Source organism: Kogia breviceps, chromosome 9 (genome assembly GCF_026419965.1).
Source record: "Kogia breviceps isolate mKogBre1 chromosome 9, mKogBre1 haplotype 1, whole genome shotgun sequence".
Classification (NCBI taxonomy): domain Eukaryota; kingdom Metazoa; phylum Chordata; class Mammalia; order Artiodactyla; family Physeteridae; genus Kogia; species Kogia breviceps.
The window spans coordinates 14,975,398-15,263,755 of record NC_081318.1 but is presented as its reverse complement, the minus strand read 5'-3'; the positions used below and the strand labels follow the sequence as shown (position 1 = coordinate 15,263,755).

At 40.2% G+C, this 288,358-nt stretch overlaps 3 protein-coding genes across 4 annotated transcripts; 1 reads left to right on the top strand and 2 right to left on the bottom strand.

Annotated features, from left to right (window-relative positions):
• Positions 1-39,857: 39,857 nt before the first annotated feature.
• TRIM24 (tripartite motif containing 24) lies at positions 39,858-131,477 on the top strand. Of its 2 annotated transcripts, none has more exons than XM_059074876.2 (19): positions 39,858-40,541; positions 78,716-78,834; positions 82,178-82,325; positions 85,664-85,796; positions 92,451-92,567; positions 95,779-95,893; positions 98,412-98,558; positions 105,216-105,333; positions 107,848-108,014; positions 113,180-113,353; positions 116,861-117,034; positions 120,536-120,671; positions 122,169-122,241; positions 123,343-123,511; positions 125,570-125,898; positions 126,986-127,118; positions 128,114-128,188; positions 129,789-129,938; positions 130,689-131,477. In XM_059074876.2, exons 1-19 carry the CDS (start codon positions 40,178-40,180, stop codon positions 130,896-130,898), a joined length of 3,051 nt encoding a protein of 1,016 aa, XP_058930859.1. In that variant the 5' UTR covers positions 39,858-40,177; the 3' UTR covers positions 130,899-131,477. The 2 variants fall into 2 exon arrangements, with proteins under 2 accessions (XP_058930859.1, XP_058930858.1); XM_059074875.2 differs by having other exon boundaries at positions 39,897-40,541; positions 107,848-108,116.
• Positions 131,478-140,110: 8,633 nt separating this feature from the next.
• SVOPL (SVOP like) lies at positions 140,111-206,256 on the bottom strand. Its single transcript, XM_067041825.1, is given in 17 exon segments — positions 140,111-140,176; positions 146,808-146,921; positions 177,015-177,104; positions 179,241-179,322; positions 179,378-179,704; positions 183,808-183,881; positions 191,564-191,620; positions 191,622-191,693; positions 192,750-192,875; positions 196,373-196,413; positions 196,416-196,435; positions 198,578-198,702; positions 200,295-200,366; positions 204,083-204,181; positions 205,901-205,935; positions 205,938-205,997; positions 206,175-206,256. Coding segments are annotated over 17 exon segments (1,542 nt in total).
• An 11,092-nt stretch (positions 206,257-217,348) lies between these two features.
• On the bottom strand, positions 217,349-264,974 carry ATP6V0A4 (ATPase H+ transporting V0 subunit a4). The gene is made up of 20 exons (XM_059074888.2): positions 264,858-264,974; positions 263,534-263,612; positions 263,161-263,255; positions 255,999-256,124; positions 255,380-255,474; positions 254,069-254,195; positions 251,776-251,858; positions 251,476-251,569; positions 248,808-249,020; positions 245,534-245,684; positions 244,495-244,634; positions 242,679-242,836; positions 239,301-239,394; positions 235,368-235,486; positions 233,133-233,349; positions 229,168-229,269; positions 224,701-224,829; positions 220,998-221,115; positions 219,215-219,386; positions 217,349-217,442 (listed from the first exon to the last, which is right to left on the bottom strand). The coding sequence occupies exons 1-20, from the start codon at positions 264,972-264,974 to the stop codon at positions 217,349-217,351; spliced, it is 2,523 nt and encodes an 840-aa protein (XP_058930871.1).
• Between the last annotated feature and the right edge of the window lie 23,384 nt (positions 264,975-288,358).

Here is a 288,358-nt window from a genome sequence, read left to right as displayed (position 1 = left end):
GTGTATTTGTTTTTTCTCTTGTTAATCTGTCTTTTAATCTTGTCTTGTTAATCTTGTCTGAGTTCTTCTCAGCCAAGAACTCAGAACAGCAGAGGGAAAATTATTTGAAATAATTTATCATATAAATTATTTAAATTTATTTCCCTACTGTGTGGTTGGCTTTTTGTTGTTTGTTTCCTTAGAAAATGCTCTGGGGACCATTCTAGAGGATTTGCCCATATGAGGAACATCTTCCTGTTGCTTTTATAAATAAATAACTACTGAGCAGGAGAATCGTTTTTTGGAATTTGTTGTGTGCTCAAATATTATTTGAGAAATCCAGACCAGTCTGGTGGATTTCCCTGTTAGGTGACTTCTTCTGCCTGGCTGCATATAGAATTGTTTGTTTTTGGTTACTTGTTTGTTTCTTTCTTTTGGATAAGTTTGAGGAGATAGAAAAAAAGAATAATACAGAGATAAAGAAAAGAATTTCCCAAAGTTGGTCTAGGCCAAAATTTCTACTCCTTCATAATCTTCTTCTAGGAAGAAATTAGCAGTCCTGATCAAAGGTTTAGATACTTCTAATAAACCTTAATGAAATTAAAGACCTCTGAGAAACTAAGTATGTATTCATCCAATCAGCTCACTCTCAGTGAATATTCTAATGAGCTTTATCTAGGCATTCTTTTTTCTCTAATCTAAGGATGATTAGGTAATTGTTTAGTTTTTCTCTTCTGGAATCTCACTAACAAGGGTTAATCTTCAGTATATTTAGGTCACTTTCTTTGTGACAAATGTAAATAAAATTTCGTAGGTACTCATAAATAATCAGAAAAAAATTAGCAAAAGCAAACCTAGAGAAGCTCAAAAGTGAGAAGCAAAGATAAAACCAATCAAACATTTTTAAAAATTATTATAAAATATTGGCTATATTTCCTGTGTTTTACAATATATCCTTGTAGCTTATTTATTTCATACATAGTAATTTGTACCTCTTAATCCCCCATCCCTATCTTGCCCCTCCTCCTTCCTCTCCCCACTGGTAACCACTATGTCTGTGAATCTGCTTCTGTTTTGCTATATTTACTCATTTGTTTTATTTTTTAGATTCCACATATAAGTTATACAGTATTTGTCTTCCTCTGTCTGACATATCACTAAGCGTAATACCCTCTAGGTTCATCCATGTTGCTGCAAATGGCAGCATTTTTTATGGCTGATTAATATTCCATTGTGTATATACACCACATCTTCTTTATCCATTCATCTGTTGATGGACACTTACATTGTTTCCATATCTTGGCTGTTGTAAATAGTGCTGCTATGAATGCTGGAGTGCATGTATCTTTTCGAATTAGTGTTTTTGCTTCTTTTGGGTATATGCCCAGGAGTGGAATTGCTGGGCCATATGGTAGCGCTATTTTTAGTTTTTGAGGAGCCTCCATACTGTTTTCCATAGTGGCTACTCCAATTTACTAACAGTGTACAAGGGTTCCCTTTTCTCCACATCCTTGCCAACATTTGTTACTTGTGGTCTTTTTGATGATAGTCAGTTTCACAGGTGTGATCGGAAAGATATTTTTTCAGAGGACATGTGCAAATGGCCAATAAGCACATGAAAAGATGCTCAACATCACTGTCTATCAGGGAAGTGCAGAATCAAAACCACACCCCCCCCCACTAGGATGACTATAAGCAAATAGACAGAATACAAGTTTTGGCAAGGATGTGAAGAAATTGGATCCCTCACGCGTTGTGTGGGAACATAAAATGGCCCAATTCCCTCACAAAACAGTCTGGCAGTTCCTTGAAATGTTAAATATAGGGTTACCACATGACCCAGCAATTTCACTCTTAGGTATCTATCAAGATAAATGAAAACGTATGTCCATACAAAAACGTATGCGCAAGTATTCATGGCAGCATTACTCTTAATGGCAAAAAAATGGAAACCAGCCAAATGCATATCAGTTGATGAATGGATAAATAAAATATGGTATATCCATACAATGGAATATTATTTGTCAATAAGAAATGAAATACCGGTATATTCTACAATGTGGATGAATCATACATCATGCTAAGTATAAGAAAAGTCACAAAAGACTATGTAATGTATAATTCCATTTCTATGAAATGTCCAGAATAGGCAAATCTATAGCAACAGAAAAAAAATTAGTAATTGCCTAGGGCTGGTAGGATAGGGGGCAAATGGAGAGTGAGGGACTGCTAAAAGGCACTGGGTTTCTTTTGGGCTGATAAAATACTTCTATATTTAGATTGTGGTGATGGTTGCACAACTCTGTAAATACACGAAAAACCATTGAATTGTATATTTTAAGAGGGTCAGTTGTATAGTATGTGAATTATATTTGAATAAATCTGTTTAAAATGTAATCAAGAAGTTTTGAACAAAGAGTGAGAGTCAATTGTCCCTCTCCTCTCAGCAATCATCCAAAACAGGGATTTGACAAATTAATGAATATTATGCCCTTTTTGACAGGAAAAAGCACAGACTGGACTGAGCTTTAATACCTTTCTCCATTCCATACTCCAATACTTACTAATTAGACTTGGCGTTCAAGAGGGATTTTTTGGCATCCCAGCTACATGTTCTTAAATATATAAAAAATTTTAAAAATAGTTAGAAAGAAATGTGGAAAAAATGTCACAGTGATGATATCTCTGGATGTTGGAGTTGTTTCTGAACTTGCCTGATTTTCCATTTGAACAGCATGTATTACTTTATAATCAGTAAAAACTGTTATAAAGTTATTTCAAAATTTCATAATAAGAGATAGCAAATTTGTCATCGCTTCCTGAGGAAAAGTTTCCTGTGTCTGTGAAGGCCACAGAACAATATTCCTTCCCAACTGTCCTATCACAAGTATTAAACCTGGCCATCAGGGTAGGCTGCATTGATCTGCAGGAGTCACCTCAAAATAAACCACTTTGTCATGAGGACTAACTTGAGCTGAAGACAATTGAGAATCAACAGATTTGGGGGAATTCCCTGGCATTCCAGTGGTTAGGACTCCGTGCTTTCACTGCCAGAGCCTGGGTTCAATCCCTAGTCAAGGAGCTAAGATCCTACAAGCCACATGGTGCAGCCAAAAATAAATAAATAAATAAAAATAAATAAAAATAAAAAGATGGGAATTCCCTGGTGGTCCAGTGGTAAAAACTCCACCCTTCTACTGCAGGGGGCACGGGTTCAATCCCTGGCCAGGGAACCAAGATCTCACATGCCGCATGACATGGCCAAAAAATAAAAATTAAAAATTAAATAAAATAATAATTTTAAAAAGAAGAGATTTGGCAAGTTTTCTGGCTTCCCCTTATTTGCCTAAAAGCAGGGCATAAATTTTCCCTTGAGGAAGGTGGCCCCCCACCATCTCCAGAGAGAAGTACTACTCTTATCATTGAAGACAGGGAGTCAACACCAAGATGAGTTTGCATAAACAGACCTCACTAAAATAGCCCTTGTCTTCCATTAGTTCCCTCATATATTTCCTAGTCATTTTTCCACAATATTTCATCCCTTGAAGCCCAAACCCCCTTTCTTTTGTTACAAGGGTATATAAGTCCTTGAGCCTAACCTCTTTTTTGAGTTTTACTCCTTTCCTGTAACTCCCATGCATGTAAATATTAATAAAAATTGTGTGCCTTTTCTCCTGTTAATCTTTTTCTTCTTTTAATTTGCTTGGCCCCAGAGATGGAGGGCCATACAAGAGAGTTTTCCTGGACTTCCCTGGTGGAGCAGTGGTTAAGAATCCGTCTGTCAATGCAGGGGACATGGGTTCAATCCCTGGTCTATGAAGATCCCACATGCAGCAGAGCAACTAAGCTCGTGTGCCACAACTACTGAGCCTGCACTCTAGAGCCCGTGAGCCACAACTACTGAGCCTGCGCTGTAGAGCCCATGAGTCACAACTACTGAGCCCGCGTGCCACAGCTACTGAGCCTGTGCTCTAGGGCCCGTGAGTCACAACTACTGAGCCCACGTGACACAGCTACTGAAGCCCGTGTGCCTAGAACCCGTGCTCCGCAACAAGAGAAGCCACCACAATGAGAAGCCCGCACACCACAACCAAGAGTAGCCCCCACTTGCTGCAACTAGAGAAAGCCCACACAGCAACGAAGACCCAACGCCGAAAAAAAAAAAGAGTTTTCCTCTTCTATAGTCCCTTGTGTTTTTTTAACTTTTAAAAATATTTAGTTGTATTTGCATAAAAATGCTTAAGCTCTAGAATTTTATCAATATTGCTTTTTATGACTTTTACTTGTCTAGTATTGTATAAAATTCATTTGTTTTTTATGTGTGCACTTTCTCCCTCAACTAGATTCCAAGGTTGAGGGAAAGACTATGTAATAATATAGTATGGGTATTCTAATTCCCCTAAAATAGTTCCTTTACATAATGTAGGTAATCAATAAGCAGTTTTTGGACCTTTCTATTATGAAACTTTTTTTAGTAAGAAAAAAGCATGCATTGTAGGTTGCTTTATATAAATGTCTTCAACAACTGTTTGGTTCTTAGCTACTAATCTAGATATATACAGCTCATTTATTCTATGCCATATCACCATGTTTATAAATTACCCTTTGGTTTTTGTAGCTTATTTTATTTATTTTTTATTGTCACCTTTTTTTCCTTCTTTTTTGACTGCTTTGGGTCTTTGTTGCTGTGCGTTGGCTTTCTCTAGTTGCGGTGAGCTGGGGCTACTTTTAGTTTTGGTACACTGGCTTCTCACTGTGGTGGCTCCTCTTGTTGCAGATCACGGGCTCTAGGCGCCCAGGCTTCAGTAGTTACAGCACGTGGACTCAGTAGTTGTGGCTCGAGGGTTCTAGAGCGCAGGGTCAATAGTTGTGGCACACGGGCTTAGCTGCTCCACGGCATGTGGCATCTTCCCAGACCAGGGCTCGAACCCGTGTCTCCTGCATTGGCAGGTGGATTCCTAACCACTGTGCCACCAGGGAAGTCCCCTGTCGCTTATTTTAAAATTACCTTTTAATTTTTGATCTTTTGTAAAAGTCATCCTGTTTTTTTTTAAAAACAACATATTTAAGTTGGAAATGTGTTTTCATTTATGATAAGTCTTTCTTGCATCTTATCCTTCCATACCTCATTTACCCAAGCTTGGATTTGAGTAAATTCTTCTGATCTATTTCTTTAGCAGAATTTTACAGCTATTAGAATCAAAAGCAAACTTCCTTTTTAAAATTAAACATTGATCTTATGGAATGTATTTAATAGTAATCAAATGTCTTTAAGCAAACATTCCTCATAATTAAAGTATGCTGTTCTAAATCTTAACTGTCCTTAGGCAAACCCACCACATATGAAAAAGATTACCTTTCATCCTGTCTTCACACTGATCATTTAGTGAGATGAAGGGGACACGTGAGGTAATCCTACACTCTCTATCACTAGGCTGAGTAGAAAGGCTAACTCTTACAGATTTCATGTAAACTATCAGACCCAGACACAATGGAATGTTTTGGATCCCCACCCCCTTCTCACTTCCCTCCTGACTTTCCTTTCTCACTCCACCCCACCAGTCTATCTCTATTCATTCCTTCTTTCAAACTATCAGCAGATCTAGAGTCAGTCCTATACCCACCCTGTATCAAATTTTTAATGGATTATCATTGCCTGGATAAAGTCTAATATGAAGACTAAAAGACGTATGATGAAGAAGACGGTACTGACGAGTAGCTGGCTTGTCAAGATGGCACTTGCCTTGCTGAAGTCATCACTTCTGTGCAGGGTCTTCATTTCAATTAATTTTGTCAATTTTCTAAGAGCCCAGGCTCACTAAAGTAACAGAAGGTTGATATGTAAACGACAATACCAACATATTTAAGTACAATGAGAGATTTAACTGGCAAGAGGACTGACTACTCTGACCAAGTCAATATTGAATTCTTGGAGAGAAATGTATAAGAAACCAGATTATAATTGAAATTGTGGTACTTGGACACAAGGCAAGAAGTGGTCTGTTGTAGGAACGTGTTGGCATTAGCCTTGACATTTCAGCAACTGATTACTGCTGCACATTGAATCCTTAACTACAGCAGACCAGAATATTGCCTACTGGATCACTAAATAACCATTCTTCAGACTGACCCATCCCTTCTTTGTATATGCCAATATTATTGATAAGATAAGAGGCAGGTTCTTAATCTTCTTGCTGCTGGACCAGGAAACATTTTATCTCTGAGGCATCTCTGGCACATATCTAGTATCAAACATCTGACCTTATCTCATAGTTGTATCTCAGATTGATTTGGTTTTCTTCAGGCTTACAGTGATATGATAGCAAAAAGATTGTATATAACCAGGACCAGCTACATACGATGTGGGCAAACACAGAGACCCTTGTTTGAAAAGTATTGAGAATTTCAAGACAGTAACAGCAGAGCAACAAACCTGAGGGGTTACTCAGGTCACACACTAATGAAGTTAGCCTATATATAACAATCCTCTAGTGCAAGAGTCAGCAAACTACCGCCCACAATCCAAATTCAGCTGCTCCCTATTTCTGTATAAGTAAAGTTACATTGGAATGTAGCTTATGGCTGCTTTTGCTCTACAATAGCAGAGTTCTGTACACGCTACAGAGATGGTATGGCCCACAAAGACTAAACTATTTACTATCTGGCCTTTAAGAAAAAGTTTGCTGGGAATTCCCTGGTGGTCTAGTGGATAAGACTCTGTGCTTCCCCCGCAGGGGCCGCGGGTTCAATCCCTGGTTGGGGAACTAAGATCCCACATGCTGCGCTGTGTGACCAAAAAGAAAAAGGAAAAAAGTTTGCTGACTCCTGCTCTAGTGTCTGATCTGTCAGTTTTTGCCCCATACTTGTTATTCAAAATGGCCTCTCAACAGTCTCAGCTTGATCCACTCTCCCCCTAAGAAACCATGTGGGGCACATGGTGGGCCTGCAGCTCTAGATAAGAAGAATGTGGAGATTTTTGACCCACTCAGAGTCCGCAGACTGAAGTGCCAAGAATTTCTATGGCACTGTAGGACAGCAGTGCCTGTGAATTCTCCATGGGGAAGCTTGCAAAGCTATCTGAACTCTTCTACACAGACTTCTTGAGTACCTGGGATTTCTAACCATGGCTACCACAAAATCACTGCCACCTCCAAGTCAGAGAACTGGCACTTGCCTCGTGTCTTGTGTGTCCATTTCACAAAGAAATGGACTCAAGCCCTGTTGCTCTTTGACTCACTTGAGAATGCTGAATCCTCTGGTTCCATGTCTCATCCCCCATTTTGATTCCCTTGGATCAGGAACCCATATAATCTTTTTTTTTTTTTTAAACATCTTTATTGGACTATAATTGCTTTACAATGTTGTGTTAGTTTCTGCTGTATAACAAAGTGAATCAGCTATATGTATACATATATCCCCATATCCCCTCCCTCTTGCATCTCCCTCCCACCCTCCCTATCCCACCCCTCTAGGTGGTCACAAAGCACCAAGCTGATCTCCCTGTGTTATGCAGCTGCTTCCCACTAGCTATCTGTTTTACATTTGGTAGTGTATATATGTCCATGCCACTCTCTCACTTCATCCCAGCTGACCCTTCCCCCTCCCTGTGTCCTCAAGTCCATTCTCTATGTCTGCATCTTTATTCCTGTCCTGCCCTTAGGTTCTTCAGAACCTTTTTTTTTTTTTTAGATTCCATATATATGTGTTAGCATACGGTATTTGTTTTTCTCTTTCTGACTTACTTCACTCTGTGTGACAGTCTATATGTCCATCCACCTCACTACAAATAATTTCGTTTCCTTTTAAGGCTGAGTAATATTCCATTGTATATATGTGCCACATCTTCTTTATCCATTCATCTATCGATAGACACATAGGTTGCTTCCATGTCCTGGCTATTGTAAATAGAGCTGCAGTGAACATTGTGGTACATGACTCTTTTTGAATTATGGTTTTCTCTGGGTATATACCCGGTAGCGGGATTGCTGGGTCATGTGTAGTTCTATTATTAGTTTTTTAAGGAACCTCCATACTGTTCTCCATAGTGGCTCTATCCATTTACATTCCCACCAACAGTGTAGGAGGGTTCCCTTTTCTTCACACCCTCTCCAGCATTTATTTTTTTGCAGAATTTTTGGTGATGGCCATTCTGACTGGTGTGAGGTGATATCTCATTGTAGTTTTGATTTGCATTTCTCTCATGATCAGTGATGTCGAGCATCCTTTCATGTGTTTGTTGGCAATCTATATATCTTCTATGGAGAAATGTCTATTTAGATCTTCTGCCCATTTTTGGATTGGGTTGTATGTTTTTTTGATATTGAGCTGCATGAGCTGCCTGTATATTTTGGAGATTAATCCTTTGTCAGTTGCTTCATTTGCAAATATTTTCTCCCATTCTGAGAGTTGTCTTTTCGTCTTATTTATGGTTTCCTTTGCTGTGCAAAAGCTTTTAAGTTTCATTGGGTCCCATTTCTTTATTTTTGCTTTTATTTCCATTTCTCTAGGAGGTGGGTCAAAAAGGATCTTGCTGTGATTTATGTCATAGAGTGTTCCTCCTATGTTTTCCTCTAAGAGTTTGATAGTGTCTGGCCTTACATTTAGGTCTTTAATCCATTTTGAGTTTATTTTTGTGTATGGTGTTAGGGAGTGTTTTAATTTCATTCTTTTACAAGTAGCTGTCCAGTTTTCCCAGCACAACTTATTGAAGAGGCTGTCTTTTCTCCATTGTATATTCTTGCCCCCTTTATCAAAGATAAAGTGACAATATGTGTGTGGGTTTATCTCTGGGCTTTCTATCCTGTTCCATTGATCTATATTTCTGTTTTTGTGCCAGTCCCATACTGTCTTGATTACTGTAGCTTTGTAATATAGTCAGAAGCCAGGGAGCCTGATTCCTCCAGCTCCATCTTTCTTTCTCAAGATTGTTTTGGCTATCTGGGGTCTTTTGTGTTTCCATACAAATTGTGAAATTTTGTTTTTAATTTTTAAAAATTTATTTATTTATTATTTTTGCCTGTGTTGGGTCTTCATTTCTGTGCGAGGGCTTTCTCTAGTTGCGGTGTGTGGGGGCCACTCTTCATCACCATGTGTGGGCCTCTCACTGTCGCAGCCTCTCTTGTTGCGGAGCACAGGCTCCAGACGTGCAGGCTCAGTAGTTGTGTCTCACGGGCCTAATTGCTCCGTGGCATGTGGGATCTTCCCAGGCCAGGGCTCGAACCCGTGTCCCCTGCATTGGCAGGCAGATCCTCAACCACTGTGCCACCAGGGAAGCCCGAAATTGTGAAATTTTTTGTTCTAGTTCTGTGAAAAATGCCATTGGTTGTTTGATAGGGATTGCATTGAATCTGTAGATTGCTTTGGGTAGTAGAGTCATTTTCATAATGTTGATTCTTCCAATCCAAGAACATGGTATATCTGTCCATCTGTTTGTATAATCTTTAATTTCTTTCATCAGTGTCCTATAGTTTTCTGCATACAGGTTTTTTGTCTCCTTAGATAGGTTTATTCCTAGGTATTTTATTCTTTTTGTTGCAGTGGTAAATGGGAGTGCTTCCTTAATTTCTCTTTCAGATTTTTCATCATTAGTGTATAGGAATGCAAGAGATTTCTTTTTCTTTTTTTTTGAATTTTTTTTTATACAGCAGGTTCTTATTAGTTATCCATTTTATACATATTAGTGTATATATGTCAATCCCAATCTCCCAATTCATCACACCACCACTTTCCCACCTTGGTGTCCATACGTTTGTTCTCTACATCTGTGTCTCTATTTCTGCCTTGCAAATCGATTCATCTGTACCATTTTTCTAGGCTCCACATATATGCGTTAATATACGATATTTGTTTTTCTCTTTCTGACTTACTTCACTCTGTATGACAGACTCTAGGTCCATCCACCTCACTACAAATAACTTAATTTTGTTTCTTTTTATGGCTGAGTAATATTCCATTGTATAAAAGTACCACATCTTCTTTATCCATTCATCTGTCGATGGGCATTTAGGTTGCTTCCATGACCTGGCTATTGTAAAGAGTTCTGCAATGAACATTGGGGTGCACCTGTCTTTCTGAATTATGGTTTTCTCTGGGTATATACCCACTAGTGGGATTGCTGGGTCATATGGTAATTCTATTTTTAGTTTTTTAAGGAACCTCCATACTGTTCTCCATATTGGCTGTATCAATTTACATTCCCACCAACAGTGCAAGAGGCTTCCCTTTTCTCCACACCCTTTCCAGCATTTGTTGTTTGTAGATTTTCTGATGATGCCCATTCTAACTGGTGTGAGGTGATAGGAATGCAAGAGATTTCTGTGCATTAATTTTATATCCTGCTACTTTACCAGATTCATTGATTAGCTCTAGGAGTTTTCTAGTAGCATCTTTGGGATTCTCTATGTATAGTATCATGTCATCCGCAAACAGTGACAGTTTTACTTCTCCTTTTCTGATTTGGATTCCTTTTATTTCTTTTTCTTCTCTGATTGCTGTGGCTAAAACTTCCAAAACTATGTTGAATAATAGAGGTGAGAGTGCAGGTGCCCATATAACCTTAATATCTGGGCTTGGGCCCCTATTAAGAACTTTAGGAGATCTGAGATTTTTACTCTATGTGCTAGTTATCTAGTTAGTCTTCCACGGTTTCATGGATGCTTGTAGAAGACAGGAGACCCCTGTGTAAGGAGTGAAGGATAGTTTATTACTCACAGCAAGAGCAGTAGCCTGAGTAAGGCATTTTTGCACCATTTCCCCAAACCCCAATTCTCACAGGGTGACATGAGGGCCAGTTTATACCCATACATACAGTGGGTTCCTTTATAGAAAAGGCATCTTGGGCTTAGGGAACAAGAATTTTTTTTATAAAGCACTATAATTCTATAAGCATATGTGCCCTTCCAGAAGGAAATATTTTTACTGCAGTGAACAGTAAGCAAATTGTCCTTTGCTCTGAAGGGAGACACTATCTCTATCTTCCAAGGCAGTTTGCTAAACAAACATCCTTGAAAACACAGTTCAGAACAAAGGGCAGTAAGTGCCCTGTGTGCAAGTTGTGCAGAAATGCAAGAAACTCTTGGAGACTTGTCCCTCTCAACAACCCCTATATGGAATTGGTCTTTTACAGTGACTCTTCCCTCCCACCCCCAAAGCTAGCTGAGTCCCCCTTTTTCTGGGAGCAAGTTGCATTTTTAGCTGATGACTTCTCCCCAGTTTGATACCTTCCCTTCTCGTTCACAGCTTAATAGCTGGCACTTCAAAGAAATATATACCCTTTCCACCCTATTGCCCCAACAATAACACAGAGCTAAATGCTCTGTCTTGTTTCATGACTTTTCAAGTAAAATTTTATCGATCATGGTTGTCTGTATATAGCTATACAACTTAGGTACCACAATTTGTTTAAAGCACTTAGTCACTCCCACATCCATCCTGTTCTTCTCAGTTTCCACTGTGCCGAAACTTGGGGTGGTTACTGGAATTATGCTTAGAATGTTCTGTGTAAGGAGCCTATAGTGCAAATGAGAGGCCAAACAAGAATGAATAAAAGGGAACAGGAAGAGGAATCAGGAACTGACTCCAAACAAAAGCACCATCCGGAGGAAACAGGATAGGCCTGTCCAGACACTGGAAACTATAATGAGGAAGGAAAAGCAATTACCAGAACAGATGGGCGGAAACAGAGCAACTAACAGAGGTGGAACCATGTTTATTTGAGAAAGTGTGTCTGGAGATTTGGGGGGCTGAGTAGAAGTTGTGCTTATTCCCCATAGCTCCTGGATCGATGATGATATAATGCGTAAATACTTAACAGGCAAGCATGCACTCCTGTAAACAATCAAGATGTTTCTTAAACCTTTGATTCCCTGTCCCTTGTGACTTCCTGTGGGTTTTTTTTTAATAGATGTATGTTTTTATTTCAATGGATACTAACTTGATTTATTCGTTTCCCAAAATACTTAAAATATTTGCATTCCTAGAGAATTGTACAAGTTTATGGCGATGATTAGAAAGGATATTACAACAGGTCTGTCCTAGAAAATATGTGACAGATGGTTGTGGAGCATTAAAAAAGAGAACTGTTAAGCCTACAATGCAATATCTCGTTGTCTGCTGTATTTTTGTAAAAGTTTGCAGAGTGAGACATATGTTATTGTTTCATCTCTTTTTTTTTTTAAATGATCATCTCTTTTGATATAACTAAATTTCTTCAAACATGTACAATTAAAAAATAGTCCACTCTTGAGTAAATTACCTGTACGTGAATAAAAGTGCAATCTCTTAGATGAGTTTTGTGTTTCCCAGCTGTCCATGAGATTATTATGTATATTAAATTATATACTGGCTACTCCTCATTCCATGAGAGCTACAAATGAAAAGATTTAGCCATTTTAAAATTTCTTATTGAAGTAAAGGCCTCACTAATTATTCATCAGCTATAAAAACTTTATAACTCTTCAATATTTTGAGGCATTTGGGTGCATAAACTAACTCTAATTTTAGTAGTTTATTCATCTAGTTGCTTTAACAAAGGTAGAGCACCTCTTTCATACCCTAAATTAAACATCAAGTGCAATATTTTTTAAATGACTAGAATCATTGAAATTTAGAGTGGGAAACCATTTAATTTTCTTAAGGTGAATAAGAAAACTGCAACTCAGTGATTGAGCAATAATCATATTCCCAAAAGATCTGCCCAGCTAGAAGTGCATTAAAACCACTTTTTCAGACACTTAAGGGTCCATGTTCTTTCTATAACATGTAGACTTCTATTTGTGATTCCTATAGGGAGTTGAATCTAAATTTATTCAATTAAGTAGTGCCTGAACAGATTTTTGTATATCACTTATCATCTGACCAGTGGGCATTTCTTTTTTAATCAATTCCTTTTTAAAAATTCAATATTTATATATATTACAAAATGATCATCACAATAAGTCTAGTTAACATGTCACCATAGATAGTTACAATTTTTTTTCCTTGTGATGAGAACTTTTAAGACCTACTCTCAGCATCTTTCAGATAAACAATACACTATTATTAACTATGGTCACCATGTGATATATTACATCCCCATGACTTATTTATTTTATAACTGAAAGTTTGTACCTTTTGATCCCCTTCATTCATTTTGCCAACCCTTTACCCCCCACCTCTGGCAACCACCAGTCTGTTCTCTGTATCTATGACCTTGGGTTTTTTGTTTGTTTGTTTGCTTGTTCTTTTATATTCCACATATAAATGAGATTATATGGTATTTGTCTTTTTCTACCTGACTTATTTCACTTAGGATAATGCCCACAAGTTCCATCCATGTTGTCACAAATAGCAAGATTTCTTTCTTTTTTGTGGCCGAATAATATTCTATTATATATAAATATACATATCACATTTACTCTAGGATTTTACTCTGTATTACTATTCCAGATGAATATTTAAAATCTTCAATCATTCTTATAATAAAAAGTAGACTTTTCTTTGTGAGCAAGTCTGTTTTTCAAGTCAAAATATAGAAAGCTGAAGCTCTAAACTGAATATAAGTTAAACTTAAATTTTATCATGTTAGGAGGCCAACAAACCTGATGGTTTTTCAAAGTCTTTAAAGAGACTGGTGAAAAAGACACCCCAGTGAATTAATTTTATTACTTAAGATTATAATGTCTCAGAGTGTCTGTGGAATGTTTATGAGCCTAAAATACTTAGAGATGTCTACATTTTATCATATTTTCTTCTTTTCATTATTCTATTTTTTTTTTTTTTTTTGGCCATGCCACATGGCTTACGGGATCTTAGTTCCCTGATCAGGGCTTGAACTCAGGCCACGGCAGTGAAAGCCCGGAATCCTAACCACTAGGCCACCAGGGAACTCCCTCTTTTCATTATTCTTGTTAAACTAAATGCCCTGGATACTTTAATCTTTTTTAGAATCACAAATCCTTCTTTGGAATCTTTTGCAGATGAAACTTCTTAATGTAGAGGGAACTCATGGTGGAAAGTCTCTGCTCCTTAGTATTGGCAGCTACCAGGCTTTTTGCCCCCTTCAATATGCAGGCTTTTCCCTAAAAATTCTGCTATACATACCTTCAACCAATACTACTGTATGATCATATTGCCATTATAAGGTACAATTGTGTGTGTCTTCCATCAGCACTATTTTTTTTTTGAGGAACCTCATACTGTTTTCCATAGCGGCTATGACACCGAGGATAGTCATCAGTAGTGAGACCCATTAAACTATAAGTTGCTTAAGAAATAATGAAGCGTAATCTGCCTTCACTGATCAAGCTTGCTTTAATTATTCCTACAAAAACTTGCATGTCCTCCAAGCCTAAACAGTAAGGTGTTTGCCCAAGTTGTTTTTCAGCAACTTGGAGTCAGCTGCGTCTAGTTTGGGCTTGAGCCAGTTAAGACTGGTTGAGACCATTGACCTTCCAACTGGGCATGCATGAGTGTCTGATTGGTGACCTTCTGATGTCAAAGAGCCAAAAGCTCCACCCTCAGAACATGCTAACACAGCCATTTTCATCCCATGAAGAAGCTTGCACCTGTTGCGCCTGTGAAGACGACAATTACCTCACATTTTAATCTTCCATCACCTTCCCCCTAGCTCCCCAGGTCTCAGCTCTATCCCATAAATACCCCGAACCCCCAACCTTGGGGGGAGGTGGATTTGATATTTGGTCTTCCATCTTCTGGCTTGATTACCTTATGAGTAAACCTTTTCTCTGTTGCAAACCTCAGCAGACTCTGCATTTGGCTTGCTGCACATCCAACAACTGAATCTGGTTCAGTAAGAGCTGTACCAATTTATATTCCTACCAAAGGTGTACAAGGGTTCCTTTCCCTCCACATCCTTCACAGCATTTGTTTTCTTTGTCTTTTTGATATTAGCTATCCCAACAGGTGTGAGGTGATATTTCTTTGCAGTTTTAAATTTGCATTTCTCTGATGATAAGTGATGTTGAGCACCTTTCATAAACTTGTTGGCCATTTGTATGTCTTATTTTCCTAGAAACATCTATTCAGTTCCTTTGTCCATTTAAAACTCACGTTGTTTTTTCTTTTGCTATTGAATTGTAGGAGTTCCTTAGATATTTGGGATATTAATACTTTATCACATATATGGTTTGCAAATATTTTTGCCCATTCTGTAGGTTGCCTTTTCATTTCATTGATTGTTTCCCTTGCCGTACAGATCTTTTTGGTTTGATATAGTCCCACTTATCTAATTTTGCCTGTGCTTTTGGTGTTGTATCCAGAAATCATTGCAAAAGCCAATGTCAAGAAGCATTTTGTCTATGTTTTCTTCTAGGAATTCTATGGTTTCAGGTCTTATGTTTAAGTCTTTAATATATTTGAGTCAATTTTTGTGTACGGTGTAAGATAAGGGTCCAAATGTCTTCTATTAGCATTTTATCTGTGGTCCTTAGACCAAACACCCATGTTATAATGGCCCTGAAGTAAACTATGCGATTTTATAATTATATTTCATATTATTTATAAACTATCTTTTCCTCCAAATCCATTTACTATCTATAAGACTTCTTTATACTAGTTAATATTTTGTGTTAATCAGTTCATATTAAATGTTTACACATATTTCCTCCTTTTCTCTTTCCAAATATTTCTTTATTATCATAGTCTTCAAACTGTAAGAATAGACTTTTCTTTTTAAATCGTGCAGTTTTCTTTTTAAAAGTCAAACCTAAATTCATAGTCTGATAAAATTTTGAATTAATTGCCCAGAAAATCATGGTAAAATACACATAACATAAGGATAACCGTTTAGTCCATTTTAAAATATACAAATTCAGTGACAATATATTCACAGTGCTGTGCAGTCAGTCATCCCTGATTAACTTAAAAATAAGAGTGATACCATTTATTGAACTCCTTTCATATGTATTTATTTTATTCATTTTTCAAAAGCCCAGTGAGGTTACCAGTGGTCATCTTCCCAAGGTCATGTAACTGGGAAGTGGCAGACCTGGGTTCCAGCCCACATCTTTCTGATTGACTCAAAATCCTATGTTCCTTTTTTTAAATTTGTGTAAGGTTAAAACTTTTATTCATGTAATGCATGCACATACTTGAAGAATCAAATAGAAAACAAAATGATAAAAATAATGAAGGAAAAATAAAGAATAATTTGTTGATGGCCTTAACATACAGAAGATCTTCTTAAGATACCAAAAGCAGGGGATTCCCTGCATGTCCAGTGGTTAGAACTTGGTGCTTTCACTTCTGGGGGCCTGGGTTTGATCCCTGGTCGGGGAACTAAGATCCCCTCAAGCCCTGTGGCAAAAAAAAAAAAGTATATATATATATATATATATATATATATATATATATATATATATATACACACACATATATATATACACACACACATACCAAAGCAAAGGACAAAAAGACAATATATTGATAAATTTGACTACATTAAATTTAAAATTTTGTTTAATTAAAAAAATACCACAAACAAATGTAAAGAAATGGATAGACTGTTAGAAAATATTTGCATTGTGTATAACAGGCAAAGGTCTCTAAGCCAGAATATATATTCATATATATGTATGAATATATTTGTGTGTATATCTATTTGTGAATGTATATCTATCTATCTATCTATCATCTATCTACCTCCTTTACATCAATAAGAAAAAGATAACTCAACAGAAAAGTAAGCAAATGATATGAACAAGCAATTCATATCATTGGAGACAAAATACAAATAGTCAATAAACATATGAGAAGATGCTAAACCTCACTGGTAATCAGGGAAATGAATGTTGAAACAAAAATAAGACACAACTTTTAAACAAGCGTATTGGTAAAAATTTAAAAGTTTACTGTATCAGGTTTGGTAAGGATATAGGAAAATGGACTTTGTCTTACATTGCTGGTGAAAGTGTAATCGGTAAAACAACTTTGAGGGTAATTTGGAAATTCATATTCTTCATGACCCAGCAGTTCCACCTCTACACACTTATGCTGGAGAAGCCCTAACACATATATGGAAGCAAACTCATAAAAAGGTATTTATTGCATCATTTTTACAATGAAACATTAGAAAAAACTAACACATCCACTGGAAGAAAAACGGCTAAATAAACTGTAGCTATATATAGTATGTGGCATTTTAGAAGATGGTAGCTTTATATATACTAGGTGACGTACATTTCAGTTAATCCAGGATAGCCCTAGTTTGTACTTGTTCCCCTATTCACACTCAACAGTGCCACATTGTGTAGCTCTCTAACTTATTTTGGGGTGGGGAAAAAAGGGCAGGAAACCTAAAGACACACAGACAAGGCACCACAAACTGGGTGGCTTAAAATAACAGTAATTTACTGTCTCATAGTTCTGGAAGCTAGAAGTTCAATATCGAAGTGTCATGGGGGCCATGCTCCTTGTAAAAGCTGTAGGACTCCTTCCTCTTCCTCTGGGAATAGTTTTCTTAGCTTTTGGTGGCCTCAGGTGTTCTTTGCCTTATGGCAGCATGACTCCAATTCTCCATCTTCATATGATTTTTCCCTGTGTATGTGTCTACCTTCATGCCCAAATTTCCCTTTTTATAAGGATACCAGTCATATTGGATTAGGATGCACTATAAGGACCATGATTAGCTGTATGTAAAGACCCTATTCCCAAGTAAGGTCACATTATGAAATCCTGGGGGCTAGGACTTCAACATATCTTTTTTGGTGGAGGGATGCAATTTAACCCATAGAAAATAGTATATCATATATGGAAACACACAAAGAACAATGCCATACATTTTCAAGAGTTTATATGTATATATGTAAACACAGATGAAAATATTTAGAAACATACACACTGAACTGATAAAATGGTGTCTGCTGCTGGTGGTGGATATCCAGAGTAGATTTTAGCCTTTAGCCTTATCTGCAATGTTTACATTTTTACAAGAAAATACATTACTGAAGTAATTTTAAAAAATCAAATAGTTCAGAAAAGTTTTAATGAAAAACAGTGGAACCCTGCCCCATCCTTCTCTATTTCTTTGTCCCATTTCCAGAGGGTTCCACTCTTAACTCTTAGCTCTTTCTCTTAGTAGTTACCTTCATTAATTTAAATAACATGCTTAAGAAAATATAATAATTTCTACCCCATAGGATTATTGAGGGATAGAAATGAATTATTACATATCAAGAACTTAGAACTGTGTTTGGCATATTAGTACCTTTTTTCAACTGAGGTATAATTGACATACAAAATTATATTAGTTTCACAAATACAGCATAATGAATCCATATTTGTATATATTGTGAAATGTTCACCACTATAAGTCTAGTTAACATCCACCACCATTCATAATTACAGAAATTTTTTTCTTATGATGAGAACTTTTAAGATCTACTCTCTAAACAGCTTTCAAATATACCATTCAGTATTATTACCTACAGTAGCCATGCTGTACATTACACCCCCAGGACTTACTTATTTTGCAACTGAAGTTTTTACTTTTTGACTCCCTTCACCCATTTTGCCCACCCCTACCACATTAATGCTTAAAATAGGTTGGCTACTAGTATTTTCATTATACACTGTTTTGTCATAAATCAATTTTAGACATTACTTATTGACTTCAGCTGTGTTAAATGTGGATTTAGAGCTTTTATATCATCTCTCCCCTCTCTCATCCTCTCAATTGCTTAATCTTTTCAACTACTGATTAACTCAGTTTGAAGTTCTAAGTTGTTCTAATTCTCCCATTGCTTCTTCTTCAAACTCACCAGTATGTAATAGACTCTTGTCAGAATTATTGCAGTAGGGAATTCCCTGGCCGTCCAGTGGTTAGGACTGTGCACTCTCACTGCCGAGGCGTGGGTTCAATCCCTGTTTGGGGAACTAAGATCCCGCAAGACACACAGCAAAAAGAAAAAAAAAAAAAAAAGAATTATTGCAGTGAAATTTGGAAGAGAATCTGGTTGCCTTGATTGTGAAGTGGTTTTTTCATTTCTTGCTGAAGCTCACCGTTTCTTGGCCCTTTCTTTTGTAAATTGAACTAAGCTATTTCTGTGCTTCTATTCTGCTTCCCTCCAACTTATAGAGATCTAGTGTCAGAGTGCTGACCTAACGGATACTGTGAACAATCAGTATTTGTTGATAGATTGAAAGCTCTGTTATTGTTATCTTTATCGTAATGCATGTTTTAGTCTCCCCAAGTTAAAAAGAGCTCCCTGAGAAAGCCTACTCACAGCCCACATGCATCATTTCATTCTCCTATGTGCTACTTAATGAATTTGGCTTTGCCAAATCAAATGGTGTGTTAGCTTCCCTTTGGGATATGATTTTACTCATGACTGTAAAACTGTAAACACAGAACAAAAGGGTGTTGCTCGCTACCCAGTTATACAAAGATTAACTCACTGCAGTCGCTGACCAACAGTACACTCAGTGCTCCAGACAGAGGCAATGAAGATGATAACAGGATGCTCTGTGCTTTGGACAAGCACTCCCCTTAGATAGTTAGATGTGTATCTCAGGAAGAATTTTTGTGAACCCAGAGTCTTGGATCTTCCCACACATAGAAAAGCACTGAAATCATTAACTTGAGATACCTGTTCTTTATGACTAGTAGCATCCTTTACCAAGATGTGTACCTGACTGCACATATTCCCCAGCCAAAACACATATAAACAAGCTTCTCTCCCTACCTCTTTGAAACAGCTTCCTCAGAGCTACTGAGTGGCTGTTTCCTGGGTTATAGTCCTCAGTAAGGTCCCTGAATAAAACTTAAACTCACAATCCTTATGTTATGCAGTTTCCTTTAAGTCAACATGAATCTAGGTACAACTACCTATCCTGACCCACAAGGCTACCCTGCTTCCACGTTAACTTTCTGGAGCAAGAATGGACAAAAGCCTTTTTCCCTTCAGATAGAATTGAAACAGACTGAAATATTTTAGATAACTCACAAAATGAAAATGAGCACAGAGTACAAGGAACATCAGTGGTCTGGCTGACAAAGAAGAGACATCATATTTTGCAAGCCAGGGTTTTACATTCCTTTCACATCCAGTCAGAGATTTACTGTATTTCCCCCTAATTGAATAGCATTAAGTGTCTTAAAATAGCCTCTCATACATAAAGTGATCTGCTTATAGTAAAGCTCTAGTAGTGTGATATTATAATGCAATAATCATATATCAGAATGATCCACAAAGAAAGGACGAAGATATAGCACTCAGCTGAGTATTACATGACCTGGATTCTACTAATCTTTCTTCCAATTATTCAGGTAGAAATCTCTGACCTTGGGAAAGTCAACTTTCTGAATCTCAAATTTCCTTATCTAAAGAATGGGCATGCTAATATTTACACTACCTATCTCTCTGGGTTGTTCAAATAATTGTCAAGGCAACAATTTTTTGCAAGCATAGTCAAAGTTTCTTTCAATCTGGCTCAAGGGAACTTGAAGAATGTCATTTCATAGATTTCTTGCATAGGTAATTTTTCTAACAAGAATATATAGCTAGATAACATTTTTAGGAAAAATAAATATAAGGATTATAATAAATACATATGCAAGTTACTCCTCACAAAACTGGGTGGGGAAATCTAGTATTTATATAGGCTCTTTATTTTAAAACATTTTATTGTAGTTCAAATATACAGTTGATCCTTGAACAGCGCAGGGTTAGGGGCACTGACCCTCCACACAGTTGAAAATTTGTGTACAGCTTTACAGGTGGCCCTCCCTATCTGTGGTTCTACATCCTCAGATTCAACCAACTGCAAATCTCACAGTACAGAACATATTTATTGCAAAAAAGTCATGTATAAGTGGACCCATGCAGTTCAAACTTGTGTTGTTCGAGAGTCAACTGTATACAAAATTAAGGAGAATAGTACAAATCACCTTATTTCAGTGGGTATCAACACACAGTCAATCTTATTCATGTACACTCCTATCTACTCCCCTCCCAAACTGGATAATTTTAACGTGAATTCCAGATTTCACCTATAGATGTATAGGAGATCAGAACACGTCACCCCAAAATATGCCACTCTGGCATAAGGATTATTTTGAGCTGAAGACTCGAGCTCTCAGCCATCCTTCTATGTTCCTGAAAACAACATAAATTCCCCTTTTTGGAGGTGCCTTCCCCCACTTCCCATATGAGGAAGAGAATAACAACCTTATCACCCAAGACAAGATGGCGCTGAAAAAGAGTCTACATAAGCAAATCTTACTAACTAGCCTTTATCTACCACTAGTTTCCTCATATATTTGCCTTCCTACAATTTGCCACCTCTTGAAGCTCGAAGTCCCTTTCCTTTGGCTCGTCACTTCTCTTTAAATGTAACCTCTTTTGGAGAACGGTATAAATGCTTATAAGCCTAGCTGTTTCTTTAGGGGTTTTCTCTTTTTATGAAGTCCCTTCATGCCACATAATACTTTTAGCATCAAATAAATGTGTATGACTTCTCTCCTGTTAATCTAGTGTCAGTTAATTTTGCAAAGCCTGCTGGAGAACCTATGAGAATAGAGGAACATTTTCTTCCACAACAGAAACCTGTTTGATGTTCTAAGATAGTCTCTCCCTTTCTCTTTCTTTTTCTCTTTCTCTGTCTCTCTCTCTTCTGCTGCTGCTTCTTCTCTCCCTCTCTCTGTCTCTTCATTTTCTTGTCGATGTTGAAGAACCCAAGTTGTTTGTATTTGCATAGAATTTCCCATGTTCTGGATTTGGCCAGTTCCATCCCCATGTTTTTTCCCCTGACATGTTCTTCAATTCTCTGAATTTCCTGTAAACTGGTAGTTAGAGGTAGGGGCTTGATCAGATTCAAGTCTGATTTTTTTCCTCAAAATAGTTTATTGGTCATACTATACATTCTCTATTGCATTACATCAAGAGGCATATAATAATTAATGTTCTCTCTTTTTGTGATGTTAAGACTGATCTGTGGTTTCTGTTGATATTGGCCTAATCAATTCATTATAAAGTTTCCCACCAAATTTCCACCTAATGATTTTAGCAGCTATTGACAATCATTTCCTAGATCCATTACTTCATTAAGGGATGTGTGGTAATATCATAATTTTATCAATTCTTCTATATTTATAATCTAGAATTCTTCTATAAGGAAGATTTTTCCCACATAATTTCCCTGAGGGGGGGATAACTTTTTATTAGCTGTATAAAATATAAACTTATTATAATTAGGCAAATTTCCAATATTTTAAAGAAGATACAATTAAGAGAGTAGATGAATAAGAGAGAAGCATTAGAGAAGTGATTAACAAAATCTGGAGCTTAGTTACTAGATCTATTAGTTTGCCCAACACAATACTAAAGCTTTGACTTTTCCCCCTTTAGTCTTTTCTATTTATTTATTTCTTTCTATTCATTTTAATAGACTTTCATTTTTAGAGCAGTTTTACATTCACAGCAAAACTGAGCAGAAGGTACAAGAGTTCCCATGTACCCCAAACTCCCCACACAGGTGTAGCCTTTCCCGTTATTAACATCCTCTGATGAACCTGCACTGACACATCTTTATCTTCCAAAGTCCAGAGTTTATATGAGGGCTTGCTCTTGGTTGCTTTGACGTTTTATTTATTAAAATCTGTTGCCTGGATTTTTAAAAGCTTGCTTTCGTCTAAAATCTTGGAAAAGCAGAAAAACACATATAAGAAAATAAAAATCACCTGCACCCTCACTCAGGAAAAGACTACAGAAATATTTTGATATACAGATTTCCAGGTCTTTCTGTTCTTCCTCCCTTCTCCCTTCTTTCCTTATTTCTACCTCTCCTTCTCCCGTTCTTTCTTTCTTTCCCCTTCCTTCCTTCCTTCCATCTTTCTTTCTTCTTCCTTCCTTCCTTCCTTCTTTCTGTCTTTTGTAACGGTTTTTCACCTATTTTCATTTTCCTATGTTGTTTTCTGACAGGAGTATTTTTAGTGACTATATAGCATTTCATCACATAGATACAATGCAGTTTAGTTAAGCATACTCAGTACCGGTTTATGGGTTGTTTCTGCTTTTTTGGCTGTTATAAGTATTGCTGTGACTTTTAAAAACTGTACCTATGCAATCATTTAAGTTTGTGTATGCTTTTCTCTGTAGAATAAAGTCCTAAGCGTAGAATTTTGGGGTCAAATGTATAAATGTACATATTTCAAATTGAACTGATTTATACTTCCACCAGTGCACTAATACGTAATAAGATTATGTTTTTATAAAAAGAAATAGGAAAAAGCAACTACCAGTCATTCAGCTGATGGCTTCTAGAGGAGCTAAATCGATATTGCTTTCCATTTCTAAGGAATGGATGGTCGCCAGTGTAAGGGATAAACTGGATTCATTCATTGTACAATTTAGAAAAAAAGGTATACTTGAAGCTCTAAGAAGTTCTGAAATCAAGTATTCCAATAGAAAGCGAGAGTCCATATTGCATTTTTTATTACCAAATCTCATCTGGAGTGATTCAATTCAAATATTTATGAGCAATGAATAATGAATCGAGTGTAATAAATAGTTATTTCTCTTAATGATTGATACTTAGGTGAAAGAAGGTAAATATTCTCAGGGGATGAAGTTTGACTGGACCTCATGATTTCAACATGAATTTTTGTTTCCTATGCAACAAATTATGGTTTTACAAGAACTTTTCCTGTTTTTACTTTGAAGTAGGAATGGTGTTGGGGAGGGAGTCTGAAATACTGGAAAAGTTTTTAGAAAGATTTCCAAAGATATAAGATTACTCAAGGTGGAGAAACATTCAACACAGAGCTCTTCAGCACCTACCAGGTTCAAGGTCCTGTGCCGGCAATTGGGTGTAGCAAGACAATTAAGCTGAGCTTCTGACCCTCATACTCCAATGAGGAGACAATTAATCATGATACAAAATAAAAGACATTGGAGTTCTGGAAAGGAGAAAAAACTCTTCTTGGGAGGCAGGTATGAGGCAGGCAGGGCTGCTCAAGGAAGACCTCAGAACTTTCTAGGGCAACCAGTCATTCAAGTCTTAACATGTAAAACGTTACTATGATTATAACATTAAAAATAGGACAGAGACGTTGTTCCCATGAGATTACTTTTCAGGGTGGAGAGTGGTTAGGAATACACATAACCATAAAGCTATGAGCTGATGTTATCTTTTTAAAAATCAAAATAATATAGAAAACTTTTCAGGATTGGTAATAATTTTTCGTCATAATTCTAAAGGCTTTTCCCCATTGTCTTTGAGCTTCCTGCGCGGCTGTTGAGAAGTCTGATTTGTTTTTTTCTTTAGAAGTTTATAGGATGTCTCATCTCCCGCATGTTGTAAGTAGTCTCCCTCTCTCTCTTCTCTCGTTTGATCCCAAGCATGGGCACTCACACTTCCTTCTGTTCCCAGAGATGAGCGCCAAGACTTGGCGGGCGCATTTAACAAGACTTTACTAGATACTTCAAAGCTTTCAGAGAATTGCAGCACATCACTGCTATTGTTGTGTACAAGGCTAAAGTTTTTGTCGTTATCATTCTTAACCCAGAGTAACTCTTTAGTCTACAGCTTTTCACCACAATAGTCATAATGTCATTTTTTTCTGACAACTCATTCTTCCAGTGTACTGTTTTTTTCACTCAAAAACCTCCTAAAGAAATATTCTATAAGCAGCAATACCTTGACATGACGATTTCAGACAAAGACCCCACTCACCAATATTCTTGACACAACAGTTTCTAGTTAAAGAACATCATGTGGAACAAATCTGAATTGTGTGCTATGTTTGATTTTTGTATTGCGTATGATTTCATGTGCATGAAGGGAGAGAGACTCTTCGGTCTGTTTTGAAGGGCTTTTCTGTTTAGCCTTAATTTTGTCCTAAAGGGTTTTTTGTGTGTGTCATAACTTTATTTTTAAGAGCATCTCAAGTGCAAAGTAGTATAAGCCTCCAGATGGTTCAAATACTGGTGGGAAGAAAATGGTACAGAAAGAAGAAAAAAGAATACTAACCATTGAACAAAGAGGTGTGTGGTAAACAGAATGAAAAGGTAGTAAAAATAAAATGCTTAAAATGTTTTTAAGTGGAGCTCACCATATTGTGTTTAAGAATTTTTGTAAATGGTGAGAAAATGAAGAAAAATTCTGAATCAGTCTTACATGCTAGAACGTTGATCAAGGAGCTGCTTCTAGCATCAGTCTCAAGAAAGAAGAGATAATTGTTAAGTGCATCTGACTCTGGTCTTGAATATCTGAACGTCCATTTGTATCCTCTTCACTACCTTCCCAGAAGGACTCCCCTGCTTCTTCCTCCACCATCTACCACCAGGTCTTTAATTCATCCCTTGGCAAGTACAATAAACTTTCATTACATTTCACTTTATATATAAATCATGTGTATATATTTTCAAATTGTAGTTTATTGCTTATATACAATTATTTGTGTTACTTAATTATTACATTTTTCTGCCAAAAGTATATGGGTTCCTGGGTTGAGATTTAAGGCATCATACTTTTTCCCATTAAAATTAATGAAATAAAGTTTTTGAAAATGAATTTTTAATTAACACCAGTGTTTGGAGGAATGAATTAAAGATGTTAAACAAAAGGATAATTGTAGATGGTGTTCCTCAAACTCCATAGGTCCAAGTCCCAGTTGGGGTCTTGAACTGGGAGTCCCGGAACCTGGGGTGCAGGGCCAGCCTACCGCTCCTTAAGGGAGTACCCTTGAGCTAGAATAACCAAATATTGACTGTCCAAACTAGATACTTTCAACAGTGAAAGGGGAGCTATTAAAAATAATCTCAGAACACAGGGCCCAGGGGCCAAGCTGGAGAGGCCAGCAGTGGCCTCTCCCAGCACTCTTGGGGACCAAATATATTTAATGGTTAAGGGACTTGTCCCGAGCCTGACACCAGAGCAGTGGAAAGGGCCAGGTGATCTCGAACCTACTCCAGGACTGGGGCCCGAGGGTAGTTGACCTGCACCGTTGACTCGGTATAATTCAAGACTCTGCCATCTGCACAGATATTTTTAGAAGAAAAAAAAAAACTTGTCTTTCCTCCCTCTAACTGTAATAAATGGTAAAATTCCAAGTCTTTATCACTGCCTTTCCTTTGGAATCACGTCTAGAAGAGAGTAGCTTGTCCTACACTGGTCTATACTGGTGGCTGAATTTCCCTGTATTCCTAACTGTTTTGTATATGCTGCATTTAGACTTACTTATGGCAAAGAAGGCATTTTTTTGTTTGTTTTAAGGAAACAAACTCTCAAGAAATCATGAAGCTATATAAATGCTACATATGCCTAAAAAGCTCTGAATTCAGGTCCCAGTTGCTGTCACAAGGGAGTGAACAGAACTCCCACCCCTGCCCTTTTTTTATATAATGGAAGTGCCTTAGCATGGTTGCAGCCGTCACCACTACAGTGAGCTGGTTTACAGATGTTTTCCACTGAGCGTCACAATAAAGAGAACCTTGTGCTATGAAAAAAAAAATAATAATAATAATAATAATAATAATCTCAGGAAAATTGGTGTCCAGTGAGACTGCCCCAGGCAGATGAGGGATATCTAGGATGTCACTGTACTGTGAGTCTGTCTCATTTACCTGGAGTCAGTGATGTGCTAGTACAGTTCTTACTGGCTTGGGGGTTGGGGAAATCGGGAGTGTATCCATTTATGTGTTTACTGAGTTCCATGGTGTAAATAGTCTGACCATGGCCGATTTTAAGCTACTAACAATTTAACCACCAGCTCACAAGATTCCTAAAAATGTTAGTAATTGGTTCTTGCTAGCCAGTACAAGCCAGCTCTGACACGCTGGTGCCTACAGTCCAGACATCAAGTGCTTTGAAGCTCAGAGTAGATTTCAGTTTCCCTTCATCCATATCCTATATTCTTGTTTTCTCTCCCAGGATAGACTTCTTCCTAACAGACTATAGATTCCATGACCTTCAGAGGAATCCCCATCCTCAGACATAGATGTGGTCTTGCTTTTTTATTTCTCCAAACATAGTTTATTTATTTATTTAATCTATTCAAGAAATATTTAGTGTGTTTTCTATGTGCTAGGTATTGTAGTACATAAGAATACAGTAAAAGTTCGTGCAAAACCATAATTTGTTGCATAGGAAACAAAAATTCATGTTGAAATCATGAGGTCCAGTCAAACTTCATCCCCTGAGAATATTTGCCTTCTTTCACCTAAGTATCAATCATTAAGAGAAATAACTATTTATTACACTCGATTCATTATTCATTGCTCATAAATATTTGAATTGAATCACTCCAGATGAGATTTGGTAATAAAAAATGCAATACGGACTCTCGCTTTCTATTGGAATACTTGATTTCAGAACTTCTTAGAGCTTCAAGTATACCTTTTTTTCTAAATTGTACAATGAATGAATCCAGTTTATCCCTTACACTGGTGACCATCCATTCCTTAGAAATGGAAAGCAATATCGATTTAGCTCCTCTAGAAGCCATCAGCTGAATGACTGGTAGTTGCTGTTTCCTATTTCTTTTTATAAAAACATAATCTTATTACGTATTAGTGCACTGGTGGAAGTATAAATCAGTTCAATTTGAAATATGTACCTTTATACATTTGACCCCAAAATTCTACACTTAGGACTTTATGCTACAGAGAAAAGCATACACCAACTTAAATGATTGCATAGGTACAGTTTTTTAAAAGTCACAGCAATACTTATAACAGCCAAAAAAGCAGAAACAACCCATAAACTGGTACTGAGTATGCTTAACTAAACTGCATTGTATCTATGTGATGAAATGCTATATAGTCACTAAAAATACTCCTGTCAGAAAACAACATAGGAAAATGAAAATAGGTGAAAAACTGTTACAAAAGACAGAAAGAAGGAAGGAAGGAAGGAAGGAAGGAAGGAAGGGGAAAGAAAGAAAGAACGGGAGAAGGAGAGGTAGAAATAAGGAAAGAAGGGAGAAGGGAGGAAGAACAGAAAGACCTGGAAATCTGTATATCAAAATATTTCTGTGGTCTTTTCCTGAGTGAGGGTGCAGGTGATTTTTATTTTCTTATATGTGTTTTTCTGCTTTTCCAAGATTTTAGACGAAAGCAAGCTTTTAAAAATCCAGGCAACAGATTTTAATAAATAAAACGTCAAAGCAACCAAGAGCAAGCCCTCATATAAACTCTGGGCTTTGGAAGATAAAGATGTGTCAGTGCAGGTTCATCAGAGGATGTTAATAACGGGAAAGGCTACACCTGTGTGGAGAGTTTGGGGTACATGGGAACTCTTGTACCTTCTGCTCAGTTTTGCTGCGAATGTAAAACTGCTCTAAAAATGAAAGTCTATTAAAATGAATAGAAAGAAATAAATAAATAGAAAAGACTAAAGGGGGAAAAGTCAAAGCTTTAGTATTGTGTTGGGCAAATAATAGATCTAGTAACTAAGCTCCAGATTTTGTTAATCACTTCTCTAATGCTTCTCTCTTCTTATTCATCTACTCCCTAAATTGCATCTTCTTTAAAATATTAGTAGTGTTATGAAAGTCCAGAATATTCAGTCTTGAATAAAACCATGTCCTATCAACAGTCAATGTCAAATAGTACCAAGATCAGTGTAGTTCCTTGGACAGTTTTCCCTCGCACATGAAGGGATGACCAGGCCTGCATATTGTTTCAGCAGTCTCCAGGGTTTCTGTGATTTCCTGTGGGCAAATAACAGCATAAATTATATAACTATAGATATGGCCCACGAATACACAGAAGTGATTGCATGGGACAACTGGAATCTAGGAAACAAACATTTCTCTAAATGAGAGTCTAAAGGAAACATAATACACAATTCTGCCCAGCATCAAGACAAATGTTATAAAATTATTAGGAGCATATTAACTCCTAGGCCACAGCTCCATTCCAAAAAGGTCTTTACTTTGCATTTGCACAAATAAAGCAAAATTAGAATGGTTTTCCTGGAACTCAGGGATGATTGACCTTAATGTAATTCAAGTCTCTCCCTCTAGGAGGCAGGTGATTGTTTACATATTTTAAGTGACAATTGTTTTCAGTTTTCAGTGTCTACTCCTGCTGTTCCTTGTATTAATATAACTCACCTTCCTACATATCAAAACCAATTACTTTTCTCTTTCCTTAATGCCATCCCAAGGCTCTGGGCTATGTACTTGGCACTAGACTACAAAGAGATGTCAACACAAATGCTGCCCCTGGGAAGCCCACACTTCTTTGGGGGAGAGAGATACAATTATATATATAATTAACTATAATAAAAATAAGACTGAGAAAAATAGAGGGACAAACCAAAGACAGAATTAATGGTCATGACACAGACTAAGGACATAAGAATTATAAATTAATTTTCTGCTAGCCATTAGCATCTACATGCCATCTGCTATGACTGCTTTCGAAAATGCACATATACACTTTGAATTTTGCACCAGGCCTATGTATTTCCTGTTCAAAACTAGATAATTTCATTTTTAAAATCACAATTAGATTTTTTATAGAACTTGATAAGCTGATTATAAAATGTATGTGGATAATGATGTGATACCTTTTATTTTTATTTATTTTTTTTGTGTGTGTGGTATGCGGACTTCTCACTGTTGTGGCCTCTCCCGCTGCGGAGCACAGGCTCCTGACGCGCAGGCTCAGCGGGCACGGCTCACGGGCCCAGCCGCTCTGCGGCACGTGGGATCCTCCCGGACCGGGGTACGAACCCGTGTCCCCGGCATCGGCAGGCGGACTCTCAACCACTGCGCCACCAGGGAAACCCGTGATACCTTTTAAAAACTGCTTCCTGATTGTTTAAAGTTTCTGTGATAGGTCTTGACTAGAATATACATGACTGTGCAAAACAAAAAATGTATTTGTATTCTTATTCAAATTGCTTCTGAGAAGCAAAATTCCTTAAATACATTATGGAAGATAATAAAGGTACTTCCTTTCCTTGTGAAAAAAATGTATATGGAATAGTAAACATAGAATAGTCTAAACAAGGGGCGGGGTGTGGGAGTGAGAGCAAAACAGGTGAAGGGAATTAAGAGATATAACCCCCCCCCCAAAAAAAAGAGATATAACCCTCCAGTTATAAAATAAATGAGTCACAGGGATATAATATACAGCATAAGGAATATGATCAATAATATTGTAATAACTTAGTATGGGGACAGACGGTTGCTAGGCTTATTGTGGTAATAACCTCACAATGTATGCAAATATCAAATCACTATGTAGTACACCTGAAACTAACATAATATTGTACATCAACTATATTTCCAAATTTAAAAAAATTTTAAATAAATAAAAACTATGAGAAAAAAGAAACTATGACTATATCTGCTCAATAAGTTATAGTCATATAAAAGAAAAAAAGCATAAACAATTTAAGAAGAGAAATAAAAGGGATAGTGGGCTTACCCTCTTAGATAGCAATATATATTATAAAGATACAGAAACTAAAATAGTATCCAGGGGCTTCCCTGGTGGCACAGTGGTTAAGAATCCGTCTGCCAATGCAGGGGACACGGGTTCAAGCCTGGGTCCGGGAAGATCCCACATGCCGCGGAGCAACTAAGCCCGTGGACCACAACTACTGAGCCGGGGCTCTAGAGCCTGCAAGCCACAACTACTGAGCCCGTGTGCCACAACTACTGAAGCCCGCACGCCTGGAGCCCATGCTCCACAACAAGAGAAGCCACCACAATGAGAAGCCCCTGCTCGCTGCAACTAGAGAAAGCCCACCCGCAGCAACGAAGACCCAAGGCAGCCAAAAATAAATAAATTAATTAATTTTTAAAAATAGTATTCAGGAACAATCAACAAAATGTTATCTGAAGCACACCCATGCATATGTGGAAATGTGATATAAGCAACAGGTGGCATATCAAATGAGGAGGAAATGTGTGAATCATTTAATGAACATGGTTAGTACCACTGGTAATCCACATGGAAACAAGAATGAATTTGGTTTTCCCTCCTCTCCTCCCCCCAACTAATAAATGGTTCATGTCACAGAGTTGTTACTATATTATGTGGTTGTTAAAAAGAATGAAGTACGTTCATATGTAAAAATATGAAAAGATCTTCAGGCTGTAAAGTAAAAAGAGCAAGTTACAGAAAAAACATCTCTACAGCACAGTCCTATATATGTGTGCTTGGGTGCAGGGGAGGACAAACCTGAAGCCCCAAATACACACCTGTATATGAATACACATTTGTAGAAAAAGGCTGTAGAAGTATATACAACAAACTGCTACCTCTGTTACCATGAGGAGTCACGTTAGTGCTGGGTTGGTTGTACATGGGAGCCATTACCTTTTATTCCAGACTTCCATAATTGCTTAATTTAAAAATAAATAATACTATGAAACAGTCACTTGGAAAAGCTTGTAAAAATTATAAATTACTAAAGAAGTATGTCATTATTTAGTAAATTAATCTGTTCAGCAAGCTTTTATGAAAAGTCTTTTAGCTGCTAGTATCGGGCTGTCACAGTGGTTCTCAAAATGTGGTCTGAGAACTCTGAAAGCTCTCTGATGCCCTTTCAAGGGAGCCATGAGGTCAAAACAATTTTTAAAATACACGAATATGTTACTTGCCTTTTTTGCTTTCATTCTCTCATGAGTTTACAGTGAATTTTCCAGAGGAGGAGGAGGGTTATGAGGTTAATGAGACAGAAGAGGTTAGGAGTAATAGCAAGATTTTTTTCACAATGTAGCTTTATTTTATTTTTATTTTTTAACTATATGAATATGTACCTCTTAAAATTATACCTTAGAAGGTAATATAGGTGAATACTTGTATAATCTTGAGATGGAAGGCATTTCTGAGCATGTCACAAAATCAAAAGCCATAAAGAAAAAAATGATAAATTTGACCATAAAAAGTCAACAATTCTGTCCAGAAGGAAAAAAAAAATCAAATGAAAAAAAAAATCAAAAAAAAATACAAATGACGCATGGGAAAAAAATTTGCAACTTATGGTGTGTGATAAACAATGATTCTTTCAAAACAATAGAAAAAAAGATGAGCACGCCATAGAAAAAATAGGCCAAGGCCATGATCAGGCAATCACAAATGAAAAAGATACAAATGCTCCCTAAATATATGAAGATATGTTCTGTCTCAGCACTAATCAAAGAAATGAAGATAAAATTAATAATAACTTACCTGTTTCAGACATTCAGATTGCAAAGATTAACTAGAATAATGGCAAAGATGCAGGGAAATTGGTATTCACATATAACATCAGTAGGAATGTAATAGAAATTATTTCTGAAGGGCAGTGTGGTGATACGTTTAAAGATATTAATTGTGCAACCCTTGATCTAAGAATTCCACTTCAAAAATTTAATCTAAGGCCACAGAGATAAATGAAATGCAGCAAAAAATCCTAAATCAGATTACTAATTTATGCCACATCCAACCTTCCTTTATCCTTTTATCCTTTTACGAATAGAATCTCCACTCCCCTAAGTTTTAGGATACATGACTACTCCACTGAAGAGGACATTTCCCAGCTGACCTTGAAGTTTCGTGTGGCCCTGTAATAACATAATGGAAGTTAATGGTCGGTTTCTGTGTTACCTGATGAAAATTACCAGTTCCTCTTTTTTCCCAAGTGAAAACATGATGCTTGTGGGTCAGATCTAGCCATGTAGACAAGGACAACATTTTAAGCGATGGCAGAATAACAAGCTAGAAGGAATCTGCTGTCTTGAATGAGCACAGAGCAGTGGTACATGTTATACGAAAGAGAAATAAACTTGCTATTGTTTGAGCCACAGAAATTTTCACACCAGCTTAGCCCATAACTTAACTAATATGAGTTTAAATGTCTGTCAGTATAGTTTTTTTCATAAATTTTGTTATAATGGAATCATAGGCAGTCATTAAAAGTGGCTTTATAAATCTATAGGTGTCTACATGTATTGTTGGATTGCTTAGTCTGCTTGAGTTGCTATAACAAAATACCATAGACTGGATGGCTTATACAACAAACATTTATTTCTCACAGTTCAGGAGGCTGGAAAGTCCAAGATCAAGGTTCTGGCCAATTACATTTCCAGTGAGAGCTCTTTTCCTGGCTTGCAGATGGCCACCTTGCTAGGTCTTCACATGGCCTTTCCTTTGTGTACATGCTCCAGGAAAGAAAGAAGGAGAAAGCAGGGTGACATGCACTGCACTCTGGTCTCTCTTCTTATAAGCCCGCCAATTATATCAGATTAGGGCTCTACCCTTATACTCTTATTTAACCTTCATTTACTCCTAAAGACCCTATCTCCAAATACAGTCACATCCGGGTATAAGGCTTCAAATGTGTGAATTTGAAGGGAGACACAAATCAGTCCATAGCATTGCGTTTAAAAAAATTACTAAAATCATATATATCGTGATTTCGATTATGTAAAATTACATATGTGTTGGTGTGTACGTATAGGGTATGTTTACCTAGATAGAGTCTGAAAAGATGCCCGCCAGCAGCAATGAACTCTGTAGGTGGCAATGACAGGCATCTTTGGGCTGCATTAAGAACAAATTGTTTAACAGAAAAGCAGGCATAACTAAAAGTAGTGGTTAATTATATCACCACCATAAAAGCAAACAAAAGCTATGTAACAAATTAAGATTTGTTTCAAATAAATAGAGTTAAATGTTTTTTTAAAAATAACCCAAAAGAATGACACTTTTCAGAAGCAGAAATCTGTACAATGAATTATACTGTCAAGTGAAATATTTCTTGAAAAGTAGAAATTTCCTGCGCTACTGCTGTGCTTTATGTTGAGTTGTGCCAGGATAAATTTTTTAGAAATTTTTTCTTAAGAATAAACCATGTCATCATCTTCAGAGTCCTTTCCATCTCCTGCTTTGGTCCAATCACTCATCTTTCACTATTTGCCCCTTCTTCACAGAGGGTCACAGATCTCCTCATTCTCCTTAGAGCTCCTAGTTACTACACTTTTCCTTTTCTTCTCTTCTTATGTTATCTGCAACAGTTGTTGCTTTCTCCCTTTATTCTTTTTGTTTTCCTTCATTTGTTCCTTTATTACCTAACTTGTTCTTACCCTCTTTTCTTTTTCTTGGTCCTCTTATTGACCTACTCTTGATCTATTGAGTTTTTCATTGCTTTTTTCTTCTTTTCACCCTCTGCAATCCCTAACCTCATAATAAAACCCAATACAGAAAAACAGACACATAGATCAATAGAACAGAAATAAACCCATGCACTTATGGTCAATTAATCTACGACAAAGGAGACAGAAATATGCCCTGGAGAAAAGACAGTCTCTTCAATAAGTGGTGCTGAGAAAACTGGACAGCTACATGTAAAAAAATGAAATTAGAACATTTTCTAACTCCATATACAAAAATAAACTCAAAATGGATTAAAGACCTAAATGTAAGACCAGATACTATAAAACTCCTAGAGGAAAACATAGGCAGAACATTCTTTGACATTAATTGCAGCAATATTTTTTGGATCCATCTCCTAGAGTAATGGAAATAAAAGCAAAAATAAACAGATGGGACCTAACTAAACTTAAAAGCTTTTGCACAGCAAAGGAAGCCATAAACAAAATGAAAAGACAACCTATATAGTGGGAGAAAATATTTGCAAACGGTGCAACTGACAAGGGATTAATTTCCAAAATAGCAAACAGCTCAAACAGCTCATACAGCTCAACATCCAAAAAAAAAAAAAAACCCAATCAAAAAATGGGCAGAAGACGTAAATAGACATTTCTCCAAAGAAGACATAGAGATGGCCAACAGGCACATGAAAAGATACTCAACATTGCTAATTATCAGAGAAATGCAGATCAAAACCACAATGAGAAATCACCTCACACTGGTCAGAATGGCCATCATCAAAGAGTCTACAAATAATAAATGCTGGAGAGGGTGTGGAGAAAAGGGAACCCTCCTACACTGTTGGTGGGAATGTAGATTGGTGCAGCCACTATGGAGAACAGTATGGAGGCTCCTTAAAAAACTAAATATTTATTTATTTATTTATTATCATATGATCCAGCAACCCCACCCCTGGGCATATAGGATGTCATTTATATGTGGAATCTAAAAAAAATGATACAGATGAACTTATTTATAAAACAGAAACAGACTCACAGACATAGAAAACAAACTTATGGTTACCGAAGGGGAAAGGGGGGGTGGGGGGCAGGGATAAATTAGGTGTTTGGGATTAACAGAAACTTAACTACTATATATAAAATAGATAACCAACAACAGCCTACTGTAGAGCACAGGGAACTATATTCAATATCTTGTAATAACATAATGGAAAAGAATCTAAAAAAGAATATACATATATATATACACATGTCTGTGTATATATATATATATATATATATATATATATATATATATACTGAGATGAACACAACATTTAAGTCAACTATACTTCAATTTTTTAAAAAAATTGCCTTCACAGAGCAGGCAGACTATTAAAATGTGGAGCTTCTCTCTGTCCCCAGATAGTCCCAGAACAGTTTGCTCAGGTATTGTTTCCAGTTCTTCTTTTTTTAAAAAAAATATTTATTTATTTGGCTGCGCCGGGTCTTAGTTGCAGCACACAGGATCTTCACTGCAGCTTGCAAACTCTTAGTTGCAGCATGTGGGATCTAGTTCCCTGACCAGGGATCGAACCCGGGCCCCCTGCATTGGGAGCACAGAGTCTTAGCTGGACCACCAGGGAAGTCCCTTTTTCCAGTTCTTAAGCTGATTCACTCCAACTATTCAGAAAGGTAGTAAGTTGACTAGAGCCTCATGAGTGAATATTCAGTTTACAGCCCTCTGTGTTACTCATGTCCTTCAAACAAGGGGATGAATATACCCCTTCTCCTATTACTCTCTAGCCCGTACCCAACTTCTTTTCTTCTGCAGGTAACACTCTGAAAACATGATTTACCTGGAAGAAAAAAACCATTGGGGAGGGGAGGTGTTCAGGGAAATGGAAAATCACCTGCAAATATCTGTCCTGGACCTTACTTACTCTTTTGCAGATGGCTCACAAGAGCAAAAAAATTGAGGAAAGGAACCATAGTCAAGGCAAATAGTTGGAAAGGAGCAGAGGATGAGAGGACTAAAGCAGGAGGAAGCAAGCTCTAGATTTTTGGCCTCCATGAAATATGTGAGATATTAAAGGAATACAGAAGAGAAGAAATGTTTCTTAGCCTCAAGGAATTATAATCTAGTAGGAGAAATAACATGCCTTTTGTGTTGGGTGTCCCCAAGACCACCCTCAGTTTCAGTGATTTGCTGGAAGGACTCACAAGATTCAGAGTTTCTATACTCCCAGTTACAGTTTATTACAGCAAAAGGATACAGCTTAGAATCAGCAAAGGGGAAAGGTGCATAGACAAAGTCCAGGAGAAACCAGGAGCAAGATTCCAATTGTCCTCTCCCAGTGGCATCCCACAAATAGCCTTAATTCTCCAATCAACTACATAATAACACATGCAAAATGTTGCTAACCAGGGAAATTCACTCAAGCCCTGATATCCAGGATTTTAATTGGGGGTAAGTCGTGAAGCCACGCAGCACCTGTGTGACTGATCTTAATTACTTAGTCTCCAGCCCCTCAGAGGTCAAACTGACACAGCATGGCCCAGGGCCTCAGGTATGCAAAAACAGGTGTTAGCCTTGTTAGTATAAACTATCAGATCAAACTGATAGAATGTAGCCCAAAACTTCAAGCTTACAAACATACTCTTATTAGGTAAGATAACAGTTCAGAGATCATCTCCCAGAAGTTATTCAAGGGCCAGTTCTTTCTCTGGAATATGTAGGATGATTGTTTAACCCACCCTCATTGAGTTAACCCTTTACCGCATCACCAAGTAGTATGCAGACTCTAAACTTTTTTAATTTAAAAAAATATTTATTTATTTATTTAATTAATTAATTTTGGCCTCACCATGTGGCTTGTGGAATCTTAGTTCTCCAACCAGGGATGGAACCCAGCCCTCGGCAGTGAGAGTGAAGAGTTCTAACCACTGGACCGCCAGGGAATTCCCTATAAACATTTTTTTTTTTTTAATAACGGAATTAAAAATTTTTCTGATAGCAGAAAACTTAATCTGGTCATATTCTCAGCCACTTTAGGTTTTGTTTCTATTTTGGTTTTGGTCATCATTTCAGATTTTAAGTCAGTCAATACAGTATTCATTCTCTCTTCTATCTAGGGCCAATTTGAAGATCCGAGGCTGTAATAGGGCCATGGCATATGTGGGAGAGACACTGGGTCCTTGGGCATCCTTGGTTTACGGTGGCATACATAGAATGTGCCTTGCCTCCATTGGTTCTCGACTGCTGGTTCTCTCCGGAATCCGCTGAGGTAATGCAGGACAGTCTTTGGTCCCTGCACACTGCATCCTCCTTGTCCTAAAAATGAAGCCTCAAGTCATCCAAGCCTTTGGACTACTACTGAAGGGACAGCAATCTTTACTTTGTTCCTTTAAATCTATAGGAGATTGAGTAAAGGGGTAATCTCAGAATCTTCTTGTCCAGACCTGTGTCACAACCTCTGAGAGTTCTACTCAAAAATAATTTTGTTAAACTTCCTTGGAAGTTCAAGAATTTCCATCCATTGCTACCTTTGTTGTTGTTGTTGTTGTTGTTGCAGAGCACAGGCTCCAGACGCGCAGGCTCTGCGGCATGTGGGATCTTCCCGGACCAGGGCACGAACCCATGTCCCCTGCATCGGCAGGCGGACTTGCAACCACTGCACCACCGGGGAAGCCCTATTGCTATCTTTTAAGGGGTGGGTGTGAGAAATCCTCACCAGCATCTAATGCTCTTGCTCTCCTCGCAGACTCCCTTCTCTTCCAGCACAGGCAACCTGTATCTCCTCTCTCAGAAGTGGTGATAGAAGTGGTGCTGGTGAAGTTTGGAAAATGACAAGCCATCCAATTAGGCTGAAGCTTAGAATGGGTATGGGAAAGCAGTGAGGATCAGGCAGGAAGATCGAATGAGGCTATCAGGCAGGGATGAAATTGTGGAGAGCCTTGGACGCAGTGGGGAGCCATAAAAATTATAGAAAAAGAGACGGCAATAGAGAGAGCTGTAATTAAGGAAGAATAAGAGTGTGGATCTCTGTGAAATATTTTTGCAATACATTTGGGAGGACAATGTATAGATAAGATAACTGTGATTAAAAAAACCTAAAACAATAAATTCATTTTCTGGACTTAAAAAAACCCAGAAGCCGTATATATTTGAACAAAGTAAAACATGATTGTTTTAATTACATGAGACTAGGAAGTCTAAGAATATGGAAAATAGTTTTCTCTAAAACTGATTATTTATGGTGATTTGAGAAACTGAACTAGTGGGTTATATTAAATTGCATGGAATTCTCTCCAAACAAGCCTCCCCAATTTACCTTTTATTCTTTTCTTCTCCACCGCCATCATCTGAAGGAATACAAGGCACTTGTCTTTCAGTCTGCTTGAATCCTGTATACCACCTCTACAATGAATTATTAGCATATTAAAAGCATTACTTTATAATGCAGAATTTGCTTTCCTACTGTATGAAGATGTTCAAGGTACAGCTACAAAAACATAGGGTACAGAGGGAAGGGCATTTCAAAACAAAGGGAAAAGCATGTGCAAAGCAGGGAAGAGTTAAAATTGCTGGAGCATAAAATAGTGGGAGCTTCAGCTTGAGAGGTGTATGGGGGATGAAATTTGGAGGGATAACAGGTCGGATAAGAAATTTGTTGCTCTAAAGCTGTTCCTGGACCATCCACATCACAATCAGGAGATGCTGCTAAAATTGAATATGGGGAGGAGTCCAAGGATCAGCTTCTAAGTAAATTTGCCAGGTGATTATTATGCAAACTAAGGTTTAAGAAACTACTACTATACAAAATAAACAGCTCTTGAATGTCATTAAGAAGGAAAACTTCACTCTGGAGGCCTATGGAAATTGGATTTTAGGATCTGTTTGGGAAAGAGGCTGCTAGGAGAGGAATAATTTGGGAAAGGTCTTGAGAGAGAGCTAGGATGCCTAGAGTTTGCCCTTTGGCCATTTTTGGAGTGAAAATATGTGTAACTTCTGATATAAGTGTGGGGCAGGGTTGGGGGGGATGAAAAAGAATATTTTAGAATTATTTGGCTATCAGTATTGACATTTATTTCTATTTCTTGTAATGATGCCATGTTTATGCAATAAAACACTTTCAAACAATCTTTATAAACTCCTTGGAAAATGAACCATTTTTTATCACTTAAAAAGCAAATCACTGACTTTAAAAATTAATTTCACCTTTTTCATTGGGGAAACCCTTTAAAAATTCCCGACTTGCAAGAGAACCTCCCCTCTTACTCTTCATGCTCGCAATGCATCATAGAGATGAGTAAATTCAGGTGGCAAAATCCATGCCTCCTCCACAATATCTTTTCTACACAACATTTTCCCGTTTTTAAAAAATCTTTCCTTTGCTTTTCACTCTCTCCACTTCGTCACCCTTCCACCCTCCCACCATATTTATTCCTCCTACAGGACCCCTGTCTGCAGTAGTAAAATGAGTTTTTCGTAGCAGTTACTTAATTAACAGTGTTGGGCAGACACAGTGAAGCCCCGCCCCATAGGAGGAGCTAACACAGGCGGACCGAATTAGGTGGTCGATCGTTAACAAATGAACCCTTAATCTTTTTAGAGGAGCTAAACACACACAAAGGCCCAATCAGAGGCAGCGGTTCAAGGAGCTCGGTGGGCGGGGCTGTGCAAGCAACCTCCCACCTCCCAGCCTCCCGCAGCGCCCTCTGAGCCTCGCGGGCTTCCGCACGCCCCGCCCCCCGACCAGGCGCGGCGGCTATTGGGCGGCGCACTCCTTGCAGTCGCCTCGGTTGCTGGGAGAGGGAGGGAGGGGGCGGGGCCTGAGGTGGCTCCGGGGACCCGGGAGAAAGGCCGGGAGGCGAGGGCTGGCTGGGCGGGTTTGACGAGAGCCGCGGCGGTTGGCGAAGCGGACGGGGCGCAGCCTCTTCGGTGCGAAGAGCAGTCCCCACTGACAGATCCCCTTCTTCCGGCCGCGCCACCCGGGAGGCGGATCCCCGGGGCCTGAAGAGGCTTCCTCGGCCCGGGCCTCCCTCCCTCTCCTACGAGTCACCCGGGCGGCCTGGGAGGAGAAGGAGGAGAAGGAAGTCGTCGGGGGCGGCGGCGGGCAGAGAACCCGCTCCTCTTTTCCCGGCGGCGGCGGCGGGGGCAGGACAATGGAGGTGGCTGTAGAGAAGGCGGCGACGGCGGCCGCGGCGGCTTCGGCGGCGGCCGCCGGGGGGCCCTCGGCTCCGCCGAGCGGGGAGAACGAGGCCGAGAGTCGGCAGGGCCCCGACTCGGAGCGCGGAGGCGAGGCGGCCCGGCTCAACCTGTTGGACACTTGCGCCGTGTGCCACCAGAACATCCAGAGCCGGGCGCCCAAGCTGCTGCCCTGCCTGCACTCCTTCTGCCAGCGCTGCCTGCCCGCGCCCCAGCGCTACCTCATGCTGCCCGCCCCCATGCTGGGCTCGGCCGAGACCCCGCCGCCTATCCCCGCCCCCGGCTCGCCGGTCAGCGGCTCTTCGCCGTTCGCTACCCAAGGTGAGAGGCGGGTGCGGGCGCGGTAGGGGGTGGGGAGCCCGGGCAGGCCGGCGCCCTGGAGCGGCGCAGCGACCCGCTGTCATGTCGCCGCCGCCCGGGGTGCGCGGCGGGGGAGGGGCGAGGAGGGTCCGTGCTGCCGGCGGTGACATGGAGGGCCCGCGCGTTGTGCGGCGTACCGCGCGCCCCGCGAGCAACTTCCACCGGCGCTGTAGACTGGGCAGCGCTGCTGCTGTTGCTCCTACTCCCCAGCGCTCTCCCCCCGGGTGCGTGGCCCATGCGACCCGCGCTTTTGAAAACCTCTGTCGGAGTCGGCTGTAGTCTGTATCTCGGGTCCTTTGACGACTGCATCTAGTTAACCGCTGCCCTCTGCCTCCCCAAAGCTTTGTCCAGGTCCATATGATCCTAATCATCTCGTATGTACCCATGTTATTTGAGCTGGAGAGGGGGAGGGAGGGATAAAGATGAAGTGATGGTGACTTTCTTTGATGATTGATTGCAGATCGGATGCCGTCTATTTTTTGTCTTGCATGTTTTGGGTTATTTACCTTAATGAGCCCCCAGTTCTCTCCGATGGGGACAAAGGAACTAAGAGACGGTGTTTTGTTGTCCTTCTCTTTCGGAGATTTTATTTTGAGACTGTAAATGGTAAAGAGAAACAGAACAAAGTGATTTGGGGTGCTGCATTTTCTTGTGTTTTGTGGACAGCAGCTGGAAATGTTGAAGTTACTGTTCTCTTTGTGGTGTTTGTTACTGTATAATGAGACTTTTGACAGGTAGTTCCCATTGCTAACGTTAACAGGTTTGAAACACTTAAAAGTAAGCACAGTAAATTGTTTCTAGTAGAATAATTGAGGTTTTAAATGTTTATATTGCAAATATTTGAGCACCTCCGTTTAAAAAATACTAAGTAAGTGGAAATAATTCGTTTTGAATATATACTGCCTTTTTTAAAGGGACTAGTTGATTTAATTAGAGATAAAATGCAGATTAAACAGTTGAGCTAGGTCAAAGAACATATGAAATTGATGCTTTTAAATAGGTTGTAGTGTTAGATTCTTGATTTAATTATATGTTAGGAACAGTGTCTAGTTGAGAGAGACATTTTCCCGTGGGTTTCTCTGTTTCTGCAGGTCTTACCAGGGGAGGTACTGACTGCCCTTTGTTTCTGTTTTTAAAGGATGTTTGTATAAGGAAGAGCCTTGAAAGGTAGAGATAGTGTCTTCCACCAGAGCAAAGAATAGCCATGCATGTGGTGCAGTATAATAAAGATAGATGTCTCCTTCTGGAGTGCAAGGCAGGCATGCTTATTGCCCATCATAAAAGATGAGGGTTCCCTAGGCTTAGGTTTCCTCTTCTGCAACACAACCCATTGCCTGTGCAAGCATCAGCTGCTCCTCTTCACCTTGCCAGGTGGGAACTGGGCCTCTGGAAACCAGTGCAAAAATGTTGACTCTTTGGCTTATATTATTACTGGAAGTAACAAACTGCCCTTTGTATCTGACCCACAAGTCTCCTGCCTTTAACCAGCCTCCATGGTAAGCTACTTTGTTAGCTTACAAGTAGGGTAAAATCTCAGATCCTTCAAGCTGATTTGCTCTGACATGGCCCACCTGTTGGAAAGTTAGTACAGGTGAAACTTAAATTTTAGTTCTTAGTTTTTAGACACGTTTAAGGGTTTCTTTTATTTATATTTTAAATGATTAAATGGGCTAGTAGCCAATTAGGAATTAAATTTTGCATAATTCTAGAATTAAGATGTATTGTGTGCCAGGCCATGACATTTAGATCTGAATGAATGATAACGTGGGTTATAAAAGCTCTGAACCTCAACTCTGAGGCAAGTTTGCAATTATATAGAGTTCTCAAAATGTTCCAGTCTCCAAATTTCTTTTTTTTTGCGGTACGCGGGCCTCTCACTGTTGTGGCCTCTCCCGTTGCGGAGCACAGGCTCCGGACGCGCAGGCTCAGCGGCCATGGCTCACGGGCCCAGCCGCTCCGCGGAATGTGAGATCTTCGCGGACCGCGGCACAAACTCGTGTCCCCTGCATCGGCAGGCGGATTCTCAACCACTGCGCCACCAGGGAAGCCCTCCAAATATTTTTTACCTTTGTGTTTGTATTGTAAGCAAGAGTTCAGGAAAGCATTTAAATTGGAAGATAATGTTTTTGTTTTTATACTAAGAAAGAAGAAGCCTTTGTTAAATGATACTTTCACATACCTCTAAAAAATAGTTAGGGCTATCTTCAATAAATTAAAAATACTATCCTGAGTCTTAATAACTTGAATATTTTCTCCCTTCCTCTCTCCTTGCAAACTTATTTTAATACTAGCTGTAACAAAAGTTTAGGCAATATATTTCGGAGCTACACTTGACCCTTGAACAACACAGTTTGAACTGCAAGGGTGCACTTATACACAGATTTTTTTCAATAGTAAATACTAGAGTAGTACAAGATTTGCGGTGGGTTGAATCCAAGGATGCGGAACTGGTGATAGGGAGGGCCGACTGTAAGTTATATTCGAAATTTCAGCTGCGGAAGGTCAGCACTCCTAACCCCAAACCCCAAACTTGTTCAAGGATCAACTGTAAATAAATAGGGTTCATTTGATTATCTCTGTTCTTCATTCTTCTAATGAACTTGTGGGTACAGGTATCACAGGTCAAACTACAATATCTTCAGGAGCTAAGCAAGTAATTGACATGGAGAACTCTGAGCCTGGGGTAAAATGATAGGGAGCGGTGGGGAGTGAAAGGAAAGGGGGGCAAACTGTGCTTTGCTCCAGCAGATTGTCCTGTTACAGCGCAGGGCCAGGGTTGGAGGGTCTTTTCTTATTTATTTGTTAATGAGGAGTCTGAAGTCTGGATTTTATGTAAAGTTTCTGTAGTATTAGATATTGGCAAGTAATTAAACACACACACACAGACACAGACACACACACACAATAGACCCCTTCTGTAGGCCAAACAAAACAAGTTTTGTTGAAGCCACATGTGTTGCAATTATACTCTTTTAGATTTAGATAGGGGTTTTCAAATTTTAGCTCTACTAGAATCACCTGGTATGCTTGTTGAGAATCTAGATTTCTAGGCCTCTCGCCCCAGAGAGCCCAATATGTCATAGTTTTAGAGTTCTAGAGTATAATCATAAACCCTAGTTTTGGGGAGGGTTTTTTTTTTTTTTTTTTAGCTCAAGCTGTATTATATTCCAAAGTACAGTTGATCAAAGAGGTTTCTTTAGAAAATTAAATATTCAAGGTGTAGTGTTCTCCACAGTATCGGACCTAGTTTCTCCCTCTCTCTTTTTTTTTTTTTTTTTTTTTTTTTTTTTTTTTGCGGTACACGGGCCTCTCACTGTGTGGCCTTTCACGTTGCGGAGCACAGGGCTCCGGACGCGCAGGCTCAGTGACCAAGGCTCACGGGCCCAGCCGCTCCGCGGCATGTGGGATCTTCCCGGACCAGGGCACGAACCCGTGTCCCCCGCATCGGCAGGCGGACTCTCAACCACTGCGCCACCAGGGAAGCCCTTCCCTTTCTATTAAATACTTTTTGTTGCTACCTTTGTTATATCCTAAATGAACTTTATAGAAAGCAAGTCTTTTCTACCATATATTTTTTTTACAAAAATCAACATAATGGTTTGACTGTTTAAAGAAACAAAGCTAATTTATAGCAACAAACATATAATTTGTAAATGCTTAGACACAATTAAACTAGCCACCAAGCCTCCATTGAGAACATTGCTTTAAACTTTTGTAAGGCTACCAGTTGGAAGGAATGAGGGTGAGTGACCACAAGCTAAAGTTGGTTTACTACCTCAGTCCTGACTTTCATTTTCTTACTATGCAGTAATGTCCAGGAAAGAGGGAAGAGCTTAGAAAACATTTTCTTTAGGTACATATTGGTACATGAAGTCAGGAGACAAACTGATCTTGGAGAAATGTTACAACATTGTGCAATATTTTGCAGTGTGGATGTACTGTTCAGCCAAAGAGTAGCAAGCTCTAAGAGCTATTTTTAAAGAATACTGAGAGCACACTTTTGAAAGTGGTCAAGGGAAAGTAAAATATGAGTCCATCAGTTCTCTTTATTAACTGGCAGTCTGTAAGATATAACTGCCAATTCTGGGAGCTGATTTCTTTTGGTTCTTGGAGAAAAGTATTAATCACGTTTCGAGTACAGTATATAATGACAAAGGATTTAAGATCTGTATACAATATTCACATGTTGGTGGAAGTTACTATTGATTTCAGTTTGGGCTTGTTATGAATAAAACCATTATACATATTTGTGGACAAGTCATTATGTGAATATGTTTTCATTTCCTTGGGTAAATGCTTAGAATTGGAATTCCTTGTTTGCGTCATAAATGTATATTTACCCTGTTGTACCGTTTTGCATTCCCTCCAGCAGTGCGTGAGAGTTCCAGTTAACATCCTCACTAATTTGGGTGGTGTTAGTCTTTAATTTTAGCCATTCTAATATGTTTGAACAGGTATCTCATGATTTTAATTTTCATTTCCCCGATGAATATTAATGGGCATCTTTTCCTGTGCTTATTGGCTATACTTACTTATTTTTGGTAAAATTTCAGTTTAAGGCTTTTGTAGATTTTTAAAACTAGGTGATTTGGCCTGTTACTGAAAAGTAAAAATGCTTTATATATGTCCAGTTTCCTGGCACTCGTCTACATACATACATTGCAGGTGTTTTCTTCCACTCCTTTTGCTTGCTTGTTCATCTTCTTTTTTTCCTTTTTGTTTTCTTGCTGCACCATGCGGCATGTGGGATCTTAGTTCCATGACCAGGGATCATACCTGTGCCCCCTGCATTGGAAGCGTGGAGTCTTAACCACTGGGCCTCCAGGGAAGTCCCTCATTTTCTTTTTCTTTTTTAACTTTCTATTTTATTTTGGAGTATAGCCAGTTAACAGTGTGATAGTTTCAGGTGCACAGCAGAGGGACTCAACCATACATATGCACGTATCCATTCTCCCCCAAACTCCCCTCCCATCCAAGCTCCCACATAACATTGATAAGAGTTCCCTGTGCTGTACAGTAGGTCCTTGTTGGTTACTCATTTTAAATATAGCAGTGTGTACATGTCCATCCCAAACTCCCTGACTATACCTTCTTATTGATAGTGTCTTTTGAAAAGCTGAAGTTTTAAATTTTATCCAGTTTATAATTCCTTTTATGGTTAGTGATTTTAGTGTTCTAACAATCCTGTGCCTACTCCAAGTTTACTTAGATTTTTCTCCTGTCTTTTCTTTCACTACTTTTATAGTTTTAGCTTTTATATTTAGATCTGTAATATATTTTGGGTAATTTTTGTGCTAGGTAAGGGTTGAGGTTCATGTTTTTAACCGCATGTTAAAGCACCATTTATTGAAAAGAGTACTTTCCCCATTATATTACTTTTGGCATTTTTGTAAAAAGTCAGTTGAACATATATGTATGGTTCTGTTTCTCTAGTCTATTGATCTATTCGTTCAGTACTAATAATGTTTTTTTTAATTTTTAATTTAGCTTTTTAAGCAGATTTTGAAATTGGACAATTTTGTTCTTTTTCAAAATTGTTTTGGCTCTTTAAAGTCATTGCATTTCTTTACAAGTTTTTAGGATCGAATTATCAATTTCTACACAAAAGTCTGCTATGATTTTGATTGGAATTGCATTGAATCTAGATATCAATTTGGGGAGATTGATCTTAACGATATTGACTGTTCCTATCCATGAACATGTTTTATTTCCCATTTATTTAGATCTTTAGTTTCAGTACTCTTATAGTGGTCTTGGTCAATTTTTGTGAAGTTTATTCTAAAATATTTTATGATAATGTTCTTTAACAATATTGAAATTGGTGTTTAAAAATTTTTCATTTCCAATTACTTGTTGCTAATATATTGAAATACAATTGCCTTTTGTATATTGATTGTATGCTACTCTCTTGCTAAATTCAGTTATTAAATATAGTAGTTTTTTGTAGATTCCTTAGGAATTTCTACATAGACTATCATGTTACTTGCAGGTAGTTTGGTTTTTGTGGTTTTTCTCTCTCTTTTTTTTTTTTTCTGTTGCTGTGGTGAATTACATTGATTTTCAGATGTTAAACCAGTCTTGAATTCTTGGTGTATACCCCACTTGGTCATGATGTATTATCCTTTCTGTGTACTTCTGGATTTGAATTGCTAACACTTAAAGGTTTTTTTTGGGGGGGGGGGTTTCTTCATGGGGAACATTGGTGATATGGTTTTCTTATGTTTTAACTGATTTTGGTATCAAGGTAGTACCTCAAAATGTGGTGTGAGGTGTTCCCTCCATCTCTATTTTCTAAAAGAGTCTTTGTAAAATTGCTATTAATGCTTCCGTAAATACTTGACAGAATTCACCAGTGAATCCACGTGGTCTTGGAGTTTTCTTTACGGGGAATGTTTTGATTAGGAATTCAGTGTCTTTAATAGAGATAGGGTTATCAGATTTTTTGTTTCTTCTCAAATCCATTTTGGTAAATTGTTTGAAGAAAATTATATGATTCAGCTAGTTTGTACATTTACTGGCATGAGTTTGTTTACAATATTCCCTTATCCTTTTAGTGTTTTCAGGAGCTGAATGATGTCCCCTCTTTTGTTTCTATATGTAATTCATATTTATTCTTTTTCTTGGTTACTGTTACTAAGGGCTTATCAACTAACTTTTGGCTTTGTTAATTTTATTTATTGTCTCTGCTTTAAAGGTATAATTTTTTCTCTAAGCATATGTTAGCCACCTCAAACTAATTTTGTGTTGTGTTTTTATTAACATTCCATTTAAAACTTTTAAAATTTCTCTTGTGATTTCTTCTATAACCAATGGGTTGCTTAGAAGTGTGTTAATTTATAGGTATATGGGGGATTTTTTAGATAGCTTATTTCATTGTAGTAAAAAAATGCTCTGTAGGGTTTAAATCTTTTGAAGTTTATTGAGACATTATATATTCTAGCATATCATCTATTTTGGTGAATGTGCACTTAAAGAATTTAAATTCTACAGTTGTTGGGAGTAGTGTTCTGTAAATGTCAATTAGGTCAAGTTGGTTGATAGTGTTGTAAAAAAAATTATATTTTTATTGTTTTTGTTGTTGCTAGGTTTGGTTTTTTTTATTGTTGTTTTAAAGCTGTACATATTTTAAATTTATTTATTTTAGGCTGCGTTGGGTCTTTGTTGCTGCACACAGGGTTTCTCTAGTTGCAGCGAGTAGGGGCCACTTTTCATCGTGGTGCATGGGCTTCTCTTGTTGTGGAGCACGGGCTCTAGGCACACGGGCTTCAGTAGCTGCAGCACACAGGCTCAGTAGTTTGTGGTTCACGGGCTCTAGAGCGCAGGCTCACTAGTTGTGGCACATTGGCTTAGTTGCTTCGTGGCTTGTGGGATCTTCCCGGACCAGGACTCGAACCCGTGTCCCCTGCACTGGCAGGCGGATTCTTAACCACTGCACCACCAGGGAAGTCTCTTTGTTGTTGTTTTTGTCTGCTTGTTCTATCAGTTATAGAAAGAATGTTTAAATCTTCAATCATGATTGCTGATTTCTCTCTTTATTCCCTTAATCCAGTTAGTTTCTGCCATAAGTATTTTGAAGCTTTGTCTTACTGATTAATTGCCTGCCCTTTTTTAACACTATGAAATGTTCTTCTCTGTCATTCATACTACTATTTCATGACCTAATCATTGTCTTATATTAATATAGCTACCAGTTTTCTTTGTGTTTAAATTGTTTATTTTTCCATCCTTTTACTTTTAACCTTTATATTTAAAGTGTATCTCTTGTAGATAGTGTATGGTTGTGTCTTGCTTTTTTATCCAAGTTGTAAAATTTTGCTTTTAATTGTTTAATTCATTTACATTTTAAGTAATTTATTAGTATGGTCCAATTTAAGATTACCATCTTTTTATTTATTTTCTCTTTGTTCCTGCTGGGCCTCTAGTATCTTTGCTCCTCTTTCAATCCCTTAGCAGCTGCTCTCTGGTAGACTTCTGGTAAGTCTCACTCTGCACATGCGTGGTAGCCTTCAGCCAAGAATTTGGGGAAACCCTACATAGACTACTGGTACCCTTCCTCTTTGCAGTTCCCTTCTCTCCAGTGCTTATCTGTTTCACAGCCCAAATGTTCCTCTGGCTCCTAAGATGTGTTCTGCTGAGACTCTAGTTCCCTGTACCATGGTCAGGATATAGTTCACAGGCAGAGAATCAAGATATTATAGGGGCTCACTTCCTGAGTTTATTCTTCCCAGTTACATATAGTTATTCATGTCAGGCAAGCTTGTCCTGATACTAATTACTCTGTCCTGGTGAAAAGTTGATGTCCAAAGACCATTTTTTAATCACATTGCACTTTTTTCATATACTCAAATGTGAGTAATCAGCAAACTTTGGTTCTTGGATCCTTAGACTTGTCCTTTTAATTTTTCTTAGAGACCGCACCAATTTAAACTATCACCGAGATGCACACATCTCTCGTGTCTTCCTGTTACCTTGACCCCTTTCTCAAATTTTACGTGCATTTTCAAGTATGCACTAGACCAGTAGTCTCTAAAATGGGATGTGTGCTGCATTATGAAATAAAATTCTAGTGAGGTGAGGGAAAACATTAGAACTTATTTGCATAAATTAAGCTGGAAAGTACTTGATGTGTAGATTGTTTTGGTCACATGAATAAACATGTTAACTGGCTACATTGCACATATTGTACACAAAGTATCCTGAGGGAGGAGTCAGGGCTGCTGCAAGTCCAAAAGGTACCTTTGTGTAAGTTAGAAATAAGTGTGGTGTATGTAGCCCCAGGGAATACATGGCTTAGCAAATGGAATGTGAATAATCCTCATTTGCCCTCTAAAATTAGGCAGTCCCTTGTGCTGTATCTGAATGGGTCTCCCCTCACCTACCCACCAAGTTTTATTGTGCTTAGAGCCCTGGAAGATTTGGACCTCGAACTAGGAATAAATCTTCTCATAAAAGAAAAAAACAAAAACAAAACTATACACAGCTGCCCTGGAGGTGATGGGATTTCTCTACTGCAGACCCTGTTGTGTTTTTTCTCCCACAAATTGTAACATAATTTGGATAAGTAAGTTCATGGATTTTCACATTTGTTTTTAACTAAAATGACTGTCAAAAGATTGAAGATCATGGTAGGCCATTACCAGGACCCTAGTGAAGTTAGGGTCTAATCTCCATTCCTAGAGAAGTTCCATATGGATGCCACTCAAAAAAGCCCCTCGGTTTCAGCAGTCTGGAAAGTCCCTAAATTATAAGATGTAGGACACATGTGCAATAGCCATAAAAAATGATCTCCCCCCACATCTATGGTCAATTAATATTCCACAAAAGAGTCAAGAATATACAGTGGAGAAGAAGTCTCTTAAATAAGTGGTGCTGGGAAAACTGGACAGCTACAAGTAAAAAAATGAAATTAGAACATTCTCTAATGCCATATACAAAAATAAACTCAAAATGGATTAAAGACCTAAACGACTGGATACTATAAAACTCCTAGAGGAAAACATGGGCAGAACATTCTTTGACATAAATCGTAGCAATATTTTTTGGATCTGTCTGCTAGAGTAATGGAAATAAAAGCAAAAATAAACAAATGGGATCTAATTAAACTTAAAAGCTTTTGCACAGCAAACGAAACCATAAACAAAATGAAAAGACAGCCTACAGAATGGGAGAAAATATTTGCAAATGATGTGACCGACAAGGGATTCATTTCCAAAATACACAAACAGCTCATACAGCTCAATATCAAAAAAACAACCCGATAAAAAAATGGGGAGAAGACCTAAATAGACGTTTCTCCAAAGAAGACATACAGATGGCCAACAGGCACACGAAAAGATGCTCAACATCGCTAATTATCAGAGAAATGCAGATCAAAACCACAATGAGGGGGCTTCCCTGGTGGCGCAGTGGTTGAGAATCCGCCTGCCGATGCAGGGGACGGGGGTTTGTGCCCTGGTTCGGGAAGATCCCACATGCCGCGCAGTGGCTGGGCCCGTGAGCCATGGCCGCTGAGCCTGCGCATCCGGAGCCTGTGCTCCGCAACGGGAGAAGCCACAACAATGAGAGGCCAGCGTACCACCAAAAAAAAATAAAAGAACCACAATGAGGAATCACCTCACACTGGTCAGAATGGCCATCATCAAAGAGTCTACAAGTAATAAATTCTGGAAAGGATGTGGTGAAAAGGGAACCCTCCTACACTGTTGGTGGAAATGTAAATTGGTACAGCCACTACAGAGAACAGTATGGAGGTTACTTAGAAAACTAAAAATAGAGTCACCATATGATCCAGCAATCCCACTCCTGGGCATGTATCTGGAAAAGACGAAAACTCTAATTTGAAAAGATACATGCACCTCAGTGTTCATAGCAGCACTATTTACAATAGCCAAGACATGGAAGCAGCCTAAGTGTCCATTGACAGATGACTGGATGAAGAAGATGTGGTACATATATACAATGGAATATTACTCAACCACAAAAAGAATGAAATAATGCCATTTGCAGCAACATGGATGGACCTAGAGATTATCATACTAAGTAAAGTAAGTCAGACAGAGAAAGACAAGTACCATATGTCACTGATATGTGGAATCTAAAAAATGATACTAATGAACTTGTTTACAAAACAGAAATAGACTCACAGACATAGAAAACAAACCAAACCAAAGGGGGAAAAGGTGGGGGGATAAATTAGGAGTTTGGGATTAACACATACACATTACTATATGTAAACTAGATAAACAACAGTGTCCTGTATAGCACAAGGAACTATAGTCAGTATCGTGTAATAACCTATAATGGAAGAGGATCTGAAAAAGAATATATATATATTTTATATATATATATATATATATATATATATATATATATATATATATATATATAAAAAACACTGAATCACTTTGGTGTATACCTGAAACTAACACAACATTGTAGATCAACTATACTTCACTCAATTTAAAAAAATTATAAATTATTTTTTAAAAAGTGATCCCAATTCTAATTAAAAGTGTAGAGATAGTTCCATTTAAGTCTATAGTCAAGGTTGGGTACTGTTGGCTTGGTTCTTACCCAGTTTAGGAAAATACAGAAAACTGAGCCCAGAGAAATCAGGGCTGCTCATATTTAATGACTTTTTCAGTGTTTTGTAGGGGGATAGATATTTGCATTCTTGACACCTGAATATGCAGTCAATGGTGGATTAGCAGGCAAGGAGATCCATGTTCTATAGAAAGCTTGTAACCGTTGCTGCCTCATTTTGTGTTTAAATTTATCATGTGTATGGAGTTGATGGAGTTGTGATTTTTTCCACCAGGCTTAAATTACTTGAATCTTTGAAGTCTCATATTCAGCTGTGATAAAGATAATGCTAATTTTGCAAGCATAGCAGCATAGAATGGCAGAACTGATCTTTTATAGGTGCTTCATCAGTCTTATTAAGAAGTTGACAGCAATGATTAACTAAGTCTAACAAGAATTGGGCCTAAAAGTTTCAAAATTAATAAGAAGACTCTTTGAAATTGATTGACATCCTTTATGTTAATGAACTGTGCCATAAGTGTATATCACATCTTGGACCATTAGCCAGTAACAGTATGAAGCTTTCATGATTAGCAATACATTTATTTTATTCTTTAAAAATATCTTATATTTATGTGATTTACTATGTACAAGATACACTAGTACTTTAGCATATGTACATAATAAATATGTATGTAGGGTGCATGTTCAAATATTTGTGTTTAAAACAACACGTGAACATATGAATATCACCTGAATTGCCTCGGTGTTTTTTGCATGTTTATCTAGTCTTTAAAAACATTTTTCAAATTCTCTTCTTTTTGTTTTGTTTTTTTGCGGTACGTGGGCCTCTCACTGCTGTGGCCTCTCCTGTTGCGGAGCAAAGGCTCCGGACGTGCAGACTCAGTGGCCATGGCTCACGGGCCCAGCCACTCCGTGGCATGTGGGATCCTCCCGGACTGGGGCACGAACCCGCGTCCCCTGCATCGGCAGGCAGACTCTCAACCACTGCGCCACCAGGGAAGTCCCAAATTCTCTTCTTTGAAGTTGCAAAACAACCCTATTCCTCAAAGAGCTACCAGAAGATCTTTGATTATGGATAAATAGTCTCCTTGGGATCTCTTGACTATATATATTTTAAGCATAACCAGGAAGAGAGCCTATAGCACATGAGATTCTTAGTGTCTGTCTGTCTCTGTACTGGTATATGTTGATTTATGTTTCCTCCTGTCCTCATCAATCTTCTAGACTTGCTGTTCAAGTTCTCCCACTTCCCTGACCCTTCCTTTTTGGTCTCCTTGTTGTCTTCCCTCTGTTTCCTTCCCTTCTACTCTTGGAAAGTAGAGTGTGGAGATCCCCTAGGACAAACCTTTAGGATTTTTTTTTGTTTGTTTTGGCTGCGTTGGGTGTTTGTTGCTGCACGTGGGCTTTCTCTAGTTGCGGCGAGCGGGGGCTACTCTTCGTTGCCATGCACGGGCTTCTCATTGCAGTGGCTTCTCTTGTTGCGGAGCACGGGCTCTAGGCACACAGGCTCAGTAGTTGTGGCTCGCAGGCCACAACTATTTTGGTAGAGAGATAGAAGGGAAAACCATATTGGGGTGGGTGGGAGGTAAAGAGATATAGATGGAAAAGTTTACCAACTCTGTTAAAAAAAAAAAAAAGTTTACTTCTGAAGGGAGGGAGGAAAAGGATAAGGCGGTACCTGGGGAGAAAAAAATAGGAGTTGAGGAATATTTCTTGTTTATTTTTTTGTGAATAGGAAAGGCTTAAGCATGTTTATTTATTATTTATACAATTTTTAAACATCACTCTCCATTTACAGTTATTACAAAATATTGGCTATATTCCCTGTATAGTACAGTACATCCTTGTAATACTATCTTACACCCAGCAGTTTGTACCTCCCGCTTCCCTATCCCTATATTGTCCCCCACCCCATGTGGTAACCACTACTTTGTTCTCTATATCTGTGAGTCTGCTTCTTTTTTGTTTTTTCACTAGTTTGTTGTATTTTTTTAGATTCCACATATAAGTGATATCATACAGTATTTGTCTTTCTCTGTCTGAATTATTTCACTTAGCGTAATGCCCTCCAAGTCCATCCATGGTGCTGCCAATGGCAAAATTTTGTCCTTTTTATGGCTGACTAGTATTCCATTGTGTACGTGTGTGTGTGTGTGTGTGTGTGTGTGTGTGTGTACGTACACATCTTGTTTATCCACTCATCTGTTGAAGGGCACTTAGGTTGTTTCTGTATCTTGGTGATTATAAATAATGCTGCTGTAAACATTGGGGTGCATATATCTTTTGGAAATAGTGTTTTTGTTTTTTTCAGATATATACCCAGGAGTGGAATTGCTGGGACATATAGTAGATCTGTCTTGGGATCCAGTCAAGTGAGCTATTGAATATACAAAAGAAGAGATTTGTGAGTGTGTGAGCTTCTGAGAAGGCAGGGTAGGATTGATCCAAGGCATGGTGGAGAGATTAGTGATTGGATGGGAGAAGAAACACTTTATTGTGAACAGGAGAGAAGGCAAGAAAAGGCATAAATATAGAAGGTTTCTCTGTGTGTCCTTAAAGTGGGTGGCATTTCCCAGTAAAACGTAGTATGATTACAGATCACGTTTGCTGCTAGAGATCAGAATTCATAGTGATACCTGTATGCCTTCTCTGAAGCAGCAGAGTGTTTCAGGGTAGTGCTACTTAACGTGTGGTCCACGAACTGTTAACATGGGTCCGAAATGAAGCAAAGAGTTTGCCACAGGAAAGTCCGGGGGAGCTAGGACAGCCTGGTACCTGAGGTTCTTGGAAATATTCAGTGAAAAGAACAGCGCCCCACGCTGAGAAGAAACTGCTGCAAATAAACAGAAGTTGACTAGGATAGGAATTTAGGGGTTAAGAAGAGAGAAGGTTCAGATACATGTGGGAAGGGGGACCAGACGAGGCAGATTTCAGAAAATATTAGAGAAGTGGTTACACTAAGCTACCATAGGTTTGAATACTTTGAGGTAAAAATGTAAGAGGAAACCTTAGAACTCTGAATCTAGGAAGCAACCTCTACATAGGAAACTTCTCTTATAAATACAGGAAAATCCCTTAATATGAATTATGGAATCTATTGTGGTTTTAAACCATTCAAAGATATTATATGAGAAAACAGGACAATAGCCCTCAATAATAGATCTGAAGAAGTTGAGATAGCATTGTACCTTGGTCTTAAAGTAGAGATATAATGAAACCTATTTCTACAAATAAAACAGTATGTTATGTAAAAATAACATAAACCATAATTACAAAAGTTTAGAAATGAGTTGGCTGTGCTATAGGATGTCATGAAAAGAAAAACTGACAGTTAAGGAATAAAATTGGAAGTATTTCAGAAATGAAAATAAACCAGAAAGTTATTGAATGAATAGACACTCTAGAAATTACCATAAAAGAAGTAAAGGATGGGGTCTTCCTTGGTGGCGCAGTGGTTAAGAATCCACCTGCCAATGCAGGTGACATGGGTTCGAGCCCTGGTCCGGGAAGATCCCACATGCCGCGGAGCAACTAAGCCCGTGCACCACAACCACTGAAGCTGTGCTCTAGAGCTCGTGTGCCATGACTACTGAGCCTGTGTGCCACAACTACTGAAGCCTGTGTGCCTAGAGCCCATGCTCCGCAATAAGAGAAACCACCACAATGAGAAGCCCGGCACAGCAACGAAAGGTAGCCCCCACTCGCCTCAACCAGAGAAAGCCCGCACACAGCAACAAACACCCAACACAGCCAAAAGTAAAAATTAAATAAATTTTTTTTAAAAAAGTAAAGGATGGAAAAAGATAGATGAAAACAAATCAAACAAGTAGAGAAGGAGATCAAAGAAATTCATAAAGTGACAAGACCTTATATTCACATACCCATAAATAAATGGATGTTTACAATATGAAGAGTACTACAGCAGAACAGAAAAAAATTACAATCCGAGAAAATGTTGAAAGGATGATAAATATCTATATTAAAAGGGCTTACCATGTGCCTAGGAAAACTGAAACAGAACAGGCACCACTGAAACGTGTTCTAGGGCTTTAAAGAAAAAGAAAACACTTTGGACAGCTATACAAAAAGACTACGTCACTTATAATGGAAAGAATGTCAGATTATCATTAGACTCCAACATCAGCATTAGAGTCCAGAAGACCGTGCAGTAAAGATTTTAAGATTTTCACAGAAAAAAAATGTGAGTTGAGACTGTATCCAACCAATTTTCAAGCATAAAGACCACATGTAAGAACTTAGCAAGTATCATTCTTATGTACCCTTACTAAGGATACCAGATTTTGCTATATTTTCTTTAAATTTCTCATGTTAGTATACTTATTTGTTTTTCTCTGACCCATATGAATGCATTGTAGATATCATGACCCTTCAGCCCCGAACATGTCAACATGTCTCTGAAGAATAGAGATTCTCTTCTTAAAAGTGTTTTTAAGCTTTATTGAGATAAGATTAAACATACAGTAAGCCACACATATTTAAAATATACAAGTTGATGAGTTTTGACATATGCAGAGATAATCTTGTATGTAAGCACAGTATAGTTACCAAATTTAGGAAATTTGACAAAGATACAACACTATTATCTAATACGTAATACATATTCAGATTTTTCCAATAACCCCAATATTGCCTTTCACCAAAAAAAACCCCCCAGTTTGGGGTTTTTTTGTTTGTTTTTGTTTTTGGATGGAGGGGTTGTTGTGAGGATCCAAGATACAGATTGCCAGCACATTCCAAAGAATACATTTGTGGACAAGTTCCAAAGACTGGATCTCCAACAGATCCCTCTGGTGCAGCACCAAAGTGCAAGCTTTCACTGTGCCTTCTCCACCAAAGTGTAATATCAGCTCTGGAGGGAAAATACTTCCTTGGGCATTCTGTCTTCAGCCTTAGAGGTAGTGGCTGTTATGCCATATTGTATCATATCATGTCTGATATTATACCTGTATTCTTTAGAGTTCTCTCTACGTCTTACTGACCATTTCTTGTTAACTCAATTCCTTCATGTGGTTAACAATTATTTATATTAAACTTCTTTTTTCAAACTCAGTGTATGGTTTCTCTCTCCTTATTGTAACCAGACTGAAGCAGCATTTTGGGCATAAATGATGTGTCCTTTTCAGTGCTTTACATTGGGAAACCATGATCTCATTCTGTCCCATTATTATTGGTGTCGGCTTTGATCACTTGTTTAAGGGGGTGAATGCCAGATTTCTCCACCCTAAAGATGTCTTTTCTCCCCTTTGTAATTAATACATAACATCCTGTGAGATACTTTGGGATCTGTGTGAATATTCTCTTCCCAAAAACTTTTGTGGTGGGCATCCACTGCTGATTCATGCTTTCATCAGTTATTACTGTGATGTAGCATAATGGTGATTTTTATATCATTCCATGCTTATCGGTTGATAATTTACTGTTTCAGTGACATTTTCCTTTTCCATTTATTTATCTATCATTATGGACTTATGAAATTTTTTATTTAATATGTTATAATCCATTTCTTTAATTTTTTATTTTGATAATCAAATTGTTCCCATTTGGGTAGTATAATTCCTTCAAGTTGACATCTTGTCCTTTGACACACCCCTGTTGATTTTTGAACACTTCTTACTTTCTGGCAAAACAAAGAGTTTCTAGATTCATCTCATGTTGTTTGTATACCAGCCTTAGTTGTTTCTTCAAGTATCCCCAATTTCTTATTTTGATAAAGTCCAATTTATCTTATTTTAATTTTCCTTTTGTTCTGTATCTAAGAAATCTTTACCTAACACAAATGTTTTCTCCTTGAAGTTTCATAATTTTAAGTTTTACTTTTAGGTCAGTGATCTATTTTCAGTTAATTTTTATATGTGGTATAAAGCATGGATCCAAGTTCATTTTACATGTGGATATTTTAATTTTTCCACCACTGCTGCTGAGAAAGCTATTCTTTTTGTACTGCACTGCCTTTGTTAAGTGTCAATTGTCCATGTATGTCTGGATTTCTCGCCTCTCTGTTCCATTGATCTACTTGTCTTTATGCCAATACCATGCTGTTGAGTCTGTATATTAATGTCTTATGCCAAGAAAACAACAGGGAAGATGTTGTGCAGGGAATTCTTATGTCTAACTGTAGAACTGAATTTAATAAGCGGGAGAAAGGGTGACAAAGTAGTATGTACTTGTTATATGCTCTGACAATGTAGATATATTACAGTTATTCAAGAACTTAAGGAATATAGTTCACATAAATCTTTCCTGAGAAAGCTATTAGAGAATAAATTTCAGACAACCAAGAAATGATTTAATAGAATTGATTCAGACAACCAAGAATTGATTGCCTTATAGAAATTCACCAGGGCATCAAAGAATATTATTACTTAAAATAGATGCTGGGGGTTGCAGTGCAGAGATGGTATGAGAGGAAGAAAAGAGCTAATTTCTATATTGTTTATACTAGGGACTCAATAGACAGTATTTAAGACAGAACTAAGGTTATAGAAAGGTATTCACATGAAAAGGGACCATTAGGACAAAAACCAAAACCTTTCTAGATACCAAAATAAATATGGAAGGGGAAAAAATAGAACAAAGGAAATAAACACAGTGAGATCATTTATATATTCTCTCTGACAGAATTGAAACCATATCAGGCATATCATGAAATGAGCTTAACTGGCTTCTTAAGAGAAAAAAGTATTTTCAGGTTAATTAACATAGCGAAAGCCACCTCTGTGCTGTATGCAAAAGATATAACCACAAAACTGAAAGACTCAGAAAAGTTAAGAATAAGAGGTTAGGCAAAGATATGCCAGACAAATCAAATAAAAAGAAAACAGAGGTCACTATTTTGATGTTGCACAAGGTAGAACTCAGGCTAGAAATGATTAAAGAGGTAACATTGTAAGGTTATAAGCTGCAAGTCTTAATGAAGATATATTATTGGATACATGGATGTTAATGACAACTTTGATTTTTTTAAAACAATTTCAGGAGAGTCAATAAAAATTAGTAAAAGAAGACTTAAAATCTCAGTTGAAGATAGGTCAAGTGGACAGAAATTTTATAAGGCTATTTAAGACCTAAATAACACAACCAAAAGGAGGATCTCGTGGCTGTATATTGCATATGGGAGAATACACCATCTTTGAAAAAGCGTGTGGAGCATTGATGAAAAAATGATTTTTTGTTGACCTATAAAGAAAACTCTCCAAAATTTTCCCCCCAAATAGATATAGCATTTTTGGACTAAAAATCAGTATAAAAAATTGAAAAAAAGGCCCTTCCACCTGGAAGCTAACAAACATACTGCCAAACAACTCTTGGCTTAAAGTGAAAATTCAAGTAGAATTGTTAGGTTACTTGACGTGACACATCAGAATCAATACGTTATAGCAGGGGTCAGTAAACTTTTTTTTTTTTCTCTTTTTACAGAAGGATGGGTAGTAAATACTTTAAAGTTTGCAGATCATATGATCTCTTGCAGCTTTCAAACTCTTCCATTGTAGTGTGAAAGCGGTCGTAGACAATATATAAACAACTTTATCTGGCTGTTCCAACAAAACTTTATAAAAACAGGTGACAGACTGGATATGCCACGTGAGCATCTGTGTTATAGCCAAAGCTTGTATCATAAGAAAATTCTTAGCATCAAATGTTTACATCAATGAAAATGAAAATAAGTGAATACTCAAAAAGGTAGAAAGACAGCAAAAGAAAAGAATGCAGAAGGAAAGATTTAATAATGATAAAGAGGTTTTAGATAACAGAAAAGGAGTAGATGTAATACATTAAACATGACAATATGCTTATAATAGTAGAAGTACAAATTAAAACTACTGAAACACCACGTTTTCACTTAATAGAATGGCCAAAAAAACCACCCAAAATTTGGCATTATACTTTTTGGGTGAAACTGTGGAGAAAGTAAGACACTCAGCGGTATTGTTGGTGGGAATGAAAAATGGTAAAACTCCTAAGGAATGGAATTTGTCAATGTCCAGCAAAATGGGAAACGCATTTCCTCACTGACCCAGCAATATTCACTTTGAGGAATACATCACAACGGTAGAATTGCAGAAGTATAAAATTATGTATGTGTAGGGTTGTAGCAGCCATGCTTGCAAAAATGAAAAATTGGAGCGACTAGCAGTAGATAACTGGTGGAATACACTCTGATGTATTACGTGCAGACATAAAAGAGGAGGGGGGAAGATCTCCAGAGGCCGCTATGGAGTGAATTCCAGGATGTATGGTTGAGTAAAAAAATGGCAAGATGCAGAAGACTGTAATGCTGACTTTGAAGAAGTGGAGTGAAGTTGTGTCAGTGTGCGTTTCTTACCCCGGTCCACTAAAATGGCCTAAAAGCAATATCTCAGTAACAATAAGAAATAAGAGAGAGGGAGAAAGAGAAAATATTGCACTGGCCAGAAAGTTTGTTTGGGTTTTTCCATAATGAACTTTTTGGCCAACCCAATACATGCTTATATTTTTTAAAAAAATAATAAAAATCTGAAAAATGACTACCAGTGGAGGCAAGAGGGAATGGGGAAGGGATAGGCATGAAACCAGACCCATTTATGTAACTTGCATTGCAGTATTGATTTTTGGAACAGTGTAAGAGTGTTATATAATAAAAACTAAAGTATTAGCCCCCTCCGCCCCGAAAAACCACCCCGAAACAAATGAACACATGAATATAATCAACCGGTACTTTTACTAACATAGTAAAGGATTTTTTTTCAACTGATTTTAAATTACAACATTAACTGTGCATCTCTAGTATGCTATTTCCCTAAACAGAAAAATAAATTTTATATTTCATTCTGTGGCTTATTTTTAGTTATTATCCTGGTATAGTTACTTGGAAACTTTCTATTTCATTGGCATAAAGCAAATAGATAATGATGTTAATGTCATCAGGCAAAGGAATTTGCAGGATAGTGGTGAAGGAAAGTCCAGGATAGCAGCTTGCAGCAGGCTTGAGGAAGACTGGAGCTGGAGTAAGGACTTCTCAGAGAAGGACACGTCTGAGTGAACGAAAGTAAAGTTCATAGACCACTTGATACACTTGAACATATTGAAAGGAATTTGTTGGAAAGCTTGGGGCTGATTTTGTGATGAATACCTAAAAACTAAGCTAACTATAAAATGTAGGAACTGTTAGATACTATGAACAAAATTGTTTGCGAAAGGAAATATAAATGTAATATGTTCTCTGGCTCAGTTGTGAATATTAGCAAAGGCTCATAATAGTTTGATTTAGTGGAAAACTAATAGAAATAAATGTTAGGATGATAAAGAGGGAGTTTTGGATGGGGGCTTATCCATCATCTTCCATTGTACAGTTGGACAGGGGACTGCTGTTTTTTATATTAACTCTTATACAGTAATTTAAAAAGTACTTGGTGTCATGTATTAGTAGAATTAAAGAAAAAAACTGGAAAGCATGATGATAAGTCAGGGCAAATTACATTATTTTAAAAGTAGAAAAAATTCTCTTAAAATCATACCTGTGGCAGTATTTAGTTAGTAAAAGTCAACTTGTTTAAATAATATTTAATTTGATTGTGGAAATGTTCATTATTTATATGTTCTTTTCCTATATATTCAATATGTGTTTAAAAGTACTAAGCTAAAAGTTAAAGCTTCTTCCTTGACTTTTTAAAGCTACCCTGCCAGACAAATTCTGTCAACTTTCCTTTTTACATCTGTCAAAAATCTTGTTCCCTTCTGTTTATCCTCTTAGTTCAGGCATTCTCTGTTTCTTAGGGTCATTTCAGCTACTTCCTAACTGTTCTTGCTGCTTTCTCAGTTTTGTTGAATTGCTTCCACCCCCGCCCAAATTAGAACTTTTAAACTTTTTAAAGTTGTGAAGAAAACACATGTGCAGTTAACAGTGTAAGTGAACACTCATGTAACTACCACCCAGATCAAGAAGTGAACATTGCCAGTACCCCAGAAGTTCCTTGTGTGTCCCTTTTTCATCACCCCTTCCCGTCACATAAATGGAGTTGATTTGCCCGTTTATGTTAATCACTTCCTTCATTTACTTTATGGTAAATATAATTTAACCTGTTGGGGACTTTGTGTAAAAAGAACAATATTGTTATATTTCATTTCATTTCTTGCTGTTTTCATTAAGCATTGAAGGGGCCATACATGTTACTGCATATAGCTATAGCTCATTCATTTAAAAAAAATTTATTTATTTATTTATTTATTTTTGGCTGTGTTGCGTCTTCGTTTCTGTGCGAGGGCTTTCTCTAGTCGTGGCAGGTGGGGGCCACTCTTCATTGCGGTGTGCGGGCCTCTCACTATCGCGGCCTCTCTTGTTGCAGAGCACAGGCTCCAGATGCGCAGGCTCAGTAGTTGTGGCTCACGGGCCCAGTTGCTCTGCGGCATGTGGGATCTTCCCAAACCAGGGCTCAAACCTGTGTCCCCTGCGTTGGCAGGCAGATTCTCAACCACTGCACCACCAGGGAAGCCCATAGCTCATTCATTTTTAATGCTGTGTAATAATACATTATACAAATATACCACAACTTTTCTATTGTTGCTGGGCATTTGAAATGTTGCCCATTTTGGACTTTTTAAAGCAATGCAACTATTAACATTCTTGTTAACGTATCCTGCTGTTCATACATAGGAGTCCTGAGTTTTGTTTTGTTTTACTGAAAAGCAGAATTCTGGGTCATGAGGTATGCAAATAGTCAATTTAACTTTTACCAACTTTCATATACCCGCCAGCAGCTAACCTGTGTTCCTGCTGGCTGAGATGTAGATGCTCACCAACGTTTGGTGTTATCCTTCTTTTTATTTTTTGGCAATCTGATGGATGTTTCTTGTTAACTTCTCTGGATCTGATACGCATATTGACCATTTGGATTTCAGCTATTGTGAAGTGCTTGTTCAAGTCTCTGTCCCATCTTTATATTGAGTTGTTTATTTTAATAGGAGTTCTTTAACATTCTAGATACCTTCTCCCATTCTGTTTGTCTTTTTTATAGGGTCTTTTAACCAAGACCTTGATTGATTGATTGATTGATTGATTGATTGACTGACTGATTGACTGGGCCCTCGGCAGTGAAAGCATGGAGTCCTAACCACTGGACTGCCAGGGAATTCCCAACCAAACTTAATGACTCCTCCTTTGTGGTTGTTGTTTTAAGAATCTTTCCATACCCCAAAGTAACGAAATTATTTTCCTGTTTTCTTTTAAAAGTTCTGTAGTTTTGCCCTTCTCATTTAGGTTTCTGGTTCATCTGCAGTTGATTTGTACATATGACAAGTGGTTGGAGTCTAGTTTCATTTTTTTACTAACTGCCCCAGCACCATTGCTGAAAATACCATCCTTTCCTTAATGCACTGCCATCCCTATCAGTTATTAGGTATTTATATATGCATGAGTCTGTTTCTCAGTTCTTGTTTCTCAGCCAATTCTGATCTTTTTGTCTACTTGTCACTCCCCCAACTATTGCCACACTTTCTGAATCACTAATAGGTTTTTAAAAACCTGTGTGTTATTTGATTTTTTGGCTCCGTTGGTTCTTCGTTGCTGTGCACGGGCTTTCTCTAGTTGCGGAAAGCGGGGGCTCCTCTTCATGGTGGTGTGCGGGCTTCTCATTGCAGTGGCTTCTCTTGTTGCGGAGCACGGGCCCTAAGCGCGCAGGCTTCAGCAGTTGTGGCTCGCGGGCTCTAGAATGCAGGCTCAGTAGTTGTGGCACACGGGCTTAGTTGCTCCGTGGCATGTGGGATCTTCCCGGACCAGGGCTCGAACCCGTGTCCCTGCATTGGCAGGCAGATTCTTAACCACTGCGCCACCAGGGAAGCACCTTTACAATAGGTTTTGATAGCAGGTAAAACAGATCCTTGTGTAAAACCTCCCCTCCCACCATTTGTTGTTATTCTTCAGAAACATTTTTTGAATATTTTTAGCTGTTTGAATTATCATATGAATTTTACCATCCAGTTTCAAGTTCCAGAAAAAACTTGATAGGATATTGATTGTGGAAAATTGTTTCAGTTTTGGGAGAATTTATATGTTTGTAATGTTGAGTTTTCTAATCCACAGCTGTGCTATATCCCTTTTTTTTTTTTTTTTTGCAGTACTCGGGCCTCTCACCGCTGTGGCCTCTCCCGTCACGGAGCACAGGCTCAGCAGCCATGGCTCACAGGCCCAGCCGCTCTGCGGCACGTGTGATCCTCCTGGACCGGGGCACGAACCCATGTCCCCTGCATCGGCAGGCGGACTCTCAACCACTGCGCCACCAGGGGAGCCCCTATATTTTTTTTAGTGGCTCATTAAACACTTATAATTGTTCCTGTAGGGATTTTGCACACACATATTCTTAGGATTTTTCCTAGGTATTTGGTAGTTTTTGATGCTGTTGTAAATGATGTCCTATTTTAACTTCATTTTTACCTTTTTGTTCCTGGTAAATATAAATACAAATGTGTTTTAAATATGTATTTCTTTTCAGTAACTTTGTTGAATCTTACTAAATCTAGTAATTTCTCTATAAAACTTTGTTTGCCTTTTCTACGTATATAGTCATATCATCTGTGAATAACAACACTTTTTATTTCATCATTTCCAATCCTTAAACCTTTTCTTTTTCTCGTTTAACTGTGCTATCTAAAATCTCCAGTACACTGTTGAATTAAAGTGGTACCAGTGGTACCATTGTCTTATTCCTGATCTCACAGAGAAAACTTTTAAATATAGGATTTGCTATAGAGATTTTATAGATACCTTTTATAAGATTGTAGGTGTTATTTTAACTTATTAAACATATAATATATTGTTTTAATAGCCTATTCTTTATTCCATTGGTGAGGGAAGGACTCCCATCATAAGAATGACCCTAGACAAATGAGATGGACAGTAGTATATTAGTCACATATACTCACAGCCCTAGGGAGGAGGCCACTGCATGCCATGCAAGGCCACACAGGGACAGAGTGAACAACCAGGTACTGTGGGAGGCAGGCTTTGTATGCACTATTATGAAAGTAGGGTGCCCCCTGGTTCCCACAGGAGGATGTGATTGGCTTGTTTGAATAATTCTGTAAGCTGGCAAGGAACTGAAACCCACTATTTAAGGGTAAGCAGAAACTGTCTGGTCCCTTTGATAAAGGAGTAATTGTTTGTTAGGGGATCTTATCTGTGGTAGTAGAATGGGGAGGGATACTTGCAGTTAGGCTATCCGAATTCTGCCAGAATTGAGACAGCACAATATATAGGCCTTACACCACCTCATTTATTCCTAATATCCACAAAAGGTTTTTGGTTTGTTTTCTTCCTTAATTGTGAATAAATTTTTTTAAATCAAACACTTCATCTAGTGAGGATAATTTTTTTCTTTATTATATGGTGAATTCTAAGATTTAATTTTCTAATAATAGAATAACTTGCATTCCCAGGCAGAAGGCTACTTAGTGATGTTATATTATCCTTTTATGCATTGCAGAACTTGGTTAGCTAATATGTTATGATTTTTGCTTCTATGTTTATGAGAGAGGTGGCCTATGATTTTCCTTTTTTATATTACTTGTATGAAATTTTCTTTAGAGTTATGTGAACTTCTCTAGGTGTCAGTCCCTCCACTGAAACAATTAAAAAAAAATACTGGAAAAAATTACCAGAATGAACTATTTCAGACTCTGGACCTTGATCAAACACTTGAAAGAAGTAGGGGAGTGCTTGATGAAGGGAGAGGCTGCTGCTCTTTGATAAGAGGGCTCCAAAAATGGGGGTTGTATGTTTTGGTCAGTCTCACAGATCCTTTAGGGCTAGAGGGCTGGACTCTGGCATTTGCTGAGATGTAGAGATGGTAACTCTCTCCCCTTTTGGATCCAGACATTTAAGGACATCTTTGTCAGGTACTGGCTGGCTACCAGATAGTACGGAACAGAAACTTCACTAGGAATTCATACACACTTTGCAAAATAGTTTGGAAAAGTCACAAATGGACTGCTCCGGCAATCAATGAGCAAAACTCAGCAATCCCTGAGGAGTGGGAAAATTAGGGTTCTAGAGTAACCATAATAAACAAGATCTTTTTGAGTTTATCTTGCTCGGAGTTTGTTGAGTTTCTTAGACATGTATATTCATGTCTTTCATCACATTTAGGAAGTTTTTAGTCATTATTTCTTCAAATATTTTTTTCCCTGCCCTTTTCTTATGGGACTGCCATGACTTGTATGTTGGTATGTTTGACAGTATCTCACAGGTCCCTCAAGTTATGTTCATTTTTCTTCGAAACTACTTTTGCAAAGCCTTCCTTCTTATGTGTATTACTGACCTGTTATCTCAGCCTATGACCTCTTAGAGGTTTCTTTAAATGTGTAGATTTATTTATCTTTGGCTGCATTGCGTCTTCATTGCTGCACGTGTGCTTTCTCTAGTTGTGGCAAGCGGGGGCTACTCTTTGTTGCAGTGCGCTGGCTTCTCATTGCAGTGGCTTCTCTTGTTGCAGAGCACGTGCTCTAGGCGTGCGGGCTGCAGTAGTTGTGGCACGTGGGCTCAGTAGTTGTGGCTCGTGGGCTCTAGAGCACAGGCTCAGTAGTTGTGGCACACAGGCTTAGTTGTTCCATGGCATGTGGGAACTTCTCGGACCAGGGCTCAAACCCGTGTTCCCTGCATTGGCAGGTGGATTCTTAACCACTGCGCCACCAGGGAAGCCCCAAATGTGTAGATTTAAAAGTGTGTATACCTCTTTAAATGTTCTGATATGTGCTGCCAGAGAAGCAGCTGCAGCCCAGGGGAGCTGAATAAAGCCAAGCATCTCAGCTGACTCTCAGGGAACCCCCATGCTAACTAAATCACGTAATCCCCTAATTTTTGAGTACAAGATCCCGTCTACCTGGCACTAGCCAGCCACTTCAGGGATGTGGGCTGCTGTCCCCACTTTGCAGCAGAATTAAGAAATTGGGCATGGTAGCTGGTTCAAGCAAGCAGCCCTCTTACCAAAGTACAGCAGCCCCTTCCTTCGTTAAGCTCTTCCCTGATTTCTGTAAATGTCTGAACCAGTTTCAGAGTTCTGGAATAGTTGATTCTGATAGTTTTTTCCAGCTTAATGGTTGTTTTGGTAGAGAAACCAACCCCCCAAGCTGCCATTTTTTAAATGACATCCTTTGATGCCATTTTTGCTACTTTAGAGTAAATCACAGATTTGGCATTTCATCCTTAAATAGTTTAACTTGCATCTCCAAAAAATAAAGAAAGTAACCTTAGTAATCCCAATATCATTATTAGCATGGACAACTAAAATAGCTATTATTTCCTAGTGTTCTAGGAACAGAAGTCCATCTTCCCATTTACCCCCAAAAAATGTCCTTTAAGCTGTTTTGTTCAAACCAGAATCCAGTCAGAGATTAGCTATACAGCATGATATTTGGATATCATGTTTCTTAAGTCTTTCTTAATCTAGAATAGTTCCCTCTTCTATCTTCATTTCTATAATTTGTACTTGGTGGAGAGAACCAGTCAGATTATAAAATACTTTGCATTCTGGATTTGTGTGGTGTTCCCTCATAGGCTTTTTAAGTCATTCCTCTCAACTAGTAGTTTAGTTGATTATGCATGTTAAACCTTGTTAGGTAAGAATACTCCATAGGAGATGCTATATACTATGTATATAGTAGTTTGCTAGTTTTTGTGTTTGAGAAAAAGTATTTTTGCAAAAAGAACTTTTATGGACAGAAAAATAAAGTTACGTAGAAGGATAAACCACAAACATGGTTTAATAAAAATGGTTACCTATAGGAAATGGGGTAGATGGAATGAAATGGATGAGAGGGATAGGGATGGGAGTGAAATCTGGTATACTTTCTGATATAGTCTTTGACTTTTGAACCATGTAAATATTTTACATATTCAAAAATAATTATATTCCAAAATAAAAAAGTAAACTTTTAAAACTGAAAATATTATTTCTTTATCTAAAGAAACTAAAACAGCTTGGAATAGAAGTTGTGAGAGTGGATACCCTTGCCTTCTTCCAAATCACACCAGAAAGCATTTCATCATTAAATATGTTAGGTGTAGGATTTTCATACATGGTCTTTATCAGGTTGAGGAAGGAAGTTTCATTCTATTTCTAGGTTGCTGAGAGGTTATTTTTAAAAATCTTGCATGAGTGTTGAAATCTTCAAAGATGATCATATGGCTTTTCTCCTTTATTTTGTTAATATAGTGAATTACTTCAATTGATTTGAATGTTCAACCAACCCTTCACTTCTGTAATAAACCCTACTTAAATGATGTATTATCAATTTTATGTATTCTGAATTGGATTTTCTGATATTTCTTTAATGAGATATTGGTCTGTACTTTTCTTTCCTTGATTTTAATATCAGGGTAATTTTGGCCTTATAAAATGAGATGGGAAGTGTTCCTCCTCTATTTTCTAAAAGAATTGTTTAGAGTTAGTATTATCTTTAAATGTTTGATGGGATCCAGTGGTCCCTTTTAGGTCTAGACTTTTCTTTATGGGACAGGTTTTAAGTACGAATTCAATTGCTTTAATTGATATATTCAGGTTTTCTATTTCTTCTTGAGAAGATTCTGATAATTGTTTCTTTTAAAGAATCAACACATTTTGTCAAGTTGACAATATTCCCATACTTTTTTACGCTCCATGGAATCTGTAGAAATGGCCTCTTTTACTTTTGATTTTGATCATTTTTTTTCTTTTTCCTTGATCAGTCTAGCTAGAGGTTTATTAATTTTTCCCCTACCCCCAAGAACTGGCTTTGGTTTCATTGATTTTTTTTTTCTTTATTGCCATTTTCTTTCTTCTTCATTGTATTCTGCTCCTTATAATTTCCTTCCTTCTGTTTTTTTTTTTTTTTTTTGTGGATTAATTTGCTCTTCTGGCTTCTGTAGGAGAATGCTTAGACCATTGGTTTTTAGACCTTTCTTCATTAACACATATGTTGGTTGGAAGTAAGTTGTTCAGTTTCCAAATATTCGGGGGTTTTCCAGTTCTCTCTGTTACTACTGATTTCTAAGTTTATCTCATTGTACTCGTGGAACATATTTTGTGTGTTTTTAGTTCTTTTAACCCATACTTGGTTTATTGCCCAGCGTATGTTATATCTTGGTGAATATTCCATTCACGCTTTAAGAATATGTATTCTGCTAACATTAGGTGTTCTTTAAACATCAGTTGGATCAAGTTATTTGATTCTTTTGTTCAAGTCTTTTATGTCTTTACTGATTTTCTGTCTATTGTTCTATTGATTACTGAGAGGAGAGTTGAAATCTCCAACTATCATGTGGATTTGTCTGTTTCTCTTTAGAGCTGTATCAGTTTTTACATGATATGTTCTGACATGTTAATTAGGTACTTGAGCATTTAGGATTATATGTCTCGGTGAGGAATCAAGCTCTTTATCATTATACACTGTCCTCACTTTATATCTGGTAATAGTTCCAGTTCCGTAGTCTGCTCTGTCTGATACTATTATAAAGTCCTCGTGGTTTCATATGCTTATTATTTGAATGTGTATCTATTTCCATCCTTTCATTTTTTAAAACCTGTGTGTGTATTTAAATTGGGTTTCTTGTAGGTAGCATCTAATTGGGTCTTTTGTTATTTTCACACCCATATGTTTAAGTAGCAAGCCATCAATGGTATTGACAGGACCATGGACAGAGCGCTATTTTGCATTATATAGATCCTCTCCTTTTTCTCCCATGGATCTTGAAATATAGTTGCCTGACTAGTGGTGCTCCATCTCATGGTCCTGTCCTTCAACTCACTTATGTCTGTGATCCACAGTGTGTAATAAGAGGCTTTGACGCCACATACATCTCTTTTATGGAGATGGGCAGTCAAAGAGTTGCCAGCCATTCCTAGTACTTAATGTTCAAAGCCTAAGCCCTGCATTATGCTTAGGTTTAGACACTAAAACTTCACAAAGGAGATAGCAAATCATATTTACATCTCAAAACCCCAAAACTGTAAATATTTAATTTGTAGAATAAAAAGAATAAAACCAGATCCTAGTAAGTTTAAGTCCAGCTACTTTTATAAATGTGTAATTTAGGATCTATCATTAATCTCTTATATCAGTCATGTTTTTATGACCTTATAATTATCTAAACATCTTTCATGATTTCATTTGGCAAGCACAGAAACTTATGTATAACTTCAACAGTCCTTTTCCTTTAAAATATAGATAAATATAATACTGAATTGTTAGTTCTTTCAACTTGATTAATAAATAGTTGATTTCCTTGTTTAGCTTGTTCCCAGCACATACTCTGGCAACAGCAAAGAGAAGCAATTTGTAGCATTTGTACTAGTCTGTTTGCTTTACTATTTCTCTTGAATTAAAGTTGACTCCCTGCTTGCCTTTCAGATTTCAAATTTTCCCTTTTCAAAAATGGGAATTTTATTATGTTTCTGCAGTATCCCCACCCTTTCCAGGATAGTGTGTCAAAGAATCACTTTCTTCATATAGGCATTCAGGTATTTACTGTATAATATGCAGTGCCTTATTTTTTCTTCTACTGACAAGGTACATCTTGAGCTTGGGAATGAGGTATGGGTAAAGATGCAAATTTGAGATTTACCAACATTTGGCCTCATTGTTCCTTGTTAGGCTGAGGTACCTCTATGACTCAGAGTTCATTTGTGTAAGTCAGTAGATGATTTGAGGGAATGAGGTAGGTGAGGTTGTGCTGGTCCTTTCAGAAGGAGTCAGCTGTTATCTGGGGGCACAGAGTATGATGTACAGGTTTACCAGGTACCAGCCCAACATCGTTAGGCCCTTTTTATACATTTATTAATATAATCCTTATAACAGTTCTGCCTCAAATTTGTTCTGTTGAGCATGGAATATTTAGCACTATAACCGGAGCACAATAAGTTCTCAATATGGTAACCATTATCATGATTATTATGTACTGTTACTTTACAGAAGAGGAAATAGAGGCTCAGAAAGATTGTTTAGGGAATATAGAACAGTCAATAAAGAGGAATAATATAGGTCTATAGCTTTAAAGTCCATGCTATATCCTTTTTATTTAAATAGTTTCCATGTAGAATGTACATAAGATGTGTATGCAGAATTCAAATTCCAGAGTTGCCAGTTAGTAGTTGAACGACCACAGGCAAGTCATGGTGCTCAGTTTCGTGATCTGTAAAATGGGGATAATACTTAATGCACTAGAGCTGAGTAGCTGCTTACCAGTCCTCAGGCTTTCTTTTAACCCTAGACTGGGCATGAGGTTTCATTGGCTTGCAACCTATATATCTCCATGTGCTCTTAGGCCTTGGAAATGGTTTGGTTCAGGAAAGATAGATGGGCTTGAAATTAGTATTGGAAGGGAGCTGCTTATTCTTTCCTCCATCCTAGGCATAGCCTAGCCACTATCCAGAATTTTGTGTTAATCATTCCCTTGTTTTTCTTTATAGTTTATCAGCTATATATGCTTTCTTATATATTATTTTTGAACTCTGATAGAGTATAATACATATTCTTCTGGGACTTTCTTCACTTAACGTATTTTTGAGGATTCAGCCATCTGTAATTTACATGCATTGATTTCATTGCTGTATAGTGTTCTATCATTTGAATATACCACAGTATTTTTGTTCCGTTGATGGATATTTGGATTGTTTCTAGTTGTGGACTTTTCTGAAAAATGGTGCTATGAACATTGTTGAGCATGTTTCCTGATGCTGAAGAGTTTCTCCATGGTGAAACTGTGGATCACAAGATGTGTGCATCACTAAGGGAGTTCATTCACTCATTCACCAAATATTTATTGAGTACTGCTATGTGCCAGGTACATGTTTAGGTGCTTTGGAATATCTGTGAACTAACCAGACAATTTACATTTTACTTGGGATAGCCAGACAATAAACAATAAATATAAATAAATGAAACTGAAGGATAACTGCCAGAGAGAAAAGAATTAGAGCAGGATTAGGGGAATCTGTTGTGCAGGAAAGGTGGATGGGGGTGCAGGCATCATCAAAGGTAACATTTGAAAACAGACTTAAAGGAGACTATGCACCATTTAAAATTTTTTCAATCCACTAAATAACAGAAAGAAACAACTATGGCCATTAAGTACACAGTGATGAATGATTGAAGAAAATATCTACACACTTGTCACAGAATTATTTTTCTTTAGTTAATCAGATTTTAATCACTCTAATTTCTAGAAGGATATATTCCAGATGCTGATCTCCACCAGTCTTTATAGAGGAACTTTAAATGTGCTCAGACTGGAACAGAAATTACATTTTCCCACTAACTTTTTATGGGTAACAAAGCATTGTTCAGCTAGCATTTATTTGGGTTTAAATTCATTTAGGCCAAACTCACCACCATACATAAATGGAATTCTTTCTTTTTTAAAAAAAAATGTCTTTATTAGAGTATAATTGCTTTACAATGTTGTGTTAGTTTCTGCTGTACAACAAAGTGAATCAGCTGTATGTATACATATATCCCCATATCCCCTCCCTCTTGAGCCTCCCTCCCACCCTCCCTATCCCACCCCTCTAGGCTTCACAAAGCATCCAGCTGATCTCCCTGTGCTATGCAGCAGCTTCCCACTAGCCATCCATTTTACAACAAATGGGATCCTTAATTCGTGGACTAATATCCTATCTGTCAAAATGATGCAATCTGTGAACCCATGGCTTTCTAAGACATTTTTGTAAAGTGTGGTAGTACACGGCACTCTGGGGTCAGTCAGCCATGGGTTTAAATCACAGCTCCACTACTGTGTGACCTTGGTCAAGTTAATCAGATTCTCTGATCTCCATTTCCTCATTTGTATGAGGATAAAGCAGTACATATAAGGAGAGCACTAAATAAATGTTCTTTTTATTTTTTTTTAACTTTTTATTTTGAAATAATAATAGATTCATGGGAAGTTACAGAGAGATCCTTTGTACCCAGTTTTTTCCATTGATTACTTCTTATATAATTACAGTACAATATCAAAACCAGGAAATTAACATTGTTACAGTAGTGAGTATAGTTTTAATGCAACTTTATCACATGTGTAGATTCATATAACGTCACAATCAAGACGCAGAACTATTCCATCACCAAAGCTCTCCCTCTTGTTACCCCTTTATAGTCAAACCTACCCTCTCTCCCCACACCCCATTGTCCCTAATTTCAGGGAAAGCAGTAGTCTGTTTCCCATCTCTATAATCTTGTCATTTTGAGAATGATATGTAAATGGTTCATTCATAAGACGTTTGGAAATTGGCTTTTTAAAAATCTCACACTAATGCCCTTAAGATCCATCCAGTTTGTTGCATATATCAGTAATTAGTTCCCTTTGATTGGTGACTGTTATCCCATGGTATGGATGTACCACAGTTTATTTAACCATTAACTTATTTACGGAGATTTAGGTTGTTTCAAGTTTGGGGCTAATATGAATAACACTGAATTACGATATTTGTGTTCAGATTTTTGTGTGAACCTAAATTTATTTCTGCCCAGGAATGAGATTGCTGATTCATATGATAAATGTTATGTTTAGTTTTTTTAAGAAACTGCCAAACTGTTTTCCACAGTGGCTCTATTATTTTACATTCCCAGTGGGAATATATAAGAGATCTAATATCTGCACATTTTTTGTCAGCATTTGGCATTGTCACTACTTTTTATTTTAGCTGTTTTAATAGCTTTGTGCTGGTATCCCATCATGATCTTAATTTTCATTTATTTACCTGATGGCTAGTGATGTGGAACATCTTATCATGTGCTTATTTGCCATGTGCATATCCTTATTGATGAAATGTCTCTACATGTCTTTTGCCCATTTTCTAATTGGGTTTTTGTTTTTTTGAGTTTTGAGAATTCTTTATATATTGTAGATGTGAATCCATCAGATCTGTGGTTTGCAAATATTTTCTCCCAGTGTGTAGCTTGTTTTTTCATCTTCTTTATAGGTCTTTTGCAGAGCAAAAGTCTTAAATTTTGGTGAAATCAAATTCATCCGTATTTTTCTTTTATGGATTGTCTTTGATATGTCTAAGACCTTCAGGAAGTCCTACGTCCTTAAGATTTTCTCCTGTTTTCTTCCAAAGATTTTATAGTTTTATGTTTTATATTTAAATCTGATCCACTTTGAGTTAATTTTTATATAAAATGTGAAGGTTAGGTTGAAGTCCAATTTTTGCCTGTGAATACCCTGTTGTTTCAACAATTTGTTGAAAAGTCTTTCCTTCTTCCAATGAATTGTTCTTACACTTTTTGTCCAAAATCAGTTGTGCTTACTTGTGTGGGTGTATTTCTGGGTGCTGTATTCTGTTCCATTCATCTGTGCATGTATACTGCCAATACTACCCTGTCTAACTCACTACGTGTAAGTCTTAAAATTGGATAGTGAGTCTTCTCACGATATTTTTGTTTTTCCAGACTTGCTTTAGCTATCCTAGTTCCTTTCCTTTTCCACATAAATCTTGGAATAATCTTGTCTATATTTACAAAGAGATCTAGCTAGGATTTTGATAGGAATACACTAGCCTATAGATCAATTTGGGGAGAATTGACATCTTTACTGTGTTGAGTCTTCCAATCCATGAACACAGTATATCTCTCATCAGCATTTTGGAGTTAATCAGTATAAAAATGCTTTTGCACCTCTGTCAAAAATCAGTTGGCCCTACTTGTATAGGTCTGTTTCAGGTCTCTATTTCATTCATCTGTGTGTCTATTCTTTGGTCAATAACAGGCATTCCTGATTACTGTTGCTATATAAGCCTTGAAATTGGATATAGTGATTCCTCCACTTTATTCTTCTTTCCATTATCGATTCAGCTATTATAATGCATTTGCCATTTATTTATTTATGGCTGCGTTGGGTCTTCGTTGCTGCGTGTGGGCTTTCTCCAGTTACAGCAAGCAGGTGCTACTCTTCGTTGTGGTGTGCAGGCTTCTCGTAACAGTGACTTCTCTTGTTGCAGAGCACGTGCTCTAGGCACGCGGGCTCAGTAGTTGTGGCATGAGGGCCTAGAGCACGCAGGCTTCAGTAGTTGTGACCTGTGGGCCCAGTAGTTGTGGCACATAGGCTTAGTTGCTCCGTGGCATGTGGGATCTTCCCAGACCAAGGATCGAACCTGTGTCCCCTGCATTGGCCGGCGGATTCTGAACCACTGCACCAACAGGGAAGTCCTTCATTTGCCTTTTAATATAAATATTAAAACAATATTGTCTATATCTACAAAAAAAATATTGTTGGGTTTGTATTAGGAATTCTGTTAAACTGGTAGATCACATTAAGGAGAATTTACCTCTTTACTACATTAGTTATCTCTATCCATGAACGTTGTCTCTCCATATATTTAGACCTTTTTTGATTTCTTAATTTTGTAGTTTTCAGCGTACAAGTAATATACATGTTTGTTAGTATTTCATTTTGTTTAGAGCCGATTTCCATGTAGTTAAAAGGCTGTTCAAATTATCTCATATATGTTTGTGCCTTTTGAGGAATTGGTCCATTTTACTTATATTGTCATTTTGTTTGAGTAGTGTTAATATTTCTCTGTCATTCTTTTTTTCTTTTCTTTTTTTTTTTTTTGCGGTACGCGGGCCTCTCACTGTTGTGGCCTCTCCCGTAGCGGAGCACAGGCTCCAGATGCGCAGGCTCAGCGGCCATGGCTCACGGGCCCAGCCACTCCACAGCATGTGGGATCTTCCTGGACCGGGGCACGAACCCATGCCCCCTGCATCGGCAGGCGGACTCTCAACCACTGTGCCACCAGGGAAGCCCTCTCTGTCATTCTTTTGCTGTCTGTATGGTCTATAGTGATATCTCCATTTTTATTCTTTGTTTGGTAAGTTGTGTCTTCTCCTTTGTCTTTGTCAGTCTTGCTGGAGGTTTGTTAATTTTATTGACCTTTTTGAATAACGAGTTTTTTGTTGAATTGACTTTTCAGTTTTCAATTTCATTCACTTCTGCTCTTATATTTATTATTTCCTGCCTCCTGTGAGGTAAAGATTGAAGTCTAAGTTTCCCTTGCTGCATCCTTTGATATCCTGAGAGGGAGGCCCTCCTTCTTACTGGTCAATGGTGTGGAAGTTGATGCTCCCACCAGGCCTCTGTTGATACCTCCCTGGCTAGTAGGGGTATGGGTGCCTACTTATTGCTTCCCATGTGTTCTTCATTGACACATCTAAGGAGTGGGGATATAGGGGCGAGGGAGGTTACTGGTAAATAGTGATAAAAGTCCAGACTTTCCACTACCCTTCAGCATGGAGGTGGAGGGGTACCTCATTACTGTCCTGGAGGTACAAGCTCAGGCTCCTCACATAGTCTCCGCTGACACGGCTGGGGGCCTCATTACCACCCAGTGAGGACCAAAGCCCTAACTCCCCACCAGGCTTCTCTGACACAGCCAGCAGGAGATGGTTGGGGCACCTGGTTTCTGCTTGGCCAGGGTAGAAGTCTAGGTTTCCCATTAGGTCTTTGCTGGTGGGAGAGGAAGCACATTTTTTTCTGTGGTGTTTTGCTGGAGTACTTTACTTTCTTGCCAGGCTACCCTTTTCCTGTCCTCTGGATAGAGGGAGCAGGCTTTTGTGGACTTTTTTTTTGTTTATACCTGTTGGTATTTCTGAGATGGTAGCTTCATGAGCACCTACTTTGGCATATATGAGGCTAAAAGAAAACCCAGTGAACTCACCATTGTCATTCCTTGGGTCCTGAGGTCTCTAGACAGTCTGCTTCCTGTCTACCTTTCTCAGTTTTATGTAGAATGTCTAGAGTCTTTAGCTGTACTTATCTGGAATAAGGAAAAACATGTTTACTCAAACTTTCCATTTTGTGAAATGCATTGTCACATTTTTACAGATTTTAATTACTAATTTCTTGTCAGTGCTATGTTTCAGGTATATCTTCTCCCAATCGGGGGCTTATCTTCTCACTTTCTTCATGGTAATCTTTTGTCTAACTGTAGTTCCTTTTTTTTTTTTTTTTTTTTAGTGGTACGCAGGCCTCTCACTTTTGTGGCCTTTCCCGTTGCGGACCACAGGCTCCCGACACGCAGGCTCAGCGGCCATGGTTTACGGGCCCAGCCGCTCCACAGCATGTGGGATCTTCCCGGACCGGGGCACGAACTAGTGTCCCCTGCATTGGCAGGCGGACTCTCAACCACTGCGCCACCAGGGAAGCCCTAACTGTAGTTCTTAACTTTAATGAACTTATTCATCTTTCTCTTATGCTCTTGCTCTTTGTTTCTTGATTGAGAAATTTATTCCAGCCCTAAGGTTACACAGATACTCTCCTGTATTTCCTCTTGAAAGTTTTAAAGTTCTTAATCTATCCTATCCAAAAGAATTTTTTTTGAATTTTATTTTATTTTACTTTTTTATACAACAGGTTCTTACTAGTTATCTAGTTTATACATATTAGTGTATGTATGTCCATCCCAATCTCCCAGTTCATCCCACCACCACCACCACCCCCACTTTCCCCCCTTGGAGAATTATTTTTTGAATTAAGGAGAGATCTGATTTTACCCTCCTCCCACTGTAGCAAACTATAGCACCCCTTTTCCACCAAATTCTAGTGCCACATCTGTCTTGTGTTTCTGGTACATATATTCTGTTCCATTTTTGTTTATCCTTTCATAAATATCACACCATCTTAATTACCATAGCTTTATATGTTTACTGTGTTATTTGGTAGACATGTTCCCCCACCTTGTCAAAACTCTATTGCATTCCCTGTTGGTATTATGATTAAAAACTGCATTGAATGTATAGACATGTCTGGGGAGAACTGGCATCTTTACCATCAAGAACGTGGTGTTTTCATTACTTAGATTTTTTTTAATGATTTTAAATATAGCTTAACGTTTTTCTACACAATGGCCTTACACATTAAAAAAAATTACTATTAAGTACTTTTTTTGTTGCAATTGTAAAATAGTTTTTTTAATTAAAATTTGTGTTTATTGCTTGTATATACAAATGAAATTGACCTTTAGATTACTTTGTGTTCATTCTTATGCATTTCATTTTGAAAAAAAATGTATCTCGGAATCTTACTGCAGTCTCCTTGGTAAAAATTACTGCATCAAGTTTATATTAAATTTTCTAATTTAATTGAAATTTTAGATTTTAATTCATTCACAATTATTAATTATTTATTGTTTTACCAAGCACTATGAAAGATTCATGCCCCCCCCACCCAAAAGGAACACTGTTTGCACTTGTTAAAGGAAGCAGATTGGTGTTTTTGAATCGAGATTGAACAAAAACAAACATAAACAAAATGGGTATGTCTGTGTTCCACTTTCAGAAATCCTGATTTCATAGGTCCAGAGAGAACCAGAACTCTCATTCTTTTAAAGTCTCCATATGATTCTGCACATCTCTATTTGAAAAACACTGTGAGAGAAGTTGCTAAACAATAAAAAGAGTAGTCAAAAGGATATTTATTTGGAAGGGTATCTCATTTAAAATTATGAGCATTTATTCATCATTTAATATACTAGTGTAGGACACATACACACCACATGTATACACACACGTTTGGGTGCACACACGCATCTAAAACCCCTATATATACATAAATTGAATTGCTTTGTGTCAAGTAATAGGTATGAATTTGAAGAGAGTGGATATTCACAGAATCCATTCACAGTTTGGATGAGATGTGTTGGGTTAGGACTCAGTACGTTTGTATTAAAACTTAGAACGTGAGCTATGGATATAAAGAACAGAATTGGTGGTTGCCTGAAGTGGGGGTAGGGGGTGGGCGAAATGGGTGAAAAGGGTCAAAAGGTAGAAATTTCCAATTATAAAATGAGTAAGTCATGGGGATGTAATGTACAGTATGGTGACTATAGTTAGGAATACTGTATTGTATACTTGAAGGTAGCTAGAGGAGTGGATCTTTAAAGTTCTCACCACCAGAAAAAAAAAGTAATTGTGCATGGTCACAGATGTTAACTGAATTTTTGTGGTGATCATTTTGTGATATATACAAATATCAAATCATTACGTTGTACACCTTAAACTAATTTTAATGTTATGACAATTATACTTGAATTTAACCAAAAACAACTTAGAACACATTTTGTCTTTCCCAGTGGGAGTCATTCGATGTCCAGTTTGCAGCCAAGAATGTGCCGAGAGACACATCATAGATAATTTTTTTGTGAAGGACACTACTGAGGTTCCCAGCAGTACAGTAGAAAAGTCTAATCAGGTAAGTGTATTAAGTCTTGACTCTTTTGCCTCCTCTTAATGAGGCAGCCTGAAATGCTGGAGAACTTACCATGCATTTGGTTGTTTTGTCTCAAACGTATCTTTTAACTAATTGCAGATGCCCCCTTCACCTTGCTTGGCTTTCTTTTTCCTTCCTTTTAACATATTTGCTGGATTAACTGGGTTGTTAGTCCAGTAGAGTTAGCCTTATTCTGAATTTTGCTGACCTCTCCTTAAGTCATTTAACATGCTTCCTTGTCTCCTATATTTTGTGTAAACAGATGATCAAAATTTAGAGGCTGTTTCATAAGAATACTTTCATCCATATGTCTGTGTGTATTTCAAGCAGGAAGCTTATGATGTCTGGTTGTCTTTTTCCTGATGTTAATGGTGTTAATGAGCACTGCCAATATTCCATATTTCATTAGGACTTTGAAAAATGGTGACATTTTCATTCTGTCATTCCCCTTTATTTCTCAACTGGAATAGAAAGAAAACAGGTTCTTCTTCTATTCTTAGGTTATACAAGAAAGGTGGTTAAATGCTTGATTCTTTCCCTTTAGTTGCTAATTATTAGAGTAGTGACTTCGTTTCTTAGCATTCTTCAGAGGTGACGTAATGAGTGGTGTGTATGTGTGTTTATTGTTATGAACTCATAGATTTTTAACATAAAATGTGTTGTAGTTATTCCTATTGGTGCTCAATTTGTGCCATCTTGGCAGTGAGGATTCCTGAGCCCTTCTGATACAATCGCAGTGTCACTGTTATCTCCTTTGCTTTTTATTTTGACAAGATATTGTTCATTTTCTGTTCTACACCTGGAACCAGCAGGTGGTTGGTTCTCCTAGGAGCCTTGGTTCCTTTTAGTCTGAAATGGTATTTAGAGAGCACAATATGGATACTAGGGGTGCTCATCACCATTGAGTTGGTCATTTTTCTAGGACTTTCAGGAGAATGATTTAACAGATACTTTCTATTTTAAAAAGAGAGAAAGGGAAAATATAACAAGTATATATTGACATTTTGAAGTTGAATCTGGCATTGTAGATGTTCACAGAAAACTCAAGCAAATAGGAAGCCAACTAAGACGATCAAGTCCCTTTTTCCTCTGGCATTGCAGTCTTCCTCCAGCACCACCTATTGCTAGAGTTTAATGTGGAACCAGCTCATTAAGCATAACTGAGCCTTGCAGAGTAAGAGTATAGAAGAATAGAGTTAGTATTGAAAGTGGAAATTATAGCATTATCTCTGTCAAAACAGAAAACAAGAAGACAGTAATTACTATATGTATGTACTGGAGATATTCAATCAAATCACCATGTTTTAAAGTTACTTGAAATAAGTAATTCTTCTCTGTATGGTTAAGCCACCCACTTGATAGGCAGGTTCATTCGTTTCATTTTGCTTTTGTTTAGGGTTTTGTTTAGGGCTTTAGTTTTTTTTTAATTTGAAATTTGTTTAACTACATATAGAACATTCATATACTGGTTCCAAAATAAAATCTATGAAACAGTATATTCAAAGAACTCAAACTTCTATCTCCATCTCACCTACCCCTCTACCTTATTTTTTCTCTGCCTTATAGCTAACCATTTAATTTCTTTTATGTTTTATCCTTACACTTTTAATATTATTTTATAATCTAAGTGATTTTATGTTATTTTTAACATTTAAGCAAATAAGTCATCTCATCCCATCCCATCCTCATCCTTCCTAGGTAAGCAGTAGTATGATGTGCTTTAACACTTTGCTTTTTTACTTTTTATACTAGAGGTCCTTCCTTAACATTATGTATAGAAATCCCATGCTCCTTTTGCCACATAATGTGGAGATTAAGTTTTAGGTGACATCCTTATAGAGGTGATAGTTGAAGCTGAGGGAGTAGGTGAGACCAATCCCTAGACCTAACAAAAATCTACAGAATCAGAGGAGAAAGAGTAGTGGTGGGGTCCAGAGAGGCAATCTGGGATATAAGAGAATCTGGAAGGTTTAAGGAATCCAAATGATTTCTAGGAAGTAAGTCAGTGGCATCAAATGATGTTAGAAAGGTAGAAGACAAGAACTGAGAAAGGGCAGGTTTTGGTTTATGGAAATATTATCCAGGTATTTGGAATTTGGCTAATGTAAACCATTGACTGAGGGGAAAATTTTTTTTCCCAACCACAAATGATATCATGAGGACTGCTTATGTGCTGTGTAACCTTAATACCTTTTCTCAGAGAATAGTGCCACCATCTACACAGTTATATAAGCTGGAAAAAAAGGTGCTATCTCTTCTTCATTTCATATCCAGTGCATCCTCCAAACCAGTCAGTTTTACTTCCCAAATCTCCTTCATTCATCTCCACTTCTACCACTGCAAAGGGCTCCTACCTATCTCTAAGCAGAAGCACTTGCCCTTTTTCTAATCTCTTCTCTACATTGCAGGGACAGTGATTTTAAAAATGCACATCAGGCCATGTCACTTACTTAAAAGCTTTTAGGAGACTTCTTGAGACAAAGACCAAAATTGTCACCTGATCCTTCTTGATCTGGCCCCGGCCTCGCCGCCAGCTCCTTCTGTTGCCAGTCTTCCCCTTGATCTCTCCACTTGAGTCCTACTGGCTTTCTGTCGCTTCTTTGAGCCTGCCAGGTTCTTGCTGGAGGCTTTGGTACATGCTGTTCTCTCTGCCTAGAAAGCTGTTATCAGTAATTGATGACTCAACTTTCTTATCTTGGTGCAAATATGATCTCTTTAGAGAAAGCCTCGCCTGGGTAATCTCTCCTCTCATTTTCCCCAACCATTCAACCCCACTAAAAACAGATCACTTTCCCCCATCATATGTTCTTCTAGCTTCTCATACTTTTTCCTTTATGGCACTTCTCAATTTGTAGTTATGTATTAGTATCATTGTTTCAATAATGTTTGACTTCCTCACAACCACTCAGTAAAATTCATAACCACTCAGTAAAATTTATGTTATTACCCTTATTTTAAAGATGAGCATTCTAAGTAACCTGTCCAAGACTACTCATCCAGTAAGTAGGGGAACTGGATTTGAACCTACACTTCATCTAGGAGACTGGGTGTCATAAGGGCAAGGATTGTGTTTGCTTTTTCTGATGGTTATATCCTCAACAGTTAGCATAGTGCCTAGAATATTTGATACATTGAACTAAGGGCAATGTCCTTATATTTCCATTTCATATGTTTATAATTTAAAACATAGTATCAGTTTAAATTTATGAACACTGTTAAGATAACTGATAGAGTCAAGTATAGTTGGTATATCATTTCTGTATGATTAGTCATGTGACCACCTTTTCTTTATTCTCAAAAATTGATGCGATGTTTCTTTTATTAGGTATGTACAAGCTGTGAGGACAATGCAGAAGCTAATGGGTTTTGTGTAGAGTGTGTTGAATGGCTCTGCAAGACATGCATCAGAGCTCATCAAAGGGTGAAATTCACAAAAGACCACACTGTGAGACAGAAAGAGGAAGTATCTCCAGGTAATAAATTAATTTTTAAATTTCATTTTTTCTCTCTCCCTCCCAAGTCATTCTTTCTTTCCCATGCTAACTTGATTTGATACACTCGTAAGCATTAAATATACTCTTATCTTTTACTACAAGGAAGTCTATATTATGGCTGAATTTGAATACTTGTAAATGTTGGTAAGTATGAATAGATACAGAATTCTGCTTTATATTTATACTCACAACCCTCCTTCTCCTGAATTTGGTATGAACGTACAACATGTGAAAAAGTTGCCTTTAAAACTTATTTTCTGTATACACTATTGATACTATGTATAAAATAGGCAACCAACGAGAACATACTGTATAGCACAGGGAACTCTACTTAATGCACTGTAGTGACCTAAATGGGAAGGAAATCCAAAAAAGAGGGAATATATGTATACATGACTCATTTTGCTGTACAGTAGAAACTAACACAACATTGTAAAGCAACTATATTCCAATAAAAATTTAAAATTTTTTTAAAACTTATATTCTCTCTTATCTCTTATTTTTTAAGATGATAAGGGGTGGGCTTAAAAAAAACAACTCTTTTCTCTCTGATATTCTTATAGTAAACCTGTTTCATGATATTTGTTATGTAGATAACCAAAGAAGCTTTGCTTTTTATGTATTTAATTATGGTTTCTTGGTTTTTATTGTGTTGCTTATAATGTAAAGTTCACTAGTAACATTTTTGTATAGTAAAATATGTGTAACTTAAAATCTGACATTCTGACCATTTTTAAGTGTACAAATCATTGGCACTAATTGTATTCAAAGTATTAGGCAACCATCACCACCATTTCCAAAATGTTTTTAGCGCTTCCAAAAGAAACTGTACACAATAAATAATAATTGCCCATTCCCCTCTCCTCACCATTCCCTGCTAACTTCTAATCTACTATCTGTCTCAATGAATTTGCTTATTCTAGATATTTCATACAAGTGGCATCATATGGTATTTGTCCCTCAATGTCTGGCTTATTTCACTTACCACAGTAGTGTTTTCAGGTTTTATCCATGTTGTAATATTTATCAGCATCTTGTTGATTTTTATGGCTCATTAGTATATTTCTGTTTAAACATTAATCCACTGCTTTTTATTCATTGAGTCAACCAGTGTTTGTATGCCTATTCTATATTCCAGGAACTTTGCTAGATTAAAGAGATGAAAAAGTGAATAAGATAGGTACTTCCTACCCTCCAGGAGTTATTAGTATGATGAAGACTATGAACAAATTAGCAATCATAGTTTAGCCTCATAAGTTCTGTAGGAGCACATGAAAGGAGTACCAAACTCAGATTTGGGGATTTACATTGAAGGCCACATCTGGGACTTGAGAACTGAAGCACATGCACAAATTTCCAGAGGGGGAACGTTGAGTGTAGCTGGAGAGTAAGATGCAAGAAGAGGAGCAGTAAGAGATGAGGCCAGGAGTCTTGAGACACAGGAAAAGGGGGATATAATTTCTGAGAACACTGGTGAAGAAGAGACACAAAAGAGAAAAGGCCAGGTATATACTCAGGTAAATTTAATAGATTAGTTCTAGAAAGACTTCTGTTTTTCTGTAAAGTCAGCCATCTATTGAAAAAGAGAGCAGAGGAAATAGGACTGAAAGGTAAGAAATATGGAGGATATTTGAAATAACTCCAGTTGAAAGAGAGCTCTAGCTTTGGACATAGGATTGCTTGGTAGCATCAAGGTTACATTTGGTATAGTCCTTAAAACTTCCTCTATCAGTCCTCGGCAGTCTGATATAGTTACAGAGAAGGATTGAACTATTTAGGGTTGGGGTTTAGCCGGGCCAACATTCTAGAAGTTCCACAGGATAAGAGATGCGGGTACAGGCATGTGTTGACATGAAGAATTTGGGGATTTTAACTGTATAAAGAAAGTGAAGTTGACAGTGTCAGTTGATAGGGCGAAAGAAATGGTTAGGGACTAGAACTATCAGTGAGGTACAGTGAGAGTAGTTTAACTAAGAATTGGGAAGTTAGAAAGTAGAAGTTATTAGAGTGGGATATTTGAATTTATGATTATAGAAATGGAACAGTAATGGACAATAAATCTAGGGTGGGACCATGGTGTGTATGAAATGGAATAAGTAGCTAAAATGAAGTACAGGTCTCTAGAGATGAAAAAGTCTGAGAGGCTTGTCTTTACGTGGTACTCTCTGTGGGCTTCTGAATCATCCAGGATGATGATGAGACTAAGGGCTAGGAGGATGACTGAGTCAGGATTGAAATTCTTCACAAATAAAGGAAGTCTATAAAGGGATGACATGATGTCATAATTATCTAAATCAGAAGCTCTATAAATAATTATTCCTGAAGAGCAGGTACACACCAGGATGTCCCAAGCCAACTAAGGATGTATGGTCACCCATCATCTACTGTGATGCCCAGATGTTATGAACCTCAAGGAGAAGGGTGCAGGGAGCTATGACAATAGTAATATTGAACCATCTTTGCTTTGCTGGAATTAATGCCATCTGGTCTTGATGTGTTGTGCTTTTAGTATTCTTTTAATACATTGCTAATTTTCTCTATCTGGTTGTTTTCCTTTTTTTGTTCAGAATTTTATATATTTTTCCCTTTTTGATATGACTAAATAGTAGTTTACCTTTTTGTTTTTATCCCTAAATTTATCTCATTACCCTCAATATATTTTTTAGTTCATTAATTTTATTTTTAATTCCTCTCAGCTTACCTTGGTATTGTTTAATCAGTCATTATATTTATTTGTATTCTAATTTTTCTATTTAACATTGTAACATAAGCATTGCCCAGTTTTATCTCCACTCTAGATAACTATTAAAAGTTATGTGGATGACTACAGTGTAATAGTGTAAACTTTATGATTATCTCTGTGTTAATGGGTATCCTCTGTTAGGAATTTTGTGAAAGTGGGGAAATAATTTTTCCACCACCTCTTTTATACATTTTTATTAGATTTTTCTGCATTGCATTAAAAAAAAAACTCCCACATTTGGAATACAAAACATTCCAGTTGGTTCTGTTTACTTACCTGGGCTATTAAGATTTTTTAATTTCATAAAACATCTTTTTAGCAACACACTTTCTTTTTCTCCTGAATTAATTTTAATTTTTACACTGGAAAGTGGAAAACTCATTTATCTTTTCCTCCAGAAAAGGAAAAAACACTTAATATTTTATTATCTGTAAAACCTGCTGGTAATGGTGGTGTCAGTGAAACTGTAGCTCCTTTATATCTCAATGGACTTGAATTCAAATGAACAATCTAATAATTATTTACTATTCAATTATGTTAATTTTCTTCTTTTTGCCTCCCATTGTCTCTACAGAAGCAGTTGGTGTGACCAGTCAGCGACCAGTGTTTTGTCCTTTTCATAAGAAGGAGCAGCTGAAACTTTACTGTGAAACATGTGACAAACTGACATGTCGGGACTGCCAGTTATTAGAACATAAAGAGCACAGGTACCTGCATCTTTCCTACATACATAGATTTATAATACAGCTTTATGAGGACTAGACGACTGCTGGCACCCCAGCCAAATGGCCATCTGCAAATAATGTTTTGTTTGGCCATCAGTATGTTGGCATAGTTCAAGATTTTTCAACTTTGGTGCTGCTGCCTTTGTTGTGGGGGCTATCTGGTACATTGTATGGTGTTTAACTGCACCTTTGACCTCCGTTTACTAGATTCCAGTAACGTTCTCCCACTTGTGACAACCAAAAAATGTCTCTAGATGTTGCCAAATGCCCTAGGCAGCAAAATCACTCTAGCTGAGAACCACTGGCTGACGCACTTTTTTTTTTTTTTTTTTTTTGCGATATGTGGGCTTCTCACTGTTGTGGCCTCTCCCGTTGCGGGGCACAGGCTCCGGACACGCAGGCTCAGCGGCCATGGCTCACGGGCCCAGCCGCTCCACGGCATGTGGGATCTTCCCGGACCGGGACACGAACCCGTGTCCCCTGCATCGGCAGGCAGACTCTCAACCACTGTGCCACCAGGGAAGCCCTGGCTGATGCACTTTTAAAAGCTATATGGAATTAGTTGCCAGCATTGTAAATAAGATTTTACATTTAAAAAAACATTTAGATCTCTGGCTTTGGTTTTGTTTTCTGGGTTTTTTTGTTTTGTTTTTTAAGAAAATTGAATCTGTTTTAGCCCTAGGTCCCATATATTCAATACTTTCATGTCAGTATTTGACTGGAATTGACTTTAGTTCTCTTTAGGATGGGCATGCTCTTCTAATTCATCATAGTTCCTACCAAAGCTTACTTTTAAACCTGTCCTCCATAGGCATTTGAATTAGCAACAACTGAATTAAACAGTAAGATTCTGATAAATTGATACAGATATAATTCGTTGAAAAAGGTCTCCCAATAATGGCAGACTAGGTAATTTGGACCAGCCATACCAGTGAGGGTAACTAGAAAACATGGACAAAATACAGAAATCATTGATAAGATATTTTTAGAGCTTGGTAATAAAGAATTATTGGACCAGGATTGGGATGGAGTGGGGACAGAGAATGGTACAGGCTTTTTTCCCCTTGGAAGCATTTGCCTAGAGGTTGAGGGGTGCTTTTAATATGCTCACAGGGCTGAAAGACAGGGATTGGAGTTTAGGGTCACAAGGGCTAAAGGCTTCTTCTTGCCTTGAGTTGGGATTCTGAAAGTCTACACTATTATGGTAAAGATGAATGAGCTAGTAAATATTACAGTTCCTCACTGGAACTAAAGTGCAGAATCAGATCTTCTCAGTACCCAAAGTTGGATTAAATTGAAATCTTATTGCTTGTGCCCCAAGGTACCTGGTAGAATAAAATGTAAATCCTCCCTGGAGGAAGAAAACATCATCCTAGACCTCAGATTTATTTAATCAATGAGTTTTACAAAATGGTTCAGCACACAATTAGAATTAACCAAATATGCTAGGAGATAAGACAATGTGAACAATGTCTAGAACTTACATTACAGTAGCTGAAATTAACTCAATAGAGGGTTTAAGAGCAGATCTGACATGCCAGGAAATGAGAATTAATGAACTGGGAGAAAATTAAGAAAACATCAAAATGAAGCATGATAAACAGAAAGATGGAAAGTGGAAGAGGGATCAAGAAGGTGTAACACAGAGTGTAATTGAGGTCCAAGAAAGAGAGAGAAGAATGGGAAGGAAGCAACATTTGAGGGCAGAATATAATGGCTTAGAACTGTGTAATACTGAAGAAAGACATCTAGCCCATATTCAAGAAGCCCCATAATTCCCCAGCAGGATAATTAAATAATAAAGTAATATTTTTTTTTTTTTTTTTTTTTTTTTTTTTTACGGTACGCGGGCCTCTCACTGTCGTGGCCTCTCCCGTTGTGGAGCACAGGCTCTGGATGCGCAGGCCCAGAGACCATGGCTCACGGGCCCAGCCGCTCCACGGCATGCGGGATCCTCCCGGACCGGGGCACGAACCCGTATCCCCTGCATCGGCAGGCGGACTCTTAACCACTGCGCCAGCAGGGAAGCCCAAAGTAATATTTTTGAAGTGCAAAAAGAAAATACTATAAAACTAAAATTCTATACCCAGTGAACGTATTCTTCAGAAATGAAGGTTCATAAGAAAGACATTTTCAACCCCAGTAAACACTCACGAAAGCACACATTAGGGAGAAGAAAAACGGTAGGTGATGCATGATGGAAAGAACAGCTAAAATGATAAGTATGAGTAAATCTAAATGTTGACTTAAACAATAATGTCTTGGTGTGTCGTGTGTGTTAAATATCACGCAGACATGTTAGAAGGATATGGAGTTCATGTTTTAAGGTTCATGCATTGCTTAGGAAGAAGGTAGTAAACTACAAGTTATTCTTAGATGATAAGTTAAGATCTGCATTTTTTAATGCATAGAGTAGTCACTAAACAAATAGTAAAAGTCAATACGATTATCAAGATAACAGAGGGAGGAAGTAGAAAAATTAATAATTAACAATTAATTAGTCTAAAAACAGGCCAAAAAAGAGAATAGGAACAAAGAACAAATGGGATTTAATAAGACTTGATAAGTTGGTACATCTCTAAATATATTTGTAATTATAATAAACGTAAATGGATAAAATGTTCCAAATTAAAAGATTCCAGGCTGGATAAGAAAGCAAATAGAGAACCTGCTACTTGCTTTTTGTGAGAGAAACATCTAAAACCTAAGTATATTCAAAGAATGATGAGAAAAGCTATGCCATACAAACACTAATCAAAGGTAAGCTGGGGGCTTCCCTGGTGGCACAGTGGTTGAGAAGTCCGCCTGCCGATGCAGGGGACACAGGTTCGTGCCCCGGTCCGGGAAGATCCCACATGCCGCGGAGCGGCTGGGCCCATGAGCCATGGCCGCTGAGCCTGCGCGTCTGGAGCCTGTGCTCCGCAACGGGAGAAGCCAGAACAGTGACAGGCCCACGTACCGCAAAAAAAAAAAAAAGGTAAGCTGGTATATCAAAGTACATTATTTGAGATAAAGAGAGAAACTTTATAAGAATAAAAGGCTCTTTTAATCTAAAAGATATAATAGTTCTAAATTTATATTCCTCATAGCCTTACAACATATAAAGAAAAAAGACAGAACTTAGAACATAGAGACAAATCCACATAGTGGAAAATTTAACATATTTCTCTCAGTAATTGACAAAACAAGCAGACTAAAACTCAGTAAGGGTATTTCAGTAAGAGTCAAAAAACACAATTAGCAAATGACCTCATGGACATTAAGGACACTGCACCCAGTAATACACATTATTTCCAAACATGAAAAAGGAAAAAAATCAATTAACCATATGCCAGGGCAGTTTTACATTTCAGAAGATCGAAATCATATAAATTCTTGTGTAAACTCAATGCAGTCAATCTAGAAAACAATAATAAATGAAAAAAATCTCCATATATTTGAAAATGAAGAAATGTAATTCATATCAAAACGCAATGATGGGGCTTCCCTGGTGGCGCGGTGGTTGAGAGTCTGCCTGCCTATGCAGGGGACACGGGTTCGTGCCCCAGTCTGGGAAGATCCCACATGCTGCGGAGCAGCTGGGCCCATGAGCCATGGCCGCTGAGCCTGCGTGTCCAGAGCCTGTGCTCTGCAATGGGAGAGGCCGCAGCAGTGAGAGACCCGTGTACCTCAAAAAACAGAAACAAAAACAAAAAACTGCAATGATGTATGATCCTGGACTGTATCCTGGACTAGAGAGAGGAGATGATATAGAGGACATTATTGAGACAAATCACGTAATTGGAGAATGGTCTGTAGATCAGGTGAAAGTATTATCTCAATATCAGTTTTCCTGTATTTAATAATTATACTGTGGTTACATGATAGAATGTCCTTGTTTTTAGGAAATGCATACTAATTATTAAGGAGTTAAAGGTCTTTGCTGAGGCAGTATTTGAAAATCTTTGTAAAGGTATATGTGAGATCTCTGTGCTATTGCAAATCTAACTTTGAAATTATTTCAAAGATAAGCAGTTAAAAATAAATTTAAATAAAGCATCAAAGAAGAAATTCCAATGAATATTAGAAAATATTTTTATCTGAATGATAGTGAAAATACTGTCCTTGACGTATCCTGCTAAAGCCATGATTAGAGGAAAATATATATCGCTAATGCATATATTAGATATTAAGGATAAAAAGTAAATGTCCTAAACATTTATCTCAAGTTAGAAAAAGCAGGAAATTAAACCCAAAGTAAGTAGCAAAAAGGATACAGTAAATACAATACAGAATCAAAGCCCAAAATTGGATGTTTCAAAAGATTAACAAATCTCTTTATAAATGATAAAAAGAAAACAGACTCAAAAAACCAATGCCAGGAGTGAAAAGGGGGGGCATCACCACATTTTCTACAGGCATTTAAAAATATAAAAAGGTCTTTTGTCAATAGATTTGAAAATTTTTACATGAAATGGGATAATTCTTAGAAAATACACTTAACCAAAACTAGCACAATATAAAATAGAGAATCAGAACAGTCCTTTAATTTAGTGTAAATCCCACAAAGAAAACTACAGACCCAAATGATTTCACTGGTGAATCTACAAAATAGGTAAGGTTAAAATAATGCCTTTCCTATACAGTCTTGTCCATAGAACGGTAAAGAATGAATTCTCTCCAACTTGTTTTATGAGAAATCAAAATAGAAAATTACAAACCAGTCTTACCCATGAAATGAACTTGAAATTTCTAAGAAATACATTAGAAAACCAAGTTCAGGAGCATTGTGATTTTTGGATAATATAATCACAACTAAGTTAGCCTTATTATAGGAATACAAAGTTCATTTTACCTTTGAAAATCATTCATGAAATTCGTCCTGTTAAAAGAATAAAGGAAAAATTATATGATCATCTCCATAGAGGCAGAAGAAACAGTCAAGAAGAAATGTATGTCCATTATATACAATCTTAGCAAACTAGGAATAAAAGAAAATTTCTCAAACCTGATAAAGATTATCTATGAAAAGAGCTAGAAAACATCATTATGGAATATTGTAAATTTTTTGCATTGAGTTTAGGATAAACCTAAATAAAGATGACCAGTTTGATCATTTCATTTAATAATTACATTGTATTAGGGTCCCAAAGAGTGTATAACAGAAAAAAAGTTTACTAAGATAAAAAAACTTGCACCTAAGAAAGAATTTTAAATGTCATTATTTACAAATGATATGATTATGTACAAAAGAAATCCAATAGAAATATTATTAACTGTGTGTTCCCCCTTTTTTCTAACTCTGGCAACCCTACTTATAATACTTACTGATTTAATTACACTCACACTTTTAAATAACATTATGTAAAATAATGTATTTTGTGCATTTTATGAAAAACTTTTAATAAAACTCTTTTTATGTATCTTACACATAATCTGTTTCTCTGGAGCTCCTTTGGAGTCATCTTGCATAGTTTGTCAGAAGTTGTTATCTTAACTTTCAAGTCAATTTTTTTAAAATTTAGGTATTTTATGATATTGTTGCTTGAAGCTTCGTCACATGCAAGGCATAACATCAGGAGTTTTGCCCCCATCCCCTCATTTCCCCCCATTTATTAAAAGCATGCAATATTTGTTATTTGTGACTTGTAACACAGCTACCTGTTATTTAAAAGTGATCTTCAGGGCTTCCCTGGTGGCGCAGTGGTTGAGAATCCGCCTGCCAATGCAGGGAACACGGGTTCGTGCCCCGGTCCGGGAAGATCCCACATGCCGTGGAGCGGCTGGGCCCGTGAGCCATGGCCTCTGAGCCTGCGCATCCGGAGCCTGTGCTCCACAACGGGAGAGGCCACAACAGTGAGAGGCCCACATATCACACACACAAAAAATAAATAAATAAAAAAGAAATAAAAATAAAAGTGATCTTCAAAATACTTGTTTACAAAGCATCGAATTTCATAATTATGAAATTGCCAAATCGTTAATAAATCTACATAGATGTTTATCTATGATTACTTTTTGCCAGGTCCACCAAGGGAGCCTGTTAAGCTTGTAAAACTGTGAATGATTGAATGTGTGTTTTTCTCAGATTTTAAAAATTATTTAAAGAGTGTCCATGGACTTACCTGGTGGCACAGTGGTTAAGAATCCGCCTACCAGTGCAGGGGACATGGGTTCGAGCCCTGGTACGGGAAGATCCCACATGCTGCAGAGCAACTAAGCCTGTGCGCCACAACTGTTGAGACTGCATGCCACAACTACTGAAGCCCACATGCCTAGGTGCAACAAGAGAAGCCACCACAATGAGAAGCCCGTGCACCGCAACGAAGAGTAGCCTCCGCTCGCCACAACTAGAGAAAGCCCGCACACAGCAATGAAGACCCAACGCAGCCAAAAATAAATAAATTTATTTAAAAAATAGAAATTAAAAAAACAGAATGACCATGATTAATATCTGTAAAGACTCCCTCCTTTTTAAGAGAGAATTTGGGTGGGGGGGAACCTGCCTTCTATGGATATATTTGGTATTTTTAAAAGATTATTATTTATATCCTTTATACTCATAAATAGTTTCCTATTAGTTATTTGTTTGCTTTGGGGCTTTTCCTCATTTTAGACAGACATTTGTGTGAAATAAATTGCTTATTATTTTTTCAGGTATCAATTTATAGAAGAAGCTTTTCAGAATCAGAAAGTGATCATAGATACACTAATCACCAAACTGATGGAAAAAACAAAATACATAAAATTCACAGGAAATCAGATCCAAAACAGGTAAATTTATATTTATGGTATTACTTAAATCAACTATATATAATGTGTTAAGTATATTAACTTTAAGAACAGACATTTTACTTAACTCATGGTGAAGTACATCCAAGTAAGCTGTCAGATGGGTCTAATAACACATAGTTGATAAGACTTTTCCAGAAACTGTGGATTTCTGGGAAGTTTGGAAAGTATTCTTTTCAGCCATGAAATTTCACAACTATTATGGTAATACACTACATTTAATAACAGCTCATTTATCAGGCAAGTATTAATAATTTTTAATTATTTTGTGTTTTCCAATTATCCAAGAAATGCCAGGATTTAAAAACAAAACTATTTTTATAGTACTGTAAAATATTTTAACACTTAATTAGATACATAATTGCTATTTTAAGGATTGCTAGACTTAGAGATTCCTCCCCTGAGCTGTCAGCTTTTAACTGCAATGAAGCAGAGATCATAGAACACCAGGAGACAGGGCTTGTTAAACTGTTTCACATACCTTTTACTCCTTGTCAGATACAATACTTAAACAGCTTTTACATATTGCTTGTTATACTGTTTGTCCTCCAAGGGAGTAAATCATCAACTGTCCAAAGGCTCATGTCCTAAAATTCAGTGATTGGAGAGCAAACCATTGACCTCGGTGGGGAGGAGGGAGTTTGCCTAGTACCCCCCTTTGCATCCCATTTGAGGCACATGCTGACATATGACAACACCTGTGAAATCCCATGTCCCCTTTCTTTTGTTGTTTTGCACATGAAAGTAACATGTCACTGCTTAAATAGATAACGAAATGCTTATTAGAAAGAGCCTGAATAAGAGAGGCCTTGCAGGGGCTTTGAATGTTGTTCATAGGGAAAAGTATATCAGCCTTTTGTAGTTCATCTTCCTTAAGATCAGTTGTCACAGTCTGTTACTCTTATCATTTTTCAACATGGCTAGGGTGGGGCATTTGGTACTTTTTTCCAAGGAATTCCTTGGCTTACCTGATTTCCTTAAAGGAGATTTTAAGGATAATTTAACTTTTTTTGACTCCCTGGTGTTATTATTACATCTATTATACATTGTGATAATAAAAGTTCTGTTGTGTGTCTTTTAGTTTCTATTATTCTTTTGTTATCAGCTGTCATTTCATTTCACCTTTCTCTTTCACATGAGAACTGTAGTTGACCAAATATTTCCTTTGTCGTATTCTAATAACAATACTGTATTTTTGCCAAATTGATGTAATTGGTGGGTTTAAAATTTTGTATCTGAGTAATTGAAAATATATAATGAATATTTATGGAATGATAAGGGTAGATAATCTCTACCATCTAGTGGCAAACAGTAGTAATTGTAAAATAACTAATTTTATGTAAACGATCCACCGTTGATGAAATTCACCCTTTTGACTTTTTTCTTACTCTTTCACTGTGTATATGGTATGACCTATGGGCCAGAGTTTACTTTTTTTTTTTTTTTAACATATGAATATTCATTTGTTCCAACACTTTTTCCGTTTGTTGAAAAGATTATCCTGTTGCTATTAAACTGCCTTGGTACCTTTGTTGAAAATCAGTTGACCTTATATGTGTGAGATTATTTTGGACTCTCTTTCCATTGTGCTTTTCTTTCTTGCTAATACCCCACTTTCTTCATGACTAGAGCTCTTTATAGTAAGTCTTAAAATCAAATAGTGTGAATTTTCCAAATTTTTTTTTACCTTTTTTTAAAAAATTTTTTTTAGTAGTTTATGCTCTTTTACAAAATAATATATTATGGTGTGGAAGGATTTTAGTTTTTGAATTGTGGTAAAAATTAAAGACTCTTTGGATTAGGTGCTAATTCTTTGTATCTTTATAGCTACCTGATTATAGAAGGATTAAATTTACTGGACTGACTTTGCTATTAATTCATCTTTATGCATGTGCAAACATGGCATTACTTGTCCCTTTTTCATCCTGTTCTACCATCATGAGGATTTAAATTAGTTGGGGTTTTTCTGTGTGTGTGTGTGTGTGTGTGTGTGTGTGTGTGTGTGTGTGTGTGTGTGTGTGTGGTTTTTTGGTTTTTTTTTTTTTTTTCTTTTTTTTTGAGGTTGTTTGCTTCCTAGACCTATCTGGTTTCCTTGATCCTCTAGCCAATATTGATGCCAAATAATTATCTTGAAGAATTTCCAACGCTGGTGTGGGGGGGTGATAAATTAAGAGTTTAGGATTAACATATACACACTACTATATATAAAATAGGTAACCAACAAGGACCTACTATATAGCACAGGGAAATTATACGCAATATTTTGTAATAACGTATAAGGGAAAATAATCTGAAAAAGAATATATATATGTATGTATAACTGAATCACTTTGCTGTCCACCTGAAACTAATACAACATTGTAAATCAACTATACTTTAATTAAAATTTTAAAAAAAAGAATTTCCAACAGAGAATAAAATCCCTGCCCTTTTCCTCTTAAGTTTTAGAAGATAAGCCGACAGAAGAAATGAAGCCTTTTGTTTATTTCAGAATGTTTGATGTTGGATGCCTCATTATTCTTTTTCTGCTTTTATAAGATATTCTGGTATAATGCTATGTTTTTTTTTCCTATCCATCTTGATCTCCATGAAAATAGCATTCCCATTTTCTCTAATCAAAGGAAAAAATGTATATGCTGGTTGATAAAAACATATAGTTATTTGGCTGCTTATTTCAAGACAAATGTGTTATTAAAAGTAGCAAACTACTGTTATTGTCTTTCTGCTTTTATTCAGATATAATGAATGGGTAACAGTTCAGATAACTAAGATAATAGTGACACATTTAAGCTTTTCTACTTCTTCGTTGCAGTGAATACAGTAGAACTCATTCAGTCCTGGTTTTCCTTATCTTGTTTATAAATCATTTTCTTGTCCATCCTTTTAGGCTGAGAATTTTTCCAGGTGTCATAATCTTTCCAAATAATGTTTTCTTAAGATGTGTTCATTCTCTTGCAGTTTTATACATTTTGATTTTAAGATTGAATTGACTATGTCTTTTGGAAGAATTAATATTTCTGCTATCTCATCTTCAAGAAAGTCTATTTAAACTGAAGGACCCTTAGAAAAAGCTGAGCTTTTAAGAGCTGAAAACTTTTTGGTCTAATTTAGGGATTAGAAAATCAGTATTGCATATTGTAAAACAAATCTTCTGCCTTAGAGTTTAGACTTCCCCCTTTTGTTTAATTTTCAGGATAATTGAAGTAAATCAAAATCAGAAGCAGGTGGAACAGGATATTAAAGTTGCCATATTTACATTGATGGTAGAAATAAATAAAAAAGGAAAAGCTCTACTGCATCAGCTTGAGGTAAGTTACTGTTAATGGGACAGTATGTTGTAGTGATTTAACGTAGTATTTTCTCGTGTATCTGTGAATTTGAAATCACAGCCTTTTTCATATAATTGTTTACATTTGATTCAGTAATATTTTTCTCCATTCTCAGGCTTTACCTTGTAACTGACAGTTTACAGCTTTATGATACAGTAGGAATGTCTTAATCCTTATTGTTTACTTCAGAGCACAAAGCATAATGCTTTGCTTGAAGGAGGAGCTTAGTAAATATTAAAGAGATATAAAGAGATGAATCTTTTTAGAGATTCATTGAATTGACAGCTTTGGGTCACCAAAGGAGTGCAGTTGAGCAAAGTTTTTCAGAAAGTTACATTTAGTTAGTTATATTTAGTTCTCAAATATATACATTTAACCGTATGAGAAATTAGGTAAAAGGATGTGCCTCGTGCCCTCAGCAGTCTTAGTTGTGAAAGCAGCACTCAGGGAGAGATGCTCAAGGCACTTCAGATAGTTGTTTGTCACTGCAGGTAAGAAAAATATTACTAACTTAATCAGCGTTCTTACATTCTTGAAGGTCAAGATCCAGAGTCAGTGTTTGACTCAAATAACATGAGGTTACAACTTCTACATGGTATCTTAACATAATATTAATTGCATGATATTTTGGTATTCTTTTAACATATTGGTGCAAAAAGAATTTAACAGTAGAGAAGAAAATTAAGAAGAGAATAAAAGAATCCTGATGTTCGAAGATTTTTTAAAAAGCCTCATAGAAAAAATTTAGTTCAACATCTTTATTTTATAGTTGGCAAAATTATAAGGTCTTTGTCAGAAGGTTCTCTTCTTCCTGGGAAAGCATGGTCATTCCCATGGTTTATCAATCATACAGGAAACAAAGACCAAAATAATTCTCTCTCCTTTTGGAAACAAATACTTAGTGAAAAAGTATTCTGGCCAGGAGGAATCAGACCCCATTTACAGTAACTGTGTTTTCAAGGTTCTGGGGGGCGGGGGTGGTGGTGTGTTTTTTTTTGTTTGGTTGGTTTGTTTTTTTTTTTTTTTTTTTTTTAGATAGAAGCATTTAAACTATTTTAAAAGATTTCAAAGCTCTGCTTAAAATCAAATGTCACATAGATTTGCTTCTCAGAGATGAATAGTGCTTGCTGTGGCTGTTTCTGAACTTCACTGTAAATCAGAATCACTTGAGGAGTTCTTTAAAAATCAAGATAAAGAACAAAAGATGACCACATCCGCAAATCCCTAGGGATGAACCTCGTCATCAGTATTGTTTTAAATTGACTTATCATTTTTGCAGCACCTTTTAAAAATGCTTTTCAGTCTTCATACCCAGTCTCCTGGTTCACAGAATCCTTCTTTAAGGCGAATAAATGTAGTCAGTATTTACTAAGACTCAAGACCCAAATAGTTTGTTACTATAGAAGACCAAGAAACTTGGGGCTTCTGATTCTCAATTTGCAACATCCCTAAAAGTCAACAGAATTTCTGTTCTTTCTAGAATGTCTCCAAAGTAACGCTTAGTTTTTACAGAGGTCAGAAATAGCCTAATAAGTAAATTATCTCTGGACTTAAAATTAGACACGACAAAGCCACTAATAGTCACTGCAGTGACTTAATTCAGTTTAGCATATGTGTATTTTCCAAATTTGAAACCAACTAGGGCCAGGATCTAGGTTCATTTTCTCTACTGAGAATATAATTCCATATTGGAGTGTAGCAATATTACTTTTAAACTTTTTTTTAGAGCTAGTAGAAAGTCCTGTTCTCTCCTCCTTTCCTTGCCAGGTAAAGGAGATTTGGGGTTAGAGACCTTTAAAATAGCACAGGTTCAGTGGGTTTTTCTTCCACTTTTGACTAACCTGTGTTCTTGCTTGTTCCCTTAGAGAAATTCTATAGTCTGCTTTTCTGTAGTTTTTTGAGAGTGCATTGGTACCATTAGTCACTATATCAATTGGTTCCCATGGTAATTTTCAAAGACAAAAATTATATGCTTCCTTTTTCTTTTACTACACACAAAACATAAATGTTGTCTACCACGTGGCATGACTTGGCACAAACTAGTTGCAATCAGGATAAGAATGCCTAAAAGGTGAAGTCATGTGCTTGAGTAAATCATGTGATCTGGTAACTTTACTTGATTGCTGGATGGTACATCTATTTTATTTGTGAGTATTGAGTTTAATGGGCATTTACTGTATTATAGCTAATCCACGGTTTTGTACCTCTTTGGATACTGGAAGATGCATGAACAGAAACCTGCATCCCAAAATATGTACAGCCAGACCAAGGGCCTTGATGAAGGGGCAGGCAGCAGAGGCAGGGGTAGCATCGATGGTGGCTGCAGCACTGGGGGCACAGTTTTTTACTTCAGTGAGAATGAGCCTTTGTACCAAGGGATAAGTTACTATCACCTGGGTTCTTAGAGGTGGTGGTTATTCTAATTGGGTAATCTGAAGATGACCATTAAAATGTATGTTACATGCAGAACTAATTTTGAAACTATTTTTATTCTCAGAGTCTTGCAAAAGATCATCGAATGAAACTTATGCAACAGCAGCAGGAAGTGGCTGGACTTTCTAAACAGCTGGAACATGTCATGCATTTTTCTAAATGGGCAGTTTCCAGTGGCAGCAGTACAGCATTACTTTATAGCAAGCGACTGGTAAGATAAACTAAGTATGGCATTTAACATACTATCAAAATACAGAGAAACAATGGAGTTATTAGAATGCTTAAAATTTAGAAATGTTCATTAGTCTGTTTGTATTTAAATGCTTTTTACCTTTTTCTAATTTTTATCAATCAAAATATTTTGGTTTTAAAAAATCTTATATTGCCATGATTGAGGCGTATCTTCAATTTTAATCTACCATCGTCCCTCCTGTTTTGTTCTTTTCCAAGTTTTCTCTGTCTTAGTGACAGTTGAACTTAATACTAACAATAATGATAAGAGTAAACATTTCCTGATCACCTGTAGTGTGCCAGGCACTAATCCTAAGCATTTCCATGTAATATTTTATTTAAACATTTACATCATTTTTGTGAGATAGGTATGCCTGTCCATCCATTGTATGGATCATGAAACCAAAGCACAGAGTTAAGTAACATGCCTAAGGCCACTCAGCTTGGACACCTGAACCCAGAGGCCCTGTTCCTTTTGTCTGTACTACGTTGTTTACTCTGTCAGTGATATATGGTGCTGGATATTTCAACCCCATTGCTAGAGAAAAGTGACTCTCATTTGTTCAGCTGTTTTCAGAATAGTCTAGAACCTTGCTACTGAAAATATGGTCACTGTATACTAATCACGTGGTTCAGTAGATGTGGAGTGAGGCCAAATTCTGCAGTTCTGCCGAGCTCCCAGGTGATGCTGCTGCTCCGCAGACCACACCTTTAGTAGCAAGCATCCAGAAGACGTCAGCCGTGGAGGTCACACTGTATAAGCATTCTTACGAACTCCTGCTTTACTCTTATTTTATTAAAGATTCCACAGAGAATTACACTTTGAAATCAAACTATGACATCCAAATCTGTTTCTGTTCACCCACTCAGTTTTGTGGAAGGAATTTTCTACGACCACTTTGAAATAAGGAAATGGACTTCAGGATAAACTTCTGTAAACTAGGTTCAAATACTGAGTAACTTATTAGAAAACTAATTTGTAACTATTCCTAATCATGAATTGTATTCAACTCCTAAGATTTTTTTCTTTCATAATTATCAATGATGTGGTCAATCTTGAGTCTTTTTTTTCTTTTTCTTCCTTTTTACTGCTTCATTGGTCTAATGAAAAACAGCTTCTATACAGTACATACCTTCTCTGTTACTTATATTTTCCTGTAAGTCAAACAAAACAGGGATAAAAGGAGAAAATGAGAGAATTGTCTTTTCTTCAACTAGACCCATTATGAATATTTTTATTTGTGTGAGTGTAAGAAAGCATGTTATTCACACAATCAGATATTCAGTCAATCTCCTTATCAGTTTAAGAATTTGTTTCTCTGATTTTATTCTATGATTTTGTTTGTGATTATGCTTAGGATTAGTGCCTGGCACTAATACAAAGAAAACAGTAAAAAATTGAAGATGGGATTACTTAATCTGCACAATGATCTCCTGAAATAGGAGAGAGGAAGATTGTTCTCTATATTATACACAGGAGAAAATAAACACAGTGAAGCATAAGGAACCAGTATTACCAGCTTCCCGATGTACTAAATTGTGTTTTTTAATTTTTAAAAGCCTGTGGAACCCAAGCACATCACTAGCAGCAGATATAGCTAGTAAAATAATTTTCCTATAGTGAATGCAGAGCTAAGGCTTGTGATTACTTTTAAACATTTAGAAGGATTTTTAACCTCATAAAATTTGAAAGTCACTATATTATGCAACTCTGTCCTTTAGAGCTCTATGCTTCATAAATATAGCCATGTTTACTAAGGTTATTTTTTTAATGACGGCTTTTATATGCTTAAAAATTAAAAAGAAACATCTTGCTGGCCTGAAATTTCAAGCTTAGCTTGTAATTCTTAGTTCATTTTTTTTTGCTATAGGAATTATAATCAGTAAAAGACCAAACCCATTGGAATAGCAGGATCCTTTCAGAAGTACAGTTTTAAATTGGACTTTTCACAGTATTTTCACAGTATTTCCTTAGGATTCTTCTGTCATCTGTTAAACATTGAGTTTATCCTTATATTATTTAGAAGGAAGGCAAGAAATACTGACAGAAGAGACCAAGAGAGTAAAACACAGTTATTCTTTTTATTAGCAATAGATATTTCTATAATACTAGTGATTAGGAAGCTATTAAGTTATAGGTAGTAAAAGGGAAATCCACCATCTTTTTTACTCCCTTTCTCCTGTCCTCCCATATAATTAATCTTCAAAGATTTTATGTTTCCTGAATATCTCATCGACAATTCCTTGCTTTTAGCCCTCAGGGTTCAGAATGTCATGGTCTTTTGCCTGGGTACTGTTACCCTTTCTTAGAATGCTTTTTCTTTCTCCTGAGTAATTAATCCTCATCTTTGTAGAGACTACCAGGTTCAGTTTAGATGTGTCTTCTTTTCCTTTTGGCAGCATTCCATGAGCAAGACTGGGTTGGATTACCCTTCTGTGTGTTTACAAAGCGCTTATGCATATATCAATCATACTATTACTGATTTTTATCTACTATTAGTACATTTGCATATTTTTCTGTGAAATTTCATTAGACTTTTTACTTCTTAAAGGGTAAAAATTTTGTGTTACCCAGTGCTTGATATATAGGAACTCAATGAAAGATTGATGGTAAATAAATAAGGTAGCAGATAACATCTCTTGTCAGAAGCTATAAATAAGTGTAGACAAAACCTTATGTTATATTTTACAGGATTGGAAACTCGAATATTAAATTTCTTTTTTAAGTTTATTTTAACTTCAGTAGAAAGGAGACAGTATACAGTATTGTTGTCTCAAAAGCTCTTTTGACATTTTAAAAAAAATTTTTGTCCTTTGCTTTTTGAACAGTAGCTAAGTTTGCAGTGTGAAACCTGAGTCTAAGTTCAGATACATCTGAAGGGATCAACAAGTATATTTAATTAACCCTTATTTATCTTTTACAGTAGCCAGGGTTTATGACTCCTCATAGGAAAGTTTTTGCCATAATTCTTTTGCTTAGCATATTGTGAGCATGTTTCATAATGAGAATTATTAGAAGATGCAAAAAAAAATTAAGAAAGGTAGAAAAACTTAGGCAAAAGAACATTGTGTTGAGTGCTGTTTGCTAAATACTGTGCCATGTATTCTACATAGTCCCAAAATAAATACATGGTTTTTTACACAGAATTTATTATAGCTGTTTGAGATAATTTAGCAATCGAATGAAGCAAACTTATTTATTCCAAAATTATTTATTGAATACCCGTTATGTATCAGGTGGCATTCTAAGTACTAATGGAACAGAAAACAAAGCAAAATCTCTGGCCTTAAGAAGTTGCATTTTTAGGGACTTTCCCAGTAGTGCAGTGGTTAAGACTCCGCACTCCCAATGTAGGGGGGGCCTGGGTTTGATCCCTGGTCAGGAAACTAGATCCCACCTGCCTGCCACAACTAAGAGTTCACATGCCACAGCTAAGGAGCCTGCCTGCCACAACCAAGGAGCCCATGTGCTGCAACTAAGGAACCCGTGAGTCGCAACTAAGGAACCCGTGAGTCACAACTAAGACCCGGCACAACCAAATAAATAAATAAATAAATAAATAAATAAATAAATAAATATTTTTTAAAAGTTGCATTTTAATGAAGAGAGATAGACAATACCAAAATAAGTAAAATGTATAGACCATTGCATGGTATTGAGTGCTCTAGAGAAAAGTAAATTGAGGGAAGAGTCTGGGAGCATTGGGGTAGGAATGTGATTTTAGATATGGAATTCTATCTAAAGAGGGTGATATTTGAGCAAATACCTGAAGAAAGTGAGGAAGCAAGCCATGTAGACACTCAGGGAGAGTATTCAGGCAGAGCACAAGTACAGACAGCAAGTGCAAAGACTGAGGTGGGAGTTATTTGTGATAGGGACAGCAGGTAGGCCTAAGAGGGTGGAACACAGTAAATGAGCAGACACTAGGGTGAGTAAGGTCAGAAGTACTGGAAAGCCAAATAGTATGAGCCTTGTAGTTGATTATGAGGACTTTGGTTTTTAATCTAAGTGAGATGAGAAACCATTGGAGGGACTTGAGGAGAGGAATGACAGAATATGATTTACAGTTTAACACAATTACTCTGGCCACTGAAAAAATATTGTAGGTGGTTGAAGCCAAGGGAGAAATAAGGGAGACTATTTATAACCTTACTGCAATGAGGTGACTTTTCCAGGGTAGTAACAGTAGAGTTGATAATGGGAGAACTGGTAGGATTATCCATATCTTTTAATGATAGAGCCAACAGGATTTGCTGACAGGTGGAATGTAAGGCATGAGGAAAAGAAAGGAACCAAGGACTAAGCAGTAGGAAAAATAGTGTTGCCAGTAATTGAGATGGGGAAGATCATAGGACGAGTAGACTCGAGGAGAAGGATCAAGAGTTCCCTTCTAGACATATTACATTTGAGATACCTATTAGAGAATCGGGTAGAGATACTGAGCAAGCCGTTGGAAGTGCAAGTTCATAGAGGGGTCCAGGCTTGAGATATAAATTTAAGAGTCTGATAAACGATGAGTCTCGATGAGATCACTTAAAGTGTGTGGGTGCAGGAGAAAAGAGCAGTTGCAAGACTGAGCCCTAGGACATTCCTGGTGTGGGAGATGTGAAAGAACCAACAATGGAAACTGAGATGGTACCTTGGGACACAAACCTATTCTCAGCAGCCTTAAAATATAGCAGCTGGTGAAATAAGGGGAAAACCATGAGATCATAGTTTGTTCAAAGCCAAGAGAAGAAAATGCTTCCCTGAGGGCCAAGTGACCACCTATGTGAAAAGCTACTAAGCCTGAATGGTTTCAGGGAAGAATGGGAGGAGAGGAATGGGGGACATTATAGATGAGTCTTTTGAAGAGTTTTGCCAGAAAAGAGAGTAGAAAAATAGGAGTTTTGCCAGAAAAGAGAGCAGTTGATGGCGGGAGAAGAGGAGCCAAGAGTTCTGTTTTTAGCTGGGAAAAGTTAAACATGTTTATATGTTAATGGGACTGATGCAGTAAAATGGAAAGCTTGATGGATACAGAAGAGGGGAGAAAATTGCTGAGCAGTGTCTGTGCCGGCAAGGGGGTGTTGGGCACTATTGCACGAGTGCAGTGATTGGCTTTAGCTAGAAGTGTGGCCAGTTAATCCATTGTGATAGGAGGGAACGCTAATACTGGTAGGTGGTGGAAGTTTGGGGAAGTTCCCTGATTGTTCCTGTTTTTTCAGTGAACAGTAATCAGGACCATCAGCTGAGATGGAGAATGGGGGAGGAGATGCTGGAGATTTGAAAAGAGAAAGGTTTGAAATAGTCATTTAGGAGAGTAGGGACGTGAAGGACCAGAGGCCCGTCAACCTTAGGGCCCTACCTAAAGTAAGCAGGCTGTGTTTGAAGTTTGGTCAGTCCCTTTATCAGTCCAATTATAGTGAGTCAAAAGTTAGATTTAACCAGTGTTGTTTGTTGGTTGTTGTTTGGGGAAAAGGTTGAGGAGAGGGAAGGGAGTATGTGTAATTTGACATGTGAGAGAAAGAGGTGTTGAGGGTATATACAAGGAAATGATTATGAGGATTAACCCTGGGATTTGAGCTGGATAAGGAGGAACTGAGGGCTAGGGTAAGGGTATTGGTAAGATGAGATCGAAGGACGGGGAAAATTCTAAGAGCAAAGGTTTATAGGACCTTTAGGGTTTGTAGGATTGTTGGTATCTGGGCACTAGAAGGGAGTAAGCTGGAAAGAAAGATCATCTAGTTGGATATAAAATCATCAAGAATTAAGACAGGAGTAATGTTGGCGATGGTGATCGTGAGCCAGGAGCTAAACTCTTCAAGACTGAGGGAAAGTGACTGAGTGTTCACTGAGGACTGCAGTGTGGAGGAGATGGGGGGGTGTGGTGTGATGACCCGAGATTCACAGCATAGGAGCAAGGAGAGCCATGCCACTAGTAGGCCTAGTTATGAGCTGTACTTATGTTTCCTGAGCAGAGAGTAATTTGTATTTTCTGTAATTCATTAGCTGCCTAATCTCAACTCTGCATCCTTCTTTGAAAGAGTAAGTAAAATAAATAAAAGAGCAGATTTTTTATTTATTTATTATTATTATTTTTTTAATATATATATTTTTTATTTTTTGCGGTACGTGGGCCTCTCACCGCTGCGGCCTCTCCCGTCGCAGAGCACAGGCTCCGGACGCGCAGGCTCAGCGGCCACGGCTCACGGGCCCAGCCGCTCAGCGGCACGTGGGGTCTTCCCGGACCGGGACACGAACCCGCGTCCCCTGCATCGGCAGGCGGACTCTCAACCACTGCGCCACCAGGGAAGCCCCCAAAGAGCAGAATTTGTGAAAATTTTTTATTTTACGAATACTTGGTTGGTGCTTCTGTGAACTTTAAATAATTCAAAAAACTAACTTTAAGCCAGTTAAAGTTAGTTTTTTGTATTCAACAGTATAGCTAACTGAGTTGTACCTCAAAACTTCTAATATGTTTTGGAAGGAAAACTGCATTGTATGTCCACTTTTTTATAACTTATATATATATATGATTGCTTATTTTGTGTTAGCATACATATACAGAGACCATTTTTTGTGTATTTATTGGGAACTTAATAAATTATTTGCCTAATTAAGATTTTGATGTTTAGTTGTCTCTCTGCTTTCTTCTAGATTACATACCGGTTACGGCACCTCCTTCGAGCAAGATGTGATGCTTCCCCAGTGACCAACAATACCATCCAATTTCACTGTGATCCTAGTTTCTGGGCTCAAAATATTATCAATTTAGGTAGGCCGTTATGTACATTTTCTCAAAGTGCCATTTGTTTCTGGAACTCTTAATGATTATGAGATTATTGAAAATGTATTCCCTTCCACCCCCAAAGTGTGTTTATCATCTTGTTTTAAGTACATGGAATTTTCGCTAGTATTTCATTAGTGTGTGTATATGCGTGACACGTGCATGAATATAAACACACATGTAAATATGTGGATGATATGAAACATCCTTTATTGACTCACAGGGTGTCTAGATTTCTGGATTTAGGAGGGTTTTTTCCTTTCCCATAGAATCTTGCTTGTCCTGTTAATTACATACTTATCAGAATGGTTGATAAAACTCTTGACTTGTGACTGCCATTAATATAGGATTTTTTATATTTAGAATGTTTTCTGTTAAAACAGGGCTTCTTATGCAATTATTGGCTTACTTACTCTTGAGAGCCAGTCATCAGGCACCTAATGGTTCATTCGCTTTATCTAGCTAGGGAAGACTTCTCATTTTTTCTTTTGCCTTTTATGTAATTATTATATAATTTTTAACCTCCTAACTGAAGTGTACCATACGTACAGATAAGTGCCCAAATTTTAAGTACTAGAGCGCACTGAGTTATCACAAAGGGAGACTATCATTATGGCATCACTTGGTAACATCAAATATCCTTGTAGGTAGTGCTGGCTACATTATGTGCTAGTAGAAAAAGTCTTCAGTTTTTGCCTCCTTTCTTAATTTCTCACAGGGAAACTATAGAAACAGAAATTTAAGAATTCCATATACATTCTTCATCAACCACCCGTATTCCCTCTGATGACAGGTTTTGGGCTCATTGACTTTGTTTCAAAATCTTGAAAGATGGTTGCTCTCTCATTCCCTAAGCTAGATTCTGGGTAAGAAAGGAAGAAATGTCTGGAGAGAGAGCCAGTGCTCAGAACACACCAGGAAAGGAAGAAATAGGCTTACACAAACCTCATTCATACACGGGGAGAACAGAAGGAATGGTAATAAGGTGACCCTTTGAAGGAAAGGTCATAAGTTGACTCCTGCAGCTCAGTCTAGAAGCACATATTTACTAATTGATTGATACACAGCAAGCAACTGGAATCATACACACTCTCACCTATGTAACTAAAAAGAAGCATCTTAATACAAAGTGTGTATATAAGTTAACTATATAAGTTAACTATCTCCTACCCACCACTATACATGCAGCTATATAGAGAACCTATCACAGTTATATATCCACACAAATAGTCATATGTAGAATTGTATGTACTTATAAGCATATCATTTAAAACATAGACCACATGATGTAAACATAAATAAAATTAAGAATATGTGTAACTATATACATAAATGGATATAGTTTTAGATAAGTCTAGAGCAAAAACAAAAACATCTGTTTGTGAGGAGTTTGTAAAACAATATCCTTTACTGTAGAACTTCTCAGAGCTGCCCTATACAGCTCTGTAAATTGCCATTTACGATGAGACTTACATTTTAAATCTTCTAAGGAGACAAATTTCCCAAACTTGGTTATTTATGGCTTCTGAGAAACATGTTATAGAAGACTGCAAGGGAAAAATGTTGATTTGGATGAATATTGAGTTAGTGTCTTTGTGACTTTGGGTAAGTTGTTCAATCTCTCTGAACCTTAAATCCCTTATCTGTACAGAGGACTTTAACAATATACATAGACCTACTGTCGCAGTATCTAATACAGAGTAAGTATTTAATGAATGATAACTGTATTTTTTAAGATGCATATGCTTATTAAGTCAGAAACATTTAACTGAGTCTCTGCTGTTGAAGAAATCAAGTTTTGCCTGTTGCTTGGACCAGACCTGTTAGAGGTACCTTTAAACTCTAACAGTATAGTTACAGGGCAGAGTATTCTCCATCAGAGAACCAACAGTATACTCTGTGAAGGTGTAAAGAACTTGAGGGATAACTAAATCAGAAATACTGTGGTATTGTTTTTAGATCCAGTGTCAGGCTTGCTTGTTTTGTTTTGATATGCAACAGCAGTCCTCAGAGTAGGGTCTGAGGCTCCTTCAGGTGATGACAGAGGCCTCCCGTTTCCAAGTACATATCCATGTATGGCTGGATTTTCTTCATATATTTAAACAATATATTAGATAATGCAGAAACAGGTATGAGAGTTCAGCTATTAAGCCAGACATTTAAAGAGATGTTCGAAAATGTAAAATAGCACCACTCTTCACTACATTTTTTTGAAAATAAGTATTTTTTCATAAAAATGTGTTATTATGGGTTGTCACTTTTAAGTGAATTAGTGAGGAAACATGTTTTTAATTCTCATTTTTAGTTTCAAATATGGTAAATTTTGATTGATAGAACCTACATAAACAGAAGCTCTTTGGGGTTTCTATTTTTAAGAGTATAAAGGGTTCCTGAGAGAAAAAAGTTCCGTGGCAATTCTGAAGATCAGTAAAAATAGCCCTACAAAATATGGTATTTCACTACCAGAAAATCTTTAGAACTTAACCTTTTCTCTTTAATTAGGTTCTTTAGTAATCGAGGATAAAGAGAGTCAACCACAAATGCCTAAGCAGAATCCTGTCATGGAACAGAATTCACAGCCACCAGGTGGTTTATCTTCAAACCAGTTATCCAAGTTTCCAACACAGATCAGCCTAGCTCAATTACGACTCCAGCATATGCAGCAACAGGTAATGGCTCAGAGGCAACAGGTGCAACGGAGGCCAGCACCTGTGGGTTTACCAAACCCTAGAATGCAGGGGCCCATCCAGCAACCTTCCATCTCTCATCAGGTAAATTTGGAAGCAGGCCTGTCCTAACTTAGATAATTATAGTACAGTTGTATTCAGCAGCTTCTAAAATAACCAAGGCATCTTTCATCCATGACTTAAATATATAAATTTATAAAAATTTATCACATTTAAGGATCCCTGATTTAACTCTAGATTTTAGCCCTTCTCAAAAAGAAATTAATGGTTTATTTAATTGGGACATCTATTCTCATCTGCTCTCTTTCATCTTCAGATTATAAGAGGATAAATGATTGCATTCCTAAATAACCAGTGCATATGACTGATGGGAAAGTTGTGTACCTGTAATTCATAATTCTTATATTAGTGGTTCAGGATGATTAATACTTTAGGTTATCTGCTCTCTGTAAGGATGCAGTGTTTAGAAAATCACATTGCATCTTGGAAACAAGGACAAAATGGAATAGAAAAGGGCAAGGATGTGATTCGTTAGAAATCTATCTTTTTCAAACTTTATTTCTGAGCAAATGTTCCATGAACCATTCTTATTTTAATCCATACAAATTGTCTGTTATTTTCAGTTATTTATTAATTTATACTCCCTATTTCTCAGAAGAATTTGAACTGATTTACAGTAAATGACACAAATGAAATGGCAGAGGGATTAATAAGTGTTAAGTATACTCAAATAGGGCTTCCCTAGTGACGCAGTGGTTGGGAGTCCGCCTGCTGATGCAGGGGACGCTGGTTCATGCCCCGGTCCCGGAGGATCCCACGTGCCGCGGAGCGGCTGGGCCCGTGAGCCATGGCTGCTGAGCCTGCGCGTCCGGAGCCTGTGTTCCGCAACGGGAGAGGCCACAGCAGTGAGAGACCAGTGTACTGAAAAAAAAAAAAAAAAAAAAAAGAATACTCAAAGCATGCAGAGCTAGGCTGAGAGCAAGACTTAGCTCAATTTTTTGTCAGCCAAACAAAAAAGAAACAGGAATAATATCTATATTATTTGATTAAAAGGAACATGCCATTAGAGGAGAAATTTTTTTTACTAGTATTTTTCTAGCACTAAGAGGAATATATAATGTGGTTCTTTATGAAAAAGCAATTAAATGGCATAACAGCATTTTTTGTTAGCAGTTTTACAAAACAGATGATCTTCATAGGACACTTATTTCAACCCTGAATAAAAGTTGTGGGCATATGTAGATCCTGATTTTGTTAAATTGCTTTTGTGAAGGCCTGAGGTGTGATGTATTTGAAGTTTATGGCCGTCTAGTAATTTGATTAAGAAGGCATGTCAAATCCAGGAGGATATTAGTATGACCAGTTGATTTTTCCTCTTGAGCTTTGTTTTAACCCAGGTTTTAAAAGGAAGTAAATAACAAGCAATTTAAGAGGTCTTTTTTTTATGAGTGTTCAATGGGAAAAGACATGAATGCTTTCGATATCAGGAGTGCAACTGGCAGAGTTGAGATTTCGTTAAGAAAATTGAGGAATAATTTTGTCACTACCTCTGCAGGCTGCAGGGTGACATATTGCAGGTAGACTGCAGAGCACCCAAATTGTTCTGAAGATAAATCTGAAGAGGAAAAGAGAGAAAATAATTACTTGTTGAGTGACTAGTGCTAAGCATTTGCATGATGATTATTTAAGTGTCTGAGAGATGTTAAAGTGATTTTTTATTTAATACTTAATTAACCTGAAATAAGATAAATCCATCATTTGTATTAATTCCCTTTTCACTAAGGAGTGAAGAACTGAGGCATTTTAATAGCTACTACATGACTTGGTCACATTCTGAAACAGTTTTTTAGATAAGCAGTGACAAACCAGAAGTGACCTTGATCGAGTCTTTAGCCTGCTTATCTCAGAAATTTGCTTTTGATCTTATTATTTCTCTCTAGGATTTACTGCTATATGATATATATAATGTACAATCTTTATTATACAGCCTAATTTTCCCACTTACCAATACATTTGACCCTTGAACAATGCAGAGGTTAGAAGCGCTACCCCCCCATATAGTTGAAAATCCATGTATAACTTATAGTTGGCCCTCTCTCTCTCTGCGGTTCCTCCATATCCACTGTTCCGCATCTGAGGATTCAACCAACCACGGATTGTGTGGTACTGAAGTATTCACTATTGAAAAAAATCCATGTCTAGGTGAACCTGCATAGTTCAAACCCATGTTGTGTTGTTCAAAGATCAACCGTAAAGTAATTTTCTCATCTTTTGGTCATTACCTCACACACCGCTCTTTTTGTCTCCTCTCAATGACTCCTGAACTTTCTTCCAGTACTCTCATCTCTCATTTTATCTTTTCTGTGCCAAATACCCACTCCTACATTTTTCACTCATCAATTTTCCCTCATCTGTAAACTTTCACACTGCCTTACCCACCTGCTTTCTTAGTTTTCTAACAGTTTATTTGCATATATATGTGGGAAAATACCTGCAGGGTGTATGTGTGCCTCTTTGTGGCTGTGTTCAAATCATACTCTACATCTGTCCAAAAGGACCCAGGTCAATTTAAAGGCCTGCTTCTAAAAATCACTTATACAATAGTTCCCTATTTCTTCTTCCTCTGAAGATCAGCCGTGTAATCTGAATGATTAAAGAGTTGTGTGATACAGAGCTAGAATACATAGTTATATGACTGAGTGGTACAAACTTGATCAACATTATGCATCTGTTTATTGGGCAGTGTACAATATACTCTATCATACTCTAATGGACAGGTCTAAGTTTGTTAGATCTAAGTATGTTATTTTATACAGAATGGTTCTCACTCCCGGGCTAGATTTACTGCTCTGCAGATAACTCTCATTCATACATAGAGATTAATTTTCCTAAGCAGTGGGTGGATGTTAGAAGGACATCTGCTCTACTTCATGGTTATACTGACCTAGAATAAAATTAAAACCTGGAATAATAAAAGTATTTAGAGTGAAGGTGAGGATAGTGATGATTTTATGTCATTTTGCTTAAGCTCTCAATTATTTCTCTATTCTCTCCCTTTCTTCCTTCTTGCAAATTAATTGATTCCATTTAATTAAAATAGCACTGGTTTTGCTATTTCTTTTATGCTCATAACTAGTTGCTAGTCTTATTCTTTCAAGTTGCTTTTCTTGTCACAGGGTTCTTAGAAATTAACTCAATCAACTATAACAGTTTGGGAGAGGAAAGAAAAATCACCTTACATCTTACCACACTGGGATTCCTTGATGGGAGAGTCGACATCCAGTCCCACACTGATTTTTCACAGAGTGCAGTACCCTGGCATCAAGTGCCGTTTCTTGACTGAGTCAATATATAAATCTCAGGGCAGGGGTAGGCAAAAGACTTCTATAACTACTTTTGTTCTCCCTTAAGGATCATTTTGGGTGCTTTTCCACTTTTTAAAAAATTGTCTCTTTGATTAACTTAGAAATTTTCCACTATGATTCCCCAGTTCTTCTCTGTTTGTGTTTTTATGATATAAAACCCTTCAAGTCACAAAACTTTAATAGAAGAATCAAAGAGAATTGCTATGGCTTCAGGCTTATGCTTCTATAAGACTTTTTCATTTTCTTTTTTTCTCTAATATTTTTCTGTTCTTCACCCAGAAGAAGAGAATTTCAAGAATTTCCCTTGATCTTGAAATAGTATCTAAGTCTACTTTTCATTGGGTCTGTAATTGCTGGTCACTCTTGAAAGTTATTGACAGTGAACCCAGTGCCAACTAATTTGCAAGAGAGGGGAAAGAGAAGTAATTTACCCAGGGAAGGAGATGAATTCCAAAACTGGGAGAAGGAAAAGAACAAAAAGAGGGCAGAGCTACACTTTATGGCTGTCTGCCTTCACAGTGTCAAAGTTTAAGATGTTGCTATTTCAGCCTTTATAAATTCCACATTTATTTTTCCCACCTCGAATGTGGGAGTTAATAGTTCCCTTTCTGAGAAGTTCTTATTCAGATGCAGTTAAGATAGCCTGAAAATAAGTATTTACTTTGCAATAAGTTGCCAACCTTAGAGAGAATTGGGTAGTCAAGGTGAGACTGGCATATACGGTTACCTTTTTCTAGAACACTGGTCTCAATTTCTAGGGCTAGCATTTATTGAGCAAACTAGGCTTGCCTTCCCAGCTCCTACCCTGCCCTATAATCAACCAGTGTTGTCCTTGAAGGGTGTCCTTTCAAAATCTATTTTCTTTTAGAGAGACTCATCCTCTAAGCTGTAATTAGTACCTTAACCCCCAGCTAAACACCAAAACATGTTTGGGTAATGAAATGGCAGACTAGTTTTGGATTAAAGCCTTAGTGCTGCCTTTAATGAGCTGTGTGACTTTTTTCAAGTTACCCCAGCTTTTTAATTTTTAGTGTCCTAATTTGTAAAATGAGGGGAGGGTAATAATGAGATAACACATGTAAAGTGCCAGTCACAATGCCTGGCACATAGTTTAATCTCAATAAGATCCGATTTGTTAATTTTTAAATGTTATTAATATTCATCTGTTCATTATTTATGTTTTACTGCTTGGAGCCAGAGGACTTGAGTTCAAATCTCAGCTCCATTCCTCCTATCTTTGTTAATCTTGGACAAATTATTTAAATTCTCTGTATCTCAGTTCCCTTTTTTGTAAAACAGAGGTAATCCCTACCTTAGTGGATCACTGTGAAGATTAAATGGGTTAACACGTGTAAAGCACTTAAAGTAGTACCTGACATGTAATAACTACTCAGTAAATGTTAGTAATTATTCTGCCATCACATTATTTAGGAAGATTGAAGAGGGCAATTCTTTGCAGAATATAATCATCAGGGACTTAGAATACCAAAGACAAATTTTCTCTACTTCCCAGTGTGGCCTAGATCTAATCCTAGTTTAACCCACTTGCAGCTGGAAAATGCTCTCCCAAGAGTCTTTCCTAATAAAACTTCTTTTCTTTAAATTGCTTATACACATTCTGGAAGGCTGTCCCCTCCCCCCGTACCCTTATTGTAATTTTAATAAATGATTTATCTGTGATAGAATTGCTGTCTTTCTGTAAAAGTTATAAAATAGAGTTCTTTATACTTTGTCTTTCAGGAGATGATTGTCACTGAGTTGGTTAAATTTCTTTTTTTCCAGCAACCTCCTCCACGTTTGATAAATTTTCAAAATCACAGCCCCAAACCCAATGGACCAGTTCTTCCTCCTCATCCTCAACAGCTAAGATATCCACCAAACCAGAATATGCCACGACAAGCAATAAAGCCCAACCCCCTGCAGATGGCTTTCCTGGCTCAACAAGCCATAAAACAGGTATATAGACTTACTTCTCCACAGTTGCTTGTTCTGCTTCTCTCTACTTCCAAATCAGACTGAATTTATGGATAGAGCAATGGTGATAAAGAGCAAGAGTAAGCTTTTTCCTTTTTTAAGTAAATGTGGATTACAAAGTTTATTACACACTGCCCTAAGAGACAAAGCTAAGAGAAAGGATCTTGATGCTTTGTAATTAACAAGAGAAATCAAGCCACTTATACAGAAGTGAAGGATCAGGACAATTGGTGAGTCATAGGTATGAATTTTTCAGTGTTAATGTGTGTAGCTTTTAGGTGAGTGCATTAAATTTCCTAAGACAGAATTATTCTAACAAATACAGATTGCATACTTAAAGAGAAACCAATAAACAAATCTTCAAAGTGTTTCAAGGAGACTTCTTGGACACAAACTTAGTATCACACAGTTTTAATATGTAGTACGTATATATCTGATAAAGTTTAATATTTAAGGTTATATATTAACTCTTAGAAGGTTTAATATTTATCTGTTATAATTTATATTTGTATTATATAAATTTATTATATATATATATATATATTCTTAGTGTTTTCAGGTAAAAATATTTTTTAGGTATTAGACTGTTTTGAAAAGTTCTCCCAGTGCTTTGTCTTCTCCAAGTACTTGTGTCAAGCCTTTCCAGCTTACGACTAGTAGATTGATTTCAGTTTAATTTTTTTGCCAAGACCGAAATAAAGAATATGATGCTATTCCCATAATTCTGTGACATTCATTTTAATCAAATGATTTGAAAGTAATATTCTAAAATACACATGTTAAGTGTGTGTGTATATATGTTTATAATTAGTTTGGTTTTGATAAAATATTAATACTTTCTAAAATAATATTTTAATTATTTTCAATAAAATTTATACCTATCTCTGTTTCATCATTAGAGGTGAGGTGAAAAGGGACCAGACTGCAGTTTGGTCTTAAATTCTGTTTATTTTCCTAATACTTTTGTAGCCTGGTACAAGTGTACTCTTTAAAATCTCCTTTGCCCCCCCTATAGAGTGAGTGGATACCTTGCAGAGTTGTGCTGAGACTTAGTGCTAGTGTATATAAAAGCACCTGGCACATTCTGGGTACTCAAAATGTTTCCTTACCTCTTCCCTATGTATTGTTTTTAATGGGTAGACATACACTCTAAGAAGGTTTTTAAAAATGTTTCCTGGTCAAAAGTCTAAACAAGAATGAATAAATGAACAAGCTAGGATAAAAGATAATGGGGAATTTGTTTTAATTGATAGAGTAGCTTAACAAATTACAGTATACTTGTACCGTGGAAATGCTTTTTGGCTATTAAGAAAAGGCAGTAATCTATATATGATCTCCAAAGTATATAACACAGCAAAAAACTTGGTCGGATTTTTTTGTGAGTTATTCTCAATTTTGTGGTTTTGTTTTTGTTTTTTAAATCTCATATATATAGAAAAAACCTGGAAAGATACACATCAACTGTAACTGCTTATTCTGGGGAGAAGAGGAGGAAGAGAGAGACACACAGACAGGTGGATAGATATGAGGGGTGGGTTGGTGGTAAAGATGACATTCATATTCACAGGGGTTTTTACTTAGTTTTTTCGGTGGAGCATGTAAATTAGATTTTTCAAAGTTAGAATATTTCCATCACTATCACCCTATATTGTGTAGTCCATATATAAATGAAACTGAGTTTGGGAGTTTTTTCCCCTGCATAGTCTTAAGATACCTCTTAGTGGCTTTTTTCCCCCCAATATTTTATTATAAAAAATTTCAAACATAGTAAGTTGAAAGAGTTGTATATGGGACAGATTGCTCTATTTGCCTTCTCACTTATTATCCATATACCCATTTATCCATCCGTCAATCAAACCGTTTTTTGATAGGTTTCAAAGGAAAGTATAGATAGCAGCATGGTTCATCTCTGTATACCCTATAGCATTCCTTTATTAATGTGTTTATTTCAGCTTCTAACATAAATGACAAAGTGTTTCCTCAGATGTTTATTGATGCTTAATTACCTGTTTGTATATGAGAAATGGGTGTTTAGGAAAAAAAAACCTGAAAGCCAGGCTGTGGGGCTAACATTTGATGGCTGAATTTCACTCTTACGTGAGGGCTGCTAGGCGTGTTTATTAGGAGAGTTGCTAATGTCACTGTCTATAGGTAGTGGTCCAATTCCCAAAAGATCTTTGTTTCATGCCTGAAATGCAGGGCCTGGCTGCTCATTGAAGCCAGCTGGGGGAAGAAGATGGTTAGTGGGCCGGAGGCAGAGTGGGCAGGAAGCTCGGCATTCAGCCTGTGTATGGTTTCTTACTCGTCATTTTCAGTGCAATGCTGCTTTTTTTTTTTCTTAATTTATTTATTTATTTGTTTGTTTGTTTTTGGCTGTGTTGGGTCATTGTTGCTGCGCACAGGCTTTCTCTAGCCATGGTGAGTGGGGGCTTCTCTTGTTGCGGAGCACGGGCTTTAGGCACGTGGGCTTCAGTAGTTGTGGTGCACGGGCTCAGTAGTTGTGGCTCATGGGCTCTAGAGCGCAGGCTCAGTAGTTGTGGCACATGGGCTTAGTTGCTCCGTGGCATGTGGGATCTTCCTGGACCAGGGCTCAAGCCCGTGTACCCTGCACTGGCAGGTAGATTCTTAACCACTGTGCCACCGGGGAAGCCCAAGTGCAATACTTCTGCCTTCAGCTGAGCCTGATGCTCGTCAGCCCAAAGACTGTTTTACCTATTCTAGAAAATTAATTTCCAGCCTTCTTTTGCAGAGGTGGAGGTAGTCCTTATTATCTTGGTGTAGCTACAGGTAAAGTAGGAAACGAACGTGAGATTTAATCCTTCTTAAGCAGACTCTCAACAGATCATCCTGTTTTTAGTCCCAGTTTCACCTCTTATGCTTCTAATTCCCAAGCTCTTAGGGGTTCTGCAATATATGCTGATTTGCTTCTCTGTTTTCCCCACTGCCAGCTTAGATTTCAGCTTTATCCAATTGACTACGACTGATCCATTTGCTTTTTGTCCATTTGCCTTCCAGCTTCCAAAATGTGATTTCTGTCTTCTCCCCTGTTTTCTTTGTCTTTATGGGTCAATGCCTTTTTTAAAAAAAAATTCCCTTAACTGTCATTTTACTTTCAGGTGTATCAGATAGGGACAGAAGAAAACGTATGTTTTCAGCCCTCCATCTTTACCTTGAAGTTGCTTTGTACATGTTTATATTTCTTTTCCAAAATGTGTAATCTTTCCAAGATTGGGTGCTGTGGTTTTCTTGTGAATACTAACCGTTGTCTTCTGGTAAAAATCAGTTCTTTTTATTTTTTATGTTTGGACAGGATTAATGAAAATTATATATACTTGTGTCCTCTCCCCTTTCCATTAAAATTACAGTTGAATTCAAATAGCAGACTGTGTCTTTTACTTTGTTTTGTGTCTGGAACAGGGGTTAGATGGACATTTTATGTTACAGGCCGGCTGATAGACAACCTTTCTTCTTTCCTTCTTGCTCCCACAGTGGCAGATCAGCAGTGGGCAGGCCACCCCATCAACTGCCAACAGCACGTCCTCTACTCCTTCCAGTCCCACCATTACTAGTGCAGCAGGATATGATGGAAAGGCTTTTGGGTCACCTATGATTGATTTGAGCTCACCCGTGGGAGGTCCCTATAATCTTCCTTCTCTTCCAGATGTAAGTGTACATAAAATTTATACTAAGAATCTGTTTCGAAAATTTTAAGTGAACTTGGATCTGGTAAAAGGCATGGATTTGTTGGATTATAGGCTGTACGTTTGTGTTTAGAAGTTGTTTTTATCCTTTAGAAATATGGTAACAGCAGGGATAATAAAAAGATTAATATTAACACTTGAACATACTACAGAATGTCTTTCAGGGCACTGGAGTTGAAGTGTTTGTAAATGAATGATTATGGTGATGGATTATGGAATCTAAGTTGGGAAGGAAGGGGTGAAGACATGGGAGGAGGTATTGGAAGGTTGAATTGCTGGAATGTGATATATTACAATAGAATAAGGTTAGAGAGGGAGTCTAACATTTACGACACCAGAAGAGATGGAGACAAGTTTAATAATAGAAATGTACCCTGAGAAAACCATAATTCAAAGAGTCATGTACCACAATGTTCATTGCAGCACTATTTACAATAGCCAGGGCATGGAAGCAACATAAGTGTCCATCAACAGATGAATGGATAAAGAAGATGTGGCACATATATACAATGGAATATTACTCAACCATAGAAAGAAACGAAATTGAGTTATTTGTAGTGAGGTGGATGGACCTAGAGTCTGTCATACAGAGTGAAGTAAGTCAGAAAGAGAAAAACAAATACCGTATGCTAACACGTATATATGGAATCAAAAAAAAATTAGTTCTGAAGACCCTAAGGACAGGACAGGAATAAAGATACAGACGTAGAGAATGGACTTGAGGACACAGGGAGTGGGAAGGGTAAGCTGGGATGAAGTGAGAAAGTGGCATGGACTTATATATACTACCAAATGTAAAATAGATAGCTAGTGGGAAGCAGCCGCATAGCACAGGGAGATCAGCTTGGTACTTTGTGACCACCTAGAGGGGTTGGGATAGGGTGGGTGGGAGGGAGATGCAAGAGGAAGGAGATATGGGGATATATGTATATGTATAGCTTATTCACTTTGTTATAAAGCAGAAACTAACACACCACTGTAAAGCAATTAGACTCCAATAAAGATGTTTTAAAAAGACTCAATGAGCTAATGCAAGTAAAGCCCAGTGCCTGGCACAGGAAAAGCTTACCTCAAATTAAAATCATAGGGCTTCCCTGGTGGCACAGTGGTTGGGGGTCCGCCTGCCGATGCAGGGGACATGGGTTCGTGCTCCAGTCCGGGAAGATCCCACATGCTGCGGAGCGGCTGGGCCCGTGAGCCATGGCCGCTGAGCTTGCGTGTCCGGAGCCTGTGCTCCGCAACGGGAAAGACTACAACAGTGAGAGGCCCGCATACCGGATAGATAGATAGATAGATAGATAGATAGATAGATAGATAGATAGATAAAAGAAATGATAACATTTAGATAGATAGATAGATAAATAAAAGAAATGATAACATTTAGATAGATAGATAGATAAATAAATAAATAAGAGAAATGATAACATTTACTAACCAGTGCAAAATTACCTCTGATTTCATTTTTATTTAAATTAAATACATTTACCCTCTAAGCTCTTTGTCAGTATGACTTTTAAAAAAGTCTTTTTCAAAGGCAGAAAATATAACATTGAATAAACAAGTCTTTATACATAAGTTGATAATTGTTCTACCTTTTCTCATCTTATAAGCTTAAGGTAATCACTCATACAGTCATTTAAAACTTAAGAAATCTTGTAGGATGTGAAGGAATCTAAAATTTTGTATTATTTAGTTTGTTTTTCAGGTTACTGAGATCAACTGATATTTCCTAAAAGTTGCATCATTAACCTTACCAGAGTTATTTCATTTTTAAAATAATTGTTTATACTTTAAATGGGTAGAGTACATGTATTTTTCATGCATAGGCGATCAATAGCAAAACTTTTTTGTGTCATTCCTATCATTATAATTCCTATAATTTTAGCTTTCAGGATTATTCCACAAGGTAAATAACTTTTTTTACATTAAGATCTAACAAATTTAGTCATTCGAGTACTTTTTGCACTCTCTGAAAATTATTGGCCAAGGTAGTGCCCAAAGAATATTAAACATAAATAACCCTGTGTACTTCCTCCTTCCCCTACTGAAAGGGGACCCACAGAAAGTAAATTTTCCTCTGCAGTCCTCAGATACAGATGACCCTTTGTCCACCAGCCTTTCTCAACTGAAATTCCTCATCTGAATCACAGAATAAAGAAACTGATTTGAGTGACTATTTCCTCAGTCCTCCCAAGGATGGTTCATAACTAGTACCATTCTAGATGCAGAGGCGAGAAGTAAATTCATTATATACAGTCTATGCCCTCGTACTATAGGACTTAATTCTCTTGGAGAATCTTGATTGAGAAAGGCTGGAACTATTAAATTGGATTTTAATCACAAAAACGTTCTTGGGGAATAAATGGTATATTTAAGCATTAAAAATACTTGCATCTAAAGGGGGGTGGGTGAGGGTTGGATTGGGAGTTTGGGATTAGCAGATGCAAACTGGTATATATAGAATTGGATAAGCAACAAAGTTCTACTGCATAGCACAGAGAACTATATTCAGTATCCTGTGATAAACCATAATGGAAAAGAATATGAAAAACAATGTATATATGAATAAATGAATCACTTTTCTGTACAGCAGAAATTAACACAACATTGTAATTCAACTATTCTTCAATTAAAAAATTGAAGAGTATTTGCATCTAAAGTATTAAAGTCTTATTCAGTAGAAATTTATCAGTATTTTAGCTTAGCACTCAATTAGGAAAGCAGTCGATTATTTGTATACCTGTTGCATTAAAGCAGGAATCTCTAAGGGATCAATTTTTTCCTACCAAACATTAAGAATGTATTTAAGTGAATGAGGTTAGTGTTCTGAAAATGTGTTATGTGTAGACTTGTTTCATCAATCTAGTGCATACCAGGGCATCGTTTCTCAAAGTGTGGGCCAAGGACATGGGAGTCCGTACAACCTTTTTAGAGGCTCTACAAGGTCCTCTCTATGTAAGACCGGATTTTCTTCTTATTCTTTAGCCAAAACCACACATCTCAGCAGACTGAGTAAAAAGATACAGTTTTCCAGTTGGCTGTTACTAAGCCAGAGAATAAAGAAATTTGCAAAATGTGAAACTGTACTACTCTTCTCACCAAGTTTGCTTTTTTTTAAAAAATTGGTACCTTTTATTATTTTTAAATAAATTAAGAAACATTATTAGAATTACTTTTTATAATTTTGTTTTAATTTTTAAGGGTGTAGCACACAATACTCTGTTCTCCTGGCTCATGACTTCTAAAATAGTGTGACTCAGTATATTTACTAAGGTGAAATATTAAGAAGTGGGGAAGCTTTTTTTCAGGGTTGTTTATGGGGAAAGTATGGATCAGAACTTCTCAAATATGATATTTACATGTTTTATTTTCTGATAATAGTTAAACTATTAAAGTTTTCTTATAAATTTAAAGTAGCTTTTAACTTGCAAAGTCACGATGCCATGAAATAATTTCTTATCAGATTGACTGTTCAAGTACTATTATGCTGGACAATATTGTGAGGAAAGATACTAGTACAGATCATGGCCAGCCAAGACCACCCTCAAACAGAACCGTCCAGTCACCAAATTCATCAGTGCCATCTCCAGGCCTTGCAGGTAAAATGGGCTTTTTAAAAATTTTATTAGTGGTTTTTTTTTTTTCAGTTTTTATTCTATTTATAATAATTTTAAAAATAAATCACCCTATGCCTCCTCCCTTTTTCTGTTGGATGATTAAAATGGGTCTGTGTGTTGGGTACTCTTTAAAATTAATGTACTTTCGAAGTGGGAAGCAAAAGTTAAACCTCTGTACATTTTCAATTTGAATAGAACTTATGGGCACTATAGTGCTCCCAGGAGGAAATTAGTATTGTACTTTCTCTTTTTGATAATTTGCCTGTATTATCATCTCTTTTTGCATGGAATTTTCCTAGTATCACAATTTATTAGTGACAATCACTCTTTTTGGTGGTTTTTTCACTCTTTAATTGTGTTCAAGAATTTTGGACACAACTACTTATTTCCTCCAAGAGAGAAGCACTCTGACTAATGCTACTCGCAGAGACCTTGGCGAATTAGATGCCTTAGACCAAAATAAGGAAAGAGGAGAATTTCTTATGCCATTCACCAGTCAGACAAGCATAATTAAGCAGTTGTCGAATTTTAAAGGAGGTACTTATTTAAAACATAAACAAACTGAAAGGAAATTGTTGACAAAATGTGGTAGAGAAACTTTAATTATATAGCAAGTTCATAAAGATTAATAAGGAAAGTACACAGTATTGCAAAAGGACATGAGTAGATTATTCCCTAAAGAGGAAATACGTTTAGTCAGTAAAACAGGGGAGAGGAAGAAATGTGGGTGGTTCCATCTCACCAGCAGTCATTATGAAATCAAAAAGACATAATTTCTAACTATTGAATAAGCAAAGATTTAAATAGTGAAAATACTCATTGATGAGGATGTGATGGGACAAATGCTCTGATACATAGCTGGTGGGAGTATAACTTGACAAAACATTTCTGGAAACCATTTTGGCACTATTACTAAAGCTAACGTTTATCCAGTACTAATTCTGTGTCAAGCAAGGGACAAAGTATCTTCTGTGCATTGCTTCAGTGTCTTCCGTGAATTAGCCTCTGTGGGGCTTTCTCTCTTGGACTGCTTTTACACCAGCCCTACCAACTTTTTATTGTCCTCTGTAGCTTTTGCTGGCACCAGTGTCCTCACTAAGCTCCTACCCTGGTTACTCTAACATGGGACATTCGAAAGTGTTTGGAGACATTTCTGATTGTCACACCCCTGGATGCTAAGTATGTAGAGGTGCTATGGCATCTAATAACTGTGGAGGCCGAGGGTGCTGCTCAACATCCTTACGATGCACACACAGCTCCCCACATCAGAGAATTATCTGTCCCCAAATGTCAGTACTGCTGAGGTTGAACAGCCCTACCAGTTTAGGGGGACTTGAGACTGTGCTGGGGGTTCAGCAACTACTCTTGTTTTATATAGTTTCATTATGTGTTTCCAGTTTCAATGTAGTACTAAGTGAGAACATTCAATAGGAATTAAATACAGTTACTAATTCATTTTACGAATGTGTATGATCTCAGGACCTGTTACTATGACAAGTGTACACCCACCAATACGTTCACCTAGTGCCTCCAGCGTTGGGAGCCGAGGAAGGTAAACTGACTTAACTTATTCTCTAGTCTATAAAATCTGTAACTAGATTTCTCTCGCCGGTGTTCAGCATGCTTTGGTACTCAATACATTTTAAGCAGTTTCCCTTACTTTTAACTTTTAAGTGAAATGTTTAATAATTATTATATATTATATGTTAATGTAATAAATCAATGAGTTTAGTAGAGTACAATTTTATCTTTAAAGATACAAAAATGTTTATTTGTTGAAAATAAAATACATTTGACTTTAGTATAATAGCAAGGAAAAAACAGAAATGAAGTGTGTGTAACACACTGCACTATATAGGAACATGCACAAATAAAAACTTAGGGAAAACAAATAATAATTTTATACTAAAATTGGTGTTGTGACATTTCTAATAACCAAACATTGATTCTGTTTTACAGTTGTTGAAATTGTATTTTAACTTACTGTGTTACGCACCTACTCATAATGCTTGCAAATTTCTCCTAGATAGTGAACCCAATTCTTACTTTCCTAATTGTGTGGAAGTAGCATACTCTGAAGGGGATAAGTTTGCCTTTAATCCTATGAGAACATAGTAGCTATCTGTAAATGGCTTTTTTGTTGCACTACATTTTTAAAAATAGCAGAACACCAGTAAATTATGAACCTAGTTAATTATCTTCACACTTTGTGACAGTAAATCGTTAATGTGAGCCTAGACTTCTCTTTGTCACTGACTAGAGAAGGAAAGGAAAATCCTAAAAAAAAAGATGCTAATTCTAAGATAGTTCTAAGATCTGGCTGCCCAATTTTAGAGCCTCAGGATATTGAAGTCAGTTTTAACTCAGGTTTTATTTAAATTTATTTAAATACCTTTCCAGGTATGTAATCAAAATGTAACCATTTTGATAGGTTAATATGTGGAACATTTTTTATACATAAATGAAACTTTTGTATACAGCAGATGCATTTCAGTTATGTATCATTTATTGCTGATGTAACATAGTTACCATTGCTGTGAAGATACAGCATTACTCTGAAAAGCTATTATTATACCTTGTTTTAAGATACTTAAGGTAGCTTTCTTAGATTTTTTTTTTTCTTTCTTTCTTTCTTTTTTTCTTATACTTATAGCTCTGGCTCTTCCAGCAAACCAGCAGGAGCTGATTCTACACACAAAGTCCCAGTGGTCATGTTGGAGCCAATCCGAATAAAACAAGAAAACAGTGGACCACCTGAAAATTATGATTTTCCTGTTGTTATAGTGAAACAAGAATCAGATGAAGAATCTAGGGCTCAAAATGTAATTATATTATGATTGCAATACTACTCCTATTTGAGGGATAGGATGAGAGAAACTTTTAAGTAGCTCGTAGGAGATAAAAACTATTATATTTAAATCTTTCAGTAGATCAATACAAAAAGATGGATGGCAAACGGGGAGAAGAGTTTGAAAAGTCAGAGGTTAAATGAAGAGGTTGGGCTTTTGAAAGAGAGAACAGAGTAAAACACATGGAAGGTAATTGCCAAAGCAGTAAGTAATACAAGGAAACTTCCTGTAACTGAAGGGCATGAGCATCTGAATTGAAAGGGCCTACCAAGTACCAGAACAATTAAATGAAAAAAAGACTCAAGTCATATCCTCATCGATTTCAGAATACCAGTATTCTAAACAGGTTCTAAAAGCTTCCAGAGGAAAAAAAACACCTTACATAATGGATCAGACATCATAGTGTCACCAAGTCCTCAACACAGACTCTCAAAGCTGGAAGGCAATAGAGAAAATATCAAAATTGTGAGGAAAGATATTTTGTAGCCAGGATTCTATACCCAGGCAAATTATCAATTATGTGTAAAGATTACATAAACATTTTTAGACATGCATGCAGATTCTCAAAAACCTAATTCCACGTACTCATTCTCAGGAAGATATTTGGGAATATGCTTCATCAAAAATGAATTAAACCAGAAAGAGAAAGACATAAGATCCCATTTTTGAGATCTAACACAGAAGAGAGGCAAAGAAAAGGGCAGCTGGTCCCCAATGCAACAGCTCCTCCAGTACACCCTGTAGGAGGAGGACAGAAGACTCCATTAGGAATGTATGTAGCAGGAGAAAAATGCTTTGGCAGTATTGAGAAACATTTTATGACCCTCTTGGGGATTGTGAGAATGACTTAGATATCTAGAAAAATAAGCAAATGGATTAAAATTTTAAATATGGTAATTATTGACTCACAGGAAAAACAGAAAGTTAGACAAAAAAGGAAGTGTAGTCATAGTACATTCTGTGGTTATGCAATGAATAGTCTATAGTCATAATGATATAAACAAACACCTGAATACAAATTTAAATAAAAACTAGATATAATCAGGATATAATGTGAATATGCACTTGACCAAAAATTGATTTTTCAGGATACTTAACCAGTACAGCAATGATACTGACCAGTTGGAATAGATGCTGGCTATACACAGTTATACTGGCGCCTACCAACTAAAAAGAAATCAGTGTTTAATAAAACTATGTTCAGAGGATGGTATGAATGGTGTGTGTAAGTATAAGGAGGGTGTGGAGAATCAGGAAGGAAAAATCTGATCTTCCATAGAAGGGAAAATATATACATTTAAAACTGAAAATATGTTTAAATTTGAAAATCTGAAAAGTTATAATATAAGCATACTGTTTAGAAGTATAGAGGTAAATAGCAGAGGAAAAAGCTAAATAATTTGAAAATAATTGCCTCCAAGGAATGATATTATATACCTGTGCTTTTAACTAAATCTACATTTATTACTTCAAAATTTTAAAAAATGTTTAAAGGAGATAATAGATTTTGTTATTAATTTGAAATTTTCACCATTCTAGGCTCAAACATAACATTTAGGTTCATTTTAAAGTTATTAATGGCACTTGCAGAGGTGAAATTACTTCTAAGAAATTAAAGCAGTATACCTTTTTATGAATGATAAAAAAATCTATAGGCCTGTTTTGTGTTTAGATATACTTTGAATTAACAGCTCCAGTAAAATGCATTTATAGTTCACGTGGTTGACTTCTACACTACCTACCCATTTCTATAGCCATCAGCAGATTCAAAGATTTTCCCTATGTTATCCACACCCTGTTACTGCTGGTGATCTTCTGTTTTGAAGATATTTTTCAGTAGAGGTCCATGTCTCCTTTACCATTCGGGACAGTTAGCAGTAAACGTATTCTGGTCTCATGCAGATTCACAGACTCCTTTGAAATAACCAGGTGCGCATGAGTGAGCTGACTGCAGTCCAGAATTGCAGTAGTGCTAATAAAGAATGGCGGTTTAAGATACCCATATGCATATGTTAACTCTTTCCACTGCAGACCAACTATCCAAGAAGCATACTCACCTCCCTGCTCTTAAATAGCAGTCAGAGCTCTGCATCTGAAGAGTCTGTGTTAAGATCGGATGCCCCCGATAGCACAGGAGATCAACCTGGACTTAACCAGGAAAATTCCTCAAATGGAAAGTCTGAGTGGCTAGATGCCTCGCAGAAGTCACCCCTTCACGTTGGAGAGACAAGGAAAGAGGATGACCCCAATGAGGACTGGTGTGCGGTTTGTCAGAACGGAGGGGAGCTCCTGTGCTGTGAGAAATGTCCCAAAGTATTCCATCTCTCCTGTCATGTGCCCACGCTGGCAAATTTTCCAAGGTACGATGGTGCTTGCTTCCCTTTCTTACATTCTTTCGTTATACATAATAACAGCAATAAACTTTTGGTGATCATTGTAACATAAAACCTTCGTAAAAACTTAAATAGAAGTCCACTTGGCGTAAGTGCTTACACCAAAATTTTCAGCACAGGGTTTCCCATACCCTATCTCCCATTCCCCGTGCTTCTCTCAAAAACCTAGTCTGTTAATGATGAGAAAAAAAAAATGACTGGCCCTTTAAATTATTATAAGGGAATTACCATAAAGTGTTGTCCTTATGCACAATCCTGCCATAATTTAGTGCATCTTATTTGCCAGGCATTGAGCTGTATTGTTTACAAATATCTTGAGTAAATTCTCAAACAAACCCTATGAGACGATGATGGTCATAGAGAAGAGCCATTGGGTTGATATCTTAGTTCTTCAAAGGCTGTAGTTTTTTTGTTTGTTTGTTTGTTTAAGTGAGCCTTGCCCCCAAGACTTTTTTTTTTTTTTTTTTAATATTTATTTATTTATTTGGCTGTGCCGGGTCTTAGTTGCAGCATGAGGGATCTTTTAGTTGTGGCATGCGGGCTCTTAGTCGCAGCGTGCAGGATCTAGTTCCCTGACCAGGGATCGAACCCAGGCCCCCGCATTGGGAGCCTGGAGTCTTAACCACTGGACCACCAGGAAGTCCCTTCCAAGGCTGTACTTTTAAATATTTATAATTTCAAACTTAAAGTTATAAGAACAGTACCAAGAGTGCTTCTTTTTCTTAAATCATTTGGGGGGAAAGGTCAGTTGTGCCTCACATCAGCCATAGATTAATGTGTGTGTTTATTTTTTTTGTTTATTTTGTGTATATTTCATGCCTCCTTAACTAGGCTAACATTTACCACTTAGGCCTGTGAACTCTATTTCTGCTTGCAAGCTCGCTCAGCATGGTGCCACGCACATAGCAGATGTGTGCTAAATCCTCAGTGATTAACACTGATGCCAAATACATAATTCCGCATAATAGATGGCATGGAGGGAGGTGGGAAAGGGAGGTGGTGAAGAGAGCACTGATGCATTAGGAACTCAGCCAGATACTTTATTCCCCAACAGTGGAGAGTGGATTTGCACTTTCTGCCGAGACTTATCTAAACCAGAGGTTGAATATGATTGTGATGCTCCCATTCACAACTCAGAAAAAAAGAAAACTGAAGGCCTTATCAAACTAACACCAATAGATAAAAGGGTAAGTTTCCAACCTAGGCTGTTAAACAGTTGTTTTGGTTAGATGCATTACTGTAATGCAAATGTGCCTTCATCAAAGAAGTGTATATTCAGTCAAATTTTATACTGACTTTCTTCTTTAGTACTCTTTTTCCACAAAAATATAACAATCTTAAATAATGGCAGATTATTTATGTGGTCTGGACTTTTAAATTTAGTCTACCTTACCTTTAGTCAATTTCGGGTTTGATTCAGATATGTTTTCTTCCTCAGAATTTGTTAAGAATTGGCACCAAAAAGATGGGTTTTTCTGTTTATACTCTTCCTGGAAACAATTACATTCTTTCACCAAATGGTACTAGATTTATACTTCAAAGCTAGCTAATATATTTAACTGTAATTAACATTTAAAGCTACTATGTCAACACTTCTTTATCACTAAAGAAGCTCCTTTGCTAAATTATTAAGTAGAACAATCAGTATGAAAGTTGTCGTGCAAGAGAGAGCTGAAACATGCACTGCCACTGCTACACAGTGTTTATTGGGGTAAACTTGTAAACAGAGGAGTAGCAGAGTACATGATGGAACCATCTGCATTCAGAGAGGGGTCCTTAGGACCCAACACACCATGGAAGGGGCTCCACCTCTGGATCTCAACATATGGATGTTCTTCTGTTAATTTGTGCACTATTAATAATTCAGTACACAAATTGGAGAAGAAGTGGCACTATATTTTTAAAGAACTTCAGATAGGTTTCTAGTGATACAGCTTTTGTTCCTGTAATTATAACGACTGTTCTCATATATGACATGAGATGACACCCCAAAATGTCAAACAGTACACTGTAGTCAATGATGAAATGGACAGCAAAGCTCCAAGTATCAATATTTTTCTTGTATTCATCTGGTTTTAACTTTTATTCTGATACTTTGAGACCTGTAACGTTGTTGCTAAAAATTAGCCGTGACTTCATTATTTCATTATACTCTCATTTTATTTATTTATTTATTGCTTAGAAGTGTGAACGCCTACTTTTATTTCTTTATTGCCATGAAATGAGCCTGGCTTTTCAAGACCCAGTTCCTCTAACTGTAAGTATGGATGTTATTTTGTGCTTTTTTTGTACAGTGGGATGATTTTTCTGAAACTTGATTTATGACGATCTAGTTTCTGTACCATTTTTCAATAGTAAGTTTCTTACATTAATCCAAATCTTAAAGCACATTAATACATACTGCATGCTTTAACATTAAGCACATTTTAAGGTTAACAAACTGGCCCAAAACTTCTTTTCTGATATATTCTTTCTTCTCATCTCATGTATTTTACCTACTATTCTCTGGGATGATTTCTATCAATTGTTTCTCTCTCAGGAGTTTTAGGTATATATCCTAAAGCTTTTGGGGAAAAAACTTGCCATTTGAGATAAAGACCTCTCCAAATCTCTGTACACATTTTGATTTTTAGATCCAAACTTCAAGTAATAAGTAGACTTTAACAGTAGAGGAAGAGGTGTGTCTTTGTGTGTGTTTACCATTGACTTCAGAAAGCTTCATATTTAAAATTTGATGTGACTTCAGTGCATAATTTTAGAGTGCTGGAAATGGCCTGCTACTCAAAATGTGTTCTTCTCTGATGTCTGAAATTCCTTTTAAAAGCTAATAGATTTGTTGAACAGTTCAATAAATTTAGAAAATTTAATGCAACATTAGAAAAGAAAACAAACTTAGCAAATACATTGAGCTGATAAACAGTGAACTTCTGTCCTGAAAACAAGTTTTGAGAAGTTGAGATAGGAAAAAGGAATACAGTTGACTCTTAGAACAAGGCAGAGGTTAGGGGCACCAACTCTCTGCACAGTTGGGAGTCTGCATATAACTTTACAGACAGCCCTCTGTATCTGCAAATTCAACCAACCACAGATCCTATAGTAATATAGTATGAATTTAGTGAAGAAAATTCGTGTATAAGTGTACCTGCACAGTTCAAGGATCCACTGTAGATAGTTTTTAGGGGGAAGGGCCCTTTGCACCCAAAAGAGCCAGGGCAAAAATATGCCAGTAAAAACTTTATTCATTTGAAAAGTTAACCTAGAATTTGGCACTTTTTATGATGTTGGCTTATAGTTACATTTGGCATTAATAACAGCAGCAGCAAAATAGCCCCCTTTTTCTTAATATATATCATCTCATTTAGTCTTTACAAAATCCTATGAGATTGGTAGAATTATTTCTATTTGAAATATGAAGAAACAGGTTCAGTGAAATGACTGAACGCAGTAACTTACCCAGGAGAATGCTAGTGAGTAGCAGAGCTGGGGTTCAAACCCAAATTCAAAGCCCACTTGCTGTAACACATGCAGCAAAAACATGTCAAATCTTACTAGAAATAATACTTTTTCTAGTGATGGCTTTTTGTTTAATAATGAAGGAGAATAGTAAGAGGGAAAATGTGGTAAGTTTTTTTCATTAAAAATAACGTGAAGATTTTTGATAAAAGTGACACTAAACATTTACCAATGTGTGGAAGCATGTAGGCACTTGAAAATTTTGCTGAATAGATTTCCTTATCAATGACAAAATAGAACAGAGAAAAGCAATGAGAAAAATCTGAATTTTATACTACTTCTTATAGGATTTATATAGGACCAGGTAGAATTTATTTATTATAGCATCTCATGTCTTTTGAAAGGTGCCTGATTATTACAAAATAATTAAAAATCCAATGGACTTGTCAACCATCAAGAAAAGACTACAAGAAGATTATTCCATGTATACAAAGCCTGAAGATTTTGTAGCTGATTTTAGATTGATCTTTCAAAACTGTGCTGAATTCAATGAGGTGAGAAGAAAAATAAATAATAGCAATGTGAAAGTAATGTTAAACCAAACACCTTACCAACAGACGAGGAGATCAAGATATCTATCTGTGGTAGCATAAATAACCAAAAGTTCGAGTCTGTCAGGGAATGAAAGAGGTAATTAGGAAGACTTTATCCACATGTATATTCAAAGATTTATTATATGGTGACAACTTGAAAACAATTTAGAAAATATTTTTATCTAACCCAGAAGCACCTTTATTTCTTGAAATATGGCACTTCACCAGACTTTAGTCTTTGTGATGTTGATATTAAAATATTAAGAATGTGGTTTAGATAGTTCTTAATTAAGAATTTTCTCAAAAACTTTATCATCTGTTAGTTTATCTAAGCATCTATCAGACTTATAGCCTTTCGTTGATAGTTTGTCCTTTGTATTGGCTACTCATTCCAGAGTTCCATGTTTCATCTAGTTTGTTCTAAAAATACCTGTTAGATGATTCTCCGATTATGGCATCTCTGTGATATCTCTTTGGTAATCCAGATGAGTCAAAGCCTTTTATTTACTTCTTATCTGATCTTCTCTAGATTTTGTCTAGCCCCAGACTTTTGTTTACTTTATATCAAAGCTATACATAAACATTTTTTCCAGAACAATCCACTGATATTCATAATCTTCAGTTAGAAGGGAACAGAAATGTGAGAAATCCACGACTTTATTGACTATCTAAAAAATTTTTTTAATTCATATTTTTATTTGTATTCAACAGCCTGATTCAGAAGTAGCCAATGCTGGTATAAAACTTGAAAGCTATTTTGAAGAACTTCTGAAGAACCTTTATCCAGAAAAACGGTTTCCTAAAGTAGAATTCAGGAATGAATCAGAAGATAATAAATTTAGTGATGACTCAGATGATGACTTTGTACAGCCCCGGAAGAAACGCCTCAAAAGCATAGAGGAACGTCAGTTGCTTAAATAAGCAACACCACTGGCGTGTGCTGGTTTTTAGATTTTTTTTGTTGTTTTCAAAAAACATTTTGTCAGTAATTTAACATCATTACCAAGAAGAGCTTGTGACCACTTTAAGTTTTCAATGTTTACTAGACTCTAATTTCCTTAATAACCCATTTATTTTAAACTTCTTTTTAACAAAAAGAAAAAGAGGGAGGAAGGAAGGAGAAAGGAAGAAAGAAAGAAGCATCAACAACAAAATAAAAAGACATTCTCCCCACTTACTGGATTTCAAACTGCAATCTGGAGTGATAGCAACTATAGAAAGGACATAGACTTTGTTTGAACTCTAAGTTGAAAATTCAATGTGGTTTGGATGTGTGCGTTAATCCATTTTTAGAAAATACCACTACTCATTAACTATGGACCAACCATGAGTTAGGTGTACTGTACGTAAGAGCAGTACTCCAGTGAATATGAGTGTAATAAGAGTTCTATCCTAGGATGCCCACTGGTGCAGCGAAAAAGTAGATTAGATGCTATTAAGAAGGCACCTAATAGTATATCATGTAAGATGGCAATTGTATTAAAGAAAAAGGAAAACAGATGTTTGATTTTTGTTTTTGTTTTTGTTTTTTTCTTGTCTATAGAGGTGTGTTTGGTATAGCAGGTTTTCAAGCCCATTTTTCGTACATTTCTAAACCTACCCTACCTTCTTCCACTGAGGAAGTAAGTGTACTAGTTTGGTTTTGCTGTGTGTCTATGTGTGGTTTGTTGTTTGCTTTTTAACTGTGCAGGTGATCCTTTTATAACAAGACTCATTGTTTGCAGTATGGCTTTTAGTGGAGCTATCCAGAATATGCAATACAGCAGTGTGTGCCGTATTTGATGTAAGGATTCTTCAACTTATAACCCTATTGGGCATTAAATATAAATTCCCCTGAAAGGGACCAGTTTTTGTGGCTTTCATCTGTCTTCATAAATTGGAATGAAATGTGTTATGGAATTTGGGAGCAGGCAACTGGAGGAAATTAGAGTGAAATTTACATTTTTTTCTGAAGCATCTATTTCCCATTCTTCAGAGTCAGAACCTCAAACTGAATCTTTCATCTGACTTAATTCTGGACTTCATTTTCATTCTCCTGATAGAGATACAAAAGACATACCTTCTGAGGGCAAGCATATTCTTAATAGGTCAGACCTAGCTAGTTTACTGACTTTCGTTTATTCCTTTTACTTGTTGTTCAGTATCAAAGACGGAAACTAGGTTAAGATAGACGAAAATTATCGTGCCATTTGCTAATCTAACATTTGACAGTATATTTATATGTGAACTTTTTTAGTTTGCCAAAGTAAAACTTTATTTATAAAACATTAATTGGCTGAGGAAATTTTCCCCTCTAGGCTGATAGAATAAAAATATAGCTGACTTGAAAGCATTTTATCCTTTGGATAGTGTCATCTCCCATGAATTAAACCTAGAGGATTTGCTTGTATCCACATGGCATTAGTTCTTAAAATGGACAATTTGAAAATATCCTGTGGCTAAGTCATTGGGTTTTCAGATACTGCTCAAGATAAAATGAGAAAAGAACTTACTGGCAAGAGCATCTCACTTTCTGTGTAGACTTAGGTTTAGTCCATAATATGTCAGTTATGTACTAAAGGTTAAAAAGTCTTAATCACTTTTCCAAATATGTGTTTCGGGGTAGTTGCTGTTGTTGTATTGTTTTGAATATGTGTTTGACATTTATTCTCCAAAGACTTGAACAAATTTTGATAATAGTGCATATACCACCAATTGTCTTCTTTTGCTCCAGCATTTTTAGCACAGCAGCCGTGGAGCTTTTCCTAATAAGTTTATTGTTTTTATCTTAGAATACTACTCTTACGATAGTTTTTTCTTCAATACTTCTCTCCTGGGTTAAAGCAGGCACCACAGGTAAATTTTGAGGATGATCACAAAGGGAAGTAGCACTTGAGAGAGAAAAATTATAATTTTGTAAATGCATCTGAGGCAGAATTTCTACTAATGTACCCAAAACTTCCACTGTTATTCAGTGCCATATTAATCTTTTCAAACAATATTTTTCTTTCACCTTTATCATTTTTTTGCAGAATGAAAGGCACTTGAAAACCATCTTTCCTGTAATCATACATAATGTATACTAAAAGTGTTTCTCCAAATAACATTTTCTCAATGGTCTTAAAATTAAAGTCCTACGACCTTATTAACAGGTGCCTGTGTGTCCAGGTGGATCCCAGCAAAGTAGTTCTTAAATTATAATAGTAGTAAGCTATAAGATGAGCCTAACTATACCTCATGCCCATTTGGAGAGCATTCCTTTCAAAAGGTCAGTGCAACTCAAGCAACCTTGACCTAAACTTAAAAAACTCCAGTGTTTACCTCTGATCAAAAATTCCAGGAGATTACCCTCTGGATTTAGAACCAATAGCCTCATGTCATATCTGCAAGACCCCCAGTGCTGAACGGGATCACATGATAAGCAGGCCATGTAGCAGCTAGAATATACTCAATCCTGGGAAACTCATCAAAAGCTTTCCCAGGTGCCAAGCATCTGATCTTTCCAGCAAAAAGGAAACCCAGTACACAGTTAGTGACTTACATGGCTTTGGTAGAAGTATAAATGGATAATGTATACCATTTTGAATTCAAAATACTATTGTACATCAGCACCTGGCAATGCACTTATTTTGTCCTTTGAATTAACAGGCCCTGCTTATCTTTTCTGAATGGAAGCGTAAGAAATTGGAAGGTCCTGAGAGGAAAATGTCCTCTTCCCTTGGTAGCTTTATTTTCTTTTCCAAGCTAGAGAATAGACTCCACGTTTTACTACTACACAGTAGTGTAGATGTAATACAACTTAGGAATGCTTTCAAAAAGATTCACTCCACAGTCAAAAGGGTGAGTATATAGCCGATTGCTCCATTTATGAATTTGCATTTCGATTTTCTATGCTGTTACAGTGTTTAAACTTTTAAATTGCAGTGCTTAAAACTTTTAAATTGGGGTTCTGTGGAGAGACTAGTTAGACAATGAAAGAGGAACTCCTCCTTTTGTTGAGGCCTGATCTACAAATGAATGTGAATCCCAACCGTAGGTTGCTGCACTGAAGCAAAAGGTTTTTAGGTTTAAATAGAAGATATATTTATTTTCTGTTTATCTGTATCTGTTATGAATGAGAGAAATTGAGTGATCTGATTGACCACTAAAATTATGGACATAACCATGAGTTCAACCATCTAATTATTGAAATAGAGGCCCTCATTTTAAATAACCATGCATATACATATTTTTTAAAGTATTGTATAACCTCATGTAAGTTAAGAGTTCATGTCTTTTTATTTATATTGCCCCTTCATCTTTGGTGTGAATTTATTAAAATTCACAGGTTGGTGGCTCATGCTCTTGAGTGAGAATAATGCTAACCAATCAGATCACAGATTTCTCTGCCCATGAAGTTTTCGCTTATTGTGAAGGATATCTGAGACAGTAGTCTTCGTTGTTGTTTTTAATTTGGGGGAGTCAACTGGTGCTTTGATTTTAATAAAAATCAGCTTTGATGAATTTTTACTGTGAATATTTTACCACAACAAGGTATTTTTAATGGAAAAATTACTGTATGTCATGCAGTAGAATATTAACTAGTTTGGGTCTCCATTACTGCCTTTGTATGTATGTTCCTCTATAAAATCAATACATATAGGGATGATCTACTAGTCCATCAAATAATAGGAAAACTTTTTTTTAAAACTCTAACACATGGATTTCACCAGCTTTAAATAAGCAAAAAATTAATGTAGCAAACAGGAAGGAAGAGGGTGATAGATATATTCAATTGAGGAGTCCCACCCCCCTGAAAGGAGAACCAAAGATGCCATGAAAAATTCTACTTGTCTGAAACCTATTGGAAGAGGTCGGACTTGGGGAGGTAAGGGTGGGGGCACAAAAAGTGGGGAATTTACAAGTCACTTTGAAAGTTTGCCTGTGTTAATTTCACCTATCAAGTTTGGAAAGTTCTGATTCTCAGATACTACAATTATTTTAAAAATTCCATTTCGAATATTTTCTAGATCTTCCATTGATGGGGGTGGGAAAAGCCTTCTCTTTGATTCTTAAATGTGTTTTTAACTAGAATAATAGTCCTAATTTGAGTCCTAGAAAAAAAACCCTTCCTTAGAAGTTACAAGTTAAACATTTAGCAAAATTCTCTTTCCCACATTTTCAAATAGAAAGGCTATTTTAATATCATCTGCCATATATGAGCATACTTGTGAATGTGAATTCCTTACCCATGTCCTCTACTGCCTTTAATCCAAGACAAGTGAGCCAGAAAATTCAGTCAGAAAACAGTGGCTGAAGCCTAGTTCTCATTGAGGGGAGGGGATAGAATATAAGGATCAACCAGGGTTAAACAAATGTCTCAGCCTTGGAAGGGGAATGTACTGATTTGAGAAGTGACATTTTCCCAAAGAAAATCAGGGCGTTCTTAATAGGAAAGAGGAGGAAAGACGACAAGCTCAGTGAGCCACCAGGTCCCATGCTTTGGCAATGACGCTGGTTCTCTAATCTGATTGTTTAAGGCATTTACTGATGAGGGTGTACGTTAAGAAAGCCCAAGATACAAAAAGTCCAAAATAAAGGTTTTGACGTTCATCTTACAGGAGGATATTTTTTTCTTTTTGCCACTACAGACTGTGCTCTGAAGAGACTTACAGAAATCAAATTCCCTTCTATACATAAAACTGTAGATTCAGACAAATTCCACCTCTATCCTATTGCAGAAAGCAAAATATGCTTGTATAGAGATTCCAGTTGTTACTGTTTTTAATACCTCATCCAGTATTGTCTTTTTTTTAACATCTTTATTGGAGTATAATTGTTTTACAATGTTGTTAGTTTCTGCTGTATAACAAAGTGAATCAGCTATATGCATACATATATCCCTATATCCCCTCCCTCTTGCATCTCCCTCCCACCCTCCATATCCCACCCCTCTATGTGGTTGCAAAGCACTGAGCTGATCTCCCTGTGCTATGCGGCTGCTTCCCACTAGCTATCTGTTTCACGTTTGGTAGTGTATGTAATGTCAGTGCTACTCTCTCACTTCGTCTCAGCTTACCCTTGCCCCTCCCCGTGTCCTCAAGTCCATTCTCTACATCTGTGTCTTTATTTCTGTCCTGCCCTTAGGTTCATCAGAACCATTTTTTTTTTATTCCATATATATGTGTTAGCATATGGTATTTGTTTTTCTTTTTCTGACTGACTTAACTCTGTATGACAGACTCTGGGTCCATCCACCTCACTACAAATAACTCAAATTTCGTTTTCTTTTCTAATGTCTGAGTAATATCCCATTGTATGTATGTGCCACATCTTCTTTATCCATTCATCTGTTGATGGACCTTAGGTTGCTTCCGTGTTCTGGCTATTGTAAATAGAGCTGCAATGAACATTGTGGTACATGACTCTTTTTTTTTTTTTTTTGACTCTTTTTGAATTATGGTTTTCTCAGGGTATATGGCCAGTAGTGGGATTGCTGGGTTGTATGTCAACCAGTATTGTCTTTTAGTGGGCTGTGAAACCAATCCAAAAAAGTTCTTACAAGTAAATGACTTGAAATTTGTTGACTTCCATTTCTACCAGTGCCTGATACTATTAAGGTAAGCAATATATATGAGTTTATAAAGGATTTCTGAAATTTAGTGTTTGGATTAAATTATGTTGATAAAATTTGCTATAGACTAATGTAGCGTCTTCTAGGAAGCCTGGGTACTAGACAGTGCTAGACAACATTGTGAAGTATCTTAAGCCTGGATACCTCCACAGGTATTGAAAGTTCCTGAAATCCTTGGGAAGGTGCTTAAGCATCAGTTTTATCAGTGGTTGACTGTGGTTTTCAATCACTGCTATCCTTTGGTTTTAATTATAAATTGCTGCTAACGTCAGCTTTGGGGTTTTGAATTACAGTTTGTTATGTGTTGTTTAGCTAACCCTACATGTGTAGCCTAGACATCTTTGGATCAAAAATATTTTAGCCTAAGACTTTCTAATAACTAGACTAAGACAGGTCTGCAAACTATTTTAAATGATTAAAGATGAAAATTTAGGTAATCCAAACAAACTTCATTTAACATTTCATGAAGAGGGCAGTCTCCATTCGCAGGGGTTCAGAGAACAGCAAAAGGGGGTGGAAGGCAGGAAGTTTTTATGGGGTAAAGAATAAGGAACAAGGAAGTAAGTACAGAGACCAGAGTTTGCTTGGCATTTGGTGATTGGCTGACTGGATATACAGCGTTTCTGGTCAAGCGGAGCATTTATTGGGACATGAAAGTTAAGTTGTGGTTTGCCTAGGTGGCACCCCCAGCAGGAGTGGCTTTGTCTTGGGCCTAGAATGGGCCTGGTACCACCTTTTGATCATCCTCTTGACCATCTACTTTATCTTCAGTTTGCTTCTTTATATCAGGGAGAAGATCTTCAACTAAGATAAAAATTAAAAGATTCCTATGTTCTAGATTTAGAGTTGTTTGGAATATTTTTTTCTCCCCTCTGGGTACATAGTTTTATTTTTAGCTTGGGGGTGGGGGAGGGGAGAAAGCCTAAAGTTTCTGTCTGGCTCTGAATATCAGCTTCTAGTTCAGCCAACTTCTGACCATAAAGTTACTTAAAAAAAAAAAAATTCTTTCAAATACCTTATCAAGTTTCAGCCTGGACAAACAGTAACTATTCCTGGCAGTACTGAACACCACCAAAATATACTACCCTCCCAAGAGCCACTCCCAAAGATAGCCAAAAGAATGAAGTACTTGGACAATTCCTCTGAGAGCTGGCAACAGTTGGTAGGCTGCAAATGGGATACAACCCACATTTCTGTCCAACCATATTTTGGGGCCTGATGGTTGAGCTGCCTCCATACATAAGAACCAACACACCCTGCATGTGTCAGCAGGCAGAAAGCCAAGCCAAGTTCTCAGGACACAAGACAAGAAGGCAATAGCTATCCCTGGGAGAGAAAGGATCAATAACCAGTGAGTTCCCAAAATCAAATTCCCAAGAGTCTGAATTTGGAAAAGGAAGGACGTGAAATTTGTCTCTTGACCAGCAACTGCAGGGATCAGGAAGAGCTGACTTTGGTAGGAATTCTCACGTTTGGCTGGCTTCTGCCAGCTTCCCCAGAATCCCATTCTGCAGACTCCAGGGAGTGGAGTTTACCGTGAAGAGAGTAAGTTCTGATATCTACCAGAATTTGACAAGGTTTTCCATTAGTTTTAATTTTAGTTTCTGCTTGGCTGTTTAAGGGAATAACTGATAGGGGTTTATCAGAATCCTTCAGAGTCCCATCCGCCCTGGGAGGGGTCCACATAAGGGCCCTCCTTTGAGAGTAGATACGGGGGTATGCAAGTTCAGGGGAGGGGGATGGGTATTATTATCTTAGGTTTCTGGCCTTGGAGCTGTTGCAATTGTAAAACCAACTTGATGAATTTTTGGTTTTGGTCTTCTCTCTTCAGAATGGAAAGGCAATTCAGGTAAGAGGATTAGTAGACAGTGAGTGCTTGGGTAAAGGAAAATGGGGGGGAGTTTTAGGAGTCACGGCAGTCTTATCATCTCGTTTCGTTCTTTAATTTTTCATTAGCCTTTTGCATTCAATCTTTCAATGAAGTTGTTTTGGAATTTTGAAGCCTTTTGGAATCTAATGCATACCAGTTAAAATAGGTGTCCCATTCTGGTTGATTTGGAAACACTTACTTTCAAGTGTGCTTCTTAATGTGTCTAATTGGAATGTTCCCCATGATAGCCATTGTAATGCTAGGTTGTCTTAGACTTGCCATTTTTGTAGATGTCTACAGCTTCCAGGACCACAATTATTTGACAAAATAAGCAGGTGTGCCGGAAGGTGGAGTGCTCAATTCTTTGAAACTCGAGGATCCCGATTCTTAGGTAAGCATTGGATGTTTGAGAACCAAATTAATACCTAAGAGAGGTGCACTGCTAGGTTGGGGACTTTGTGGTATTTTTACAGTGTACCTTGTTGCACAGCATTTTTCTCGAGGTTGTCAGGTGGCCCAGTGTCAGTGTAACCGTTGCATGACCAGCTTAGCACAGGAGTCTTAGACTTAGGTGGTGAGTGCTTTAATATCTTTTAAATGTTTGCTCCATGCCCACCAATTTTGCAGCTTTGGCTTCAGGATTCCCATTAGCAATTGATCTATTTAATCCTTAAATAAGAAGATTTCTTTATGAAAGTGGCAGTCACCCTAATGACTTTAATAGTACGACTTGTGCTACTTAGATTTTGTTGTGCCATTAGTTCAAATATTACTAATTTCTCGTTTTAGTTTTCCAAATCTCCCCGTGCTTTATGCTGTGGACTTACCTTTATGCGTCCCCTAACTGCTGCCACCCATTGTAGGTTCCCATTATAGCTGTCCTGGAACTTTTCTGGGAAATATATATATACGTGTGTGTGTGAATACACTTTGTTTTTCCTCACATAAAGTTGGTTTGGATCAGAGCTGTGTGCGGGGGGGATCAGAGGCTCAAATCCAAGAGTGGCTTGCCCTCGGTTTTGATGAGAAAACAATGAAGGAAAAGTGTTCAGTGGGACGTTCGCCTGTGCATCTTGTCCCACAGGCCATAAGCAGTCAGCTTTGGATTCCATCTTCATCACCAGAGACTGTTAAAGATGATCAAAGAAGACAATTAGGGCAGTCCAAACAAACTGACAGCTTGATGAAGCAGGCACTGTCCATTTGCAAGGGCTCAAAGAGCTGCAAAGGGGTGCTGAAGGTGGGAGGATGAAGAATAAGGAACAAAGAGGTGAGTAGAGAGCCCAAAGTTGGCTTGGTGTTTGGCCAACTGGATATACTGTGTTTCTGGTCAAGCGGAGCATTTACATGAAGGTTATTTAAATTTTGGTTTGCTGAGGCGGCACCCAGGCAGGAGTTGGCTCCATCTTGGGCCTACAACTTATTTTAATGAAACTATGGCATGTTAGACAAATTCAACCTATGGCCTGCTTTTATACAGCCTGAGAGCTAATAATGTTGTTTACATTTCTAAAGGCTGGCAGGGGCTGTTGAGAGAGACCATATGTAGCTCAAAGTCTGTAGTGTTTACTCTGGCCCTTTATACAAAAGGTTTCCTGACTTTAAGCCATTTGTGCCTGTAGTTCAAATAGGAATGATATGCACCCCTATTGAAGCAGGGGTATAAACCTGTCATGCACTTAGTTTGCTAGTCCAGGGACACTTCATCTTGGTAGCAGCAAATTCTTTTTCTTTCCACTGCAAAATGGGAGCGGAAGGAGTAAGGGGAAGAAGTAGGTGAGTCAAGTCTTTGAGGATCCCACTTTCAGAAGTCTCTACAATAAGCCTGAACAGCAGTAAAAGACTAAATCTAAATGTAAAATCTTGGGTATTTTTCTTCCACAGCATACCTGTGTGAACAGGTATGATATCATGCATGCAAGTGGTTGCTCAACAAAGGGCATATGATTACACGAGGTAGAAAAGCTTGATGTACTCTCATTTTTTTTTTTATTGCATCTTGGGAATCAGATTCCGCCTATAAAATTAATGAAATTAGAGTAGAAACAGAGACATTCTCTGGGAAAAAATTACTTTATTCCCAGCTTCTTTGGTTATTATATACAAAACTGCAATGAGTTTAAGCATATTATGAATAAGCAATTTCATTATAAAGTATGGAGGTCACAATTTAAGTATTCTAATTTTGTGAATTTGATGACTTATATTTTTTTGTTTATTTTTAAACATCTTTATCAGAGTATAATTGCTTTACACTGTTGTTAGTTTCTGCTGTATAACAAAGTGAATCAGTTATACGTATACGTATATCCCCATATCCCCTCCCTCTTGCTTCACCCTCCCACCCTCCCTTCCTATCCCACTCCTCTAAGTGGTCACAAAGCACCGAGCTGATCTCCCTGTGCTATGCGGCCGCTTCCCACTAGCTAGCTATTTTACATTTTGTAGTGTATATATTGTCAGTGCCACTCTCTCACTTCGTCCCAGCTTACCCTTCCTCCTCCCCATGTCCTCAAGTCCAGTCTCTATGTCTGTGTCTTTATTCCTGTCCTGCCCCTAGGTTCTTCAGAACTTTTTTTTTTTTTTTACGTTCCATATAGATGCATTAGCACACGGTATTTGTTTTCCTCTTTTTGGCTTACTTCACACTGTATGACAGACTCTAGGTCCATCCACCTCACTACAAATAACTCAATTTCATTTCCTTTTATGGCTGAGTAATAGTCCATTGTATATATAGGCCACATCTTCTTTATCCATTCATCTGTTGATGGACACTTAGGTTGCTTCCCTGTCCTGGCTATTGTAAATAGAGCTGCAATGAACATTGTGATACATGTCTCTTTTTGAATTATGGTTTTCTCAGGGTATATGCCCAGAAGTGGGATCGTTGAGTTGTATGGTAGTTCTATTTTAGTTTTTTTAAGGAACCTCCATACTGTTCTCCATAGTGGCTGTAGCAATTTACATTCCCACCAAACAGTGCAAGAAGGTTCCCTTTTCTCCACACCCTCTCCAGCATTTATTGTTTGTAGATTTTTTTGATGATGGCCATTCTGATTGGTGTGAGGTGATACCTCCTTGTAGTTTTGATTCCCATTTCTCTAATGATCAGTGATGTTGAGCATCCTTTCCTGTGTTTGTTGGCAATCTGTATATCTTTGGAGAAATGTCTGTTTAGGTTTTCTGCCCATTTTTGGATTGGGTTCTTTGTTTTTTTGATATTGAGCTGCTTGTATATCTTGGAGATTAATCCTTTGTCAGTTGCTTCATTTGCACATATTTTCTCCCATTCTGAGGGTTGTCTTTTGGTCTTGTTTATGGTTTCCTTTGCTGTGCAAAAGCTTTTAAGTTTCATTAGGTCCCATTTCTTTATTTTTGTTTTTATTTCCATTACTCTAGGAATTGGGTCAAAAAGGATCTTGCTGTGACTTATGTCATAGAGTGTTCTATGTTTTCCTCTAAGAGTTTTATAGTGTCTGGCCTTACATTTAGGTCTTTAATCCATTTGGAGTTTATTTTTGTCTATGGTGTTAGGAAGTGTTCTGATTTCATTCTTTTACATATACCTGTCCAGTTTTCCCAGCACCACTTATTGAAGAGGGTGTCTTTTCTCATTGTATATTCTTGCCTCCTTTATCAAAGATAAGGTGACCATATGTGCGTGGGTTTATCTCTGGGTTTTCTATCCTGTTCCACTGATCTATATTTCTGTTTTTGTGCCAGTACCATACTGTCTTGACTACTGTAGCTTTGTAGTATAGGCAGAAGTCAGGGAGCTTGATTCCTCCAGCTCCATTTTTCTTAAGATTGCTTTGGCTATTCGGGGTCTTTTGTGCTTCTATACAAACTGTGCAATTTTTTGTTCTAGTTCTGTGAAAAATGCCATTGGTAGTTTGATATGGATTGCACTGAATCTGTAGATTGCTTTGGGTAGTATGGTCATTTTCACAATGTTGTTTCTTCCAATCCAAGAACATGGTATATCTCTACATCTGTTTGTATCATCTTTAATTTCTTTCATCAGGGTCTTATAGTTTTCTGCATACAGGTCTTTTGTCTCCTTAGGTAGGTTTATTCATAAGTATTTTATTTTTTTTGTTGCAGTGGCAAATGGGACGGTCTCCTTAATTTCTCTTTCAGATATCTCATCATCTGTGTGTGTAGGAATGCAAGATATTTCTGTGCATTGATTTTGTATCCTGCTACTTTATCAAATTCATGGATTAGCTCTAGTAGTTTTCTGGTAGCATCTTTAGGATTTTCTGTGTATAGTATCATGTCATCTGCAAACAGTGACAGTTTTACTTCTTCTTTTCCGATTTGGATTCCTTTTCTTTCTTTTTCTTCTCTGCTAAAACTTCCAAAACTATGTTGAATAAGAGTGGTGAGGGTCGGCAACTTTGTCTTGTTCCTGATCTTAGAGGAAATGGTTTCAGGTTTTCACCATTCAGAACGATGATGGCGCTGAGTTTGTCATATATGGGCTTTATTATGTTGAGGTAAGTTCCGTCTATGCTTACTTCCTGGAGGGTTTTTATCATAAATGGGTGTTGAATTTTGTCAAAAGCCTTTCCTGCATCTATTGAGATGATCATATGGTTTTTCTCCTTCCATTTGTTAATATGGTGTATCACGTTGATTTGCCTATATTGAAGAATCCCTGCATTTCTGGGATAAACCCCACTTGATCATGTTGTATGATCCTTTTAATGTGCTGTTGGAATCTGTTTGCTAGTATTTTGTTGAGAACTTTTGCATCTATGTTCATCAGTGATATTGGCCTGTAGTTTTTTTTGTGACACCTTTGTCTGGTTTTGGTATCAGGGTGATGGTGACCTCACAGAATGAGTTTGGGAGTGTTCCTCCCTCTGCTATATTTTGGAAGAGATTGAGGAGGATAGGTGTTAGCTCTTCTCTAAATGTTTGATAGAATTCACCTGTGAAGCCATCTGGTCCTGGGCTTTTGTTTGTTGGAAGATTTTTAATCACAGTTTCAATTTCAGTGCTTGTGATTGGTCTGTTCATATTTTCTATTTCTTCCTGGTTCAGTCTCAGCAGGTTGTGCTTTTCAAGAATTTGTTCATTTCTTCCAGGTTGGATGACTTCTATTTGTTTTGAAATGCTTAATGATACCACCTCAAATTCAAGTCTTAGATACAAAATTTCAGTCCAGTTTTTGCTATAAACCTCATGGGAGAATATCAAGTATATGTTTTGTCTGATATTTATTACATATTCATATAAGCCTGAACAGACTTGATGCCAAGGAAGGAAAGCCACCTTCCCATCTCTCCTAGATACACTTTGCCAACTTTAATGTATATTTTATAAAAGTCCTCTGTTGATCTCTTCCCTGAGACAATATATACATGTCTTATTTTTCAAAAATACATAATTTCTTAACTACCAAGTACTGTACTGAAATTAAACCAGGTGTTTTTATTTTTTTAATTTATTTTTTTATAAATTTTATTTATTTATTTTTGGCTGCATTGGGTCTTCATTGCTGTACAAGGGCTTTCTCCAGCTGGGGCGAGCAGGGGCTACTCTTCGTTGCAGTGCATGGGCTTCTCATTGCGGTGACTTTTGTTGTGGAGCACGGGCTATAGGTGCACAGGCTTCAGTAGTTGTGGCTCACAGGCTCTAGAGCGCAGGCTCAGTAGTTGTGGTGCAGGGGCTTAGTTGCTCCACAGCATGTGGGATCTTCCCGGACCAGGGCTTGAACCCGTGTCCCCTGCATTGGCAGGCAGATTCTTACCACTGTTCCACCGGGGACGTCCCAAGCCAGGTGTTTTTAAATGTGCTACAGCTCTTTGTGAAGATAAAAATATATTTTTCTTCTTTGGTAGACATAGGTTTGCAGGTCTTTATTTCATTCATTTAAGTTGCTGGAAAATGAGTAATTTATTAGGTAATACATTTAATTTTTTAAAAAGTCTTCTCCATATTCAACTATCTGGCACTAAAAACTAGTAATAGAAGGTTCTTTAATAAGCTTATAAGGAATTAAGGGTCTAACATTTACCTTTGTGTACCTGACAGTGCAATAGTACCTTTATAATTCAGTTATTCTAGTGCAATACAGACATCATTCAGGGAAAAAGGTCACATTATAAATACTTCTTTCAAGAGTTTTTTGATTATTTACCGGGTTCATCCAAATAAAAGAGCTTTTTAGAGTCATTCTAAAGTGGAATTACTACTATTAAACCATTGACCAGGTTGGTTCATCCAAATTATTAGGGATGCTGTCTGTGCTGTTGAACGATAAATTTTTTGGCATGTTTTATATATTTCTAGAAGGTTTATTGTATCAGTCGCTAGATAGTTTCATATGTTAAGTGCTCACAACACTGAGATACACACAGACACCTTTTAAGATATGCCCAAAGATATATAGCCATTGTGTGGCAGAGCCATCGAGGGCTACATGCCAATATAATTGTATTTATTGTGTCCGCATGTTAAAGTGGTAGGGATTGATTAGTGTCTTGTAAACATACATGCAAAATAATTTCACTACATTCCTAAAACGAAGTCCCAGTCAACAAAAGAGGGAATGGTCTTCGTAAGTGGCTAGGGCTTGAATTGGAAATCCATAAAGCAAGTGAGATGAGCCAGGTTTCATTTTATATGTATTGTTACTACTTAAAAAAAAAAAAAGCCACCACCACAGAAAATTAGCATAAGATTTAGCATCACTTAATTTTGCAATCTAATTTAAATTCCAGTCCGACAGTATGTAGTGTGTTCCTTTATACAAGTTACTCAACTTTCCTTTTGCCTTAGTTTCCTCATCTGGTTGAAGCATATGACAATCCTTTAAGGTTAAAAGGAATCATTTGAATCACCTAATTCAGTCCCTGGCTTCAGGTAGTCAATGAATGGGTCACCTTTCCAAGTAAGGAATCTAAACAAAGCCCTAAATTTATAATTACATAGCAGGTTATCTAATCTGTGATTAAAATGAGTATTACAGATTAAAAGTTAGGGGGAGGGGCTTCCCTGGTGGCACAGTGGTTGAGAGTCCGCCTGCCGATGCAGGGGACACGGGTTCGTGCCCCGGTCCGGGAAGATCCCACATGCCGCGGAGTGGCTGGGCCCGTGAGCCATGGCCGCTGAGCCTGCGTCTCCGGAGCCTGTGCTCCGCAACGGGAGAGGCCCATGTACCGCAAAAAAAGGTGGGGGGAGGAATGGAATAACACATTTTGGATCTAGGGCAAGCAAAAAACATCAAGACTAGTGTAAATCGGGGTTTTTTTTAGTTTTGTCCCCCCCTTTACTCAAAAATACCTTCCAACTACTCACAGACATTAACAGGTGTCCATGGTTCACTATAAATAGGATATGGGAGAGAAGGCAAGCCACGTTCAGCCAGAGGAGCACGATGACTTCACAGTCCCATTTAGATGTGGCAGCTCGGATCAGACTACAGTTATCCCTTGAATAACGTGGGTTTGAATTGTGCGGGTCCACGTTTACATGGATTTTTTTTCCAGTTGTAAATACTCTAGTACTATACAATCCACGATCTGTGGTTGGTTGAATCCACAGATGTGAGTAACTGTGGATACCAAAGTCTGACTATAAGTTACACTGGCATTTTTGACAGCCTGGAGGGTTGGTGCTTCTAACCCCCTGGCTGTTCAGTGGTCAACCGTGTACAGCTAACCCCAGCTGTTCTCCCCCTTTCCCATGTGGGCGTGTGCACGCGCACACACACACACCCTTGCATACCACCAAGCTTTGCATTTGAGGCAGGGAAACAACAGAGCCACCAGCTGTAGTTTGAGATGGAACCAACCTTCAGGGAGCTAGGAGAGGCCATCTCTGATACAACTTTGCCCCCGGGAGCATACCTTATACTTTTGGGATATCCTTTTTTATGCACTTTGTGTCTGTTAGTATTGGATGACAACTGGGGCAGCACAGAAGTTTTTGCCTCCAGTCTTACCACAGGCAGCTGATAAAATTGGGGGAAAGGTAGCTGGGCCAACAGTAATGACCCTGTGATCCTAAGGGCAATGCAAATAGCTGTTTCTGGCCACATTTAGCTCTGCAGCAATGCTTACACACAGAAAAGTGGAAAGGGTAGAAAGCTGAGGTGTCAATAATATCATTCATAGTACTTAACTTTTACAGGAAGGAAAGGTTTGAAGTGAATAATCGGTTTGCTGCTCAAAGTTATATGCAGGAACGCTGGATACCCAGTTTTTCTACTGGAACCAGCTAAACAGATGTACCACTGTGTTAGCACAGACTTGGGCATCATCCTCTGCTTAAAAGAATTTCCATACACCAAGCTTATTTCCTTTGGTCAAAAGGTGTTAGTTGAGAATGCTTTAGAGAGTCCTGCATCACTTACCTGTAGGGCCCGTCCTTTGGTCTCAATAGGGAGAGTAAATGCAGAAATGGCGCACACAACACAGACAGATGAGAGAAGACACAAGGCTCCCAGAAATGATGCACTCATGAGAACCTGCAGAGCACAAGGAATGACTAAACAGACTGTACTCCAGTCACTTTTAAACTGATTTTTATGCTAAAGGGAAAATAAGAATTCACTTCACCAAATATGTAAACAAAGGGCTTTGCACCATTCTGTAACTTGTGCATTCCTGACATCCTCCGTCTATTATTTATTTGGGCCAAGCTACTGTAGGCAATTTTGTGCGACTCTTCCATGAGCTGCGAGTGACATTAACATGCACTGGCCAAGTCAGACTTCTCCCTGCATTCACCCCTCAGGCTTCTCCAGAGCAACCCAGTACCTGGGGAAGATGGGAGAGCTGCCTGTTTCCCTACTCCCTCTCCCATACCAGTTCAGCTGGTTTAACTTGTAACCCTCTCCTTTCCTGCAGTAACCCCTCTGCTAAAAGTCTCCTTTCCCCTCTTCAGTTCTGACAGGATGAACCAGGAGAAAGTCTTTGGGGAATAGATATAATCTCCCGGTTTCTGAAATGATAACATGTCTGTGTTCATGATGCTTCATGGGTCACAACCAATCAAAACTTACCGTAGAAAAAATGGACACCATTCTCATCCTGATACTGGTTAGTTTAGACCAGGGGTCCCCAACCCCCGGGCCACAGACCGGTACCCGTCTGCAGCCTGTTAGGAACCAGGCCGCACAGCGGGAGGTGAGTGATGGGCGAGCGAGCGAAGCTTCATCTGCGCTCCCCGTCGCTCGCGTTACCACCTGAGGCATCTCCCCCGCCCACACCCCCATCCGGGGAAAATTGTCTTCCACGAAACCAGTCCCTGGTGCCAAAAAGGTGGGAGACCGCTGGTTTAGACACTCCACCTCACACATCAGTTTCCCTGGGACTTTGCCCAAAGTTAGCAAACAGCCAAGCACATGGTAGTTGTCAACTAATCTCACAAGGACGGTTAACCGAAATGATTAAGGAACAATGAGGCTCTCTAGAGTCACAGAATATTGCAGTTTGGAGACCTAGACACTAGTCTAGTCTTTGGTCTAGTCCAACCTCTTCACTTTACAGATAATCCTAGAGTAAGGAAGGGCTAAGGGACTACTTGTCCAAAGTCACAGGTAGATCCCTGACACGTAACAGATCCCTTCTGCTGCCACCACCACTGAGGCCCCCCAAGCTGCACAATTTGAGAGCCCATCCTGTGGATAAGGCCTACTTGACAGTTTTGTGTGTGTTTTTTTTTTTTTTTGGTCTATGCCACATGGCATGTGGGCTCTTAGTTCCCCAACCAGGGATTGAACCCTCACCCGCTGCATTGGATGCGCAGAGTCTTAACCACTGGACCACCAGGGAAGTTCGCCTATTTGCCTTCTAAAACAGTAAATCATTCCACTTGTCAGGCAAACATTTCAGAACCCATGATATGAACCACATTTACTATTTCATAGTTGACCTAGCAAGTGATAGTTATTATTTTCTGATTTTATCTCCCAAAACAAAATATGTTACAATTTTCGCCAAACAGGAGTTTTGGGAAACCAGGATGATAACAGGTAAAAGGGGTAGAAACCAAAGGAGACCAGGCAGTCTGAACCATGACCAAATGATGCCACAGTCAGGCACGTGTCTAGATTCTGCCATTACTGCCACTTCTGTTTTGACACCAAAATTCTCACCACCACCCGGCTGAATTCTAAACTAGCTCTACTTCGTATTCTTTGCACCAGATTCAAAGTCTGAAATGGTGTGAGAGCCTGATGGTTAAGTTTAGGTCATAAAACTTTGTGCTGTACCACCTAGGATCAGGGAGAGCAATTCCTTCATTTCTTTGGCTTCCCTAGAGGGGTTTAGGGCTCTGCTTCCTAGCAGGACTCTAGCAATCAAGTCAGTGTTACTGGATATTCTTTCAATAAATTCCTTTCTGGGATGCCTCTGGCAGTCCAGTGGTTAAGACTCCGCACTTCCACTGCACGGGATACAGGTTCAGTCCCTGGTGAGGGCACTAAGACCCTGTATGCTGCACAGCATGGCCAAAAAGAAAATTTAAAAAATAAATTCCTTTCTGCCTAAGTTAACCAAAGTCAATTTCTATTGTTTGTAAGCAAGAACTGAGTAATACCTAATAATAAAAATCATCCAGCCAAAGAGGAAATGCAGATGGCTAACAGGTACATCTGCATGTTAGCAGGTGCTCAACATCGCTAATCAGGGAAATGCAAATCAAAACTACAATGAGATATCACCTCACACCTGTCAGAATGACTATAATCAAAAACACAAATAACATGTTGAGGAGGATGTGGAGAAAAGGGAACCTTTCCTTTGTGCACTGTTGGTGAGAATGCAGCCACTGTGGAAAACAGTATGGAGATTTATCAGAAAACTAAAAATAGACCTACCCTATGACCCAGCAATTCCATTCCTGGGTACATATCCAAAAAACCCAAATAAACCAAAAACACTAAAAATCATCTGGGAATTTTGTTAAAATGCATATTTTCAGGCCCCACTCCAGATTCACTGTATCAAAAAACAGATCTCTAAATCTCTACTTCTAAAAATCAGCCCAGACCAGGGACAAAGAGGGATATTACACAATGATAAAAGGTTCAGTCCAACAAGAAAACACTCCTAGAGGTTTATACACCAAAGAGCTTCAGATTACATTCTTGCAGAAAAAACTGAAAGGAGAAACAAACCTACATATAGTTGGAGACTTCAGTACCCCTCTCTCAATTGACAAACTACTAGACAAAATCAGCAGGCTATAGAACTTTATGACACCATCAACCAAGAGGATCTATCTCATTGACATTTATAGAACACCCACCCAACAAACAGCAGAATACACATTCTTTTCTGCCCATGGAACATTCACCAAGATAGACCTCATTCTGGGCCATAACATTAATCTCAAAGGATTTAAAAGAACTGAAATTACAGCATGTGTTCTCTGACTCAAATGCTATCAAAGCTAGAAATAAAGATGACAGCAAAATCTCCAAACACTTCTAAACAATCCACAGGTCAAAGAAGTCTCAAGAAAAATAAAAAAAATAACATTGAGTGGAATGAAAATATAACATATTAACTTTGTTGGACACAGATAAATAGGAACAAAAATAAAATACTTAGGAATAAACTTAAGAAATGTATTACGTATATGATGATATTTTTCATGTCCCTACTAAGGGACATGAAAAATTGAATAAATGTTTAGTTCTTAGAAAAATGCAGTATTGTTTTTAAAAGTGGTTCTCAAAGTAATCTGTAGTAACTCTAATGGATTCTCAACCAAAATCCCAGTAGTATTTTTGAGTCAACCTGGGGGGAAAAACTGATTCTAAAGTTAATTTGAAAGCATTAATATGTCTAAAATCAAGACACTTCTGAAAACATGTGCGGGTGAGGGAATCTGGGGAGGTTACTGGGCTAAGAGGCACTAAACAAAGTTCCAATCATCAGCAATATGATATCAGTGCCAAAATAGATCAGTAAAACAATGAGTCACAAAAGAGATCCAAGAATTTGTGGAAAGCTGGTTATTATAATAGGGGCATGTTAAAATCACATGAGAGGAGCCAGACAAAAGGATGATTAATGGCCTGGGAACAACCAGCTAAGCACTGTTTTGTTGCTTTGTTTGCTTGTTTTTGTTTTGGTTTTGTTTTTATTGAGCTATAGGGGATGGGTTGGGAAATACGTCTGCACGTTATGCCCTACTAGGGAAATGTCCATTCTAATTTTCCTGGGAGAGGTTTCAGAGCTTTTTGTTTTTCTTGGAGCTGCTGCTCTTGCTGGCAGCAGCCTCTTCAGGTCCACTGCTGAGTGGCTCCTCCTTGGAAGAGAATTTCCCCTTTTGCCTGGGGACCTTCTTGTTTCCTGACTCTTGGGGGTCGCTAACTGGTTCCTCTTTGGGGAAAGAGTTCTTCTTGCTAAGACTTCCACTGCCAGCCGTTTCCTCAAGATCACTACTAACCAGCTCCTCCTTGGAAAAAGATTTCTTTTGGGGGGGGGGGGCTTGGAGAAGGAGACAGATGGGTCTTCCTTCCATTCTCCTGAGGAGCCTCCTGGGGCTTTTGCTTCTTTTTGCCTCTTTCACTTGTCCCCTCACATTCCTCCAGGGTCCTACTGCTGTTTTCTGAAGGTGCCAGGGCAATCGCAGCCAGCCTTTTCTTTTCCTTCTTCAAGTGTTTCTTCTCCTGTTTCTCCAGCTTCCTAGTAATCTCGGCAGCCTCTTCCTCTACCTGGCCAAAGAAAAGTGCTGCAAAGGCTTGAAGACCTCTGGTTCCCCAGTTCTGTCTCTTGGATTTATTGAATCAGGCTCGTTAAATCAGTTTGTTTTGTTGCTTTTTAAAGCTGGACCTAACCTCAGGTCTTAAGCATAAGTAAATTGTGAATAAATCGAAGAATTTAATGTTTAGATGAAACGCTGAAAGCCTTTGAAGTTTCAGTGTTTAAGAAACATTTTTAGAAATATGGATTAATGAAGGCCACTAAGCATGACCCAAGACACTAACTCCTTAAGTGAAAATAATTGGTAAGTTGACTACAAAAAAATTTATATTTTGCATGCCAAAACCTTTGATAGTAACATCATAAGGCAAACCATGAACAATGAAAAAATATCTGTAGTATAATAATAAATAGCTAATGGCCTGAAGAAATTTTAGCAAATCCCATAAATAAGCAGTTTACCAAAAAAAAATACAAATGGATAATAAACAGATGAAAGATGCTCAGCCTTACTAATAAAGTACAAATTAAGATGAGATACGATTTATTGTCCACCATATCAAAAAAGGTTAAAAAAAGGGTTTTTAGTGATGATGAAACAGGGATGCTTGTTTAAGAGTGTGTTAATATTAATATATCAAGGAGTATATAAATTTTTTAAAAAGATCCATTGTAATTTAAAATATGTACACCCTTTGACCTTAAAATTATTCAGCAGGCTTTTTCTACATAAGAATGCTTTTCCTGGGTTTCCCTGGTGGCACTGTGGTTAGGAATCCACCTGCCATGCAGGGGACACAGGTTCAAGCCCTGGTCTGGGAAGATCCCACATGCCGCGAAGTGACTAGGCCCGTGCGCCACAACTGCTGAGCCTGTGCTCTAGAGCCCGTGGGCCACAACTACTGAGCCCGCATGCCACAACTACCAAAGCCCGCGCTCCTAGAGCCCATGCTCTGCAACGAGAGAAGCCACCGCAATGAGAAGCCGGCGCACTGCAACGAAGAGTAGCCCCCACTCGCTGCAACTAGAGAAAACCCGCGTGCAGCAACCAGGACCCAATGCAGCAAAAAATAAAATAAATACAATAAATAAATTTATAAAATAAGAAAAAAAGAATGCTTTTCCTTAGACCTACTCTGTGGTCATTCCCACATGACTCTGCCCTATTGTAGAGGCCCTCCCTAACCACCCGATATAGCAGACCGCTCCCATCACCATCTCCTTCCCCTGCTTTATATGTGTTTATATCAGTAATCATATTGAACATGTTAGCAAACTGTTTGTCCCTTGTCTATTATCCACTAGAATGTCACTTCAAAGAATCTGGGACCTGGGTTTTCACAGTATCCGGAACATAAGAGCTCAATGACTAACATAGTTGCACAGTTACAAAGTTGTGTGTGATGTTCAGTGCCCCGTTGTTTGTAAAAGCAGAAAGAAATAACATTAGAAACAACTTCATCAACAAGGTAATGGCTATCTAATTATACACATCCCTACAATGGAAATCTATGCACCTACATAAGAGAACGAGGTTGATCTCCACATACTAACATAAAATGATTATTAATGACAAAGGCAGTTGCAATATGTAGATATATATGTAGGTGTGTGTGGCTAGACGGATGGTTGGACAGGTTTGTGTATGTGTGTTTGAACATGGGCCTATCCACATGTGTACTCACACACGTGGATACATAGTGTAAAGAGGAGTCTGACTCCACTTGATGACTGCTGACAGCCTTTAAGCCTCACCCTTCCCTCTTCCCCTTGTACTCCTATTTCTGAACAAACTGGTAAGAAAGCCTGGATGCTTCATCCTTTAGTACTGGCCGGAGATTCAAACCACACAAGCCATTACCCTAGCATGGAAACACTCAAATCCGGCCGCAAGAAAAACCCCAGCCAATCTCCTTGCCTGCTCTCTCAGGCCATTTTGGATCTGCCTGAGAGGGCTACCCTGCTGTCCCAGAGACCTCAGCTATGTAATTAAACAATAAACATTTCATACCCTCTTGGTGTGTGTATGTGACATCAGTCTTGACATCTGACCCCCAGATTTTTTTTGGGGGGGTGGGGAGGAGTGAAGTTCTATCTGTCTTTGCAGGTGACCATAACAGGTAGATATATAGATAGATGTAGATATTAAGTAAGTCTATCTACATGTTTACAAGCCTCTAGTATAATATGTATGTAATAAGTTTATAGATACACACATACAACTCTGGTATATTACTGATAATAACAGATATACCAAGAGAGACATAATATATATGCATAAAAAAGCATCTGGAAGAATATACCCCAAACCATTAAGACATACACTAGTGGTTATCTCCGGTGATCGAATTACAGAGAATTATTCCTTTCTCAGTTACACATTACTGTGTTTGAAATGTTACAAGCAGGTAAGAGTACAAGATGGGGGCCCCATTGCTACAGCCCCATAGTACATGTTGAGGATTTTGGTCCTTATTGTTGAGGAATGGCAAGGGCAAGATGATAAAAGAGTTTAAGCACGGGGGCTTCCCTGGTGGCGCAGTGGTTGAGACTCCGCCTGCCGATGCAGGGGACGCGGGTTCGTGCCCCGGTCCGGGAAGATCCCACGTGCCGCGGAGCGGCTGGGCCCGTGAGCCATGGCCGCTGAGTCTGCGCGTCCGGAGCCTGTGCTCCGCAACGGGAGGGGCCACAACAGTAAGAGAGGCCCACTTACCAAAAAAAAAAAAAGTATAAGCACAAAAACAATGTAAGATCTGCACGGATGCGGTGAGGAAAATGAGTTGAAGGAGATTAAGAGCATACAGAGGAGACCAGGCAGGATGCTACCTTAGCCATCCAGGGAGAGGTGATGGTAGTTCAAACCAGAGCGATGCTGGTGGTGGAAAAGGAGATAAGATTAAGGATTCAGCATCTATTATTAGGATGTTAAATCCACATGGTTTGGGGACCGGCTATGATGATGAGAGAGAAAGGAACAGCAAAGGACAGTTCCAGGTTGGGTAGTGACGCCATGCACTGATGGAAACTGTGAAGAGGAGTGGGTTTGGGGAGAAATGTCATGATTTTAATATTGGACGTGGTGAATTTAAGGTGAGTTTGAGACATTCAAGCAGAAATGTTGAGGAGGTGAATGGATGTATGAATCGCAGCTCAGAAGAAAGGCCTAGAGTAGAGATATAAAGATGGGAGTCATGAGCATATAGTTGGTGATTAAAATTATAAAAATGGGTGAAATCACCTAAGTGGAGAGTAAAATATGAAAAGACGAGGATCTAATATTGAGCAATAAGAATCCTCAGTGGGGGGGGGGGATGAGTTGGGAGATTGGGATTGACATACATACACTAATTTGCATAAATTAGATAACTAATAAGAACCTGCTGTATAAAAAAATAAGGAATCCTCAATAATAAAGAACGAGTAGAGGAAGGTGTACCACAGAGAGATTGAGAAAGAGCAGTGGAAGATGCAGGGGGAAGGCCACAAAATGCGAGGCGACGATGCCGTACGAAGGGGACAGAGCACGGGGGCGTGGCCATCAGAACTGTGCGTGAAGGAGAGGTCCCGCAAAATGGAGGGCTAAAACGACATTTGGATTTAGAGACGTGGCGCTCACAGAGAGCTTATCAAGCATTCCGTTGGAGTCAGGAAGGTTGCAGCCACTTGGAGCGGGTGGACGAGTGAGTGGGGGGAAGGAAATGAGGACAGTGAGGAGGAAGAGAACTCTTAAGTAGTTTGACTGGAAAGAAGAGGAAAGAGTGAGTCAATGGTGTTCACATTCCAGTTTGTAAGCTATGGAATCTTAACATTAAAATGCTGACCAGAAGGATTCAACAAGGAGGGATAGATTGAAATCACAGGACAGATCAATGATAAACCTGAAAAACTCAGAGACTCAAATGAAAACCCATGAGAATGAGTTCAGTAAGCTGGCAGTTTGAAAATCAATAGACAAAAAACTTAATAGCCTCTCTAAATACAAATAGCTAGTTAGAATGTTAGACTAGAAGTTATAATGAAAGAAAATCATCTATTTGCAATAACAATGAAAAGCTTTAAAATGCCTAAGAATAAATTTAACAAGTTGTGCAGGATCTATTTGAAGAAAACAAAATCCCAGCAAGGAACACAGAAGAAACATTGAACAAACGGAGAGAAGAACCTTGTTCTTATATGGGAAGACAACACTAAGAAAAAAAGTCAACTTTTCCTAAATTAACTGACTCATTTAATGACTTAATTAAAATCTTAGTAGGATTTGGGCAGCCAAGGGAGGCACATTGCAAGGGATTCTAAATCTTACCTGAGAAAGAAAAGCAATGAGGTGGAGCTTACGTAACCAGGTTTGAAAATGTAATATAAACCCCATCTGACTATGACAATGACAAAACGACACAGATCAATGGACTAAAATAGCAAGGCTAGAAATAGACCAAGTGATTGTGGGAATATAAGCAAACATTTCTAATCGATGAGTAAAAATATAGGTAAATAAATGAAATAAATAGTGTAGGGACAACTGGCCTGCCATATAAGAAATCATAAAGCTGTTTCCTACATTAGACTCACACTTCGATACTATGATGGCCTGAAAGAGGGCACATCAGGGATTTCTGGGTCAGAATTTGGGATGCATTTCACTATGAGAAAATTGATTAAGTTGTACACATATGATATGGCCACGTTTGTATGTATGTCATTTCAATAAAAAGTTTACACACCTTTTCCCCAAAAAAAGACAAGGCCAGAGAAGGACTGGAAGAAAAGAGATGTGTATTCTCAGAATTCTAATCATGAATATTGATAAATTTGAGTGTCTATGAACTTTAAGTTTCTGTACAGAGAAAGAGTAAACAAGAAGGAAAGACAAAATGTTGGGAGAAACATTTGCAGTATGTCAGGAAAATGATTAAAATCCTTTATATATATGAAGGACTCTTAGAAATCAATGTATTAAAGATCAAATTAAAAAATGGACAAGGACCTGAGTGAACAAGCTAAAACAGATAGCCAATTAAAGTATTCAGTTTCATTCCTAAGCGAAGAAACGTGAATTACAATATCAAAGAGATATCTTTTTTTTTTTTTTTTTTTTTTTTTGTGGTACACGGGCCTCTCACTGTTGTGGCCTCTCCCGTTGTGGAGCATAGGGTCCGGAGGCACAGGCTCAGTGGCCACAGCTCACAGGCCCAGCCGCTCCGTGGCATGTGGGATCTTCCCGGATCGGGGCACGAACCCGTGTCCCCTGCATTGGCAGGCGGATTCTCAACCACTGCGCCACCAGGGAAGCCCTCAAAGAGATATCATTTATTGCCAGTAATATTGGCAAAGATGAAAAAGACAAAACTAGTTGACCAGTATGTGGAGCAGCAAGGCCTAACACACTGGTACAACCTTCCCAAAGAGAATTTTAGCACAATGTATCAAAATGGAAAAAAAGCAGACCCCCTGACCTACCAATCCAATTTCTAGGAATTATCCTAAAGAGATAATTGCATAGTTGGATAAAAATGTAAGCACAAGGGTGCTTATAACTGTTGTTTATAATAGACAAATATCAAATAGTCTAGACATTCAACAATACAGAACTGACAAAGTTCTTGAAAGTAATCTTTGGAGTATACATATGACATTTTTCAGCATGAAAAGGGGCTTGACTTTTTATCAACGTGAAAAATGTCTGTAACATATTGTTGCATGCCAAAAGCAGGCTATAAAAAGTCCATGAAGGTTTGGGTTCAAGATGAACCCACCTCCTCTCACGGACACACTGAATCTACAGCTACATACAAAATAATATCCTCTGAAAGAAACCCCAAAACTAGCTGAGTGACTCCTACACATCGGGCAAAGAAGAAAACCCCACATCAAAATGGGTGGAAGCGGCTAAGACACAATCTTACCATGAACCCGCCCCCAGTTCAGTGACACACAAAAAGAGGGGAACTCACAACCTTGAGCGTCTCCATGAGGAGTGACAGGTTCAAACCCCACATCTGGCACCACAACTTTTAAGACCTGCACCTGAGAGATGAACCCACAAAACATCTAGCTTTGAAAGCCAAGAGGGCTTGCATCCACTACAAGACAAGGCTATAGCAAACTGAGCATTGTCCTTAGAGGGCTCCCAGGGACTCATCTGGCTACCCACCTGGGGACCAGTGCAGAGTCAGCCCACTGAAACACATCCAGTCTTTCTGTGAAAGAGGCTTATTTGCCTATTTTAAACCATCACCTTATGGGGCAGGCATCTACTTTAACATACATGCAGGAGGCTACTGAAATACTCTGCAAAGATGAAGGCTGGCAAGTGCCATCTTTGTGCTGTCCCTCTGCCTTGATCCAAATCTCTGGTATCTCCCAAAAAGGAGCTTGTGTACATGTATGGTGTCCCATTTTTGTGGCTACTGCCCAGGGAACACCCCTTGATCTCCTGGCTCTGGTGGCCAGCAGGGTTTATGTTTATGCGTCCCACAAGATAGTAACAGAAAAAGAGTTCTTAACTACCTATACACCCCAGGGCACAGCAGCAGAGAGCCAGCAGACTGAAACACCTTCTTTCTGGGAAAGAGGCCTGTAAGCTTATCTTCATAGCTGCAACCTGGGTGGCAGGCTTCTAAGTAAACACACATCTAGCGACCAACTATAATCCTCTCCAGAGACCAAAAGACTGCCTGGCACCATCTTCCTGCTCTCCCTCTGCCCACTCCAAAAGTAGTAAAAATAACTATGACTACAATAATGTGTTAATGGATACACAAGATAAAAATATGTAAACTGTGATATCAGAAACAAAGTGTGGGTGGGGAGTAAAAATGTAGAGCTTCAGAAAGCATTTGAACTGGAGCTGCTATCAAATCAACTGTTGTATCTCCAAAACGTCTTAAGTAAGTCTCATGGTAGACACAAAGCAAAAACCTAGCGTAGATACACAAAAGAGAAAAAGAAAGGAATCCAAGCATAGCAAGACAGAAAATTGTCAAATCACAAAGGGAGAGCAAGACAAAAATAAATGAACCAAGGAACAATGACAGAAAACAGAGAAATGGCAATAAGTATATATCTATCAATACTTACTTTAAATGTAAAAGGACTAAATTCTCCAATCAAAAGACAGAGTGACAATGGAGTTTTCAAAAAATAACAAGACCCATCTATATGTTGCCTACAAGAGACTCACTTCAGATGTAAGGACGCACACAGACTGAAAGTGAAAGGATGAAAAAAGATACTCCATGCAAATGGAACCCAAAAAGAAAGCTAGGGTAACTATACTTTTATCAGACAAAATAGACTTTAAGTGACAAAGAGGTCATTACATAATAATAAAAGGGTCAATCCAACAAGAATATATAACATTTGTAAATACTTATGCACCCCATACAGGAGCACCTAAATATACAAAGCAAATATTAACAGATCTAAAGGGAGAAATAGATGTCAATATAGTAATAGTAGGGGACTTTAATACCCCACATTCACCAATGAATAAATAATATCCAAAATATAAAAAAACTCATAAAACTCAATAACAAGAAAACAACTCAATGTAAAAATGGGCAGAGGAATGAAGAGACAATTTTCCAAAGATGACATACAGATGGCCAACAGGTATGTGAAAATCTACTCAACATCACTAATCATCAGGGAAATGAAAAATTAAAACCACAGTGAGATATCACCTCACACCTGTTAGAATAGCTATTATCAAAAAGGCAAGCAATTGCAAGAGTTGGTAAGGATGTAGAGAAAAGGGAATACTTTTGAACTTTAAGACCCCACATTCACCAATGGTGGGAATATAAATTGATGCAGCCAATATAGAAAACAGTATGGTAGTTCCTCAAAAAGTTAAAAACAGAAATACTGTATGATCCAGCTATTCCAGTTCTGGGTAATTATCCAAAAGAACCAAAAATACTAACTTGAAGAGTTATCTGCACTCCCATGTTCACTGAAGCATTATTTGCAACAGCCAAAACATGGAAACAACCTAAGTGTCCATCAGTGGATGAATGGATAAAGTAAATGTGGTATGTATATATACAGTGGAATATTATTCAGCCATAAAAAAGAAGGAACTCCTGGCACTTACAACAGCATGGATGGACCTTAAGGGCATTATGCTCAGTGAAATAAGCCAGATAGAGGAAGACAAATACTGTATTATCTCACTTATGTGGAATCTAAAACAAACACTGTCACAGGTACAGAGAACAGATTGGTGGTTGCCAGCAGCAAGGGTGGGGGTGAAATGAGTGAAGGGGATCAAAAGGTACACATCTCCAGTTGTAAAATAAATAAGTCCTGGGGATGTATGGTACAGCATTGTGACTATAGTTAATACTGTATTATATACTTGAAAGTTGCTAAGAGAATAAATCTTAAAAGTTCTCATTACAAGAAAAGAAAAATGTGTATGTATGGTGATGGATGTTAGACTTATTGTGATCATTTTGTAATATATACATATATGGAATCACTATGCTGTACACCTGAAATTAATATAACATTATATGTCAGTTATATCTCAATTAAAAAGGATATGGGGATGGGATCAAGATGTTAGAGGAGTAGGACATGGAGCTCACCTTCCACAAAAACATTAACAATTGTTCTACAAATAGAAGGATTAACACAGAACACTGGCAGAAGATCTCAGACTTCTTGCCCAAAAGGGCAAGGAAACCTCCATGTAACAAGGTGGGACAAAAGGAAAAAGGAAAAGAAAGGAATTGGGATGGGGCCTGCACCCCAGGGAAGGAGCTGTGAGGAAGGAAAGGTTCCCACACCCTGGGAAGCCCCCTCAGTGGAGGGGGAGATCAGCCTGGATGGAGGGGGAGCTTCAGAGCCTTGGAGTAGAGCGCAGAAACCGGTTTGTGGACGGCAAAACAGAAAGTAACTTGCACAGAAGGTCAGCACTGCCATCTTGCACTCCTCAGGATGAGACACTCATCTGTTGCTGCAGGTGGGGGCTGGGTGCTAAAGTTCAGGCTTCAGAGGCCAGACCCAGGGGAAGGACTGGGGTTGGCTGTGCAGAGACAGCCTGAAGAGGCTGGACTATGGCAACTGAGAGTGTACACAGAAGAAGACTGGGCACACCAGAGAGGCAAGCTGCCATTATTGGAGGGGGTGCACAAGGAGAGGGGGAAGGACCACCATAAGAGGTTCTTTCCCTACAAGCATTCTCAGGCAACAGGACACTGCCAAAAGGAGCAGGGCGTAAGTCACTGCCACCGCTACAAGACCCGTGAGCAGGTGCCAAGAACTGCCCTCCTGTCCCAGGAGTGTGCAGACTGCAGCTACCCCTTGGAAACCCACAAGCAGACATCAAGCCGTGCCCCTGCTGTCCCAGAAGTGCACTGGCCACAGCTGCCACTATGAGACATGTGAGCAGGTGCCAAGCACTGCCCTCCCATCCTGGGAGTGTATGGACCACAGCCACCCCTAGGATATCCACAAGCAGGTGCCAAGCCCTGCCCCTGCTGTCCCGGGAGTACACTGGCCACAGCTGCCACTATGAGACCTTCAAGCAGGCACCAAGTGCTGCCGCCACCATCCTAGGACCGCACAAGGGCCACCACACCTGCACACCCCATATCAAGTGGATAACGGCCAGCGCACACTGATGAAAGAGGCAGCAAGCATCCAAACTAAAAGCAGCCCCTTGATTCTGGATAAGATGGCGGAGTAGAAGGACTTGAGCTCACCTCCTCTCCTGAAAGCACCAAAATCACAACTAACTACTGAACAACAATCAACAGAAAAGACTGCAACCCACCAACAAAAGATATTGTACATTCAAAGACAAAAAAAATTCACAACAAGACCATAGGAGTGGTGCTTTCATGACATAATCAAATCCCATACCCACTGGGTGGGCAACTCACAAACTGGAAAATAATTATATCACAAAGATTTTCCCACAAGAGAGTTCTGAGCCCCACGTCAGGCTCCCTAGCCTGAGGGTCTGGCATTGGGAGGAGGAAACCCCCCCAGAGCAGTTGGCTTTGAAGGACAGTGGGGCTTGAGTACAGGAGCTTCACAGGACTGGGGCAAACAGAGACTGTACTCTTGGAGGGCATTCACAAGGGTTCAAATACACTGGGACCCAACACAAAGCAGTAACTCCATAGGATCCTGGGCTGGACCTACCTGCGGGTCTTGGAGGATCTCCTGAGAAGGTAGGAGTTGGCAAATGCTAACAGCCAGAAAAGGAGAAATCAACAGTAATACAATAATAGTGGGGGACTTTAACACCCCACTTACATCAATGGATAGATCATCCAGACAGAAAATCAATAAGGAAACACAGACCTTAAATGACACATTAGACCAGATGCACTTAATTGATATTTACAGAAGATTCCATCCAAAAACAGCAGAATACACTTTCTTCTCAAGTGCACATGGAACATTCTTCAGGACAGATCACATCTTGGGACACAAAACAAGCCTCAGTAAATTTAAGAAAATTGAAATCACAGCACGCATGTTTTCTGACCCCAGTGCTATGAGATGAGAAATCAATTACAGGAAAAAAAAAAAAAAAACTGTAAAAAACACAAACACGTAGAGGCTAAACAATATGTTACTAAACAACCAATGGATCACTGAAGAAATCAAAGAGGAAATCAAAAAATATCTAGAGTCAAAGGACAATGAAAACATGATGATCTAAAACCTATGGGACACAGCAAAAGCAGTTCTAAGAGGGAAGTTTATAGCAATGCAATCTTACCTTAGGAAACAAGAAAAAGCTCAAATAAAAAACCTAAGATTGCACCTAAAACAACCAGAGAAAGAAGAACAAACAAAACCCAAAGTTAGTAAAAGGAAAGAAATCATAAAGATCAGAGCAGAAATAAATGAAATAGAGATGAAGAAAACAATAGAAAAGATCAATGAAACTAAAAGCTGGTTCTAGATAGATTTAATTGATATTTATAGGACATTCCATCCAAAAACAGCAGATTACACTTTCTTCTCAAGTGCGCATGGAACATTCTCCAGGATAGAGCACATCTTGGGTCAAAAATCAAGCCTCAGTAAATTTCAGAAAATTGAAATCATATCAAGCATCTTTTCTGACCACAATGCTAAGAGATTAGAAATCAATTACAGGGAAAAACATGGAAAAACACTAGCACAGAGGCTAAACCATACGTCACTAAATAACCAAGAGATCACTGAAGAAATCAAAGAGGAAATCAGAAAATACGTAGAGACAACTGACAACAAAAACCCAATGATCCAAAATCTATGGGATGCAGCAAAAGCAGTTCTAAGAGGGAAGTTTATAGCAATACAAGCCTACCTCAAGAAACAAGAAAAATCTCCAATAAACAATCTAACCGTACACCTAAAGGAACTAGAGAAAGAAGAACAAACAAAACCCAAAGCTAGTAGAAGGAAAGAAATCATAAAGATCAGAGCAGAAATAAATGAAATCGAAACAAAGAAAACAATAGCAAAGATGAATAAAACTAAAAGCTGATTCTTTGAAAAGATAAACAAAATTTATAAACCATTAGCTAGACTCATCAAGAAAAAGGAGAGGACTCAAATCAATAAAATTAGAAATGAAAAAGGAAAAGTAACAACCGACACTGCAGAAATACAAAGCATCCTAAGAGACTACTACAAGCAACTCTATGCCAATAAAATGGACAACCTGGAAGAAATGGACAAATTCTCAGAAAGGTACAACCTTCCAAGACTGAGCCAGGAAGAAATAGAAAATATGAACCGACCAATCACAAGTCATGAAATTGAAACTGTGATTTAAAATCTTCCAACAAACAAAAGTCCAGGACCAGATGGCTTCACAGGTGAATTCTATCAAACATTTAGAGAAGAGCTAACACCCATCCTTCTCAAACTCTTCCAAAACACTGCGGAGGAAGGAACACTCCCAAATTCATTCTATGAGGCCACCATCACCCAGATACCAAAACCAGACAACGATACTACAAAAAAAGAAAATTACAGACCAATATCACTGATGAATATAGATGCAGAAATCCTCAACAAAATACTAGCAAACAGAATCCAACAGCACATTAAAAGGATCATACACCATGATCAAGTGGGGTTTATCCCAGGAATGCAGGATTCTTCAATATAGGCAAATCAATCAATGTGATACACCATATTAACAAATGGAAGAAGAAAAATCATATGATCATCTCAATAGATGCAGAAAAAGCTTTTGACAAAATTCAACACCCATTTATGATAAAAACCCTCCAGAAAGTGGGCATAGAGGGAACCTACCTCAACATAATAAAGGCCATATATGACAAACCCACAGCAAATATCATTCTCAATGGTGAAAAACTGAAAGCATTTCCTCTAACATCAGGAACGAGACAAGGATGTCCACTTTCACCACTCTTATTCAACATAGTTTTGGAAGTCCTAGCCACAGCAATCAGAGAAAAAGAAATAAAAGGAATCCAAATTGGAAAAGAAGAAGTAAAACCATCACTTTTTGCAGATGACATGATACTATACATAGAGAATCCTAAAAATTCCACCAGAAAACTACTAGAGCTAATCAATGAATTTGGTAAAGTTGCAGGATACAAAATTAATGCACAGAAATCTCTTGCATTCCTATACACTAATGATGAAAAATCTGAAAGAGAAATTAAGGAAACACTCCCATTTACCATTGCAACAAAAAAAAAATAAAATACCTAGGAATAAAGCTACCTAGGGAGACAAAAGACCTGTATGCAGAAAACTATAAGACACTGATGAAAGAAATTAAAGATGATACCAACAGATGGAGAGATATACCATGTTCTTGGATTGGAAGAATCAATATTGTGAAAATGACTATACTACCCAAAGCAATCTACAGATTCAATGCAATCCCTATCAAATTACCAATGGCATTTTTTACAGAACTGGAACAAATCATCTTAAAATTTGTATGGAGACACAAAAGACCACGAATAGCCAAAGCAGTCTTGAAAGAAAAAAACGGAGCTGGAGGAATCAGACTCCCTGACTTCAGACTATACTGTATAGTATACAAAGCTTTGTATACAAAGCTACAGTAATCAAGACAATATGGTACTGGCACAAAAAGAGAAACATAGATCAATGGAACAAGATAAAAAGCCCAGAGATAAACCCATGCACCTATGGTCAACTAATCTATGACAAAGGAGGCAAAGATATATAATGGAGAAAAGACAGTCTCTTCAATAAGTCGTGCTGGGAAAACTGGAGAGCTACATGTAAAAGAATGAAATTGGAACACTTCCTAACACCATACACAAAAATAAACTCAAAATGGATTCAAGACCTAAATGTAAGACAGGACACTATAAAACTCTTAGAGAAAAACAGGAAGAACACTCTGACATAAATCACAGCAAGATCTTTTTTGATCCACCTCCTAGAGTAATGGAAATAAAAACAAAAATAAACAAATGGGACCTAATGAAACTTCAAAGCTTTTGCACAGCAAAGGGAACCATAAACAAGATGAAAAGACAACCCTCAGAATGGGAGAAAATATTTGCAAATGAATCAACGGACAAAGGATTTATCTCCAAAATATATAAACAGCTCATGCAGCTCAATATTAAAGACAGAAACAACCCAATCCAAAAATGGGCAGAAGACCTAAATAGACATTTCTCCAAAGCAGACAGACAGATGGCCGAGAAGCACATGAAAAGCTGCTCAACATCACTAATTACTAGAGAAATGCAAATCTAAACTACAATGACGTATCACCTCACACCAGTTAGAATGGGCATCATCAGAAAATCTACAAACAACAAATGCTGGAGAGGGTGTGGAGAAAAGGGAACCCTCTTGCACTGTTGGTGCGAATGTAAATTGATACAGCCACTATGGAGAACAGTATGGAGTTTCCTTAAAAAACTAAAAATAGAATTACCATATGATCCAGCAATCCCACTACTGGGCATATACCCAGAGAAAACCATAACTCAAAAAGACACATGCACCCCAATGTTCATTGCAGCACTATTTACAATAGCCAGGTCATGGAAGCAACCTAAATGCCCATAGACAGATGAATGGATAAAGAATTTGCGGTACATATATACAATGGAATATTACTCAGCCATAAAAAGGAACGAAATTGAGTCATTTGTAGAGACGTGGATGGAACTAAAGACTGTCATACAGAGTGAAGTAAGTCAGAAAGAGAAAAACAAATATCGTATATTAACACATGTATGTGGAACCTAGAAAAATGGTACAGATGAACTGGTTTGCAGGGCAGAAGTTGAGACACAGATGTAGAGAACAAACGTATGGACACCAAGGGTGGAAAACCGCAGTGGGGTGGGGATGGTGGTGTGCTGAATTGGGCGATTGGGATTGACATGTATACACTGATGTGTATAAAACTGATGACTAATGAGAACCTGCAGTATAAAAAAGGAAACAATAGAAACAACTAATACTAAACTTTCTTTGGGTTATTTGTATGGAAATATATTAATATAAATGTTTCAGACATTACATGAAATTTCTAAAAATCTTATATGTTCTGGTATAATGTTATAAGTCATAATTCTAGTTATTACTTTAAAATGTATATCTCAGAAATAACTAAATTTCCTCATCAATTGCATTATTATGAAGTTTCATCAAATCTTTAACCATGGTCATTTTTAAGTCTTTTGTCATTTACAGACAGTTGTGGGTGTACTCTGATGTTTTGGAAATATGTTCCTATAAAAGGGTTTCATCTTCAAGGAATTCATGGAAGAGACTGACAGGTTTCTGGTAACTGACTATACTGCTGAACTGAATGAATAAGCATTTTCAGAACTCTAATGGAAAACTGATGAATTCATAAAAGTGCTAACAAAAGATCAAGATAAAAAAATTAATACCTGGGACTGAGTGAAATGATGAGGATTATAATTTTTGTGACTTTGTTTGAATAAAAAAAAAAATCCGGGGCTTCCCTGGTGGCGCAGTGGTTGAGAGTCCGCCTGCCGATGCAGGGGACACAGGTTCGTGCCCCGGTCCGGGAGGATCCCACATACCGCAGAGCGGCTGGGCCCGTGAGCCATGGCCGCTGAGCCTGCGCGTCCGGAGCCTGCGCTCCGCAATGGGAGAGGCCACGGCAGTGAGAGGCCCGCATACCACCAAAAAAAAAAAAAAAAAAAAAAATCCCACAAGGACTCAGAGGCAAAAAATATACAAATCAGTTTTCACTGCAAAGTAAAGGAGCTGTTACAGTGGAGGATTACTGGACTGAATGTCAATATTATGACATAGTATGAGTGTGTTTCGTGTTTGGTAATTGCAATCACTGTTGCTTCTGTTGTGGTCATCCATTTACAATGCTTGGTGTCCGTTTATCTCCTGTAAAAATAAAATACAGTGTGTTTGTGTGTGTGTGTGTGTGTGTGTGTGTGTGTGTGAAAAAAAAAATGAAGCAGGGGATTAGGTTAACTCTTGGGACTGGGATGAATAACTAATCTAAAACTTACTGAGGGTAAAGCAGCTCTGAAAGAGAAAATATTGTGTTTCTATATGAACCTTTTGAATTTGAAGTACTTGAGGGATACTTAGGTAGAAATGTATAGCAGGGCATTGGTTTCAAGTTTCTGAAACTCAGAAACAAGCTGTTGGCCAAAAATACACATTTGGGAGTCACTGATTTTATTTGAAGTTATAGGTTTAGGTGAGGTTACCTAAATGTCATAAATATTATGATTTTATCATGATATTTTAAAGTTAACTCCCTAAATGGACAAAGTACTCTATTAAAATAATAATTAAGCAAATGCCCTGCATATTTGCCTTATAATAAATTACAGAATAATTATGTATATTTTTTATAATGTAAGTGCTTTCAGCATCATAGTGCTATTGGTTAATTTGGTCATTCCCCAAGTATTAAAAAGACTCCAAATTTAGAAACTAAGAAAAAATTGTAGAATGATAGTGCCTTATTAAGAAGTTTTATGTATACCAAACCTTTGGATGCCCACTGTACTCTAAGCTTTTTGAAATCCAATCAATCAAATCAATGTGTCTGAATTCTTCTAGCACAGAGTCTGGTACATAGTAGAAACCCAATAAATATCTGTTAAATGTGTGACAAAAACCGTGTAGCAGTTGAACGAGACTAGAGATTAAATACATACAGAAAATTTTAAAAATAAATTTAAAAAAAATAAAAGCTGGTTCTTTGAAAAGATAAACAAAATTTATAAACTTTTAGCCAGACTCATCAAGAAAGACAGGGAGAGGACTCAAATCAATAAAATTAGAAATGAAACAGAAGAAGTTACAACTGACACCACAGAAATACAAAGGATCATAAGAGACTACTACAACTATAAATACAACTGTATGCCAATAAAGTGGACAACCCAGAAGAAATGGATAAATTCCTAGAAATGTAGAACCTTCCAAGACTGAACCAGGAAGAAATAGAAAATATGAACAGATCAATCACAAGTACTGAAATTGAAACTGTGATTTTAAAACTTCCAACAAACAAAAGTCCAGGACCAGATGGCTTCACAGGTGAATTCTATCAAACATTTAGAGAAGAGTTAACACCTATCCTTCTGAAACTCTTCCAAAAATTCCAAAGGGAGCAACACTCCCAAACTCATTCTATGAGGTGACCATCACCCTGATACCAAAACCAGACAAAGATACTACAAAAAAAGAAAATTACACGCCAGCATCACTGATGAACACAGACACAAAGATACTCAACAAAGTACTAGCCAACTAAATCCCCAAATACATTAAAAGCATCATACACCATGATCAAGTGGAATTTATCCCAGAGATGCAAGCATTCTTCAATATCCATAAATCATTCAGTGTGATACACCATGTTAACAAACTGAAGAATAAAAACTATGATCATCTCAATAGATGCAGAAAAAGCTTTTGACAAAATTCAACACCCATTTATAATTTTAAAAAAACTCTCCAGAAAGTGAGCATAGAGGGAACTTACCTCAACACACTAAAGGCCATATATGACAAACCCACAGCTAACATCATTCTCAACAGTGAAAAACTGAAAGAATTCCCTCTAAGATCTGGAACAAGGCAAGGATATCCACTCTCACCACTTTTATTCAACATAGTTTTGGAAGTCCTAGCCACAGCAATCAGAGAATTAAAAAAGAAATAAAAGGAATCCAAATTTCAAAAGAAGTAAAACTGTCATTGTTTGCAGATGACATGATACTATATATAGAAAATCCTAAAGATGCTACCAGAAAACTACTAGAGCTCATAAATGAATTTGGTAAAGTTGCAGGATACAAAATTAATACACAGAAATCTCTTGCATTTGTATACACTGACAATGAAAGAGCAGAAAGAGAAATTAAGGAAATAATCCCATTTACCACTGCATCAAAAATAATAAAATACCTAGGAATAAACCTACCTAAGGAGGCAAAACACCTGTACTCTGAAAACTATAGGACTCTGATGAAAGAAATCAAAGATGACACAAACAGATAGAAAGATATACCATGTTCTTGGGTTGGAAAAATTAATATTGTCAAATGGCTATACCACCTAAGGTAATCTACAGATTCAATGCAATCCCTATCAAATTACCAATGGCATTTTTCACAGAACAAGAACAAAGAAATTGTAAATTTGTATGGAAACACAAAAGATGCCAAATAGCCAAAGCAATCTTGAGAACGAAAAACAGAGCTGGAGGAATCAGGCTCCCTGACTTTGGACTATACTACAAAGTGACAGTCATCAAAAAAGTACAGTACTGGCACAAAAACAGAAATATAAATCAATGGAACAGGATAGAAAACCCAGAAATAAACCCATGCACCTATGGTCAATTAATCTATGACAAAGGAGGCAAGAATATACAATGGAGAAAAGACAGTCTCTTCAATAAGTGGTTCTGGGAAAACTGGACAGCTACATGTAAAAGAATGAAATTAGAACATTCTCTAATGGGACTTCCCTGGTGGCGCAGTGGTTAAGAATCTGCCTGCCAATGCAGGGGATATGGGTTCGAGCCTTGGTCTGGGAAGACCCCACATGCCGCAGAGCAACAAAGCTCATGCGCCACAACTACTGAGCCTGAGTCTAGAGCCCTCAAGCCACAACTACTGAAGCCCATGCACCTAGAGCCCTTGCTCCACAATGAAAAGTAGCCCCCCTTCGCCACAACTAGAGAAAGGTCACACGGCAATGAAGACCCGATGCAGCCAAAAATTTAAAATTTTTAAAAATTTAAAAAGGAGGGTGGGACGGTAGGAGATGCAAGAGGGAAGAGACATGGGGATATATGTATATGTATAGCTGATTCAATTTGTTATAAAGCAGAAACTAACACACCATTGTAAAGCAATTATACTCCAATAAAGATGTTAAAATAAATAAATAATTTTAAAAAGAAAAAAATAACATTCTCTAACACCATATGCAAAAATAGACTCAAAATGGATCAAAGACCTAAATGTAAGGGTGGACACTATAAAACTCTTAGATGAAAACATAGGCAGAACACTCTTTGACATAAATCGCAGCAATAACTTTTTTGATCCACCTCCTAAAGTAATGAAATAAAAAAAAATAATAAACAAACGTGGACCTAATTAAACTTAAAATCTTTTGTACAGCAAAGGAAACCATAAACAAAAAGACAACCCACAGAATGGGAGAAAATAATGTACAAACGAAGCAACCAACAAGGGATTAATCTCCAAAATACACAAACAGCTCATGCAACTCTATGTCAAGAAAACTAACAACCCATTCGAAAGATGGGCAGCAGATCTAGTGGGGGTGGAGGTGCCACACTGCGCTGCACACAGGATCTTAGTTCCCCAACCAGGGATCGAACCCGTGCCCCCTGCACTGGAAGTGCAGAGTCCTAACCACTGGACCGCCAGGGAAGTCCCAGGCAGAAGATTTAAATAGAAATTTCTCTAAAGAAGACAGCCAGATGGCCAAAAAGCACATGAAAAGATGCTCAACATCACTAATTATTAGAGAAATGCAAATCAAAACTACAATGAGGCATCACCTCATACTGGTCAGAATGGCCATCATCAAAAAGTCTACAAACAATAAATACTCGAGGAGGTGTGGAGAAAAAGGGAACACTCCTGCACTGTTGGTGGGAATGTAAATTGGTGCAGCCACTGTGGAAAACAGTATGGAGGTTCCTCAATAAACTAAAAATAGAATTACCATATAATCTAGCAATGTCACTCCCAGGCATATATCAAGGCAAAACTATAATTCAAAAAGATACATGCACCCCTATGTTCATAGCAGCACTGTTCACAATAGGCAAGACATGGAAATAGCCTAAATGACCATCAACAGATGAATGGATAAAGAAGATGTGGTACATGTATACAATGGAATACTACTCAGCCATAAAAAAGAATGAAGTGATGCCATTTGCAGCAACATGGATGCAACTAGAGACTATCATACTAAGTGAAGTAAGTCAGAAAGAGAAAGACAAATATCATATGATATCACTTATATGTGGAATCTAAAATATGACACAAATGAACCTATCTATGAAACAGAAACAGAATCAGGGACATAGAGAACAGACTGGTGGTTGCCTAGAGGGAGGGGGTGGGAGAGGGATGGATTGGGAGTTTGGGATTAGCAGCTGCAAGCTTGTATATATAGAATGATTAAACAATGAGGTCCTACTGTAGAGCACAGGGAACTATATTCAATATCCTGTGATAAACCATAATGGCAAAGAATATGGAAAAGAACATATACATATGTATAACTGAGTCACTTTGCTGTACAGCAGTAATTAACACAACACTGTAAATCAACTATACTTCAATTAATAAATAGATAAATTGGTACAGCCACTATGGAGAACAGTATGGAGGTTCCTTAAAAAACTAAAAAAACTACCATATGATCCAGCAATCCCACTCCTGTGCATGTATCCAGAGAAAAGCATAATTTGAAAAGATACACGCACCCCTGGGGCTTCCCTGGTGGCACAGTGGTTATGAATCCGCCTGCCAATGCAGGGGACACGGGTTTGAGCCCTGGTCCGGGAAGATCCCACATGCCACAGAGCAACTAAGCCCATGAGCCACAACTACTGAGCCTGCGCTCTAGAGCCTGCGAGCCACAACTACTGAAGCCTGGACACCTAGAGCTCATGCTCTGCCACAAGAGAAGCCACCGCAATGAGAAGCCCGCACACTGCAATGAAGAGTAGCCCCCACTCGCCGCAACTACAGAAAGCCCACATGCAGCAACAAAGACACAACTCAGCCAAAAATCAATTAATTAATTTTTTTTTAAAAGAAAAGATACTTGCACCCCAGTGTTCATTGCAGCACTTTTTACAATAGCCAAGACATAAAAGCAACCTAAATGTCCACAGGCAGAGGAATGGATAAGGAAGATGTGGTACATACAGACAATGGAATATTACTCAGCCATAAAAGAGAATGAAATAATGCCATATGCAGCAACATGGATGGACCTAGTGATTATCATACTAAGTGAAGTAATTCAGACAGAGAATGACAAATATCATATGATATTACTCATATGTGGAATCTAATTTTTTTTAAATGATACAAATGAACTCATTTACAAAACTGACTCACAGATTTTGAAAACAAACTTATGGTTACCAAAGGGGAAACGGGGAAGGGATAAATCAGGAGCTCGGGATTAACAAAAACACACTACTATATATAAAATAGATAACCAATAAGGACCTACTGTATGGCAAAGGGAAATCTACTCAGTATTCTATAACAACCTATATGGGAAAAGAATCTGGAAAAGAATGAGTGTATGTATATGTATAACTGAATCACTTTGCTGTACACCTGAAACACAACACTGTAAATCAACTATACTTCAGTAAAATTTAAAAATTAATTAAAATAAAAATAGATCTCTTTAAAGTGCAAAGAATCACCCTATCAATAATGTTACCATAAATATCATGCTAACAATTGAATTCCAAAAAAGTATTTTATATCTATTAAAAAAATAAAAAGTATATAACTATGATCATATTTGAGTAAAATGTACATGCATATTTATATGTACATATGCTTAGATATATTGCAAGGGCTTCATTAAAATATTTATATTTGTTATCTCCAGTAAAATATTAGGGTAGTAAAGTTTTTTTTCTAGTTTTTAATTTTTGTGTTTTCAGTGTGGAAGAAGAAAATATCACGTGGTCAAAATTGCCTTTGGAAATCTCTTAAATCACTGAAAATACAATAAACACAAATGTATTTATGAACCACACTTGACATTGACAAAAATTTTCTCCTTGACCAAACCCTAGCCAGGCTTTTCTAAGCTGCTTCTCACCTAGGCCTCAATCTTGGTATATAAAGATTTGAACAAAGACTAACAGTTTCTAACAGCTCAAAGCTACACCCCTCGGATGATCCTAGCTCTCTTAAAAGTGCCTCCCTGAACATACTCGAGACTTCCAAAAAATTTACTGTTTGTTCCAATCGATACCTGGAGATAGGGCTCCCGTCTGGGTTTCACACGGACCAACCCCTCTTAGCACTTTTTGCCGATTTTTCACTTCCCTTTCTCTATTGAGACCTTCCTTGTCTTATTCCCTCTTCTCCCTTTAAAAAGCCCAGTCACCTCGGTACAAATCAAAGTTGAATTCAGTTCCCACCGGTCTCTTTTTCCCTACTGCAATAATTACTCATCAAAATCTGTCCCTACCACTTTAACTAGTGTCTGACTTTATCTTGGACAACATAGTTTCTCAGTAAGTTTACTGCTTACTAGAAATCACTAATGAAACTATGAAATGGATAGATTTTTTTATTCCCATTAACTGGTGAAGTTCTGTGATTCATCTTATGCCTTGATTCATTGTTTCCTTGCTTCTGGGGAAGGTCAGGCATTCAACAGGACAACAAAATCATTGTTCAGCTGTGACAATTCAATGAGGGTTTTTTTGAAACCCTTGAAAAGTAAAGGTTTGTCTTTCATCCTTGTCTAGTATTTGTTTTTCCCCTGGGCAGAAAGTAAAATTTTTTATGTAGTATTTCCCTCTATAAGAGAAATGGTTTTCCAGAATTCTGAAGTCTCCCTTTTCATTTGAGTACATGGCGATGTGAAATTAGAGTCTTATGAGAAGCTTGTGCCCCCTTGCCCTCTCCCAATCCCCTGCCAATTCACTCTTCAGCAACCGGAGTGCTCTTGGTAAACTGCAAAACTGATCATGAGGCTGCTTAAAACCCTTCAATTACTTCCCACTCCTCCTAAGAAAAAAAATCCAAAGCATGCCTGCAAAGCACACTCTCTCCCTGTACTTCTCTGCACTTTGCTCATCACAGCCATTTTCTATTCCGAGAACACACCACGTTCTTCCCATCCCTAGGACTTTGGACCAGATGTCATCCCACCTGAAATGCTGTTACCCTTTACAAGTTGTCAGCTTCTTATACTTCAGGTCTCAACTCCAAAGTCACCTACCCAGAGAGGCCTTGCCTCTTTTTATAATTTTTTTTAAATTGAAGTACAGTTGACGTACTTTATTACATAAGTTACATACAGGTGTACAAGACAGTGATTCACAATTTTTAAAGGCTACTCTCCATTTTATAGTTACTATAAAATATTGGCTATGTGAAGCCTTGTCTTTTAAAAAGGCCTGTCTCGGGCTTCCCTGGTGGCGCAGTGGTTGAGAGTCCGCCTGCCGATGCAGGGGACACGGGTTCGTGCCCTGGTCCGGGAGGATCCCACATGCCGCAGAGCGGCAGGGCCTGCGCGTCCAGAGCCTGTGCTCTGCAACGGGAGAGGCCACAGCAGTGAGAGGCCCGCGTACCGCAAAAAAAATAAATAAATAAATAAAAATAAATAAATAAAAAGAAAAAGGTCTGTCCCTCATGGAATGTATGGATTTTAATTCAATTTATCTTTCAGTAGAGGAATTTTGAGCCAAAAGAGGGGGTGAGGGGGAAGGTCTGTCATCCCTTTCACTCATTATCATTGCCTCCCAACATACTTTCAAGTTGAGTGCTTTACAGGTATGCAAATAATTAAGCTATGCAAATAATTAATTTGAATCATCTTAATTTTGTGCATATTTGTAAAGTCCTCAACTTGAAAGTAAGCCTCTTGAGAGCAGGAATCTTGTTGTGGTGTGCTGCGAAATGTTTAACAGGCTTTCCAGAAACAGTCCTGATGGTAGCATTTGCCTGTGACCATGGGATAAAAAAACACCACGGTGCTAATTTCAAGCTACAACGTGACATCAACTAGCTTGCAAAGTAATTTCCTGAAAATTTAACAATCAGCTTTCACAAGCCAGTGCAGGCCAGTTCTAGCACACCACTGGACCCTGGTCTGGCTTATTTACTGCTGTAAATAAAGAGAACAATGTCAGGCACAGAGTAAGCGTGCAATAAATGCTGGTTGGATGTTGAATTGGGATAAATTCTTCTTTTTTTTTTTTTTTGGCCGTGCCTCGCGGCATGCAAGGTCTTAGTTCCCCGGCCGGGGGTCAAACCCCCGGCCCCTGCAGTGGAAGCGTGGAATTCCCTTATAAATTCTTGCTTCTACTCTATCAAATATAGATTGTCGCTTATGGAGTCCTTTTTGGCATTCTAACTGCCAAACTGTGAAAGAGGCAGTTTGTAGAATTTGTAGAGAATTACCCTGAAAACAACTTGTCGAATGAGTCACCAAAATAAGTTCCTAAATGAAGGACAAAAGAAAGAGGAGGAGAAAGGGAAGGGGAGTGGGAAGGGAAAGAAGAGGAGGAGGAAGAAGAATTAAGTGAAAGTCAAGTCAATTTCCTTGTTGATGGCCACACCTCTCATTGGTCCCCAGACCAACAGCATCAGATTCACTCTGGATTCCTGCTAAAACTGTAGGTGATGGTCCCATATACAGAATCAGAATCTCTGGGTGAAGTCCAGGAACCTTCACGGTATCAAGTTACCCTAGTAACTCTGATATGCACTGAGGCTTGAGAACCGCGTCCAAGGGTACACTGACTGATCAGCTCATGAGAATGTCACCAAGCTCTCACTGCCTACCCGGAGCAGCCGGCCCCACTCCAAACCCAGACAAATATTCTACGAGCAAACACAAAGCTTCCCAGATTCTACCTTCCCATCCTAAACCTGGTGAGGAAAGCAAAACATTCCAATTGCATAGTGATTGAAATAACTCAACTGGACTTAAATATTTCTCAGTAACAGAAATGCTCTTATTTGAATATTTAGCACTCGGCCTTGATGCTATTTATCGTTATGGTTATTCGCTAACACTTACTGAGGGCTTACCATGTGTCAGATGTTGGGCTCGGTGCTTTGTATGTATTAATCTCATTTAATACTGAGAAGAAACCTACGTAGTGGGTGCTATTGTTTATCTTCATTTTATAGATGAGGTGGGCATAGAAAGTTGGGTGATGTCACTGTGAAGAGTTGAGAACTCCCCGATGCTATAAGCAGAACAAAGCCCTGTGCCCCAGGAGACCTGGTCCTAGTTGAGATATTTCTTGGTCCACAAAGTCGCCAAAAGCAGGGTGGCCTCAAAGACAAATGCCCACAAATACCCAGAGAAAATGTTCCAAGTGGTTGAGTACCCAGAGACTCTATTCCTAATTAAAGCTTGGAAAATAAACTCTACCTCAGTCTGATCATCCAGAAATAGGATCAATATTTTACTGCTGCCTCTCACCATTATGTTCTTTTCTGAACATGCTGAAATAATAAGTGCAAAAGAACTGTGAAAAGCAAAACTGCAAGACCAAAACTGCCCTCGTTTTTAATTAAGTAGGCAAAATATTCCCAAAATAGTTTTAATAAGGGTGGTAGCAAAATCCCATTAAATTATAAGAAATACACATTACAGAACTGTTTAGCCCACGTCAACCCCCTTTCTCTGAAAACTGCCCCTCCCTGGTTACATTCATCCATAAGCCTGACTCTTGGCCACAACTGATTTAGCTCAACTATGAACAACTGACCAGGCCTGGCCAGTGAGATGCCAGAGAGAACATCCTTCTGGGATGCAGAGAGTACTTTGGTGTCTTCTGGTGCCTGGCTCTAAGGATAGATGTTTGGGATCTGTGGGGCGGCCATGTCCGTGGACAAGTATAGCACACTGGTCTTGAGGGAGTACAGCCTGAATGCTCAGTGACCCTGAATGCTCAGTGACCCTGGGCCCCAGATAGATGTGAGGAGGACAGAGAGCCTGGGTCCCTGACAGCCCTCACTGCCTGGATCGGGCCCACCCAGGACCCAGCCTCACTCTTGTCTTTGGCTGCAGCCAGCTCAGGTGGATATCCATTTCTCGTGGCCAAAAGAGAATGATCAGGGCAGAGGGGCAAGCTGTTTGGCCCTCTGAGGAACCATGACCATGTGGGTCACCACATCTGCCTCTGTTTCTCTCCTGAAACAGGGCCCATCCAATGGTCCAGATCACCCCTGGATCTTCTCCCAGCCTGTGCCTGGTTCGTCCAAATGCGGGACTTAACCTGCCCAGGGCCACATCCTTGCACCCTGGTTCAGCCTCCCTGTACTTCTGTGCTGTTTATCAATTGCACCCTTGACAGTGTCAGGGTTGGAGCTCACTGTCGTTCAGCCACTCCAGCTCCTCGTGTCATCCATGTCTTTTGCACCCTCCCCCAACGATGTCCAGCATGCCATCTAAACCCTGCATGCAATGCAATACATGCCATTGACTGGAAGACTGGAAGCATTAATTTAGCCTCTTTTCCCAGCCAAATTAACCAGACAATAGGAAAACAACACCTCAAGGAAACTCAAGTAAACAAATCCTTGGTTAAACCCTTAACCTGAAGGGAGCCAGGTCCCTCTTTCTCCACCTCCCTTAGACATACCCTCCCTGCAGAGACCCCTGGGCTGTACCTGGGATATAAATGGCGCCAGCATCACACCAATGCGACACAGGGAGCCACTGGTCCCCACCCCCAAAGCGCGCATCTCTGTGGGGTAGACCTGGAGTGGAGGAGAGTAGAAAGCATCAGTTAGCTTAAACCCCTTTCCCAAGTCCTCTGTCCTTCCCTCTACAGGTCAGGCCTTGGTATATAGAAAAGGCCAAATATTCTATATGGATATATAGGATATAGAAGATGTTCATTTTCTCAGGTATACAACTTTGAATTTTAACAATATCAGAAAATAAACACTTAGAAATTATCCTTTAAGTGAGCAAATTCCAAAATAATGTGTTTAATATTCCAAACGTAATTTTAGAAAGGTACTTGCAATCAGACAGAAGATTTCCACTTTAGAGCTATAAACGTATAAAGGTGGTTCTACTGAATGGAAAGAAAATACTCCCCAAATAATAACAATCCAACCAAACCTTTAATACAGATACAGTGAAAAGAATTGACGAGAGTGCCACATACATGCTACACCATTCACCATGTTTGTGTTGTAAGATCTTTTGGTGCAGTCTACTTTCTTGCTGCAACTTTCTTGCATTTATAGTAAAACCTCATTAATCTGTACTTCACTGATTCAGAGTTCTCAATAAATAAGCAAACAATATTTAATAAAGAAGCTTTTAGGGAGAATATATGAAAGAATGCTTCTTTTAATTTTAGAAAATTTTCTCTTAACGCTATACTCATCAGTTTTCATCAATTCACTGAAGCAAAGCACATGGCCTCTTTACTTGGCCACATCGTGTTAGCCACCACCTGCCAAATGCAAAAAACAAGACGCTTTCCTGCCCTGCGGGGCACTGCTCTATTTATAAGAATGTCTGGGGGGTGGAGTGCCTTTTCACAGAGACTTTCTTCTTCTAGAAAATGAGGCTGATGGCTATTGAAAGCAATGGATTCAGATACATACAGATGCTCTTTGCTCTAATATCAATTTTTTTTGTTCATTTTTGACAATTCTAGGAGATGAAATAATAGAAGACAAGCAACTTCAGGTACACATTTTTTTTTTAAGCAATAAGTATCAGGGAAAAAATACTTAGGAACAACCCTTTAAATGAACACATCCCCAAATATGTTAAATTGAATATTCCAAATATAATTTTAGAGGCACACCGCAATACACAGACTTTTTTTTTTTTTTGTGGTACGCGGGCCTCTCACTGTTGTGGCCCCTCCCGTTGCGGAGCACAGGCTCCGGACGCGCAGGCTCAGCGGCCATGGCTCACGGGCCCAGCCACTCCGCGGCACGTGGGATCTTCCCGGACCGGGGCATGAACCTGTGTCCCCTGCATCGGCAGGCGGACTCTCAACCACTGCGCCACCAGGGAAGCCCCACATAGACATTTTTAAGTTCACAAATTCACAGTAATTTTAGAAGATTGTTAATGGAACTAAATGAAATACTACATATATGTCAAATGTGTCATAATTTCCTATTTTTATCTATGTGACGGGAAAAGAATCTTTTTCTCGGTGGTTTTGATATGTCATCTGTATTCTAAACAGACTTCTACGTTTCCCAAGATGAAGATGAATGCAGCTTCAGCAGTCCCTATAGCACCCCTTTCTCCGGCTCAACGAAAGGCAAAACTAGTTAAAATACTAAGTTTCCTACTCAGATATTGTTTATTTCTAAGAATATTTGCTCTTTAAAGTGGTGGTTTCTGAGAAGCTCCTCAGAAGTAGATGTATTAAGTAGATATAGTAATTCAATAAGTTAAGAATAAATTACTATTATCTTCAAATTTAAGCTACCTACAACAAACAACAGAGTGGGATGTGATCTTTCACAAGAATAAAGGTGAAAAATACATTCTAATTTTAAAAAGGGAGAAATAGGGTGTTTTACATTTTATCAGCAACATGCAGGTACCGGGCCCTATCCCTATTTCTTTGGGAAGCATGGTATGAGGGCAAGAATTGTTTTTTACGTGGATGCAGTTTAGTGAGAAAGGGAGGTGGTCCTATCTTTCTTCTCAGAGACTGGCTTTCACTAGACCCCATGGGGCAGGAGAAAGGCCACATCAAATAAACCTTCTGGTGTCATTTTAATAGGATGTTTTTAGCAAATCATCAAAAGTCAACAGAAGCCAGGGACGCGTGATCTATAGACAAACACCTGCTCTAAGTAGCTCACCTCGCACACCTTGACGTAACCAACCCCTTCCCCAAGACTAACCTCAGCGGTGTAAACATAGATGGTGTTGAAGTCGGACGCCACCAAAGCCCTCAGCATGAAGAGGAAGTCGATGAGGCCGGCACTAGGGAACCAGAAGCGAGACGTTACCAAAGGCAACACGGAGGGCCTTCCGGAGCCCCGATCCCAGTACATTACAGACGCCGACACACATCCCTGAAGACCAGGTCCCTCCTCTGAGGCTCTGAGTTGCACGTCCCCCACCCAAAACAGAGAGCCACCCAATAGAGAGATACTTACAAGCAATTTCACCAATGGTGCTGATAATCATGGTCTGGTGGTGGGAAAGGGCAAACACCTGGCAGTGGCAGGGCCTCGGGCTCTCCTCCAAGACCCCTACGGTCACCACTGCCTCAGACTCCGACCGCGAGCCACAGACCAGGTCCCGCTCCAGCAGCTCCGCACTGGCCAGGATGACCCCGTAGTAGGCGAAAGAGATGCCCAGCCTGGAAGCAGGCAAAGATGGACATTAGGAAAGGCTGTCACCAGGCCTGAAGGAGGGGTAGCACCGTGAGAGGTGGGGAGAAGTGGGGAGAGCTTCTCAGGTGGGAGGCACGGTGTAGGGAGGGGAGGGGAGTGGAAAGTAGGGACACATTTCAAGGGGATACTAGGGGGTGGTCTTCAGCGGAGGCTGTACGGTGGGAAATGGATTTGCAAGAAAAAGCAGGATGAACTAGATGGGGGAGGACCCCTCAGGCCAGGACGAAGTTTTGTAAGAGGCAAAACAGAACTAACACTGCCTTGAAACTGTCTCCCTCATTCTACAGCTCATGTACTGTAGCCCTGACCATAAAGAGTTCAATATTAGAGAAACGCTGCTTGTGTCCAAACAGCTCATTAAGTTCCCTGAAGAAAGTTCCCATCCCAGGTGGTCCCGGGTTAGTTATGGCTACTACTGGTAGATAAGCTCGTTTTCAGCTAGCAAATCAGCAGAGATTAAGTGTGGTAAAGTAAAAATAACTGCTAACGACTTGAACTTTTGCAGGAGCCTCGTGGTGCAGCCTTGTGAGCAAGCAAAAACAGAGAAATGTTATGCTTCCCTTGAAGGCCAGGTGGCTCCAGGAAGTCTGAAACCTACCTTTACCCTTTAATCTTGAACTCTCCTGCTTCCCCTTTTCCCTTAGCATAAAAGCAGCCTGAATTCTCTTCCAAGTTAAGATGGTTCTTTAAGAGTTTAGTCCACCATCTTCTCCGGCTGCTGGCTTTCCGGATAAAGTCGATGTTACCCGGCAGGCTTCCTTCATTCCTTCCTTGTCTGTGAAGCCAGCAACAGCAGGTTGCATCCTTCTCATGCGCTGAAGCGCTCCTACCTCGCCTCTCACGCTTTCTCTTCTGCTGCATCTCTGATTCCAGCTGGAGAAATTTCTCTCCTTTTAAAGACTCAAGCGATAATATTGAGCCCACCTGCCTACTCTCCCTATTTTAAGGCTAGTAACCTTAATTACATCTACAGTCCCTTCACATTTACATCCAAATTAGTGTTTAATTGAACCCCCAGGTGTTGGAACTCTTTGGCATCATCTTTAGAATTCTGCCTTTCAGACGCCATGAAGCTATGGAAGGTTTCTGCTTTTGCTTGATGTTTTCTTACTATCTTTTTTTCTGTCTATTCTTTAATAGATATTTTTATTGAGATATAAACATAACGTATAGAAAAGTTCCTATATCGAAGTCAAGAAAAAGAATATCAGGGGAATTCGCTGGCGGTCCAGTGGTTAAGACCCTGTGCTTTCAATACCGAGGGCCCGGGTTCGATCCCGGGTCAGGGAACTAAGATCCCACAAGCTGCGTGGCCAAAAAATAGAAAAAGAATATCAGCCTCCAGAAACCCCCCTCATGCCTCTCTCATTTTTATAGAAATGGTTGTAAAAGCCACGTGTAAAACACAGATGGGGACAATCAAGGAAAATCACATATGATCCGCGTAGTGGACGATATTAAAGTGATGATTGTTAATCTCGTTGGTGTGATTTTAGGATTGGAATCATCTAAGAAAATGTCCTCAAGTAGCTGAGACTCTTCATGAAGTATCTGGGGATGAAATGGCATGAAGTCTAGGGCCTGCTTGAAAAGACTTCAGAACAGAAAAAAACAGCTGAAGTAAATATGGGTAGATATCAGTGATGGTCAGATCTGGGCAATGAATAAATCAGGGTTCATCATGGTATCCTCCCTACTTTCATGTGCATTTTAAAATTCTCATAATGAAATATTTAAGAGGAAGACAATAATCACAATATTTCTCCTTGTTATTAAGGTAGCTGTAATATTTTTTTGGTTTAATTTCCAAATATGAAGTGTATTTTTTTTTCGGCCACACCATGCAGCTTGTGGGATCTCAGTTCCCCAACCAGGGATTGAACCCAGGCCCTCGGCAGTGCAAGCATCGAGTCCTAACCACTAGTCCACCGGGGCATTTCCCAAATATTAAGAGTATTTTAAAAATTAAGGAGTCTCAAGAGGAGACCCAACCTATTTTTAGTGATTATATCTGGGAAAGGCTGACAGACAACCACTTTCCTGAATTCAAACATTATAGATTAGCTGCTACTGTCTTGAATCTTTATATAAATGGAACCACATAATATGTATTCTGTATGTCTGACTGTCTTTGCTCATTATTACATTTGTAAGATTCAGCCACGTTGAGCGCAGAGCACCAGTTTTCTCATTTTTATTTTTATTTATTTATTTATTTTTTTTTTTGCGGTACGCGGGCCTCTCACTGTTGTGGCCTCTCCCGTTGCGGAGCACAGGCTCCGGACGCACAGGCTCAGCGGCCATGGCTCACGGGCTTAGTTGCTCCGCGGCATGTGGGATCTTCCCGGACCAGGGCACGAACCCGTGTCTCCTGCATCGGCAGGCGGATTCTCAACCACTGCGCCACCAGGGAAGCCCCTCATTTTTATTATTGTGTAATATTCTATTTTATGAATATAACAGAATCTGTCCATTATACCTGTTGATGGGCATGTGGGTTGTTTGTAGTTGGAGCTGTTACAAATAATATAATGCTATTTTATTTTACTATGCATTTCTGTTGGGTATAAATCTAGGAGTAGAATTGCTGAGCCATAGGCTAGGCATACTTCCAACTGTAATAGAAACCTCTAAACAGTTTTCCAAAGTGGTTGTACTAATTTGAATGCCAATCAGGAGTGCAGGAAAATTCCAGCTACTTTATATCCTTCCCAACATGGTCAGTCTTTTTTTTTTTTTTTTTTTTTTTTTTTTTTTTTTTTTCGGTATGCGGGCCTCTCACTGTTGTGGCCTCTCCCATTGCGGAGCACAGGCTCCGGATGCGCAGGCCCAGCGGCCATGGCTCACGGGCCCAGTTGCTCCGCGGCATGTGGGATCCTCCCGGACCAGGGCACGAACCCGTGTCTCCTGCATTGGCAGGCGGATTCTCAACCACTGCGCCACCAGGGAAGCCCGGTCAGTCTTTTTAATTTCATTTTTTTTTTTTTTTTAAAGTTATCTTTTCAAACTTTATTTTAAAATTTATTTTTGGCTGTGTTGGGTCTTCGTTGCTGCATGCGGGCTTTCCCTAGTTGCAGTGAGTGGGGGCTACTCTTCACTGCAGAACACAGGCTCTAGGTATGCAGGTTTCAGGAGTTGTCGCATGCAGGCTCAGTAGTTGTGGCGCACGGGCTTAGTTGCTCCACGGCACGTGGGATCTTCCCGGACCAGGGAGAAGACCCATGTCCCCTGCATTGGCGGGCAGATTCTTAACCACTGCACCCCCAGGGAAGTCCCCAGTCTTCTTAATTTTAGCCATGTGGGTGGGTTTGTAATGGTGTCTCATTTGGTTTTAATTTGCATTTCCCTGGTGACTTTAAGGTTGAACATGTTTTCATATGTTTATTTGGTACACATTTTTGGTCAAGTGCCTGTTCAAGTCTTTTGCTTATTTCTCTACTGGGTTGTGTATGTTTTTCTTGTCGAAAAAAAATTATATAATAGAAATATATATTAATAATATGGAGAACATGTATATATAATTTGTTGGACACATATATTAGAAATTTCTTCTCTCAGTTGGTGGCTTACCTTTCAGGCTATTCATGATTTCTCAGGACACAGAGTTCCTAATTTAATGTAGGCAAACTCATCAATCTTTTCCTTTAGAGTTAGCACTTTTTTTGTCCTGTTTAGAAAATCTTTGCTTACTCAAGGTCATGGCTGTATAGACAGGACCACTGAGTCTATTCCTTTGAATTTGATTATCAGTGACCTCAAAGGATCAGTTCCTGGAATGTGGTGAGAGAAGAGACCAGGCTGCAAATGGTTAGTACAGAGCTCATACACTCAGATGAAAAATTTTAAAGCTGTTTGTAGATGATTTGGATTTTTTTTCTTTCTCTTTCTTTTTATATTGTTATTTTATATCTATTTTTTGGTTGGTGGTATTAGCAGAAAGATAAAGCATTGCTAGTGTCTGCCTTGTGTTTTGTCCCCAGAGCACTCAGAAGGGATTTACTTCAGTGAGCTTTCTCCCACTGAAATGCTTGTTTATTTAAACCTAGCTTTGAAAGAATACCATTCTTACCATATGACCCAGATCTATAATGTGGTCCGTAAATATTTAGCATCCAATAGGTCTGTAAATCTTCCTCTTTTTTCCTGGGGTAGTGAAAGGGGGAGAAAGAATAGATTTAGTGGGTTAAGGACAGGCAAAGGTGACTCTCATACTTTAGATCACAGAAAACAAGAACAACATGGGAATGTGGTTAGGGTGAGAAAGCCACTCAGCTCCCCGGATCCCCCTCACATAAATACTGTTTTTAATACATTCATCTCAGCCAATCAGGCTTTGCATACTTTTATTTATCATTGTCAAGTACCAAAACTCATTGAATTTAAGATTCTAACCCTTTCACTCTTGCTCTTCTCACCAGTGCTGGCGAGAGGTGGGGTGGAGTATGGAAAATAGGAGTATACATGAAAAGCAACCATAAAACTGATGGGAGAGTCTTTTAACATTAAGATGAAAAAACCTAACATTAAAAAAGAGTGTGGGGCTTCCCTGGTGTTGCAGTGGTTGAGAGTCCTCCTGCCAATGCAGGGGACACGGGTTCGTGCCCCGGTCCGGGAAGATCCCACATGCCGCGGAGCGGCTGGGCCCGTGAGCCACGGCCGCTGAGCCTGCGCGTCCGGAGCCTGTGCTCCACAACGGCAGAGGCCACAGCAGCGAGAGGCCCGCGTACCGCAAAAAAAAAAAAAGAGTGTGAGGCTTGTGCAAAAAACAAGCAGCCTGAATTTGAAAAGAGGATACAGTGCCCAATTTCTTTGTGTGTCTTTAGGGTAATTTGTAAAAGTTCTTGTCCATAGTCAGTGCCTATTAAGTATGTTTGGATCAAAATAAATAAGGATGGGTTATATATGATTGGGCAGTAATGGATTTTTATGTAAAGCTAGGAATGCTTGGGGGCTGGAGGAGGTGCTCAGTTGAAAACCCACTATTCTTTTCTCACAAATTGACCCAGGATTACAGGCCCCCTCTAGGGAGTCCAGAAGAGTGGTCTGGGAGTCCTGGATTTTATTGTCACGGAAAGAGCTTGCAGAGAACTTAGAGGTCTTTTGCCCCACACATACCCCAGCCCCCGACTTTCAGGCTCAGCTCCTGGATTTCATTGTGGGTGGACTTGAGCAATGACACTCCACTTTCATCTGCTTTATGTATCGGGGCTCTGGCTACTCATCTTTGGAAAACCTCTGATCTAGCCCTATCCTCCCATTTTCCAACACAGAATATATGGCCCAGAGTGGGTAAGTGACCTGCCCAAGATCACACAGCTGTTTGGAGACAGAGCAAGCCTGGACTCCCAGTTTCCCGTGCACCAGTCCTGAGTCCTGCCCATCTGCCCCTCTGCCATGTCCCCTGGGTTTAGATGTGACTGTGGTCCTCTCACCACCCCAAGTGTCATTCGAGAGTCATGTCATTATAAAATATATACCTTTTATCCTAATAAGTCATTTGGTCCTGAACCTTTGGCTGCAATCCAAATGGGTGGACTTATTCACCTCCTGCATGCTGTGACCCGTCCTCAGAGAGCCCCCAAAGCCTTTCATCTCGGCGTCTTGGGAGTGAAGCTGCAGAGGCTCCACCGCCCACAGCGTCTCGCCCAGCCTCCCCTGCATGGCACTCTGACGGCCACCAAAGTGACCAAACTCACTGCGCGTGCCCACCTCTGTCCTCACACTGTTCCTCCTTCCATCAGCGGCCTCCTTCCTCCCGAGGCCGCCTCTCCTTTCAGTGCGCAGTGTCCACCCCATCTTCTCTCTGAGGGTGGCTCCCACTGGCTACGGTCACCTCTCCGCTCGGATCCTACACGCTCTGCTGCCTGGGCCACTCACCTGGTTCTAAGCATCGGGGCTCTGTTATGTTATTGATTCTTTCCTACGTGCATCTCATCTCTCTAACCAGATCTAAGAGACCTGAAGGCAAGGTCTATTGTTTATAGCTCTGTATCCACAGGGCCTTGCTCAATAGACCACCGTGGAGAAGAACAAGATCATCTCATGGGCGTGATGGATGGAGGCAGCAAGCTGAAGTCAAGAGAAGTAAAGTGGGAGGAAGAAGGGAGGAGGAGAAAGGGGAAGGATGTACAGTGAGAGGGAGGACGGAGGGCGGTCCTTATGAGAATTGAGTTGCTCCAAATTCATATGTTGAAGTCCTAACCCTCAGAGTGGGGCTGTATGTGGAGATGGGGGTCTTTAAAGAGGTCACCGGGGAATTCGCTGGTGGACCAGTAGTTAGGACTTGGCGCTTTCACTGCCGGGAGCCCAGGTTGGATCCCTGCTCGGGGAGATTAAGATCCTGCAAGCTGCATGGTGCAGCCAAAAAAAAAAAAATAGAGGTAACTGAGCTAGAATGAGGTCATTAGGGTGGACTGTAATCCAATTATGACTGATGTTCTTATGAAAAGAGGAGATTAAAACACAGACACACACAGAGGGAAGATGATGTGAAGACACAGGGAGAAGATGGACATCTAAAAGGCAAGGGAAGTGACCTCAGAAGAAATCAGCTCTGCAACACCTTGACCTTGGATTTCTAGCCTCCAGAATTGGGAGAAAATTAATCTCTGTTGTTTAAGCCACCCAGTGTGTGCTTTTTTGTTACGGCAGCCCAAGTGAACTAATACACAGTGGCAGAGGGGAGGGAGGGAGGGGATGAGGGATGGGGGATAGGAGGTGGAGAAGGAGGGTGCAGAGGGAGGGAAAAGGAGGAGGAAAAAAGGAAAGAGGAGAGAAGTAACCTCCGTGCTCTTCAGTCCTGGAACAACTACTGGGTTCAAAGTAAAAAATACGCATCAAAAATGGTTGGAATTTGACCCTCAGGATCATTCAGCTGTCGGTGGTTTTGAGTTGTCTCTGCTAAGATTTTTTTCTCTCTCTGCAACCAATTTTATTTTTTACATATTGACAATCAAAATTTCATAGCCACTTAAAGACTATGTGCCAGTCTCTTCAAAGCATAATCACTTCCTTCATTTAATCATTGTTGCCTAGCAACGAATTAGTCTTCCCACCATGCTTTGCAAGATAAGATGTAATTGTCGGTATCTTGGTAGGAAGGTGGGAGTTATCTGATACTGCCTACTAGTAGGGTCCTGTCCTCTGAACCACAAGAGCTTATTTCCAAACTCCAGAAAATAAATTAGAACAACAGAATCATCCTTAATTCTTTGGAAGAAAGCTTGAGTTTCTTTCTTTTTTTTTTTTTTGGCCACACCACACAGCACGCAGGATCTTAGTTCCCCAGTCAGGGATTGAACCCGTGCCCCCTGCAGTGGAAGCACAGAATCCTAACCACTGGACTGCCAGGGAGCTTCCCAAAAGTTTGAGTTTCTTATTTCTCAATTAGGTTTTGAGGCATGTGTAATAATTAGGGGAAACACTCCACAAGGCAAAGTGAGAAAACCTTACCAAACTACAATTGTGAGTGTGGGGAAGTCTGGGACATTTAATCCTCATTTTTGCATTATTATTGAGCACACTCTATCCCACACTTAACACGTCCAGCAGCAGGCCACGTGGCCGTGGGATTACAATGTTTTTGTCATCAGTGATGTCCTGGGAAACCAGTCAGAAGCACCCAGAAAAGCCCACCTCTCACTTGTGTGTAGGACACTTAAGAACTGTACATTTGGATATCACCTGTCCTGCTGTTGCCACACAATCCCTGAGAGAGTCGGATTTGGGGAGGCGGGTGGGAAGAGCTGTTGCTGCTCTGGATCCGGCTCAGGCATGGTGCAAGAGCTGGGACAAGAAGAGACTCTGCCATAAAGTGGTGCAACCGCTATGGAAAACAATATGGCTCTTCCTCAGAAGATTAAAAATAGAACTGCTGTATGATCCAGCAATCCCACCTCTGGGTAAATATCCAAAGGAAATGAAAATAGGATCTCAAAGAGATCTGCACTCCCACTTCACTTCAAAGTTGTTCTAGAAAAAGAGGACTGAGAAAATAGCTTGGAAGATTCTGAAAAAGAACTTTTACAAGGGGTAAGTACCTTACTAAATATGAAAATTGTATTATAAAATACTATAATTAAGAGTGCTATATTAAACCAACAATTAACCTGCGTCCTTTTCCCCAAAATATAAAATGCTCTATTTATTATATAATAAATCTCATATATATTTGAATCTACAAACCGATCAATTAGAACATAATATTCAACAATAGATTCAAATATATAGGGGATGGATTATTCAATAAAAATACATAAGTGCAACTGGTTAGCTATTTGGATATGACAAAGCTAGATCTGTACCATGCTTCTTATACCCAATTAAACCGACATAGATCCAACATTTACATATTAAATGTGAAACCAAATTAACCCAACAAAAAGGAGAGGGATATAAGAATGTGGTTGTAAAAATTAAGTTTGACGCTAATAAGAAAGTAATAAAAACATTAATAAATCTAAATAGATACTGACTTTAAAATAATGTCTAATTCAGGGCAACTTATGAACAATATGAAATTAAAATACCAGGCAAAAATGATTTTGAAGATGAGCTAGGCAAATCAGAATGAACTTGTTTAAGGTTCTTGTATTGTTCAGAAGGCAGATAAAGATACCAAATGACATTAGCTATTGTAGGTACACATTTTCACTATTTAAGGGCTATAATAAAAGAAATAGAATGAGTAAATTCCAAACCAGTAGAAGGAAATATGGGGGTAGGGGTTGGCGAGTGGAGCAAACTGAATCAATCCAATAGAGGGAGAAAGGAGAAAGAAAGCAGAAAAGGAAAGTCCCAGTTAAGAAGAAATAGAAAATGAACAACAGAGGTAAGTGCAAGTATGTCAGTAATCACAATAGACACAAATGTATCAAACTCATTATTAAAAGATACAGACTCTCAGATTGAATGAAAAACAAGATCAGCTATTTACTTATAAGAAATATGTTTAGGGCTTCCCTGGTGGCACAATGGTTGAGAGTCCGCCTGCCAATGCAGGGGACACAGGTTCGTGCCCCGGTCCAGGAAGATCCCACATGCCGCAGAGCGGCTAGGCCTGTGAGCCATGGCTGCTGAGCCTTCGCGTCCGGAGCCTGTGCTCTGCAACAGGAGAGGCCACAACAGTGAGAGGCCCACGTACCGCAAAAAAAAAGAAAAAGAAATACGTTTAAAGCAAAGCAACATAAACAAGCTAAAATGAAGAGCTAGAAAAATGTACACCAGGAAAACATTAACCCAAACTAGTTCTGACATATTAGCATGAAAGAAAATAAAATTTAAGGCCCAAAGCATTATAAAGAAATATTTCAGGTAGTCAGATCAATCCACACACTGAATAAGTCAATCTTATGCTAGGATGCAGCAAGATAGTCTCAAACTATATGGAGTAAATTGTCAGGCCTATAAGGAGAAACTAACAAAACCATCGTCTTATTGAAAAACTGTTAGCTGAACCTGGCAAAATCTAGAACAGGTATCAGATATTTACTTGGCACAATTATGTTGAATATAACAATATATATGTTCAATGAGAACACATGTTCTTCTTAAGCACACATGGAATATTAATAAAAAGTCACTATGTAGAGAACAAAAGAAGTCTCAATAAATTCCAAATAAGTGATAACATGCTCTGGTCAAAATGCAATTAAATTAGAAACAAAGAATTTTAAAAATCATTAACAAATAAGTCATTGGTTAAACAGAAACTCAGAGAAAATAGAAAAAAAAATAAAATTACTCTGTAACAAAACTTGCTGAATGCAACTAAATGGTTTGTTTATGAAAAATCAAAAAGACTGAAAACAAATGAGCTAAATACTGAACTCAAGAAGCTAGAAGAACATAAAAAGCCAAAGAAGTAAACAAAATAAGGAGTAGAAATTAATGAGACCACCAAAAAAACCAATAAAGAGAAAAACAACAAAAACAAAACAGCCCTCATTCTTTGAAGTTTAATAAAACAGAAAAACCTCTAGTAAGAGGACCACAGAAAAAAGAAGGCACAAATAAACAATACTAAAAGTGAAAAAGAAGACATACACAGTAGATATTTGAAACAAAAGGGAACACTAGGAATAATTTTATACCAATAAATTGGAAAGCCCAGATGTACTGGGCAATTTTCTAAAATATATATTACCAAAATTGACTTAATCAAGAGTATTAAACTAAGTAGGCATTAACATTTATACAAACTGAATAAAACTCCTCTTTCTGATACCCCCCAATTATTCTGTTACCACTCACCTTAAAATAAATATTAGGGATAAACTACTTTACAGATAAGTTTTACCAAACATTCCAAGAGGTTAATTCCTGTCTCACATAAACTGTCTTGGAGATGGCAGGACAGTGCTGGAAAGCTCTTCCAGGAGCCTGTGACTGACCTGCCTGCAGATGGCTGGAAGTGGGTGGTCTGCGCTGGTGTGAGAAATGACTGCAGATTGACCTTGACAGTCTTGGGACCAACAGAATTTAAATGCCAAATTTTATTTTAAAAAATCATTTAATAAGGTTTATACATTTGATATCAATAAGACAAGGCCAATACAAGGAAAATAAAATTATAAAACAATCTCTCCCCTATAAACAGCGGGGCTAAATCATGTGACTAGCTCTGCAAGGTGTTATTATTTCCATTTCATTGATGAGAAAAGTGATGGTAGGCAGTCAGAATGGCCATCATTAAAAAGTCTACAAATAATAAATGCTAGAGAGGGTGTGGAGAAAAGGGAACCCTGTTATACTGTTGATGGGAATGTAAACTGATGCAGCCACTACGGAGAATAGTATGGAGTTTCCTCAAAAAGCTAAAAATAGGGCTTCCCTGGGGGCGCAGTGGTTGAGAGTCCGCCTGCCAATGCAGGGGACACGGGTTTGTGCCCCGGTCCAGGAAGATCCCACATGCCGCGGAGCAGCTGGGTGTGAGCCATGGCCGCTGAGCCTGTGCTCCGCAACGGGAGAGGCCACAACAGTGAGAGGCCCGCGTACCGCAAAAAAAAAAACTAACTAAAAATAGAGTTGCCATATAATCCAACAATCCCACTCCTGGGCATATACCCAGACAAAACTATAATTCAAAAAGATACATGCACCCCAGTATTCATTGCAGCACTGTTCACAATTGCCAAGACATGGAAACAACCTAAATGTCCATCAACAGATGAATGGATAAAGAAGATGCGGTACATATATACAATGGAAAACTACTCTGCCATTGAAAAGAATGAAATAATGCATTTGCAGCAACATGGATGGATCTAGAGCTTATCATACTAAGTGAACTAAGTCAGACAGAGAAAGACATATATCATATGATATCACTTATATGTAGACTCTAAAATATGACACAAATGAACTCATCTATGAAAAAAAACGAACTCACAAATATAGAGAACAGACTTGTGGTTGCCAAGCACAGTGGGCGGGGCCGGGGAAGGGAAGGACTGGGGGTGTGGGATTAGCAGAGGCAAACTATTATATACAGTATGGATAAACAACAAGGTCCTACTGTATAGCGCAGGGAACTATACTCAATATCCTGTGATAAACCATAATGAAAAAGAATATATATATGTATAACTGAGTCACTTTGCTGTACAGCACAAATTAAACACAACATTGTAAGTCAACTGTACTTCGATAAAATTTTTTTTTTTAAGTGGTAGTAGGTAGCAGCGCTACCTGGCTCACGGTGGAGCTGGATTTAGTGTCAGTTGCCTCTGCTCTTTTCTGCATTGGAGGGGTCGCTTGCCCTTCCCTCTAGCCTTCCACCACTAAGGGGATTTCTGGCAACCCCTGGATGGGGGAGAAGAACTCACCAGGATGGGCTCCACCAGCTTCCCCTCCGGCATGACTGAGCAGTTCATCTTGGCGATGCAACTCCAGTGTAACCAGGGCAGCCTGAGTGTTCCCGGTAGAGACATTGAACCGAGCGGATTCAGGAATAAACTGGGCACAGATGACAAAGAACACTAGAGCTGCAACTGCTGTGGACCCCAGATGTACCACTGTCACGGTTCCATATACTACACTGGCCCAGTTTCCCGAGATGGGAAAGGATGTAGCAAGCTTTACAGCAAACATATAGCAGGTGTCCTCCTGCAATCCTAGCGGAACAAAAGGTTGCCTTCTCCTTATCGCTGTCCCATCTCGGACGACAGTGGACTGATACTGAGCTTCACACCAGTTTGACCCAACCTACTTAACACAATAAAATTCTTACATCCAATGTGTAAACAGCCGCTGCCCGGGGTCCCTGGTGCCTCTCCACTCCTCCATCACCCGGCCACTCCCCCAGGAATCCCAGGACCTCCCACAGTGCAAGAACCTAAAGGGTGACCATGGCAGGGCCTCCAGCACCCACGAGTGGAGGAACCATCCTGACTGTAGAGGCCTACAACCCACTGATTCTGGCATATTTTGAACACCACACTCAGAAAACAGCACAGCCCTCCACTGATGCTGGGACATTGGACCTCCATGCAATGAAGGCCAGTGGGGTCTTCCTCAGCAAAGCATCTTCCCCAGCAGCATCCTCTTCACCACTCCCCAGCCAGGGGGCAGTTCAGGTCGTCCTCATCACCCACTGGGATTAATCTGATCATTTCTAACTGCTTTTCTGACCTTTTCTGTCTTCCCTCCTACAGCCTCCACACAGCCATGTACCAGCTTCCCAGTACACAACCCCTTCCACACCCCCAGTGCCCCTGGTCCTCAAGGCCCTTTGTAATCTGCACACAGGCCTGTCTTTCCAGCCGGCCTCCCGCCAGCGCCCCACACTCCAGCCGTTCCAGCCTGCCTGCTCTCCCCCAAACATATTCTGCATTCACACCTTCATGCCTGGGCTTGTGCATTAACTCTGCCGAAAGACCCTTTCCACGTGAGCCGACTGAGACAGATACTTAAATAAGGAGAGAGGTGGACATGAGAAAGATATCTATGGGGCAACAAGGCCACTGGGCCAGCTGGAGGGGAGGCCAAGAGGGAGCCCATGAGCTTGGTTACCATGAAGGCCATGATGAGGACGATGCCAGGGATGGAGGTGATGCGGATAAGCCAGCGCCACCCGACGGTGGGGATGACCGCGGAAGCCAGGCCGATGATGAGCAGGGAGCCGGCTAGCCAGAGAACCTGGGGGAGAGAGGGAAGCTTAAAGTCCTCCTGTTGATGCTCCACACCCGCCTCCAGGAGCCACCCTGTTCTGCATTGTAATCGTAAGTGGGTGAGATGGGAGGAATTCCCTGGCGGTCCATTGGTTAGGACTCTGTGCTCTCACTGCCAAGGGTGCAGGTTCAATCCCAGGTCGGGGAGCTAAGATCCTACAAGCTGCGCCCCCAAAAAGAAAAAGAAAAGAAAGAACGAACGAAAGAAGGTGAGATGGGAGAGAGGCTTTGGTTGAGGAATAAGCAGCACCACCTCCAGGACCTGGATGAATTGGGGAAGTTACTTCACTTCTCCACGACTCTGTTTGCTTGTCTGTAACTGAAAGACTCAGCAAGACGGGGTCAGCAATGTCACCAAAGTTTTAAAAATCTGGGACCCGGGCTTCCCTGGTGGCGCAGTGGTTGAGAATCCACCTGCCGATGCAGGGGACACGGGTTCGTGCCCCGGTCCGGGAAGATCCCACATGCCGCGGAGCGGCTGGGCCCGTGAGCCGTGGCCGCTGAGCCTGCGCGTCCGGAGCCTGTGCTCCGCAACGGGAGACGCCACAGCAGTGAGAGGCCCGCGTACCACACAAAAATAAAAAAATAAAAAAAATTAAAATCTGGGACCCAAGACATTTACTTTTTTCTCTTGAGTAAATAATACATTCACTGGTTCGTAACGCAAGGTACAAAGGAGAGCACTGTGAACAGACCCTCCTCTACTCCCAGTTTCCTGCCGTCCAGGTCCTCTTCTCCGAAGACACCAGTTTCTTATATCCTTCCAAAGCTGTCTGAAACATACACAAGCTAATAAGGATATTGGTTCTTTGTTCACAAATGGTAACACAGTAAAAATATTTCTCAACACTGCTTTTTTGTACTGAAAAATTTATCTTGAGATCATTTTATATCAACAAATAACATGAGAGCCACCTATGACCAGGCCCCATGAGTTTGGAACTAGAACAATTCTGAGTGTTATACTGAGCATTATTTTCCCATCAGAAAATGAGAAGTAGATGATAACTCCATTCCACCTCACAGAGATGGACAAAAGATAATATTTTAAAAGACCCTTTGACCTTATCTTTGAAGAAGGAGGCAAGAATATACAGTGGAGAAAGGACAGTCTCTTCCATAAGTGGTGCTGGGGAAACTGGACCAGCTACATGTAAAAGAATGAAATTAGAACACTCCCTAACACCATACACAAAAATAAACTCCAAATGGATTAAAGACCTAAATGTAAGGCCAGACACTATCAAACTCTTAGAGGAAAACATAGGCAGAACACTCTATGACATAAATCACAGCAAGATCTTTTTTGATCCACCTCCTAGAGTAATGGAAATAAAAACAAAAATAAAGAAATGGGACCTAATGAAACTTCAAAGCTTTTGCACAGAAAAGGAAACCATAAACAAGACGAAAAGACAACCCTCAGAATGGGAGAAAATATTTGCAAATGAAGCAACTGACAAAGGATTAATCTCCAAAATTTACAAGCAGCTCATGCAGCTCAATATCAAAAAAACAAACAACCCAATCCAAAAATTGGCAGAAAGCCTAAATAGACATTTCTCCAAAGAAGACATACAGATGGCCAATAAACACATGAAAGAATGCTCAACGTCATTAATCATTAGAGAAATGCAAATCAAAACTACAATGAGGTATCATCTCACACCGGCCCACCTAGAGGGGTGGGATAGGGAGGGTGGGAGGGAGGCAGACACAAGAGGGAAGAGATATGGGGATATATGTATATGTATAACTGATTCACTTTGTTATAAAGCAGAAACTAACACACCATTGTAAAGCAATTATACTCCAATAAAGATGTTTAAAAAAAAAGACCCTTTGGGGGGCTAATTAAGGGGCGACTATTTCATCACCAAAGAATTCTATTGTAAAAAAAATAAAAGAATATTTCAGAAAGTGATAAGCCTATGAAAAAAAGAAAGTAATGTGATGGAGAGTGACTTTTAATGATCAGGGATGATCTTTCTGAAGAGGCAACATGTAAGAAGGCCAGTAATAAGCCATTGCAGTAGATCAGGTAAGAGGTGATGTGGCATTGAAAGGGATTTTAGTAGTGAAATGGAAAAAAAAATTTTTTTATCTGATGGATTTGGCAGACATTTTGGAGGTAAAGGCAACAGGATTTGCTGATGGACACTGCAGGTGTAGGTCCACTAATAGGGGGTGAGTCAGTGGGGCTTGGTGATGGACTGAATGGTGATGATGGAAAGGGAGGGGTCCAGGACAGCTCTTGAATGTGTGGCTCAGAAAACTGAGGGGACAGAGCGTGCTATTAACTGACAGTGGAAACATGGACAGAAGAGGCTCCAGACGAAGATGAAGAGGTCAGGCCTATGAATGGTGTATTTGAGGAGCCTGCAGGATATTCAAGTGGCTATCAGGTAACTGGCCACCTGGGTCTGAAGTTCAAGGAGATGCTCTTGGTTGTAGATAAATTGGGGGGAGGTAATAGATACATAGATAGCTAAAACCACTGGACTCCTCAATTATCAGTAGATGACCCCAGGAGACCTGGAAAATAAGCCCAGCAAGGAGAAGGCATAACCAGGACACATGACAAAGAACGAGTAGTAGGTGGAAGAGACAATGTTCACAGATGAGCCTGAACAGGATTATGCCCATTAAATAACATTAAGTGTAAAATCTAACCCCTAACTATTGAAAGTATGGGTGTTCATCTTCACAAAGATCAGAAGAAGAAAGCTGGGAAAAATGTAAAGAGTTAGCATTCGGTATTGATTAGGGTCTTCCTAATTTTTTTTTGTTGCCTAAATATAGTGTCAGAAAAATTAAACATAAAATTTAAAATGTTCTCCTACTGCCTTATTTATTGCCAAATATATAATGCTTCAGTGGGAAGGGTCCTCACTTTCCTGGGTTCTGAAAGTCAGGGATTTTGGATAACGATGACATCAAAGATGGTACAAGGGCACCTAGATTGACACAGCTTCTGGATGCAAAACCTCTAGTCAGTAGCCAGCAGGGGTCTGAGGAGGGCGGGGCAGCATCCCCATCTTCTCACCTGGATAAATGGCTCAGCTAGGAGGAGACAATTACAGAAGTTCCCACAGGCGTGAGCCAGTTATGGAATTGCAGACCCGAGTATCCACGAGGGAGACTGTAAAAGGGGTGGTAGCTGTATCCCTCCACTGAAGACCCAGTGGGGAGAGAATGAGCTTCTGTCATTCTAGTGAAACCAGCCCGCAGAATGTTTCCTGAGGAAGGGGTTACTGTGTTCTAAGTGCTGCTGCTGGAGGATATACATCCTGGCTCAGAAAACCTTGGAATTGGACTTCTGGTGTCAAGCATCCCTAATGCTCTTTGGTTGGTACCAAGTAATAGGAGTCTGCTAATCAAAGAACAATCAACCAACCAGAAGAAACACCATGTACACCATATCCTACAGGATCAGAAGACTGATCAGAAGAATTCCCATTTTACCTGAGACAAGGGGAGCATATAGCCTCAATATTTTGTAGGCTATATTCAGTCTTTATGATTAGCCTAAACAGAAAGGGGGAAAAATACAATCATGCTTTTATAAAACCAAGTAACTTTTTTAAACAAATCATAATTTTTCTTGTCAGAGGGATAAAGAACTCAAAAACATAAATATTCATCATTGTAAAATGATAAGAAATAGGTGTGTTGGTCTTTGTCCCTGGTTCCTGCTAACCTGGAAACCTTGGGATTTCCTGGGTGATAGGCGCATCATTTGTTCTAATACAGTGACTCTTGCTGAGCCCTGGATGGGGGCTGGTCCAGAAAAACCAAGCCATGATTAGAATCTTGGAACTTTCAGCCCTAACCTCCACTCCTCTGGAGAGAAGAGAGGGGCTGGAAAATGAGTTAATAATCATGCCTATGCGATGAAGCCTCCATAAAAATTCCTAACAGACAGGGTTCGGAGAGCTTCCAGGCTGGTGAACACAGCTATGTGCTGGGAGGTAGTGCATCGCCAACTCCACGGGGACAGATGATCTCTCCTGTTCTTGGGATCCTTCCAGACCTTGCCCTGTGTGTATCTCCGCAGCTGGTTATTTATCTGTTTCCTTTAAAACATCGTTTGTAATGTATCTGCAATTAGTAAACTGTTTTCCTGGATTCTCTGAGACACTCTAGCAAATTATTGAACCTGAGGCGTTTGTGGGAACTTCCAATTTGTAGCAAGTCAGACAGAAGTTGGGGGTAAACTGGGGGCCTACTACTTGTGATTGGTGTCTGAAGTGGAGGACAGTCTTGTGGGACTGAGCCCTAAACCTGCCGGGTCTACGCAAACTCCAGCGAGGGTCAGAACTGAATGGAATTATAGGACACCCAGCTGGTGTTCCAGAATTGGTTGGTATGTAAAGAAATCCACACGTTTGGTGTCAGAAGTGAAGTATTGGCAGAATGACTGAGTGAGTGTGTAAAGCAAAACAGAAGAGAGATTTTCCCTGTATGATCATACACCAAAATACAATTATTAACCCATATAAGAGAACAATATAAAATAAACTTCTAAGTGCTCTTCTGTTTACATTTTTATTCCCAAAGTTATTTTAAACCTTCAGCCATTTAAGAGATATTAGCCTCATTTCTTTCACCAAGAGAAACACTGTCAAAATATTTTGCCAAGCCTGATTCCCGTTTCTAAAACATATATTTTAGATGCCCAAGAGAAAGCAAATAGTTTCTCCAACTAATGACAGTCAAAGCACAGGTTTCTAATTGAGTACATATTAATTTTTTGAATAGAAGAACAAACGGACTTATATCTCTTCTGTTTTCTAATTGTTCTTCTCTGTTGCAGTTATTAACCAGGGTTTGGAGTTTTAACATATTTATTGAGCTGCTTCCTAAGGGATGTTTTCAAATTCTACTTCACTTCTCCTCCTTTAGGGCTCCAGAGCACAGAGTGATGCTTAACTTATGCCCCCAGAGAAGAACGATTCTTTCCCTAACACATTAGGGTAATAATTAGGTGCTTTGACTCCTAATATATTCTAAGGGCAACTTGCTCCAAGGCACCCAGGCGAAAATAGCTCGAGGAGCCTTGTTAATTTAAGGGAGGCTCCCAAGTTGCTGAACATTCCACTCCTATCCCAGGGCAGAAAAAAGACAAGCCGCAGCATAGCTGTTTCAATCTGTCTCACCTGCTCTGCAAATTCACTTTGACACAGTCTTCAGTTACAGGGCCCCGGCGCTTTAAAATAGTTATGCCTGAATGTTACAGGTGCTGATGGTCAAACTAAAGTCTTCCAGAAATTCTCAAGAAATTAATGGACTGTGTCTGGGTTGACATTTTTTTTGTTACCTACCTCGTACGGCACTTTTTGTTAGCATTTAGTCTAACAAAATATTATTTATCTAAAAAATGCTGATCAGCCTTAGGAACAAAGAAATTAACACATGCTCAATCAAGCAATCTGCTAGCCTCACCATCAAACATCATTTTGATGGGCAAAGAGCTCCTACTGGCATAAGCAGCCATCACTGGGAGGGAAAAAAAACTCAAAAATGATTAGCACAAGTGAAGTCTATAAATTTGCAACTTATTCATGCTCTTAGTCTACTAACCACAGTTAATGTGGTTAACAGACCAAGTGGATGTGTCTCTGGGTGTTCCCATATCTCCCTCTGGGGTCCTCTAAGTGATGTCTTTACCCTTGGGCATGGCCAGACACGCCACAGCCCACCATCGTCTGCAGTAAGACAAACCAGATGTACGAGGGTGAGAATGAGGTCAGCAAGGAGAAGTAGGCTCCCCGCAGGAACAAGATGAGCAAAAACTGAAGCAACAAAAGGAGACATTAATGGGACCTGCCCCCATGGAAGGTCAGGAAGCAAACGTAACTTCTGAAGGTGACTTTTAATTTCATCCAGATGTCTGCTTCTCCATGGAGCTAATCTTTAGCAAGCTTACTGATCACTCACAATCGTCAGACAATACAATCCATATGATTGTATTGTCTGAGAGCCCAGACATTCCGAGTTTAGACCATTCTTCAAAACTCCCCACGGCCTCCGCCCTCACAGGTGGCAGGAACCTGAACTTGTACATCAGAATGCAGAAACGTGTCCTCCCTGCTTACAGGGATATTGGGAGCAAGCGAAGCACTGTGCTGGAATGAGCATACGGAGAAAATGTAAGGATCTGCTTTTTCTCTAATCGTAAGAACAATACAAGTTTATAGTAGAAAATATGGAAAAAAGAACAAGATATAAAAATATTTAAATCACTTTTGATTCTCCAACCCAGAGAAAATACTATTAACACAGTTTTATCCTATTTTCACTGATTATAAGGGAAAACATAACCTTAATAGCTGCAAAATCTTCCAGTGAAAAGACATACTATAATCCATGTAATATAATGCATAAACCTTTCCCCTCTGGTTGAATGTTGAAGTGGATTCACATTTTCTATTAAAATCAGCTGTGACAATGTCTGTGCATAAATTTTTGTGGTTCTCTGATGACCTAAACAGTCTAGATTTCTGGAAGACAAATTATCAGATAAGGAGAATGGATATTCTCAAGGTTCTTGGCTTATGCTACCAAACTGATGGTCAGAAAAATTACATCAATTGTATGTGAGGGTGTCTAGACACTTGCAGATTTCTTTAAGAAAAATAAAAATTCCTTATGGATTTGGTGTTTGATATGGCTTTGATAACAGGGAAAAAATGATATCTTGCTATGTGATTTTGCTTCTAATAACTCCTGTGACTGAACGTTTGTCAAGGTTTCTTGACCATTTGTATGCCTCTTTTTGTAAATGCCTTTTTGTGCTCTCCACATGTTTTTGAGATACTTGTGGTTTCATATTAATTTGTAAGAATCTATGATATTTTGTGCACTTCAAAACATACATCCAAGCCTATTACTGTTTTGTGGGGGACTCCTCCCTTTGTATTTACACCTAGAGAGGTCTTCACCACCAGAAATCAGACAAGAAGAGAAGAGAGACCTGGGTTTATCATCAGAAGACATAGTGTTATGTCTTAATGTTGAATCTCAATACATGTGCGACATCAGGCAAGTGGGTTAGTTTCAAAGCCACACCCAAGTTAACTAATGTGAAAATGCTTATGTTTATACATGTAATTCTCACGTTCTACCTGCTGTGATCTAACTATGCTCATCCATCAGCTGTACGCCTGGACTATGGGGACAGGTATGGGGACAGGTATCTCGGGGAAGGATGAGAAAACAAGAAGACAAGCCTGGAATTCAGGCGTGTGGTGTCAGAGAAGGACGTTTCCGTACTTTCTAGTTTGGGTATTGATAGAGAAATGTCCACAAAAGAAAAACAGTGGTGATGTCACCACAAAAGAATACACAAAAGAAAATTCTAAATCATCCTTCAAAGCCAACCTACCTTCCAGCGGCCACATCTGTCAGCCAAGAGGCCAAAGAGGACGCTGAATACCAGGTAGCCAAAAAACACCATCTGGAAGTGGGGTGAAAAGAAATTATCCTCTAAGCAGCGTTTTTATAATATGCTAATTACTCCATTAAGCATTCACCCACCTGAACTAAAAGAAGACAGGAAGGAAACGTGGGAGGACCGGAAGTTGAAGAAGAGGCTTTCACAAAGCTCTCCCCTGACTCCTGTTCCCCACGTTCAGGGCTTCAGAGGCTGATGAGCCCCACACCTGAGGTCACCGACACCAGGTAGAAACAGAGGTCCTAGAAGCAGGGAACCGCGTTGCCTCTGATTCAAGATGACGGCACTGGCCTCATTCGACTCAGATGTACGATTGTGAATTTCCAGTTTAATAAGAAGACTCAAAAATTCTATTCACGCGTGCTCTGCCTTGTTCCTCCCACAAGTTGAGACGTCTAGAAGCAGTCTTCCTTTAGGTTATTACAGGGAAACCTAACTTTCAACAAACACCAAAACCAGTCATCCATTTAGAAACATTCTTCATCACTAATCTAAACCTACTTTTTTTCCTTACTTGTGCTCACAATAGCTTTTCCTTGATAAAATTCAAGAACTTGGGTATGATACCAGTGATGTAACAGCCTGAGCTGTACTCTGATGTGTATGTCTTTAGGTGACTTATTTTTCTGCCTTCAGCAGTTCCAAGCTTTACTTAACTCTCCTTTCTAGTAAGATCCCTGACTGATTGCTTCCAGGGTAATCAAAGGAAAGGTGTTAGCTGGCATTTCTAATACTTTTTCAGTGAAAAAGCTCTTTCTCTCTGCTGCCTGCTTTGCTTCTTCTTTTTCCCCCTTACTCTTCATAAGGAAGACTCAAAAGCATTTCTTCTACAGGGAACTATAAAAAAAAATCATATTTATACTTGAACAACAAAAGCCATACTTTTCCTCTGTGCACTGTTCTCCCTAGGATAGAGTTGAAGGAAGGAAAAGCCAATATTTTCAATGCCCAGCCTGGGATAGATGCCACACCGTAATGAAATCTAGTCAGTCCTCAGCAAAATGATAAAAATAAGGACAATGGGACACATTTTGCATAAATCCAAATTTATTCATTATGAAGGGCTCTTTTTATTCTGGAATAATTTTCTTTCTGATTGCTGGTATTAACATGCCCTTATTATTTATTTTTATTTTTATTTTTTGAAAGATGACGGTAGTTGATGGCAAGATATTCTGCCTCTTTCTCTTGGTTGGAGGTCAAAATTTTCCTCCTACCCTTCTACATTCTTTGGCTGGTCCAATAATTAAACTGATTTATGACAGATTGACGGGAGAAAAGCAAGTTTAAGTTTGTATGTACAGGAGTCCCATAAAAATATAAGACCCAAGGGCAAGTTGGACAGTTGAGGTTTATATGCCACCTTGAGCTGAGGAATGGGAGGGGACCTGGGGCTTCAAAGGGTGGGGTGGTAATTCACAGGACAATAAGAAGAGCAGATGTTTGGTAATTAGATGGGAGCTAAGATGCCATGTGCCTCGAGGCCAAGAAACGAAAACATGAAACAGAAGCAATATTATAACAAATTCAATAAAGACTTTAAAAATGGTCCACATCAAAAAAAAAAATCTTTAACAGCATCAACAACAACAAAAAGTAAAGAGTCAAGTAAAATTAAATTCAAATTTTACTCTGTTCTCTCGCATAAGTGACGAATTTTTATTCCTTCTTTCTTTCTTTCCATTCAGTGTAAAAAAGTGACTTTCCTAAGTCTGAGTTCTTTACTATTAAGCCTGTCTAGAGAATAAACCTCAACTCCAAGCCTATGTGAAGACCAAAGCTTGTGAACTCTAATCCTGGGGACCACATAGAGACGTGGATTAATCTCTCTCTCTCTCTCTCCTCTCTCCCCTCTCCCCTCTCCTTCCCCTACCTTGGAGGCCCTGCTCTTTTCTACAGTTTTGTTTCTCCAGCACTAACTCTCTTATTCACAAGAAATGCGAGGGACATAATTCACCCACAATCCTTAAGGCCTTAAGTCTTCATGGCCAGACCGTCCAGAAAGTGGGGCTGAAGTTGGGGGATGGGAAGCCTGGGAGATGGTGAAAATGCTGCCTCTTTGCTAAACCAGTCTGAGCCCCTCCTGCTAGCAAGGTTGTGGTCAGTGAGCCCGGGGGACAGATGGGACTCATAGCCAGGATAACAGAGACTAAATGACAGGAGGAGGCAAGGAACTTGGAGCAGGGAGCAGTCACGTCTTGGGCGAGGTGAATTACCTGGAGAAAAGACTTGTGAGCTGCGACCCACCTAACGAGGGAAGCCATGTCACTGCTGACCTCGAGGAGCCTCTTTAGGCACCGGTAGGAACAGCATAAAAGCAACCAACGAGATGTGAGCTGTACATATAGAAACGGTACCATAAAATATAGTTTCGTGACAGTGACAGATGCAAACACCACACCTGGACCACCAACATTCTCAGGAACAAAGACGTGCAGACCTACAGACCAGCTGTGGTATGCTGATAACTACAGAGAACGCTACAGCAGTGACCCGAAAGCTACAAGGATGGACAAGGCATGCTTTCAAAACCGTACATATTTTATACGGAAAAGAAAACAAAACGCAATGAGTCACTTAACTATTGGTACAAGCCCTAATAAGGTCTTTAGTTTTTATTTATACCCTCTCTCTCTTCTAAAAGTATTAGGAAAACTTAAAAGTGGAACAAGTGCAATTTTAAAGAAGGAAACAGAGTTAAAAGAATAAAGGCAGATTTGTACATTTGCTTCCGTGATTAGGCATAAAATTGGGCTCCAAATTTCCTGGCCTCCAGGACACAGAAATAAACACAACTGGGCGTATAATATACATTATCTGGGAGGAGAACAGAGATCAGTTCCTCAGGTGAGGGGGGATTTTTCCTAGTACCCAATACAGGTGAGAATTCCCACGTAAAATCTGGTTAAGGCAGTAAGTGAGAGGGTAGGGGCCCGCCTTACCCCACAGCCTTCTGTAGCCCCCCAGGGGGGCGAGGGAGGTCTTAGTCTCTTGCAGCCTTACCCTCCTTCAAGGCCTTTGCCACCTGTCATCCTCTACCCATCACCAACTACTTACCTCCCAGACGTTCCCCTCCTTCGGCGAGGAGTTGGCAACTGGCTCATGGGATTTCTCTCTATTAAGTCTCACCTTCATGAAAACCAGCTTCAATACTCAAGTAAATCAATGCACACACACACACACACACACACACACACACACACACACACACACACACAGTCTGCTGGCAATTACTTGGTACTTAATAAATACCTCTTGAAAGAATGATGAGTAACATTCTTCAATCCATTCCGTAGCAAAACTTAGTGTCCAATTCATAAAGCTATTCATGATGGTCTTTGAGAAAAATTTAATGCATAACACACACAATTCATTGAGAGTACGTTGGTGATTGGTTAGGTCACTATGGCCTGAGTAGGTTCTTAGTGATCTGACTTGAACCATAACTAACCCACGGCTAAGGCTCACTTTCTCTGACTTGTATCTGTCTCTTCCGGGCTCTTGCTAGGGTCTGGGTTCAAGGTTATGCTCCCTAGAAGAAAGGAGAAACAGGAGAAAGGCCTCAAATGCTAGTTTGGGCCTGCAAACGCATGAGTTTGGGAAGCCACCACACCAAGTGGAGACGGATCCTGTGGCTCTCAGCCCAGTGGGATCGGAAAGGAAGCAGAAGCCCCGGGTCCTCAGCTGGTTTATTCTCAGCACAGGAAGCAGTCACTTACCGTGGTCACTAATGCCACCTGCCAATTCTCCAGCTACCATTCACAGCGGATGACAGGAGACACAACCACTATTAACATGATCTCCATGGCCTCAGCCACCTTAAAGAAGGAGGGGAAACACCATGTCAAAGTGCGAGCTTGTCGTCACTTCTCCCCACATCTGTCTGTCCATCACCCTTCTGGTCCTAAACTCCTCCTTCCCCTACCCCACATAGGGAGGACCTATTATGTACCGATTCAGCACTGCTAGTTGGATAAAGAAGTACAGAAGAACTCTGGCTTTCATGGATGTAATATTTATGGTTTGGGCTTCCCTGGTGGCGCAGTGGTTGAGGGTCCGTCTGCCGATGCAGGGGACACGGGTTCGTGCCCTGGTCCGGGAAGATCGCACGTGCCACGGAGCGGCTGGGCCCGTGAGCCACAGCCGCTGAGCCTGTGCGTCCGGAGCCTGCGCTCCGCAACGGGAGAGGCCACAACAGTGAGAGGCCCACGTACCGCAAAAAAAAAAAAAAAAAAAAAAAAAAAATTTATGGTTTGAACGATTTGAGAGTATCCCTCGAGATTTATGACTCGTATTCTCTTGTGATGTTGCTGACGCATGCCTTTGCATTTAACACTATGAAGCGTTGTGTGGGAGCCACTTAGCTGGCAGGTGACCCTAGCTAGCCACCAGCATCCACATCAACCCAGCACTGCTGTTTTATACTCATCATCAAGACTTTAGGGCATATCCCTTGCAGATGGATCTTTGAAATAGTCCCTGATTTCAAGAAGCTGGGATGGAGAGGCAAGATTCATGAAAGCTAGGAAAAAAGCCACGAATACACAACAATATGAGTTCATCATCAGGAAAGAATGACTATAGAGCAAAAGTAGTGCTAAAATTAGTGCTACCCTGGGTAGGAGTATGGAGGGATAAATCAGCAGTTTGGGATTAACAGATACACAATACTATATATAAAATAGATACACAGGGCTTCCCCGGTGGCGCAGTGGTTGAGAATCTGCCTGCTAATGCAGGGGACACGGGTTTGAGCCCTGGTCTGGGAAGATCCCACGTGCCACGGAGCAGCTAGGCCCGTGAGCCACAACTACTGAGCCTGCGCGTCCGGAGCCTGTGCTCCGCAACAAGAGAGGCAGCGACAGTGAGAGGCCCGCGCACCGCGATGAGGAGTGGCCCCCGCTCGCCGCAACTAGAGAAAGCCCTCGCACAGAAACGAAGACCCAACACAGCAAAAATAAATATAAATAAATTAATAAACTCCTACCCACAACATCTTCTTTAAAAAAGAAAAAAAAGATAAACAACAAGGACCCACTGTTAGCACAGGGAAGTATATTCAATATCTTGTAATAACCTATAATGGAAAAGAATCTGAAAAAGAACATATATATTCATATATATATATATACACACACACATATGTATACATAATATATATAAAACCAAATCACTTTGTGTATGCCTGAAACTTACACAACGTTGTAAATCAACTATACTTCCATTAAAAAAAAAAAAAAAGGAATAAATGTCAGACCCAACAGACACTACAGGAGAAATAAAAGTTCTATAGCTAGCAAAAAACAAATCAAAAAAAAGGGTATTGAATTCCCAGAAGATAGAACACAGGTATTCGTTTGCTCATAACCAAACAACTGCCAAAGGTAGAAGAAAAGTATTTGGGGAGCATCTACCCCACAGGGTTCCTGCTCCCTCTCGCACCCCTCCCTGAGCAGACAACCCCGAGCTGGAGGGAAGTGGAAGACTCTACATGGCCAACGATGAATGAGCTTTGGAGACTCAGAGGATCTCCAAGCACTCAGCCCCGTGCTGCCCATGATCAGAAAGAGGCCACGTGGAAACGTCCGAATCCAATGGTCTCCGCGGCGTGTTCCACGGTGAATGTCTTTGACTCTAACAAGGAAAGGCAAAGCGAAAGCAACAGCCTCCGTGGGGAGGGAATGGATGCAGATTATCACTCACCCCAGAGGATGTTGGAAAACCAAGTTGTTATTATAAAAATAGTAACTACAGGGAAGAGGGGGAATTAAACGGTAACTTGAGGGCCAGAGATTTCTACGATCCCCTTACCTTTTGGCTGTAGCTCTGGGGTCCCCAGGTTCAACCCCCGAAGGCTAATGATGGTGACTGGCTCTGTCTGCTTGGCTGCCATCTTCTAAATGGTTCAAATTCCCCACATGGCTTCCCTGCAGGAAACAGGGGAGGGAAAACGCCAGAAACAGGGGAAGGAAGAAGGAAAGAAATAAAATCTAGTGTATATTCTCCTTTAATCTTCATAGAAAATCAGTGAAGGAGGTGTTATAATTTATCACTGTTTTACAAGGAAAAACCTGAAACATGGACAAGTTAAATCATGGAGAGATTGAATGGCCAAATGAGAGATTTGGGCCCTGGTGGCTAATAATCCACCTGGAGAGGTGGGGCCAGGTGAGTTCTTGACAGCTTAACCAATAGTGTCCTCTGACTACGAATGAAGGTAGGCTTTGCTACAGAAAAATAATCACAATAGCCAATGCTTTACATCTTCATAGATCTTACGGTTTACAGTGTAATCATATGTTACAGCGTGCTTTCTCACCTTATTTTCATTTAATTCTGACAGAAACCCATGGAGCACTTCTTTTTATCTCCCTCCCCACCCCTTTTTGGGTATCTAATCCTAAAAAAAATCTTAACCCTAAAAATCAAAAGAAAAATAAAACAAGGAAAGCTGAAATTAGTGAAAAAGTTTTTTCAAATGGCTCTAACATAGTAATTTAACTCCACATCCCTAGTGGGATAAACAGATATCCTAATCTGTTCTCAGTAATTATACTGTTAGTAATAATGTTGATATCATTATTTTGATACTAGTACATATTGTAGGATAAAGCAGTTATGTTACTATTATTAGGAACCAAGATTTTCAGTGTAAGAAGATACAAAAATCAACGAAGTTATATAAAGACTTTATATCCTAATTTTGAATTGCAAATAGCAATATGAGTTCATTATGTATCATACACACACACACACACACACACACACACACACACACACACACACACAAAGAAGAATGGGTGCATAGAACTGAAGCCCATCAAAGATATCAAAATTTTAGGATTACTAAAATGATAATCTCACCAATCACCTTCGGAGAATACTAAGAAACCAACTCATTATTCTGAAAACTAGTAAATATCTTGCCTTTCTTGTACAGATTGTCTGTATTTCAGGGTAACCAAACAGGTGGTGAAAGAACAGTATTTTTTAATTTCAGCTAAAACATCCTAAAGAAGGATAGAATTAAATTATGATTTTACAACTCCTAAAGAAATCATGGATGGCAATGACCATCAACGGCTGATAAACTACTAGGTGAAAGGCTGAGGGTGAACTTTACTCAGATGGATAAGACTTATAAGACCTGAACCCAACAATGGCTCCTCACGCCATGGAAAGAGATGATCAGATGTGATGTTGTTCCTGATGAGATGCACGAGGAAGGAAACACACAACATCACCAGTGAGGTAGCCTCATCAAGAGAAATTGAACATGAATCTGGACAAGCCCCTAGCTCTAACTACCAGTTTACAGAGGGGATGAAGAAACGTGTTAAACTATACCATGTGGATGCAATAAGAAAAATCCAGAATGCCAGAAATTCTACAGGTTAATGACCCAACTTCTTCAATAAATAAATGGCAAGAAAAAAGAGGAAAGGAGAACCTATAGACTAACAGAAAGGAGACAAACCAACCAAATAAATGAGTTAATTTGTTTGGATCCTCATTCAAACAAACCAATTGTAAAACAACAACAAGAAAGTAAATGAGATGAAAAAGACATGATAGAAAATCAGGGAAATGCAAGCAAGTTTGAAAGTTTGATGATATTAAGGAATTACTGATGACATCATTAGGTGTGACAATGATATTACGGTCACAGTAGAAAAAAATCCTTATATTTGAGAGATACATGCTGAAATATTTACAGATGAAATTTGATATCTGGGATTTGTTTTAAAATAATTCAGTGGTGGGTTGGGAATAGAGTGCAAAAGAAGGAGATGGGTGTATAGATGAAAAAAGAAAGGCCATATGGTGAAAATTATTGAAGGGGATAGTGGGTATGAAACCATGCACCTCAGATTGGGACTTGAACCCACACAGCCGGGACTCAAACCCGGCCAAAACCCAGACTGGGACTTGAATCTATGCGGCCGGGACTCGAACCCAGCCAAAACCCAGTCTTCCAGCTGAGATCACACACCTGGTTTCAGGACTTAATGAAGCTCAGGTTCTTGATATCTCATCGCAGAAAGAATTCAGTGAGAGACAAAGTGATAGGTAAGAAGTGAATTTATTTAGCGAGAAACACACTCCACAGACAGAGTGTGGGCCATCTCAGAAGGTGAGAAAGGCACCAGGCTATGGGGGTGTCAGTTTTTATAGGGGTGGGTAATTTCCTAGGCTAATGAGTGGGAGGAGATATTTTAGAAAGGGGTGGGGATTTCCAGGAACTGGGGTCCACTTTTTGATCCTTATGGTCGGTCTTAGAAGTGTCATGGCTTCTGTGGGTGTTTCATTTAGCTTGCTGATGTGTGTACTGAGGCTCAAGGTCTAGTGCAGTCGACTTGTCCGCCATCTTGGACCCATTTGGTTCTAATCAGTTTATGTCATGTCCTCGGGCTGTGTCATTCTTTCAAAGGTTGTGCCCTGCCTCCTTCCCTCCTGTTTCAGGTACCTTGGGGTTTATTTGACTATCCTCTGCTTTTGAAGATGTGTAATATTTTTCAAAATAAATAGTTCAAAAAATGAGGTTCTGAGTTTCTTAAGTAACTTCCAATGTCAGACCACTAGGAAGCAGCAGAGTCGGAACTCAAAGGTCCCCTTTGAGTTCCCAGAACACAGAAATAGCCGCAGAGCGGTTGTAGAGAAGTACGTCAAGGTCATCAATGTTTGCCGAGTGCCAGCTCTGTATCTTGTTGTGTGGGCTCCTGTGGAGACTTTGTAGGAGGGTCTGACAGTGTTCCCTTCCCTAAGAAGTTTTTAATCTATCTGGGGACACAAAAGAGATACGTAAAAACAACTATACTGTAAAGTAGATATTATTTGTTTTCTTAAAACACTGTCACAGAGACACAAATATTCCCAGAAGGGAGAGAAATCAATAACGCTCAGAAATGAGTTCCTGAAATCCTCTCTCCCAAGGGAGACCATGAAAAGTACAAAAAGCTGTTATTTTCACAGAGTGGAAAAAGTAAAAATGATCTGCTTCTCAGCCCATCTGAGAGGCTGAAATTCACAAAAATATACTGTTCTGCTCCCTTTCCAGAAGTTGTCCAAATACCCTTTGGAGGGGTGTTCTTTATCTGGTAACTTTTAAAATAAAGTAGTTATGAGAAAAATCAGCTTAATTTGATTATAAAAAGGACTTCAGTACACATTAAAAATTGGCTATGACTATCATGTTTCGAGATGATAAACTACTAACTTAATCAAAATATGAAAATGAGGTCATTCAGTAAGAATTCGATGGTGGTGATGGTTGCACAACCTTGAGACTATACTAAAAATCACTGAATTATACACTCTAAAATGGTGAATCTTATTGTATATAAATTATATCCATTTTTTTCCTGAAGGATAGCCATGCCAATCGCAGCAGCCGACTTAAAAACCAAAAGTGATTCTGGCCATTTTTAGTGTTAGAGAATAAAAGAATTTAGTTTGGTGGGAAAATAATTTTTAAAAATCCCAGTAAGTTCATCTTAAGTTCAGTTACAACTAAAATGCTTAACAGTAAATTCAATGTTCAATCAACACTTAATCTCCTCTACCAGTCAAGTTTTATGACTTCTCATAGCAGTCTAAACATATTGTACAATTTTAACAATCATAAAGGCTTACGTTTTAGAGAGTAATAAAACAATCTCCAGCAAGTCTGCTTGCTAAAGTATTGAGTGGCAAGAAAAGAAACCCAGGAAATCTGCCACTTACTATTAAGTTTTAATTTGATGTGTGTGTTTTAGCTGATTAGGTAGCTCCATGGGTCATAAATACCCTACATACTTTCCTTCTCTTATCAGCAAAGAGAAGTGATTCATCACAGAGCTCCTGGAGAGAAAGGTGTTAGGTCCAAGATAATTGCTTCAGTTTCTCTTCAATTAAAGCTGAGGGAATTCCCTGGCGGTCCAATGGTTGGGACTCCACACTCTCACTGCCGGGCGCCAGGGTTCAATCCCTGGCTGGGGAACTAAAGTCCCATGAGCCAAGTGGCACTGCCAAAAAAAGGGAAAAGAAACAAGCTGATCGCAGGAAGGGAGGCTCACATTTGCGATTTCATATGTTTCTTGATTGAAGAGACTCATATTATTTGGTTTCCATAATACGAAGAGAACTATGCCCTCAAATTAAAGTGGGTGATTTTCCTCGATTGGATTTGCAAAAACCTTAAAGATCAATTGTGCCCAGTGTAAGGGAAACAGGCACTGATCTTGGTGAGAGGGTACATGGCTACGACTTTTCCAGAAGGCAGTTAGCCAAAGACGAAAGAATGTTGACTAAGCAATTTCACTCCTAGGATTCATTCTAGTGAGGTAATCAAAAAGGTGAATGAAGATAAAGGTGTATGGAAGCTCAACACACTGTTGTTTTGACAACAGCAGTGAAAGAATTGGGTACCACTTATGCCGACCAGGAGAGAAGTGACCAAACAAATTATAATACACTCCTGTAACAGAATGTCATTTAAACACTCTTACGTGAAAGGCTATTTGGTGCTGAAAAGCATTTTCCAATATGTATGTACCTAATGTATGTATACAATGATCCCAATTCATAAAATCTCATTTAAATACATACCTGCATAGAAACTTCAGGAGAGATGTCTGAAACTGTGTTTTGTCTTTCAACAAATATTTATGGAACACTACTGTGTATCAGACAATAAAATATCACGAAAAGGATTCCTGCCCCCAAAGCACCTACAGTCTAATGGGGGATAAAGGCAAGTATTCAGGTGGGAACCACATGGTCCCAAGGGTAGCAGAGGTTGCTCTGGCAACGTAAGGGAGGCCCTGTTTTGCCGAGTCCTGGGACCCAGGGAGGCGAGTCCTGAAAAACTGAGACCTGAAGGATGAGGAGGATTTGGCCAAGAGAAAAAGGTAAGGAAGGAATTACCTGGCAGATGGAATTTGGGGTGTCTTTTTCTTTCTTCTTTTATACTTTTCTGCATTGTTTGAATTTTTAGAAAGGCTATGTCTGTTACTATGAAAATTCTTTCCCGAAGAAATGAACCCATGAAGATGTGCAGTTGACGTGTCACAGCGCTCCCTAAGCCACTGACCCCTGTGCCATGAGCCCCGCCTGCCCTCTATCGCCAGCCTGGACCTATTGGGCCAGAATGGGAACTACTTGACCCGGAAACAATCAAATCACTGACTGGCCACAAGTCCACGAGGTGCCTTTGCTAGCGGGGGGTGGTTGCCCCAACACTGTGCAACTAAATTGTAAAACTAAATGCCACCGAACTGTTCACTTGAAAATTGCCGCAATGGTAAATTTTACGTTAGGTGTATTTTACCACAATTTCGAACATTAAAAGAACAAGAAGAGCCATTATATATGCAGTAGATGTCTGTAGTTGATATAAACCACAAATTATAAGAAAAAAAAATTAAGATCCTAATGGATTAATGGGAACATTATATGAACAGGTTATTCACAAGAGGGTACAGAAATTGCAAACAAAACTGGAAAACTGTTCATCTTCTGTAATAACTGACAAAGTTATAGCAATAAAAATCCTTAGGTATCCTTTTATCCCTACTGAATTAATAAACGTAGGAAGGAAAGAAGGAAGAAAGGAAGAAAAGAAGAAGAGGGAGAGGAGGGAAGAAAAGGAGGGATGAAGGAGGGGAAGGAATAGGGAAGGGAAGGGGACGGATGAAGAGAGGGAGAGAAGGAAGGAAGGGAGAGAGGAAGGAGGGAGGAAGAGACGGAGGGAGAAAAGGAAGTCAGTGGCCATGGTGAGACTGTGACTGAGACTCTTCTGTTCCCTTGTCTGAAAATAAAAATAATACCAGTTACCTGTGGGAGAAATAGCTTGCTGCCTTCCCAGTAACAAGTCTTCCCTTGGACCTTGCTTATGGGGTGGCCACCGAGATACAGGTGGAGGTTGTCAGGGAGAGCTTCTAAGAAAGCCCTCTTTTGCCCCTTTGCCTCCTCCCCAGATCATGGAGACATGATGGCTGGTGCTTCAGCAGCCATTTTTGGTGGTGATACAAATGTGAAGCTGGGAAGATGGAAACTCTCGGCTAAGACTAGCAGAGCGTAAGCTAGAAAGAGCCTGGGACCTGACGATGATGATGTGGAGCTCTCCTACAGCCTTGAACGGTTCACTTGCAGACATATTTTCCGTGGGGAAAAAATAAAGCTCTCTCTTTGCGTGCGTGTGTGTGTGTGTGTGTGTGTGTGTGTGTGTGTGTGTCTTCTTTAGGTTACTCAAGTGAAGCAGTGGGAGTAGAGAAGGAACAAAGAAATCTGTAACTGTCTGTGATCAACTGTAAACACCACTACACTCGGACTAGCCAGGTATGTGCGATTTTTAACTAATAAACTTCCTTCTTTTACGTGTGGTATGAGGATTAAATGAGATAATGCTTGTATAATACGGCACAGTGCTCACTGCAACACAAGCACTCATGGTAGTACTGTTTCTCATCTCTGAATAAAGGTATCAACTAAATTTCTAAAATTTCACCATGATCACAAATCAAATACACTCAGGGTGAGTTTTTAAGCATCTACAGAGTTATCAAATGTATATCTCTCCGAAGGCAATTATTGCTAATATTTGGCCAACATGAAAACACCTTGGACTCAAATAAAAAACCACCCAAATTGGTGGGGGGGGAGTTGCTTGTTTTCTAAAATAGATTGATTAAATTTCAAGGGTCAGCTTAAGTGGTGTCAGGAAGCCCTCACATGTGCCATACGCCGATTGGAACATAAGACCAAAAATAACCTCTCTAATCAGATATGTAACAGTGATATCCACCCAGACCAGTCACCTTGTACTTATGAAGAGCACAACAAAAGGGGAGATTTTCACTACAAACGCGCTTGTTCTACGCTGCTTTCAACTGTAAAACCAGCATATTTTACAGAAAGAAAAACCCTCTGAGCACGGAACGGCCTGGTCGGTGCAGGGGTGCGGTGCTGGTGGACAAAGAAGCTGGGTCGTGTGTGACCCAGACTCCACTCAGAGGAGCAAACCCGTTCAGTTTCGCCAACTGTAACATCAATCTTTCTAATGCCCAGCCCTTGAAGATGGTCAAGGCTCAGGTGCATTCCCAATGTCAGGGAAGTTTGCCAAGGGATGGAAAATACAAACATATAAACTACCCGCAACAGAGAAAGTTCTCATTCCTGCCCTAGTCGGTGATACGGGCAGCCACAGGATTCCTTGGTGGGGGCATGTTGCTTGTAGAGGTGCAGGGTTGTTGATAGGATGTTATCAGGATTTTGTTATTCACATCTGTGAATTATAAAGGGGCTTACAGGGCTTCCCTGGTGGTGCAGAGGCTAAGAATCTACCTGCCAGTGCAGGGGAAATGGGTTCGAGCCCTGGTCCGGGAGGATCCCACATGCCACGGAGCAACTAAGCCCGTGTGCCACAACTACTGAGCCTGTTCTCTAGAGCCCACGAGCCACCACTATGGAGCCCGCATGCCACAACTGCTGAGCCCATGTGCCACAACTACTGAGCCCATGAGCCACCACTGAGCCTGCGTGCCACAACTGCTGAGAACACGTGCCACAACTACTGAGCCCATGTGCCACAGTTACCGAGCCTGTTCTCTAGAGCCCATGAGCCACAACTACTGAGCCCATGTGCCACAACTGCTGAGTCCATGAGCCACAACTACTGAGCCCATGTGCCACAACTACTGAGCCCACATGCCACAGCTACTGAGCCCACGTGCCACAGCTACTGAAGCCCGCACTCCTAGAGCCCATGCTCCACAACAAGAGAAGCCACCATGAGAAGCCCGCACACCGCAATGAAGAGTAGCCCCCACTCGCCGCAACTAGAGAGAGCCCGTGGGCAGCAACGAAGACCCAACACAGCCAAAAATTAATTAATTAAAAATAAATAAGTAAAAAAAATAAAGAGGCTTTCATTCCAAGTCATTAAGAAGACACTCGAATACTAACTCAAAGTTAACAGATATGGAAAGTATTCTCTTACTATATTTTCTTGAGATCCAGCCAAAAGTTTCACTTAAAAAGTGTTTATAAAGAGGACAAAATATTTCAGAGATGAATATGAAGAAAGTTACTGAGAGATAGAGCTTGTAATCTCAGCGCTGAAATAGAATGTTGGAAAAGCTGAGTTGGCATCTTCTGTTCTTTGGCTCCCTAAGTCATTCTAAATCCCTTCTAGCCTAGGAAGAGGATGGATGGATGGATAAATGCACGGAGGGATGGATAACAGTCAGACCAATTCAAGAAAATAGGGACTAACGTGGAGAAGAACGCTCCACATCCCTCACTATCATTCCTGAAAAACTACAATAGGAAAGTAACCATTGCCTGCCTTCAAAGAACTGACATATTGGGGATTTACATGAAACTCAAGGGCTCAGATGGAGTTCAGCCTTCACACAATTTCTAAGGAACTGATGGACATTTTATTCAACTGCATTTTGCTACACTTAAGTTTTGAGCCAAAAATAATTGGGCCATGGAGAGCTTTTTAAAACTGAACTTGTGTGTGCATGTGCGTGTGTGTGTGTGTGTGTGTGTGTGTGTGTGTGTGTGTGTGTGTGTGTGTGATGTAATTTGTTTTGCAATATCATCAGTAAGAAGAGCGAAATTTTTATACTCCATCTGTATTCAGCCAAGTACTAATGGTCAAATCCCCTTGGCTCCCAGAGCACAAAAAGTAAATCCAGATCTATGTTGCCTGCCCGAGTTTCTTACCTCTCTATTTCCTGGAAAGCTTTCCAGTTTCAGACTCTTCTGCTCTTCCTCACTGCAGCTGAGCCTTACACAGAAGTTGGACCACTGATGGCCTCTTGGGGGCTTCTGGACTTCCCTTCCAGAAGAAGAAGGGAAGAAGCCTGGCTCGCAGGTCTTCTCCTCCCCTTTCAGCTTAGTTCTGTGAACAGGATTCTTTAAGGAACGACCCTGCATCCTGGGCGACTGAGTGACACGTCGATCACACCCTCTTCTCAGCAGCCCTTCACCCAATCCCGTTTTAGAGGGGAGATTACATCTCTCACTGAGAGAGAAAGAGGCCGCCAATCCTTGGAGGAAACTACTATGTCGTTCTCAAGAAAGCCGGGGATTTCTGAAAGGACAGGGGTCTTGGCAAGCAAGGGGCAGAGGGCAGCTTTGTTTTTTCGTGCCTTTTCTCACAGCCAACACTGTTTAGAATTAAACGGCAAGAGGCTGTGATCCATCTAGGCACAGCGTATTTTTAGACAGCCATTGAGAAGGGCAGTGATGAGCTGAGAGAAGCCTGAAATTCTCTGGTGACCCCGACAGCATGGGGATTTATGGACTTACAAGAACCCTTTACATACGACTTTAGCCTGTCCTTTTCTTTGATCAATGCCATTGGCCGAGAACCTCACCCGTGCTTGGTGTTCTTTGACCCCCAGCAATGCGTGGGACACTCCAGTTCCCGCCCAAGGGCACACATGATAAAGTATCAGAGTTGGAACTCATAGATACAGAGTCTTTTGACTCCAACTATATCATTCTTGAGCTCAACCTGTTTTTTGTTTGTTTGTTTTGTTTTTTGGGGTTTTTTGCGGTACGCGGGCGTCTCACTGTTGTGGCCTCTCCCGTTGCGGAGCACAGGCTCCAGGCGCGCAGGCTCAGCGGCCGTGGCTCACGGGCCCAGCCGCTCCGGGGCACGTGGGATCCTCCGGGACCGGGGCACAAACCCGCGTCCCCCGCATCGGCAGGCGGACTCCCAACCACTGTGCCACCAGGGAAGCCCTACTCAACCTGTTTTAATCATTAAATGAATACTGGCTGAGCACCTCACTGTGCCTTAACTGTGCTACACAAGTCAGGACACCGACGTGGAAGGTGACATGGACGTTTCCTTGGGTTTAAACAACAACACTTGAACACGAACACTGGTCAACCCCACTACACGGAGCGGCAGGTGCGAACTTAAAAAAAATAGAGATCTGTCCAAAAGGCGATTTTGCATTTGGTCAGATCGTCTGGAAACTTATTACAAGCTAGATACTATGTGAAACTGCTTTGTAAACTGTAAAGCACTACACCAACGTTAATGACACTTAATTCTACCAGTATAGTTACCATAAAGATGGTAATTAACCTCAATACAGGCTGTTCAGACTAGTCGATGGAACACATCTTCTTCTACACCTGGCTCTTGGAAGTTTGCCGGTGAAGATGCCTAAGAAGTGACTCTGGGGCCGACTGACCCAGAGAGCAACAGGGTGAACCATCTGGCAGTTTCCTTTCCGGCAAGCCACTTTCCAGAACTTGCTGAAGCCTACAGATCTCTTTCTCCAGCTAACTCCCGCACGATGTGCACTGAGAATAAACAAAATCACTGATGATATCATGTTGTCACACTTCATTCCACAGGATTTAACAATTGGAGCCACGCCAGGGCCAGCCCTCTATCTAAACAGAGAACATTATCTGGTTTTCCTCACCTGGAGTGAAAATTCTTGAGAAAGTCCCTAATCCTGTAAAACTTAGCCCCAGACAAGGAAAGAAGGTATTTGAGGAAGGAGGAAATGAGGAATAAAAAAACCCATAACCTTTCTCTAGGGTTAGTTTGTGTAACTCTATTGTTTAGCTTTGGCCTATAATTATCCATATTAAATTTTACAGAATAATGTTGAAAAACGACACCTTAATAACAAAGTGGATGGCCCAGAAGTTTAATGACAAGAAAACCTCAGTTTGGCACTGCCCTCTCCCCATTTCTCAATCATTCTAGGATTTGGCAATTAAGACCCCGCAAGAGGTTGAAGTGACTTGCCTATGTAGTCTCTCCACAACATGGTTAAGTCATATCAAATCCCAAGGCTTACAGACACAATACATGGCTTCCTCCCTCCAGTTAGCGAGAACGATTATTCCATTGACTGCCTTATGCAGGCTGACGTTAAAGACAGGACGAAACTTCTTTCACTGGCACAGAGACTGGTGCAGGAGGCGACCGATGGAAGAGGTGGCTGCAGCCGCCAGACGTGCAGCTACTGCTCAGCTGTCCCATCCAGGATTTGTTTAAAGGAGAATGGAGAAAACTTGTAACCAGCCCCGACGTAGAACTTGTTCTGGAACTCCACCCTGTTGTTAGGGGCAAGGAGAAGGAGGATTGAACACATAAACGAGAGGCTGGCAGCTGCAGGGGAGAAGCTGAGCGTGTGTAAAATCAAGCACCGGGTGACGAAGGCGCCCCAGGCTGGCAGCTACCACAGGAATCCTCTGAGGCTTTTTAAAAAAATCCTTCTCTTGCCTCCCTCTTACACCTTCCCCTCCCCCGACCCCACTCCTTCCAGGCTTTTGCTAGTGGCCTCAAGGACCAGAGCATGACCTCCCCCAGCCGGGAAGCCCTTGCTAGGCAGTACCCGATGAGGAGCTGGTGATGAGACAGAGTGTCAGCAGGTTGTACGAGGTTTCTCGTTTCCATCCTGATCTTAAACTGCGGGGCTTACGTGATTGCAGAACCACCAGAGCCTTGACTTATATTTTTATAACTTATATAACAGATATCATGTATGATCATTTCCGCTTTATTATATTGCAGAGTTCATTTCTTTAATGACACGGGGAGAAATGATGTTACAGCCTCGGGCGGGGGACCCTGTGATTCTCTCAACTCAACAGGTGAAGTGTCAAACCTTTTCTTTATGAACAGTGGCCACAGAGGGAGGGAGGAAGCCCCAGGGTTGCTAAGGACAGTCTGGTTCAGGCTGCACAGGAGCTCTGATGCTTCAGTATGGACAGCACACTCAAAACTCTCGGCTGGGGCTTCCCTGGTGGTGCAGTGGTTGAGAGTCTGCCTGCCGATGCAGGGGGCACGGGTTCGTGCCCCGGTCCCGGGGGGATCCCGCGTGCCGCGGAGCGGCTGGGCCCGTGAGCCATGGCGGCTGGGCCTGTGCGTCCGGAGCCTGTGCTCCGCGGTGCGAGAGGCCACGGCGATGAGAGGCCCGTGTACCACAAAAAAAGAAACCAAAAACAAACAAACAAGCAAAAAAACCTCTCGGCTGAAATGTGACTTGGGAGAGAGAGAAGCCTAAACAAATGTTTTCATATTCGTCAGCCCAGTGATGGCCGACAGTCTCTGGACACATCTGTGAATGTCAAGGGCCTCCACTGAGCACCTCATTCTGCCAGGTACCCTCCTTCTGTTTCCACTTTCCAAGAGTTTAGTCACAGGACTTCCCTGGTGGTCCAGTGGTTAAAAATCTGCCTTCCAATGCAGGGGACGCAGGTTCGATCCCAGGTCAGGCAACTAAGATCCCACATGCCGCAGGGCAACTAAGCCCATGCGCTGCAACTACTGAGCCCATACCCCACAGACTGAGAGCCCACACGCCACAACTAGAGAAGCCCGCATGCCGCAACGAAGACCCCACAAGCTGCAACTAAGACCCGACGCAGCCAAATAAATAAATAAATAATCTAAAAAGGAAAAAAAAAAAAAAGAGTTTAGTTGTCTGTTCCGTTGGTATAACTCCAGCACTCAGCAACAAAGGCCAGACATCCCAGATATGCTCAGCATTGCCCTCTGTGAGCCTTTCAGATCCGTCATCTTACCAACAGTTGAAGCCAATTAAAATAACAAATGAACATTGGTTATTTTGAAGCCAATTATACTAACAAATGAACATTTCCAACATGTCTTACGGAGCAGTCACTGTCTATGTATATATGCTCCCAGGTATTACATCATTTAATATCATACCAACAGGGGGACCAGACTAAGGTTCCAGAAAGGTACGTGAATCGCTAATGTCACACAGCAGGTCAGGATTTGAACCCAGTTGGCTGGCCCTCCAGCCCATCCTCTTTCCCTAGAGCACGCTGAGAGCATCTACCCTACGACCAGTTCTTACCAGTGCAGCCGCAGGGCATGCAGGAAAGCGGAGAGGCCCTCCATGATCAGAAGGATGGCTACCGTCAGAACGGCAAATATGGCAAAAATGAGGAAGACGCCAATGAGTCCCCCCCAGCCTTGCATGCGAAGGCCAATGTTCATCACCATGGTCCAGAGCACTTCAGACAGTTCTGCAAGACGCAAGAGAAACATTCTGAACCACACAGTTTATCTGGCAAATGCAGAGTATTCTTACACCATAATCCTGGACCTGCACACCCTACGACTCAGCAACTCCACTCCCAGGTGGAGAACGCGGTCATGTGTGCCCTCGGGTACCTGCGTGAGACTGTCTGTGCAGCTTTGGAGGAGCTTCCATCAAGAGGACAAGTATATGATGGCATATTATATTATATATATTATATATATATATATATATATTATATATATTATATGATGGCAATGAAAGTGAGCAAACCATAGCTACTGGCAGCAATGTGACAACATCTTATGCCAAAGAAGCAAAACACAAAAGAATACATGTACTATGATTTGATATGCACTGAATGTGTGTTTCTCCCCCAGCCCCTCAAATTCATATATTAAAGCCTTAACCCCAAAGTGATGCTACTTGGGAGATGAGGGTGGGATCCTCATGATGGGATTAGTGCCCTTATAAGAAGAGATACCAGAGAACCGCCCCCCCACCCCTTCCAGGGAGATACTGTAATTACAGGAGTTTGTGCAAGGAAACAAACACAGCCAGAGCAGTCGAGACCACACCAACGCTGAGCACTTGCTTTTCTGCTGTAAGTCAACAATCAAGCTCACTTTCACTGCTTTGCTTTCTATCCCTTTAGCACACATTTTGGCCTGGCTTCTCTGTTCTTGGCATTATGCCCAGTGCTGGGAATACAGAGATAAAAGTCAGGGTCCTTGCCTTTCAGGAGCTGACAGTCTAGTAGGGAGACAGGCGAATGAGACAGAATTACAATTGGTGCTAGGATGGGGGCACCTCCAGAACCCAGGAGAAGGGCACCTTCCAGACTGGGCGCCAGAGAGGAAGACTATCTGGGAAAGGTGCTAGCCAAGCTGAGTTCTGAAGGAAGGATGGGACATCAGGTGGGGAGAGACTTAAAGAAGGGAAGAATTTTACAGGCAAGGGAGCTGCGGGGCAAACACACAGAGGGGCCCAGCTGGTGTGACATCTTCGGGAGCCTCAGTGCAGTTCCTCGTGGCCACTGCACATGAAATGGGGAAGCGGGTGGGGGTAATCGGGAGCCGGTGGGGCGTGGAGGGAAATACCAAGAGACAAGACTGGAGAAGCAGGCAGAAATCAAGAGGGGTTTTACAAAGTAAGTTGATGAGTCAAGATTCCAGATTTAAGTCATTCTTGGGGCTTGAATCTTTATACCAAGGGATGCAAGGGGCCTGTAGAAACTAGGAAAGGCAAGGAAACAGATCCTCCCCAAGAGCTTCCAGAAAAAAACAGACCTGCCAACACCTTGTTTATAGGACTTCTGGCCTCCAGAACTGTAAGACAGTCCATTTCACAGTGTTCTGAGCTGCCACATATGTGGTAATTTGTTACAGCAGCAACTGGAAGCTGATACAGAGGGTAACCATTCCAGCAAGATAAAGCCAGACCTACTGAAAAAAGTCACTTCTACTACGAAAGAAGAGCCATTCTTCTGGCCAGCGCACCAGAAATGACCCAGAAGTCACTTTCACCTACAAATACATTGCATCTGTTTCCAAAGGGACAGGTGACGGTGACCCTGCCATGTGGCCTGCTCACTCACGTGCGTGTGCCAGGCTGAGGGCCCAGAGCCGGAGGTAGGAGGCTGTGTTGGAAATGCAGCCCAGGCAGTACTCAATCGTGTGGATGGCCTGATGCACAAAGATGTCTCCAAAGCTGAACTGAAAGAGAGAATTTGGAACGCTATTTCATTAAGTACTCTCTACTCAAACGTATTACAAATGATACAACGGACGAATAAGGCCTGGACTCTGCTGTAAAGACACTTCCAGTTGAACGAGGGGGAAATAGGTATGAATATACTTGTAGAAAGAGAATGGGCAGCCCAAAGTAGGATATGGTGCGTGTGCAGCAACATTTCCCAGAAATGGTTGAAAAGAGCTCAGAGCAGCAGTGTGGTTGGTTAGTAAGAGGAGCTGAGATTTGTGCTGAGCCGTGAAGAACAGGGAGGGAAAAAGAGAAGCCAGATCATTCCTGGTAAAGAAAATGACTCCGGGTAAGGAAAAGGCAGGTGGTTGGGAACATCATGAAGGTAAGTTTGGGAGAAAAACCATTTGGCTCGACTGGGAGCTTGCTGAGGTGAGGGGAGACTCAGCTGTGGAAGCTGTGGGAAAGGCAAGGATGGACACAATCGAGAAAACCACCTGGAATCATGAGGAACCAGTAAAAGTATCTCAATAAAACAAAGAAATATTGGAGGCAAGACTAATCTGGTAGAAAAATGGATCCGGGAAAGGATAGCCCATAAGCAAAAAAAGCCAACTTGTCGATTACGTTAGTAATCCAGGTATGAGGGGGAAAGGAACAGTGCAAAGACAGCAATAGATCATTCTTTTCTTTCGTGTACAACAATCTGACTGGTACCATCCCTGCCCTGAAGCAGCTCACCGCCCAGCAGGGAGAAGATGCAAACAGACAGTGGCCACACATTAGCATGGGAACTGCAATAGCCAAGAATGCAGGGGTGTCGTGGGAACACAGAGAAGGGTCCCTCACCCAGCAGAGCCAGGGTCATACAGGGCTCTGAGGTCCCTGAGCCTGAATGGGTGAAAGGATGGCACTGGCAGAAACGAATAAATTGGAGAAGGGGAGTAGCTGATTCCCATATGTGTTGCGTTGCAGGTGGTAGCTGGCCATATGGGTTGAATCTCTCAGCACAGACCAGCAGAGGCAGAACAGGCTCAGAGGAAAAGTCTGGGCTGGAAAGGGACACCTGGGACCACACCTGTGCGAGGAGTGAGAGTTGGAGCTAAGAGGACCGAGAAGATGAACAAGGAAGATCATGAAAAGAAGAGCTGCCACCCTTAGGAAACATCTCAACTCAGAGATAAGAAAGAAGGAGACACATGATGAAATGAAAAGGTCAAAGAACTGGGAGGAGTCACAGGGCTGCGGTCCAGGACGTCAAGGATGGAGCGATATCCAGGAAGAAATGGGGGTTGTGGTCACTGGGGGCTGTAGTCAGATGCTAGGGGGAAAAGACCAAAATCAGTGCCTCTCACTCCCATTCAGCAGTGAAAACAGCAGCGAAGAACTGAAGGGGTGGAGACGGGCAGAGGTGGAGAGAGTGGGTAGAGAGAGTCATAGTAACAGAGGAATGTCTGGTGAAGAATTAACCTCAGCCAAAGAGAGGTCTGGCTTTGCCCTGGCTCCTGGGAGGCAACCTCTAAACGCTTGGCATTTCCCAAGTGAAAGAAACGTCTGATATTCATGGTCCGTCCCTGGGACCACACCTCACCACTTTCGCTAATGAGGTGTCTATGGTGGACACTTGGGAGTTTAAGTGGGAGCTGGCTTCACGTGGTTAGAGAGTTGAGACTTGAGGCCACATGTTATCAACCCAAACCCATGGAGGGGACAGAGCTGTAGATTGAGTGCAACCACCCGGATTGCACTTGGGTCAATCACACCTACATAATGACACCCCAATCAAACACAGAAGCTCAGGGGAGCTTCCTGGGTTAACAATACGATGATGCTGCCACGTGTCAATGTCGGGAGAGTCGTGCATCCCTAAGAACACGGAAGATTTGCATTTGGAACCTTCCCAGTGTCAGATTCTGCTTACTTGTGTCTTCCTCTGGCTGGTTCTGATTTGTAGACTTTTGTGGTAAGTAAAACTGTAATTGAAAGTATAGCATTCTCCTGAGTTCTGTGAGCTGTCTACAAATGACTGAACATGAGGGGGTCCGAGGGGACCTCCAAACTTGTGGCTGGTGTCAGAAGTGTTGGGTAGACTTGTGCAGCCTGGAGAACTGGGCCCTTAGCCTGGAGTCTGGCTAACGCCGGGTACGGACAGAAGTGGGACAGGACCTGGAGGGGGGAGCAGAGTCGAGCCTGTATGTGCCTCGTGCTGGGAGACCCAGGCATGATTGTACTGGGGAAAGGAGCCGTCAAATGGAGCCTGAAGCTGCCCCCAGTGCAGGCAGCTGGTTCACGAAGGAGGTGGCAGGTGAACGTTGACCGGATATATACCGAGACCACGAGGAGGATGGATGAGGGAGGTGGTACTGGACAGGCTGGGACTTGATGAGTCAGAAGATGTGTGGGTTGGATTCTAAAACATTCCAGCAGGTCTGACAGACCTAGTCATACCAATCGCCGTGAATATGGGTTACTCTCTGTACCTGGAATCTTGCTGGGAAAACTTTCCATGATCTAGATTTTTCATTAATTCTAATTGGCTATTCACTGGTGCAAATGAATACTCCTTGTTGTTTTTTAAGTAATTAACATCACAGATGGAGTTATTTGTAGCATTTCTCAGGCCTCAGGAACCCTGTCCCCACTGCAGAATTAGAACAGAGCTCGGGTTAAAACCCCCCGCCTGGGGTTCAGGACTGTGGGTGACTTCAGTCAGTCATGGTATAAAAACAGCCAGCCGTCTTGTCTGGGAAAATATGGTACATTCCTGAGGGGAGAGTGGCTGCCCTTGGATGGAAAGGGACAGGGAGGGAGGAGAGAAGAACACATGAATTTGTGACTTCACGTGAGAGGCAGACAACGTTACAAAGATAAGGGAACAAAGAAGAGACTGAGCCAGGGTTGAGGCCAGAGGTGGCGATGGCGTCTGAGTGTGCTTACATTGGGGAGGAGGACTGGGAATAAATAACCCACTTCTTGCTTCAATATAAGGGACCAGACTTGGCCTCTGCTCTCATGAGTGAGGGTCACTGATGGGGAAAGATCATCATAAATTTAGCAGACTTCCAGGGGCACAGTTCTGAGCCAAGGAGACCTCAGTAACATTTAGGACCTTCTATGTCACTAAACATGAGGCTGATATTCACCTCATACTCACAGATAGAGCGGCACCTGGGCAAAATTATTAAAAATGCTCCCTGATTGGTTGGTAAGTAGCTGTAAGCTTAAGTGCCCCCCCTTTCCTGGGATCTCCCCAACTTCCCACGACTCAGTGATGACAGGGTTGCCACCAGCAGGGTCCTCCCGACCCTGCCAGCTCTACTGCCTAAGTCCGTTCTGATTGGCTGGTGCCCACACGCTACTGGCTGTTAAATACGTGAGCATCATCCCTGACTAGATCTGGCTTCTAGAATCTGTACAAACCGGAAGTCTTCATAAGGTGCCAAGTCCCAAATACCTCTTCCCTCTTCTTTAGATAAGCAATTTTTTTTTTGGCCTGAGATGGTGGGATCTCAGTTCCGCAACCAGGGATCAAACCTGGGCCACGGGACTGACGGCACCAAATCCTAACCACTAGGCCACCAGGGAACTCCCCCAAATACCTCTTCATCATGGTCATCCTGAGCCCCATGGGCACCTGCAGAAGCCCTGTGACCAGGGCTCACGGAAGGATTGGAGCTGTCACCTTCGATGTCCTCGGTGGCATCTTCTTGCATCCTGGAGGCCTGTAGCTTTCAGCAAATAAGAAAATGCAATGTCAAATTCACCCTTAGAATGACAAAACTTCTATATAAAATAAAGGCTCTCATTAAATATGAGCTATGTCCCAGATACTGTTCTAAACCCTCTATTCAATCTTTTTATGTAAGCACAATTATCACCCTATTTTACAGAGAAGTAAACTTAAGTAATAGAAAGGTTAAGAAATGAGCCCAGGACTGCACAGCTGGTAAGGCTAGTTAGTGGCAGAGCCAGGATTCAAATCCAGGCAGTCTAATTCCAGGGCATGTGCTTTTCTCCACTGTGTTCCAGAAGGTGCCAAATTAATCACACTCTTTACAGTAAACCAACCGTCGTGTGACCCAAACAGCCAGATTTCTACAAGCAAAATTAGGAGAGATTAATGACTGCTATGGTCTGAATGTTTGTGTCCCCCCACAAAATTCATGTTAAAATCCTAACCCCCAAAGATGAAAGTATTAGAAAGTGGAGCCTTTGGAAGGCACTTAGGTCATGAGGGTGGAGCCCTCGTGAATGGGATTAGTGCCTTATAAAAGAGGCTTCAGAGAGCTCCCGAGCTCCTCCCATCAGGTGAGGACACAGAGAGAAGATGCCAGCAGTGAACCAGGAAAGGGGCCTCACCAGAAGGTGACAATGCTGATACCTTGATCTTGGACTTCTAGCCTGCAGAACTGTAAGCAATAATTTCTGTTGTTTTAGCCACCCAGTGTGTGGTATTTTGTTACAGCAGCTCAAAAGGACTAGATAATGACTTTTCCAACATAAATACACTTTTTAAAATAAAAACATCACTTTATGAAAATAGCTAAGAAAAAAATTCAAGGAAAAAGAAATCTAGGTGTCATCACCATTCAGTTTGGCCTGGTTTTCTCCTTGAGTCTGAAGAAAATATTTCTTTCAAGTCACTGTGAAATGTAAGGTCCCACATCCAAAGTTTTTCCTAGAATGATTTCACGGGTGGCGTATTGCAAATTAGGCATTAAAGTATCTTTACCTTTCTTTCGTCAGCAGGTCTGAACCTGATATTTGCAGATCTTTGGGCAAAGGTACAAATGAAAGCCCACATGCCATATGTTTAAATATTTAAAAGTTATAAATCAAGCCAACAAGCTCCTAAATAAAATATGTTCTGGACTCTGTCTTGATAAATAAATTCTCACAAGAACTTGGAAGGCCAGGTTCAAATTCAGCATCCCACACCAGGACGTGGCAGCACGGGAGAGCTGGCCCTGCACCCCGACGTGTGACCCTTCCCTCCTCACCTGTGATTTCATCTCACAGCACAAGGGCCGTGGCCTCGTGTGCACATGCATGGACACTCCCACCCAAATGTCTACGTGCCACCCACACTCCCTCCTTGGAAGTGCTGCTGCCCTTTGGCCACAGCAGGGTCAGTGGTACCCAGGCCAGTGCTGTGGTTGGCCCTTTTTATGGCCTGGAAGTGGGCTTGTGTCCATCTGGACAGGAATTCCAGGGTGCTGGCTACCAAGAGGGGGCTCTGGGCAAGCCTTTCCCCTTGGCCCATGGTTCCTTGCCCCATGGTGAGAAATGGGGCTCAAGTTAACATTATTTTGTCTTCTTGAAATCCTATTTTCTCTCCCCATCAACTTAAGGAAGAAAATACCAAAGAAGAAACAGAAGACAGTTTTTCCATCTCCATCTTTAAATGCTAGCCTTTTCTGGTCATATCCTGAAATGAGCACAAAGAACTGTGTAGAAGCGTGACACTGGGACTTTATGAATTTACTGACTCTTCTTCCCATTCAAAATATACTTTGCAATCCCCCTAACTACACATCTCACAATGTTGGAGCTGGATGCTGTCTGAAATAGTAATCAATTTTAAATTAGTTACTTGCAACTTTCTAAAAACACGTAAAACACACGTGCACAAAGACAGACACAAGGATGTTCACAGCAGCACTGTTTGTAATTACTAACAACACTGAGAAAAAGCCAAATAACTATCAATATATGAATGGATAACCAAATTGTGGTATATTCATGCAAGGGAATACTATAATACACAGCTATCACACACACACACACACACACACACACACACACACACACACACACACACACACTCTCTTTCTCTCTCTCTCTCAAACATAACCCTGGATGAAGGAAGCCAGATCCAAACAAAGGCGTGGTGTATGGTTCCACTTACATAAAGTTCAAGAGCACAGCAAACTAACCTATGGTGTTAGAAGTCAGGATAACGGTTGACCTTGGGGTGAGAGTGACCGAAGGAGGCACAGAGGGACTTCAGGGTCTGATGGTGTTCTGCGTCTCTATCTGACTGCTGGTCACACGGATGTGTTCATGTTATGCTCCTTCACTGATCTCTGCCCTTATCATTTGTGCACTCCGATGTACGTAGGTTATACTTCAATGAATTTCGGCATAGAAAACACGCATGTAAATGTAAAGATTTTAGATAGAAATGCAAAGTTACTTCACTGTGAGCTGGGATACGGAGTGACAGGAGACCTGGGTCCACGGCAGCAAGTCAAGAGGAAGCAGAATGTGGGTGGTCCAGGCGGTCCAGGGGGCTGGCATGAGTAGTTCTGGGGAGGAGGTGTGCGCTCACTGGCTGCCTACAGGGTGTGTGCCAAAAGGGCCACATCACAGGTGGCCCTCTAGGGAAGGGGTTTCCAAACCACGCCCTGCAGGGACCCAGGGCTACAGGGTTACAGAGGAGCCTGAGGAGATGGGACCTCTGCTCATTTCCGCCCCCACCCCAGGTCCATCAGAACAAGTCTGTTTATAATCTCTATGAACCTGGGCCTCTTTAAGGTTTCACAGGGGGAATTGAGAGGAGGCCAGATAATTCCATTATGGAATCACCTCTTGGATGGAGGTGGAAGGAAATGTTTCTAACATGAAAAAGGACCATCTAAGCAGCAGCCTAAGAAGTCACTTGACAGCTACGCATCCCAGGGGCCAAGGAGGCAGGCCTCCAAGCAGTCTTGGGGAGCTCCTGTTCCCCACGGTCAGTCTAGGAGGTATCGCCCAAGATGGCAGACTACAAAGCACCTCTACTTCCTTCCCTGTCGTACAAGGAATCCGTGGGGGAAAGAGAGAAATCCATCACTTTGGGCTCAGCCACTATTTAAACAGCTTTCGTGGAGCAAAGAATAAGACAAGCTACGGTTTGAGAGTCCTGGGACTCAGGCGAGTCAGCAGTAACCTAGTCCTCGACTTACGGACAGGTTGAGTTTCTAAGAGAGACAGTTGCATCTATTTCTGCAGAAAGGTATTTGCCACCTTCCTTTGAAACACCAGTTCACCTATTTGGACAATGGTCCGCCTCAACTCTCCTTTACCATCTCGGTCTCTCACCTATTAACCAAACAATAAACAAGTATCCTTTGGTTTGCCTTCCTGTGTATTTATATCCCACATAAATTATATTTCAGACAGGTTTTGGATCTGGTCAAGGCTGGCAGGAAATAGTGGGAGAGGCAGGTGATTTAGAAACAGAGCGCCACCTAGAGACGAACCTCCTGAACTCCAGCCTGGACCCACCTAGGTCCCCGACTCTACCATCAGCCACGTCAGAGTTTAGGAAAAAAAGGTTTATCTGAAAATATTTCCAACCACTTAAAACATACGTGATCTCAGCATAGCCCACTTAATCTTTTGCACTAACAGAGGGAAGCAGAGACCGATCATCTCAAACAGTGCCTGTGTGTCATTTCTAGACTCTAATGCTCCCTGGAAGGTTAATCTTCCCAAATCCTATCTGATTTAGGCTGAAAGTAAACACTTCGTCACCCCCCTGAGTAAACCTGAGGCTCAGGAGAAGTTTAGACAAAAGGAGGAAGTGGGCTGAGACTGGTGTTTGACAATAGGGTGAAAATCAGAAAAACAAGAACGGAGTTATTTAAACGTGTTTCCTCCTCTAGTTCCCTCTCACCACTGTCACATAATACAGTAAAAGCCCACAACTTCAGAATCCTGATGAAAACAACTTTCAATACTCATTAACACACTAAAACTATAGTAAAAGACTCTTATTTTCAACTAAAACAACCACATTCAGAGCCTTAAAAGTCCTTAACTACCACTTGACTCAGCACACACACACCAAGCACAGTTTGCAGCACGTAAGATTTAAGTGTGACCATCATACCGGAATCAAGAAAGCCCCAAGGGAAAGCTGAGCTCTACAGTAGGAAGCACACCTGGGGCGGGCCAGTTCCTCACGTCACCAGGTCCTCCAGGCCCTGGTAAATGCGGTGTTCTCTCTAAACGCCAACTTACATTTGCAGGGAACCCGCATTCCTACCCACAGTGAGTGAATGGAAGTGGATGGTGCTTACCTGGGATTTCTGATGACTGGCTCTAAGAATAAACGGCTTAATCAGAAGCATCCACGGCACAGAAATCAAAGCCATAATAACGAAGAAGCTTTGGACTTCTTGCTGTTAAGACCAAAACAGTAAGATCTTATAATTTCAAGGTGGTTACACAGCACATTTCATATGATACAAATGGTAAACATGTATCATTTCAGCTGCACTTTATTTGGAGTGATCTAAAGCATTTCAAGGGACCCATTCACCCTCCCATCTCGGGCTATTCCCAGTGCAGAGAGAGAACTGTCAGTCCGGTGGTATGGGATGTCCACTCGTGGTGGACACTGGAGTCTCCCTCTCTTTATTCCTTACTCTCCAAGTAGTCCCTTATCATACATGCACACCACGTGGTCCCTTATCATACGCCCACACCACACCACGTGGTCCCTTATCACACGCCCACACCACACCACGTGGTCCCTTATCACACGCCCACACCACGTGGCCCCTTATCATACGCCCACACCACGTGATCCCTTATCACACACCACACCACGTGGTCCCTCATCACACGCGCACACGTGGTCCCTCATCACACGCGCACACCACGTGGTCCCTCATCACACGCCCACACCACGTGGTCCCTCATCACACGCCCACACCACGTGGTCCCTCATCACACGCCCACACCACGTGGTCCCTCATCACACGCCCACACGTGGTCCCTCATCACACGCCCACACCACGTGGTCCCTCATCACATGCCCACACCACATGGTCCCTCATCACACGCCCACACGTGGTCCCTCATCACACGCCCACACCACGTGGTCCCTCATCACACGCCCACACCACGTGGTCCCTCATCACACGCGCACACATGGTCCCTCATCACATGCCCACACCACGTGGTCCCTCATCACACGCCCACACGTGGTCCCTCATCACATGCCCACACCACGTGGTCCCTCATCACACGCCCACACCACGTGGAGCCTGTCATTGGACAGAAGTGCTCAAGAGCCACATCATAAGGGCAACTTTATTTGACCCTCGTCCCCCTGACTCTGTTCCATGGGGACAGTCAGCCCTGGCCCTGGGCAAACAGCAGGCCTGGCACTGCACTGGTCACTCCAAAAGTCCTTGGGTCACTTTAAGTCACAAACTTACTGTCTCCATCAGTGACCTTATATTTCCAGTACCACTAAGCCCTCTGGCTCTCTTTTGCAAAAAAATCGTCCCCTACTCGCACAGACTCATTGTGGGTGAGTTACCTAACGGGTCCTGGGACGCCTGGGCTGAACTCTCTTTTGCTGTCTCTCTCTCTCTCTGTCACAATTCACTTTGGAGTGAGGCGCCTATGGTCTTCATGCCTCGCTGAAGCCCAGGAGTCATCCAATTTTATCATCCTGTTACATATTTCCTTTCACATCCTCACCCCCAACCCTTTTTCCTACCCTCCCGAGTCACGGGGTTTGAGAAGTGACCCAGAGCTGCTATGGTCTGAAGAACCAGGACTCCTGGGAAGGCTTCATCAGAGCCACTGAAAAGATGTAGAAATGGGGTGCTCAGAGTAAAAGGGAAAACGTTTCTTGAGCCCTCACGTTTCTTTAACTGTTCTGGCCAAGCTCCCAGTGAGACAATTTATTATCATCCCAATTGTAACAAGATTTACCCCGATAACAGTGGAAACATTTTATCTTCTCCATCTCCTACCCTTCTCCACTCTTTTTTAAAAAAATAAATTTCTTTTCTTTTATTTTCTTTTTGGCTGAGTTGGGTCTTCGTTGCTGCACACGGGCTTTCTCTAGTTGCGCCGAGTGGGGGCTGTTCTTTGTTGCGGTGCGCGGGCTTCTCATTGCGGAGCACGGGCTCTACACGTGAGGGCTTCAGTAGTTGTGGCACGCAGGCTCACTAGTTGTGGCTCGCGGGCTCTAGAGCGCAGGCTCAGTAGTTGTGATGTACGGGCTTAGCTGCTCCGCAGCATGTGGAATCTTCCCGGACCAGGGCTCGGACCCGGTCCCCTGCACTGGCAGGTGGATTCTTAACCACTGCGCCACCAGGGAAGCCCCCTCCTCCACTCTTAACTGCTCCCAAGAAGCGGGAGAACCACGGGAACACACACTGCACTTGCCAGTCCCAGGCCCCTGTCCTCGAAGCTACCTCGTTGCCATTTGCCCATTTAGATATCATGCTTTTCCCCCTCACAGTGTACAAAGCAACCAGAGATGTCTACGTATCTGTTGCTCTTCTTCTTTGATATTGAAACATGGCACGAAGCAACCAGGGCAGTGTTTGGAGGAGGCTGTATTAGTAAATTACACTGTCTTTTCCAGCTGCATGACGGGAAGATGAGGTTATGGAAACTGCAAACTCAAACTGGGTCTAGATAATTAATCTTCATTCCAGGTGTAGAAACCAGCCAACTCCAAATAACATTTTTGAATGGAAAAAAGCTGGAAAAGCCATTCACTGTTCAATGTTCAGCGCACTAAGACAGGACTTTAGTCTTTAGGAAAAGAATTAGCACATGAACTATGTGGTGAATCTGAGTACCGTGCCTCAAAGAGAAGACTTGTTTGGGAAATCCAAGCGAACTTTCGTTTAGACTCCAGCATTGCATAAATGAACCTTCCAGATACATTCATTTAATGCCAATCCTCTAGGGATGGTTCCTACACCATCGATGTATAACAAACAGGTGCAACAACAGCAAGGTGGGATACAAGAGAGCTTTCAGAGCTATGTGTCGTCTCTGATTATTAGCTAAAATCATTCCTTACTTTTTCTTCTTCTTATTTGCTGCTTCTGTAGGGGAGGAGGACACAGCTAGGATTCAAACTCATGAGGACGTGTGCAGCCATAGGCGGAGCATGGCTGTAACTGGGAGCCAGGGTGAGCAATCACTGGCAGGTGCCATGTGCCCCAAAGGGCCACCTGGTATTGGGAAATCTACCCCTAGAGCTTGATCCAGAGGAATTAGAACCCATATAAGTGGGTCCTCCCTTAGTGAAAATCTACCAGCAAACAATATGATCAGGTTATCACTGGGAGAAGCCAGAGGAAAAGAACTATGTGTGTTACCAAAAATGAGCCACTGAGATATCTTTCCACCCACGTCTCATGGGACATTTATACTTTTTAAAAATACAATATTAAGTTGATAATGAGGCTGAAAGAAACAGAAGTCAGAATGGCAATAACATCCAACTGTTGGAAGGTATCATCCATAGAAGAAGAGCCCAAAGAAAAAAAAGCAAGCATCTCCAATTAGCCATGGAAGCTCATAGGACAGCATGAGTTTGGTTCAGTTTTCCAGAAACTCACTCCCCACGTGAACACAGGGATTCTTCTTCTTTTTTTTTTTTTTTTTTTTGCGGTATGCGGGCCTCTCACTGCTGTGGCCTCTCCGTTGCGGAGCACAGGCTCCGGACGCGCAGGCCTAGCGGCCATGGCTCACGGGCTTAGTTGCTCCACGGCATGTGGGATCTTCCCGGACCAGGGCACGAACCCGTGACCCCTGCATCGGCAGGCGGATTCTCAACCACTGCGCCACCAGGGAAGCCCAGGGATTCTTCTTCTTGACTCTATTTCAATTTTCTTTCTTGTGAACCTTAACTAGAGTTTACTTTTATAATAAAAGATTATTCATTTTAAGGTGCTATTTAGAGCATTTACAGTTTCAAGCCAATCAGGCTGAAGGATTATTTTTTTCTTTCTTCGCAGACAACGTACAAGCTAATTGTCAACCCCACGGCAATAATCCCTCCCATGCGTGACTCAGATAGGAAGGGCTGGAGCCACACCACAGCACTGCCCTCAGCACCCAGACATTCATCCAGTAAGACCTTCTGAAATTTGAGGAACCTAACACATCGGGTGCCGAGAAGGCTCAGTCTTGCAAGTAATCACTCTCTGAAATACCCAAGAGTAGGAGAGAGATTTAACATAATCAAGTGCGTAAAAGAAGAAAAAAGCCCCATGAATACCTGATGTTTGTATAGGGGTGCATTCGAAGGGTCATTATAGTTAAACAGGAACATGTTGATGAAGTGGATGAGGATGCTTGGGGCTCGCCGGGACACGGAGACGTCGAAGGAGCACCATTTGAAAATGATCATGAAAACCAGGTATCCGAAAAGACACAGGATAAAAATCATCTCGGGGATGAACTGCAGAATGATGTTGAGAGTGTTTCTGAAGAATCTGAGGGTGGGAAACATACACACACACAAGACAGAACGTTGAAGGGATACCAACAACTCACTATTCTCTCCAAATCACCAAATGTTCATTTCTTTGAAGCCTGCATACACTCCCCAGGCAAGCGAAAATCATGCACGGCTGGAGAAGATGAGAAAGAAAGGTGCTTTTGCACAAAAGGTTCAGAGAGAACCAGGGTCTAGAAGATCAAGTCTGAGGCAGAGGGCAGGCTCACACAGACAACTGATGATCTGGCCACAGCTTCCCAGGCAGACCTAATTCAGGTCAACACAGTGAATGGTACAAGGCTATTAGAAGCATGGTTTGGCAGCTTTTCCCCTAAGGATGCCCTAGGACAGGGGTCAGCCAACAATGGCCCGCAGGCCAAACTGAGCCCATCATCTAGCTCTGTACAGCTTCCAAGTTAAAAATGGCTTTTACATCGTTAAATGGTTGGGGGGAGGGGGAAATCAAAAGAATATTTGATGACACGTGAAAATTATAGGAAATTCAGATTTCAGTTTTCATAAATAAAGTTCTATTGGAACACACTCACACTCGTTTGTTTACATATAGTCTGTGGCAGCATTCACACTACAACACCAGAACTGAGTAGCTGTGCCACAGACCATCTGGCCTGCAAAGCCTAAAACATTTACTATCTGGCCCTTTACAGAGAAAGTTTGCCAACTTCTGCTCTAAGACATAGAGACAGTCCCACACGACTAAGGTAGAGGACACCCAGTTAAAATGTCAGAAAAGGGCCCCAGACCCTTTGTCAGTTGTAAGAGTTATTGGACGGAAAAACAGAGATCCCATGATAAAGCAGGATTACTAGAGATAGTTGAGGCCAGCCTGACACACGATGTCAATCATAGCCCAGAAAGCACTTCCTGGCTTTATCTCTCGTTTAACTCTCACAGCACTTTCAGGCAGGCAGTAGTACCAAGGCACTGTCACTCGTTTACTCACTAAATAGTTCTTATTTTTTAAGTAGAATCGCACATCTATTGGTTTTCTGATTGGAGGTCACCATGTGACTTGCTCTGGTCAATGAAATGGGAATGGAGGTGGCAGGTGTCACTCCAGGTGGAAGCTTAGGAGTCAGTGCGTAACTGACCACACTCTCCTGTCACAGCAACGGGCAGCTTCCAGGTGGTGGCAGCCCATCAGTCCCAGTGTGAGGAGGAGATGAGCAGCGCCCCCGGTGGCCCACGATGACACGCGTCACGGTCATAAACCACTGTGATTCGGGAGTTGTTCGTTACTGCATGATAACCGACCCATCCTGACTCCTCTCTTCCCATTCTCCAGCAGAAAACGATCTCAGAGACGTTAAGCTACACGTCTATGATCACACAGCTATAAAGAGCTAGAAGCGTCAGTCAAATTTCTGACTCAACTCTGCACCATTTCTTTGGTACTGTGCTGACCTCCTGGCGGGTGGGTTTCAACAATACCTACAAGCTGCCATGTCCACAAAAGGATCTCTCAATAGGCATATTTGAGGCTGTTTTCAAACATTTACAACTTTAGCGCAAATATGCAAGTTTGAGAAGCTTTCTAGAGATCAATCTTAACAGAAAGAAGAGATGGGAGAACGTTAACAGTCAAAGAAATGAGAGAGGGGCTGCTGCCAGCAGGAAGAAATCATACCAGATGGAATTCAGAATCTGAGGGCACTTGTGTCTCCATTTGCCCACTGGTGGGAGCTAAGCCTCGATACAGCACCAACGGAGGCCCTGCAGGCTGGGAGGCCACATAGCACTGTGGCCTTGCAGTCTCTTTCTGAACCCTCAAATATTTCTGAGGTGAAAGGTGCACTCAGCTCAGGAGAAACAGAGGTGTCATTTCTGGCAAACCCGCTTGTCTGAGCTCAAGCCAAGAGACCGGGGAAAGCAGTCCCCGTAGGAAGGAAACTTGCACGGAGGGACAAAGGGTGAGCAAACTGGTGGCTCTGCCCCTGCCCATATGCCCGACGTGGTCAAACCAACAGGCAGAAAGGTCACTGTGAAGCTTACATGTGATTGAAAAGGCTGAGAGTGACACCAAAAACCATCTGGACAATTCCCAGGATAACTGACATCTTCATCTTATAGGAGTTCAAGAATGTTAGCTTGTTTGAAGCCAAGTTCCAAATCTGGAAGGGAAACGTGACACGAAAGACATGAGACCAGAGTCTAGAAGTTCTCCCAGAGTCAGGGGCTAGAGCTCGATTTCCCCTGAAAAAGCCGCTCTGGGAACCACATTTTCAAATTTCTGTCCAGTTTAGCACATGCATTTGGGGCTCAGAAAAAAAAAGAAAAGGACCAGACCCCTTATAAATGCACCCCTCATGACAAATGTGTTGGAACCAATAGCACCATTAGTAAAACATCAAGTAACTGGAAGAAAAAAAAAAAAAAAGACATGATTTTTTCCCCTGTTCTAAATGAAAAGACATTCTGAAACATTATGGAGAGATCTCAGACTTACCTGGGTTCCCACATTAATGGTGTAGATCTCTGGCCCATGAATTTAGCCAATGCCCTCTTAATAATACCACCTTTTACTCTGAATTTCTATAGCGCTTTACATTGCAAAGCATTTTCCCAGGCCCTTCTCAAGAAGCCACTCCTGTAGCCAACATTTATTGGCACAGAGAGGGACGCGTGTACCTGTCCTGCCCACACAAGGCGGTCACACAGAACAAGCACTCAGCGGCTTGGGGCTGTCGTGGTCTCACCCTGGTTAATGGCCGCAGTCACTAACACTCTTCTTCCCCACAGAGATCTCCAACACCCACCCCCATGCGAATGATTCAAGTCCTTGCTCCTACCTCTGACCCCTCTGGAACTTTAGGCATCTGGAGGGTTTGCTCCTCAGACCTAACAAAGCCACAGGGTCTTCTTTTCTTTCCTCCTAAACTACTTCCTCCTCCAAGCAGAGGAGTCTCTGCTTCTGCTAAGGGGTCGACATCCACCTACTGCAGCCTCAGTGCACAGTTACCTACCCCTCCCCCATGCAGGAACCACCTCTCACCGATTCTGTCTTGACGATGTCCTGAGCGGCTGCCAGCTGAACAATCACTAAGGGGGCTGCTCGGAAGATGGGTAAAGGGACTCCTATAACAGGTGCTCAGACCCCAGAGGCACCTCCACTACCCTCCCCATCTGCCCTGACACTGAAGCTGCACCAGGCTTGCCCTCCACCCTCTGCTTTTTCCCTTTGCCCTCCTGGTCGGCCAGTCTCCACAGAATCACTCAACACAGTAAGGGCAGGGTTACCAGTACACCTTAAACCCAGCTTGGAAAAACTAAAAAATGTTCACGGTTAAGTACCAGGTACATACTAAGCTCTTTAAGTGTATTTATCTCATTTAATTCTAACAAAAACTCTATGAGATAGTTATAAGTATTCCCATTTTACAGATAAGGGCATTTATCAAAATCTCAGAGAGACTAAGTTACTTACACACCCAAGGAGAAATAATATAACAGCAAATGGAGCATTTACTCTGTTTATGCACCAGACTCTTCCGGGTGTTTTACCTGTAAAATTCATTTACTCTTCTGAGCAATTCTATGAGGGCTATTATTATACCCATTTTACAGATGAGGAAACACAGACCCAGAGATGATCATTTGCTCACAATCACATAGCAAGTAAACAGAAAAGCCAAGATTTAAACGCAGCCTATCTGATTCTAAATCATGTGCTTATAACCATTGTGTAATGTTCATTTATTATAAAATATTTCAAGATGCCTTTAGAAAGCCCCTTCAGCTCTGATGTCCAAATATTTTGTGATCTGATTCACAAATAGATGCTCAACAGAGTTAATTAAGCTGTAGAAATTTATATTATGTAAAAATCAAACCCTTCATTAATATATATAAGTGCTAATATAAACACAGAAATGTTCTATTAAAGAGATTATCACAGGGAGATCACCTCTGTGCTTTGTGACCACCTAGAGGGGTGGGATAGGGAGGGTGGGATAGGGAGGGTGGGAGGGAGGGAGATGCAAGAGGGAAGAGATATGGGAACATATGTATATGTATAACTGATTCACTTTGTTGTAAAGGAAAAACTAACACACTATTGTAAAACAGTTATACTCCAATAAAGATGTTAAAAAAAAAAGAGAGAGATTATCTCTGGGCAATCAGATTGCAGGAAGAGGAAAGGTAAGAAAGGCAACTCTTTCTTTTTATTTTTTAAATTTTTTTTAACATCTTCATTGGAGTATAATTGCTTTACAATGGTGTGTTAGTTTCTGCTTTATCTTCTTATTTTTTAATAATTTTTGTATTATATGGGTTTTTAATCATATATTATTATTTGATAATATTTTAAAAGACCAAAAATCTTTAAAAATCTAAATGTTACTAGGGAAAAATTAATTATTTTCAACACATCACCTTCCCTTTCACCCTCACATTTTTCTTTTCTTTTCTAACTAGTGGGCCGATGACAAAATTGCACACAGAGTAAAGACTGGACCACTCGATTCTGAACCGTGAAATGTGCTACCCTCCCTTTGTCCGTGAGGAACAAACTTGGGTAGAGAGGATTTGCTGATGCATTAGATGGGGGCTGTGAAGAGAAGAGACAGGACAGTAGGAGCAATGAGATTCAAAGGAAAGGAAGGTCAACCAGACCCTAAAAATCACTCCCTTCTAATACTCCTCCGCTGCCTGTTTGCTAATCATGAAATTCCTTGGACTGAAGATTAAGCCTTCCAGTCTACAAAAATAACACCTTGCATTTATTTTTAGCACTTTGCAGCTTACAAACAGGACTTCAAGGACTTCGCCTCTTTTGATAAAACTTAGAATGCAAGTGCCCATGGGTGGAAAGTATAAACCAATCCTGGGTGATGCTTGCTGTTTTTATAAGGGACAGGAGGTGGGCAGCAAGTGGGAGGAACAGGAAAACTGAAGAGGAGATGACCCACAAGATAGGAGAGACCAGAGAACCAATTTTAGGGCCAGTGCTATTACTCTCAACTGTCAGCAAGTAAAACTGTGGTCTCAGGTTCTCTTCCAACAAAATGAGCGTAGAGGAAACTTTTATGAACCCCATCTGCCAAGTTCAGTTCCAGACTCTTGTGCTCATTTGGAGCACAAGGCCGCCACCTGGTGGCAATATGGTGCTAAGCCATCGTGTGAGGGGTTTTACCCAAATAGGGATGTGTCTTCTTGACATCTCTTCGTACCTGCAGGCTGGGCGAGGAAGCACCTTTGTTTGGCTCAAATCCAATTGAGGTAGATATAACAAACCATTAAAGTGAACACATTTTTTAAAACTTGTATAATTCTATGCAATAAAATAATGCAAATATAAAAGCAAATCCACACTTTTCTAGGAAAAAGAGAGATGTTAATCACTGCAAGAAAACGCCAAAGTTGGGAACTTGGTTAGGATGCTAAACTGCTTATCTAATATGCATACTTTCCAAGCGACCAAGGGCCTTTTAAAGAAGCAACTGTAGGGGCTTCCCTGGTGGCGCAGTGGTTGAGAGTCCGCCTGCCAATGCAGGGGACACAGGTTCGTGCCCCGGTCCGGGAAGATCCCACGTGCCGCAGAGCGGCTGGGCCCGTGAGCCATGGCCGCTGAGCCTGTGCATCCGGAGCCTGTGCTCTGCAGCGGGAGAGGCCACAGCAGTGAGAGGCCCACGTACCGCAAAAAAAGAGAAGCAACTGTAAACCTCCAGGGGTATAACTGAGAAGAAAGAGGCAGATGTTTGGGAAATTGCATGGAAAATGACCCAGGAGCTTGGTAAAGGGGGCAGGTAGGACATTTACTTGAATCCATTGCAGTGTGTCACAAAAACCTCCAGGACATGCTATTCTATCTCAGTACAAGTTGGTGGATTTGACAGGTTCTGGCACTTTCGTCCCCTCCACACAGAGATCTCCTCAGCAAGACATTTTACATAATAAATATTTAATCTCAGAAGACATTATTACCGGATCAATCCCAAAAGGGTATGGATTTCCAGAGTACACTCCCGGAACGGCTGGGTCCAGCTGTAAATTTGGATTTGTTTCCATTACTTGTGTACTACAGAGGGAGAAAGGAAAAACAAAACAAAACCAATGATCAACTAGAGGTAGGAAAAATACTATAGTACCATCAGTCATCCACTTGCAAGGCAATCAAAGCCTGTTGGTGCAAGTCACCAATTGGTCCATTCAATTATTCCACAAATGGGTATTGAATACCTACTATGTGCTGAGTCTCACCCTACGTACTGAGCTACAGAAATTACCATCTGGCCCCCAAGGAGGTCACAGTCTGAGTCTCCAAAGGGCTCTCAGCCTGACTGGGTAAAGAAAAAGTTATACTACGTCAGAAAAGAGGCAGGGAGCAAGGGTGACAGGAGTATAGAGGAAATAAAACCCAGCCCTGGGACCAGGCTGGAAAATCTCCCCTGGGAGCACGAGAAGTGACCCTGGAGGAGTGAACTGGCTTTCACACATGGCCCCTGACCTCTGGGAAACTCAGCCCCCGAAAGCTGTGGTCCATTAACTGCCTTTAAATCTGTGTCCCATTCTCACCCAGAAGCACAAATGTCAATGGGCAGGAATTTCTTACCATGTGCGCAAGTTAAGAACATTAGGGCTTAATTTTTCTTTTTTTAAGAGCACACATCATGGAGGGGCCCGAGGATGAGTATTTGAAGAACAGCATGTTGGCAACGTGGACAGGCTGCATAGAAATACACTCCCTCCCTCCTGCAGCTGGGGTGTGGTGGGTACTTGGTAGCACAGGAGAAATCAGGAAGCCTGATTACGCTGACCAGGCCCTCAGTGCCAGCGTAAACAGCTGGTCCTGACTGGCCAGCTCAGACCTAGACCCCTGTCCTAACAGCACGCCTCAGTGCAAACGGTTGGATCTAATGATCGGAGATGTGTTTGTGTGTCAACAAAGAAAAAAGAGGGCACTGGCCCGGCGCCCACAGCTAAGCCATAGTATCTGTTTCACAGAACAACATCAGGCAAGGCCACCCTGTGACCATCACGGATCAAGACAAAAGCAAGACCATTCCACAATCATATCTGATAGCAAAATACGGACAGTTCAAAACAAGGACGTTGTCCGAACCACAAAAATGACCAACATTCCCCTTCTCCTCCCAGAGGCCAAATCCTCTAAGCCCTTCTAACACCCTCTTCCTGAGATGCCCACCGTCCCCAGGGCACATCTCCCTCACTGAGTCAATCAACCCAATTTTGGTGACAACACACACGATTCTTGTGGTCTGTGGCTGCAGGATGGTGTGACAGTGTCTCTAGCCCACCGTCAGGGAAAGCAGGCCCAAGACCTCGCTTGTGGCCAGTGCCAAAATCAGCCCGCTGTGCCCTTTGCTGCTCTGACGGATGCCTACGATTTCCTTTCGCCTCCCTGCTGAAGAGGGTCTGCTTCGTACCATCCATGCTTGGGCGTGGGGCTGAGCTTGGGGTCTCTCCAACTAGGCTTGGCCTCCACAGCCTGGAATTGGGGCCGGGGTAATTTACGTGCGCACCAAAGAACAACATTCCAGCCCACGTTTGCAGGGTGACAGCAAAAGCCAGCTGACTCAGACATTTCCCAGTCACGCTCCAGAGCAAATGAAATTTTGTGTAAATAAGTTTGCTGAAGTTACGCTGATTTAACACGTGTTTCGGGATCCATCACTGTGCTTATGAGTTTCAAGCTGAAGAGCAAAACTCAGCAATTTCTCTCCAAACGTTATGAAAGTTTTGTTCTTCCAGGCATCTCTTCGGGATACTAATTGCAAAGAAAAAACAAACAAAACCCCATAGACAGCCATCTGTAACTGTAGTCCTGCAAAATGTCTTCTTCTTCATTTTGATTTACTTATTTATTGTTCAACGTTCCCGTCCTCTCCTACAGGGCACTTGGACCCAGCAATGAGATGCACGGAGCCTCTGTGACACACACACCTGTACTACGCTAGCCCCTGAGCCCCCCTGGGCCTTCAGTCAGCACCAAGCCCCCAAATGCACTCAGGAACATTCACGTCGAAAGGAACCCTGCGTTGAATCTTTCCTAACTGAGAAATCGTCGGATGAGAGGGGTGGTGTATTCTCTCCCCCCACTTACGATGTGTGGTGCAGATCTTGGTGCAGATCCTGGCGTGCCTTAAGTAGAAAGTCCTACCACGCTTGAGAGGGAAAAGATGGAAGCGAGGCTGCAGACACGGTTACACATCTCCGCCTCCCCTTTCTCGCGGTGCTCTCCTGTCACACCTCCCACTGGACGTTCCAGAAAGAGACAGAGAAACCTGAAGCTGCCCTGAAGCAGGTGAGTGGGCAGACGTGAGGGAACATCACCTGGGACTTTTAGGCCTCGCAAAGTAACCCAGAAACCGCTGTCGTTGTCTCGAGCGTGTGATGCAGGCAGCCGAAGGTGCCCCAAAGATCCCAAGGGAGTCAGCATCCTCCCTCGAAGCCCCTGCTCCTCCAGTGCCCGCCTCTTCTCCCCCAACTCATCACACTGACCCACCCCTCAAACTCGAAAATCTTTCTCCCTCCCCATAAAAGTCTCCATTCCGAAGCGCCGTCTCCATCCTGATGACTGTGTGCCCGACACACTGCATAATAACTGGGATGCCTGCGGAAGGTGTGCTTGGTGGGGACACAGAGAGCTTCCAGGTCTCTCTTTCCTGCAGCCCAAACTTCTCCTCGCCAGCCAGCACACCCTCCCCTCTGCCTTCCTCACCCCGTCACCCACAAGTACAGGGAACAAGTACAGTAGCGCAAAACTAACCCTCTCCTCCTTTGCTTTCAACATGCAATCAAGCTGCTCTGAGAAGGCAAAAAAGAATGCCCTTCTGGTGAGTCCGGGGCTTTGAACACGGGAAACCAATCCCTTATATACAGTTCAAACCTGCATCAGCCTTTCTTAAAGCAAAGCCTTCTGTCCTAAGTATGTGGCTGCATAATTTCCCTCTATCCCCGATTCCCTGCCAAGCAAGGTATGTTTCAAACGCCACCTCCTTCTCCCGGAAGCCTCACTTCCACGACTGCTGCTCGGATGCCCGGCCGGTTTATACCTGCTCCACGGTTGCTTTCGCAACAGGGCGTGGCACGTGGGATGCACTCCAGGATACCCACTTAATTCAGCTGAAGTTTTAAAAACTCTTTCCATGCGTTACAGTCACCGACGCAGTTACTGAGGAAGTGGTGCAAGGTCTCACACTCAATAGATAAAACCAAATTATTTGTTGAAGCGGTGGGCGCACCTCTGAGCAGAGCCAGGCGTAGAATCCCCCGGCCACGAGAACTGTCCCTGAGGCCACCTGGATGGCCACTGAGTGACCCAGCTCTGTCCCAACTTACTTCCATGTGCCATTTCTGAACATGGGCTGGACGCTCCAGGAAGAGCCGAAGATGTTAAAAGACTTGGAGAAGCAGTCGTTGTAAATCAAGCCCGTGTAGATGGAGAAGATACCCATGAGGAGGATGAGGTAGCGTCCGTGGAAGAAGGTGTTCCAAATCTGGCCCCAGGGAGACAGAGGACGATTGTCAGTGGGCTCCGAACCAGACCCCAGGGACGCGTGACACAGGACGCCTCCAGCACCGCTGGGACAGCCACTGCAAGGCACACGGGCACCCCACACAGAGGGGCCATGTGACCAGGCAGGCCTCAAAGTGATCCAAACAGACAGGGCACACACATCCTGATTCTCCTGAGCCTCTACGGGTGATTCAGAAAAGTCCTAGAATGGTAGCTGTTACTGTGGAAACAAAGCACTATAAGCTTCATATTCTTTAATTCAGCCTTGGTTAGAAAACATAACTGAAGAAGAAGCTGAGGCCTCCCTTATAAAGGAAGGGACTTGAAAGTGGGTGGGGGCTGCCTCAAGTGCTTCTGGGACCCGCCTCCTATGCTGCTAAGTTTTACAGCAAGTGAAGTCTACACTCATTTGGGGTCTTGTTCTAACAGTGAGTCTCTGTCTAAGCACATCCACCAAGAAAAGGAAAGCGTCTTCCGTAGGACTGGATGATGTGTATTAGCCGTTCTCAGAACTGCTGAAGTGTCCATTTGAGACTTTAAATATTTATTGGAGGAAAGCACAGCTGTTAAGATGTTTGTCATGGAAAACTCTATTGGTCACAGGTTGATTCTCCCACTAACCCTGCTTATGACTGACTTGCTATGACATCATTGAACTAGCTCAACTTAAGTCAACTTGTATTAAAGATTGCAGATATTCTTAAAATTCAGAACAGAGTGAAAAGCATGTTTCCAGTTTATAAAATGTATTACAGTGGACATAAAGTGACGTTAACTGATTAACTTTGAAACAATGCAGACTTGAGTTGTCTCAACCTTCACAACGCTATGAAGGGACTTCAGAGAAAATGTGGAAACTTCAAGTGTGCAAGTGAAGACCCGATATTCAGGATTTCCTCAGCATTTCATAAGAATGCTGACCATGGGCTGATCGTAGGAGAAGGGCTCTGCCGTAAAAAAATATTTGTGATATTTTGAATGAAAAAAAGGAAGCTACAAATTAATATGCACTATTTCATCCCAATTTTAGAAAATTATATACCTGTGTATAAGCACAGAAAAAAAAAAACATTGTGATTTCCTCTAGGTAGTTAGATTATTGTATTTTCCCAATTTTTACAGTGAACATATATTGCTTTATCAAAGGAAAAACTCAATGTTAAGAAAAAAAGTAAAGGAAAAGACCAATGCCTTGTCAAGTAATGTACAAAAAACAAAGATGCTACTGCACCGAACCATCCAAAGGATTTACCTTTGGCCAGTTTTTATGTTGAACTCTGATCCTTTTTTACTTTCCGTCTTTCTCTTCCTTTTTTTTTTTTTTTTTTTTTTTGCGGTGCGCGGGCCTCTCACTGTTGTGGCCTCCCGTTGTGGGGCACAGGCTCCAGACGCGCAGGCTCAGCGGCCGTGGCTCACGGGCCCAGCCGCTCCGCGGCACGTGGGATCTTCCCGGACCGGGGCATGAACCCGTGTCCCCTGCATCGGCAGGCGGACTCTCAACCACTGCGCCACCAGGGAAGCCCCTCTCTTACTTTTTTATAACAACATGTTATTTCCGTGGTGAAAACAATATACACATTTTTAATATTCTACTTATAACCTCCAAGATACGAGGCGAGACATTTGATGAACACTCACCTCATTGGTGGTCTTCTGGGACAGCAAGCGTCTCTCGTTAAGGACCATCCAAAGGGCTGCCAGTAGCATCACAATTCCGTGACCGCAGTCTCCAAACATCACAGCGAACAGGAAGGGGAAAGTGATGATGGTGTATGGAGCTGTAGGGGGGAGACCCACAACAGCCTGAGTCTCCCCAACATTCTTTGGGCCCCACGTCAAAGATTTCCCTACCAAGCTCCACGACCTACAAGCTGGTTCCTTGTGTCTTTCTGATTCTGACTTCCCTCACCATCCCCACCCCTGACACTCACTTAGCTCCCCCATACATTAGCTCATCAATGAGTAAGTATTATTATTCCCCACTTTACAGATGAGCTGAGTTTTGGAGCAGCTAAGTGACTTTCCCCATGATCACAAAGCTCAATGGGATTTAAAACCAGTTTCCGATCTCTAAGTGCTTTCTATATTCTTTCTTCCACCATCTTTTGCCTGTTTCTCCACCATTCCATACACCACACACCTCCAGCAGTTACTCACAGGACCCTCAACCTGCTGGGGCCCCTACAGTATGGGTCACAGATTAGATCGGGACTCAGGCTGGAGAAGAACAGCACCATATACTGCTTGGCTTAAGGACATCTGGTCTACTTTACAAATCCCCTTTATTTTACAAATCAACTTAGTGACACAGCTTGTGACTCCAGTCTTCTGACTGCAAGTCCTGTCTACGTCCGTCTCCATCCCTCCCACACAGTCCCAGCTATGGGACTGTGCAGATGCCTACAGATGACCCTCATTGAATCAGTAAGGAAACAAGGACTGAATCTGGCTGCCTGATACATCTACGGTTTAAGGGAGAACAGGTGAAATCTTGACAAAGAGCAAATCTTTCAGTAATCACCATTTGCAAAACACAATGCAGGGCATTAGGAAACCAAATAAGATTTTAGGAATGTCACAGTTCAAAGTGATTAACTGCCAAGGCCACGGCAGGGGTAAATCTTATCCAGTTCTCATTTTCAAGCTGCCTAGTTGTGCAATACTTTGGTCCCTTTACCTGGGTTCATCTCCCGGTAACTGCCTACACCATATGCATCTACAATATTCTGGAAGCCAGCTGTGAATTTATTGGTCCTGTTAAATGTGGGAGGAGCTGTTTTAGATTGCACTGCTGTCATGATGGGGACCATAGAGGAGCCACTTAGTTCCTGCAAAAAGAACATAGAAGAAGATGTAAGGAAGAGAGCCACAGGCTAGGTGTCAGCACGTGGGTCAAAGTCCAACTCCTGCCATCGCTTACTGGGTGAACTTGGGACAATTTTTTGTCCTCTCTGAGACTCATGATCTCATCCGTAGTAAAGTTAGTACTTATCTAATTTCTCTTACAGAAGAGTTGCCAAGAGAGTAGAGTTCCTCCCGATTCTCTGGCAATTTCCATTCTCCTGCTCCTGCAAATGTTATGCACAGCTCTGAGCCCTCTACTCCTCCTTCCTTCCTTCCTGCCTACTCTCTCAAGAGTTCATTCACTTTCCTAATCCTGTTCCTATATTCCCAGTGGCCCTGACCCTCTCCTGAAATTTCAATTCTCTTCTAATTGCCTGCCTAGGCTTTCAAACACTCATGTCTCAGCAACCCCACAAAAATCCAGGAGCCTAAAACTGAACTCACCAACTTACCCCAAAGCCAGGTCCTGCCCTGACCTCTCAGTAATCTCCAATCTCCAGATTCCAGAAACTTTGGAATCATGAGACGTGTCCCTTCTCTTGATTCAATCAATCAGCAAATCGTGCTAATGGTCCCCTTTAGGCCCTGCCTCTTTCCATTCCCAGAGCCTCCAGCCTGGCTCCCAGCCTCACCACCGGACTCCGGTCTCTTTCCCTTCCATTCAGTGCCTACTCCAGACTGCGTAATCCTTCTTTTAATAAAACAAAATAAACAAAAAGCACTACTTTAGCCATGTTACCCTTCTACTCAAAAATCTTCAAAGGCTTCCCACTACCTAAAGAATGAACTCAAATCTCTTTGGTCTTATAATCCAGACTTCATCACAACATTGATTTAGTCCTCTACTCACACCTTCGCCCGCACTACTTCTCCATGGAAATCAGCCAACTCCACACTAGGCTTCTCTCTTCTTCCCTTCTCCAAGTATTAACAACTCTCCAGCTCACCTCACAGGAACCTACTGGTCACTCCGAACTCCAGCAGTGCTTTACCACCTGAACACTCAGTACAACTGAGCACCAACTGAACGAGCGCTCATCCATCCTCCTAACAACCCGATGACGTAGGGATCATCACAAGCCCCACTTTACAGATGAGGAAACTAAGGTGCAGAGAGGTTAAGTAACTTCCCCAAGGTCACACAGCAAGTCGAGGAGATCCTCACTCCATTTTTATATGCCCTTTCATATGTGTGATTATGATCTCCTTGAGGGCAAGGACTGTGGCTTCCTCCTTTTTTCTAAACATGCCCTCCAGGAGCTGACACAATGCCTGGCATTCAGTAAGCATCTTTTGCTTATGTGATGATGATAATGATGGCCACACCCTTCCACTTCTCTCCTCACCTCCTACCCACACAGGTTCTCGACCCCATCCCGGGAGGTAATTCTCTCAGAGGACTGGAGATGCTGTAGAAATGGTCCTAAGTAGCCCTGTAGGAGTCTGGCCCCTTCACCATTACAGGATGTCAACTGTTGGGTTCAGACCCCTGCGTTAGGGCAGCCCTCTCCCACAGCCCGGCTGTCTGCCCCACACGGCAGGGAAATGTTTCTAAAACACAAACTGGACTGTGTCGCTCTGGCACCGGAAGGTACACCACTAGAGAGTCCGTCCACCAGCACCTGCCCTGCAGCCTCCCCCCGACCTTACTCGAAGCCTTTCAACTTGCCGCGCCCCAGCTCCAACCACTGGCCACCCCACCTCTCTCCACCTGCCCACTGGCCACCCTTCGGTGGCTCAGCCCGTGCACCCCTCCGGGAAGCGGCTGCCCCCCCCAATCTGGGAGAAACGCTCTGTGTAAGTGCCCCCATTTGGGTAGTTACTAGACCACGATGTGGGGACGTTCAAATCCTATCTCCTGGCTGCAGGACCGGGGTCAAGTTACTTCCACTGTCTGTGCCTCGGTTTCCTCATCTGTACAGAGGGGATAAAGATAGCTCCTATCTCCTCATCCATCCCGACCTCCAGGCTGGGTCCCTTCAGACCCTTCAGCCCAAAAGCTCTTCCTCCTACCCTGCCTCATCTTCCCATGACGTGCAGGAAAGCCTGCTCCAGTGCCAGCTGCTCAGAGGGGCCTTCTCCCCAACAGCCCTAGGAGGGTGTTACAAAGACCTAAAGCTTCAGGGCCCCAAGGCCAAGCCTCTGCTCCCACCAGGCACGCCACCCGCCAGTTGTCCCGGCAGCCAGGCCAACGACACACTGCCCAGGCTTCAAGCTGATGAGTTTCACCTCCCTGCCACCGAGCGAATCGTTCAAACAAGCTAATCATCACACTCTCCCGTGGAAACGGGTCCCGCAGCCTCCTGTCGCTATAAAGCCTGCCTCCCCTAGCTCCTGCCCCCAAGTGCGACCTCCATGTGGTCCTGTGCGACGTGCAGTGTCCTCCCCTGGGCTCGGAGTATACGTGACTAATGAACCGTGGTCAACCTCATCTGTCCAGTATCGGGTGTCGTGTGTTTGGCCACCTTGCAAAATTTAGGGCAGAGGGTCCCTTCTTCACCAATGGGGTGAACAGGTGATCAGACAGGCCCCTCACCCCCCACATCCTTCACTTTCCCCCTGCTTTACTTCCCGTTCACCACGCATCACTGTCTAAAATCACCTTAGTTAGGGACCAGCCTGCTGTCTATCTCCCTTTCGAGAAAGTCTATCAGAGGAGGGCTTTGTTCTGCCAGCTCAGCCCTAGATCAGTTCCTGGGGCACCTACAGGGATGACTCAAGAGCGTGGTGAGAGTTACGTAAGGTGCGCCGAGGGCTCAGCACAGCGGCCGGCGCAAGGGAGCCATCCACTCCCCGCGTTCTGGCTGTTATCACAGGTGCCTGGTTACCTGTCTTTCCAGCTAGACAAAGGCGGTATCTGCAGGCATAACTAGCAGAGGGACGCCACATCAGTGCCCAGTACACGCTTGCTGAGATCAAAGAAATTTTGCATGTTTATCAAACGCTGAGAAGAGCGGCCCGTTTCTGACACGCGCCCACGCCCTGGGTGAGACAAGCCTACCAGGTGAGGTTCGCTTGACTCAGGAGGCTGGCAAGCCGAGTGCCTGGCAGAGAGGCTGCTCGGGCTGGACGTGGCTATGCCCCCTCCTGCTCCACCCGCCACGCACCATGCCTTGCTCCAATGCCCTCCTGATGCGCACAGCGTCGGCCACCGGGAACCAGATCTCAGCGATGATGCACTGCTGGGTGACGTCGATGTTGCACATGTTGAGAATGTGGTAAATGGCCTTCATCTTGTGCACTTTGATGACCCAGGAGTGCCAGTTGGCAGCTGCTTCTTGCAGGAGGTGCTGACGGTGAGACTCTGTCTGTGTTATGACCTGAGCACAAAAATACCAACAGCAAATCAAGGGGCACTCATGGAGATGCCGGACAACGTGGCAACAATGGAGGTTCATCGCCCACGGAGGCACCCTCTGCTCCCGGCCCCCTCTTCTGGCCTGCAGCGCTCTCACCCGGCCTTTAACTCTCACGAGCAGTTTATCTCCCCCAATAGAGGTTAAAACCCCCAGGCAAGGACTATATCTTCCTTTTCTTCTAAATTCCTTACAGTACTATTGTGATGTATTGAATTGTGCCCTCCCTAGAAGATATGCTGAAGTCCTAACCCCTGGTAACTCTGAATGGGATCTTATTTGGAAATAGGGTCTTTGCAGATATAATCAAATTAAAATGAGGTCATAGGGCTTCCCTGGTGGCACAGTGGTTGAGAGTCCGCCTGCCGATGCAGGGGACACGGGTTCGTGCCCCGGTCCGGGAGGATCCCACGTGCCACGGAGCAGCTGGGCCCGTGAGCCATGGCCGCTGAGCCTGCGTGTCCGGAGCCTGTGCTCCGCAGCGGGAGAGGCCACAACAGTGAGAGGCCCGCGTACCGCAAAAAAAAAAAAAAAAAAAAATGAGGTCATAAAATGAGGAGTAGGGTGGGCGCTATTCCAGTATGACTGGTGTCTTTATAAGAAATTTGGACATGGAGGCACACAGGGAAGATATGTGTGATGCAGGCAGAGACCAGAGTGATGCACCTACAAAGCAAGGACCATCAAGGACTGCTGACAACCACCAGAGGCTAGGAAGATGCCTTAGTCAACTCGGGCAGCTATAATGAAATACCATAGACTGGGTGCCTTATAAACAACAGAACGTTTTCACAGTTCTGGAAGCTGGAAGTCTGAGATCAGGATGCCGGCACGGTTGGGTGAAGGCCCTCTTCTGGGTTGCAGACCTCAAATTCTAACTTCACAGAGCAGAAAGGGCAAGCAAGCTCTCTGGGGTCTTTTTTAGAAGGACACTAATCCCATCCACGAGGACCCCACCCTCATGACCTAATCACCTCCCTAAGGTCCCACCTCCCAACACCATCACCTTGGGCATTAGGTTTTTGACATTCAAATTTGGGGGCAATACAAACACTCAAACCATAGGAGAACAGGCAAGGAAGGATCATTTCCTAGTGCGTTCAGAGGAAGCCTGGCTCTGCTGACACCTTGATTTCAGACTTTTCACCTCAGAACTGGGAGAAAATAAATTTCTGTTGTTTTAAGCCTCGCAGTTTGTGGTAACTTGTTATAGCAGCAACAGGAAACAAATACACCTGTCAAAACGCCTTACATACATAACCTCTCCAGTAAATGACAAATGAATTAATGAATGAAGGAATGAATAGGCAGTTTGGCCCCCACAGAATTTATTTAGTGGAATTAGGTTTTGTTCTGGTGATACAACACAGAAACCCTCTTCAGTAACCTCTACACGGGGCTACTCAAGTCATCTGAAATATAAGTTTAGCATAACTTCCATTCTCCTCATGCAGTTTTCATAAAATCCAGCAGAGTATTTGGGGGGAAAGGACTTCAAGGGTAATTGCTTCAGGGAACCACAGTCTCCCTGACAAGTGACAAAGAGGGAACAGAGAGGATTAGAACAATTAAACACAGCTTTTTCTGGGAAGATAAAGATGTTTGTTAGCCTAGGAGTTTCGAAAAACACACACACCTAATTTCTAAAGATACTCATTGAGGACCTAGAACTGTGCTGACCAGTATAGAGGCCGCATTTTATACAAATAAAAATCCCGTCCCCCAGTTGCACTAGCTACGTTTCAAGCGCTCAGTGGTCACACGTGGCCCATGGCCATCGCATTGGACTTGCAGGTTATATAACATTTCCACCGCCACAGAGAGTTCTACTGGACAGGGCTGATCTGGAATAGGCGATTTGATGTAGGCCCAGCTCCTTTCAGTGATTATTTGCAGAGCTTATTGAAGAAAATCATATGTGTTGAGAGCCATCCTAGGTGATGACAGATTCGACAAGAGGATATGAACTGGGGGCGTGTTCATATGTGAAACCAGACTCACTGTCTTGACAGAATTAATTGCTTGGCTCACACAACTGGGCAATTCTGTGGAAAGAGCATCAGCGAGACTGGCTGGTCGACTTCATTGGCTAGTGAGTTATATCACAGATGCGGCCTAGGCCAGTCGGGCAATAAAAGACTCCTTTTATCAGACTGGGGTGGGCACCTGCAGGCTGACCAGGGCTGTGCTTAATTCTAAGCCCCGGCAAAGCATCACTGACATGCAGAATCATCACCGTGAGCTTAGTGAACACTGCTTCCTAATTATGAAGCCTTCTGCCACAACAGCCAGAAGAGCATAGCAGATATTCCAGCCAGCCTTGGAGCAAGGGCCCTGGGAGACGGGACTTAGAAGGAAATGGCAGATGTAGCCCACAGGCAGCCCCCGCCCAGGTCACCAGCCCGAACGCCTCACTCACAGTGATTAAGTCTTCCAGCCTCATGTTGACACCATCCAGCATCTCTCTGCGCTCCGACGCCGGCTCTGGGCAGGGGTATATGGTGGCTCGAAACCTGTGTTTCATACATTTCAAAGGATACACATGGGTTATTGCCAAGAAGCATTCCACACATCCTTTTCCGCTAACCCATCATTTGCCCACTTTGGTTAGAGGACAGCCTTCCCCTAGGTTCTATGTATCGTATTCAATGTATTGCACACACCCTGACCTAATCCTGCCTCAAATTGCTGATGAAAAGAGCCCTTAGTAGCCACTTACCCATCACAAATCTTCTTGATTTTCTGCCTGAGCTGCTCTCCTTGATAAAATATGATGAATATATTCTTTTTAATTTCTTCTCTCTGGAAAATCAAAACAGTAAAAAATATATTTTTTGAAATTTAAAAAATTTTCTAAATTTAAAATTGGAAAACTTAAAACTTATCCCAGTCGATACAAGTTCGTAACTCATGATGGTTGAGGGCAAGGCCACTGAGGCAGGCTGGGCGGGGCCCCCAGGAAGGCTGATACAGCCTTAAAGGGACCACCTTGCTGTTTGCTACACTATTTGGATCACAGCTGAGCCTTGTATTCAGCTCTAAGCCCTGTGCTTAAGAGATGTGTTAAGAAAACATCCAGAAGAGAGGGACCAGGATATTGCAAGGCTTAAAATAAAAATAGCTGACCTAGCTCACCAGAGTTAACTCATACACAACATTTACATTTCAGGGGGGAGTGGGTGTTTGATATTTAACAAAGGGAGAGCCAGGTCTAATGTTGGACTCACATACTCACTGTATGCCCGTAAGAACCCTGATTAAATGCAATTTAAAAGTCCAAGTTTGACATTTCACAAGAAAGGAAAAAATATGCATTGCACAAGAATATATGGAAAAGTTCAACTTTTACTGTAAGCAAAGAAATGTGCTGTTTTACTCTTATGTAGTTTGGGATGGGGGGGTAAAGGCAAAATGATGAAACCCGTTGTTGGAAAAGCAGGAACAAATCCAACGCACTCGTCACCCACCACTCGGGCATCATGTATCTTTGGAATCAGGTACAGCCCCACTGAAAAGCCATTTGTCAGGACCTATCAAGGGTCATGAAAATGCTCACACCCTTTAAGCCAGCAATCCTATTTCCTGAATTCATATCATGGAAATAGTTCAAAACAAAAATCCACATGCACGAAGATGCTTATCATCGTGTCTATATTCTGGAGAAAAATTGGAAATAAAGTGTCTAATAATAGACAGTTAATGTCACATCAACTCAATGGAAATATGAGGCACCAATTGAAAATAATATCAAAACAAACTGTCTCTTTGGTAGTTGCTCATGGGAGCAGGGAACGAGTATTTCAGGATTTGGGGAACTGCCTGCTTTACATTATTTGAAGGAACAAAGGTTCCTTCAACCATGGAGTTCACCCCTAGTCCTTTGCTGAATCTCTCAGATTTTCTTGTCTCTTGATCCACCAGAACCAGGAATCCATTCTGATCTCATGCTATGTATTCAGGGATCTTCAACGTCATCAGGCTAAAGTCATCTTACTTTGTAAATACTCTCTCTACCACCATGACTATTCCAGGTCAAAACATGATTGTGAAAAGCAATGATTCAACCTCAAATTTTAAAATAATATTTATAAATGGCACATAGTAATACACGAGGGCATTTATATGATCTAAAATCAGACAAGGCCAAAAAAAAACCATGTCCATGCTATTACTACAACCATATTAAATTACACCTGCCTACGGCTATGGACTAGAGAGAAAGAAGACAAGAAAAAAATAAAAATAAAGATATTAGAATGGTAATGCGTTCTTTTTTTTAAACAAGTGCTTTATTCTTATTTTAAATTGTATTTGTTTTAACAATGAAGTTGTTTTCCATGAAATAAAGCTTAAAATTACATTTTTTTAGCCTCTACTCTAGACAAGATTATGACTCTTCTAGAAATAAGCCCAGCTTCTTGGAATTAAAAAGTAAGTGGATTTAAATACTAACTGGAAGGGTGGAGGCAGCACACCCTACAGAATTAGTAGCAATAACCGTGTGACACTCAGTGAAAGGGACCCTCAAAATCTTCGTTCGAAGTGTGTGGTCCATTGACCACCAGCAACTAACTGCAAGCTGATTAGAAATTCAGGCTCCCGGGCACCACCACCCACTGAATCAGAATCTGTCGATACATTGAACAAGATCTCATGCTCCCATGCACGCTGGAGCTTGGGACGCACTGACCTAAATCAGTTCTCAGTGCTTTGTGATGAAGGCACGGCTGCCATTCCACGTGGCACTACTACAGTTAAGTTTCCAGGAACTGGCACAGCGACGGTATTTGGAGGAATGAATGAATGAATTTGGAGTTGTTAACAAGACTCAGTCCTTTCATGGGTATTTTTTAAAAGGAGGGACTGGGGAGGAAAAAAGAAAAGAAAGGAGAAAAAAAGGAAATAGGTATTAGCTTCATAGAGCTAAAGACTCAGTGTTTGAGAGAATGAAACCCTTCTAGTGGGGCTACAAAAAATTTCAGAAAACGTTTCCTGCAGCCTGAGATACCCACTGTAACGGGATCTTCCAGAACTGTGTCCATCTCACTGAACTTTAAGTAGATGTTTCCTCGGCAAATTCGCCACAGCAGCCTCTCAAAGGAAGCCATCCTCTCCCGGTTGACCACGCCAGCCGTGAACCTGGGCAGTCAGAAAAGGACATATTACTGAGGCACAGGGAACAGGGTGCAGGGAGAAGGCCCTGCAGGATAGGAAGATGTGCAGCCACAAGTGGAGGACCACCTTCCCTCTGAGCAGGAGGTAAGGACATAGCCCTGATGGGCAGGGGCCACAAGGCCACCCTCGATCCCAGCCCCAACTTTCCCCAAGTCCCTTTTGACCTCCTGTTTCCTTTGACATGTCCAGGTTTCCTTAATCATCCCAATACTATACATTCACTTATTTGCAATTAAAAATATGACAGACCATTCATTATAGCATTGTAGCTAAAGGGAGCAAGTGTTTCATCTGCTCAACAATGACCTCTATGCGTTCATACAAATAAGGTACTAAAACTGAAACATATCTATTAATTTCTATACATCTCTCTTTTTACAATCATCTAGGTATCTAGATAATTTCTGATCTGAACTTTTCAAATGTACTTTAGAATGGTTACTTTCACTGGCCTATTCCTTTAAATGTACATTGATTCTGTATTACCTTCTGATCAAATATTTTCAATACATGTTTTCCTTGCCATTTCAAATTCAACGTCTAGTGCCTCAAACAGCAGGCCCCCAAGTACCTACTGAATAAAAAACTAGAATTCTAAAGCTCACTTTCATCAGTTTTACTTGGACACTGAATGAAATCCCACCATTTTGAATCACATCCTATTACCTCTACTTGTGGAAGACACAATCTCATAACTACCTCATCGCTACTTACACTCAAACTTCACGCTCCAAATCTATTTTATTACTGAAACAGTATTTCAGAGACAAGGAAACAAACAAACAAACATGTATCCCATAGCCTTGTTCCAAAGCCAGGGAACAGTTGTGAAACCCCATCTAAACAATTATCACTACATCCTTCCCATGTGGAGACAATACACACATTGCACTCTTCAGACTCAAGAAGGTCAGTATCACCATAAACAAGGTAACACTACCTGCAACCCCACCAACCTGGTCAGGTTAGACTTGGGTTTATCGCTGGATGGAGGCCTTACGGTCACGTGAAGAGTCCCCATGCCAGTCGCTATTTGTCCATTCGTTCATCCACTCAAACACTCAGGGAATTCTACCACGCGCCGGGCATTGAGCTACGGACCAGGGAGCCATCTACACGTAACCTTCAGAGCAGGGAGTTTCACTAACCCCAGCTTTCCACTCATGTATGCAGGTGTAGGTCTTAACTCCAGGAGACCAGAAGTGTCTTCCATAAAGAAATCATCAGCTAAACTGGTTTCCGTCTGAAAGTCAAAGAATCACTATTTTCATTTAAATGTATTTAGACTACCTTAAAACCACACCTCATGGTTTTGTCTGCTTTTAATGATATTTCAATTTTCCACAAATAGTTAGAGTTCAAAAGGTAGACTGCTTAGACCTGATCTATTTTTCTGTTTTAAATAAAGACTTATATGTGTGTCAAAAAAAAAAAAAAAAAGGTAGAGTGCTCCCTGCCAGATCAAAAAGCTTCCCCAGTCTCTTCCTACCAAAATCCCAAATCTGCTCAAACTAACTTGTGCTTTTTTCTGACTTCCACTTCTGTCTGGGCCATTTGGGGGCACATACTTTTTAGTGAGCACCTTAATATTTTTGCATTCATTTCGACCAGTACCACATGCCACCCTAACCCTCCCCCTCCCCCTCGGCCCAGCCAGGTGACAGAAACAGTGCAATTTATTCATATTCCAAACCAGCCAGTTGTCAATATGGAAATTCGAGGTTCTGGAGGAAAAGGCCCTTGAATAAATAGTCCCCAAATTACAACCTCAAAGAAGTCCTGGGTTTTCTTCAGGAGATGTTTGAATTCAGTCAGTTCTAGGAAGCTTTTCTTCAAAGCCTGATAGTTCTGATTGGCTTCCTGTAACTCTCCTTCCAGTTTTTCTAGAGCAGTCTATGCAGGAGGAAAAAGAAAGTAAGCCAGGCACAAAGCACTATGACATTTACTGTACATTAACCGTTAACGGATAACTAAATATCAAAGCGGTATTCAGTGCATCACAAGGTAGCTTGAAGTTGAGAGGCCTGTTCAGTCCAACTCAGCAAGATTGTAGAGCTGTAAGTAAAGCCACTCACAGGAGTTCTCTCATCAAATGGGGAGGATCAGAAAACAATCTGGGCGAAGGGACATTAGCTGCATGAGGAAGTGAAGGCATTTCAGCAAATCACGTCTCTTCCCCCTTTTTAAACACTGAATAGGGAAGCTGGAGTAAATTTACACGTTGAGAATTCCTTCTGCCTCAAACACGGTGTAGTGATAAAATACAAAATATATTTTCTCATAAAATATAGAAAGAGAAACCACCAGTTCTGAGTTGGGGGGGCCTGGAGAACCAGGTACAAGCAAGTGAAAAAGGCAACACAGAGAAGGGTGAGCACAGAAGGCAAGATGACAAAAATGAAGAAGAAACCAATCTCCCTTTCAAGTGAGGCTACAAAAAGAATATGGCTCATGAAGAAATCTAATGATAGGAAAAGTTACCAACAAAATCAACAATCAGAACACAAAGTCGCAGTGGGTGGAATTATTTTTACAGAATAGTCTGAAAGAGTTTTGAATGTTCAAAGAGATAAACAAAGGTATTACTTCCACTAAAAAGTAAAACAAGAAATTACTAAACAAACATGCCATAAAATGAAAGAACAGGAAGTATTAAAAAAGAACTACTAAAAAAAAAAAAAAAAGAACTACTTAGAAATCTTAAAAATGTAACATACAGCTACTGAAATTCAAAATCCAGTAGGTGAGCAGGGACTTCCCTGGTGGCGCAGTGGTCAAGACTCCACACTCCCAATGCAGGGGACCTGGGTTCGATCCCTGGTCAGAGAACTAGATCCCATATGCATTCCACAACTAAGAGTTCGCATGCCACAACTAAGGAGCCCTTGAGCCACAACCAAGACCCAGTGCAACCAAATAAATAAATATTAAAAAAAAAAATCCAACAGGTGAGGATCAACTCTCTACTTACTGGACACAATTTGAGATTTAGCAAATAATGTTAAAATATGAAAGCTCATTTCTCATTCATCCAATATCCATCTACAATAGAATGGATAAAATGTGGTACATTAAATAAAAGAAACACTACCCAGCAGTGAAAATGAATTAATTTCAGAAACATGAAAAATAAAAAATTCAGGTAGTGATTATCTCCAAGGGAGGAGGGGAGGGGTGATGAGGGGCACAGAGGGCTTCAAGAGCATCACTGTGGTCACCTTTCATCCTATACAGGGTGGGGATACTTGATAGTTGCTACATCATTATTTTTTGTACCATACATGTATTTTCTAAAAATCCTAATACACCAATTATTTAATAAAAACAATTACAGGGCTTCCCTGGTGGCGCAGTGGTTGAGAGTCCGCCTGCCGATGCAGGGGACGCGGGTTCGTGCCCTGGTCCGGGAAGATCCCACGTGCCGCGGAGCGACTGGGCCCGTGAGCCATGGCCGCTGGGCCTGTGCGTCCGGAGCCTGTGCTCCGCAACGGGAGAGGCCACAACAGTGAGAGGCCCGCATACCGCAAAAAAAAAAAAAAAAACAATTACAAATAAATCCATACTTAAACACATTGTAGTGAAACTATAGAACAAAGACAAAACCTAAAGGCCATCTGGGGAAAAAAGACATATAATCCACAAAGGAAGGAGCACTGAACCAGCAGCAGATTTTATGGGAAAAATTTACTAAGCATGTATCTCCAGATGTTAAACTTAACTATAATCTATAGCTTTCAATCCAAGAGAAGGGTGAAAAGGGTTGAAGGGTATTACAGAAAGGCAGGAAAGGGGAGGAAAAAAAACAAAGGAATGGTATAACAAAGAGCCAGTAATTCAGTAATCACAATAAATGAAAATGGATTAAGGTCACCTATTAAAAGACTGACAGGATCATGCTAGATGTTTTAAAAATCCATCTAAGAGACACCCTTACCAAAGAAATTAAACAAAAATATAATAAAAAATAAAAAGGTATCCATGCAAATGTTAGTTCCTATCTTCTAAAAAAAGCACCTTAATATCAGACAAAATTGAATATTTAACATTTTTCAAACATACTTTAGTAGGGAAGACTACATAATGAACTCACACTGATCACCCATCTTCAATTGCATCCCATTCCTTCCTCTCTCAAAAACAATCACTACCCTGAATTTTGAACACTGACTATAGGTGGCACGAGTTGGGGGAAAAAATGAAATCCTCACTGCTTTTTCTTTTTTTCCTTGTTTTTTAAAAAATAAATTTATTTATTTATTTATTTTTGGCTGCATTGGGTCTTTGTTACGGCGGGCAGGCTTCGGTAGTTGTGGCACGCGGGCTCAGCAGTTGCGGCTCACAGGCTCCAGAGCGCAGGCTCAGTAGTTGTGGCTCACGGGCCCAGTTGCTCCACGGCATGTGGGATCCTCCCGGACCAGGGCTCAAACCCGTGTCCCCTGCATCGGCGGGCGGACTCTCAACCACCGCACCACCAGGGAAGCCCCGAAATCCTCATTTCTTAACCATCTGCTCTATCCATTTAATGATTCTATTAAAAGTAATGCTGCCATTAAAAATATTTTGGAGAACTATGCAGTATCTAAGAAGGGGTTTACAACATGATAGTAAATGGAAAAGTAGAAAACTATAATGTATATATGATGGGTACGTAGTTTTAAAAAATACAGCTGGCAAGAATAAAATCAGAAAAATTAAGGCAGTTTATGCTGAGATGGTAGATTTGTGGGTAGATTTTTTTTTTCCTGAATTATTATTCCCTCTAGGATTGCTATGAAAGCTTCTTTAGAAATTCCACAAGGCAAGGGCCCAAGCCACTGTGTACTACTGCCAGGATTCTCCTTTCTAGGAATGTGGGAGGAACGCTCAAGTCACTCCCAGATCAGCTGAATCAATTAACCAATACCCGTGATCAATGGTAAGACAGATATTACTCTCATAAGCACATGTTGCTTTAATTTCATCTTTACAATAAATAGTATCTAGAAGGAAAATACTGAGCAAAGACTGTTGGCACACATCTGATTGCCCCTTATCTAACTGGTTATTATTACAAATGTGTACAGTTTCAAACCAACCAGTCAGCCCATAACAAATTCATTGGGATGAAGTGATTTTTTAAGCTCCTGTCTAAAACATATAATCAACGTCAATTGGAAATAAAAATACTTGTTACCTGTTTGACAAAAGCAAGAGTCTCCATGCGTGTCAAGTTTCAATATAATATCAAAGAATATCGGCAATTATTTGAAAAGGCTATTAAAATTCTCCTCCCTTTTCCAACTACCTATTGTGCAAGGCTGAATTCTCTTTACGTACTTCAATGAGAATAACATATCCCAACAGATTCAATGCAGAACAGACACGAGAAGTCAGTCTTCTATTAAGCCACGCATTTAAGAAATTTGCAAACAATGTCACTCTTTTCACTAAAGTTTTTGTTTTGGTAAATACAATTATTTTTCGTTAAAAAAATGTTAACATGTAATGAGATATTGTTATTTTTAAATGAGTTACAGTAAGTCCCCTACTTACCAACGAATTCTGTTCCAAGAGCACGTTTGTAAGTCCAATTTGTTTTTAAGTCCAACAAAATTAGCCTAGGTACTCAACTAACAACATAATTGGCTATGTAGTACTGTATTGTAATAGGTTTATAATACTTTTCACACAAATAATACATGAAAAACAAACACAAAAAATTTTTAAAAAACATTCTTAATCTTACAGTACAGTACTTTGAAAGGTACAACTGTACAGTACAATAGCTGGCATACAGGGGCTGGCATCGAGCGAACAGGCAAAAGAGTTACTGACTGCAGGAGGGACAGGAAGCGGGAGACGGTAGAGCTGAAAGATTGTCAGCAACAGGAGACGGAGGGCAAGCTGCAATTTCACTCACGCCTGACGTTGATGGCACAGGTTCTGGTTCTTTGTTGGAACCAGATGCACGTTCGCATCTTTGAAAGTTTGCAACTTGAAGGTTCGTATGTAGGGGACCCACTGTAATAAATATTTTGCTTTTTTTCAGTTTTAGTTCCTAATGCAGTAATATCAGTAACTATAACCCTCATAAATAAAGCTCTTTGGGATCCTCAATATCGTATAAGAGTATACAATCAAGGGACCTGCCTGAGGACAGTGGAGGACTTGAGAGGTACGACAGGGCTGAGGAGAGCAGGCTTTGCTTCCAGGATGGGCCTGACATAGGCAAGAAGGGAACCATCGTACATTCTCAAGCAGGGAAGTGACAAGATAGAGCGACACCATGACAAAACTTAGGCTGGCTGTGGGGAGGCAGATGGACTGGAATGAAAAGAGGATGAAAAAGATTATACACATGGATAACTGAGCCGCTTTGCTGAACGCCAGAAACTAACACGATATTGTAAAAAAAAAAAAGAATGAAATAGTTAAGAAGAAAGTTGGAAAACTTCTGCCCAAACTCAGAAATAAGATTAGAGTGATTCTGCAGCAACATGGATGGACATAGAGATTATCACACTAAGTGACGTGAGTCGGGCACAGAAAGACAAATATAATATGATATCACTTATATGTGGAATCTAAAAAAAAAAAAAAGATACAAATGAACTTATTTATGCTCACAGGCATAGAAAACAAATTTAAGGTTACCAAAGGGGAAGGGGAGGAGGGATGAATGAGGAATTTGAGATTAACAGATACACACTACCATATATAAAATAGATAAACAACAAAGTCGTACTACATAACATAGGGAACAATATCTTCTAATAACCTATTATGGAAAAGAACCTGAAAAAGAATATATATGTGTATATGTATAACTGAATCACTTTGCCATACACCAGAAACTAACACAACATTGCAAATCAACTATACGCCAATTAAAGAAAAAAGATTACGGTAAAACCATGAGCCATTAAGATATCTCACAGTCCACAAGATCAGCTCTAGGTGTTTAGGAAGGTGAGGGGGATAAGGGCGGGAGGGGAGCTGTTAATTAACAGGGCTGGTGTTAGAAGACTAGTGATAAGACTGAAACTGGAGGTGATTTTATGGAAATCCTATTCATATGGATTAAAAACGTTCTTCCAAAATATCCAGATTTTAATAAGACAAGATCCAAAATATTTTCTAGGGGAGTTGCCAGTCTCATATTTCTGTTAGAGGATCTAGATTTATACTACTGATGGCTTCAACAATTTCAAGAATTTTAAGTTATCTTAAAAGAAAACAAAAAACAAACGAGAAAAACCAGCCAGAGATAAGGTTCAACTCAGTGAAGCTCCTCCTTACCTGCCCGCCTCCCTTAGGGAGCCCTTCCTCCTCTGACAATAGAAAGTCCAATTTTTTTTAATCAAGATCTACAGGGCTGGGGCTTCCCTGGTGGCACAGTGGTTAAGAATCTGCCTGCCAATGCAAGGGACACGGGTTCGAGCCCTGGTCCAGGAAGATCCCACAGGCCACGGAGCAACTAAGCCTGTGCGCCACAACTACTAAGCCTGTGTTCTAGAGCCCGTGAGCCACAACTACTGAACCCGCGTGCCACAACTACTGAAGCCCGTGCGCCCAGAGCCCGTGCTCCTCAACAAGAGAAGCGACCGCAGTGACAAGCCCGCGTACCATGACGAAGAGTAGTCCCTGCTCGCTGCAACTAGAGAAAAGCCCGCGTGCAGCAACGAAGACCCAACGCAGCCAAAAATAAATAAATAAATAAATTTACTTTAAAAAAAAAAAGATCTGCTACAGGGCCTTCCAGGATCTGGCTCTGCCTACCTTTTGGCATCCTCTCCCTCTGCCTCACCCTGACTTCTCCACCACCTGCTCTAGAGGGCTCCTAGAGGGCAAGGCCATGTTTCATTTCTCTCTAAGGTGCCCTGTGCATGGCAGGTACTCAGTGTTTTATAAAAGCAACTAGACAGAGAGGGGAAAGAAAGAGGAAGGGCCCCACCGGCCACAGTGACTGACGTTGGCTAAAGAAAACTGCTGTCTTCTCACACTTGACCTCAGGAGCCAGTCTGAGGAGAGGCCTCAATCCAGACTGGAACAAATGCATCATCAGCTATCTCCCACCAGACAGATAATTAGGAAACAACCCATTGGATCCAGCAATTCCACTTCTGGGTATATATCCAAAGGAAATGAAATCACTATCTTAAAAAGATATCGACATCCCTATGTTCACTGCAGAATTAACAATAGCCGAGACATGGAAAAACACAAGTGTCCACCAACAGATGCGTGGATAAAGAATATGTGGTATATATACACAAAGGAATATTATTCAACCATTAAAAAAAGGGAAGGAAATCCTGCCATTTGCAACGTGGATGTACCTTGAGGGCATTCTGCTAAGTGAGCCGAGTCAGGTTGAGAAAGACAAATACTGTATGATCTCACTTACATGTAGAATGCGGAGGCTAAAAAGGAAACTAAACTCAGAGATACAGAGAATAGATTGGAGGTTGCCAGAGGCGGGGTGAGAGAGGGGTGGGTGAAATGGGTGAAGGGGATCAAAAGGTGCAAATTTCCAGTTATAAAGTAAGTCCTGGGAATGTAATGTACAGCATGATGACTGTCGTTTTAAAAAAGAAGAAAGAAAAACAGAAAACAACCCACCGTGCCAGCGTAAGGTCTCTTCAGTGGCCTCATATAGACAGAACTTTGCTACCTGTAAGAATCTCACGTCCCAAAGGAAGCCACTCCTCGAAGTGGGGTGAGCTTCCCTAGGGCTACATTGAGAAAGAGAGCTCTCTCCTGGATCAGGGAGAGTGACTGTAAAAATTGCACCATGGGATTTTCCTGGGGGAGTAACACTGAAAATTGGACCAACACATAAATCCACCTCCCCGCCTTCGGCAACGGGGTAAAGGACCCATGAGAGGCTTGCAGAGTCCCCAGGAGACAGACTTCGTGACTGTCCTCAGTAAAGTCGCAAAGAACCTACCTCCAGGGTAATCATTTCCCGTGGGAGAGGGGTCGACGGGGACGTCTCAGGCACCTGAATCTCAATCTCATTTTGCATCTGATCTTCCAGAAAACCTGAGGGACAAAACCCCACCAGAGAGCCCGAGGTGATTGTATTTTCTCATACCTAGGAAATGGGGTCAAGCAGGACAGGTGCCTTTCCCAGCTCAGCTGCCTGAATTGCCCGGGGGAGCTGCCACAGCACCTGGATCCCATCTCTAACCTCCCCGACCCACCTCCAGGATCACCTAGAGTAGCATTACAAATAGGGGCGTAGTACAGGACATCAGCCCTGCAAACCATTTCCCTCCCTGCCAGTTCACTTTTAGACAGCAAGCAGAAAATTGGCTCACGGAGGATTCTCTCCAGCGATTCACACCTTCTGACTTCATTCACAAACTTCCTTTGGAAGCGGCTCTCGTTCACATTTAACTAGTGGGGCGGGGGGAAGAAACCACAAGGCACGTGAACACACAAGGCACACATCAGTAGCAACTGCTGCCAACATATTCTCTTTGGTTATTTTATTATTATTTTTTTTTAATGCTGGAGAATGTTGCTGGAATCGTCTTAGGACTAGATACTTCTGTGCACAAGACAGGAGAGTTCCAGGCAAAACACACCTTGATGTTCTTACACTCAACCCCCAAATGCCTTAAGCTCTGGTCTCCTTATACTTCTAAGATTTTGGTGAGGATCTAAACTGCCTCTGGGAAATGATAACCCAACATCATACTCAAGACAGTCCAATGGTGACAGATGGTTAACAGACTTCTCATAGTGATCATTTTGAAATGACAAGAAATATCGATATCCTGGTATCACTGTATACCGGGAACTAATATAGTCATAGGTGTAGGTCAATTATACTTCAAACACAAATCAACTCATAGAAAAAGAGATCAGCTTTGTGGTTACCAGAGGTGGGGGGGTGAGGGAATGGAGAAATTGGATGAAGATAGCCAAAAGGTACAAACTTCCAACTATAAGACAAACAAGTACTAGGGATGTAACGTACAACATGGTAAATTATAACACCGCTGTACGTTATATATGAAAGTTAAGAGAGCAAATCCTAAGAGTTCTCATCACAAGGAAAAAAAAATTTTCTATTTAATTTCGTATCTACAGGAGATAATGGACGTTCACTAAACTTATTGTGGTCGTCATTTCATGATGTATGGAAGTCAAATCATTATGCTGTATACCTTAAACTTACACAGTGTTATCGGTCAATTATATCTCAATAAAACTGCAAGAAAAAGAAACAGTCTAGCCCAAGAATGTCACTCTGCAGAGACTGTGGACTCCAGGATACTTTTTCCTCAGACTAACTAGTCAGGAAGAATTGGCTTCTGCCCTGAGAACAAGGTTGGTAATCCGTGTGCCCATTGGATATATCAAATGTTTTGAAGATGGTACATGAGAAAATAAAATACAGTGCCATCTTAGTGATTAGAGTTTCAAAACATGCCTATAGAGGAGACACATAGGGAGGAAGGGAGAACATGTTTGTAAGTCGCTTGCCAGGTGTTATCGCAAGCAAATCGTAGCCAGAAGAACTAGAAACACCGAATTCCATCTATTCCAGCCCTGGGCTCTTCTCCCTGAACTTTGTTCACTACCAAGAAATGGAAACTCCACCTTCTTCTGGTCTCCAAAGAATGCAGTACTTACATCTTTGAACTGAACCAATCCAAGCTCTCCAAGCTCAGCTACACAGCAATAGGCAGCCTCAACCTGGAGGAAGAGCTGTGACAAACACATCTCCTCACTTCGGAATATGGACGCCATCTTGACCCAGCCTTGGTCTGCAGGAGACAAAGGTATTTGAGGTAATAACAAATGGGTGGAAACCTTAGGACGAAAACTGGTTTTAGTCGCGTCAAATTAAAATCCAACAGAACTAAAAAATGCAACAGGAATCACTCTTGATTTTTAAAATATTAACAAAAACAAGGTAGCACTTTTCACCACCTATCAGATATGATTACAAACTCACGTCTGTGGAGGGCATGGAGAAGCAGGCATTTTCATACACTTAATACTTGAAGTGTTACATCTGTACAGCTTTTTAGAGAGCGATTGGTCAATATCTACCAAACTTTATACTACTCACACCCTTGACCCAGGATTTCCACTGCTCTTCACCCAGATAAACTTGGAGACGTATGGGGAAACACTCACAAGGATGTTTCTGATAACATTGTGTACACTAATTATAATAAACAGACCTAACCTAGATATCCATCAACAGGGGAATGATTCAACTGATACAACAGAACCCTGTGCCGTCAGCAGGAATTTTTTTAAAAAATCTGTACGTCCTTTATAAGAAAAAGGATATTCACCTAGAATCCATTCTCTCATCCAAGACCCAACAGACTGCCCTACTGCTGCACAAAGCAAATGGTCTTCCTCGAAGTCCAACCTTTTGCAAGAACTGTCACAGCCCCCAGAGGGAGTCCCTTTTCCTTTTCCTTATCATTTTATAATATATAATCTACCATTTGCCAGACACTGGGTTTATCCTCCCTGTTTTAATCCTTCCATTGTCCCATTTTCGCACAGGATAAAGTCTAAAACCCTTGACGTAGCCAACGCAGGGCTGCGTGCATCCGTCGTCAGGCCTCGGTCTTCCCCTCCGGCTTCACAGAATTTCTCCTTCTGACCCTGGACTTAGAACCTCAACTGCTTCCTCCCCACCCTGCATTCCCCACACCGCGCACACCCCTGGCATTCCTCCCTCTCGGTGTCAGGGTCCTCTTCCTCCATCAGCTTTCCCATCCCCAGCACTCGCGGTGAACTTGGCCCCCTCCTATAGATTCCTCCCAGAATATAATCATCTGCAGTTACTTGCTTAGTGTCTGTTTTGCCCACTAGCCAGAAAAACCCCTGAGGTCAGAACTCTTGGGTTGTTCACTCCATCAGCAGTCTAGCTCAGTGCCAAAGAAGGTGGCCAAAAAACGTTTCCCGATTTATGGACTAGAGGCTGACCCTTATCCCTCCCTCCAGAATGCAGAGTCTGGTTTTCCATTTTTGCCTTTCGACACCGAGATGAATGAATTGTTCATCCTGCCCATTCTGGTAAGTACGGCGACGTTTTCACAGAAAAGAGACGGAAGACATTAGCTTCTTGCCGACGAAAGAGCACAAGGTAGAGACCCTTCCTTCCTACCCAGCCGTGTCCGAGCAGGTCCCGAGCGCGGGTCTCACGCGGCTTCCTTCGCCGGAGCCCGAGCAGGCAGCGCAGCGGCCGGGCCGGGTGTGTCGGGCTGGCGAGGGGCGGGCCGGACGGGACCAGCCCGGCCGGGGACTCCGCAGGCGACCTCCCTGCGGCGACGGCCGAGCCCCTCCTGCGGCTTCTCCTCCCCGGGCGCCCGCAGAGGCCGGGAGGCGGCTCTGTTGTACCAACACCGACCTGTCCGGGGCGAGGACAAACCAGCCCGCCGGCCGGCCCGGCTCAACCCCCCCTCCCTCTCCCGGCCCCGCCTGTGCCCTCGGCCATGACCTTGGGGCCCCACCAGGAAGCAGTGACCTTCTTCCCTAAGGAAGGAACCTACCCCCCCCAGTGAGCGGAGGGTTTGGGAAGAGGTTGCTGGAGGCCTCAGAAGGGCCCCGGAGACAACTTCCTGCGCAGCTACTGCACACATTAAAACCCTCCTTTTCGGTGGAGAAATGACATAACATTTAAAAATGGTTTTGGAAAAACAAACACACACACACTCACTACCCTACCGACAATTTCAAAAACACTTACTTTCAAAGGAGAATAGACAAACAAATCCATCTATATAGCCTATGGCTAAAATTCAGCTTGCAGGCGGCCCACGTAAAGAGACGGAGCCAGTTGAGAGATTTATTCTTTTCTCACTGAGGTTTGCCGTCTTTCCCATTTATCTGGTGGGGGGTGGGGGGCACAAGACTGAGCCAATTAGACGTGTTTCTCTGCAGGGGCCACCTGAGTTCACCTGGTGAGGTGAGCAGATCCCTCACAGGGGCCCTGGGTGCCTGTAAAATGCACCCTAGAATGAGGAGCGTGCTTTTTGGTTTTTTACACTTTGTTATGGAAAAATTCAAGCATCTGCACAAGTACAGAGGATAGTATAAGAACCCCCCATGTACACACCAGTCAGCAGCAACAGTTGTTGAATTTTGTATCATCTAATTCCCACCCACGCTGGGCTATTTTGAAGCAAATCTCATACATCACATTTTTCTTTCAAAATATTTGAATATCAAAATATTCAAAAGATAAGGATTCTTCCATGTATATGTTACACACACACACACACACACACACACACTACTATGGTCACACCTAACACTCAACAATAATTCCTTAATAGCAAATATCCCGTCAATGTTCACATTTCCCAGGTTGTCTGAGATTTGCCTTTTTAGTCGGCCCCTCAGGTGATTTTTGTGTGTGATCCAATTAGAACCATTGCTTTTGAGAACACAGGGTGAAAAACCTAACTTTAGCCTGGGAGGAAGCAGAGAGAAGCAGGGTGTAGGCAGTTTGGAAACAATCAGCTAAGAAGCAGCAGCACCTGGGGCAGTGGAGGACCCGGTATTAAGAAGCCAAACTTGGCCGCACCCACCCATCTCAACAGGGCAGATCCACTCAAGAGTCCAGACTCACCTGGGCAAAGTTTCAAAGACTGAACTCAGGATTCGCAAAGCAGAGCAGGAAGACTAGAAGTGAAAACTTCCAAAGGCATCATCAGTGTTGACTCTGCCTCTCCCATCAGATAAGCTCGGGAGGCAAGAGGAGCCCCTGCCCGAAGTAGCGCCTCCCTCTCCTTGCCCCTCCCCCGCCCACCTCTGTTCGGCTCTTCACCCCAGCTGGGAGTGCTGTGTCCGGTCGGTGGGTGGAACAGTAGCTCCAAAGGGCCTGGTGCCCAGGAGTCACTGAGAAGCATATAGAGAAAAAAGTACATCTTGTTGTAGAGTCAAGAGTCAAGATCCAAACTGCCTGGGTCAGGAGCCCTCGTCTCTGCCTTTTAACATGTGGGACTTTGGGGAAGCGATTTAGCCCCAGGGCCTCAGTGGCCTTATCTGTAAAATACAATAGGATCTTAGATATTTATTTAGCATGTGCAAATATAGGAAGGAGAGGTTATTTTCAGGTTTTTATTTTTTCTCCTAAAGCCCCAAATCAAAGGTGCAGAAGGCCAGCACGCTCCTATGACACTGGCAGGACTCTAAATTAGTACAACCTGGGGAACCCCCTTGGCCGTCCAGTGGTTAGGACTCCGAGCGTCCACTGCTAGGGACGTGGGTTCGATCCCTGTCGGGGAACTAACATCCCATGTGCCACACAGCAAAACCAAAAAATATAAATAAATAACTAAATAAGTGCAATCTGTCTGAAAGTCAATTTGCTTGTCCTTTGACCCAATAATCCCACTTTTGGAAGTTCATCCTAAAGAAAAAAAGTAAGGATGTAAGTCAAAATTTAACTACAATCATGTCTATTGTAGTATTGTCTGTAATGAGCATGCAATTGTAAAAGACCTGCATTCTTTCATCCATTCAATAAATATTTATTGAGAGTCTATTATGTGCCACTCTGTTCTGGGCTCTGAGGATAGGGTGGTCGAGAAGAGACAAGGTCTTCCCCTCATGAAGCTTACGTCCAGATGGAAGAAGACAAACAGTAAACAAGTAATAAGTTAGCAAGATATTGAGGATTATGAAAAGTGTAATCAAAGAAAGATAGGCTTTAGAGAAATGAAGAGAGATTATTTTAGACAAATGATCAGGGAAGACCTCTCTCTCATTTGAGAGGAGGTGGCATTTGAGCTGAGGTGTGGAAATTTTTTAAATGAGCCAGTTTTGCAAAAAGAAGCTGCTAGAAGGGTATTCTAGGCAGCAGGAACCCCAAGGCAAGAGCAGGGGTGTGACATCATCGCAATAGTTAATATATCTATGGAGTGCTTGCCATGTGCTGGGCATTATTCTTATGACTGTAGAACACAATTAAACACTTTACAGGTGGACTTCCCTGGTGGCAGTGGTTAAGAGTCCGCCTGCCAATGCAGGGGACACGGGTTCGAGCCCTGGTCTGGGAAGATCCCACAGGTCCGGGAGCAACTAAGCCCGTGCGCCACAACTACTGAGCCTGCGCTCTAGAGCCCGCGGGCCCTACTGAAGCCCACATGCCTAGAGCCCGTGCTCTGCAACAAGAGAAGCCACCACGACAAGAAGCCCGCACACCACAACAAAGAGTAGCCCCTGCTTGCTGCAACTGGAGAAGGCCTGAATGCAGCAACAAAGACCCAACACAGTCAAAAATAAATCAATTAAAAAAACAGCTTTATGTGTATTAGCACATTTAATTTGCTTAATAAATAATAACTCTATGAGGTTGGCAGTGTTCTTATTCTCATGTTACACATGAGGAAATAGAGGCACAAAGAACCTAAGTCATTTGCCCAAGGTCACACAGTCACTTATGACAGGTCATCTGACACCAGAGTCCTTGTTTACAACCACTGCATTGTTATTGTCTCACACCTTCTAAAAAAATTAACTCAAAATGGTTTAGAGATAAGTTGAAAACATAAAACTCTACAACTTTTAGAAAAAACACAGTAGGACACTTCCAGAACTGAGGGTTTGGTGAAGAGTTCTTAGGACATCTAATTACAATCCATAAAAATAATAAAATGGATTTAAATTTTTTTCTTTTTGCTGAACAAAAAGACCCTGTTAAAAGGACGAAAAAAAAAGGATGAAAAGACAAGAGAAAGGCTGGAAGAAAATATTTGCAGCCCACATATCTGATAAATAATCCATATCTAGCATTTATAGAGTTCTCATTCTTCAATAGGAAAAAAACTGAACAATCTAACTAGAAAATGGGCCAAAGACATGAAAAGACATTTCACCAAACAGGATATACAGGTTGCAAATAAGCGCTTGAAAAGATGTTCAACATCACTAGCCATTAGGGAAATACAAATTTAAACCATAATGAAATATCAGTATATATCTATTAAAAGAGCTAAAATAATAAATACTGACAATTCCAAATGACGGCAAAAAGGAACAGAAGTTGGATCTCTCATGCATTGCTGGTGGGAATGCAAAAAGGTACAATATCTCTGGAAAATAGTTTGACAGTTTTTTTAAAGACTAAACATGCATTTTCTTTATAACCCAGCAATCACACTCATGGACATTTACCCAAAGAAATGAAAACTTACGTTCCCAAAAATACCTGCACATCAATCATAGCAGCTTTATTTATAATATCCCAAAACCTGGAGACAACCAAAATTACCTACTTATGATACATCCATACAATAGGCTACTACTCAGCACTAAAAGCAATAAACTATTGATAAACACAACTCCAGTAGATCTCAAGGTCATTATGTTAGTGAAAAAAGTGAAAAAAGGTCACATACTGGATGATTCCCTTTTTTTTTTTTTTTGAACTCACCGTGTGTCATGTGAGATCTTAATTCCCCGACCAGGGATCAAACCCGTGCCCCATGTAATGGAAGCACAGAGTCTTTTTTTTTTTTTTTTAAACATCAACAAAGTGAATCAGTTATACATATACATATGTTCCCATATCGAGCACAGAGTCTTAATGACTGGACCACCAGGGCAGTCCCCGGATGCTTCCATTTATATAACACTCTTTAAATGACACAAATTGTAGACATGAAGGACAGATTAATGGTTGCAAGGGATTAGGGATGGTGACATGTATGTGTGACAATGAAGGGGTAACATGAAGGAGAACTCTGTGGTGATGGGATAGTTTAATATCTTGATTGTGGCGCTGGTTACATGAAATCTATACATGTGATTAAATGACACAGAACCACATACACTCTTTATATTATTGTCAATTTCCTGGTTTTGACATTGTACTATAGTTATGTAAGATGTAACCAATGGGGAAACTGTGTGATGGATACGGGAGCCCTCCCTGTACTATGTTTGCAAATTTCAGTGAAATCTACAATTATTTCAAAATAAGTGTGTTTTTTTTTTTTTTTAAGATTTCAATAAGAGCAAAGATGACTTGTGCTCTCTCTCTCCTAAGAGAGAGAGCAGAGAAAAATTTTGGAGATGTGTGTTCTAGATCAAGCTAGCCCAAGAGATTTGAGCAACCTTCAAATAGTTAAGTCCCCACCATCAGACTCAGTTCCCTCGTTGCCAAATGAAGCTGTTGAGCCAGATGAGTGGTTTTTAAACTGGGGCACAGAACCCTAGGGAATTTGCACAGCCCCCTTCAGGCCCCGTTTTGGGGAAGTGGAAAGGAAGAGTCAAGATGCCCTGCTTCATCCTGAGCAACACCTTTATCTATGGTATTGCTGCATAATTTTTTTTGTTTGAACAGAGAATTTCCTCATTAAAAAGAATTATGAAAACTAGCGGGGGGAGAAATAAAATAAAAAACAAACTACTCTGAAAGGTGCATGAAGAAAGGATTAGTAATGGACAAGAGAGGAAGCTAGTTTGTCAGGAAGAACTTTGAAATGTTTTCAGTGAGAGCAAGTGGTTTGTCGTTACACTGTAATTAGTAAAAAGAATGATGCAGCCTTTATAGCTGTCTTGTCATGAATTTTGGATTATTTAATCTTTTGTGATAGGCATACATAATTTTATAAAAACAAATTGCAAAACTTTGGGAAAAAGAGATCTTAAGAAGTTAGAAACAATATAAATGTTCAACATTACAGAACTGGTTAATAAATTATGACGCAGCTGTGTGATAGAATACAGTGCAGCTATGAAAATAGCACCAAAAGCATTCTACTGACAGGGAAATCTCTTCTTGGTACACTGTTGATGAAAAAGTATTTTATGAAAGGGTATATATAGTACTGATGACAAATTGAAATTATAATGGAGTGATCACAGTTCAGGCAGACAAAAATGGAGCCAGGTGGCCATTGAGGATGTGGTCTCAGACATGTCTCTGTACCACTGCGAACCTGAACTTTCTCTGAACTATACCAGATCCAAGGACACTACCAGCTATATTCCAAACAACACCTGCCAGCTGCAACCTTATGGTCTCAAGGTCTCCCCTTGTAACTATGCAACCATTTTGAACTCCAACCAATCTTTAGTCAACAAGCACCCTTACTTCTGGCCAGCTCCGACTGTAATTCTTTTTTTTTTTTTTTTTTTTCACGGTATGCGGGCCTCTCACTATTGTGGCCTCTTCCGTTGCAGACGCGCAGGCTCAGCGGCCATGGCTCACGGGCCCAGACGCTCTGCGACATGTGGGATCTTCCCGGACCGGGGCACGAACCCGCGTCCCCTGCATCGGCAGGCGGACTCCCAACCGCTGTACCACCAGGGAAGCCCCGATTGTAATTCTTGATAAGCCACTAGAACCTTGCCATTTTTGCCTAAGTCTATCCCATTCTGTAGTCCAGCAGAACACAATTCACGTGCTTCTTGAATTTGTGTCTCCCAAGCTGCAGTCCTAACAAACCCCAGATCAACACCTTTTTATTTCAATCAGGCCTCTGTATCTAAAGTTTTCTGTTTCTAAAATGAATATACTTGGTGTAGCCGGCAGGGTTCAGTGGCAATCGGCACTTCCTCAGATTTGGTGTAAGGACCTCCACAGATCCATTGTGTCCAGCTGTCTCTTCAGCTGCATCAGGTCTCCAGGCTGGGGTCCTTCCGGTTGAGCTTCAGGCCTTTATTTGGGGTTTTATTGGTGTCACACTAGTCCCCCTCCCTTTCTGAGAGTGGGGTTTTCTTGTTTGTTTATTTTTCTGTCTTGAGATGTGGGTTTCATATTTCCACGAGTATTCAGAATAATGGGACGGTCTTACAGAGAGAAATTCAAAGAAAGATGACACACCCACCCCCAGAAACCCCTGCTGGCCTTATGTTTAACATCTATGGACCCTCATCCTGTAACTACTTATCAAAATGGGTCCATTTAAGCTGGGATGATTTACACTGCATTGGCCGAAATGGCGAACTTTCAAAATTCCCAAATTAGTCTATCTTCATGCATGACTAAAAATGTTTCCGAAACAGACAAATGATAGGAAGCATATTTTAATTAGTGTCTGGAGGCCTCTCAATGTAACATCAAGAAAACTGCTTCCCTCCAAGCTGTAAATGAAAAGTTGACTCAGACTGTCTCTAAACTTGAAAAATCAGTTGAATGAACTCTCTTGCCCCCCTCCTACCCGCTCCCAAAGTCTGCATCTTCTCTATCCTTTTATGCACCTTTTTCCAAACTCCTTTTTTTTTAATCTGCAAGACCCCCCCCCTTCTCCTTCTCCACCGGATCCCCTTCCTCCTCCTCCTCCCTAACCCCCCTCTCCTGGCAGGTCCTTTTAAAACTAAGCCAGACCTACTAGAGCATGGACTTGAGGATATGGGGAGGGGGAAGGGTAAGCTGTGACGATGTGAGAGAGTGGCAGGGATGTATACACACTACCAAATGTAAATTAGATAGCTAGTGGGAAGCAGCCACATAGCACAGGGAGTTCACCTCTGTGCTTTGTGAACACTTAGAGGGGTGGGATAGGGAGGGTGGGAGGGAGGGTGACACAAGAGGGAAGAGATATGGGAACATATGTATATGTATAACTGATTCACTTTATTGTAAAGGAGAAACTAACACACTATTGTAAAACAGTTATACTCAAATAAAGATGTTAAAAAAAAAAAAAAAACTAAGCCCTCTGGACAAGAGAAAAGACCTGCCCTAGCTCCTCAGCAATTCCCTAGGCCTTCCTACAAGTAATCAGAAAATAAATCAGCTGCAAGCCAATATTCAAGGGCTAACGGAAGCAACTGTATTTGTTTTGCAAATCTCTACAACTACTACAAACTACTACTACCCACCTACCTTCACCAGGCCCAAGGCCTCACATATTCCTCTCAAAATGATTATAGATATTATAAAAGATCAGGATATCAGAAAAAAAAAAAATGTCCTGTACTTTACAATTTTTTTAAATAATCATCATCCTAAGACGTATAATAATAGATACATTTTCTTTCTCTGTCCAATAAAGTTATAAATCTTATCATTTCAATGAAATGTACACACAGCCACATCACCTGAGACTGCAGCCTTAGCTCAATCAGTGTAACCCAAAACTAAAAAGAAAAAAAGAGGGAGAGAGACCGTTTTAAACACAAACTTCTAAAAGGACCCTCTTGTCCAAAGAGCCCCCTTAAAAATTGCTTGTCAAAGGCAAAGACAGATCTTAAAAGTCTTCTCCATAAACTATAAAAGACTTTAGCCAACTGAGCAAGTAATCTAATTATCTAATTTATTCCAACTGTTATTTATAAACTAGTGAGTTTTGTAGTGCACCAATTCATGACTAAAGTTTTATTTATTTTTAAAAATTTATTTATTTATTTATTTATCTTTGGCTGCGTTGGGTCTTCGTTGCTGTGCGCAGGCTTCCTCTAGTTGCGGCAAGCGGGGTACTCCTCATTGTGATGCGTGGGTTTCTCGTTGCGGTGGCTTCTCTTGTTATGGAGCTTGGGCTCTAGGCACATGGGCTTCAGTAGTTGTGGCTCGTGGGCTCAGTAGCTGTGGTTTGTGGGCTCTAGAGCACAGGCTCGGTAGTTGTGGTGCAGGGGGCTTTGTTGCTCTGTAGCATGAGGGATCTTCCCCCCTGCATTGGCAGGAGGGTTCTAATTCACTGCACCACCAGGGAAGTCCCCAATGACTAAAGTTTTTATTGATTTTTGTTTTGTTTTTGTTTTTGTTTTGGCTGCATTGGGTCTTCGTTGCTGCACGCGGGCTTTCTCTAGTTGCAGTGAGCTGGGGCTACTCTTCGTTACGGTGCATGGGCTTCTCATTGCAGTGGCTTCTCTTGTTGCAGAGCACCAGCTCTAGGTTCACAGGCTTCAGTAGTTGTGGCACACAGGCTCAGTAGTTGTGGCTCATGGGCTCTAGAGCGCAGGCTCCGTAATTGTGGTACATGGGCTTCGTTGCTCCACAGCATGTGGGATCTTCCTGGACCAGGGATCAAACCCATGTCCCCTGCATTGGCAGGTGGATTCTTAACCACTGCACCACCAGGGAAGTCCACCAATGACTAAAGTTTTAAAATGAAAACTATGAGATCTCTGGTTGTGTCTGTCTATATCCAGATGGTATGGCCAAAATTAATTTGTAAAAGAGCTCTATTTAATTGGCTTAAACAAATAAGTGCTTATAGAAACTCTCAGAAATATAATAGAAACTAACCCAAATGAATTTCAGGTTCTCATGACATGGGGAAATATTCAGTATTAAAGCTAATTTAAGGGACTTCCTTGGTGGTGTAGTGGTTAAGACTCCATGCTCCCAACGCAGGGGGCCTGGGTTTGATCCCCAGCCAGGGAACTAGATCCACACGCATGCCACAACTAAGAGTTCACATTCCACAACTAAGGAACCCACATGCTGCAACTAAGGAGCCCACGAGCCACAACTAAGGAGCCTGCCTGCTGCAACTAAGGAGCCCATGTGCTACAACTAAGGAGCCAGCAAGCCACAACTAAGACCTGGCACAACCAAATAAATAAATAGATAAATAAATTTTTAAAAAATCAATTTATTCATTTTTGGCTGCATTGGGTCTTCGTTGCTGCGTGCAGGCTTTCTCTAGTTGTGGTGAGCGGGGGATACTCTTCATTGCAATGCGCAGGCTTCTCATTGCGGTGGCTTCTCTTGTTGAGGAGCATGGGCTCTAGGTGCTTGGGCTTCAGTAGTTGTGGCATGTGGGCTCAGTAGTTGTGGTTCACAGGCTCTAGAGCACAGGCTCAGTAGTTGTGGTGCATGGGCTTAGTTGCTCCACGGCATGTGGGATCTTCCCGGCCCAGGGCTTGAACCCGGGTCCCCTGCATTGGCAGGTGGATTCTTAACCACTGTGCCATGAGGAAAGCCCAATAAATAAATATTTTTTAAAAAGAAAATAAAAATAACAATTACTACTTGTTAAGTTTTGGTGTAGTATTAAAGAAAAATATCCACAACTATCTGAAAAAGCTGGTAAAACATTTTCCCCCTTTTTGAAAGTACACATCTATGTGAGGCCAGACTTTCTTTATATACTCAAACAAAAATAACAAATAGCAATAGATTGAATGCAAAAATAGATACAAAAGACAAAAGCTGTCTTCTATTGTCAGACATTAAAGAGATTTGCAAAATAAAACAATTGTCACTCCTCACTAAATTGTTTGTTTTGGAAAATAGAGTTATTTTCATTAACCTATATATTATATCAACATACAACAGGTTTCATATTATTTCACATGAGCTAATATCTAAGTATTTTTAGAATTTCTCAGTTTTAATTTCTAGTGTGATAAATATCAGTGGATAGAATCCACATAAGCCATAGCTCTTTGGGGTTCTCAATAATTTTTAAGGGTATAAAGGGCCACCTAGACCAAAACACTGGAACTGGCCTGGGGAGAGAACAGAGGGGTATATTAGCTTGCTAGGGCTGCCTGAACAAAGTACCACAAATTGCATAGTTTAAACAACAGAATTTATCATTTAGGAGTTCTGGAAGCTAGAGTCCAAGGTGTCAGCAAGGTTGAATCAGCCCTTCTAATGGCTGTGAGAGATAATCTGGTCCATTCCTCTCCCCTAGCTTCTGGTGATTTGCTGGCAATCTTTAGGGTTCCTTGGCTTGTAGAAGCATCATCTGATCTCTGTCTTCATCTTCACATGCATGTGTCTGTGTCCAAATCTCCCCTTTTTACATGGACACCACACATACTGGAGTAGGGGCCCAACCTACTTGATGAGTATGAGTGTGATTTCATCTTAACAAATTACCTCTGCAAAGACCCTATTTCCAAATAAGGTCACATTCTGAGGGACTGGAGTTAGGACTGCAACATATGAATTTGGGGGTGTACACAACTCAGCCCATAAGAAGGCGGAAGCAATAAAGTCAGGCCTGAGCATGAGAGAACTCAAGGTTTCAAGACAGGACAGAGTAGATGGACAAGAAACAGAGAGGGAGAAGGATAATCCGAAGAAGAAGAATTCTAAAGAAGAAAGTGTCTCAGGAACCATGGATTGGTCATGCCAGAGGAGGGCTGAGAAGCATCTAGAGGTTACTGATGACCCCAATGGACTTACTTCGGTGGAATGAAAGGTGCAGAATTCAAAGTAGACTATGGACTTGGGAAGTCACCGGCTGGTGAAGAGAAGATAGATAACAACAATTCTTTCAAAATATCAGGCTATTGAAAGGGAGACAGGGACCAGGGCAGTAGCTGATGAGAAAATAAAGCATCATGGGAGGTTTCACTTATTTTTTTAAGGGCAGAGACAGTTGACAATCCAAGAGAACTCTGTGAGCTCTAGTTGCACTCTGGAAAATAGCAGCTTCTACTTTTTCTCACCCACTAAGCACACTTGAGATAATCACTTTGAACCACACAAGGGTATCACTTAAATTTCTCTGCAAGTTTCCTGATTGAGCTCAATATTTTATAGGCAACTTTTCATAGCACTGTTGACTCATGGGAGGTTGAAAGAGAAGGTGTGAGCAACCACAGCCCAGTTAGTCTAAAACCAAAGTAAACTTCTTGAATTCTCTAGCCATACTGTAATTCTCCACAGTGAAGGAAGGAGAGAAAGAGTGAGAGAAGATCCAAGCCCAGCTCCAGCCCTACAAGGGTTTTGCAGTGACTGGTAGAAAAGAGACTGAGATGTACTCCAATCCACTCACTGGCGTGGAGGCCTGTGAGGCTAAAAGATTTACCAAAGCCACATAGGACACTCGCGTTTCTTTAATTATTTGTGTCACTGACTTTTTAAAAAATGCAAGTAATTCTCCTATAAATCATTAAATACTACATATTTGTAATATACTCTCAGAAGCCCCAATAACCCTTAAATTTGGCATTAGGTCTTGAGAGAAACTACGTTCTGAGAGCAGAATCGATCCCCTGTATTATCCAAATGAACACTGTTTTTGATACCGAGTGTTTAATACCACAGTCCCCATTCTCTAGACGAGTCTGGGGCACAATGCCAGCTGCAGCCACTATACACTTGTCCGTGCAGGTTTCTGGCAAGACACTTTCGTGCCCTGAGGACTGTCTATCAAATGGCTCTTGAGTAGCTGAAGAGGGAAGCACTCGATTTATACCACTTCAAAGTGGACATTCCTTTCAACAAAGGGCCTCCTTTGTTCTCATAGCCCTGGACCCGGGATTAGGACGATACTGGGAACAACCACGTGTTCAGCTGTACAAGATCAATTTACAGGAGATCGTCACATAATTTAAAAAATGAAAAGGGGTAAGTGGAAAGCAAGCCAAAATCCTTGCAGGAAATTTACATCAGCAGTTCCAAAAAGGGTAAGTTGCAACGCTAACAACCTGATTTTCCTAAAAGAGTGTCTAATTTTCCTAAACTGAATCCCAGCCAGATCACCTTCATTCAAAGAGCTGATTTTCCCATCCACTCACCTAGCACTTGTCCACCACAGGCCAGGCACTGAGCTCACCATCCGCGAGCCTTCGCAACAGGCTCTAACAGAGAAAGCGCTGGAGACAGAAAGAGAATGATCTGAGGTTGCTCAAAAGAGAGAATGACATCCAGCTTCACAAACACACATACACAAGACTAGGTGCAGTTGGTTGACAGTAACATTCATGAGTCATGAGTCTATGCCGTCAGCACACTGAGGATGATACTATGTACGCTGGAGCCAGGACCGTCTCCTGCCGTGAGCATCCACACTCCCTCCTAGCCTCGGACCTTCTCCAGTGATGGGTCTCAGGGTGCGTTCGTGCCATCCAATGTCCATTTGGCCCTCACTGTTGTTCTACAGCTTTCCATCCTCTAGATCACGCCCGGAGAGAAAGAGCCCTCCCAGGGACAGCCACTTTCTCCTCCACCCTCCATCCCACTCCACCTCCCTGCCTCGGCACATGGCCCCCTCGTTCCGGAGGAAAAGACCCCCCATCATGGCACCCTCCGGCTCCCTTTTCTCCACCTCAGCATGCCTTGGTCTTGTCTCTCTGTTTCCTTTCTCTCCAGAGCAGAACTACTTTACATCTCTCTCATTTCTGTCTTCACTTCAAGTCACAGGCTGACTGGGAGTGAGATTTAGGGAAATAAAATTTCATCAGGAAGAGAACAGAACGCCTCTAAGTTTGTCACTGGCCAAGTTAACCCGTCACCTCTCCAAGTTTTTCACGGGGAAGCATTCCAGTTATTCACCTTTTCCGTAATAATATTTACTCTAAATTCTATTAGGGAGTTTCTTTTCAGCATGATTCTACCTCTACTTTCTTAAAAAAAAAAAAAAAAAAAAAAAAAAAAAAAAAGACTTTACTAGCTCATTTCTCTTCTTTCTCCATTTAATATACAATACTGAGCACAGAGTCATAGAATCGTGCCACTGGAAGAAAACTTAGAGGTCTAATCCAGTCCCTTTACTTCAGAGGTAAGGAAACAAGCCCAGGGAGGTGAAGGAATTTGCCTAAGGTCACACAGCTAATCAGTGACCAAGCTGGATGCAGAACCCAGGGCTCTGGACTTAGGGCTTTCGCTTCATCCCTGTAGCTTCCCAGTTTGTTTCTCACAGGAGTTAACATCCCTTTGTGTAGGCACCATATGGAGCAAAACCCCTTCTGGGGATAATCTATCCCCTCTGGGGAGTCCGGAGGACCCCAGACAAAGGTCTTCCCAAACAGGATTGAAGGCAGCATTTCCCTAGATTTCCCCCTTTGTATCCCCCTTCCAGAGAGACGCCCACCATCTTTCTTGGGTAACATCATCGGCAAGGTGATGTGACTCCCCCAGGGTCTCATGGGAAGTGACTACATGAAAACTGGAATCCAGGACTCCTGACTCAGGGTTGGTTTTGCTGATCCCAAGGGGCTCTGGGCAGCCTACACAGGAGAGATGAGAAAATGAGAGAGAGAGTGAAGGAAAGTCATAGAAGAGACTGGAAGGCCAGGGAGGAGAAAAGTTAGATGTTGGGAAGAGAGGACCAACAATCTCTCACTTGGCTACCTGGTCCTTTTTAGTTTCATGTGGACAAAACTGGAGAAGAAAAACTGGCCGAGTGTTTATGGCAAACATGCAGCTTATTTCCCAAAAATTACCTTTTGGGAACACACATCTCTGTTTATTAAACAAAAGATGAATCTGACCACAAACACTGTTGTACCAACAGAAACATTTTGCACAAATGGTCTGACTGGGAACTGAAGGGAGCCAGAAATTGCCAATCACAGAGGCCCGGAGCTGAACAGGATCTCCCCTCCATTGCTGATTAACTTCACCTTAAAATGCCCTTCCCTGCTTCATGCTAGTAACTCACTAACATTCCCACAGCTGGAGCTATCCCACAGTGGACATGGCTGCCTTAAAAGTTAGTAATAAACCTGTCACTTAAGGCATTTTAGCAAAGTCCAAGTAACAACCTAGAGAAGTCAAATGCAGCAATACCAAACTCTAACCTACTACATTGTTTGTAGGAGAGAATTCTTACGGGTTAAGGATTGGGCCAGGCGGTCTCTAGGTGCCTTGCCAACATTGAGATTCCATGTTGTCACTGTTGTTATTTTTCCCGTGTCTTATTTCTAGTCTTCTTCTTGTCCTGACATTCTTGGGTTTGTGTGCACTTTCTGTTATACACCTTGGGCACCTCAAGAGGAGAGGCTGTCAATAAGCAGTTCTCTGTACCATACGCAACTTGAAACTTCATTAAGATTTCTTTTTAATGGAGAAAATTTCCTGACATTGAAATTTTCCCCAAGCTGTCAGACATTGTAAACTGTAGTCTATCTGTTCCATTGAGATTACATTGTTTTCCTATGAACTACTCTTTTAAAAAATGTATTAACTTGATTTTATTTCCTGACTATAAGAGTAATACACACTCCTTGTAGAGGATTTGAAAGACATAAAAAAGTATAAAAAAGAAAATAAAAATCATCAAAGTTTAATTTTAGATATGACCACTGCTAACATCTTGGTAAGATGCTTTCCAAACTTTTTTCTTTATATATGTGTGTGCTTACAAAACTGCAGTGATACTGAATATACAGTTTTATATCCTGCTTTTTCTGTTTTGTATTATATAGCAAGTGTTTTCCCAAATAATGTTATTCCAAACATAATATTAATTTTAAAAATTGTTTAACATTTTATTCCATTATAAGTTTCTTCTAAGCTTTTATTTTTACAAATATTTTAATGCTGAGATGGAGAACCTTGGATATACATTTTGTGCATGTGTGTGCTGATCTCTATTTCCTTGGGGAAAAATATTCCAAAGAGCTGCTCTGTAGAAGGATAGGTGACCAAAATAAGCTGACCCTAACAAAGTCTACAACTTAGCTATAAATCCTCTCAATTACTGAGCCTGGACTGACATGATGGCACATTGTTATTGCCCCAAGCACCTGATTAAAGCAAACAACAAAAAAAATCATGTCTCTTTCTAGGTCATCCTAGGTCACAAGTTATTTCTACAAACAATTGTATGTAATTACAATTTTTCACACAATAAAAAATAACCAGAGAAACACAACAACATGAATGGAAACCGACAGAAATAATAGACAATAGAAACAGAACAATGGGGGTGGGCAAATATTGAAGTTGTCACATAAAGACTTTTTAAAAATTATGTTCACTCTGTTCATGAAGATGAAAAACACGACTGAATAAAAGAAAGCTATTTTTTAAAGTACAAAATGAAAATTTAAGAATTAAAACTAAAATAATTGAAATTAAGAACCCAATGGGTAGTTATAAAAGTGGATCAGACACAGATGACAAGAGATTTAATAAAAGATAGGGCAGAAGAAAATATCTAGAATAAAGTACATAAAAACAATAGGATGGAGAATAGAAAAGAGGGTAGAGAATTAGAAGATTGTATGGGAAAGCCTAACTTATGTGTAACTGGCGTCCTGGAAGGAGAGAAAAGAATGGGACAGAAGTAGTATTTGATGACTGAGAACTTTTCAAAACTGATGAAAGACATCAAACTCCATATTCAATTGCCTACAAACCTCAAGCAAGACAAATAAAAGGAAATCAATACCTGAGCGCATCAGAATAAAACTGCTGAAAACCAAAGACAGAGCAAAATGCCTAGAAACAATCAAAGAAAAAGGAGACAAATTACCTACAAGGACGCACCAATTAGATGGACAGCTCTCAACAAAAACAATAAAAGTCAAAAGAAATAGAATGATATCTTCAAAGCACTGAAAGAAAATATCTGTCGGGGCTTCTCTGGTGGCGCAGTGGTTGAGAATCTGCCTGCCGATGCAGGGGACACAGGTTCGTGCCCCAGTCTGGGAAGATCCCACATGCCGCGGAGCTGCTGGGCCCATGAGCCATGGCCGCTGAGCCTGTACGTCCGGAGCCTGTGCTCCGCAACGGGAGAGGCCACAGCAGTGTGAGGCCCACGTACCACAAAAAGAAAAAAGAAAGAAAATATCTGTCAACCTAGAATTCTACACGCAATGAAAATATCTTTCAAGGATATCTTCAAGAATAAAAACATATCCAGGTAAACAAACACTGAGAGCATTAACCACTACATTGAGAGAATACTAAAAGCTGTTCTTCAAGGAGAAGGGAAATGATTGCAGATAGAAGAACAGACATGCAGAAAGGAGTCAAGAGCAATAAACTGGTTAACATGGGGATAAATTTAATTTATTTTATAAAATAGTAGTAATGGCTTAGAGTTAAAATGTATGTATAGAGTTAAAAATACATGACCATAATGGTATAAAAATCAGGAGTTGATAAGTAAAGCTCCAAAGTCTTTGCATTATCTATGAAGAAGGTAAAAGTATCAATTAATAGTGACTCTGATAAGATCAGAATGCATGCTGTAACCTCTAAAAAACTGAATAATAAAAAACTCAATCCAAACTTAGTAAGAAAAAGAAAAAAAGGAACATAAGACAGATGGGAAAACCAGACAGCACTTGGTAAGATGGTAGATTAAAAGCTAAACCAATCAGTAAATACGGTCCATGGGAATAGATCCAGTGGCCAAATTAAAGACAGAGATGGTTAGAAATGGTTTTTAAAAATCCTACACTATGGGCTTCCCTGGTGGCACAGTGGTTGAGAGTCCACCTGCCAATGCAGGGGACACGGGTTTATGCCCTGGTCTGGGAGGATCCCACATGCCGAGGAGCGGCTGGGCCCGTGAGCCATGGCCGCTGGGCCTGCGCATCCAGAGCCTGTGCTCCGCAACGGGAGAAGCCACAGCAGTGAGAGGCCCGCGTACTGCAAAAAAAAAAAAAAAATCCTACACTATGTTTTTATAAGGTACATATCTAAAAACATAATAAAAATTTAGGAAAGTTGAAAGAAATGATGGAAAAAGATATAGCATGCAAAACTAAGCAAAAGAGGAGGGTGGGATGAATTGGGAGACTGGGATTGACATATACACACTAATATGTATAAAACAGATAACTAATGAGAACCTGCTATATAGCCCAGGGAAGTCAACTTCACTTTGCTGTACAGTAGAAACTAACACAACATTGTAAAACAACTCTATCCCAATTTAAAAAAAAAAAAAAACTAAGCAAAAGAAAAGTGGGATAGCTATAGTGATAGCAGACAAAGTAAACTTTATGTCAAAAAGCATTACTAAAGATGAAAAGGGATGTTACAAAATTATTTTTTAAAGGAAGTACAATTCACTAGGAAGGTGTCATAATTCTGTTTTTGTATGAAGCCTAATGACAACCTCAAATATTTCATGCAAAAATAGACAAGACTACAAGGAAAAGACAGAAATCCACAATCATCTGTCTCAGTAGTCAATAGAATTAAACAACAAAAAAGGAAAAATATAGAAGATATGAACCACACAATTAGTACTCTAATAGACCTACGTAGAATACTGAACCCCACAACTATGCGGTCTTTACAAGCACCATCAACCATTTATACAATTTGACCATATGATGGTTCTTAAAGAAAACACAAAATAAAAGCCATTCAAGTGTGTTTGCAGATCACGATGCAATTAAGCTAGAAATCAATAACAAAAAGAACACTAGAAAACCCTCCATATGTTTGAAAATTCAGAAATAGACTCTGAGAAGATGTGAAATAATGAGATCCAGGGCGGAGGCGGAATACGGCCGTAGCCAAGCGGAAGTTCCATTCTTTTTTATTAACCCCCCCTCTGTCCTGGCCACCGTGTCACCGCCCTCTAGTGCAACTGTGGATGAAGGGCAAGCTGAGGCACCCTGGAACCTCTCAGAAATGGTTCCCAATGGTGGGCTCCAGGCCTTGGTCACTTTGTCCCTTCTATCAGCTCTATGGTATGATCTCAAATTGGACGCTACGTAGTTCTCCACTTTTCTTACAAGGGTACTCCTCGTTCTCTCCAAATCTTACACCTATAACTGAGTGTGGCAGTGGGTGAGGTTAAGCTCCTCCACAAACTCAGTGCTGCTCAGGGGAAGGTCTAGATACATGTTCCAGTCGCATGAGCAACTAGAGACTGACATTATTTTGTGAAAATGGATCCTGACAAAGCTGCAGGCCTGAAGAACCGCAGACCCCATCTCTGCTCAGAAATTAGGTAATAGCAGGCACAGGTGTGGTCAGGGCCATGATTCTCAGAGTGGATGAACCAGAAAGGAAAGTCCCTATATACACACTACCAAATGTAGAATAGATAGCTAGTGGGAAGCTGCCACATAGCACAGGGAGTTCACCTCTGTGCTTTGTGACCACCTAGAGGGGTGGGATAGGGAGGGTGGGAGGGAGGGTGACGCAAGAGGGAAGAGAGATGGGAACATATGTATATGTATAATTGATTCACTTTGTTGTAAAGGAGAAACTAACACACTATTGTAAAACAGTTATACTCCAATAAAGATGTTAAAAAAAAAAAAAAAAAGACATGCTGGAATCCAATTGCCCTGTGCTTTGGTATTTCCCTGATAGTTCATGAGATGCAACAAAAATGTTTGAAGGAAGACAGTAAGAACTGTTTTGTGCTTTAGGTTTTTTTTGTTTTGTTTTGTTTTCAGGAAATTCAGGTTGCAGAAGCCCCATAGGGCAAGAATCATTGCAAATGAGGCCCAGATTTGAAAATTGCTGTTTTGTAAATTGTGCTTATTCTCGTAATAAAGATTTCTACAGCTGGAAAGAACTTTAAAAAAAAAAAAAAAAAAAGGAAAGTCCCAAGTTCAAAGCCAGTGGTCTCTTCCCAGAGGTGGAGAGGCGGTTAGAGGAGGCGATCAGAATCACGAGGGGGGTTAGGGAGGGATGGACTGGGAGTTTGGGGTTAGCAGAGGCAAACGATTATATACAGGATGGATAAACAAGGTCCTACTGTAGAGCACAGGGAACTGTATTCAATATCCTGTGATAAACCATAATGGAAAAGAATATGAAAAAGATTATGTGTGTATATATATATATATATATATCTGAATCACTTTGCTGTACAACAGAAATTCATTATACTTTAATAAAAGAAATATTAAAAAATAAATAAAAAGAATCACAGAGGAAGTTTCCTCAACATAAAATATCCTTCCGGAAGGCAAAGGCCATTCCAGGCCACAGAATGCTGGTTTTCAATCATTTAGCACAGGAACCCTCTGCCCCCCTCCTTCTCTTTTTCACATGAAATTATATCGGGGAAAACAGATAAAATTGGAGGCAGTGAGGGCCCTGGAACCCCATGCTCTAGGCCACGCCAACCTCAACATGGAGCCTGGTCACAGATATTTTAACTTGGACTTTAAAGTATGTGTAACCAAACACCAGTCTCAACCATTAAAAAAAAAAAAGAAAATCTTAAGAAAGTTCCTGCAGAATGTCTAGCTTTGAGCAACGCAACTTCCTGGTATACTTTCCAAAGGAAACCTGATGTACAAGGAAAGACTTACCAGGTGAGGTAACCACCTGCATGGAGTTACTAGTTATAGACATGTTAAAATGAAAGACAGCTAATAATGGTGACACCTGTAAAACCTTTGCCACGCGGCCCTTCCTTTGAGAATTAACGAGTGATCAGAGACCAGTCAAGTCCATCCTATTTTAGAATAATAAAATTCTTTCATCTGTTAATAAGAGAATATTTGTATTTTTAAACTGACTTGCAAACACCTAATCTAAAACAGCCACCAATCAACTAACAATGTGTTTAAAAAAAAACAAAGAGAGAGAGAGAGAGAGAGAGAGGACAGATCATTGCCCGTCCCCTTTACATCCACTGCTTCCCAGAATTACTTTCCATTGTATAACTTGATAGGATGCTGTCAGTTTAGACAGGTGCTTGCTCTTTAAAACCCCATCACAACAACTCCACACAGGGCTGTTTCGAATCTATGTCCCAGGCTTCCACTATTTTGGAGGGACATGCTCTGCTCACATCAAACATATTAAAATACACCCAACATCCTACATTAAATTGTTTCTGTTTAGGGCTTCCCTGGTGGCGCAGTGGTTGAGAGTCCACCTGCCGGTGCAGGGGACGTGGGTTCGTGCCCCGGTCCAGGAAGATCCCACATGCTGCGGAGCGGCTGGGCCCGTGAGCCATGGCCGCTGAGCCTGCGCGTCCGGAGCCTGTGCTCCGCAACGGGAGAGGCCACAACAGTGAGAGGCCCACGCACTGCAAAAAAAAAAAAAAAAAAAAAAAAAAATTGTTTCTGTTTAAATGTTTGAAATGAATTGTATAACTTTATTTTTGAAATAAATTTTTTTTTCCTTTTTTTCCTTTTTTTTTTTTTTTTGGCTATGCCACAGCTTATGTTATCTTAGTTCCAGACCAGGGATCGAAACCATGCCCCCTGCAGTGGAAGCGCCGAGTCCTAACCACTGCACTGCCAGGGAAGTCCCGAAATAAATTTTTTGGATTGCACAGGTTTTGTTGCTGTTGTTGTTCATATTTTGGACCTGAGGGCATTTTTCAGGTCTCAAACATTTTGGGGGCCCTTGAAAATCCCGTGGACCACACACACTGCTGTTATCTCCACTGCCCTTTGGATAAATCAGCCCTAATCTATGAAGCTCACCGAGGGGTGTACCGTGAGGAGAATGTTGAAAACAGTGATCAAAAGATAGGAGAGGGACTTCCCTGGTGCTGCAGTGGTTACGAATCCACCCGCCAATGCAGGGGACACGGGTTCAATCCCTGGTCTGGGAAGATCCCACATGCAATGGAGCAACTAAGCCCATGCGCCACAACTACTGAGCTGGTGCTCTAGAGCCCATGAGCCACAACTACTGAGCCCGTGTGCCTAGAGCCCATGCTCCACGATAAGACACCGCAATGAGAAGCTCACACACTGCAACAAAGAGTAGCCCCTGCTCGCCACAAATAGAGAAAGCCTGCACGCAGCAACAAAGACCCAATGCAGCCAAAAATAAATAAATAAATAATTTAAAAAAAAAAAAAAAAGATAGGAGAAAAAATCGAAGAAAGTGTTCACCTGTTAAGTAATGTCACCTCTGTGGGCACCCAAGGAGAAATGGTATCAAGAGCATTTCTCTGGTTTTGGTATCAAGAGCTTTTAACAGATACACACTACTGTATATAAAATAGATAAACAACAAGGACCTACTATATCACAAGGAATTCAATATTCAATATCTTGTAATAACCTATAATGGGAAAGAATCTGAAAAAGAATATATATACATATATATATATGCGTGTAACTGAATCACTTTGCTGTACACCTGAAACACTGAAAATCAACTATACTTCAATAATGAATGAATGAATAGCAGCTGCACTTCCCCTGTTGTTTTCGTCTTGTGAGCTCGTGAATCATGTATGTGATCATGTGACCCTCTTCACGCTGGCTACCAGAAAGCTTAGAAAACATGCATGCCATTCATGGATCCATCTTTTTTTTTTTTTTTTTTTTTTTTTTTTTTTGCGGTATGCGGGCCTCTCACTGTTGTGGCCTCTCCCGTTGCGGGGCACAGGCTCCGGACGCACAGGCCTAGCGGCCATGGCTCACGGGCTTAGTTGCTCCGCGGCATGTGGGATCTTCCCGGACCAGGGCACGAACCCGTGTCTCCTGCATCGGCAGGCGGACTCTCAACCACTGCGCCACCAGGGAAGCCCCATGGATCCATCTTATATTTCCTATCCTAACTTTCTCTTTGCCTCATTTCTTCTTGTTTATTTTATTTTACCTAGCTTAATTAATGTATGTAA

Bases quoted from the DNA above. Each gene is read 5' to 3' on its own strand.
- TRIM24 (XM_059074875.2), top strand. From the start codon at position 40,178: ATGGAGGTGGCTGTAGAGAAGGCGGCGACGGCGGCCGCGGCGGCTTCG. The intron at 117,035-120,535 runs GTAAGTGTACAT...ATTTCTTATCAG, and splicing joins ATCTTCCTTCTCTTCCAGAT to ATTGACTGTTCAAGTACTAT. The intron at 129,939-130,688 runs GTGAGAAGAAAA...TGTATTCAACAG, and splicing joins ACTGTGCTGAATTCAATGAG to CCTGATTCAGAAGTAGCCAA.
- ATP6V0A4 (XM_059074888.2), bottom strand. From the start codon at position 264,974: ATGGCGTCCATATTCCGAAGTGAGGAGATGTGTTTGTCACAGCTCTTC. The intron at 254,196-255,379 runs GTTAGTGAAACT...CTGACTGCCCAG, and splicing joins TACATGAGTGGAAAGCTGGG to GTTCACGGCTGGCGTGGTCA. The intron at 217,443-219,214 runs GTAAGAACTGGT...CCCTAACAACAG, and splicing joins CATGCCCTGCGGCTGCACTG to GGTGGAGTTCCAGAACAAGT.